The sequence below is a fragment of the Neocloeon triangulifer genome, unplaced genomic scaffold (assembly GCF_031216515.1).
Source record: "Neocloeon triangulifer isolate White Clay Creek 2 clone unplaced genomic scaffold, ASM3121651v1 ptg000003l, whole genome shotgun sequence".
In the NCBI taxonomy this organism is placed as follows: Eukaryota; Metazoa; Arthropoda; class Insecta; order Ephemeroptera; family Baetidae; genus Neocloeon; species Neocloeon triangulifer.
Genome location: NW_026775546.1, coordinates 5,135,476 through 5,394,624, shown reverse-complemented (window position 1 = coordinate 5,394,624; position 259,149 = coordinate 5,135,476). Strand labels below are relative to the sequence as shown.

At 37.0% G+C, this 259,149-nt stretch overlaps 22 protein-coding genes across 77 annotated transcripts; 7 read left to right on the top strand and 15 right to left on the bottom strand.

The window, feature by feature from the left end:
* Positions 1-17,281: 17,281 nt before the first annotated feature.
* Positions 17,282-18,116, top strand: LOC132192548 (cytochrome b5-like). Its single transcript, XM_059612549.1, has 2 exons — positions 17,282-17,482; positions 17,753-18,116. The coding sequence occupies exons 1-2, from the start codon at positions 17,372-17,374 to the stop codon at positions 17,960-17,962; spliced, it is 321 nt and encodes a 106-aa protein (XP_059468532.1). The 5' UTR covers positions 17,282-17,371; the 3' UTR covers positions 17,963-18,116.
* A 13,130-nt stretch (positions 18,117-31,246) lies between these two features.
* On the bottom strand, positions 31,247-36,477 carry LOC132205841 (carboxypeptidase E-like). Of its 2 annotated transcripts, XM_059635164.1 has the most exons (10): positions 36,167-36,477; positions 34,717-34,913; positions 34,506-34,661; positions 34,412-34,447; positions 34,151-34,314; positions 33,963-34,099; positions 33,766-33,905; positions 33,311-33,443; positions 33,086-33,252; positions 31,247-32,036 (listed from the first exon to the last, which is right to left on the bottom strand). In XM_059635164.1, the coding sequence occupies exons 1-10, from the start codon at positions 36,402-36,404 to the stop codon at positions 31,914-31,916; spliced, it is 1,491 nt and encodes a 496-aa protein (XP_059491147.1). In that variant the 5' UTR covers positions 36,405-36,477; the 3' UTR covers positions 31,247-31,913. The 2 variants fall into 2 exon arrangements, with proteins under 2 accessions (XP_059491147.1, XP_059491148.1); XM_059635165.1 differs by lacking the exon at positions 34,412-34,447 and having other exon boundaries at positions 31,264-32,036.
* A 1,361-nt stretch (positions 36,478-37,838) lies between these two features.
* On the top strand, positions 37,839-39,924 carry LOC132192469 (uncharacterized). Its single transcript, XM_059612447.1, has 5 exons — positions 37,839-37,971; positions 38,145-38,297; positions 38,364-38,512; positions 38,577-38,784; positions 38,840-39,924. Exons 1-5 carry the CDS (start codon positions 37,969-37,971, stop codon positions 39,701-39,703), a joined length of 1,377 nt encoding a protein of 458 aa, XP_059468430.1. The 5' UTR covers positions 37,839-37,968; the 3' UTR covers positions 39,704-39,924.
* Positions 39,925-40,573: 649 nt separating this feature from the next.
* On the bottom strand, positions 40,574-42,181 carry LOC132192556 (ankyrin repeat and SOCS box protein 12-like). Its single transcript, XM_059612565.1, has 5 exons — positions 42,046-42,181; positions 41,636-41,955; positions 41,358-41,505; positions 40,909-41,225; positions 40,574-40,854 (listed from the first exon to the last, which is right to left on the bottom strand). The coding sequence occupies exons 2-5, from the start codon at positions 41,944-41,946 to the stop codon at positions 40,674-40,676; spliced, it is 957 nt and encodes a 318-aa protein (XP_059468548.1). The 5' UTR covers positions 41,947-41,955; positions 42,046-42,181; the 3' UTR covers positions 40,574-40,673.
* Positions 42,182-42,330: 149 nt separating this feature from the next.
* LOC132193014 (twitchin) lies at positions 42,331-104,865 on the bottom strand. 50 transcript variants are annotated; one of them, XM_059613299.1, is made up of 112 exons: positions 104,739-104,865; positions 99,416-99,836; positions 98,976-98,997; positions 96,297-96,459; positions 95,683-95,824; positions 94,523-94,658; positions 94,100-94,303; positions 93,464-93,765; positions 92,814-93,034; positions 92,111-92,422; positions 91,956-92,046; positions 91,723-91,895; positions 91,518-91,658; positions 91,177-91,404; positions 90,987-91,040; positions 90,760-90,825; positions 90,639-90,701; positions 90,502-90,564; positions 90,369-90,431; positions 90,238-90,291; positions 90,118-90,171; positions 89,761-89,805; positions 89,630-89,674; positions 88,527-88,592; positions 88,393-88,446; positions 87,760-87,843; positions 87,503-87,547; positions 87,324-87,389; positions 86,758-86,811; positions 86,352-86,414; positions 86,156-86,215; positions 85,906-86,019; positions 84,758-85,387; positions 84,129-84,317; positions 83,296-83,340; positions 82,755-82,796; positions 81,946-81,993; positions 80,833-80,980; positions 80,429-80,493; positions 80,202-80,373; positions 79,844-79,977; positions 79,196-79,339; positions 78,023-78,109; positions 77,514-77,585; positions 76,390-76,515; positions 76,183-76,327; positions 75,847-76,131; positions 75,381-75,647; positions 75,179-75,320; positions 74,897-75,111; positions 74,608-74,814; positions 73,866-74,006; positions 73,635-73,802; positions 73,282-73,581; positions 73,007-73,163; positions 72,811-72,947; positions 71,439-71,744; positions 70,987-71,289; positions 70,128-70,412; positions 69,767-70,072; positions 69,162-69,464; positions 68,819-69,100; positions 68,456-68,755; positions 68,230-68,396; positions 60,938-66,980; positions 60,745-60,880; positions 60,089-60,255; positions 59,315-60,032; positions 58,717-58,880; positions 58,074-58,655; positions 57,829-58,010; positions 57,644-57,764; positions 57,161-57,439; positions 56,874-56,979; positions 56,613-56,818; positions 56,360-56,532; positions 56,174-56,303; positions 55,961-56,118; positions 55,632-55,869; positions 55,222-55,518; positions 54,945-55,139; positions 54,671-54,858; positions 54,333-54,608; positions 53,531-53,954; positions 53,281-53,467; positions 52,463-52,863; positions 52,241-52,383; positions 51,581-52,084; positions 50,895-51,146; positions 50,529-50,829; positions 49,669-50,250; positions 49,016-49,318; positions 48,675-48,959; positions 48,334-48,621; positions 47,742-48,134; positions 47,286-47,583; positions 47,085-47,218; positions 46,669-47,029; positions 46,380-46,606; positions 45,861-46,151; positions 45,613-45,806; positions 45,374-45,551; positions 45,089-45,145; positions 44,785-44,900; positions 44,589-44,727; positions 44,385-44,530; positions 44,170-44,326; positions 43,984-44,109; positions 43,730-43,927; positions 43,304-43,417; positions 42,999-43,243; positions 42,331-42,942 (listed from the first exon to the last, which is right to left on the bottom strand). In XM_059613299.1, exons 2-111 carry the CDS (start codon positions 99,726-99,728, stop codon positions 43,041-43,043), a joined length of 27,240 nt encoding a protein of 9,079 aa, XP_059469282.1. In that variant the 5' UTR covers positions 99,729-99,836; positions 104,739-104,865; the 3' UTR covers positions 42,331-42,942; positions 42,999-43,040. The 50 variants fall into 50 exon arrangements, with proteins under 50 accessions (XP_059469282.1, XP_059469280.1, XP_059469281.1 ...); XM_059613297.1 differs by lacking the exon at positions 104,739-104,865 and adding an exon at positions 104,481-104,635; XM_059613298.1 differs by lacking the exons at positions 98,976-98,997; positions 104,739-104,865 and adding exons at positions 98,655-98,676; positions 104,481-104,635.
* Positions 104,866-121,623: 16,758 nt separating this feature from the next.
* On the top strand, positions 121,624-126,805 carry LOC132205692 (quinone oxidoreductase). Its single transcript, XM_059634942.1, has 7 exons — positions 121,624-121,783; positions 124,047-124,439; positions 124,925-125,094; positions 125,149-125,302; positions 125,359-125,506; positions 125,558-125,710; positions 125,766-126,805. The coding sequence occupies exons 2-7, from the start codon at positions 124,066-124,068 to the stop codon at positions 125,880-125,882; spliced, it is 1,116 nt and encodes a 371-aa protein (XP_059490925.1). The 5' UTR covers positions 121,624-121,783; positions 124,047-124,065; the 3' UTR covers positions 125,883-126,805.
* A 168-nt stretch (positions 126,806-126,973) lies between these two features.
* LOC132192754 (ergosterol biosynthetic protein 28 homolog) lies at positions 126,974-128,242 on the top strand. The gene is made up of 4 exons (XM_059612853.1): positions 126,974-127,221; positions 127,308-127,395; positions 127,646-127,764; positions 127,819-128,242. Exons 1-4 carry the CDS (start codon positions 127,044-127,046, stop codon positions 127,965-127,967), a joined length of 534 nt encoding a protein of 177 aa, XP_059468836.1. The 5' UTR covers positions 126,974-127,043; the 3' UTR covers positions 127,968-128,242.
* A 590-nt stretch (positions 128,243-128,832) lies between these two features.
* On the bottom strand, positions 128,833-131,242 carry LOC132192821 (uncharacterized). The gene is made up of 5 exons (XM_059612988.1): positions 131,008-131,242; positions 130,235-130,540; positions 129,827-130,147; positions 129,542-129,769; positions 128,833-129,330 (listed from the first exon to the last, which is right to left on the bottom strand). Exons 1-5 carry the CDS (start codon positions 131,197-131,199, stop codon positions 128,836-128,838), a joined length of 1,542 nt encoding a protein of 513 aa, XP_059468971.1. The 5' UTR covers positions 131,200-131,242; the 3' UTR covers positions 128,833-128,835.
* Positions 131,243-132,770: 1,528 nt separating this feature from the next.
* On the bottom strand, positions 132,771-134,872 carry LOC132192940 (uncharacterized). Its single transcript, XM_059613185.1, has 5 exons — positions 134,830-134,872; positions 134,146-134,451; positions 133,765-134,085; positions 133,525-133,710; positions 132,771-133,317 (listed from the first exon to the last, which is right to left on the bottom strand). The coding sequence occupies exons 2-5, from the start codon at positions 134,224-134,226 to the stop codon at positions 132,826-132,828; spliced, it is 1,080 nt and encodes a 359-aa protein (XP_059469168.1). The 5' UTR covers positions 134,227-134,451; positions 134,830-134,872; the 3' UTR covers positions 132,771-132,825.
* Positions 134,873-135,356: 484 nt separating this feature from the next.
* Positions 135,357-137,956, bottom strand: LOC132192879 (uncharacterized). The gene is made up of 5 exons (XM_059613069.1): positions 137,921-137,956; positions 137,120-137,434; positions 136,719-137,039; positions 136,437-136,664; positions 135,357-135,938 (listed from the first exon to the last, which is right to left on the bottom strand). The coding sequence occupies exons 1-5, from the start codon at positions 137,933-137,935 to the stop codon at positions 135,444-135,446; spliced, it is 1,374 nt and encodes a 457-aa protein (XP_059469052.1). The 5' UTR covers positions 137,936-137,956; the 3' UTR covers positions 135,357-135,443.
* Positions 137,957-138,799: 843 nt separating this feature from the next.
* On the bottom strand, positions 138,800-141,588 carry LOC132192820 (uncharacterized). 2 transcript variants are annotated; one of them, XM_059612986.1, is made up of 5 exons: positions 141,360-141,588; positions 140,206-140,879; positions 139,926-140,153; positions 139,776-139,814; positions 138,800-139,606 (listed from the first exon to the last, which is right to left on the bottom strand). In XM_059612986.1, exons 2-5 carry the CDS (start codon positions 140,458-140,460, stop codon positions 139,112-139,114), a joined length of 1,017 nt encoding a protein of 338 aa, XP_059468969.1. In that variant the 5' UTR covers positions 140,461-140,879; positions 141,360-141,588; the 3' UTR covers positions 138,800-139,111. The 2 variants fall into 2 exon arrangements, with proteins under 2 accessions (XP_059468969.1, XP_059468970.1); XM_059612987.1 differs by lacking the exon at positions 139,776-139,814.
* A 487-nt stretch (positions 141,589-142,075) lies between these two features.
* LOC132192846 (uncharacterized) lies at positions 142,076-143,951 on the bottom strand. The gene is made up of 3 exons (XM_059613022.1): positions 143,625-143,951; positions 143,086-143,313; positions 142,076-142,847 (listed from the first exon to the last, which is right to left on the bottom strand). Exons 1-3 carry the CDS (start codon positions 143,877-143,879, stop codon positions 142,353-142,355), a joined length of 978 nt encoding a protein of 325 aa, XP_059469005.1. The 5' UTR covers positions 143,880-143,951; the 3' UTR covers positions 142,076-142,352.
* A 1,540-nt stretch (positions 143,952-145,491) lies between these two features.
* On the bottom strand, positions 145,492-148,197 carry LOC132205908 (uncharacterized). The gene is made up of 5 exons (XM_059635285.1): positions 147,768-148,197; positions 147,405-147,713; positions 146,645-146,965; positions 146,305-146,535; positions 145,492-146,033 (listed from the first exon to the last, which is right to left on the bottom strand). The coding sequence occupies exons 1-5, from the start codon at positions 148,008-148,010 to the stop codon at positions 145,533-145,535; spliced, it is 1,605 nt and encodes a 534-aa protein (XP_059491268.1). The 5' UTR covers positions 148,011-148,197; the 3' UTR covers positions 145,492-145,532.
* Positions 148,198-148,270: 73 nt separating this feature from the next.
* LOC132205909 (uncharacterized) lies at positions 148,271-158,180 on the bottom strand. Of its 2 annotated transcripts, XM_059635287.1 has the most exons (7): positions 158,028-158,136; positions 157,414-157,520; positions 156,019-156,100; positions 150,351-150,483; positions 149,298-149,687; positions 148,683-148,893; positions 148,271-148,624 (listed from the first exon to the last, which is right to left on the bottom strand). In XM_059635287.1, exons 3-7 carry the CDS (start codon positions 156,058-156,060, stop codon positions 148,408-148,410), a joined length of 993 nt encoding a protein of 330 aa, XP_059491270.1. In that variant the 5' UTR covers positions 156,061-156,100; positions 157,414-157,520; positions 158,028-158,136; the 3' UTR covers positions 148,271-148,407. The 2 variants fall into 2 exon arrangements, with proteins under 2 accessions (XP_059491270.1, XP_059491269.1); XM_059635286.1 differs by lacking the exon at positions 157,414-157,520 and having other exon boundaries at positions 158,028-158,180.
* Positions 158,181-159,076: 896 nt separating this feature from the next.
* LOC132193190 (intermembrane lipid transfer protein VPS13D) lies at positions 159,077-176,913 on the bottom strand. Of its 2 annotated transcripts, XM_059613669.1 has the most exons (40): positions 176,670-176,913; positions 176,415-176,605; positions 175,801-175,992; positions 175,504-175,746; positions 175,210-175,383; positions 174,814-175,061; positions 174,551-174,727; positions 174,297-174,494; positions 173,763-174,146; positions 172,986-173,703; positions 172,438-172,905; positions 172,018-172,371; positions 171,130-171,938; positions 170,779-170,998; positions 169,868-170,662; positions 169,331-169,632; positions 168,889-169,206; positions 168,088-168,808; positions 167,738-168,022; positions 166,913-167,348; positions 166,606-166,851; positions 166,143-166,519; positions 165,517-166,031; positions 165,261-165,390; positions 164,973-165,203; positions 164,200-164,803; positions 163,882-164,090; positions 163,252-163,659; positions 162,712-162,892; positions 162,349-162,384; positions 161,961-162,139; positions 161,154-161,825; positions 160,878-161,060; positions 160,640-160,823; positions 160,378-160,583; positions 160,210-160,322; positions 159,993-160,133; positions 159,812-159,940; positions 159,531-159,696; positions 159,077-159,477 (listed from the first exon to the last, which is right to left on the bottom strand). In XM_059613669.1, the coding sequence occupies exons 1-40, from the start codon at positions 176,764-176,766 to the stop codon at positions 159,394-159,396; spliced, it is 12,324 nt and encodes a 4,107-aa protein (XP_059469652.1). In that variant the 5' UTR covers positions 176,767-176,913; the 3' UTR covers positions 159,077-159,393. The 2 variants fall into 2 exon arrangements, with proteins under 2 accessions (XP_059469652.1, XP_059469653.1); XM_059613670.1 differs by lacking the exon at positions 162,349-162,384.
* Positions 176,914-177,402: 489 nt separating this feature from the next.
* On the bottom strand, positions 177,403-180,808 carry LOC132193191 (facilitated trehalose transporter Tret1-like). The gene is made up of 5 exons (XM_059613671.1): positions 180,671-180,808; positions 180,065-180,239; positions 179,172-179,706; positions 178,480-178,830; positions 177,403-178,077 (listed from the first exon to the last, which is right to left on the bottom strand). The coding sequence occupies exons 2-5, from the start codon at positions 180,174-180,176 to the stop codon at positions 177,645-177,647; spliced, it is 1,431 nt and encodes a 476-aa protein (XP_059469654.1). The 5' UTR covers positions 180,177-180,239; positions 180,671-180,808; the 3' UTR covers positions 177,403-177,644.
* A 5,812-nt stretch (positions 180,809-186,620) lies between these two features.
* LOC132205712 (facilitated trehalose transporter Tret1-like) lies at positions 186,621-191,497 on the top strand. Its single transcript, XM_059634965.1, has 4 exons — positions 186,621-186,804; positions 189,077-189,611; positions 190,129-190,648; positions 190,817-191,497. The coding sequence occupies exons 1-4, from the start codon at positions 186,645-186,647 to the stop codon at positions 191,108-191,110; spliced, it is 1,509 nt and encodes a 502-aa protein (XP_059490948.1). The 5' UTR covers positions 186,621-186,644; the 3' UTR covers positions 191,111-191,497.
* A 143-nt stretch (positions 191,498-191,640) lies between these two features.
* Positions 191,641-200,418, bottom strand: LOC132205711 (equilibrative nucleoside transporter 3). Of its 2 annotated transcripts, XM_059634963.1 has the most exons (11): positions 200,267-200,418; positions 199,926-200,053; positions 197,465-197,639; positions 194,753-194,834; positions 194,221-194,509; positions 194,077-194,162; positions 193,738-193,884; positions 193,494-193,674; positions 193,137-193,258; positions 192,878-193,077; positions 191,641-192,680 (listed from the first exon to the last, which is right to left on the bottom strand). In XM_059634963.1, the coding sequence occupies exons 2-11, from the start codon at positions 200,044-200,046 to the stop codon at positions 192,548-192,550; spliced, it is 1,536 nt and encodes a 511-aa protein (XP_059490946.1). In that variant the 5' UTR covers positions 200,047-200,053; positions 200,267-200,418; the 3' UTR covers positions 191,641-192,547. The 2 variants fall into 2 exon arrangements, with proteins under 2 accessions (XP_059490946.1, XP_059490947.1); XM_059634964.1 differs by lacking the exons at positions 197,465-197,639; positions 199,926-200,053; positions 200,267-200,418 and adding an exon at positions 195,007-195,215.
* Positions 200,419-200,789: 371 nt separating this feature from the next.
* On the bottom strand, positions 200,790-202,599 carry LOC132192878 (UV excision repair protein RAD23 homolog A-like). The gene is made up of 7 exons (XM_059613068.1): positions 202,399-202,599; positions 202,247-202,328; positions 202,028-202,181; positions 201,667-201,944; positions 201,291-201,479; positions 201,111-201,232; positions 200,790-201,049 (listed from the first exon to the last, which is right to left on the bottom strand). The coding sequence occupies exons 1-7, from the start codon at positions 202,462-202,464 to the stop codon at positions 200,939-200,941; spliced, it is 1,002 nt and encodes a 333-aa protein (XP_059469051.1). The 5' UTR covers positions 202,465-202,599; the 3' UTR covers positions 200,790-200,938.
* A 220-nt stretch (positions 202,600-202,819) lies between these two features.
* Positions 202,820-204,454, top strand: LOC132192877 (queuosine 5'-phosphate N-glycosylase/hydrolase). Of its 2 annotated transcripts, XM_059613067.1 has the most exons (7): positions 202,834-202,897; positions 203,063-203,176; positions 203,227-203,454; positions 203,509-203,637; positions 203,705-203,849; positions 203,910-204,095; positions 204,183-204,454. In XM_059613067.1, the coding sequence occupies exons 2-7, from the start codon at positions 203,075-203,077 to the stop codon at positions 204,401-204,403; spliced, it is 1,011 nt and encodes a 336-aa protein (XP_059469050.1). In that variant the 5' UTR covers positions 202,834-202,897; positions 203,063-203,074; the 3' UTR covers positions 204,404-204,454. The 2 variants fall into 2 exon arrangements, with proteins under 2 accessions (XP_059469049.1, XP_059469050.1); XM_059613066.1 differs by having other exon boundaries at positions 202,820-203,176.
* A 212-nt stretch (positions 204,455-204,666) lies between these two features.
* Positions 204,667-258,353, top strand: LOC132192876 (dopamine receptor 1-like). The gene is made up of 7 exons (XM_059613064.1): positions 204,667-204,976; positions 237,164-237,278; positions 255,297-255,413; positions 255,657-255,955; positions 256,008-256,247; positions 256,726-256,968; positions 257,323-258,353. The coding sequence occupies exons 3-7, from the start codon at positions 255,314-255,316 to the stop codon at positions 257,629-257,631; spliced, it is 1,191 nt and encodes a 396-aa protein (XP_059469047.1). The 5' UTR covers positions 204,667-204,976; positions 237,164-237,278; positions 255,297-255,313; the 3' UTR covers positions 257,632-258,353.
* LOC132192661 (tyrosine-protein kinase Src64B-like) lies at positions 243,746-251,746 on the bottom strand. Its single transcript, XM_059612727.1, has 8 exons — positions 251,613-251,746; positions 251,490-251,552; positions 251,307-251,436; positions 244,855-244,956; positions 244,544-244,797; positions 244,348-244,488; positions 244,077-244,297; positions 243,746-244,021 (listed from the first exon to the last, which is right to left on the bottom strand). The coding sequence occupies exons 1-8, from the start codon at positions 251,680-251,682 to the stop codon at positions 243,971-243,973; spliced, it is 1,032 nt and encodes a 343-aa protein (XP_059468710.1). The 5' UTR covers positions 251,683-251,746; the 3' UTR covers positions 243,746-243,970.
* Positions 258,354-259,149: the final 796 nt, after the last annotated feature.

Here is a 259,149-nt window from a genome sequence, read left to right as displayed (position 1 = left end):
ATGATAACCACCTGTCCATAGGTCACCCCCATGTGGTTAAAAAAAATCCCAAAAATTTTTTCGAATTTTTAGAATTTTTTTTCAAAAAACTCAAAATTTGAGTTTTTAATTTTTCTATGAGAGATAAAAACTTCTAAACAACTTTTCTAGACTAATTTTGCAACGCCCGACAACTTTTCAATGCTGACCAAACGTGTACAAACACGTTTAAGGTCACTTTCAGACAAATTTTGACTTTGACTGAAATTTTCGAAATGAACGCCCCCTTGGATTTTTTTGCAGGTATAGGGAAAAATGTAGCCCATCTAATTTTGAATCGATATGGTGATTTTCAAAAATATATTATTTTTTGTTTTTCTTTAATTAAAAGGCGAACAAGTAAAAACATTAGGTTTTGTGCGTTTCAAGCGCTGAAAATACGCTCATGGTCGGAGTTGGTTTACTTTAATTTTAAAATAATTTTAACAAGAAATAATATACATTTGAAAATTACCATACCGATTTAAAATTAGATGGGCTACAATTTTTCCTATACCACCAAAAAAATCGGAGGGGGCGTTCATTATGAAAATTTAAGTTAAAATCAAAATTTGTCTAAAAATGGCCTTGAACGTGTATGTACACGTTTGGTTACTATTGAAAAATTGTTGGAAAACTAAAAATACGTCTAGAAAAGTTATATTTCAAAGTAAATTCTTAGCGCGAGAATTAATCGGACGATTGAAGCAAATTCCGAGATTTCACTCCTCACTAGGAAAGCCAAAATCTAACGTTTTTATTCATTCACCTTTTATTAAATGAAAAACAAAAAATAATATATATTTCTGGAAATCACCATATCAATTTAAAATTAGATGGGCTACATTTTTCCCTATACCTGCAAAAAAATCCAAGGGGGCGTTCATTTCGAAAATTTCAGTCAAATCAAAATTTGTCTGAAAGTGACCTTAAACGTGTTTGTACACGTTTGGTCAGCATTGAAAAGTTGTCGGGCGTTGCAAAATTAGTCTAGAAAAGTTGTTTAGAAGTTTTTATCTCTCATAGAAAAATTAAAAACTCAAATTTTGAGTTTTTTGAAAAAAAATTCTAAAAATTCGAAAAAATTTTTGGGATTTTTTTTAACCACATGGGGGTGACCTATGGACAGGTGGTTATCATTGAAAAAATTATCGACCCATGTTGTATTTCGATCGGCAGTTTTAGCGCGTCCTCGTATGAAATTCATCTTACACAAAAACATGCAAAGAATTTAATTATAATATTTTGATCTGATAATCGTACAACTTAAATTACAATTTTTAGGAACATGAAAATTATTAACATAAAGGGTTATTGACGAGTGAAATGGTTTTGTGAAAATTGAAGTTTATTTTTCTATTAAAAAAGGAAATTTTTACTCATTTGTGAATTGAAATATTATTTCCTATTTGACTTTAGAGATATTTAAAAATTTACTGAATTGATTAAAGATAAAAAAAATTATACGTATTGAATATTTTTTTTTTACTGTGGAAGTAAAATTAAAAAAAAATATTTTTTGTTAAAAAATCCCAATTTTTTAAACTTAATGTTCGGTATTTTAAATTTCAAAATTTAAATACATAATTAAGATTTTTTTTCCTTGAATAAAAAAAATGACTTTATTTAAAACCAGCATAAAAATTCAAATTTCCGAAAAATTTATTATAAAATGCGAAGGATAGGAGCGTTTGAAATGCGTGAACAAATTCGCATGAAAATTTGCACGTATTTTTTGTACTTTTGTGGAGAGGTCGAAAATATGAAGGGCCTCTTGAGACAGTCGGAGACGAAAACACAAGAGATCAAGCCGGCGCGCACCGGGGAATTGGCGCGTACAAGTGCACAAGTCTGGTGATTATTTTGCGTCAGACGACTCGCGGCGTGAAATTCGCACAAAGGGCTCAAAACTGGCACAAAACGGCGGCGGCGGCGCGACGAGACACGGCAGCGGAGAGAGAGAGATGCACGCGCGTAAAAGGGTGCCCTGCGTATTTTTTTCTTTTTTTAATTGCAGGCAGCACATCCCGGGGGCGGTAATTACGAATGGTGTTGTTCTGTGATGTAATTGTTGACAGCCTCTTTAGAGGAGGCGTGATTCAACAATAGCTGCTTCAGCGAGTGGGTAATGAAGGATAATAACAATGCTGCGCCGTGTCTCGTTTGCCTGGCGCATCCGATGAAATTCGATATTTCGACGCGACACTGACGCACCACAGACGTGCCGTTTCCAAAGTGCTTTTCTTATTATTAAACATGTAATCCAACCGGTTTTTAATTTTTCTTCCCAAATAACTGAAAATAGTTTAATAGTGTCGCCCGTGTCGCCAAATGAAAATAAAAATACATCCGCAGCTAAAAGAAATAATTAAAGGAAATTTACTATTTAAGTTTATTAAAAAAAATTATTATCTTATATCGCTAATTATTATTATCATTGTTGTTCATTTATCCAAATTATGAAATAAATTTTTTTTAATAAAAGGAATTTTTGGACAAAACATTTTTGCCAAAACTTCTGATATCAAAAAGAACCTCATCCGCCGCAGTGATAAATATTTAATATATTTTCTATTTTAAAATTATATTTGATAAAGTGTTTTTTCTGACTGATTGCCCAAAATAAATTTGCAATGATATACCATAACCTGATTCAGTTGTATTAAATATAAAGTTTTTACTCTTAGAATTTTCTTCCACAATTTTTTTTTATTTTTATTTTTTTTTTGTATGCTCTCAATAATAATCATTTAAAAAAAATTAATTTGCTATTTTTAGAGTACGTAGCTTCAAAATAACTGATTTCAAATGTTAGTAACAGTAACCCTTTAATTCTAATATTAATATTTAGCAACTATTGCTATTTTTATTACAATTTACATGATAAAAATGTGATTAAATGTAAAATATTTTTTCAATTTTTATGTAAATTTCTCCTAGAAAATCACACATATTACATAATATTTCAATGCAGGCGCAACAACCCCATGAATTGTAATACGCGTGAAATTATGCTTTATTCAAAACGAAAAGTATTTCTCCCCAAATCTGCTGTCTGTCACGAGATTTTTCGTCCACCAGCCTATATTATTATTTGGTGTGTCCCCGTGGAAATAAATAGTGCATCTGCCCCTGGTATATTTAATGATGAAAAGAAAGGTCAAAGGCGCCGCACCCCCGACCAACCCTCTACTTTGATCGCTAATGCCGGTTGACAGCCCCGCTGGACATTTCAATGAACTCGTTGGATTTTTCGAGAGCAGATGCCTCCTCATTTGTCCGCAGGCCGGCAGATTTCCGAATGCGGAGCAAAAACACGAAACACTGCGTTTTCATACAAATTGTGTCGAAACTGGAAACATGTGCCGATCAAACTTTTGACAACGCAATTAGCTCACCGCTGCTATAGATATAAATGATAACTATAAATCTCTGTTGTATCAAAACTCTATCTGTTGTCTGATGATTGTGGAGATAATTTTTCTTCGTCTAATACAGTCTAAGATTTCATAAATAATACCAAATAACATTAATAAAAATGATTTAGAATGGGATAAAATTAAAAAAAATTTATTCTCAATTTAAAAATAAATTTGAAAAAAAAAATCAAAATGTTAAAACTTCAATATTTTTTTTGTATGGATATTATTAGAGTACATAGTAATTAAATTGCGTAAAAAATTAAGCAATCTAGCAATCTATCCACATCGAAAGTCCTAATTTTTCCACTATTCAATTTTCAAATTTAAAACTTTCATGAAATCCACCTCTAGTGTTACCATTCTATTTACTAAATTGAATAAAATATTTATTCAATTTATATTATTGTTTGTCTAATTACAACTTTTTAAACTTCCACAAGTTTAATGGTTAAAAAATAATTGTAATACATTTAAAAAAAATATATCGAACATAATATTTTATATAAAACTTTTATTTATCGCTTTTGAAAAACTAATAATTAGTATTATGGTAGAATTTGGAAGAGGGAAGTGTTAGAGTTGACTGGAGTTGACTTTTGTGTTAATCTTGTCTGACTTCTTGAGCCCTTTGTTTATTATTTTTGAAAGTGAAGCCGGTGAAAGCAAAAACAGACGCCGTGTGCCACTGATAAAAAATTTAATTCGCCGATGTCCACCCGAGGGTGAAATCTCCCCGAGTCACAGGCCTTTGATGGGGCTGTCAAATTTTCCCGTTGATTGGCTCTGCTGCTGCTGCTGCTTCGACTGTGCACGCCTCAGTGCTGCGGGGTGTAGAATTACCAGGGGCAACACCTGCACCCTGAAAACGCTGTCAGTTGGCATGGGGTAGGTATAGGTGCGAGGCGTGACGCGCCAGCACTCGTACGGCTTATTGCATTATCCACCCGCGCGAGCTGATTATTCATCGCCGGCCGAGATGCTTTCAAAAACGGTTTTCTTTTGCGTTTGGACCGTGGCGGCGCTTTTGAATGTAACTCCGTGTGGAATGCGCAATGAAGTATTTATATCGGCGTGGAAAAATGCATGTACTCGCAACGCCTGCGGGGTGTGTTATCTCGACGATGGAAATTCATCACCCCGAAAAAGAGGGAAAAATGATGTGAAAAGGCGAATGGAGTCACGGAATGCACGGTGCCCTATCGGCTGAACGACAAAAAGAAATTTCTTTGGCGCGTTCGAATAAATACGATAAAAATGAGAAGAATAAACGCTTATATTTTGGTTCACTTTTGGTGACTTTTCAAATAAATTTAGAATAAGATTATATTTATAAAGATCAAATGTATGGAATTATAAAATGATTGATCTACAATTCTGTTGTTGAAAAAATTATTTATTTTTCCGTGTAGATCTACGTTCTTCTTATTACTGCTGAAGTCCCGTTATTTAAATTTTTAACATGTTTAATAAACTTGGAGCTTCTGCTGAAAAGCGGCTTGATTAATTTTGATAATAATTTTTTGATCATTAGCATTGGTTTTTAGATGTCAATGCCGAGGAGATATTGTTAGGAAAATAAAATTAATTTGGAGGATTGAATTTTTGAAAATTAAAAATGATTCTAACAATAACGGGAATTTTTTCAATTGTTATTTTTCTTCAAAATTGGCCCCAGTTAAAAAAAATTCACCAAATCACTTACACAAAATCCCAATTAATTTGGCAAAATGTAATAATAAAAAAATGTCAGAATTTTCAAATTTACATTGTTCTTAACTTTGTAGCAATTTTTTACAGTGTAGAGATTGTAAGAATCTCATTAAAAAAATAAATTTTTTAATTAATTTAACTAAATCTCAAAGTAAGTATTGTGAAGTATTGTTCACAATCTTAATTAATTCTCGAATTTAGAATATGCTCCAGAATTATGAGATTCAGTGACCTTGGAACCATTTTGGGTATCAGAAATTCCACCCAATGTTAATTCGCTTATCTGAATCGCTACCCCTTGCGTAATCCAACGGCTCCCGAACGACTTTCCGCGATTTGTTTATCGCCACCATTAACATTTCGGGATTAGGAAAATGCAGCCGCGTATCGCGGCATATGCAGGTGAATGGAAAATAAACGTCGAGATATAATAAATATTTCCGCCCCCGCGAGCCGGCCAACAGCGAAAGTCACCCCAATTGCACGGGCCATTGACTTTATTGGGAGGACAACCTTGATTGAGTGGGCTACTCCACTTCTGCTGCGATAAACCGGGCCGCGCGCGGAAGATATAAAAATTCGTACATGCACTAGAGGCCATCGATTTTCCTAGAGAGGCCTACCGAAGAGGAGGGTACAGGCCATTACATCCCTGAAATAATAGGATAAAATGAATTTTTACATATTACAGTAGATTAAATTGTAAAACCATCCAATTCAAAAGGTTAATATTAAAAATTATCTCATGAATATAACTCAAGAAAATTCATTAAATATTATCATTGATTTTTTTTAGTTTTTATCAGAAAAATAAAATGAAAATTAAATTGAAATTAATAGGAAGAATAATTCATTTTCTGAGGAAGCTTAATTTTTTTATGATTAATTTGTTAGAATTTTTATTGGTATGAATTTTTTTCTCACAATTAGGAAATATTGTAATATCAAATTTGAATTTTTCATGTCTGGCAACTCAATTGGATCAACCAGATCCTTGGGTATTTTTGATAATGAGCTAAGCAACGATTTAGATAATGAAATGCGATTCGGCCCGCGCCTCTCTGTTCGGCAGCAAGACAGCTAAATTATTATTATGTCTTTTCGATCCGGCTGGGATATCTCTGCGCTCCAACCCGCGCGTTTAACGAAAGCGAAACGGGGGGTTTTTCATTTTATTATTTTCCTCTCGTTTTTTACTACCCTTTGGCATGCCATTCGCGGCTGCTGTTGATGAGATGCTGCGCTGTGATCGATGTAATTTATGCCGCATATTACAGATTAATTGATACGGCGTTGCTTGTAAATCATGCCCGATGGCCGGCTAACATGAAAAGCCATTTATTCGCCACTTCCGATCAATTTTCCTCCAAGCATCTCCGCACCGACGTACACACGTGACGTTTTGTAATAAAACGCTGAGAATTCAAATTTTCAATCGGACGCACACACGCCAAATTTTATTCAAATCAGCCGCGCACGAGATATTGTGCGTGTATAATATTCAAGGGAAATAATCAAGACTTTTACGAGCGTTTTGAGACGCCTCGATATCTTGCATATTAAATTCAACTTTGTCTGTGGTTTAGGATCCATTTTGAATTTCTGACCAAAATCAAAGGGAAAAAAGGCTCCGCCGTAAAATGGTAATAAAATAAGTTTCGGGGAATTATTTCATTTTTAAAAGTACTATTGACCACGATATTCTCACAATTTTCAAATTTATTCCAATTTATTCCGGTCAATGTCAAGGAGATAGCGATCAGTAAATTTGTTAAATTTTCCTTGATTTATAAAATTCAAATAATAGTACTTTAACATTTCCTTTCATAAAGTTGCTCAGACAATACAAAAATTATAGATTTTTATTGGTTGAATAAACTTATAAACTGAAGTTCTATTTGAGACTTTATTATTTTCTGTTGATGTTGAAGGGGGTGTTGGAGGCATGGTAACGTCTGGTTGGTTTTAATTATGAGAAATTGGAAAACAATTTGGACAGAACTTGATTTTTTTTTTAATTATCAATGCATCTGCCTGGTAATTAAAAAAAAATGGATTTCGCTAAAAATATTTATAATATTTTTGAACGTAAGATACAAATAAACATCTGGGTGTTTTTTGTGTGTACAAATGGGACGTTTTTTTTCATACACCGCAGCTTTTACTTTTATCCGAATTTTATATTAAACACGGGTGGTCCACGGCCCTCGACAACAAACAGGAAGCTGCTTTAGAGGAGGACTCTTTTCCGCCGTACGGCATCAAAATATTTTCCACTGAATTGCCCGCGTGCGTGTAATTCGAGGCCCGCATTCATTAGCATACGCGACGAGGGTGGTTTTACACAAAACGGGGGGTGGAATCATAATGCATAATACGTACTTGTAGCCAAATTGCTCCCATTACGGTAAGAAATATAATGAAGAAAAATATGTTATCTGGGCGATAATTTGGCGAACCCCAGGGGTATCCCGTGGCTGGGCGCGCGTTTACCTGTGTGCGGTAATGACATAGTAGGTCGAGGAATGCGCGGGGGCCGCGCGCGCCTGAGTGCCGACGACAATGCACGAGAGAGCAGCCCTTTTGGGCTGACCGTAGGCGATACTTTAGGCCATCCGAGCAGGGATCCTGTCCGACCAGTTGGCATTCACACGCATGCAAATATACCTATGGCTCGTTCGCTCGCTCTCTCGGCTACAAGTCTGCGCGCCGCTCAACAACAATAATTCCGATTTTATTTATGAACCCGTCTGCGCTAATGCTCGCCCCGGTCGGTCGGCGCCGCGTGCGAAAAGCACACACAGCGATGAGAAGCAGCTCAGTCAGTGTGAGAAAGAACAAGAGAGAATGGGAAGCAGACACACTGATTTCCAGAGGTGGAATGTTTGGTTGTGTGCGGGGGTGGCTCGACGCTGCCTATCGAGCCGATAATTGACTTAAATTATTGCTCGCGGATCTGACTCATTTGGAGCCTCCTTTTTGCAACTTGTTATACCTCCGGAGTTTTGCAAAACTCTTGATTTCTGCAGACATTGAGACAGAAGGATTTTTCATATAAAATAGAGTAACCGTGTTTTTGTTTCATTATTATTCTCACTCTCAGTATAAAAGTCTTTTTAAAGATCAACTTATTTAATTTGGCTTTGCAAATCTTTATAAGGCTATATATTTTTTCATCACTAATCAATTTAAAATGATCTAGATAAGTCTTTCAGACAAGATTTTACTGTTTTGATAATACTATATGTATGTTGGGAGGCATTGTGAGGATCATAGAGGATGAAAAAATATCTTGGTTTCTGATTGTTTTAAATTTAATCAAAGCTCTGTTTTATGAGTTTTTCTAGTGCAGTGATTCTGATAAAATTAACATGGAAACATGAACGTTTGGCTTTTGATTTGAAAAATCTTTAGAAAATAAATTTTTTTTTCTAATCTGGAAGATTTTTATTAAGCTATTTGGAATATTTGAGCAAAATTATTTAAATATGTTTTGCGATAAGGTTTCTTTCTTGTCTTACAATTAAATTTATAATTATTTTAATAGAAATTATTATGAATCAGCCATGTGAAAATGACATGATGTGGTACACCAATGAGCTGGCAACTAAATTAGAATTGGTTCTTACATCTTGCTGTAAGTAATTTTGTACTTTTAATTACAAAATCGTTGATGGCTAATTAAAAATGCATTGATTTATTCAATTATAAAGCACATAATGATTGGCTCTTTACACAATTCTTTAAATATGAAAATAGTTGACGATAATTTATAAAGTTTATTTAACATTCAATTCATGTTTGAGTTAGTATTATCTAGAAAGAATCCACGCGCTGCTGTTTAAAAGCGATGGGTTTTTTCTCACCGCAGAGAAAAGCGAGTTAGGCTGTGATTACAATTTATTAAGTGGTTGCCTGGAGATTTTGTGTTTGGAGACCTTTTAAGTCCGCCACTCCACCCAGAATCTAGTTAGTGCCTGGCGCGGCACAAAAGGTGGATTCACCATGGCTAAATTATTCTGTTTGCTGTGCCAATTAATGACGAGGCGGATGAGGTGTCAATTGAAAATACCAGGAATTCTCAGGAAAACACCGAAGCCGCATTCCGGCAGCGGAATGCTTTGTCCTCCCGTCGTGCTTAACCAGATGTTGATTCGGTCGGAAAGAGCTTTTGTTTTACAACAGAAGCGAAAAACATTCCTTCGGAATTAAGCGATTCAAATTTTTAATGTATATTGAAAATACTCCTCGCAGCTTCCTTCGGCCCTTTAAAAGGCAAAAGGTGTTTTGTTTTGGGTTGTCTCATCTGCTGCCGGGAGCAGACACAGAAACGCGGAAAGGGAAAATATAATGTCAAGTCAACAGGAGTGCTACACAAACAAAGTGCACACGTGCCAAAAGGGAAGAGAGGCTGCTGGTGGAAGGAACGAACACGTGGTGGCCATCAGGCTGGCGACGCGCAGCTTGTTATCGCGACTAATTGAGCACAGGCTGCACAATCAGGGAGCACAGATATCAAGAGAGCACACACGCAGCATCAGTATTTGGCTAATTAAGTGAATCATTATATTTTCTCAACTATATTCCTCCGACGTAATTTGGACGCACTTCTGCCGTCTTATATCATTACGAGAGAGGCGTGGAGTAATTTTTCAAAATTATGCGTGCACAGCGTGTGCTTCTCAAAAGAGATTAATGATCGATCAAAGCCTGCCGGTGGCTGCGAAGCATCAATTTATGTAAATGTTTTTTACAGTTGTATTTCAAAAATCTATTAATTGATTTAAATTTTGCAAGATTTTATATTTGAAACTTAGATATTGAAGATTTTTTTTATAAATTAATAAACAACAGATTGTTGGCAAAAATGCTGATGAACCAGAACGATCTGGAAAAGAGTTATCGTACAAAATTAATCTTCATTACTCAAAATTGAAGATCATTTTGATAAATTTATTCAAAAAGCACATACCTTGAAAATAAAAAAGCCAAATTAAGGAAGTAAATTAATATAAAAGATAATTTTTATAGTAATTCAATGTTTGAAAAAATTTTCAATGAGGCTGCCTGGAGGCTGCATAAATTAAATTTAAAATTCAATTCGAAATCATTTCTTGATATATCATTTATTTATTTATTTTTATTAATTCTTCAATATTCTCAAACAATTACTTAACACACCACTTGCCACTGTTTAAGTTTGATTGAATCTTTTAATCCGTAAGATTATTATACAAAATAATACTTTCAAAACAATAATAATATAATAGTAGGAAACTCTCAAATTATTTTTTCAAACATTAATTTTAGTAAAATCTTGAAATTCAACCTGATTTGTCTTGTTTATATTTTCATTATGAATCAAAATTTTGTCTCCAAAACATGACAATCAAAACTGAGATCTTGACATAGAGAAGCTATTAGCTGTTTGGATAGAAATCTTGATGTGTTTCGTGTCGTCACCCCAAACCAATTTTCGCCGGTTCGGGGGCTAAAAAGTCGGGTCGGGGCCGCGGGGTGTGTGCGTGGGGTGTCGTCACTTGCGCCAATATACCGTGTTGTCGCGCTCGTCGTCGATAGCGGGGAGCGTGCGCTGCACAATATGACACCCAATACCGTTCACCTGCCCCCAAGACATCAGCCAAAGGGCGGAAGCAGCCTCATAATGGTCATGCACAACTAGGAGCTAGCTGCATCTATATAAAGGAATTACAGGAAACAGCTGCCTTTTGAGCGAGAGCGCGCGCGAGCAGAGCTAAATGCATCTCTCTTGTGTGTGGCTCTCTCAGTCTCGCCGCGCTATAAATTAGCCCGTCATAACGTTTACCTTGCGCTGCGCCCCCGACCCGAGCCGAACACTGCCAGCACAACAAGACAAAGAGGTAAAGGTGCCTCCGCCTCTCCACGGACAAAAATCTAGAGCGGCGCCCACTTACGCGATTTGCAGCTTTTTTCAGATCAAAAAACTCCACGTTATGAAGTTTAAAATAAATAAATTGGCTCATTTTCAGGAATTATATTGTTTTTATTATAGATAACAAATTAAAATTTACGAACAGGAAATCAAGGATAACATATAAAGTTATAAACATTGCAATTTTAAATATATGAATATGAATTTAATTTTTAGATATCCTTTAAATTTTATAACATATTATTTAAATAAAATTTATTATTCACAATAAATAATTATTTAAATTTTAAATCATTATTTATTTCTTGCACACAATACAAAATGTAAGTAAAATTTTTAACAAATTATTTTTTTGCCACAGACATTCCCAGAGGAATTTTTATTTAACTGTTGGAATTCAATAAAGGTTATAAAGATTTAGTCGATAAACAACTCATAGAAACTTGTTCAACGCTCATTTTATTTGCTGTATGAAAAATTATATGGAAATTTAAACTAATTAAAACCTTAATTTTCTTCAACATTATTTTCACATAAAAATTTGCTAGAATTTATATGATTATCTTGAGATTGAGGAGTGAACCCTCTTTGAGCCTCTCTTCCCGAGAAGGAGTCTTATCAAGGGTGCGTTATCAACAAACGCATACACCGCCGCCGCCTTGGCTGCGTTTTTTTTTTACATTAATTTCGTTCTCCCGGCGCACAGACACTCAAATCACTGTTCGCGGCACGCGCGCCCATTGTTGGCTTGCGCCGCCGTTGCTGTGGATTTCCGCCGCCGCCACCGCGCGCGTATATAAATTTTTTTCTTCGTTTTATTCTTCCAGATCCGTCTCTGCTGTTTTCCTTTCTTTCGTTCTCCGTCCGTGAATTTTTTTTATTTATTTATTATATTATTTTTCTCTCGCGCGCGCGCCGCGGCTGCCCCTCAAGCGAAGAGAGTTTGATTTATTCGGGAGGTTTGCGCTGCATTCTAATCACGCCGCGGATGGATGCTTTACGACTTCAAAAGGGCCACGGTGAATCACACAAGTCTTCCTCTCTTTGGCGTTTCCAGGTATTGGGGACCTCCACGGGTGCAACTTCGTCTGATTTGCATTCAAAACCGTGCCTATTATCCTTTTTCCGAAGAAAAAAACTGTTAGAAGTAGATTGTTACTGTTTCTGTTCTTAAATTAGAAATTTAGATGTTTTTCTTCAAAACTTTGAAACTGGCATTTTTTTAATTAAAAATGAAAAATAAAAACTTGTAAAGTTTATATTTCTTACTTTTTTTTTAATTAAAGTCATTTGCTATTCTATTCTTTACACATATTATTTATGGTAAATAATAATATATTTTTGTGTATTTTAACTTTTGAATTATTCGACAACAATAAAGATGAATCACACATTTTGTCTCAAACAACTACTTATCAAAATCATCAAAAATTTGATAATTTATTTTAAATATTTATTTTTAAAACGACTGGAACACTTATTAAATGTTTGACGTTTGACACACAACCTGAAAAATTAAAGTTGCAAAGTTGTAATATAATTTTTTTTTTTAAATCAATCTACAAAACATTAAGAATAAATTCTTTTGAACAGGAGTGGCTAATTTTTTAAAATAATTTCAAAAATTGGCTTTTTATTGTTGTAAAGACTTGATTCGACTACGCTGATGAGGAGTCTATAACGGATTTTAAAAGAATAAAATTCATTGTTGCAACAATGTGCCTTTGTTGCATGTGAGATAAAATCTGCTGAGTTCTCATTTTAAGAATTTTCTTAATTCATTTAGGATAGTTTTATGAATTTTTTATCAAGGAAGTTATAACAAAGAAATTCGTTGTTGAGACAATGACACTATTGTTGCATTTTAAGAACTCCTCTATATATTATTTTTCTCACCTTTTCTACAGATTTTGATAAAAACAAATGCTTATTTTAAAGCTTAGCACTTCTTTATGCAAATGAAATTACAAAAAACTCTTCTTGCACGACCCTACAATGTACCTCTTTGGACAATAAATGTGAAGAGATTTTATGACGCACGGCGCCAGCACGTACGTGAAATGAGGAGCAGCCCAGCATTTTTATCCTTGATCGCACAACATGAAACACGGGGGCAATCCAGAGTAATTTATTCCAACAGAAATTTGGGCTGCTTAAAATTCAGCACAAAATATGCGGCGACGGTCAGCGGCGAGGCGAGGAGTGGTCTCGGAGGGGCCCCCGGAGGCGGCTCGGAGGCCCGGGGGCGTCGTGTCGCGTGGCTTCTGCAGAGGCTTTCATCTGTGTCGGCCTCTAAACAATAGACACGCCATCGGCACCTGCACCTGCTACCTATCTCCCGCCTCACTGCCTCCAATGCAAACAACCTTATCAAACAGACCCCTCGTTTTTTCTTGCCTCTCCAGATCCATCTCTGCGGTGTCTGCCGAGACTGCTGCTGCTGCTGCCTTTTTACCTTGCCGAGCTACACAAATATTTAGGCAGATGCGGCCCCCGAATTCACGCACAAGCCTTTTAATCGTGTGCGTGCGCCCGAGCTCCTCTTTCCTTGTATCTCGGCTCTTCGATTGTTTTGTTTTATTTATTGCCGTAATTTTTTACCAGCCCTGGCATGAGTGTTTTGCTTGGATGACTTCAAAGATTGTTTCTACTCTGGTTTCTCTCCAGCTTTCTATGATTCGAAACGAATGAGAAAACATTTTAATTAATTCACAACGCACCATAGTTTACATTGATTTAGTTCAAAGATATTTTTGGTTGGAATTTTTTAGTATCCCAAAAATTGATATTAATTGCAAGGGGAAAGTATTTGATATCAAGATCTTTATATTTTATTTATAACAATTAAGCATAATTGTTTTAAATCCAAAAAAGTGCTTCAAATCTCACAAAAGTATCTAAGCTGGAGATAATTATAAGCTAAAAGTTCAGATAGAATTAGAAGAATATTATGTACATGTTTTTTGAAAGGATTTAAAAAAATACAATTGTTTAATTCTGATTATCGTTTTAATCTACTTTCAATTTCTAAAGGAAGGATGTTTTTTACTCGTAAAAATCTTTGCATTATTTTCTCCCATTCTCCCCTAACGGAGATTCTGGCAAGCTCCTTTGGTCCGAAGAAGATTTCAGAGAATTGATGCAACCTGCACAGCACCGACGTACGTCAAATTGCATACCCTCATAAATTGAAGGAAGCCGCTTGATTTAAAAACATTTTGGTTCCCATTTGACAATGAGATGTTTTCTGTAATGAATTGTAATCATGCATTCCGCTTTTAATTTTATGTTTAGTACGAGACCAACTTGCTCTGTCTTTGTTAACAAAAAATAACTTGCTTTGCGGTGGTATTTGACCCCGTGACTGGTACACTCGACGAATTTCACATAAAAGACGGCAGATCACGAATTTCAAACTCACGATGGCGGTGCCGCCACAACCCTTATGAATAAACCTCCCCTAATATGATAAATCAATCAAAATCCTTTTATTTTCAAATTATATGAAAACCGTGACTTGGAAGCAAATCAAAAAATTTGAGCCACGTGCACTCAATTTTCTATGATAGTCAATCTTTAGCGTCAGAAAATGTGACGAACTTGTAAAACCGCCGGTCAATTAGGATTGAAATTCAAATCCATTCCCTATATATAAACGTTCTTTTCTCGTAAACCGCCGAAATGCAAATTGCAGCGCGGAGCGTTTTAAAAAGCAGAAGTGAATTATGAAAAATTCATATTATATAAAATCATCTCAGGCGCGCGGCACCGATAAAAAGCTAAAATATGACATAATCATGCATTCAAAAATGAGCGGCCGCGTGATGAAAAGCGGCGGCCTTGGAGCCGGCGGCATTAAATCCCATGCTGGGCGCCGCGCGCGCCGGTGATCCATTATGGCAAATCAATAGACATTACTGACTGGAAACAGATTATTGTTGTGTGGCGTGACGACATTTTGGCTGCCGGCAGTGATCAAATAATATTTTATACATGTGATTTTTTTCCCTTTCCCGAATGCAAAAGCAGCACTGACAAAGGCGGGTCGATCCGAAAAACGATAAAAACGAGAAAAGTATTACAAAAAAGCCACTCACTGTGTGTATTCAAATGATATAATTCAGCAGACGTAATAATAATAATGTAATAAAAAGCAAGGAGGTCCCGCGATGTCAAAGTCTCGGTAGAACAAAAATATTAAAACGTGCACTGAGAGAAGGGGGCAAATAATATTCAAATTGCTGTTTACAAGCGTGCCGATAGTATTCAGGCAAATAAATCACTTGTAATAAATTGCCTTAACAAGATTGAATTTATTACAGAATGTACGGTGTACTTGTACATAAAGTTAAAAGTTTATCAAGCGGTTAGAGGCATTCAAAAGTTTTTTACTTTACACTTGAAGGAGTAGTAAAATTAGTCATTTCATTGATTTCATGCAAATTACGAGTGAAATTCCTCAACATAAAATTACAGAATCATTAATAAAAGTAGATAAGATTTATTATATTTTGACAACACTCGATTTACGAGTCTTGTCAGAGCCGAAACTGAACGAAAAAAAAACAGATAATTTCTGCCTCATGGTATGAACGTCCGGCCCTCGTTTATATAATTAATTGGTCTCTGGGTGTCGCTTTAATGGGGGTCAGTGACGCATTGTGGGGTAATTTTAGATCGAGACATTGGGAGGCGCGAATTAAAAATAACCCTGACCTCGCTGAAACAGATTCTCCATAAGCCGGGTGTGCGGGGCGCCTCGCTCGGATCGCTATCGTGGTCGCCCTTAAATTAGACCGCGTCAGTTCATTGATGATGCCCTCGACAAAATATAAATGCACACTGTTATGTATGGGGCCTTCTCACTGTGGCGCGGAAAAACTGGCTCCAAGTCAGAGAAGCGCCAAGTGAAACAGAAGTAAAAAGGCTGATTATAAATTTTGGTTCCACCAAAAAAAAAAATTAACTCTATCAAAATTTAAATTAGTAAAATGGATTTTGTAAAGAATAAAAAAAAAGAATTGATCAATAATTATTTTCATATTTTTTTTAAGTTTTAATTACAAGAAAAGAAGCCCTTCAATTGTGTTAATATTTTTCTTTATTAATGAAAGACATTAAAAAAATTAAATGAAAAAATTGAACGTAATTGTTTGCACCTGGGTTTGGCTGTTTATGACTGGGACTATCTATTAAAAATATGAAAATTACACATTAAATTTTTTTGTCATCGGAGCTGTAATTATTTTTTTCTCTTCAATTTAATGTTTTAGTTTTTAGGGGTGAATTTAAGTATTGGTTCAGATTCACCCTAGTCGCCTCTCTCTGCAAAACACTCATTCTCGCTCTTTCTCTGGTGTGTTATTTTTCGCCGGACATGCAAAGATAATGGTCGGAGGGTGGTAACATGCGATCGCCGCGGACGCGAATTCGCCAGGTACTTTGCCCATTCCATGAATATTCATCACCCCCGGTCAAATTTTCTTAATCGTATGGTGAGGGAGGGTCCACCTTCGGGGCGCCAGGGGGCGAAACCTGACACCTGCGGCGATGGACTGTTCCGGCTTGCAGAGAAAAAAAAGAGTTGATTGTGAACGTCTCTCCACACTCGGGTGGCTGATTTGCATTTAATGATCGGCCGCGTCTCGCAGAACTTGATTCATTGTCTTAAGTTTCAGCAGAATCTCGCGCGACATAAATGAGGCGTTTACCTGCGCCTTGTGTCGATTGAGCAAAAACTGAAAATGATTTGCATATAAAGGAGACGAGACCCGAAGCTATGTAATTTCACGCTTCGCCTGCCCACGCCGAGCTTGTTTAAAAAATCGGAAAAGAAAAAAAATACCCTGATTATAAATCACAAAATCACTCTTTGTTGTCTGCATCGCGTTGGAATAAGTAATTTGGTAATTTTAATGCAAAGTTTTCTAAACCATTTAACAAGAAATTTAAAAGGGTAAAGTAAAATTTTTGCATAATATTTAAATTTAATTTTTTAGACAGGTACTTTTACAAAACCTCATTTTGAATTTAAAGTTCAGTTGTTCTCACTGCACATTTGGTAATGCACTGGTGACGAAATTACCTTTCGTAATGGAGAGAAGCGTTCACCAAAAATACAATTCTCACGAACCGGTTCTCTTTATCAGCGAATCGTATAAACACTTGACGCGATTAGCGATAAGAAAATTCGTCACAAAATCGCATTTATCAACAATGAAACAGCCACTCTATCGCGCACAGCTCATCAATCAACAACCGCTGGTTGAGCAAAAAGAGCTGCATATCAATAATTTCGTTTACAGAAATGGCGGAAATAAGAGAAATTGAAATGGCAGAAGTGCGAAAGCACAACAGCGAAGAGTCAACCTGGATCGTTATCAGAGGAGAGGTTTATGACGTGACCAAGTTTTTGAAGGTAAATTTAGTAGATTCACATCTAAAAATATTTTACTTAACACTTAAAATAATTATTCTCCCTAGTTTCTCAAAGTTTTGTGTAAAAATGTTTTTATCTTCTGATCGTATTTTTTACTTTTAAAATTTAAATTTGTGGCTAATTTTAACACCAAACAAAAAAATAACCATTTTTATTTATAAAAATAAATAATCAAAATTCATTTAAGATATAACAAATATTTACAATCAACATTATATGCATTATAATTTCAAATTTAAAATATCTAAGGAACACCCAGGTGGTGCGGATCAATTGCTTGGAGTGGCCGGAAAGGACGCCACAAAGGATTTCAACAATGTTGGACACTCAAGCGATGCTCGAAATATGTTGGCCCAGTTCAAAATCGGTGTGCTCTCTAGCAAAGACAATTTAGAAACATCAAATTCATCACCTTCCAAAGACAAGGAAGCGTCTAAGTCCTGCTGCATCCTCCAGTGACCATAAACAAGTTCCTGCACTGCAATTAAAACCTCTTCTGTGATTTCGATTGGAGCTAAAACCAACAAAAAATAACTTTAAAAATGAAAAAAATCTAGACTGACGTCATGTGTGTACAATTTACCATAATAAACAAACAGAAAATTTAAAAAAACGGTACAAGTGTAAATGATCGATCTCCTCTCTGGTCTTCTCTCTTTAAACGCCGTGGCTTATTTTTTTACACAGGAATATTAAGCGTTGGAATAATTAATTTGGCAATTTTAATGAGGGCGTGCCAAAAGTTTTCTAAAACCATTGGTCATGAAAACATAAAATGTGAACTAATTTTTTGCACAATTTTGACATTCAGTTCATATTTTTGCTACCTTTACGAAACGACCTAATGAAATTTAATTTTTCTATACAGAAAAATTATAAAAAAATTTTGGTCTTGCAAAACAACATCTTAAAAGCTTTAATGCCTCATTATTTATTGATAAAAAAAAGAATAAACATTTAATGAAAAATTGCATTTAAAAGTTCATTAAAAAAATTTCCCCCATATACCTTTCCATCCTTATTTTTGGCGTATTTGCATGAATTTGCATGATTTGAGGAAGGAAGTCTTGAGAATAAATCTTGATGCGCTCCTCAAAGGAGCAACACAACAAAAGCATTCTCGCTATAAGAGATCGTCTGTGTGCAAAAAGGGTCGCTGGACGTGCTCCAAGTCGTGCACATTTTTCACCAGAATCTCGACACTTTTATCAGACACACGCCTTTGTGAAACACACAGCGGCAAATGCACTCTGACACACACACAGCCCTTTTTTCTTCGTGTTTATTACAGCAGTTTGCTCTTTTCTGAAATTAAATTTTTTCCATCACCGACGCGGGCAGATGCCAGGAAGCCGAAGAAAAATTGAAGTTGCTGCTGCACAAAATGCAATTACTTGTGCGTTTTGCGACAGACCAATTACCGTACAAAAAATACAAATGCAGCTTGCAGACAAATATTATTCAACATTGTATTATAAATAATGTTTATGGTCTCGGTTGATAATTTGAAACAATTAAAAATTGCTTTCGTGACATAGCATGAATTTATTTAAAAATGCAGCTGTCAATGCACAAAAATAACTTGTTGTCAATTGATTGTTTTCTCCTGTGAATGGCTTAGATATTGAAAATTACTAGTTTGTCTGCCAAATATGGGAAAAAATTATCAGTCTGGTGACCTGCATCTGTTCGAAGTGAAAAATTCGCCTCCGTTTCTGTGAGAGCACAAACGGCGTTTAGCCAGAAGTCGTAAAGAACAATAATTTTGCCATTTGCTCGCCATAAGTGTCGCCAACATGTGCTCTTGAGTGCACATGCATACGTAATAAAAATAAAAGAAATGCAGCGATCCAGCTGCTCAGTTGGCACGCGAGAACATCCTCTGGTGAACCAAGATGGGTCGTTTAAAAATGCATCAAATGAAAAAATAAATAAAGAGAAACTTAACGAACTGAAAATTTTTATAAATGTCACTGACAAAAAAAGAATAAAATTTCAAACATGATAACTACATTGATTAAAAATTTTCCCAGGGATTTCTTTTTCACATAAAACAATTGGGAAATTATGAAAACTTTATTTAGAATGAAATCAAAATTTTATTTGACTTTTGATTATAGAATTTAAAAATTTATTTAAAAATCAGAAATTATACATAAAATTTGTCCTCAAGTGATCTTCATAATAAAAATAAACAATGAGAAGAAGAAAATAATATTTATTTACTTCAATTTTTTAAGATCTTTAAGCATTATTTACAATAATTTTCAGAACAATGAAAGAAATAGTTCAATTGTTCTCTCAGCACATTCAATAATGCATTGGTGACGCAATTAAGTTCTGTGATGAAGGAAAGAGTTCACCAAAAATGAACTTTTCCCACCACAGCGCGGACAAAGGTCGGTTTTAGGACTTAAATGTGTGCAGGCACCGTCGGCGGCGGCTAAGGTCGAAAAGCGTGCATTGCGCGGCTCATTACCTAATTTGGTCAAACGAAAGAACAAAGAAACTGGCGACCAATTCGGTGCACCAAATAATGACACCATTATACTATGTGTATTTTTTTCTGTCTCGTCACTCTTTTTGTAATGCGTGTGTAATTTGTGTTTACTCATCTCGTGGGTGGCAAAAGGAACAAACGAAAAAAAAAGAATGAGTATATGTCGGCACTTTTTTGTTCATTCTATAATAATAATTCGACAAAGATAATAGAATTAAAGAAAAGAGGCGAAATAATGCGTGTTTTGGTTCAAGTTTATCCTGCTCTTGATTTAGCTCAGCTAGGTGTAGCGGTCTGTGTCATGGGCACAAGCAGTGGCGTCACTAGATAAGAAATTAACTTTGAAGAAATCTTTTTTATCACAAAAATTATCAATGAATATGTGACATATTGTTTCAGTTGCAGCAAAAAATCTTATCAATTTTGTTTTCGTTAAAAATTTTAATAAAAATAGAAGTGAATCAATTTTAAAATGTAATTAAGTAATTTTTATTCCGTTTAAATTTACCGCGTGTTTCTAACTCTTCGTGTTTCTTTCTTTATTCTGCGAATAACTGAAGAATTTAAATCAGTTCCGCCCCTGTTCTCAGCGGCAATTTGGTAAAACAAAAGGTGCAGCTCGCCGTGTGTGGTGATGAAGTCACAGGTATAATTACCTACTCGAGCGAAACGTCATGTGCATATGGTTCTGCGGTTTTGTCATAAAACTTGCTCATCCGCGTCACCTCTCTTCCACTTTTCCATTAGCGTGGTCGGCAACAATTATAAAAATCTTTCAAAAAATTTCACGTGCAAAAGTTGTGCTATTAAATCATTCAGGTAAGCGTAGGATTGTTACAGAGATTATCTAACTTGTATGTTTGGAATAAGACCATATGTCACCAAACGAAAGCATAATTAAACTAATTTCCAGACATCTTACTCATCACTTTGATTATTGTCTTGAGACTTATCGTAACTTGCATGCTTTAAAGTTAACTTCTGCACGTAGAGATTAAAATTGTACGCCAAAATGTTGCTTTTGCCTTCGCCTCAATCAAATTGCAAATCATCGTGGGTATCAATTTACAGACGTGATAAGAAGAATGTCTCCTTGATAATTATCAGTGACGTATCAAAGAGAGTACAAATTTCTGCCGCCCTTTTATTTTGAAAGCTTTTCGCTCATTAAGTAAAGCAGGAAAAATGTCGTCATTAAAGTAGTTTAAATTAATTCGTTATTTATCAAACATACTTTGAGTTTCTATTAAAAATTATAAAACTTTCTCTCTCTCTCTCTCTCTCTCTCTCTCTCTCTCTCTCTCTCTCTCTTGTTGTAATATTATTTTTTTTTAATTATGCCCGGTGGTACATTAATAAACACAATTGTAACTAAATTACATAGCTCGGAGATGAATCAATTAATATTACTTGAAACTAAAATTTTGTTTAACTCTCTCTATGGCTTTACAAGAGCTAGTATGAAGTATGCAAACTGATTAATTTGAGAGGTTTGCAAATCTTATCTATTTCTGCAAGGGCACATACTTTGATAGAAAAACAAACATGTTCATTTCCTTTTCTTTCCTGAAATGTAAAAAGAGGTCTTTTTTCACACCATAAAATTAAATGAGAGGTTTATAGAGCTTTAACTGCTATCAGTAAAGCGTTGCAAAAGTTTGTTGCAATACATAGTTTAGTGCATCAAAGTGCTCTGTAGAGAGCGTACAAATATACCAAGCTGGAAGTATCCAATTCTCACGAACCGGTTCTCTTTATCAGCGAATTGTATAAACACTCGACACGATTAGCGATAAGAAAATTCGCAGACTTCGGTCTGTTGCTCCAGGAGCGAAAAGAATCCAAGTTAGGCTTCATCCTCTAGTGTCCAAGAAAGTTCCTGCACTGCGCTGCAAAGTAATCAAACCTTCTCTGCGATTTTGTTCCAACAAAAATTAACCTTCCAACATTGATACATATCTAGAATGACGTCATGGTGTACATTTTACCAAAAAATAAACAAAAAGAAATTTATTTTAAAAACGACACTAGTTTATGAATAATCGATCTCTTCGGTCTTCTCTATTTAAACACCGAGGCTTTTTCACTGGAAACTCTCGATTAATTTTGTTCATCAGAACGGCGGCGCCCAATTAAAGCGATTCCAAGAATTCCTGCACCTTTATTTACTTATTTATCTATCCGGTCGGTATATTATGGTGCTGACGGAGGCAATAATGGATTTGTACATTAGCGTGTGCCGCGATAATTAAAAGCAGCAGCCGCATATAGCCCTCTGGTACATAGAAAGCAGGGTATACATACATACAATATGTATGCGGTGTTGCTGCCGGTGCACACTTTATACAAGAGCGAGTGTAATGATACTCAAGAGCAATAAAAGTAACGCTTGAACGAGACGCGTGCTGCGAGTCACCTGCTGCTCGCGCGCGCCAGCTCAAATTAAGAAGCACCTTGAGATCAATCAAGTGGATCGCGCACTCGCCGCCCGCCACCAAAACAACAACGCACAAAAAGCACCAGACAAAGAAAATCAAATTTGTTTCGAAAAAATTCCCATATCAATAACGCGCAGACAGACAAAATTACATTCAAATCACGTCTCGCTTTTCGCCTTAATCTTTCATAGTAATAATATGAATAAAAAAAATTGCTTTTTTCAGTCGCATCGAGAGCAAGTTGGGTGCTTTTCACACCCAATAAAGGTGATTTGAATAACAAAACGTCCTTGAGCGTGGCGACGGTGATGATGATGACGAATTCGAAAAAAGTAGCGCTCCCGAATTCACAAGGGGGAAATAAAAAGCAGAGAGTGTCGAGCCGAGCGGCTTGGGAAAATAAAAATTATAGCGCTTTTGATAAGGCCGACTGGCACGAGAGATGACAAATCGCCATTCATAATATTCATATTATATTATTCTTTATTATCGACCGAGTCGCTCTCTCGCGCTCCTTGATGGCACGCACAATATTCGCCTCCAACCAAAACCCTCTGGTAGAAACTGGCCTGATAAGCTGTAAAATACATCGTTTGCTATGATATATTCTATTGATCTGAATATTAAATTAAATAACTTTGTTTATTGACTAGCAAGTTAATAGAATTTAAAGATTAAACTAAGCACGCTGGTTCTTTTAATAACAAAAAATCTATGGAATTAATTAAATAAGGTCTGATATTGTGAAAGAATATTTGGCTAGGTCAGTAAAGTGGAATAGTTATCAACTTATATTTTATGATGCAGGTCATAAATATTTAAGCTAGATTAAAAAACTTACTGATGTAATCAATATTTTATGGCATTAAATATTAGTTGAAAACTTTAATTTTTTAGATTGAAAAAATTTAAGACATTGAAAACATATTAATTGCTTCACTTCCTGCAAAAGTCGAATCAATTTGGATTTTTCACGGCCCTATAGCTCTAAAATTTTTTATGCAAACTGATTTGGCTTCAGTATTATTATCAATCTAAACCCTTGAATTGATTAAATTGATTTCTTTGCTATAGCGTAACAGAAAAAGTAATTGAAAATAAAGCGGTTTTATTTTTGAAAAATAATACCGATTAAATAACTCCTTTCGTTTCAAACAAAGTTATAAGGCCCATTTTCAAGAAGGTCCCACGAGTTGTTCTCTACCCCTGCGGAGAAGCAAACACGTGACACAAAACACAACAATAATTCATTCGAATCGATTATTTCATGAATTAAAAGTGGCCGCTGCCCTCTCCGCAGACCTATCCACCCACCCTATCAAAACATTTTGAATATTCATCAATCTCTGAGGCGGCGCGAGTGGCGACGGCGAATATTAAAATTCAGAATAGCAGGCAACCCCTTCGGATGTCTAATGTTCTTTTTCACGCGCCCATTTTATTTATATGTATATTTTCACGAAAAAAAGAGCTCTTTTGAGGGGAGATTGCTTCATTTTCATTAAAATTTACGGTCAGGCTTTGCAGTTTTTCCACTTACTGCAGCTGGGGGAGATGCGAATCGGCGGAGAAATAGGTCATTCTTCCTGCGCTCATTATTTAAGCATACATTGCAAGGAGGGATGCCTCTTTATCGCCGCGGTTGAATTATGGCTGAGTTGCATGCGAAATAAAGTTCAAATTTTAAAAGGGTTCGCTTTCTTTAATTGAATTATTAAAGAAAACTGACGGGAGTAATTTATGCAGATTTGCATAATTCTGTAATTTTCTGAAATAATTTTTCCCTATCTCTGATCCTGACCATTAAGACAAATACGTCTGCTGGAGCGAATGGCGTCTGAAGGTCATAGACAAAAAATAATCCATTCTCAGCAGCTCGGCGCGATTTCCGACCAGACTAAAGTGCATTATTTTATTGGTTTTATTGCGTCTGCGTCGCATCGCAGGCAGACACACGTTATACCTTCGGCGAGTTCTGCTCCATCCTAGACCAAACACCGCAAAAATAAATAAAGAGAATAATAGGAGCGCGCTTGTGCTTGTGCTAAAAATCTATAAAAAGAACTCTGGAGCTTGGCGATTGTGGAGTGGAAAATCTCTGCAGAGGTTTTCGGTTCCGTTTATCAATTTGATTAAGAAAATATTGCAAACCCTCTTGACAGAAATGTGAAAAATAAATTAATTGAATAAATTATATTAAAAATAAATAAACAAATTCAAATAAATTTTGAAAATTATACGAGTAATTTTTTTGCAGACCTAGATCAAACTGAAACTTTTTGTAGTAACAATGTTCCTGAAAAACATAGTCTTCCTTTAAATCTGATTGCCACTTTCTCAGAAAAACGGATACTGTGAAAGTTTTTTCTATTTCCTCACCTTCGTTTCTAATTAAAGTTTTACTTTGATTTTTTCCAACTGGTGATTGTGACCGCAAAATCGAAGAGAAAAGCAGCGGCACACGCCTGCAATCAAGGGCATCCAGTTGAATCTGCCAGACAGACTCACTCGCTCAGACACACACTCACACACTCTGTGCACTCCTTTAATAGGATAACGACATTTGAATATCAAAAAAGACGAGGTTGAGTTTTGACGCCTGTGCAGCAGCCTAGCTCTTTCTTTCTTTCTCGGTTTCCTTTTTTCGCCTCGTTCCATCGCTCGTTTTGGTGAAGACACGTTGGTTCGAATTGCGTTTCACTTGGGTGATCAGCCGCGGAGCACACCGAGCACGGGGGCAGGTGCGCGCCCACCGTAATAATAATCAAGCGAGAGAGACGCCGCGGAGCTCCGTGTGTAATAAAATAATACACTGTATCTGCATGTATGTGCTACCGACCAGTTGAAAAGTGTACAATACACTGCAAGAGGGAACGAGGTGAAGGGACTGTGATTTCGCTTGACACCTGCTTCTTAACTCTTTCCACCTTTTCCTTCGTTTTTATAACTTTTGAAACAAAAATTGCTCTTTGCGTATACTTTTAACGAGAGTATATATTATATATTTTCAGGGGAGTGCATGTTTTTCTTTTTGAAAAATCTAATTAATTTCCATTTCATTATGAAAATCAAACGAACAACTGTCAAAATAGGGAAATTCTTAAATAATTTTTTTACTTTCGTTTTCTATCATAAAGTTAAACGTGAAATTGTTAAACAGATATGAAAAAACTAGTGCTTCAAAATGAATATTTTGAACTTGGTAAATTTGAATGCTCTAAAAATTCTTTGATTGAATTATTAAATTTTAGGATTAATGCAATTTATATTGAAGCAATACAAATATGAGACATTAATTTAAAAAAAAAATTTACAAAAATACACTTAAAATCAATAAAATTTTAAAATTATTAGCTTTCTAGTTTTTGTACTTATTCTATAAGGACTCCTTATAAGAAAAACTGAATGACAGTTAAAACTTTCAAATGTCTTCTAACATTCGCATAAATTGACTTCTGTTTTTTTTAAAGACACACTTGCGATTTGGCTTCCAACATGGAGTCCTTAAATTTATTGAAAGAGAAAAATGATTTCAATGACTCAATCAACTTCCTTATGTGGTTTCTGATGAGTTTGTGAGTTGTTTTATTGAACTATATCATCGCTATAATGATATAAACCATTCCTAATTCTTGTTTATATTTATTTTGGTATTAATTATGGATATTAGAAGGTGGATTAGACAACAATCAGTTTTGGGCGTGTCTCAAATTTCTGTGCCGTGACGTCACAGTGAATCAACCAATCAGAGCCCAACAATCGAAAAAAGTGCAAATTGTAGACTGCAATTTGGTTGATCGCGACTCTGGTCACGTTAGATGGGCAAAATTTAATGAAAAATAATTTTAAAGAAGTAAAAATTTGCAAAATAAAACTTAAAGAGTTGCTTAATACGACCCTTTAATTAAAAATATTTAATTTTCACGGACACCTGAGATATAAAAGGGTTTGCTAGGAGTAGTGCCATTGGAAAAATAATTTTTTTAGAAACACAAACCTTATGAGAAAGTTGTAGCCAAAGAAATGTTCTTTCTTTTCTCAATTGTAAAAAAGGTGTTGAAAATTTTTTGAAGCACCGAAAAATTGGAATAAAATAAAAAATTGTAATTTTCTACAAGAGAGAATTTTGTTAGATTTTTTCTGAGATAGCCAATCGATTCAGCATGTATTCATTAGTCTATGACTAAAATTTCATACAAAAATTCGCATCCGTTACGAAATAAGAAATAAAATACTTCAACGGGCCGTGTTTATGATTAGAGCCAAAGAGGTGTCATTGGAGTTTAAGCTGTTATTTCGTAACGGATGCGAATTTTTGTATGAAATTTTAGTCATAGACTAATGAATACATGCTGAATCGATTGGCTATCTCAGAAAAAATCTAACAAAATTCTCTCTTGTAGAAAATTACAATTTTTTATTTTATTCCAATTTTTCGGTGCTTCAAAAAATTTTCAACACCTTTTTTACAATTGAGAAAAGAAAGAACATTTCTTTGGCTACAACTTTCTCATAAGGTTTGTGTTTCTAAAAAAATTATTTTTCCAATGGCACTACTCCTAGCAAACCCTTTTATATCTCAGGTGTCCGTGAAAATTAAATATTTTTAATTAAAGGGTCGTATTAAGCAACTCTTTAAGTTTTATTTTGCAAATTTTTACTTCTTTAAAATTATTTTTCATTAAATTTTGCCCATCTAACGTGACCAGAGTCGCGATCAACCAAATTGCAGTCTACAATTTGCACTTTTTTCGATTGTTGGGCTCTGATTGGTTGATTCACTGTGACGTCACGGCACAGAAATTTGAGACACGCCCAAAACTGATTGTTGTCTAATCCACCTTCTAATATCCATAGTATTAATGATAGATTTTTCAAAATTTTCAAATTCGAATTGTTGTATATGTATTTTTTTTTTTAGTACTAATTTTGATTCGATGAAAACAGACATTTTACTTTACGTCAAGGTTTTCGCATTGCAACAATGAAACATAATTTTAATGATTTTTGAGCTCTCTGAATCGGTACAAGAAAAGTTGCACCCAATCAGAGCTCTTGGCAACAATCTGAAGCACAAAGCTTTTGTAATGCGCGAAGCTCGGTTTATTTTTAAGGTTTTAAAATATAAATTTTCTCCCCACTAGCATTTTTATAAAAATTAACATTTCACGAGAATGAGCTAATTCATATTATATATTATTGCGATAATTTTCCATTTTTTCCTGTTAATTTGTGAAAAAGCTTGTTTATTGGTGTTATCTACGATCTTTTCACGAGTGTCCCCAATTCGACGAAAAATCCATCAAATTACTTAGCAACGCCTGTTTTATGAACTTTGACATTAAACATCTCTAAAGTTCACACTCATTCATGGATAGCTGTCAACCCTCGATCCAACAGACAAAATTTATCATTTAAAAACCAAATCGGCAGACACACAAAAAAATCCTCCCTTGCCCTTTTTTCATCGTCAAGACTGAATAATATGGTAATAAATTGCTTTTGGTTCTCATCGTCGCCAGACACAAGAAAAGCAATGATGAGGGGGGAGATTAAAGGGATGACCTTTCGAATCGGCGGAAAACGCGTCATCGGCTGACACAAACGAAGTGGGCCACATTCTTTGCTCTTTTCCATTCAATCAAAATTAATAAATAATCCACACATAGGCGGAGTCTTTTTCATTCACGCCGCAGACATCAGACGACGATTGTTCGCGGAAAGGGCACGCAGGTGATTCACTTTTGCCATTTCGCTTCTTGGGGATGAACGTACGTCAAAACTGGCCCCGATTCAAGGAATTAATTCCTTGGCTTTCCTAAAAAATTAGCAACTCGTCTTATCTCTCGCCTTTTGTAAACTCTTGGTCAACACGCTGACACATGAGAAGAAGCGATATTTTCAATTAACCTCAATGAAGAAAGTAGAGCAGCAACTATTATTTGTGTTGGAAAACTATAAAAATTATTGGCATGAGTTAAAAAATTTCATAATAATTATATTTTTTTCTATACAGTTGTTTACACTCAATATTTGAATGTTGTATTTGATTTCCATTTAGAGTTGCCAAAAAATTGTTAATGTTTGCATTATTTTTGCCTCATGATGTGTATACAGAAATTTATTTGAAAATTCTGTCAAGATTAATCAATTGAATTTTAAATCTCACAAAATATTTATGTAAGCCAAATACTATATAAAACAAAGTTTTTTTTATAAACTTTCAGATTAATTTTAATATCTAAAATTTTCCAGATTTATTTCAAGTTTTAATTCATCCACTATCCACTGTAAAATAAATTTCTTATAATGTTTCCGCAAGGGGGGACTCTTCTCAATGCAGTATTTAGCAGGCCAAAATGGAGTTTTGTTTGTTAGCAAAAAGAGACACGTTTTGTTATTGTTTCTTTCTCATTGTGCAACACAAGCGACGAGGGATCTCTACCAAATATCCCGTGTCTATTCTATTCATAATTTAATTGTTGACTTTCGCCTGCCAACGAGAACGGATGTATGAAGTATATTCTGCCTCGTCGATAATATACGCCGCAGAGAAGTCTCGCTACTTATTAATGTATCGAATTCAATAGACAAATGTTTGCACTTGTCGAACGTAAAGTTTCATTGTTCGCGCGCACAATTGTGCGGCTACGACGACAAAGGAAGGTCTCACAGCCGCTTATCAATTATTCATTGACGCTCAATTTGCTTTGCAGACATTGAATTCGCTGCTCTATGAAGTTGCAAAATGTCAAGTTAGCAACATTTTGTCTGATTCGCAATTCAAACTATTTATCTAAGAGATTTGAGGAAATTTTTTTTCCAATTTTATGATCTTAAAATTTGTTATATAATTTTAAATATTTTAAAAACAATTTTGTTTTTCCGATTTCATTTTGAACTTTTTTAAGAAAAATCACATAATTCCTTAGGTAAGCTAAATACAAATGAATAAACTCTTGTTAATAATGTTTAAAAACCATAATTTTGAATGTAGTTGATTGTAAGGTTTTAGCTGCAAAAAAAATATATTTATGTCATACGTATTTACTTATTCTTTATTTGAAGAATTCAATCAAATTGTAGAAAGATCAAATATGGAAAAAATTATTTTGGTGCAATTTAATTTGTGTGCATAATTTCCTGTTTTGTGGCTTTTTTGGCAATCGGCCAATAAAAAAACCCAACAAAATATAAAATATTTACTTTCCATGTTTATATCGGAATTCTGAAGGCATTTTCCTCTTGAGTCTGTTTTGCTTCCTCTGAACTCTTTGTGCTGAGTTACGTTGAAAATAACTTGTTATAAGTTCGTTCGAAATAGAACTCTTCTCTCGGCTTGTGTCTATTGCACTCCCTCTCAGCTGGAATCACGCTTGTTTTGAATGAAAGTGTTTGGGTGTAAGTGGTGAGATCAAACACCGTCCCAGTCAAACACAAATAGTTAATCGCGCGTTTCAATGTCTATTCTTGTTCTTCCGCAGCAGATTCGACTGTTCGGCACAAGTAGTGAAATTATGCAAATTTTAGAGTAAAAATTATAAATGGCCAAGTTCATTCGCGCCGATCTAAAATTGGATTTCCGTGCGTCTGAGAGACTCTTTATTCACGCACGCAGACAACTTAAAAAAACTGGAGCAGTTTGTACTCGCGCCCCAGCGGAAATGCCTCGCATCTCAAAACACCTCTGCTGCACCTTGAAAGAGACACATGAGAGTGGAGTACTTGCTTCTTAAAATCAATTAAGAGCAATTTTTGGTTTCAATTAAGACTGCGGTTTTTACTACAAATAAAATTTGTTTCTGCCAAAAAAAAATCCATTTTGTAGATTTTTTAAAATGCAATAAAATTTTAGAAAAGAAAGAAAAGAATTTGTTGAAATTCTATTTGTAATTGAGTACTGAATTTAAGATCATCCAGAATAAAAAATGAGGTTCAATTTTGAACACATATATTTATTTATTATAATTTTGCAATCAATAAAGGTTGGGGTTTATGTAAATTGTAGTAAAAGAAAATTAAAAATTTTATGATATTTTAAGTTTTAATTGACTATATTTCAGAAAATTCTCTTTTTAAGAATTTAATAAAATATCAACCAAAATAATTTATATTACTTTTCAAACAGCTTTAAGTCGCTGTTTTCATTCCTATTTTCATGGTCCAATTGTGCATGCCAATAAAATCCCTATGATGTCTGCTTTGATTGCCGCTCGTCATCCAGCAGATTGATTTGGCCGCCAGGCAGGCCGGCGTCCTTGCCAAGGTCGTAATTAAACGCACACAAACGCCACGCAGCCTCTTTATTGCATAAAAGTCAAGTATCATTTAGGACAGGTTTCCTAAATTAATAATAAACACCAAAGCAAAATATAAAAAAAGTATTCACTGATAGTTTGACCATACAAAAAAAACCCAAATATAATTTGCTTCTCTATTGTTTATTTTAAAATATATTTTTGATTTTACAATTTCTTATTTAAATTGAAGAATAATATTTTAATATCGTTCAATCCTAGCTTTACATTTACTTATAGCATTCCATTTTTATTTTATAATTTAAAATAAAATGTTAGATCTTTCAAGATACGAAAAACGAGTCGATAAAAATATCAAACAATTTTACAATCGTTGTTTCTCTCTCAAATGCATAATATACGACATTCCAATACAATAAGTTTATGTTTATATAGCTTTAAAACTGTTCTTTCTTCTATAAATCGAAATGATTTAACGTAAACATATGCAACCCCGTAGCAGATCTGGAACACGGGTTGCATATTTCTACCTACTAGATTTGTTAACGCAGCTGCCACCTTGGAGGCAGTTGATGAACTTTTGGAAGGGGTGGAGAAACATTTAGCCACGTACTGAACTTTATTTTTATTTTTTCATTATTATTTGAAAATTTTAATAACAATAAAAGAGTGTCTTCAATTGAAGAGGGCTTAGAATTTATTACAATAATCTTTTAATACATAATAATATTATATATTTTAATATGACTCTTGATTTGAATACATAAATTTGCATTTTTAAAGCAAAGTTTATAGTTGCACATTAATTTTTTTCCATATATTTGTAGAAATACATCTTGACTCAATATTTTACATATTTATTCCAGCCAATTCAACATCAATAACTCCGTTTTACCATTGCGATTTTGAAAATATGTTTGTGGTAATCACGGAGGGGAACAGCACCGCTTAACATGATCACTATGTAGGGATATTTTTAAGAAGACGTGTGCGAAGACTCAAGTTAATATTATGTATATAAAATAAATATAAAAAATAAGATCGAAAATTTAAAAGTAAGTACGTCTCACAGAACGGCAGAAATAGTTTTCCTCACAATCTTTTGATTACACATATTATATAGATCTTAAGATTCTTGGTAGATAAACAGGACAATAACTGCCTCCAATGTGACTGAAATCAAAGGTTTGGAAATTATTTCAGTGGTAGAGCGATTATATCGGAGCCGGGTGAGGATAGATTCCGAAGAACCACTTCTTGCGCAGTTTGTCCATCCTGTTGTCCAAAGGGTCTTCCATTTCCCCTTGCCTAGGATACACCTGCGTATCGTACAGTTCCTGCAAAAGAAAAACGAATATTTAAAAACAAAATATACATTGCAAATAAAACATATTATAAATCCATTTTTTATAAAATTAAATTTAATTTTTTGTCATGACCGAGTTGAATAGCCAATAGTGTTAATAATAATAGTACTTAACATTTCTCTTATTACTGAAATGAATTTAAAATTAAATAAGTTTCTACAGTATTAATATTTTAAAATTATTGCTTTTGTTACTCTGATTTTTACTAACTTCATTTAATATAAAATGTAATTTTTGGTTGCTGGTGAAAAGTCCAAAATTTTGTCGCTTTAGAAACATAATTGAATTTCAAATGATTTTAAATAAAGTTTGACAGTAAGTAATTATGTTTTCTATTGAAGCCTTAACTCTCTACTAGATAAACGCTTATTTTAATTAAAAATAAACAAACGTTGCTAGCCCACCCTAGAAAATCATTTGAGCCCACCCAGTTTTCGCACCTGCGCCTCTGCTGACGAGGAGCACAAAATAGAAAACTCAGAAAGTGCAGTGGCCGCCGCATGTAAATAGTGCATTTGTGAGTCAAGGTCGCCGGTAGCTGGGTGGTCCGCGAGACCTCCGTGGCGTTTCTGTGTCTGCGGTGGGACCACCCGTGAGATTGGGTGTCATTAGCGCAGACCCACCACACGCTAGCTCAACCACCCATGCACTTTTACTACTTTTCACTGCGCGGTGGTCTCATTCTTAATTTCACCGCTCCCTCCACTAACAGTACCCATTTTACTACCACTCGGCGTAGTACAATCAGCTGATTTTACTCGATATTAAAAGTCTGTCAACTAAGTTTTCTTAATCTATTTTGAAGCAAAAATATTCAATTTAAAATTCTAAGAAGTTGCCAAATTTTTTATTTTTATAATTGCCATTGATGCTTGAAAAGATTTCCAAACCATGAAAAATTTATGCTTGAATCAACTTTTAATTGAAATAAATTATAATATAGCACCCAAAATTTAATCAAAAATTTTTTGGTAATAAATCTTCTGGATTATTTTGACATGAATTTCCATTTTACTTACAGGCTCCTCGATTTCGGGCTGTCCGAGCCAGAAGTCCAGAATCTGCGCCTCCGATTCGGGCGTGTGAGTGACCTCAGCCTGCTGCATGACCGGCTCGAAGCCCTCAGCAGTGACGGTGACCTCGTACACACCAGGGGTCAGCAGACGCCAGTAGTCGCCTCCGTGGACTGTCAGCATTTAAGGTAGGAAATTGCAATTTTTTTATAAATTATATTTTTTATTTACCTGAGGTCACGTCGTGCTTAATGTCGCACTCCTTGACGCATCCCTCGGTTATGTTTCGAACGTGGATAAATGCGTTTGAAATCGGCCTCCTGGTTTTTGCGTCGCGAACCACCCCCTTGATTCCAATGTGCGCCTTTTGAAAAGAAAAAGATTTTAATTTTTGGATAATCCAAAAAAGAAAAATACAACATGGGAGAATTATTTCAATCACAAAAGACAATAAATGAAATGAATACAATTAAAATATGATATATTTACATTAAATTTCTATTATTTCGTGTGTGGAATTTTTGGGGCTAAAAAATCAATATTTTTTTTTAATGTTAGGAGAAATCTTTTAATAAATTTTGTAAATTTATTTAGATTAAACATAAATTCATCCCTAATTTATATGTATGAATTTTGAGATTTAGTATATGCTGAAATTATTGTGGAATTTTTAAAATTATTTTTACCTGCCAAATATAATGCAACAAGGCATCCTTGTTGTTGTTCCACTCGCGCTCCAACTCACTCGCCTTAGGGTATTTGTCACAGCCAAGCTCGAGCGTGATTTCAAAATCGTTTGACGACAGGTAGTTAAAATCTTGCATACCTAAACATCGTTTTTAAATTTAATAACAGGCATTTAGAGGAATCCTCCTTCAATTACCGCCTTGGACGCTGTACCAAGCGGCGCCGTTGGTGATTCCCTGTTGCTTTCCGAAATTGTAGCCGTCGTAGCCGCAGCCGGACCGCTTCGGATCGCCCATTGTTGCGTGCTTTTTGGAATAAGCCAAGGCTAAGTGCCTGGAAAACTCGAATTAATTTCAACCTTTTTTTCGGATGAGTTAATTTTACTTGAAAGTTTGGTCGTCTGGGCTGCTTGTGTACTCAGACATGGCCCCAGTGCGGCTGGCGTCGTAAGGATAATTAGCCACGAGGTCGCCGCCATGCATGTTTGCTGAAAGTACGAATGGGGTGGTCATGATGAGCTTCATCACGGCCCGAGTCTCTGGCTGAATCTGAAAGCAAAGTTATTTTTTAATGAAAATTTCAAATAATATTACTTATTGAAAAAAAAAATTATAGAAAAAAAATCCAAAACAAATCAAAACTCACAAATCCAAGATGCTTAATAATATTTTTCTTATTTTTCTGAAAAAAAAAAATTGAAAAAAAAATTGTGAAAGAAAAAACTAAATTTTGGCTTTACTGGTTCTGTGAGGCGGTCGACTTGCTTGAGCAAGTGGTTGTTGTGCTCGATATGGTGCTCCTCATTGCTGTACATGATTCTGTCCAGGTCGGGGAAGTTCCTGTTCAGGTCCACGCTGCGGTTATTTGTGCGTCCTGTCAGGTAGTCTTTTGCGCCCTGAATTAAAAAAAAAAATAAAATATTTATTACTATTTAAAATGAGAACCCGAACCGTGTCAGTGGACAACTGCCAGCCGTCAGGGTTCATGCTGGGCAGCAAGTGGATGCGGGTCGAGTTGATCAGCTTCTGGATGGACTCGTCACCTGCCAGGTACTGCTCGCAAAGGTAGTGTGCCAATTTGAGGAGCAGTTCGCGACCGAGCACTTCGTTGCCATGCATATTGGCGATGTATTTGAACTCGGGCGCTCCTAAAATAAAAAATAAAAAATGCAATAAAAAGAAGAAAAAGTAAATAATAAATTAATAGTTATATTAAAAAAAATGCAATCAATTTACAATTCATAACAAAAGTAATACAAAAATATATTGTAAGGTCACTTTTTTAATTCTTATAATATGTAATTAATTTTATTAAAATTTTTTCATATTTTTTTCTGATATTATTTATCTTATTTGCAAGAAGTAAGTAAGAAATTATTGATTTAAGACGCTCTACTCATATATATGCAACCGGCGTGCCGTTGACGTCACGGTGGTTGCATAGGACAGGCTCGGTAGGCGTCGAACGTGGCGTTTCTTGGACTCGATTTTCTTATTATTCTATAGAGCTAACGAGCATGCAAATTATAAAACTTAGTTGTTTTGCTCCAAATAATTTCTGCCATTTCCTCGGAAGCCCGTGTTCCGCACGTGCAGGCCTGATGACGCATTTCGCCATCACAGCTAGGCTCTAATTAAGCGCGGTGCAGATAATGAGACGCTTAACAAACACATACAGGTGCTTGTGTTGGATTAGGTTTGATGGCCGTGTACAGTGCGTGATGTGATGGCAAATAAATTTTAAGCACCGTTATTGTAGAAGAAGATCTCAATAATTATATGTAGGTGAAGAGGTTTCAGAATTAAATTTTTTACTATTTTTACATTTATTTTTACAAGTTCTATTAGAGGATTAAAAAAAATTTGTGTGCAATTTTTTGTGCGTTCAAAACACAAAATCTTTACTTCTTTATCCCTTTGGATCACAAAACTGATAAAAGTTACGGGCCGAATAGGGAAATTTTTTTTTTTGATTAGAATTTAAATTGATAAAATTCCCACTTCCTGCATTCTCGTTTTTTGCTCTGTATGCAAGTTTGTTGAAGAAAAATATATAATATATTTTTAATGAAAAAAGATTAAAACTAGAATTTTTTTAAATTGTCTTTTCCACGCTTCTATTTAGTACGCATTATTTTAGGATTGACTTGAGTTATATAAGAAGGAAATTCTCTTTTGGTACATTTTAACGTTTTTTTAATAAACAATTTTTTTTAGATATAATCAACAATTCAGGTAGCTTTGAATTGCAAATTTTTTAAATGAAAGATTATCGTTAAATCTTTTCAAATATTCTGAAATTGGTGATTTCTGTGATCAGAAAAATACCATGATGTCCACTTAAACTTTTTTTTAAAATTTATTTTGGAATATTTTCCTGAATTTAGGAATTCAAACTCACGCAATTTGTGCAGTCCAGGGTGGGTGCTGAACTCGATCACCGACAGCGGGACGCCGCGGACGGACGTCTCGGAGAGGTTGTACACTTTGGTGATGCCCGGACACCTGGCGTGCACCTGCTCCAAAACGTCGAGCAGTTCCTGGTTGTTGTGGTGTTTGAACTCGAACTCAGTTTGGGTCCTGAGGGGCCCCGCGAGGGCCGCGGCCGCCAGCAGCAGCACGCCCAGCGCCAGTTGCATCTTGCAGTCGGACAGTGCGTGGCCGCCTGTGTCCAACCCACTCAATGGAATTGTACTTCTTCTTCAAGTTGAAGCAACTGGATCGGCGCACGCGTCTGACGTCACTGCCGACGATCAATACACCTCCGTTCTAACCCGTGCAGGCAGGCCTAATCCTTGCTCATAGGACTGCCCAGGGGACCCGGGGTGCAGGGGTGGCGCACGTGGGCGGACGGATCCGCCTACGCACCCTACTAGTGGCGCTAAAAATGTCAAAGTTCGCTCAAACATTGCGGTGCTTTATATGTTTCGTTCATGGAAATTATACAAACTATAAGAAATCAATTTTATTTTTTTAATTTTCATAATTTCACATAAATTGATAGGCGATTAATTCATTTTTTTGTTAAAATCCACCTCCTCAATTAAGGGAGCGGGTTAATTTTTTTTTACAAAATTTTAAGCTTGGCGGTTTAGACAAGTTAGACGACCAGAGCCAAAATTCTTATCAATAACAACAGCAACTGCACAAGTTAGATAAGATTTTCAGCACTTTTTCCCTTCTGCAAGTTTCAAATGCTATTTTGATGTTTAAATAAAATAGCGTGGTGCTTTCTGCGCCACTAAAAAGGGCACAGGCTGACAGGAATTTTCACTTTTCTACACGCCTGACAAAAAAAAATAACTCCTTTACTTGGTAAAGTCCAAAAAAAAAAAAAAAATCGTCCATGCCTCCCTCAAAATTTATGTTTTTGAAAAATTCTCCATTTTTTCTATAATTTTCTAGATTATTACATGTTCTCTTTTCCGCATTCCTTTCATTTTCCACTTTTTAACCTATTTTTTTCAATTTACTTTAATTCATGTTTGTATTTTAAGTAATTAATAAAAATTATACAATTTCCACATTTTTCTCATGTTTTACGGTCTTATTTGAAACGGAAAAAAATATGAATTCTATCATAAAATAATTATGATTCAATAAAAATTGTCTGCACCTCTCATGTAAGTCTAGAAATATTTAAATTGGCACAATTATTGTAATTATGTACTAAATTGTCTAGTCTGACGTACTCTTTGTAAAATTTCAGCCAACGTGATGAGATAAGTTGTTTTTAAGTAATTAAACTCAACAATCTGCGATTAACTTTAAATTTTTCCAATAAGGAGGTAATGTAATCTATAAAAAATATAAATTTCAATTTAGGCGTTTTTTTTTGTGTGCAAAAAAAGTGTTAGATAAATTTCTCCATACAAAATTATGCGTGATTTTTTTCTCCATCAATAAAGAATCTTAATGAGCATAAACTTTGATCTAATAATAAAATGTATCAAATTATTTATAAAATCATTTATGTAAACAACTAAAAAATTATTCTACCAAATATTCAGTCGATCTATTCGCGCGTTTTTAAACCAGCTGCCATCTGGCGGCGAAACGTTCTTACTATCCATGTAAATAACAAAATAACATTGATGGACAATATTGCAATGAAAGACTACCACCGTACCACCTGTAGTTTGTCCTGTGGAGTTCAGACAGGGTTCTTGTCCCAGTAAAAGTTCATACCACAGTTTCATTAAAATGGCAAGTTTGAATCACATTATGTTAGATTATTATTATTTTTTAAATTATCATTTGACTTTCTCATAACTTTTTTAAATTATTTATAACCATTTCAACTTTTTCATCCCTTGGCCAAAATTTACAAAATTTAAATGAATAGAAAAGAATACAATTCTCTGGTCTGTCTTTCACAGTCAAGCAAAACTCATTCAGCGCTTCTTACAAAACAAGAAGAGGAGGCAAAGCGCAGATTGGATGTTCTATCATCAGACTACTTAAATCTCTTTGAATCTTCTACAATGTACGACTGCAGCTTGCGAGTGAGGTACAATCATTCTTGTCAGAAGGTATGTTTCTTATTAACTAAAATAGCATCGTCTGCAAAATATTATTTTAATTTTTACCCCAAACAGGTCTTTAGGTGCCACAAAATTGTTTTGTCTGTTGCGAGCAGAGTTTTCCAAGCCATGTTTCATGGAGGCTTCAACGAGGCAAAAAAAGGGCCCGATGATGAAATTCTGATTGATGATACAAGTCCAGCAATTTTCGAAGCAGCCATGAGGTACAAGGAGAAATTTTTCTCTATGTTTGCAAAAATATTAAAGGGAAATGCATCATTTTTCCAGGTTTGTTTACTGTCGGAAAGCTGAGTTTGGAAACATTCCAAATGCTGCAGAAATATACATGTTTGCCGACAAGTGGCAAATTAAAAGCCTGAAGGAAGCTGCAGACTCGTTCTTAACTTCGGTGCCACTATCACTTGGAAATTATGCCTTCATGTTTGAAATCTTCAAACGGCTGAATCACGAAGCTGGCATGAAGAAGTGTATGGAGGTAGGTTCCATTCTGTGGTGTATTTCAAGTGAACCATTTAGTAATCTGTTCTCAGATGATTTCGACATGTATCAAAGATATTTTTCAAGGCGAAGATTGGAAAAAAGCATCCTTGGATTTCGTCATGCAAGTGATGAAAGAAGAGGATCTCGTGATCAACGACGAGTGTGAGTTACTTGAAGGCCTTGTTCAATGGGGAGCAGCAAACGCCCTGACAGATGAAAATGGGCAACCGTCAGACGCTCAGGTGAGAGAGGCAATCGAAGAACCTCTCAAAATGATTCGCTTTCTTACCATGGAAAACCAAGACTTCATAAATTTCTGCTCTGTCAGCAAATATGACATTTTTACTGTGGAGGAAAAGTGGAACATCGTAATCAGTATCACAAACAAATCTGCAGAAAAGTTGCCTCAAAACTTCAGCAGAGAGGAGCGCCAAAGATTTTCAGTCAAAAAGTTAATTTCCGTAAAATTAATTAGGGAGATGTCTTTTGTATATGGTCGTGTCATGGATGACCCTCCAATAACTTGTTTTGGGTTCAGAACAAACAAGATCGTCAAATTTGTGGGGCTCAAATTGATGCCATTTGAAGCTCACAAGAAAGATGAGATTTTCGAGCCAGATGCAGAATTTCTAATTTGCAATATGAAAAAAGAGAAAATTTTTGAAGGCTCTACAAAAGATTTTGTTGAAAGACTGGGGTTTTACAAAGCAAGGAGGTCGGTTGTGCTTGATGCAAATACCCAATACAAACTTTCTGTCAAATACCTAAATATGCCAGATATGTCTAAGAATAAATTATCTTATCAATATTTGCAAGAAATTACTAGCAATATTGGTGACTTGAAAGTGATTCTATATGGAGAGAGATATAATATGACCAGAGTGTGTGAACTTATTTTTGTCAATCCACCATGATTCCAATGATTTGATCTCGTTTTCATTGTGAGCTTGTGTGGCTCAAGCTGTATCACACAATTAAAAAATATGATAAATCATGAAAATAAAAATTAATGAGGTCATGCAAGGAGTATTGTATGAATTCGTTTTTATTATTCATTCTTATCCATTCCACAATTTAATTGTATTATTAAAAATAGTTATCACATTGCTCAACAAAAGTTCATTCAGAATGTATGTACCTCATCTGTAAAATTGATGAAAATTATATATTTTCAAGCTTTGAAAAATGTGTCTTAATTTCCAACAATACATCTCTCTTTCATTCTTTTTTTTAGTGTCAGGCCAAGACAAAGTCTTGTTGGCCTGTGCCCTTAATTGGTGGTGCAGAAGGCACCACCTATTTTTTTGTTATTATTATTTTGGGGTTCAACTTTATTAAAAATCCTCATGAGTTTTTGCAATTGTTTTTCATGCAGGCTACAGCCCATTTGGTTACATGGTAGTATTTTTATTATGAGCCAATTATGTGCATTACTTTTATTTTTCTTTTCCTTGATTATCTGAAAGAGGAAATTCAAATAATTAATCTGGATGAATTTTTGTTGCTGCCCTTTTCTTGCTAGGTGACCAATTTCAATGGATTTTTAATATATTAACGCGTTAGAAGTAGAGTTTAAACAATGATAATCAATACTTTTGAAATTTTGTTTGCAGATTCAAAACGTCTCCTCTGTTGTGTCAAATTGATGCTTGGAAATTTCAAGGTAAGTGCTATTATGTAAATTGAATTATAAACTCTAGATTTTGATTATTTTAAATACCATTCAACCAATGGTTGATGTTCAGTTATTGTGTTGCTGGAAAATAAAATCCGAATCAAAAATATTTCATAATTATAAACTTCAAAGTTTATTGAAACTTTTCACTTGAAAATCACATAGAAATAATTCAAAATAATGAATTTTACAAACTTTATATTATTTGATCAATTTTCCTCGGGAAATTCAAGGAAATCACACACAGTCTTGGGCAAAAGTCCCCTCAAGAGTTGAACTCGGTTCAAATAGTCTTTGCCGATGGCTCTGAGAACAACCAGTCTGCAAATGGCCATCAAGGTGCGGGGTGTGCCGCTCAGATCAGTCGCCAGGGCTCTCAAGTCTTTATTTCTGAGGGAAAAATTAAATAAGAATCAAATTGAAAATGCAATAAAAGTTTTGAACCTTTGTTTGTGTTTGGAGTAGGCAGATTTTCCGTTTCGAAGGCGCTGCAAAGGGTCTCCACCAAACTGGTGGAAGGTTCGCAGAATTCTGCATTTGGTGTTGGTGCTGGCAGTGCACTCGTGTGCCAAGAGGCGCGGCACACTGTGGGCGTCCTGCACTGCCTGGACCACATTGTGCTGCTCTGTGTGAATGGTGGGAAGGGCGCCTCGGAGCAAGAGCAGGCGGAAAATGGCCAGGTCGCCTTCGAGGGCTGCTATGGCCAAAGGAGTGCCCAGGAAAAATGACTGGATGCTGTTCATACTGTCAGCAATTCCATCCTGCAAAATTTAAGAAAAAATAATTATTGAAAATTATCTTAAAACATCTTAATTCCAAATGCATCAAGTGATTAATGAAATATTCAAAGTATTAAAATTTATATTTGCTCGTATGACTTAAATTTAAATTACCTTATATGATTGGAGGTAATCAAGATCTTCAGTGAAAGCTCCGTAGTCGAGCAGCAATCGAACAGTATCCACAGCTCTAATTCTAGCAGCACTCACAATGTAGGCACACCTGTTTGCATATGCATTTGCGTTGGCAGATGCCCCATTTCTGAAATAAAATCAGGTGTTAAATTTTTATGAAAATTACAATACAATATTTCATAAAAAAATATTGGGTGAATAGTTAAAGTAAATTTATAAATTAAATCTATCTATTTTCCAATAATTCCAATAATTACTTCAGTAAAATTTCTGTAATATCTGGCAAGTCCCCAAAAATGCTGATGTGAACCGGAGCTGTGGGCGAGTCGAGGTTTGGATCGGCACCGGCGTTCAGCAGAAACTCGACGCACACAGGATGCCCATAGGAGACTGCCCTGAACAAAGGGGTGGCGTTGCTGTTGGCAGGGTGGTGCGAGTTTAGGCATGAAGGGTTTCGACTAAGCAGCCGCTGCATTTTGGCCAAATCTTGCTCAGTTTCGTTGCAGTCGACCCAGTGCAAGGGTTCGTCTTCGCCATAATCTTCCTCATCCTCCTCACCATCATCCATGCTGAAAATCTGCTCAAATAAAACGGAATGATTTATTTCAATTCAATCGAAGACGCAAAAGAATTAATTTCTCTTACTTTAAATATAATTTAAACCTACCTAGAATTGGGATTTATATACTTCTATTCTAAGAGAGATTTATTTTTCCATTGGAAGTTTTTTTACGAGACGAAAATATGGTAGTTCTTTGTCAACAAGCTTGAAGCAGCTGTGCTTGCAGCTGTGTCCCGCTGTGTCCTCCCCTGTTCAAGCCCCCTGCTGGAGCTCACTTGATCTACCACTTTGGGCTGAGTAGGCGCCAAAGCCACGTGCCAATTTTATTACATGTTGTGCTGCGGTTTATGATTGCCAATATTTTGAGGACATTTTAAAATTAAAATCAAATTTTGTATATTGTATATTCTCTTTTATTTCGGTAACCTGTCAAACATAGTTTACGGGGGGAGTAAATTTGATTTTTGCTTTTCGTTTTAATAATTAGAGATAACCAACAATAAATATAGCAGCTCTACTATCTATTCAACCGTTTTCTTTTTTTACGTATAAGTCAAACACAAAAATAATAAATTATATTCACTGACGCGCCGACGACGGAGGCTTAACTCGAAATGATGTTCGTTTTTTAACGGGGAGCCCCCAACAGACGGGCAACCTTTGAGATGGTAAAAGTGGTGCAGTGCGGGGGTGCCATTCAAGTCGGCGGCAGGGCTGTTTGTTTGGAGGACGCTTGGCCCAGCCGTCGAGAAAATGACCCCCCGATTCGGTTGCCCCTGTGTCGAGAACCCCCCTCATTAGTGGTGCAGGCGAGGAAAACCCCCCTAGTGGGCGCGTCACGACCCCAGGATCAGGGCTGTAAATACGTTTTGTGGGTTAAACAAAGAAAAAGTAAGAAGCTTAGGGGTGACAGGTGGCGAGGGATGCTCTGTACAAATAGTGTGGGGGCAGGTCACTCCGCACTCCCCCCTCTCAGGGTTCAAAATTCATTTTTCTCCGGACCTGTGAATTATTACTGATTGAGTTTCTCAAAAACGAAACGAAACGATTACAATTACAATTCTTAGTCGTCAATAAAAATTCAGTTAAATAAGTAAATCTCATTTTTCGCCGGGCGTGCACACGTTGAGGGAGAATGCGGCAAACGTTTCGCCCTTCTTGCCGATCGCTTTGGCCACGTACTGGCCCACGTCTGTCGCGTTGCAGTTGGTGACCTCAAACTTGAACTTCTTCTTGCCGTCGAGCGACATCTTGTACTTGCCGCTGTCCTCTTCCACCGGCTTGCCGTCCTTTATCCATGCAACTGAATTAAAAAAAATATTAAAAGTTCAGATAGTCTGTTTGTAAACAATTAAAATGTTACCCTTAAGAGGTGTCTTCTCAATTTCACACTCAAACTTGACGGTTTCACCCTCTTGCACTGTCGCAGACTGGGGGAATGTTTTAAAGGCGGGGCTCTTGGGCTCCTCATTGGGCACTGAAAATTTTTAGATTGAAATTAATAAGTTTTTAATAGATGTTGTGAGTATTAAAGTGATAGAGATAATAGAAATTAAAATTAATTTGTCAGTAAAATATGAAACAGTTCTTTGTTATCAAAAGATATGGAGCAATTCAAATTTATTTTTAGAGCCAAGAATACTATTTCAAAAATTTTCTTATTAATTCGATTGATTTAAAGTTTAATTAATTATTATCTGAATTATTTTTCTCATCTTTTCTTTATTCAATGTAAAAATTAATTTCTCAATTATTCTAAATGGAAGATTTTATTAATGTTATGAATTACCCTGGACGACGACTGTGCAGCTGCTGAAGGATTCGCCAGCGTCGTTGAAAGCCTCGCACGTGTAGATGCCAGAGTCTTCTGGGAAGATCTCGGCGATGTTGAGTTTGTAAGAGTTGCCCTTGTTCTCGTACTCGAAGTCCTTGCTAGGCTTGATCTCCTTGTTGTTGTGCAGCCAGATTACGTCGAACTTTTTGGCTCCTGAAATTTTTTTCGATTAAATTCATCACTTGAAAATCTACAAAACTAAAACTGACCTATAATCTTGCACTCGAGCGTAACCATTTCACCGTCATTGACATAAACTGAGGTCAAGTGGTTCACAATCTTGGGTGGTTTGTCTCCAAGGTTGGCTCTGGCGGCGGCCGTCGCGGCATCCATTGCTGGATAAATGAAGAAAAAAAAATTAGAATTTTTAATTTAATTCCTACAACTTTTCTTACGGAAGACTTTGAGCTTGCAAGTGGTTTCTGAAGAGCCAATCGTGTTGATGGCCTTGCAGACATATTGACCCTCGTCCTCAGGGAACACTTCCTGAATCGAAAGGGTTGCAACTCCGCTCTTATATCTCAAGTCAATGATGTCGGAAGAGCTCAAAAGCTAAAAAACAAAACATTTTTTTTATTCTTAAAGAAAATTGTTTTAAATTTATGTTTACTTCTCCGTTCTTGTACCAGGTGACCTGAGGATCAGGGTCACCCTGGATACTGCAGGTAAGAGTCAAAGGTTCACCATCCTTAATCTGAAGGTCTGCCAGTTTCTTTGTAAAACTGGGCGGGCACATCAACGAGTCATCGGGAGGCACTGTTAATTTTTTTAATGTTAGTATTATTTAATTAAGGAAATTTTTTGACAATCTTACAAATTAATTCTTTCGTCGCGCTCCTCGATCTGGATGGACTACTGCTGGCGTTCAGGTTGTTTCCGTACTTCTTAATATTCCTCTTGGCAGTTTCATTGATGCTGGTGTCTGATTGACTAACTGCAATTGTGGCGGCCGACTGAAAATTTTAAAACATATTAATTAAAAATTTAAATTTTTTTATAAATTAATTTACTTTGTGACTGGAGTGACTGGAGCTTGTGTAGTTGTTTTGGACTGTCGTTTTCTGTGAGTTTACAACAATTTCTCTTGGCGGGGGTGGTCTTGCTGGACCCTCAATATATCGTCGGTCTGAAATATTGGAATAAAATAAGTATTTCTCTCACATAAAAATTGATAAGAAAAATGAGGAAATTCATGCAATTGAGAATAACTATTTCTAACAATATTCTATATTAAAAAGTTCTACATTAAGAATTAAGAAGTTTAAAGCATGCAGGGAAAATAATTTTTTTGTTAGATTTTCACTCGGTTTTTACCTCCAGAATACAACAGTTTGTGAGCTTCATCAGACTGTTCAGCTGTTTGCCCAAAGCCTAATAGATTATAGAGACGATAGTGATTATGATTAGTACTAGATAGAAATAGAAAGCAAGAATATAGATTTTTTTTTTAGTTAGGAAAGAAATTTGATATCCTTAAAGGAAACCAAAAACTTTCTTCTACTGAAAGATACACCGTCCAACATGCAGTGCCTGAAGAGAGAATCTGACTGAGTACATTTAAAGCTTTTGTTTGCATTGATTTTTTTTTTAAAATTGTACCTTCAACAATAACTACGCAGCTGGTCTCATCCTCTCCGTGCTTGTTCTTTGCCACACATCTGTATTTGCCGGAGTCTTCCGGTTTGGTGTCCAGAATTTCCATGGTGATGACACCGTCCGAGTGGGTCATTGAGTACTCGTACTTTGAAAGTTCTCGGCCTCCCTTGAACCATTTCACCTGGAAGAAAATATATGTATTTATTAGAAATTTTATTTATTTAATTTAAAAATTTCATTACTGTCGGTGTTGGTTTTCCGCTTAGACAACAGAGGAGTTTGCAGGTCTGGTGGATCTGCATAACGCGAGGACGCAGAAGGAAGGTGAAGCACGGCGCGCACTCCTTCTCTTCCTGCCACAAGGGATAGCCCACGGCTTCTCTTCTCCTCACCGGAGCGGCCTCTGGTTTGTACTGAGGAATTGCTCTCGAAATAGCTGAAATTTATTTTCAATTTTAGCAATTTTTTTTATAATCAAAGGTTTACTCACGTTGGACGTTGAGGAAGACAACTTCTTCTCTGTAGCCAAAGTGGTTCTCTGCCCTAATAATGTACTCTCCTCTGTCGTCGAGCTTGACTCTGTTGATGACGAAGGTGTAGTCCTCGCCGGCGTACCTCTTCATGAACTTAACACTTTGTCGGAGCTCGACGTTGTTGTGATACCACGAGAGTGTGGCGGTGGCGAGTCCTATCACTCTACACGTGAACTTGGCACTTTGTCCTTCATAAGCGAATGCACTCTGTGGCTTTATCACAAATCGCGGAGCGGCTTGTCTGCGGTCTGCAAAGATAATTCAGTTTTGAATTAAATTAGAAGAAAAAGTCTAACAATGACTTTATAATGTATCTTTTTGTTATGTATTTGCATTTTAATAATATTTAAGGTTTTCACTCCTGCTTTGAAATAATTTAAATTATATAACAGAAAATTATTATAGTGCAGCAAGTAAAAGTTATCAACTGATTGAAAGTTTTGGATTTTTTCCTACAATAAGTGATAATTGCTAACCAAATGATGTCTCATGGATGCGATATTTGTCAACAATGAGCTTCCTAAGGGCGCTGTATTCAGCCAATCGGCCGATGGGTACCAGGAATGAGTCCCAATCGCTGTATCTGGCACGGATCTTGTCGCGTATCCTGAGATACCTCGATTGGCTGATAATTTCTGTCCTATTGGAGTGGTCGCCAGTCAACCATGCGTGCATCAAACACTCATGGGCAGTCATGCGCTTCCTGAGTTTAAAAAAATTAATTTAAAAAAAAATAACCTTCAAATTTGGTAAAATTCGACTCACTCCTTATTCTTAACCAACAGTCTTTTGATGAAATCTTTGCCTTCCGCGGAGACATTCATGAAAGTCTCCTCCTCAAAGTCCCAGTCGCAGGCTTTCACGTTCTTGAGAGTCTCAATATCGTTTTCGCCTGCGAAGGGTGAGAGGCCACTGAGCAGCACGTAGGTCAGCACGCCCACGGCCCACATGTCTGTGTAGAAACCAACGGGCTCGCGCTCCACGATCTCGGGCGCCGCAAATTCAGCAGTGCCTGTCGAGATCTTGACCACCTCGTTCGGGTCCAACTTGGTCGCCAGACCAAAGTCGATCAGCTTCACGTTGGTGCTCACACGCGTCTGGCACATGATGTTCTCAGGTTTGATATCTAAATCAATTATTTTTTATTAAAAAATATACATTTCTTTATCTTTTAATTATACCTAAGTGAATAATGTTCTTCTCATGCATGTGTTTCACCGCCTCGCAAATTTGTCTCATGTAATTGATGACCTCAGCCTCAGACATTGTGTATCCCTCTGCAGTGATCCTTTCAAACAGTTCTCCACCGGACAGGCTAATGAAATTTTAAATAATTATTTTATTACTGTTTTTTTTTTCTTTTTTTTTAATTGAAAACTTACAATTCAAAGATCAGGACCATCTCGTCGTCATCCTCAAATGCATCGTGTAAATTGATGAGTTTGTTGTGGTGCAGCTGGTTCATGATATCGATTTCCTTTCGGATGAGCTCCTTCTCGATTGTGTGAGAAACGGGGATGAACTTGGCGGCAAAAATGTTGCCAGACTTGCGTTCCCTGCACCTGTGGACCACACCAAAGGCGCCAGTGCCGATTTCCTCCAAAATATCGTAGTAATCGTAGACACTGGTTGACTTGATGTCCACCGGCTGAGGGATGTACTTCGAATAGATGTCAAATACTGGAATTTAAATTATTTTTAATTTAAAATTTAAATCTACAGAAACTTTTATTAAGATTATAAATATTATCTTGTTTGGTCATCATTATCTGGATTAATTTTTGCTTTTAAATTAAATTAATAACTCTTTTTGATCGAATTAAAAAATTTCCACCTACCGAACTGATCATAGTCGTCAATCTTTCCTTCGGGCTTGCCACGGATCTTCTTGCCAGTGGCATCGACCTCAAACTGCTTCTTCTTAATTTGCTTCTTGTTCGTTTCCTTTGTCTTGACAGTGGTGGAGATGTCACTTGGGTCGCTGCGGCCATACACGTTTTCGGCGTACACTCTGAACTCGTACTCGTGTCCAGCGCTCAGACCGGTGATGGCCATGGTGGTGAAACGGGTGCTGCCCACCCTGATCCAACTGTTCATCGGCAACTCGCGCTTCTCCACAAGGTAGTTGGTGATGTTGCTGCCGCCGTCCCACAAAGGCGCCTTCCAAATGAGGGCCAGTGAGTCGTGACCAACATTGTCCGTCATTGGGAAGCGTGGAGGATCAGGACGATCTAAAGAGAAAATTAATCAATGCGATTATTTCCCAAAATTATTAAATATTAAATTTGAAAATATTTCTAATTTAATAAAAATAATAGTTAAATGGTTAACTAGTCTAAAATAAAATCTTAGGTAACTGAATATAAATTATTTTATCAAATTTTTATCTCCGATTTAAATTTAAATTTTTTTATTGATAAAAGTCCTTACCGCTGATCTGGACCTTGATGATGGCGCTGTCAGTTCCCAGATCATTCTCAGCCACAATCTTATAAGGACCGCTGTCCAGCTTGGTGCCGTCCCTGATGGTCAGGATGGCGTGCCTGTCTTTCCTCTCAACCTTGAAGTGAGCACCAGACTCGACGGTCTCACCCTCCTTGGACCAACTGATCTTCGGCTTGGGGCAACCAATGAATGGAATCTTGATGATCACATTCTCGCCCTTGTCGAAGAAGGCTGTGTCGCGGAAGCGAGGTGGCACGTTCAACTTTGGTGCAGCTAATTATAAAAAAAATTAATACAAAATTATTTATTTAAAAAAATTATATTACTCATGATAATGAGCTCGGCGCGGCTGGACTTAACGCCACCCTTGTTGGTGGCCCTGCAGACGTACTCGTCCGCATCCTCTCCGTACACCTCGTTGATGATCAGGGTGTAGGTGTTGCCCTCCTTCAGCATGTGATACTTGCTGCCCTGAGTAATTTCACGAGCACCCTTGTACCAGTTGATGACTGGTCTCGGCGTGCCAGTGACGGTGCACTGGAACTGTCCGTTCTTGTTCTGGACAGCCATGCAATTGCGCAAAGGAGTGGTGAACTCGGGAGGAGTGGCGGCTAAAATTTTCAAAATTCATTTTCCATTCTATTTATTTATTAAAATAAATTTTTACCTTTGGGATCCTTGATCTTGACGGAGGAGGAATTGGTGGAAGGTGGAGAAATTCCGGCCTCGTTGACGGCGAACACCTGGAACTCGTACTGGCGGTCCTCGATAAGGTTGCTGATGTTGATCTGGTTCGGCAGGCACAGCACGGTGTTGACCCTCTGCCAAGAGGAGCTGCCAGCCTCGCGTTTCTCGATCCAGTAACCCTGGACGCGAGCGCCTCCGTCCGACTCGGGCTTCTCCCAAGACAGGTGGACAAAGTCGCCTCCGACCTCCTTGACCTCGGGCGTGCCAGGTGCAGATGGAGGATCTGGAATAATTTTGTTTACGTTTGAATACAAAATCTTAAGTTCTGAAAATAATTTTCAACTCTAAATATTGATCTCTATATAAAATATTAAAGCAGCTTTATTTAAAAGTTTTGAAAGCAAATAAGTATGTTTAAAAATTAACTTTTTTCAATAAAAAGATCTAAGACTATAAATTGCATAGTAATGTAATAAATTTTGAATCAATTTCATTAATTTTCTAGAAAATTAGATGATTTTTTAAACTTATATAAAAATTTCACAATTATTCTAGTATTTATTTCAAGAAACACACTTAATTCATTCAATAATTTGATTTCTTAGATTCTTTCACCTTTAATTATTTTCTTACCGAATGGAGCCTTGGCCTTGATAGGATTGGTTCCCTCCAGTGCAGGTCCCATGCCGTTTTCGTTGACGGCCAGCACTCTGAACAGGTATTCCTGTCCTTCAGTCAGACCCTGGACGGTGAATGTGGTCTCCTTGCAGTAGCTAGAAACGGTTATCCAGTGCTGCAGGCTGATGTCGCGCCTCTCAACGACGTAGTGCGTGATCTTCAGGCCGCCGTCGTAAGCAGGCACCTTCCAGTTGAGGGTGCACATGTGCTTGGAAATGTTGGAAACGTCCAGAGGGCCGATGGGAATGCCGGGCAGGCCGGTGATGTACACGTTGAAAGACGCAGAGGCACTGCCGCTGTCATTCTTGCACGTGATGGTGTACTCGCCGCCGTCCTCCATATTGATGTCTTTGATGAAGATGATGAGATACTCATCAAAGACGGTGTATTTAAGATGGGGCGACTCGCTGATCGGAGTTCCGTTCTTTGAAAGAACGACTTGCATGGGCTGGTCACCGGTGTAATAAATTTTGATCTTGGTATTGTCCTTTTCGGCCAAGAACTGGTCATCAGGCATTCGGTCAATCCTTGGTGGAGCTGGAAAGAAAAAGTGATTAAATTAATTAATTTCACCAGTTTAATTTTGAAATTTAAGAAGAATGAAAAATGAATACATGAGAGAAAAACAAAAATGATAAATTAATAAACAAAAAAAAAGGAAATTATTTTGAAATTGTCCTTGGCTGTCATTGGATTTTAGAAAAAAAAATTTAATAAATATTCAGCTTTAAAATTTGATTAATTATAAACTTCTTGCTGTGTTTGATAAATTGTAAAAAAAAAAAATTTAAAAACAAAACTTCAAATTTTCTTACTTCCAACTTTAAGATAGGCGGTCGAGTGGACAAAGCCAAGACTGTTGCTGGCCTCGCAGGTGTAGCTGCCGTCGTCCATGCTAATCGCCTCCTCAATGAACAACCTGAACACTCCATCCTTAGATTCGGCGCGAGCACGAGCTCCAAGGTTGAGTTCGCGGCCGTTGCGGTACCACCTAGCCGTGGGCTTAGGCGTGCCAATGGCCTCACACTCCAGAGTGACAGACTTGCCCAAGGGCACGGTCTGGTTGGTGATGTTACGGACAAACTCAGGCTTCAGCCCACCGTCGATCTCGCAAACCTAAAATATTTTTCATTCAATTTTAATACTACATATTTGAAAAAAAAAATTATAATAATACGGACCTTCACTGGAGTGGTGCAGTTGCTAGGCTCACTCTTTCCAGCAGCGTTCACAGCAAAGATGCGGAATTCGTAGTCAGACCTTTCAACAAGGTTCAAGCAGCAGTAAGAGCAGTCGAGTACATTGTACTCGTTGCACTTGACCCAAACCGACGGACCTCCGACCTCACGCTTTTCAACAATGTAGCCGGTGATGCGAGATCCACCATCAGACTGAGGTGGCTCCCAGATAAGGTCCACGTAGTTCTTGCCAACCTTTAACAATTTAAATTTTTAAATTAGTTTTGGTAACGTTTTTTTACTTTTTGTTACTTAAAAATAAAATTTTTCAATCAATTTTTCTCACAAATTGATGATAATTTTTTAGCATCTGCTGATACTAGATAATTCAAAATTATCCTAGAAATCAGATTAACTAATTAAAATTAATTATATTTAATTTAAAATATTTAATATCAAATTTGAAAACAAATGTAGTTACAATAATTACAAATTTTGGGTTACTTTTTTTTGCCTTTCTTGTATGTTTAAAAAATCTTAATTTTGAACAAAGTGAATTTTCTTACAAATTGATATGAAATTTCAAGCATCCTCTAAATATTTATATCTTATATATCATATATATATTCAATTTTGCCAGAAATAAGTTTGTATATTTATATTAAAATTTTAATTATTGAATTGCTTACCTTGACAATCTTTGGTGCCAAAGGTGGAGAAGGCACACCAAACTTGCCCTTGAGCTTGAATCGGTGAGAATTATTGCTCGGCTTGCTGAAGCCTGCGGCGTTCTTGGCCTTGACTCTGAACTCATACTCGTGTCCAGTGAGCAGCGAGTGGACAACATAGGTCTGGTCCTTGAGCAGGTAGTCGCTGGCCTGGCGCCACTGCTGGTCTTCAACAACATCCCTGAACTCGAGTTTGTATCCCTGGATGCGCGAGCCTCCGTCTGAACGGGGCCTGTCCCAGGTGACGGTGACGTTTCCTGAGTCCCAGTCGACCACGCGAGGATTTCCTGGCGCGTCGGGAACCGTGAACGGGAACTTGGCCACGATCGGCTGGTCAGTTTCCAGAGGGTCGGAGACGCCATACTGGTTCTCGGCGCGGACCCTGAAGCTGTACTTCTTGTTTGGCTCCAGACCGATCACGTCATAGTGGCAGCTGCGTACAAAGCTGCTGACCTTTGACCACATCTAAAGCAAAATTCGCATTAATTCATTAACCTTCAATTGTTTTGATTAAAATTAATAGAAATTTTGAGATTTTAATTTAAACTTACTAAATTTTTAATAAAATTTTGAAATTAGAAATTAATTTCAAAATTATTTTTTGAATAAAAGAAAAATTACATTAATTGATGGATCAAGACGCTCCACAACATAGTTGGTGATTGGAGAACCACCATCGTCATTGGGTGGTTTCCAAGACAGAGAGCAAGTTTCAGGAGTGATGTCAGAAACATCCAGAGGTCCAAGTGGTGGTGTTGGTTTGTCTGGAATTAATAGAGATGTTTTTAAATGTGTAAAAAATAAAAAATTAAAGCAGAACAATTCAAATATTTTAAAACTTACCAACAACCAGGACCTTGCAAGAGGCGGTGTCTGACCCCTCGGTGTTGGTGAGCTGGATGGTGTAATTTCCAGTGTCCGACCTCTTGGCCGATTTGTTGATGAACACCGTGGCGGAGACGCTGGTGTCAAACTTGATCCTGTCTGAGCTGAGCACCTCCTCGCCGTTGATGGTCCAGTGTGGTTTAGGCTGAGGATTACCCAGGAAGGGCACGGTGATGGTGAACTCCTCGCCGGCGATCACGGTCATATCCCTGATGCTCAGGTCACTGGTGATCTTCGGCGGGCCGCGAGGTGGCTGGCAGCAAATGAGATCGGAGGCCGCGCTGAACGGTCCCTGGCCAGCGGCGTTCACGGCAGCTACGCGGAATTCGTACTCATGGGATTCAAGCAGGTTGATAATCCTAATAATTATATAGGGCAATACACATTTACACATCAATATTTGAAGGGGAAAAAATAACTTTCAAAATTAATACAATTGTAAAAAAATCTTTTGCACATTTTCAATCTTTTTAACCTTTTCTTATGTTTTATCTTCTACATTTTTGTTTTTATTTTTTCTTGCAAAAAAATAAATATTTTATTTATTTTCCTTTTTAAATTGATATCACATTTTATCAGTTTTATATTTTCTTGACGTAGAGGAACGCTACCAATTTAATACAAAATTAAAAATAAATATTCAAAATAAATATTCCACTCAATATCAAACCGTTTTAAATTTTAACTAATTTTTTTTATAAAGTTTACGTTTTCAGTATTTTTGAAATTAAATTTATAGTATTTTCATTCAATTTTATGTAAAAATGTTGTCCTACCTGTGGCTAAGGTCAGGCACCAAACCGTGCACAGCCCTGATCCACTTGTCCTCGCCCTTCAACCTCCTCTCAATAACATAGCCGCTAATAATGGCACCACCGTCGCTCCTAGGCTTGCTCCAGCCAATGGTGATCGAATCCTCAGTGGTGTCAAGGCCACGAGGAGTGCCAGGAGCAGTAGGTACATCTAGTTTAAAAAATTTAAAATAAACTTCACATTTTTAAATTTGAAATAAGAAGACAAAATTACCGAACGGATGCTTGGCCCTGATGGCTTCGGGAGTGACTGCAGGGTCAGACTGGCCGTACTGGTTCTCGGCAATGACCCTGAAGTCGTACTCGCGACCTACGGTGAGGTTGCGGATGCGCACAAAGGTGGTGGTGACGTAGCTGCTGACCTTTGTCCATGCAGACGTGCGCTGCTCCTTCTTTTCAATGACATAGTTGGTGATGTCAGCGCCTCCGTTGTCCTTAGGCGCGTTCCACAAGAGGGTCAGAGCCTCACCGGCAAACTCGTCAGCGCGCAGATTCTCAGGTGGTCCAGGTCTATCCAAAACGCGGACGTTCAAGGTGGCTGTGTCAAAACCGTGCTGGTTCCTCAACTGCAGACGGTACTGGCCGGCGTCGGTGCGCTTCGAGTTCTTCACAACCAAGCTGGCACTGTCGTCAGTCAGCTAGAATAAAAAAGGCGAAAACATTATTGTTAGAAAATAAAAATAATAATTAATTTCAATCGACAAAATAAATGCATCAAAAGGGGTTTTTTTTAAATAAAAAAATTATCATAAAACAAGCTTAGAAATTGATATAACAATAAATTGTTATAAATTTCTGTATGTATGTATCTCGATATTGTGATTGCTTCTGTGTCAAATCAATTAAAAAAAAATATGCAACTAATTTGAATGTTATTTAAATTGATATTAAAAAGATAAAAAATTAAAGAAAATAAACAAATATTATTGCTTCTTATAAATTAATTTTTAAATGCATATTTTTTTAATAAAATAAAATTAATAATAAACTTTATCTCATTTTGTTTCAGATTTTACCTTCATGAACACCCTGGTGTCAGTGTCGTCAAGGATGTTGTCATTGCAGAACCAAGAAGCACTGGGCTTGGGGAAGCCGACGTACGAAACATGGATGGAGAAGTCCTCTCCAGCCCTGACAGTGATGTCCCTGACGCCTCCCAAGTCCATGCAAGGCTTGTTGGGCTGCTCGTGAATCAAGATATTGGCGCTCGGCCTGCTCGGCTCGGACTGGCCAACTTCATTCACAGCGATCACCCTGAATTGGTACTCATCGCCCTCCTTGAGGTTAGGAATCTGGAAATTCATTGAAAGATTTATATTTTGATTTTTTAATTGAAAAAATAATAATTTTTTACCTTGTACACAGTGCTTGGGCATGGCACTCCATTAACATCGGACCATTCCGTGTCATTCTTGCCCTTCTTCTGGACAAGGTAGCCCTTGATTTTGGCTCCGCCGTCATTCCTAGGCGGCCTCCATGAAATGGTGACACTGTCCCTGGTGATGCGGTCGGCCTGGGGCTGATCAGGAGCATCAGGTTTGACTAAAATTTAATTTTTTTTCATTAATTAAACAAGTTATTTTAAATTATCTGAAATATTAAAAAAATGGACATAGACAGGGACTTACAGCGCTGAGCTCCAGCAGTGATGGGCTCGGTGGCCTTGCTAGGTTTGCCAGGTCCAGCCTCATTGCAGGCAATGACTCTGAACTCGTAGCGGTTGCCCTCTCTGAGATCTTGAACTGTGTGGCTAAGCCCGCTGATGGGGTAGTTGTTGCACTTTATCCATTCGCCACCACGCTCGCGCTTCTCAACGTAATAACCTAAAATTGAAAAAAATATTTAGAATTTTTTTAAACATTATAAATAATGTATATTTTATTATAATTTTATGTGAAATCTTACCAGTAATGGGCCTTCCTCCAGCATTGGCAGGAGGAGTCCAAGTGAGGCTGCAGCTGTTCGGGGTGTAAGCGGTGATGTCAGGCGTTCCAGGCGCATCTGGCGGGTCGAATGGGCTCTTGGCGACAACAGGTTTGCCCTCGAGAGCCTCACCCACGCCGTAAATGTTTTCGGCGCGAACCCTGAACACATAGCGCTTGCCATCGTGCAGACCCTTGACAGTGAAATTGGTCTTGGGGCAGAAGCCAGGGATGGCCCTCCAGCCATCCACGCCATATTCGGTCATCTCGACCACATAGCCTGATATTAAAAGAAAAAAATAATATAATTATTTTATTTATCTTCTTGGTTAATAAAAAAAAATAAAAAAAAAAAATTCATAATTATAACTATATTATAAAAAATTTTCCTACCTGTGATGTCGCTGCCTCCATTGTCCTGAGGGGGTCCCCATGAAAGCGTAACACTCTCTTGAGTAATATTGTCGTAAACCAGAGGACCCTTTGGTGGTCCTGGTTTATCGACAACCTCCACCTCAACGTCAGCAGAGTCTTTTCCGAACTGGTTTGAGGCAGTGATGACGTATCTGCCACTGTCAGTCCTGAGAGACTTCTCAATTTTGAGAACAGTCGAGTCGCAATCGGTCTCATACTGGAAATTAAAAATAAAATTTTAAATTTCAAATCTTAATTTATATAAAGCATTAAAAAATATATTTCTGAAAAAAATTATTTTTGCTTACAGCGATTCTGTTGGAGTCAGGCAGCTTGGAGCTGTTTCTGGTCCATTCGATGGTGGGCACAGGTGCTCCAGAAAGAGGAATCTTGGCGTAGATGGTCTCGCCAGCACGGACCTTGATTCTCTTGCCCTTGATGCCGGACAAGTCCAGTTTTGGTGCCTCTGAAATTTCAAAGTGAGATTTACACTCAATATCTTTTTTATTTCAATAACTCACCCTTCATAGGTTTTGCCGCAATGGGGTGAGAAGTGTCACTTGGTTTGCCAGGGCCAGCAGCATTGAGGGCCGTCACACGGTATTCGTACTGCTTGCCTTCATGGACATGATCGTCCAAGAACTCATTATTCTGTAAGTGTTTCATTAATTAAATTGAGCATAAGAAAAATTAATTTTTTTTCTTACTCTGACAGGGTCTCTGCTGACCTTGACCCAGCGACCAGTCATGCGCTCACGGCGCTCAACTTCGTAACCAATGATGGGTGATCCACCATTACTGATGGGCGCCTTCCACTTGATCTTGATGAAGTCCTTGTCGCTGTCAATTGGTTCAGGCCTGCCAGGACGTCCAGGAACGTCTGCAATTTAAAATAAACAATTAGTATAAAATTTAAAAGGAAAAAGTTTTAAATTTAAAATATAATTTTTCAGAACGTACCAAACTGGTTCTTGGCAACAATTGGCTGGTCAGTTGTGAGAGGATCAGAGCGTCCTTGCAAGTTCTCCGCACACACTCGGAACTCGTACTTAGTGCCCTCGAGAAGACGAGGCACCTGGGCGTGGTTGTACTTGGGATTGACATAAGAAACAGCAGGCACCCAGCCACCTCCATGGGTAAGATCTCTCTTCTCAATCACATATCCACTAAAATCAATTTTATGAGTATCATGTTTCAATTTGATTTAATATTATAGCTTACGTAATATCACTGCCACCGTTGTCCTTAGGAGGCTTCCATGACAGAGTGACACTGGATGAAGTGATCTCTTCATATTCGAGAGGTCCCTCAGGTGGTCCAGGGCGATCTAAAATTTTAAATAATTAATTACAATAAGGTATATTATGTTATTTTCTCTGGCTCTGATATATTCCCATAATTTTGAAATAAACCTAAAAATATTTTCTCAATCTTATCCTTTTAACAAACTTTCATTTTTTTTCATTTGCTCTGAATAATTTAAATTATCATATTTTTTAGATTCTTACCAAGCACAATCAATTGGAATGAGCCCTCATCCACGCCGTTTTTGTTCTTGAGCATGAGCGAGTATGTGCCACTGTCAGTTCTCTTGGCGTTGACGGTGTGCACAATTGTGTGGTAGTTGATGGAGGTGATGGTGGTCCTCTCATCAGATCTCAGCGCATTGCTGCCATTGGTCCATGTAACCTCAGGATTTGGTTCACCCACGTAGTCGATGTCCACGTGGAAAATGTGGCCGGCCTTGATGCGAATGTCGGCAAGGGGGCTCTTGATCTTGGGAGGCACTGTAAGATGAAATTTAATTAATGTTTATACTTATAATTTTAATGAAACTTTAAATCTTTTTTTAAATACATTTTACTTAAATCAACTTCAATCAAATTTCACTAGAAAATAATTGTAATTGATTTAATAATCTATAACTAATTCAATTTCTACTAATGAAAAAAGATAAAAGATATTAAAATATATTGCACAATTAAACTTACAATTCCTTGGCTTGCAGATGACAGTGTCCGAAGGCTCACTAGGCTCACTCTGGCCAGTCTTGTTGGCGGCAATTACACGGAATTCGTACTCCTGTCCCTCAGTCAAATCAGGTACAGTTGCCTATAATATTTATTTTTTCAGGTGTTGTATGCAAATTTTTTTATAAATTTTTTTATTCACTTACGCTGTTCTGTTTGCCTGGAACCTGGCAAGCGTTTTGCCAGATCGGACTGCCCTTCTCCTTCTTCTGAATGAAATATGTAGTAATTGGTGAACCACCATCAGACTTGGGCACGGGCCACTCGAGGTCGACGCGGTCCTTGTCCCAGTCGGTGATAAGAGGCTTTCCAGGAGCATCAGGCTCATCTAGATATTTATATTTTTCATTATTAATAGAAATTCAGTTTAAAATATTTCAATTTTAAATACCAAATTCATTCTTGGCAATGATGCTTCGTCCAAGCTCAAGAGGATCAGACTCGCCAATTCCATTGACTGCCTTTACTCTGAAGAGATATTCCTTCTTGTGGACCAGTCGTTGGACGTCAAAGGTTAGGGCAGAGCACTGGCCAGCTTCAGACCAGGTGCCTCTGCTTACATCCATCTTCTCAACCAAATAGTGCAGAATTGGGCAGCCACCATCGTCGAGGGGAATCTTCCAGCCAATTCTGGCGCTCTCTTTGGTAACCTCTCCGACCAGCATTGGTCCTTCAGGCGGCGATGGCCTGTCCAGGACAGTTACCATGGCTGATGCTGAGCAGGAGCCAAGGTTGTTCTCCAGGGTCAGTTGGTAACGGCCAGTATCGGAACGCACTGAGAAGGGAATTTCGAACACCGTCTGCTTGGAGAAGGTCTGGATGTCCGCGCGATCTCCCGGCTCCACAGGCTTGCCATTGATTGACCAGCGAGCAGTAGGCCTGGGAGAGGCCTCGATGGGAATAGTGTAGCTGATTTTCTGGCCAGCCTTGACCACCAAATCCTGCAAGAACTTCTTGTCCATAGTTGGCGCCTCTGCAAATTTTAATTTGGAATTTTTATTTTGAAAGATAAAAATCGGAATTTGAATATTTACGGAATCTGGGCTTGGCAATAACTGGACGAGAAGGCTCGCTGGGCTCTCCAGGACCACCCTTGTTGACAGCGATGATCCTGAATTCATATTCCTCTCCTTCAGTCAGATTAGGAGCAGTGCCCTTGGTCTGTGTTCCAGGAACTTCAGCAGCCTTTTCCCAAGGTCTGCAAGTTGAATTAAATTAAAAAATTATTATTTTTAAAATGCATTATTACAAATAGTTGAATTAATTGATTAAGTTCTTTATTTAAATTTATTTTCAATTCTAAATTATATTTTAAATTTTAAAGTGAAAGCAATAATAAAATTGTAAATTTATTTTTTGCATAAATATATTTTTTTTTTTGCTTATGGCACCCGTGAGCTTATTAGGCTATTGGGTCGGTCTCTTGCCGTAGTCGAGAACCCTTGGCACAATTGTGCTTCCCAACCAACCTGACCCCTGGTCGGGGGCATAAATATCTAGAGGTGTAGAATATGACACTTTTCCTAAAGTTTAAAATTTATATTTCCAAAATTTATCAAATTAGATGGACAAAAAATTATAATATTTAATAATTATTAATCTTTAAATAAATTTTTGCAATTTTAAACTTACCCAAATCTGGTCCTCTTTTCAATAATGTAGGACTTAATTGGCGATCCGCCGTCCTTCTTAGGTGGAGCCCATTCAAGATCAACATGGTCCTTGTCCCAGTCAGTAGGTTCAGGTGCTCCTGGCTTGTCTGGCTTGCCGAACGGATCCTTAGCTGTGATAGGCTCCCGTCCAGTCAAAGGCAGAGACTCGCCCTGCTTGTTAACAGCACGCACTCTGAAGTTGTAATCGTGACCTTCGATGAGGTTCTCCACCCTGGCCGTAGTTCCTGTGACCTCAGCCACTGGCACCCAGCGCATGTTTTCAGTGTCCAGTTTTTCGACGCTGTAGTGGGTGATTTCGGAACCGCCGTCATCCTTAGGCGGACGCCAGTACAGCGAGCAGGAGGACTTGGTGATGTTGTCTGGCTTCAGAGGGCCCTCTGGAGGCTGAGGCACGTCAAGGACAACCACGTTGACGGTGGCTGTATCCTTGCCGTTGATGTTCCTGGCCTCGATGGTGTAAACGCCGCTGTCGGCGCGCTTGGCGTCAATCACGCGCAACTTGGTGTTGTAGTTTTCGTTGGTGATCTTGATGCGGTCAGTGTTGATGAGACCGTTACCCTTCAAGCTCCATTCCTTGCTTGGAGGAGGTTCACCAATGACGGGCACATCAAAGTCAAAGTTGCCTCCGGCGCGAATCTTAATGTCCATGAGGGCATGACGATCAATGCGAGGTGGCACTAAATAATTTTTTAAGTTAATTTCTCATTAATTTTTGTAATTGTTGTATGCTTACAGTTCTTGGGACGAGCGACGTGAGGCTTGGTGGCATCACTGGCTTCTCCAGGACCAGCCTTGTTGACTGCCCTGACCCTGAATTCGTAGGTGTTGCCTTCAATTAGGTCAGGAACCCTACCAGTGGTTGTATCACCCACAACCTCTGCACACTTCTCCCAGTTTGGACTACAATTAAAGGTAAATTTTATGTTACATTAAACTAATTAAATTTATTGATAAGAATGTTTCAATTTAAAAGTAGATTATAATTTATTTGTTTTATCACTATTGAATGCGAGAAATGACTAATAATTTATGATATATAAATTATTTTAAATATTTTTTTTCATTTAAAAAAAAAACATAAAATAATACATTGCACAAATTCTTCTTAATGAAAAAACTGCGTGTTTGTGCTGTATTTAGATATCAATCAACAGCAAATAAAAAATTTGATTTGTTAAAAAGGCAAATTTAATTTTTAGTTTTAACAAAATTCCATTTCTTACTTTTTTGCTGTTAATTATTCGTAAAAAATAAAATGTCAATATACTTATTTTAATTGTAGCATTTGAAAACACAAATTTATAAAATAATTCACCTAATTTGCATAACTGCAAATTAAATTTAAATTGGAACATCGTGGTTTAGAATAGCAATCTAAAAAATTCTTACTTGAACTTGTCCTTCTTTTCAATGATGTAGCCGGTGATTGGTGAGCCACCGTCCTGATCAGGCCTTGCCCATTGAAGCTCGACAAAGTCCTTGTCGTAGTCAGTGATGTCAGGAGTGCCAGGTTTGCTTGGTTGATCTGTGAGTAAAATATAGCACAATAAAATAGTAAATATAAAAAAAATTTAACTCTCACCAAATGGATTTTTAGCCTCAATGGCCTGAGCTGTCTGCAGTGGATCGGACTTGCCCTGTTTGTTGCATGCCCGCACTCTGAACTTGTACTTGTGACCAGGCTGAAGACCATCAATTTCAAGGTTGGTAACTGGTCCATCAGTTTCACCCGCAGGTACCCATCTGCCAGTGGCCTCGTCCAGCTTTTCAACAACATACTTGTCAATGGGCTGGCCGCCGTCGTCGGCAGGTGGATTCCAGCTGAGCTTGCAGCCTTCGGCATGGATGTCGGACACCTTGAGTGGTCCTCCAGGTGGGCTTGGTTTGTCCAGGACAACCACTACAACTTCGGCTTCGTCCTTTCCATTGATGTTCTCAGCAGTGATAGTCCAGGTGCCAGATTCGGCCCTGGTAGCATTTCGCACCACTAACTTGGTGTTGTACTCTGGGTGCTGAACCTTCACCCTCTCACTCGACTTCTGCTCCTTGCCTCTGAGCAGCCATTTGGTGTCTGGAGGTGGCTCTCCGCTGACTGGAACATCAAAGTTGAAGTTCTGTCCAGCCTTGATGCGCACTTCGTGCAGTTTGGAGCGATCGATCTTTGGCGCCAAATTCTTGGGCTTGGTGATAATCGGAGGAGTGGTGTTGCTCGCCTCTCCTGGTCCAGCAGCATTGACAGCTCGGACTCGGAACTCGTAAGGAATTCCTTCAATGAGATCTGGAACCTTTGCAGCAGTTTTGTCACCAGGCACTTCCAGGGCTTTCTCCCAGTGGCCGAACTTGTCCTTCTTTTCAATAATGTATCCAGTAATTGGTGAACCACCATCCTCCTTGGGTGGCTTCCATTCAAGCGCGACGAAGTCCTTGTCCCAATCAACCGCCTTCAGATCTCCTGGCTTTCCAGGTTCGTCGAAGGGGTTCTTGGCGATGATGGACTGCTCAGCAACCAAAGGTTCAGACTCGCCTTCGGAATTGACTGCAGCAACTCGGAATTTGTACTCCTTGCCAGGTGTCAAACCGGCCACATCGAGCTGAGGTTCTGAGCTGCGGCCGCAAGGCACCCAGGTGTTGGTCTCAGGGTCGAGTTTCTCAACTTGATAGTAATCAATTGGCACACCACCGTCGTCCTTTGGCCTCTTCCACTTGAGCTTGCAGCCTTCCTTGTGAACATCGCTGATCTGTAGAGGTCCTTCTGGGCTGCTAGGCTTGTCGGTGACAATGACATTGACGGTGACCGAGTCCTTTCCAGAGCTGTTAGAGGCGATGACTGTGTATTCACCAGAGTCTCCTCTCTGGACTGGCCTAATGATAAGCTTGGTGTTATAATCAACATTGTCAATGTTGACTTTCTTAGATTGTTTCAATGGACCACCAGCATCACGCCACTCAACATTTGGAGGAGGTTCTCCAATGATGGCCGCTTCGTACTTAAGCGTGGATCCAGCAGAGATTTTGACGTCTCTGAGGTTTTTGCGGTCAATTCTCGGCGGCAGGTATCGCGCCTTGGCCAAGAATGTCTTGCTTGGCTCAGATGGCTCACTCTGACCAGCCTTGTTAAAGGCGATGATGCGGAATTGATATTCATTTCCTTCAATCAGGTTGTGAACTACGGCCTGAGGAAGAGCGTTGTTTGTTTCCAAGGCCTTCTCCCACATTGAACTGTACTTGTCTTTCTTCTCCACAATGTAGCCCAAGATGAAGGAGCCGCCGTCGGAAGCTGGTTCCTTCCAGACGAGATCAGCATGAGTTTGGCTCCAGTCAACTATCTCTGGTGCACCAGGGGCATCAGGAACTGTGAATGGATCTCTTGCAATAATCGGAGATAGAGTATCAAGAGGATCGGAGACTCCCTCCTTGTTACAAGCACGCACTCTGAACTGATACTCGTGGCCGGGAGTGAGACCTGTTACCTCCATTTCTGGATTCGTGCTGTTTCCAACAGGAAGCCACATTCCAGTATCAGGGTCAAACTTCTCAACCAAGTAATTTTCAATTGGCTCTCCACCATCATCTTTTGGCTTCTTCCATTTCAGTTTGCAGCCATCCTTGTGAATGTCAAAGACCTCCAGAGGACCTTCTGGTGCTCCGGGCTTAGAAACCACAGTGATTTCAACATCTGCGTTGTCAGAACCGTGTTGGTTGGTGGCTTGAATTTTATAAACACCAGTGTCTTTGCGCTCAGGTTTGTCGATGTAGAACTTAGAGTTATAAGGCACATCCTCAACTCGCTTAGCGCTGGTTTGCTTGAACGATTTGCCATTCATGGCCCACGTGACGTCAGGTGCAGGCTCACCCTGAATTTTAACATCAATATAAATTGGCTCGCCTTCACGAACAGTGATGCTGCGCAGGTTCTTGCGGTCGATCTTAGGCGCCAACTTGCGGGGCTTGGCGGTAATGGGCTTGCTGGCATCGCTGGGTTCTCCAGGTCCTGCCAAGTTGACGGCGCGAACCCTGAACTCGTAAGTTTGGCCTTCCTCTAAGTTCTGAGCGCGGCCGCTGCATTCGGGCCCCTTCGACTCACCACATTTCACCCACTTGGTAGTTCCCTTCTCTTTCTTTTCAATGACATAGCCAGTGATTGGCGAGCCACCGTCCTTCTCTGGTGCTGTCCACTTAAGATCAACGTGGTCTCTGTCCCAATCTGTGGCCTCTGGCCTGCCAGGTGCTCCGGGCTCATCGTAGGGATTTTTGGCAATGATTGGTTCCAGCACATCTAGAGGTTCGGACTCACCCTCGGAGTTTACAGCCATGACTCTGAACTTATATTCCTGGCCAGGCTCCAAATTTTCAACCTCCATCTTTGGCTCTTTGCACCTTCCAACAGGTACCCACCTGCCCTTTTCAGTATCCATTTTTTCAACGACATATCCTTCCAAAGGACAACCGCCGTCATCCAAAGGTGGGTTCCATTTAAGATTGCAGCCCTCTCTGTGTACATCAGCTACCCTGAGTGGTCCTTCAGGCTTGCCTGGCCTGTCCAATACTGTGATTTCGAAAGAAGCCTCATCTTTTCCGGAATCATTTTCAGCCTTAATGACCCAAGTTCCAGAATATGGGCGGGAAATTCCGGTGATAAAAAGTTTAGTGCGATAATCTTCAAAGTCAACCGTCATGTTGTCCTTTGTTTCCAGACGGGCCTTATTACAGAACCAAGACTTCTTTGGAGGAGGTTCACCAGAAATTTTCACATCCAACCTGAAGGGCTGTCCGGCCTTGATTGACATATTGTTAAGATTGGTTCTGTCGATCTTCGGTGGAGTATATCGGTCCTTAGCGAGAATTGTTTCGCTTGGTTCGCTAGGCTTGCTCTGTCCGGCTTTGTTGCAGGCGCGAACTCGGAATTGGTATTTCATGCCCTCAACCAAATCAGGCACCTTTGCTTCGCACTTGTTGCCAATAATTTCAATAGCCTTTTGCCACTTAGAGCTGTATTGATCTTTCTTTTCAACAACATAGGAAGTAATTGGAGCGCCACCGTCGTTCTTAGGCGCAGCCCATTTGAGATCTGCAAAGTGTTTTCCCCAATCCTTGACATCTGGCTTGCCAGGTTTCTCCGGGGGGTCGTATGGGTTCTTCGCGATAACTGGCACGTCAGTATCAAGAGGCTCAGATTCTCCTTCGGCATTGACGGCCTTAACTCTGAACATGTACTCCTTTCCTTCATTCAGGCCAGGCACCTCAGCTTCTGGAAGCTTTGTTGTCGTGACAGGAACCCACCTTCCAGAGTCAGTGTCCATCCTTTCAACCACGTAATGGTCAATAGGAACACCACCGTCATCTTCTGGCTTCTCCCAGTTGAGCTTGACACTCTCGGCAGTGACGTCAGACACCTTAAGCGGGCCCTTTGGCTTGCCAGGAGCGCTCAACACGCAAATATCAACATCTACTTGGTCAGTGCCGGAACTGTTCTTAGCAGTGACCTTGTAAATTCCAGTGTCGGAACGTGTTGACTTGCTCAAAGTGAATTTCGTTTTATAATCTTCATTTTCAATTTTCAGCTTGTCTGTATTCTTCAAAGGCTGTTCCTTCAGCAACCAGATAATTTCTGGAGGAGGTTCACCCTGTACGTCAGCCTCAATCACCAGCAGCTGGCCAGCGTGAATGACCTTCTTGAGCAGGTTCTTGCGATCAATCCTAGGTGCCAAGAAGCGAGGTTTGCAGACAACTGACTTAGATGGGTCACTGGGCTCAGATGGCCCAGCTTTGTTTTGTGCCACGATGCGGAATTCATATTCATGACCTTCTTCAACGTTAGTGACGCGGCCGACAGTTTTGCCTCCAGGTACGCTGCATGCGTCAACCCAGTTTCTGCCCTCCTTGTCTCTCATCTGAATGATGTATTTCTCAATGGGAGCACCGCCATCGCTCTTAGGAGCGGCCCATTCAAGATCAACGAAGTCCTTGTCCCAGTTTCTGAGCTCAGGTCTTCCAGGTTTGCCGGGCTCGTCGAATGGATTTTTGGCAATAATCGGTTTTTCGGTCTCCAGCTCTTCAGACTCACCCTCCTTGTTAACAGCCCTTACCCTGAATTTGTATGGCTTTCCTTCCTGAAGGCCAGTGATGTTAGCCTCAGGTTCTTTTGAAGTTCCACAGGGCAGCCATTGTCCGGTCAGAGGATCCAATTTTTCAATTTCATAATACTCAATTGGTGAGCCGCCGTCATCTTCGGGCTTCTTCCACTTAAGTTTGCATCCGTTCTTGGTAATATCATTAACCTCAAGAGGTCCCTTGGGCGTAGTTGGCTTACCAAGAATAGTAATGCTAACCTCAGCTGTGTCAGTTCCTGAGGCATTGGTTGCTGTAATTTTGTACGTTCCACTCTGTGCTCTTCTGGCTCTCATGATAAAGAACTTCGTGTTATAATCAATGTTGTCAATTCTGACAAACTCGTCGGACTGCAGCTCCTTCTCCTTGAAGGTCCAAGTGACCTTTGGAGGGGGCTCTCCAATGATGTTGACATCAAGTGAAACTTGCTGACCAACCTTGATATTAATTGCTTCGAGATTAGTCCTGTCGATTTTAGGTGCAAGATTTCTTGGCTTGGCAATATGAGGATTGGTTTCTTCGCTGGGCTCACTCTGTCCAGCCTTGTTGACGGCCCTCACTCTGAATTGGTAGACGTTGCCCTCCTCCAATTTAGGAACAGTGCCTGTGCAAACATTGCCGTGCACCTCTGCGCACTTAACAAAATCGGGTTTGCCGCTCTGCTTGTCCTTAAATTCAATAACGTAGCCAGTGATTGGAGAGCCACCATCTCTGATAGGTGGGTCCCACTTGAGCTTAACCATGGTCTCATCCCAGTCGACAATGTCCGGCATTCCTGGAACTGCTGGTACATCGAAAGGATTCTTTGCCAGAATAGCAGTGTCAGTTTCTAGTGGCTCGGATTCACCCTCCTCGTTCACCGCCTTGACGCGGAAGTGGTACTTTTTCATTGGCTCCAAACCCTTGATTTCAAGTTCAGGGTTCTCAGGGTCTGCGTTGCCAGCTGGTACCCACTTTCCGGTAGCCACATCCATTTTCTCAACAACGTAGTTGGTGATGGGCAGACCACCATCGTCCTTGGGTTTCTTCCACTTGAGCTTGCATCCCTCCTTGTGCACTTCGAGGGCCTCCAAAGGTCCTTCCGGCTTTCCTGGCTTGTCAAGAACACAAACTTCAACGGTGGCCTCGTCTGAGCCGGAGTCGTTGACGGCCTTCAAGGTGTAAGTGCCAGTGTCCTTGCGAGTGGCATCAGTAACTGTGAGTCTGGTGTTGTAGTCCACATTCTCAATTTTGCAGGTGGGACTATTTTCAAGGGTCTTGGACCCAATGCTCCAGGTGGTGGCTGGAGGAGGCTCACCCTTGATGTCGACGTCGAATTTGATTGACTGTCCTGCCCTGATGACAATTTTCTGCATCTTCTCCCTGTTGATCGTGGGCTTGAGGAAACGAGCCTTGGCAATATGTGGCTTTGTAGGTTCGCTGGCCTCTCCAGGTCCGGCCTTGTTAACAGCACGAACGCGGAATTGGTATGTGTTGCCCTCACGAAGGCCATCAACACGTCCCTTGGGATCTGGTCCCTGCAATTACAATTAATTAGTATTGGCTATCAATTACTATAATTTGTATGATTACTATTAATATAATTGACTTGTTATTTTTGCGGAATAAATTCACGATCCACAATTCTGTTTAACTCAAAATTTGACAATTGAATTCAAAATTTGAAATATATTATTTGATTAAATTAATTTAAATTACAATTTTGGTGAGAATATTAAAACCTGTGTTTTTGGCATAACTTTCTTAGTGGGGTCAAGAGAAGATTAAATTATTTTTATTCTCTGACAATTTCATCCAAAATTTTGATTTTTTTTTATTAAATTAATTTTATTAATAATTTTGGTCAGAATATTAAAACGTATGTTTTGTGGCGTAACTTTCTCGACGGTGGTTTAGAGAAGACTCTGACTATATTATAAAATTATTTTAATTATTTTTCTTTTTGGTTTTTCATGTCAAAGATATTTTTGTGGAAAATGCATTTTAGTCATTCAACGCCACTGCTGTCTGTGTATTTCTACATTATTTGCAGTAATATGCAAACAGCAGTGGCGACATATGAAAAAAATGCATTTTCCACACAAATATCTTTGACCTGAAAAAAAAACACATGTTACAATAATTTAATTTCAATATATATATATATATATATATATATATATATATATATATATATATATATATATATATATATATATATATATATATATATATATATATATATAAAATTATTATATATTAATTTGTTACAAAATATTGAATTGTCAAATTTTGTGTTAAAACTGGTTTAGTGTAAAAATGTGATCTTTGAATAATTTTTATAGAAAAATAACTGTAAATTTGAATGAAAATAATTTTTAAAAGATTGATTTTGCGCACCATTTCTTGTCAAAATATTTTCACATATCATGAATTATTGCTGCTGCCCGCAGCCGAAACATGTGGAGCAGGGTATTGTTTTTCTTAAACAATAAACAACTCACAAAACCCAACAAGGAAAAGCCAATTTTAAATTGAAATCACTAGATGCAAGTTTTAATTTAAAGAAAAATAATTAGTTAAGTAATATTCTAAACTTTTTAGAAAATATGCACTCTTTGGTTATTACTTACGTGTTATATTTTTTTCAAAGATAATTGAATAATTGCATGAAAGGCAGTTTTAAATTATCATTAAATTCAGAAAAATTAATCTTTTTGTTGATTAATTGTATCTACATATTTTTCATTGAAAAGACTTCATTAATGATTTTAATTTTTTGCTTACAGTTGTGCTGAGAACCTCTTCCCAAGAGCTTCCAAGTTTCTCTTTCTTCTCAACAATATATCCAGTGATTGGAGCACCACCATTGTTCTTTGGTGGCTCCCACTTGAGGTCAACCCGGTCCACGTCCCAGTCGGTGAGCTCGGGAACTCCAGGACTTCCAGGTACGTCTGAAATATTTTTCATTTTTAATATTTTTGTACTTATTGCTGCTGGAAACCTGATTTACCATAAGGATTCTTAGCCAAAGTGGCACTCTCGGTTTCAAGAGGTTCACTCTCGCCCTCCTCGTTAATAGCCTTGACTCTGAAGTGGTACTCCTTGCCCTCCTGCAGACCCTTGACGTCCATTTCAGGCTTGTCGGTTCTTCCAACGGGCACCCATCGGCCGGAGGCGGTGTCCAGTTTTTCCACCTGGTATGCCTGAATTGGCAAACCACCATCGTCCTCGGGCTTATCCCATTTGAGCTTGCAGCTGTTCTTGGTGACGTCGGACACCTTGAGAGGACCCTTTGGCCTGGCAGGTGCGGCTAAAAAATTGATTTAATTTTTATTTGCTTTTTAATTGATATTGATAGTTATTTTAAACTTACACAATACAGTGATCTCAACCTCAGCCTCATCTTTGCCGTGCTGATTCTCGGCAATGATTTTGTACAAGCCGGTGTTTTTGCGGACAGCGTCGCTGATGGTGATCTTGGTGTTGTAGTCAACATTGATGATTTCAATGTTGCCCTCGGACTTGACCTCAGTGTCCTTAACCACCCATTTGACAGATGGAGGCGGCTCGCCCTTGATGTTGACGTCGTATTTGACCATCTTTCCAGCCTTGATGACTATTGGCTTCAAGTTGGTGCGATCGATTCTCGGTTTCACTGAAAATATTTTTTGTATATTAAATTTGTACTTTTTTTATAACTCTATTTTGCAACTTACGAGCCTTGTGCTTGACCATGTGCATGCCAGTTGGTTCGGATGCAGGAGAAGGACCAGCCTTGTTGACCGCCACTATCCTGAACTGGTACTCGGCCCTCTCCTTGAGGTCAGGCACCTTGGCAGCGAGCTGATCTCCAGGAACTTCAATGGCCTTTTCCCAGTCTGGCTTGTACTTGTCCTTCTTTTCAATGATGTACTTCTCAATTTTGGCTCCACCGTCGCTGCTAGGCGCGGTCCATTTGAGATTAACACTCTCGTTGTCGTAATCAGTGATCTCTGGAGTTCCTGGCTTGGTAGGCTCGTCTGAATTAATTAAAATTTAAATACATTAATTGATTAAAGAGATTCAACCAATATTTAAAATTATTGCTGGTGTTGGTGTCGTTTGTGCAACAATCAATTTTTTAACACTTATCTATGTATAAAAAAGTTTTGTTAAATAAGTAATATAATTGTATAACAATTATTGGAAAATTCAAACATTAATTAATAAATCAGAAATTGTAAAAAAAAATTGAAAATATTAAATTTATGAGGATGAGACAGTTGATAAATATTGCTCAATATTTAGAAATATAATTAAAGTTAAAATTTCCAAATTTTACCATAAGGATTTTTGGCAACAATTGCTTGCTCAGCAACCAAAGGCTCCGAGTCTCCCTCATCGTTGACGGCTGTAACTCTGAACTTGTACTTGTGCCCAGGCTCCAGGCCGCACACCATCATGTCCGTCCTTTCTCCCGGGATCTTTCCAACGCGCACCCACTTGCCAGTGTCCAGATCCATCTTCTCGATCTCGAACTCCCTGATAGGAGTGCCGCCGTCGTCTTCTGGCTTCTTCCACTGGAGGCTGCATCCCTCCTTGTGGACCTTGGTCACTTCCAGAGGACCCAAAGGAGGAGATGGTTTGTCTAGAAAAACATGAGAAGTGTGAGGAAAGTCTGCAAAAACGCGTTTGAAAGTTACCAAGGACGGTCAGTTCTACAGTCTCCTGATCTGACCCGGATTTGTTTTCGGCAATAAGTGTGTACCGACCAGAATCCTTCCTGGAGGTACTGATAATTGAGTAATCTGTGTGATAGTCGATGTTTTCAACTTTGATATTGGCTGTGTTTGTAAGGGGAACGTTGTCTCTCCAAACCCATCGAATGGTTGGAGGAGGTTCACCCGAAATATCGACGGCCCACTTATGGGCACGTCCCGCTTTGATCGTAACTCCCTTGAACGTAGAGCGGTCAATTCTTGGTCTCACTGAAATTATAACCCAATTTTTGCTTAGCAAGTGAGTTATTCGGTTAAGCTTTTTCGTGAGTTGTATTAATCGCCCATGCCTGTTATATGAGGCGTTGATTAGAGGTTCTCGCAGCGGTTGCTATATACATCTTGTTGTGTTGCGGAAGAAGTCGCCGGTTAATTGCTGATTTTTTACTTTGTGCTCTGGGAATTTTATAGTTAATCTCAAGTGAGTTTGAGTAAAGGGTAATAAGGCAGTAGTTTTGTTTCAATTATTTCCAGCATTTTTAAATTGTTAGCTGCATAGGCAAGATTAAATCATTAATATTTTTATTTTTTTCTAGTTTTTAAAGCATTATTTTCAGTCTGTTAATGATTAGAATTAATTATAATTTTTTTTATTCAAATTCATCTTAGTTCTGTTTAGGTATTAAATAATTTTGTCTAGATCTGATGTCTAAAATGTTATCAGCGCTAGTAAAAAGCAAAGCTGCGTCGTGCCGTTGGAAAATTAAGTAATTAAAAATTAGAAAAGCGTCAGCTTGAAAAAGCGAAGTAATTAATAAGCTGATAGATTGTGAACGGCACTTACGATTCCTATGCTTGCAGACGTGGTTATCAGTTGGGTCACTAGGCTCGCCGTTACCAGCCTTATTGTGAGCCCTTACTCTGAACTGATAGATCATCTTTTCTTTGAGGCCTTCGACTTTGGCCTCGCAAGTCGGGTCTGAGGTTTTCGCCACCTCGACCCACTCAACTGAGAATTTATCTTTCATCTCGACCGTGTAGTGCGAGATTGGGCGACCGCCGTCGGTTTCAGGCTTTGTCCAGCGTAGGCTGACACTTTGATTATCGTAATCAAAGATTTCGGGTTTACCAGGACGTCCAGGCTCATCTAATATCACGTTTGTCATTTTAATAAAAAAGGGAATTTACCTCGAAAAGTATTAAATTTTTCAGTTTAATTTTTTTCCAAAAAATATGGTGATAAAAAAATGTTTTTTGTGTAATTATTTTTGTTTTTTTGGTCGTATTTCCACCTACCATACGGATTCTTGGCCAAAATGGCTTCTTCCGTCTCCAACGGTTCGGATTCTCCCTCTTTGTTCACAGCCTTTACTCTAATCTTGTATTTCTTCTTAGGTGTCAGTCCCTCCACTTTGAAGGTGTCCTTGTCGGCGCTAACCTCTCCAGCAGGCACCCAGCGTCCGGTGTCCAGGTCCATCTTTTCCAGCACATAGCCGGTAATTTCGGAGCCACCGTTGTCCGCAGGCTTCTCCCACTTGACCTTGATGTGGTCAGCTCTGACCTCCTCAGCCTTAAGTGGGCCAATTGGTCTTGATGGTTTGTCTGAATAATTTTAATTTGTTAAAATAAAAAAGGTTTAGCTCCGGGGCTGATTGAGATTGGATCAAACTCGTAAATTATGCATGTTTTAATCGATGTAAGTCGCTGCCTGATGATTTTTTCTGGGAGGGATCGAATAAGTTTTACTCGAAGCAGTTCTCTAAAATGATTTCTTGTCGTGTGATTTCACGTGCATTGATACGGGGACCACTTGTTCAGTTTTTACTGTTTTTCTGTGGCCATGCATTCTTTGTCGCAGCCAGTTAATTGTTTTCCAACGTAATGGGGCTCGCAAAATTTGCATGTGAGCATGCAGATTATTTCCGTTTCATACGTGTTGTGGTCATTGTATGATACGTTTTTCCTTTGTTCGGAGTCGTGACTGATTGAGATGGGGTGTGAAATTTGCAGTTTGCAAATTTCCTGCCTCTTTTATAATTTGGGTTTTAAATTGTTCTCAGGGATTCCGCTTTTGGAGTTTGGTTTTGGTTTTCTGTAGCTGGTTTTCTGGCCAAAATATTTGCTAAATTAAAGTATTTATAAAAACGCAAAAGTTGCTGGATCTTTGAATATTTCTTTGTAATTTTTGACATTGCAGAGCGGGCGTATTTTCTCTAGGCCGGGGTAAAAATAAATTCATGGCAAAAAAATTGTTAATATAATTAAAAAAAAGTAATAGTTATACCAAGTAAAATGATAAAAATAGCAATATATCACAAACAGCCTACCCCTTCCCCTACGCATACTTGACTGTGTGTATGATTTCTTCTGTACCTGTCATTCTGTGAAGAAGGCACTTCCATCTTCAGTGCCGAAAAAAATCTCGAAAAAAAACTTTATCATCTTATCTTTCGTTTGTTGCAACAACAAGAAGAGTAGGTACGCTCGGTACCTATCTAGACTTCCTTTCCACGCCTTTGTGATATATTGCGAATTCAATTATAGAATAATTGAGTTTATGTGGGCTATTTTTTCCTTTTTTTAAAATTTTCACTATTTATACTTCCAAAATGGAACAAATATGTATCACAATTTTTAAAATAAAACGATATTTTAATTTTATCCTTACCAAGCACAACCACATCAGCACTAGCCTCGCAAGAGCCCGAAGTGTTGCTCAAAATGAGCTTGTACTTTCCACTGTCTCCTCTGACGGTTCTACGCACTGTGAGAACTGTATTGCGCTCGTACTTGTCAATGGTGGTTCTAAATTTAAAAGGTTTAGTTCTTCGTCTTTTAATAATTTTAAAATTTTTTTATTTCACCTCTGATCTGGTGGTGCATCTTCCTTCAGCTCGGTTGTGTCTCGCTTCCAGACAACCTCAGGTTCAGGTTCGCCTCCGTACTTGATGTCGTAAGCGATGACCTGTCCCTTCTTGACAACAATGTTGATCAAGTCGTTGCCAATAATGAAAGGTTTGACTGCAAGCAAGAGAAGATTATTGTATTAAAAAATATTTAATTTTTAACACAAAAATATATTTTAGATTGAAAAAAAAATAATAATATAATAAATAAATTATTGCAATTTAATTCTTACCGAATCTTTCCTTTGCAATGATTGGCTTGGTGGCATCACTGGGTGTACCAGGACCAGCCTTGTTTATGGCCCTGACTCGGAACTCGTACTGGCAGCCCTCCTTCAGGCCGTCAATGGTTGCGCCCAAAACGTCTCCGATCTCTTTTCCAGGGCTCCAATCCTTAGCGAACTTTTCTTTGAACTCAATGACGTAGCCTGTAATTGGAGCTCCTCCATCGGACTCAGGCTTGGTCCACTTGAGATCAGCGTGGTCCTTGCCCCAGTCAAGCACCTCCACATTGTTGGGCTTGCTTGGCTCGTCTATATTTAAAATTTGTGTTTATTTAAAAATTTTGAATTGAAAATTTAATTACCCCAAGGATCCTTGGCCAGGATTGTTTTGTTGAAGGTTGTTGGCTCTGAGGCTCCCATCTTGTTAACAGCCTTGACCCTGAATTTGTATTCCTTTTTGGGTGATAGGTCTTCGCACTTGAAGGTGGTTGGCTGTCCAACCGGAACCTCGGCCACCGATGACCATCCGCCTAGTTGATTAAATCAAATGTATATTAAAAATTTCAGTAAAATTTAGTGCTAATAATTTTTACCTTTGGCACTGAGATCCTGTCTTTCCAGGACGTAGTGCAAAAGTGGAGAGCCACCGTCGTCTTTCGGTGCCTTCCAGTGCACTACGCACGAGGTCTGGAAAACGTCTGTGACGTTGATGTCTTGAGGTGATCCAGGGACATCTGCGGAGTTGGTTTAATATTAGTTGAATAGTTCCAACAGAAGCTACCACAATCAATTAAATTATTAGATGGATTTTATTGAATTAGAAAGAAAACCAAAACCAACTGGTGCTGAAAATTGTAATTTTGGTAAAATTTTTATCTATTTTTTTTTTCAAATTGGAATTTTCAAGACCAGTAAGATTTAGTAAAAAATAAAAAATGATTATTGTCATCTAGAAAAAATTATAAAAACCTGCGAAAAAATATAAAAAACATTTATTAGATGTGATTAGAAAAATGTTACATGATAAGTTCTAGCGGCTCAAGAAGCCGAAAAATAAAAATCCCACTCTTCTGATGTCGAAAAGTCGGCCAAAACTGGTTGTGTGAGTGTGTAAAAAGTAGTATCCAAATTGTAAGAAAACCTCTGTGAAAAATCATAAGAAAAAGTCGATATTAGTATTAAGTTGTGAGAATGAAATAAAATTAATTAGAGATGGAATATAAATATTAAAGGCCTCGGAAACTCTGTCTAGGGAGTCCGAAAAAGGCGGCCAAAGGAAAGTTAAATTAGAAGAATTAGACATTGTTAATCCTGTTGTGTTTGGCCCTAGTGTACCTTGCATGTTAATTTTGATATCTCGAGTGTCATCGCCCTGCGAGTTGGACAATTTGATCTTATATGGTCCGGAAAGATTGCGAACCGGCTTCTTGAATTTAATCGTGACCTTGTCGTCCTGCACGACAATCTCGACCTCCTTGAGCGGCAGCGTCTTGCCGTCCTTGATCAGCTTGGCCTCAACTTGCGACAGCCGCGTCCCTTCAACTAAACAACAAAAGCGAATGGCGTCACCTGCTCTCTCCACCCCCTGAGCGGCAGGGGGCGAAAAGGGCGCGCTCCCTAATACCTGTGTATGGCACCTCGAAAATGATCGGTTTCGTCACCGGTCCTTCTACATCACCTGCCATGTTGATGGACGGCTTCGACTCGCCCTTCTTCACTGAGATGTTGCAGCTCGACTTGAGCTTGCCGGACTCGCAGGTGATTTCACCCTCGTCTGACATCTCGGCGCGGTTGATGATCAGTTGGTGCTTTCCACCGCCCAGGTTCTTGATCTCAATCCTGTTCAATAATAATTTATTGATTGAATTTGAATATTCAGAGATTTTATTTTTGTTTTTAATCAGACCTGTCTCCATCAGGAACAATCGGTTTGCCATTGAAGAACCACTCGGCAGGTGCAGTTTGGTCTTGCAATTCGATGTCGAGCACCAGTTTTTCACGCTCGACGATTGCGGTGTCTTTGAGTTTCTTGTTAAACCGATTCATGTCTGCAATTAAGATTTTATTAAATATTTTTGTATCTATTTCCCAAGAATTTTGCCACTCACAATCGATAACAACCTCTCCTTCGGTCTCATCCGCATTGCTGGTACATTTGTACATGCCAGCGTCGGTGACCTTGGCGTCCTTGATCACCAGTTTTCTCTTGCGGCCGTCCTTCAAGATCTGAATCCTCTTATCCGGCTTGATCTCCTCGCCGTTTTTGAACCACTTGACCTCGCCGCCAGCGTCGTCCAACTCGCACAAAAGGGTGATGGTGTCCTTCTCTGTGCAAGTCTGGCTCTTGAGTACCTTGGTGAACTTGTAAGGGTAGTCTGAAAAGAAATAATAATATAAATTTAGGAAGAGTTAGATTTTCTAATAAAATATTATATTTCTTTCAATTATTTTTAAAAGGTAACATAATTATTTGTTTCAGGCATTTTTTTGTCACAGCAAAAACTTCTAAAAGGTAAGAACCACTAAATTTTTTTTCACCCCGTTTAAACCTGAGCAAAGAGTTTTTTAACGTACCAACAACGCTGAGATTAGTGATGGTCTTATCCTCCTGCTTTTCGATACGGCAGGTGATTTGGCCACCGTCGGAAGCCAGGGCACTTTTGATCACCAAACGGCACACGCCGCTCAGATCCTTTGAGATGCTGAATCGGTCTCCGTCCTCGATTTTCTTGTCGCCCTGCCACCAACTGATCTGAGCCATGCTGTTGCTCACGGTACATTCGAGCTGGACCTCGAAACCAATGTAACCGTTTGTCTTCTTTGCGAGAGGCTTCAAGAACGTGTAAACCGGGTCGGCCTCTGAAATTTAAAAATTTAAACAGGGAAGGGTGACAGAATGGAAAAACTAACCCTCAACCGTGAGGTAGGCCGTGCAGCTGACGCCGGCAAATTCAATAGTGTATTTTCCAGTGTCCTCCACTTTGGGTTGGAAAATGATAAGTTGATAAACATCGTTCTCGTTCTTGAACTTGTATTTTGAGCCGGGGAAAAGTTCCTTCAGAAATTAAAGAAAGTTTTTTTTAATTTTTAGCAGATGTAAATTATGAAAATTCTTACATCCTTGCGGACAAACCATTTCGGTTTGCAGTTGGGCTTTGAGAAAACTGCCTCGAACATGACCTTTTTGTCCTTGCCCTCCTTTGCGTGCTGGTCGACCAAGGGCTTCATGAACGACTCTTGTTTCTAGAAAGCGTCACAAAACCAAAGTTAGCCTCTCTTTTTGACGAATTCGAGCGCGGTGCAAGAGAAGAAAATCCTCAAGAGAATTTAATATAGTAGAAAATGAGATGTAGAGATGATGAGAGAAATTGCTGAGAGAGTGGTTGCTGGAAAGTGCTGATCAAAAGTATAAACGTGAGACTAACACAATTAATTTGATTGATCTGTACAGATTTATGTATATTTATGTATATACAGATTTGGTTGCATACTAAAAAATAATCATGGTGTTTGAAAATATTGAATAGCACGACACATTTTCAAAAAAATAATAAATGAGATTTTTTGGCTTTCTCTGCCAATTTGTCAGTTTTTGATTTAAATTATGTATCTGTGCCGCGTGGAAAAAATAGTTATTACAGTCCAAAAAGCCAAGCAGCTACCTGATTTTGACTTTTTGTAGCTGCCCGGCGTGACATGTTTATGCTGTCAGAAAAAAAAAATGACCATGAATGTTGAAAAATCACGACAGAATAGAAGTAAAGACATGAAGTAAGTGAGAGTTTTTAATCACTCCATGCTGTGAATTGCGATGGTTATTTGCCAAAAAAATCTGACCCGTGGACGAATGCCTCCGAAATGTTGTTTTATGCAACCGGCGCGACCAGAATGTACAGCCTGTTGCATACCTTTGTAATTTCGGACCATAAGTTCCACAGACCAGTTTGAGTGAAGAGCGCACACGGAAGTGATGAGTTTTTATAACATAATATTCAGACAAACATTAGACAACGATTACGAAAGACAGAAACACAGAAAGACATAGAAGGACATTTTGCGCAGAAGATTTTCATTATTATTTGTGATGAAATTTATTTTTTATAAATGAATAAAAAACGAGAGAGAGCGGCCGGGTAGAGAACTAGGGCTAGTAGAGACTGCGCGGAAATTGAGTCTGAAAGAACAACTCTGAGAGTTAAAAGAGAGCAGCGAAGAGGAGACATTTAGGCAAGGGGGCCAACCTCCCAGTGGTGCAGCTTCGGCCAGTCGGGAATGAGGTCCGCGAGCGAGCGTCGCCGTTCTGAGTTGCTAGGCTATAACACACGACATTGCTGACAAATGGACCAACACGCACGGACACACATGTGTGTGATTGTGACACCCACACGCACGCACACTCATGCAAGGTGGTCGGTAATTGATTATGAACCACTTTAGAGCGAGAAAATGAAAACTGGAGATTAATTAGATGCGGCTGAGAGACTTCCAAATTAGATTCATTGCACACCTCTTTTATTTAGGATATTGAAAAAACGGAAAATAATTAAAAATCGGCGATTATTTTTTATTTAAAAATTAAAAAACTGCGGGGTTGAATTAATTTAATTATATTCGGCTTGCGGCGTAGAATTGATTAATTGATTAGAATCTTGTCTTTGTTGAATTATTGATGTTTCAATAGATTATTTTTTATTAATTGTGTGTTTTGCCAAGGTCCGTTCCTTAGGTCAAAAAGAATTGTGGGCCAAACCTTGAGTAGTTCTCGATCCAGTACAATCAGTTTCGGCCAATCAATGGTTTCTTCGACCGACTTTCGCCTCTTTTTGCCAAAAACTTCCTAGATTGGTTTGCAGGTCACATAAACAGAGATTAGATTCAAAACTGTTCCATTAATTAGGATCGCGGTCATCTTGATTTAGTTTTTTCCAGCACCCAAAATCTTGGTGTAATTTTAAAACTTTTAGCCAAATTTTTGTTGCAAAACCAAATAGAATAATTTTTATTTGGAATCGAAATAAAATCTGGTTAAAAGCTCAAATTTTTATCTCACCAGACCAGGTTACCGGCTTTTGCAGAACCGTCTTTTTATTTAATTAAAATGTCTTCTATGTTTTTTCTAGTTAGCGTGCGGAAATTTTAAAAGTTCACCGAATCGTTTTTTTTTTGTCTCGCGCGGATTAGAGACATAGAGATGAGCTCCCTACTTTGATTCACTTCATGCACATCTCAGCATGGCAGCTAATTTGTTTTTTAAGATTATTTAATCACCATTAATTAATTAAAGAGAGACACCGAAACGGCATGCACAAGGGCGATCATTCTCTCAGCACCACAAGCAGGCAAAGCAGGCACTCAAAAGAACTGAACCTAAACCTTGCCTAGGCGAATTTTTGCTTTTCCAATCAGAGTTTTGATTTTTATTTACAGAACGTGAGTGCGAAATTTTATACATACCTAGCAATTGCCTTAGGGAATTCGTGAGCTGAAATTTTTAATCGCTTAATAGGCGCTTTAGAATTACTGATGAATTTAATTTTAATTTTAGTTGGCGAGGAATGTAGGCAGAATTTTATTATTTAAATTTTTTAATTGACTCGATATTTTAACGTTTTAGGCGTTTTTAATTGGTGATAATGGAGTTAAATGCAGCGTATTAGGAGGAAAAAGGTTTCTGTTCTACTTTGAAAAAATGATCTTTGCGTAATCCAGCATGCAGTGCGGGACCCTCGGCGAAAAATCAAAATGGGAGCGTCATTTCTTATCTCGTTTTATTTTTTAATTCGGGTGTTGAAAAATGTCTTGTATTTTTTTTTTTAAGTATTAAATGCAAAATAATTTTGGCATTTGAGGATGGTGGGTGGGGAAGGGCTTTGTGTAGCTATTTGTGCTTTCAATTTTTAATAATTGATGAGCCAATCACTACCTTAAGCCATTGCCAGCTTTGGGCCCTCGATTTCTGTTCGGCTGGGACTCTACACAGTTCCTTGCCTTCCACTTTGACTATTACCATTCCTGTTTCAGGATCGTCGAAGAATCCCGTTTCTAAATCGCCATTTTTCTCCTCTGGCTGCAATCATTGCTTTTTATTTAAGAGCACAGAAATTTGTTGCGTTATTAATGTTTAGTGTTGTGAAGAGAAAGGGCGATTCTCCTGTTGCTTTGTTTAGTCGAACCGGAAAATCTTAGCCTTTGTGATTATTTAGTCCAAGTTATGATCAGGTCAATTTTTATCAGATTTAGACCGGAGCAATGCAAGATGATTATTTAAGGTGAATTTTAGTTTCCTCTCGGAATTTTACCGTTTCCAACCTAGGCAAGGTTATCGACATGAACTGTCTGATTTTTTAACACATGTATCAGATGAAATAATTATAAAACATATAGATATAGATGTATATGCCTGTACACATAGGCAACACTTAAAGCATGACGTATAGACATAAAGATACATAAAACAAGTAAAGTGGCCAATAATTGTGAAACAACGATTAAAATGCTCTCGTTTTTCTGTTGAAAAAGTTGCGTCCGCTGTGGAGAGATTGGTTAAAAGTAACGAAACGGAAGTACTCACTCTTTCGACCTTCTTGAGCGCGGGCTTTGGAGGCTCGACTGCCTTCAGGTCCACCTCCTCCTTCTGCTCCTCGTTCTTCCACTTGGCGTACTTCCTCTTGCGCAACATGGCACGGAAGTCCATACCACTAGCGTCTGAAATTTACAATATCCAAAGTAATTATTTAAAAACTAGATATATATCATTTTATTAAAAATTTGATTTTTCCATAGAAAATAATAAAACATTGTTATAAAATGTTTTGTTTTGAATTACTTCTTTCAGTCTAGAAATAATCTGTGTTGGGATATTAAAATATTTCAAACCAAAGAATGGCCTATAGCGCTTCTTAATATGAAAAACTTAAGAATTCACCCACCAGAAACATAGAGCATCATTTCGGCCGAGTCTTCGCCATGTTCGTTTGAAACTACGATCTTGTAGTTGCCCTCGTCGTTTGGTTTGATCTTTCGGATGCACAGAGTGATGGAGTTGGTTTCGCCATCGGTCAAGAACTTGTACCGACCCTCGTCTTGGAGTTCGGTCATGCCCTGAATTTGCAAAATATAAATTTTCATTTCTAAAAGAAAAAATCGCTTTGCTTACCTTGAACCATTTGAAGGTTGGTGGAGGGTTGCCCTCAACCTGGACGGTGATGTAGCCCACTTGATCTGTGGATGGAGGATAAAATTAAAGATTCGTTCGTTTATATCACCATTTGATTAATATGGGATATTTTTAGAAGTGTCTTTTCCAGTATTATTTTAAATATATTGAGGCAGGTGCTAAATATGGGGCAGAGCTTCTAAAATTAGATTTCTTTTAATATTATGATGACAACTCTTGTCAACAAAGTTTCAAAGGGTTACAAATTTAATTAGTTTGTAATAAACAAAAAAAAGCAAATATTTTTTAAAATTTCTAACCCATTGTCTCTTTAAAAAAATATATTGCAACAAATTTTTGAGGTTTTCCAATTTTTTATAACAAATTTGATAAAAAAAATGGACCTTCAACGGCTGAGTAGCTCTCTTGCACGTCGACAATGGCCGGAGGCCCAGGTTGGCCGACGGGCTTGAGAGGCGTGGACGGTTTGTCGATCAACTCGCCGGCGTCCGCAACGCTCGGCCGCCTCGCGTCCGTACTTGGTCGCCTCCTCTGTGTAGTTTTCACAAATTAGTCGGAGTTTTTTTGAGAACGGGGAACGAAAATAAAACAAAACAAGAAGTACGCACACAGACGAGTAGGAAATAATAAAAAATAATAAAAGAAACTGACGAAAATTTGTAAAGGATTAGCAGCGTTACCATCAAAGCCAAGAGTCGCTCTCGCGCGACGCTTGTGCTTTTCTAAGCTACACTACCATATTTGTTTTTCTAACTAAGAGGGTATTAAATTGAACAGCTTAAAAATTCATGCATTTTTTGTTGCTAATCTACCAATTAATATTATTTTTAACTTTGTTCATATAAATGAAAGTGTTATTTGGAAATGGAGTTGAGTATGTTGTTATTTGAAGCGCAATGTAGCGTTATTTAATCTTTTATTGTTTTCGCCTTGGTATAGGCACAAACGTATTGCGCAACAGAACTTGTGAAATTAATGAAAACTGGAAATGAAAATAAAAAGGACACATATAAACGGGACGAGAACTGAAAAGAAAATAATAAAATCGTAATAAGCACTGAAAATAAAAGTAAAATAACATAAAGTGAAGAAGATGATAGACAGGATAAAAATAAAACAAACAGAGAGAAACCCCACTGGAAATCCACGAGAAAATAACACGAACCAGCATAGTTCTCTATGGCCACTCCAACACCCTGTGCACCATGATGTGAATTAATACGAAGCTCGATTCAGACTGTGACCTCGGCCGGTCTGTTTAGTCGGAGATATCTTTTTATTTCTTCACGGAAAATTAAGCAGAACAAGGTTTAATTTGAAAAATGGAGCTGATGAAAGTTATTCCGAGAAATTTAGACGCCGCGGAGATATATTTAGATTAGAATTAATATGCGAGAAGTTTTTTTATATTTTTGTATAAATTATGTATATGGCGCATAGGGCGGTGGACGTGTGCACTTTTTTATATCTCTATTTTTGGCACCAGGTTTTCTAACCTGCTTGGACATGGCTTCCTCCAATTCGCCGGGACGGCCCCCTTTTTTCTGATAGAGAGAGGGAAGAGAGAAAATAAAAGTAAATAATAAATTAAAAATAGCGATCAAAACAAAGAGAGAAAGAGGCTGACCAAACAAATAAAAATGAAATCATATATTAATAACAAGGTAAATGCGATAGTGAAAGATGTGAGAACAGAAATCTGAATGGCGTGAGAACCAACATAAAAGAATAACTTTTGTAAACAGAAAGAAATGCGGAGAGAAAACAAAGTAAAACAATAATTTGCTTGTATACCGATGATGAAATGAAACTAAATAATAAGATATGGACGAAAATTGTTTGGAAGGAAATCAACACAAATAAATAATTGTTTTACTCTGTAGATTGCTAATCCTCTAGTATTCAAACTGGTTTGGCATTGATTAAAAAATCGGTCAAAACTTTTGCCCAGGCCCAAAACAAAAAAGAGTAACTGAAAAATAAAATGAGCAGATGAGACATGCAGCAATGTGAAAAGTCTGGAACTGGTCAGTTGAAAGTGAGCAGTAAAATTTTTTGAAAATCTCGGTTCAAAACTTTTCCTACACAAACAACAAACTGAAACTAAATTAAACGTCCTAGAACTAAATGGCAACTAAAAATCTATCTAATATCTACTGAAATAAAAATAAGGTGACATGTAGCGGAAATGATAAAAAATCAAAATGAAAATTGCGAATTCCCGATCAATGCCAAAGGGAGAATATTTTCTAATGATAAAGAACAAGAAATAACCCGCGGAAGGTGCGACACTTAAGAATCTCACCTTCGCATCAAATACCTCACCGGGCCGCAATTTATTCCCAGCCTGTAGAAATCAAAACAAGAAATAAATGATAACAACAACTGAGAACCAAAAGAAATAAATAGAATCAGTGCACAAACGAAAATGAAAATTAATATTACCCCAGAAGAAGGAAACGAAAGAGATCGATGAGCTTGGCGAGACAGAAATTAATGAGAGAATAATATATATGAATAATATTGAAAACGGAAATAGAAAAAATAAAATCGGAAAAATTTATTTCGTCGAGAGAAAAAAGTGTATATGATGGACTACCGAGAAAAATTATGTACTACCATAGCGAAATAAAAATAAAGAGATTTTAAACCTAAACTAAATAAAATTGAGCAAAAAGGCGTGAATTAAAATTAAGGGAAAAAGTGCAGCAAAAAATAACTAAAAAAATAATCGTCTTGAGCGTTTAGTCGTGAGCAGATTTTTAGCGAGAGAGACGTGCAGAGGCGGAAAGATAGAGATGACAGTTATTTGTCCTGAATGCACTGCGTAGCACATTCTGTCTCACCTTTCGCTCTTCCACAACCTCCCCTGGACGCAACTTCCTATTCTCCTAGAAACCACCAGAAAAATTTCAACAAGGTTAGGGCACGCTCAAAAAACACAACGCCACAAGAAACCATCGCGCGAGCGTCTTCAGATGCCGGACAGCACCTTGTGGACTTGATTATAAAGTAATTGTAGAAAAAGTATAAAACATATTAGGTAAAATTCGGTGATCTCCGCAACCCGCCGCACACTAAGCCATTTAAACAGCGAAAAGCTATAATTCAGCACACATGCTTTTTTTCAAAATTTATTTTTCTCTTTAAATGGCCTGCAATCTGAAAAATAAATCGTGCCAAGTTGAATGAAGACACATTCCGCAACTCAATCTGTCCAAACGAAGCATTGTCAATATTATTTTCATTCTCCGCTGCAAATAAGCCGTTGGAAAAATATGTCGTTTGTAAATATATATTTGATAATGAGATATCTCTGAACGTGTATGTTGATTAAATATTTATTTATTTAATTGTTTAAAGAATTAGGAACGTCTGGCCTTCTAACAGATTGAACGGAGAAGAGATTTTCACAGGATAGAGAGAGAGGTATTTAAGAGAGCTACCGATACTTTTCTGCAGCGACGTCTAAACACGGACATGCGGATGTGAAAATTAATTTTAGTCTACTGCCTTTTAGTCCTGTGAAAGCAGTGAGACGTTGTGAGTCAGCTAAATACCCTGCTAGGACTATTTAAAATTAAATTTATCAAAACAAAATCGGCGTTGCTTGACGATCGAAGTGGATTATTAATACGTTTCGGAAATAATCATTCCCGGCTAAAATAAGCAGTCGTACCTCATCGCTGATGAGCAAACTGGGTCGCCTCGGTTGGTCGTCGGGCGGAATGAGCGAACCACGGCGGCTGTTGTTTCCGGAACCAGGAGCCAAAGAGCCCTTTCGGTTGTCCGGAGTCCGTTCGCGGCTCACCTCGATCTTGGGACCGTCGCCGGGCGCTTTGATTTCCGGCACCGCCGGTTTCTTGGGCTGGAGGAGAAAAAATCAGGTCTTAGAATTCTACACCTTATTCATGTTAATTAAGCGCTGGCGCCTTTTAGTCAAAAATCAAAATTTTATTTATAAGGAAAAAATTATATTGCTTTAAGATTTGAGAAAATGTGAAAAATAATAATAGTTAAAAACTGAAATTGGCCGAAAAAAGCAGATGGAAAATATTCTACCTAAACTACTTGAAAATCTAAAGAAAAATAATATTGTTTTGAATCCACCAAAAGGCGCTACGTCCAATTATATTCAATTAAGAATGATTTTTTTTTACAAAACATAAATACAAATTGACGAATTTGGAAGATTTAACATTTACAAAAGTCTGCACAAACAAGTAACATACAAAGTTTATAAATGGTTGCATGCTTTTAGTCAAAACGATTTTGGCGAATGAATTTTTTTCTTCTTGATTAGCCAACCTGATAGAACTCGTCATCATCGTAATAGTCGTAATCTTCGTCGCTGTCGTCAGAGTCATACCTTTTGCGGAAGGAAACTTTTGGCGGGGGCAAACCAGCTAGACCACTTTGACCATTGTCAAAATCGTCGTCGTCATCATCGAATTTATTGAATTTAAAGTTGATTTTCGGAGGTGGCAGGCCCGATAGACCCGGTCCTGCAGGTTCTTCCTCTTCTTCCTCCTCCTCAACCTCGTCAATTCTTTTCGGCAAATTTATTTTCGGTGGTGGAAGGCCGGATAGTCCCGGTCCTGCGGGTTCTTCTTCCTCCTCTTCTTCCTCATCGTCATCAAATCGGTTGAACTTGAGGTTTATTTTTGGCGGAGGGAGAGCGAACAGACCAGGCCCAGAGGGTTCCTCCACTTTTTCTTCTTCCTCTTCGTCTTCGTCATATCGATTGAATTTGAAATTGATCTTTGGTGGAGGCAGGCCTGATAAACCTGGACCAGCAGGTTCTTCGTCTTCAGATTCTCCTTCATCTTCATCGTAGTATTTTTTGAACCGCGAAACATCGACTTTGGGAGGAGGAAGACCAGCTAGGCCGGGACCGGCTGGCTCTTCGTCCACGTGTTCCTCTTTGATCACCGGGATCTGATCCGGAGCGAGGGAGTGGAAAGGAAAATTTTTGTAAAAATATGTGATCTTTCCAAAGACAAAAATCAAAATTGTAAAAAATACTTAGCAACGTCCGCCATGCAGCAAAAATTAAAGAGCTACTACTGATTTAGAAGTAACGTCAACTATTTCTGCAAAGTAAAAAAAATTTAATCTGCAGCCTTGCGGAAAAGCTAAAAATTGGCTTGCAAAGCTTGTTGAGGATTAATCTGTTTAAGTTCTTCCTACGCTGGTAATGATTTTCTTGCTGATGTTAAAGTAGATGCCGTCGTCGTATTTTTTTATGTATACCAAAAATCACTGCCACTTTTATAATAATTGTGTTACGAAAAATTATAAAAATAAAAAGCTGTTGATTAAAAATCAATTTATATCAAAACACGGAGAAGCTCGCGTTACATGTGTATTTTAAATGTAACAAAAATGTGTTGTTTTGACAAAAAAGCCAGAAGTTTTGCAAAAATTGTAACGTGGCAAAAATCGCAGCGGCTCACCTGGAAGGCAGGTTTGTTCGCCGGTTCTTCGCGTTTTACCTCCTTGATGGTTTCTACGATCGAAACCTCTTCCTCCGATTCCTCCTCCTCTTCAGAGGACTCTTCGATAATTTGCTATTTACACGCAAAATGATTTTTGTGGTGAGGACAAAAAAAACATGACAGATAAACGTAGGATCATGCAACACAGTCACCAGAAAAGGGACGATTCATAGAGGACGATGAATTTATAGGAAAAAAGGAATTTTACCTTCTCGGCGGGTTTGGGTTCCTCCTTCTTAACAGGTTCTTTTTTCGGAGGCTCCTCTTTCTGTAAATTAATTTTAGTTGGTCAGGATTCGGGTGCACATAAATCATCAAGGGGTCCAGGAGTGTTTTTAGTGACATATAGTTTTTTCACGCCTGTTTTTATGTACATAAATTTTTATGTTTTGTGTATTCGTTACCTTTTGTGGAACGGGTTCTTTCACTGCTGGTTTTTTCAACGGCTCTGTCTTTTTCTCCTCTATCTAAAAACAACATAAACCTCAGCACATGTGGCGGAAATCGTTTTGGACATAGACGTCCGAGAAGGAAGAAATAATTCAGAGACGAGAAATAGAAAATCGATGGAAGAAAGTAGAAGAAAGAAAGAGAAAGTAATCCATTTTGAGCAGATGAGAGAGAACCTTGGTATGAGATGAAAGAAGAAGGCTGGAACGAAAGTTTGTGGGTGTTGAGAGAATGAATAATATATGCGAGAAGAGAAAAGTAAAATTCGAGAGAGCTGGAAAATAATAAAACCTGCCAACAAAAAATAAATTGAAGAGAATAGATTGGTAAAAGAATAGGGACTTTTTGCGTGTCTCGTACCTTAATCTGGGGGATTGGCTCGAATTTAAGGCCGTCTAATTCGGGCATCTCCGTCTGTAAAGTGGTCGTACGTGTATTATTTTAAAGTGAAACTTTGTGACTTTGGTCAAAAAGGCAGGAATCAGTTCATGCCCAAAGAGAAACAACGCAAATCAATATAAAGGGCACAATTTTTTCGGCAAAAAAAGCATCCTGTGGAGAAAGTTCGAGAGTTTTCAGAGAGAGGAAGAGGGCTGGAAATAAACAAAACGAGAAATAATAATAATAATAAAATGCTCAGCAGCAGCAATTCTCAGACCACTAAAATCCAAACCGAGAAGAGGAAGAAAGATGTGCCTTCCGAGGAACAAGTGAGATATGTGGCGAAAATAATAATGGGGTGAGAAATATAGAGCCATAATTTATGTACAAAAGAATAGGGATTTTCTTCACTTGCCGGCGTAACAGTATTTACAAAAGTTTTGAAATGAGAGTGAGAAGTAAAGTGGTATGTACACCAGATGAGCAGCGCAGATAGTGGCAAAAATAGAATTTCACCCTTATGTACAGGTTGGTGCTTAATCTACCTTGGGCGGAGGCGCTTTCGGTTCCCTCTTGACCGGCTTGAGGACTACATCGAAAGGTGACACTGGCTAATCAACCCCCAAAATTGATTCAAAAAGAAGAAAAATAATTGTATGAAAAATTTAAAATGTTTAGAATTTAATTCCTTTGTGAGCTTTTTAGCCAAAAATTTGCTGTATACCTTCGGTTTTTCAATGGGGGGTAGTTTTTTTCCACCTCCGGGGCCCTTGCAAAGGGAAAGAAACTCGTTAGAATCTTTCGAGATAGTCTCAGAGAAAGATTTGAAGAGAGTTCAGAAACTGACAGACCAGTAAACAGAGAGAAGAGGAAGAGAGAAAGATACAGAACATGGAAGTATATCCAGAAATATAGAGTTGACCTAGTGAAAATGTCAAGAGATTTTCCAAGAGAAGAGGGTTGCAGGGATTTAAAACTAACCTTTGGCACTTCCTTGGTCTTGGGAGGCGAAGGTAGTTTCCCGTTCACCTTCTCCGGTTTTTCCAACTCGGGCTTCGCTTCGTCCTGACAATGATTTGAACAAAGTTAGTTACATCACATTTTTACTAATTCTGTCAAATCTATACGTTGGAATCACAACAACTGCGGTTGGTAAAAAACTGAGATTTTGAAACTGAAAATATAAAAGAAAAATGTAAAACGCAAACATGCAAAATAATAAGACGTAAATTATGTATAATTTTGCCAATTTTTAAAATAAATTAAAATACAAACAAGAATACACAACAAAAACACACAGTAACATTTTTACAAGGAGTCACGTCATTTGTGACCTTGGCTTAGTTTCTGTTGTTTAACTTTTATTTTATTTTAAAGTGTTAATTTTAAATTGTTAGAAATGTTGAAAGTATAGAAGATGAATAGTTTGATGTGAAATGCTGTGGCTTTGAGAGTGAGGGCAGACCAGCGGAGACATAGAGAGAGAGACAGATAAAATATAGAGTCATATTTAGAGACGGTCGGATAATGGACAAGACATGCCATAATGAATATCAAGAGATGTGTGAACATTGACACGGTCACCATTTGATATGGTGTGACATGGAAAATTACCGGAATATCTTTTAGATCTAACGGATCAAAGTGGAACTCTTCGTCAGGCCTTGGCTGAAATGTCAAATTATTTAATTTTCGAGTGGGGGGCGTCTGAGGCACAATTGCTGATATTTTATATTTCAACAACGTACCGATCTCGCTCTTTCGACAGGTTTAGCCTTTTTGGGAATTGGTTTTAAGTTGTACAAATCGGCGACCTGTGATTTCGAAATTTGATTAGTTTAAAATTTGAATACGGTCTAATTTGCAGACTAATCTTCTATTTCACTGACACGATACAGATTTACTATGATGCCAAAAAATTTTGCAAGCAAATTTTGACCTTCTACTACAGGGTGAACGCATGATAATGCATTAAAACAGTAGGAATAGATTATGAAAATCGTACAAAAATGACAATTATCTCTTTTCAATTTTTAAATAATTGCTATAAAAGGCAAGACATTTGAAATGCCAAAATCATTGAGGAAAATATTTAGTCTCAAAAATTTAAATCCTTATCTTCCCCTTAATCCTTCTTTTGGTAATTATACTCGCAACATTGAAAAGTTTCTCAGTTAATAAAGGCATTCAATATCATATTTGGAATCAAAATGATAAATTTTAACCACGTCCGTGCTTAAATTATTTTCTTCAGTTTTTCGACTATGTCATTGCAATGGAATATTATTTATATTTAAAACAAAAATATGTCGCCTAGGAATAATTTTTTAAAATGATGTTTTTGGTGTAATAAAATAATATATATTTCACCTCATGTTTTGTATGATTGGATTTCAATAAATATCTCAAAAAATGTTTCAAATTATGAAACTTGGTAAAAATGTGTTGAAAGATGATGTTAAAAAGTAAAAAGTTTGTGGTTATGGAAAAATCCACAAAAAAGTGCTCACTGAAGCTTGTGCATGTTATGGCCCCAAAATAAACTTGCCAGAAAAAATGGCATCTTCAATGCTTATGGAAAATTTACTAACAACCGTAACTCCTTTTTTACTGAAAGTTTTCCATAAAAATAATTGCATTTTACCGTGGCAGGGCCATATCATACACACACAAAAGAATTCAAAAAACAAATAATGTGAGTGTTAAAAAGTTAAAAAATTTTGTATTAGCATTTAAAATTACGTATATACAAAATATTTTAAAGTTGTTATAAAATTTAAAATTTAATATTTTCATTTAATATATTTACAATATTTACACATTGACGAAAAACAACTATTTCAAAACATACCTTCATGGTCTCACTCTTGATTTCCGGCAACTTCTTTTCCGCCTTCTGAAATGCGAGGTGGAAGTTAGAAATGTGCCACTTTTTGGTGCATTTAATAATTTCTATATTTGTTAAACTATAGTATTTTATACCTTGGTCTTAGCAGGCTTAAGTGCAATAGATTTAAAGTCGGTTATCTATAAGAGAAACACAAGGGGGTTAACACTTAGTGGATCGGTTTAGGGTTTTATATGTACAATATTTACAACCCTAGAAATTTAGATATTTAAATTTATCAATGCGAATGCAGTTAAAATTAGAATAGTCATTATATGTTTACTATGTACAACCAGGACTCAACCAAAAGCCAAAACACCTTCCAAAGGCTTTCAAGTTTCAACTTAAGGTTATTCCTGAGCATATATTTTTTTTAAAATTATTTAACTGATTAAATTTGTTACAATTAAATTAAAGAAATTGCAGACTGAGTCTTGAGGTGGAAAACACACCTGTTCGACCTTTTTCAATTCAACCTTCTTAGCCTCCACCTTGGCCTCCTCCTTCTAAAATAATTAATAAATATATATGTAAAAAACTTCAAGAAAAATTATGCAGATCTCAAATCACACCTTTTCGACCTTCTTGAGCTCGACCTTCTGCTCCACCTTTTTCACCTCCTCCTTCTGAACACATTTAAAGAAAACGCAAGGTTACAGAGTTACAAAGACAAGCGCTAAAAAATAAAGGCGGTCAAACACACCTTTTCGACCTTGACCTCTGCCTTCTTCTCCACATTGTTGACCTGCGTCTTGGCCTCCTCCTTCTGGAAATCACAATTTGACACAGAGAACATAGGGTTGACAAAAATAATGTCTTAAGGCGGTACAACACACCTTTTCGACCTTGACCGCTGCTTTCTGCTGAACGTTGTTGACCTCAACCTTGGCCTCCTCCTTCTGAAATTGAATTTCCAAGAAAGGGTAACATTTAACAGAGGTTGCTTAAAATTTTCGAAGGTGGACAAACACACCTTTTCGACTTTTACTTCGGCCTTCTTGGCCACATTGTTGACCTCAACCTTGACCTCCTCCTTCTAACAGGGACAAAGTTATTTTAAAAGGAACTTAAGCCAGCTATGTATAATTATTGACCTTGGTCTCAACCTTGGCCTGAGCTTTGATTTCCACCTTCTTCTCCTCCACCTTGACTTCCGCCTTCTAAATTTCAAAAGTATTGTTTTAAATCGAGTGGGGAAAACCAAACCAAAAGGGACAGAAAATGTGGGTCTGTGTATAAATGATATTTACAAGGTTGAGAAACAGCTAAAGTATCAAAGGGGTATATAATACAGGCAAACACAAAAGGTGGACAGACACACCTTTTGAACGATTTCAATCTTTTGTTCCATTTTGGTCTCTTGGAACGTGACGCTCTAGAAAACAGGGGAGAAAGAAATGAACATTCGGAATTCAACTAAAAAATAATACGGGGCTTGGGTGGAAAAAAAGACCCAACAGAAAAAAAATTGTTAGTCTACTGCTGCCCCTAAAGGTTGAGTTGCAAATCACCTTTTCTTCCTTCTTCTCCACCTTCTTTTCCACCTTCTGCTCAACCTTCTGCTCGACTTTCTTCTCCACCTTCTGCTCAACCTTCTGCTCGACTTTCTTTTCCTCAACCTTCTTTTCTTCCACTTTCTTTTCTTCCACCTTCTTTTCCTCCACCTTCTTCTCCTCCGCTTTTTTCTCCTCCACCTTCTTCTCTTCCTTCTTTTCCTCGGGCTTCTTTTCTTCCTTTTTCTATATTCAAATCAGGACAAAATATGACAGGGGGTATAACGCAATAAAATGATGCACTCGGAAAAAGGGTGGCAAAACTCTGTTTTGAAAAACCACTCGCCCGTCAATCTTACCTCCTCCTCCTCTTCGGGGATGTCAACAACTTCGACCGCTTGCGAGGTGGCTTCGCCCTTTTCGTTTTTGGCCACCAGTTTGTAAGTGCCCTTGTCCGTCTTTTGGCACGACTCGATCTCCAACTTAATCGCGAATTCACCCTGCAAATCACCCCAGGTTTTTAATTAAAAATTATCAAAAGTTACAATTTTTGGTTGCACTTACCTCCTTAACTTTCTCCACGTGAACGGAGTGCCTAGAGTCTTGTTTCACAGCCGTCGTTTCCTTGAACCAAGTGCACTGAGGCGCGTACTGAGACTGCACGTGGCACTCGACCACCACAGTCCTCCTCTTCACGATCTTGATCACCTTGGGTCTCTCTTTGATCACAGGCACAACTGAAATTATTTTTTAAATTATTAAAAAAAAATTAATTAATGTCAAAGATTAAAAATTACTTTCAATGTTGAGCGTCAGATTAGCATTGAGTTCCCCAAGGGCGTTTTTAATGTTGCACTTGAACAAGCCACCGTCCTCTGGGCCAGGGTCCTTATTTTTTAACATGAAAAAAATAATTATTTATTGTTTTTTCAATCAATTATTTTTCTCTTACAGAGAGTTCTAGCCGGACGTAGTAAATTTCCTTGGTCTGCGTAATGGACATTTTGATCTTGCTGGACTCTTTGATGACGACACCTTCCCTGTACCAGGTGACCGAAGGTTTTGGGTCGGCCTTCATCTTGAAGTCCATGATGACCAGTTTGCCGTTGTTCTCGGACACAATGCGCGGCTTCTCCACGAAAGTGGGGCCGGTGCCCTGCAACTCCGGCTCCGATTCGATGTTCAGGTTCAGGTTGGCGTTGCTCTCGCCAAATTCGTTCTTCACGTGGCACCTGTAAGTGCCGCCGTCTGCGCCCGATGGGTCCTACAATAAATTTTAATTCCAATATTATCGTTTAAAATAAAATATATGAGTGCAAAATATTGGCAATTTTAATAACATAATTTCTCAGTTTTCGCTTTAATTTTAATCAAATTATAGATTTTCAAATAATATATCTCCCCTTAAAAATTAATTTAAAAAAAATTAAATATCCAAGACAACTCTCTTTAAGCAGAAAAAATTACCAAGATTTATGGGCTATTATTTTCGTAAAAATTTGAGGCTCACTCGAATAAAAACTCTTTGAATTAAAAATAAAAAATTGCAAGCTTGGAAAATAAACGTCAGGTTTGAATTTTTTGGTTTTAGTTTTGCTTTTCCAAAATAATTAAATTTTTTTAGAGCTTTATTCAGAAAAAAAGTTTTGTCTAACCTTGATTTCCAGAGACAGTTCGTAGATGTCTTCACCCAAGTCGACGGCCTTGATTATGATCCTGCTCGACTCTGTCACAATGGTGGTTCCTCGGAACCACTGGACTGTGGGCTTGGGCTTCGCGCGGCACTTGCACTTCATGACAATGAGGGTGCCGTCGGCGTTTGGAATGATTTTGGGCTTTTCGACGAAGGACGGCGCTTGGCCGGCGTCGTCTCCACCTGCAACACAGACGACACAGCGAAATTGGTCGGTGCTCCCAACTCGGGCGTCCAAGCACATAGAAAGAAAAATACAAAGCAGTTTCGTCGGCTATTTACACAACGGAACACACACAGAAAGCTTTCGAGACGCCTGCGGCCGCTCCTGCAATGAAGTACAATTAACTGGACGTAAGAAGTGTACGGGGGAGAACCGGGGTGAGAGAGAGACAGGGTGAGAGAGTCACGTCAGAGGGATGCACTGGGGGTGTTGAAATCCGCGCGGTTTGTTTTTCCGAGACACAATTTTTTCTATTAATAACATTTGGATCTAGAGTTATATTGAGAAGAAAATAACGATAGGATTGATTTTTTTTCAGACGAATTGTGCCTGAGAAAAGGGAGCACATTTCGACAACCGGGGGTGCATCCCTGCCTGGGGCGGCCTACCTTGGAAGTTGAGCGCAATGTTGGCATTGCTCTCTCCAAAATTATTGAACGCGTTACACCGGTAGTTGCCGCCGTCGTCGATGGTTGGGTTTGTGATCTCGAGCGTGAGCAGGAAGGTGTCTTTGCTGAGCTGCTTGTTGGACATTTGCACGCGCGAGTTTTTCGAAATCACTTTGGTGCCCTGGTACCACGTGATGTCGGGCATCGGGTTGGCTTCGAGAATGCACTCCATCACCAGGTTGTCGCCGTCTTGACGAATGGTTGGCTTTTTCGGGAACCGCGGCGCCTTTCCGTCCGGAATTCTGGAAATTAATTTTGTAAATTGATTAATTAAAAAAATTTAAAATTGTTTACTAAATAGAAGGCAAGAAATTTTTGAACAAAAGCATCAATTACTGAATCTTTTCACAATAAAGTAATTTTCTATCCTCATGGATATTAATTTAAATTAAATTTAAATAAATATCTATTTTATGCAGTGCTCATTTTTTAATTAATTTTTGTCACTTTGAAGGGTTTTACTTCAAGAACAATACAAATAAATATAGGATCTTTAAATTTGTCATACTATTATAAAACATAATATCAATTTTAATCATACATAATTTATAATATTTTTCTGGTTTTGAAACTTACTTTGGTTTGTCGCCTCCCTCAAAGTTAAGGTTGATGGTTGCGGTGCCTTCGCCGTGCTTGTTCTTGGCCACAGCCTTGTACTCGCCACCGTCGCTGTTTTCGACGTTGGAAATTTCCAATTTGACCATGTAGTAGAGTTTCTGGTCTGGCTCCAGCGTGAATTTAAAGCGTCCTCCTTCCTTGAGAGATTTCGCTCCGTGGAACCTTAAAAACAAATTTAAAATTCTTCTTGAGTATTCCCAAATAATTTTCAAAATCTTACTCGTCTTGGAAAAAAATAAGCTCGATAGTTATGAGAAATAAAATTGCAAAATATTTTGATAACTTTGTTAAACTTTGAAAGCTCAAACTTTGATGTATAATACACCTGCCTTTTGGCCGAGTGTTTTTTCTTGAGTTGCTCACAGGCGGGGTCGTACTTACCACGTGACTGTGGGCTGCGGGTCTCCGACGAGGCGGCACTCGAAGATGATTTTGTTTCCGTCGTCGGACTGCCTGATGACGGGTCGTTCGGTGAAGGTGGGCTTGATTCCGTCCGCAGGAAGAGGTGCGGCATCGCCTAAACGAAGGAAGGAACCTAGTGGCGTGCTCAGCTCTCAATCAATGTGTCTCCGACAAGATGACTCTCAGCATGAATTTGCAAAAATTATCGGAAAAACTGCGGGGGACTGCGGGGGTGGGCGGGGACGAATTATAGCAGAGATTAAAAAGCTCAGCATCTGGGTCTGATATTCCTCCGACTGCTGTCTATGTGTTTGGCTCTGTTTGTTAAAAAAAAAAGTATCGGACGATTCTCTTGGCTGTTTGTTGCGTCAGCGGCTCCCAAGAAATTAATATTATCCAATAGTTCACATTGCATTGAAGAGTCTCTTTTAAATTTTGATGAAAAAAATATTCCTTTTGCAAAACATGCCAAAGCAAGACGTGTGCTAGTTCTTTTTAAACTTGAAACTGCAAAACGGCTTTTATAAAAGGTTAAAAATTCCAAAAACACAGCGCTCATAGTCTTGAAATATGAGTTTCTGACGTTTTTTGTCAGTATTTTATCAAATAAATTAAATTGATTAAGTAAATCCAGGTCAGTGATTAATCACTTTCAGGGACGGACTGGCTCACAACCAATTTATAACACAAATAATTATTATTTGAAGAAGAAGACGAAGAAAGTGGGTGAAATATTTTAGAGTTTGAACTCTTTTCTTTTGATAAAAAAAAAATGGTACAAAAATAGCAAATATTCAGTCCATACCTGTTTGGTAGTAGGCAAAAATCACTCATTTTAAAATTCGAGTGGTGCAAAAATTAGTAAAATCCGCTATGAAAAATGTTGTGTTTGGAAAATGAGTGAAGCAGAAAAAGAATCCAAGAAGAAATGTGTTTAGATTTTTTTTAAGAGTGGATTCGGGATGTTAGGAGGGATTATTATTATTATTATTTATATACCACTGGCCGAACACTAGATATTTTGACTGTTTAAATGATTAAAGCGAGATAAATTTACGGTAGAGGTGAATAATCGACTATTAATCAAAAAGTGAGAATCTCGAGAGAAGCCATCTGTCAGCACACAAAAACAAACTTACTGTCGAAATTGAGGCTGATTGTGGCGTTGCTCTCGCCCAGCTCGTTCTTGGCTGTCACTTTGTACTTTCCAGCGTCCTCCACAGTGACATCCTTGATCTCCAGCGTTGCCGAATACGAATTGCCGTCCTTTACAACTGTTATCTGCAAATAATCACAAGAAAAAAATTAGAATTAGAAAGAAATAACCTTTAATCCTTTAAAAAATTAAATTTTTGAATTAGGAAATTTGATTTGGATGATACATTTTGAATAATAATTAAAGGTTCAGTACAAAAGAAATTACTTTAAAACAAAAATCAAGCTTCTCTATGGATAAGCAAGTTTTTTTAAACTAAAAATAATTTTTTCGCTTTGATCAAATTTTGTTTGTTTAAAAACAATGATTTGCCAATTTCATTGAGACTGACACATGCAAATCTGTTGGTCTGCAAGGCTGTGCTCTAATTTTAGAGGGTTCTTAAACTTCACGCCCTCTTAATTTTACGATCTTGCGGCTCGGAATTTATAGCATTGCCGATGAGAAAGCGGGCTTAACGCGAATTTTTCCGCAAAGCCGCCGAGTTTTGCGAAAGGTGCTTAAAAATCGTGTGCGCAATTTTCGAAAGAAACTCACCCGGTGCCTGGCGGAGTCCTGCACCATGTCTCCGCCGTGGAACCACGCAACAGTTGGCTTTGGATCGGCCTGGATTCGGCATTCGAATAAGAGTCGTTTCCCGTCCTCCTCCTGTCTGATGGCCGGTTTCTTGGCGAATGTGGGAGCGATTCCATCGATTTGCCTATTCAAAAATTATTTGTCAAAAAGTAAGTTTTTTTATCATTCATTCGGAATAAATCACACAATTCAAGTAGCTCTCTTCACAAGTATCTATTTTTTTCAAATTGAATTAAATTGCTTTTCTTGTAAAAATAGTTTCAAACTTTTGTTTTTAAATGAAATAAAACCTGTGCAATAAAAATTTTTTAATCAAATTATATCTAGCATGAAAATGATTTCATTTTATTATTTTGAAGTAAATTTTTCTGAAGAAGAGAGCCACTTTTTATGCACAGCGTCTAGTCCACGATTCCATTTACACTCTTTGGCCAGCCACACTTTGGATACGCCACCGACAATTAGAGATCACCACCCTAATTAAAGTGGCCGGTGTCTCTCTTTCACTTTCGCTTTCGTGCTAATCCCGCGCCGCCTTTTGGCAGCAGGCGATGTCGCCCGAAATCCACACCGCGTCAACCACGAATTTCACTCAGATTATTCATAATCGCAGAGGAAAAATGCGACGAGTGAAAGTTCGCGTGTTTCGGACTCGGACGCGAATTTGAAGTGTGGCCAAACGCGCGAGCGGAATCCTCGAGTCGTTGTAAAAGGTTATTTTCGGCACTTTGACCTTATGGGCGCGTAGACGGGCGCTGCTGCTTCTAATCTGGCGGCTGATTATCTAACGTGTGATTTCATTGTCCTCAAGAGAGGCCCCGTCGTCTTTGAAGTCGATTCAAAATTCCAAAACGCGCATCAAAGGATTGACGACAAATATTTTATTGGAATTTTAAATTGAAAATTCCAACATAAAATATTGAAATTATTCAAATGCGGAATGAATTACAATTTTATTGCAAGAAAAGAACAATATTGTTTCTGATAAAATGTTCCGCAAAAAATTATAAATTTTTCAAAAAACTTTATTTAATGTAAATTAAATTTTTTAAGAAATTGAACAATGAATCTTCACATATTTTTTGTCGTACTATTTAGCATATCCGTTTTTAGGCTTTGAGCTAAAAATATCTATTGCTTAATCTTAGTTTAATCTGGCAAACTTGTTTCAGGAAATCAAAATCTTGGTTCCTAGATCTGATCTAGTTTTATTTTTATCTACAAATTTCTAGTTGAAATCTTCACTGACGTACCGATTTTTTTTCTTTTACAGAACGTTTGATCATTTTTTTTTTTAAAGAAAATAAATTATTTGATTTGAATTAGTTCGGAGTGTGAAGGAATAAATGGCACAATTTTCAGCAATTGTGCTGCCCATACTGGCAAACGTCCAACAACGACTAAAACGACCCATTTCGCGGATGTGACTTTTTCCCACATTGTTTTGTGCAAAAAAAGTTTTGCAAAAATAGAGTATATTTCAAGCAAATTTCTAAAATTTATCAACCTTTTCTTTGCAAATTCCCATTTTGAAGTAATGACTTGAGTAAAAAATAAACACTTTAATTAAAAATCTCTTTGAAGACGGAAACGTTTCGAGGAATTATGTAAATTTCAGTTTGAACTCTGTTACAATTCTCAGAGTTGAGAGTGAAATCCAGTTCAAATTGCTCAATCCAGCCGCGAAATTTCCGAGAAACTGCAGAAGCGGCGAGAAGCGATACGGCCGCGTCGCTAATTTTAGCCTCGGTTGGGCCACATTCACTCCGTCACTCAGCCAACGCACGAACGAACGTCCAGTCAGTTAGTCTAGTTTCGTGAAGGGTTAGCTCACACAAGACACGGGACGCGAGTGTCGCTCTCGCGTGTGGGCAAGTCGAGATTTGCTTTGAGACAAAGGCAGGGGCGACGGTTTTTCAACTTGAACGGCTGAGAATAAGAGGCGGGTTTACTTTACGGACTTAATCTCTCGCGAAAGAAATAAAGAATGAGCACCTGAGAGAGCATCATTCTTCGCGCCCCTTGTCAAGAGCTAGGGCCGAATTTCGCAGCTTTGAAGCTCTGAGACTGATCGCTTTTTCATTGTCGGCCAACTTGAAAGGCCGAGAGAAATAAATGAGTTTAAATTACATTTCAAAAAATGCCATTCATTTTACTCTAATTTTTGAGTCAAATGCTACAATTTTGAAAAATTGGTTTTTTCCTCTTTTATTTTGAATGTTCAACATTTTCAAAGGAATTCCGTCCAATTTTCTCAGCCGCCCAACGTCGAGACTTACGGTTAGCCCGGGATTAATTGTTGTTATAGGGGAAACTCACCGTTTACGCGCTGCTTCAGCAGCTGAAAATAAAAGTTCAACGAATGCATCTCACGACTATCGATATTAGAAGGGGTCTAAAGAAAGAAAGATGCTCGGAATGTGTTGTGTTCTGGTGCTATTAATAATTTTACTCGTGGGCTATTTCAAGAGAGAGTGCTTTGTTATCGAGTGTGTTATAAAATTAGTGTTCCGTCTGATTAGTTTAGTAGTAGCCAGAAGTAGAAGAAATGCATTTGTGTGCAGGCGTGTTATCTCGTCTTTGGTGTGAATACCAAGTGAGTTTATCGCACGTGGCAAGAGTGGGTGCAACTGGACTTACTTTTCTCTTGGTTCGTCAGCCGCTGAAATTAGATTTCAAGTGTACTGTACTTGTTTTCATTTCATCCGATAGGGAGTTGAAAAATGTGTTTTAATAATAATTCGTGTATCCTGTTCAATTTGGGAGAAAAGGGCCTTGAATTGAAATTTTTAAAAAAAAATTGACTCAAATCTATCAAATATTAACATTTCTTCAACCAATATAATTGCTAGCAATTTTTTTTTATAATTAAATAATAAAAGATGTTGGATTGCATGGAACTTTTAAACTTTTGTTTTGAAATGAATTTCATTTTCAAATAAAAAATTTAATTATTATTTGCTTACTAAAAATATCATGGATTTTTGATGTTTCAATTTAATCAATTTTCAATCAAGACCCTTTACAGAGTGTACAAAAAATTAGAAAAATTCCCGTATATTTTTGGGAAATGTACTCACGACTGAAGTTCAGGTTGATGGACGCTGCAACCTCGCCCATCTTGTTCTTGGCTTTGACCTTGTAGAGGCCGGCGTCGGACTCGATGACGTCATCCAGCTCGAGCACCACTAGGAACTTGTTAGCTCCAACGGGCTGGATGCGCATGAAGGTTCGTCCGTCCTCGACCAGGTGCGTTTCGCCCCGGTACCAGTCGATGTCCGGCTTGGGCGAGGCCAGCAGTTGGCACTCGAACACCAGCCTATTGCCCTCATCTTCTTGCCGCAGCTGAGGCTTCTGCGTGAAGCTCGGCGCGAAGTCTTCGGCCACCCCCATCCTGGCAGGCCGGCACCACTACGCCTTCCTGATGGATGTGGTTGGTGGTGGCGATCTCACCCCCTAAAACTATGCCGCCTTCCTCACGCTGTGGCTCCTGCAGCGCTCCTGTCAAAATCAAATCCGCAACGGTCACTTTCAATCTCAAAATTTGGTTTGGAAAACAACAAATTCGGCTGAAATCTTTAAGGATCTAAATCAATTTAAAGAAAGACGGGTCGTTTGAGAGTGAAATTTGGGATTCAACAGCAACGTAAAATGCTTTACCGAGGCTCACAGCGGTGGATGTTTTTTATCTCGGAAGTTTCAGCAAAATCTTTTCCAGTGATAGTGCCTTTTTTCCAACAATATTCTTTCATTTCAAAATAATCGTTTTTCAATAATTGAATTTAAACAATGTGGACTTATCAACAACAATAATATAAATCTAATCCAAAGAATTTTGTATTTAAAAAGATAACAAAGCTGTTTCTTTCATAATTGTGCTGCCAAATTATTACAGGTTTGATATTTTTTGATAAATTTTGAAGAAATATTCATAATTATTTGCATCCTTATTTCAAGTCAAATTTAAATTCTCTTTAAATTTCTGATCTATTTCAAATAACTTAAAATTGAATTAATTTATATTTTTAGCTTCAAGATTAATTTCCAAGATAAATTTTAGAGGCTTGTGTTATTGAAAAAATGATCTTGATTAAATTATTTTCTATTTCATTTTCTTTGATACGGTAAAGTATTTAAACCGAGTTTGATAACTTCTGAAGCATAATTCATCACAATTACAGCTCTTACTGAAGCAATTGGAAGTATTAATTAAAATTATTATTAACAAATGACAAATAATTCATTTTTTTTCTCAATAAATTTAATAATAAAATTGGTAAAAATGATAAAAATGATCATTAACTCTAAATACCGTCAAAGATTAAGATTAATATGAGTTTTTTAAAAGTAATTAATTGAAATAATAATATTTATTTCTGGAAAATATATAGAAAGTCTTCTGATTAAAAATTCTAAACCAATGCTCTCCTTTCCTTTAAAAGAAAAAAAACCCGTGCAAAACAAATGCGTTGAGGTTGCATAACACTCAAATCTACAGGAGTTTTAAACCTCCTACAAAATAAGCCTTGACAAGCTTTGCAAAAACGTGTAAGAAGAATTTACGCGCAGTTTATTCGGTTCCGAAAAAACATCAAAGACGACTAATGTCTCTTTTCTTATTCCCTCTGCTCTAAGTGAGCAGCAAAATTTTTCGTGTGGCTAATTCCGCGTGTAATTAACTCTCGTTATTTTCGCGCTCTCCGTGCGCCACCTAATTTTTTCGGCGTCAAAAGCAAACAAATAAATCGCAGTTGTCATCGGCGTTGTTTATTTTCAAGGCATGTATCGCGGTGGCGGCGCCCGCTACTTTTGCCAATGCTGGACGGAGAAATTTAAAAATAAATCGCAAGAAAAACGCGAGAGTGATTCACGCGAGCCATTCGATTTAGGCCGCGCACAACAACACCCACAGAAAGTGACGGCAGGTGACTTTGAAATCGACCATTGTATATTGTGTGCCCGCCGGGGTGAAACTCGAAACGCCACCTCTGCCTCTGCCAACGCGCAAGAATGTGTCAACGCTTTTCATGTCCACTTTTCCGTGCATTATTTCTGCCGGACAATCGGACAGCACGGCAATTAGAAGTCTGTTTAGCGAACGCAATTAATTCCGTCTCTGTTGGACGTTTGAGAGCTCCGGTCTTACTTTCGTAATGCAATCAAAGGGGCTATTTTCGAAAACTGCTTTGTCTTCCAAGAGCTCGATTCAAGCTCAGGATTTTATATTTAGAACACTCCATTAACATGATGTTGTTATATAACGTATAAATTGTACCTTTTTTTAAAATCAAATTTCATTGAGCTTTAGAATGATTAAATTAGTTTGGTATTTAAACAGAACGAAGAATTTTAATTTTATAAATAAATTGAGTGAAATTTATCAGTTTGTGGCACAATTGTAATTATCCACTAGGGGAAAAAGAATTTTTTGCAACAATTAAATCTTGAAAGTTATGATTAAATCATTAACAAATCTGAGAAATCATTTTCTTATTAAATTAACCCATCCATAATATTTTTGTTAAATTTGTTACATTCTTCTTGCTAACGGGCCTTGATGCGATAGTCTTAACAATGGCTAAATAATGATAAAAAAAGCTTTTAATAGTTTTTTTAATAAGTTAATTCTTTTAAATATTCACATTTATCCTTGGACAATGAGTTAAAATTTAATTATTTCTTTTAAATTTTAATTTTATGGTTTAATTTTGGCCCTTTTCCACTTCTCTTAAATTTTTAGCATGTCCATTTAAATTCATGAGCAGCTATATGAAACGTTGGAAACAATAAAACTGATCTTAAATATCGCGAAACGACGCTTTTAAATGGGATTGTCGTCATCAAGTGTCTCATAATTCGTGCTTGGCGTTGCATAACTGGGCAGCAAAATGCAAGTCGTTCGGCGAAACGGCCGAAATTTACGGCCGTCACGAAAGGGCTAATTAACAACAATAAGGCCGACCGGTGGTAAACAGAAGTGACTACTTTGTGCTTGATTTCACTTTGTCTTATGTAACCGACGCGAGAGATGCACAATATTGTTCTAGATCCGCGCGCGGTGGCGGCGGCATTAATTAGCTTGGCACCGGCCACAAAAGAAAGAATCGCACAGCCACGACGACCCTCGGCTGCGCCGCTTCACTTTAATTAGAAGACGGACGGAGGTGGACGTTGTCGAACTTTGAGCGAACGCGCCTGATAAAAAGTCGCTGCGAATCTGAAGGACGCATTGTTTCTTTTTGCCTTGCCACTGACAAGTAGAGAAAGAATAGAGAGAGCGAAAACAAATTGCGTTTGTTCTGTTAAATCTCTGTTGGTCATTTTTCTAAATAAAGTTTTGTTTGAGAATGCCTTTGGCTGACAAACAAATTAATGAAAAACAATACAATTCTGAGCACAAATAAATTATCATTTTTTCAGTACATAATTGATTTGAAAACTTGAATACACACATTCTCATAGATAAAAATATGTGAGACACGCAATCTCTTATTTTTTTCAGTGAGGTAAGCCCGGCTTCAATTTTGGGAAAAATTTAGTTTGGAAATTTTCAAAATAGAGACAGAGACTTCGAGTTTTGTTTTAAGACCAACATATGGACTAAAAAGCTGACGATTGATAACAATTTGCATTTCAACCTTCAATATATTTATATAGATTTTTACCCCCCCCCCCCTAAAAGTAGAATGATTCACTTAAATTTATTTATTATGCATGAAATTAGTTAGAAATCAGAGGTTTCCTTTGAACTAATTACGTAATCGTCTGTAAAATTAGTGGCAAATTAGTGCCAGTTGTATTTCGGAGCTCAAAATAATATCCCCGAGAGCTATTTATTTTTTTGATCTTGAGGCTGCCGAGCTTTTTACAATTCTTTTCATCCTGCTGTATTTACTTTGCCGGGCCAAAACGCGGTGCTGATTGATTGGCGCGCCAGTCACCGGACAGATTTATATCTCGCTCGCGGATCAACGGCCAGCAAAGAATGCAATCGGAAGACTTCGGACTGCACAAACGGCCCATCCCTTTTTTCACTTTTGACTTTTGAGTGGGACTTCTGTTTTAGATTTTGAGTTGAAGTGGGTTGGCGCCCGTTTTGCTCCATTTGTTCACCGGGGCTTAGTCAGCGTCTGTTGCGTGGGGCGAGTGATTCCCGAAAGGGTGAATCAGCGCGTTTTATGCAAGGGGCTATTGAGAGACAATCGGTGCAGGTTTGAGAGGAAACCGAGACGCGGCTCTCTTTCTCTCATCTCGCGCTCTCTATTTTCAACTGTGATTTGCTCTGTGCAACCAAAATAACCTGGCACTGCCACGGACTCTCTTCTACTTCTTCTTCGCGAGCCGAGTTTGAGACTGTCGGTCGGTTGGACCAAAAACGCCTCTGCAAAATGCACGGCTCAAGTTGACATCCGCGACCCCGTTCTCGGAATGCACGTCCGCCTTGTGTTATGTAAACGAGCGAGAAATCCGAGGAAAGAAGTCAAAAATTCCCAGCGAAAAAATGAGCGGTTTATTTCAGACGTGGAAATTAATGAGCCGTCAAACGAAATAAATATGTTTCGGTTCAGACGTGCCGAGGTGCAGTTCAAAACAGTAAACAAAGTTGAAGAATGCACGTAGGCAGGAGCCAAATCACGATTTGAAAAAAAAAATCTAATTACTCTCGGTGCCCTTTAAATTTTTCTGTGTCGTCACAGGAATGCCCATTAAAGTTCAAGTACCTCGAGAAGCAAATGATATCAAACTTGAAGTGGATTTAAAATGAATTCAACAAATAAATAATAATTTCAAAGTACTTATTCTTAAGAGAAATTTAAAGCTAATTTATTCAATAACAAATATTAAAACTAAATAAAGTGTTCATTATTTCTTATGTTAAAAGCGCATCAAGCAGATTAAAAAAAAAAAAAAATATATGAAACAGTAATAAATTTACGAAAATAATAATTTGGTTCTCAATGATTATCAATAAAATTAATTTGAATAAAGCATGAAAAATTCATGTTTTATGTAATCAAAAAATAAAGGAATTCCAATTTAAATAAAAATAAATTTTAAATTAAATGAGACCGCGACATTTGCCGAAAAACCTGCCATCGGAATTTATCAAGTCTGGGCAAAAATCCGGGTGGCGAACAAACTCACAGAGTTGCAAGGAAATCCAAAAAGTAGCGGCACAGTCGCAGAAACGGCACTCTCAAAACTAACTCGGTGGCTTCGGAGGAGCCGTCCGAGGACCGCGCGACACACTACTCTGTACCACCACCACCACCGCGTGGAGCGCTCGCTCGGACAATGGAGTGGCCCCTCTGCACCCTTGGCGGCGCACCTACCTGCTGGGGAGTCTCAGTATTCCATGTACCGCGATTAAACGCACTAATCACAAATGCCGGCGGCACTTACCGAAAAATGCGTGACACTTGAGGGTGCAACACGTTTTTTTTCTTGGAGAGAAAGACCCTCGGTGCTCACCACCTAGTGGCTCGGCCGCTAACCACACTCCGGGCCGCCGCTCCCGAAATAGGCTGCTGGTGGGGCGGCCCGTAACCCTATAGCACGGCCTTATATAGAGGCCCGCTCCCCTCCGTCGCTGTCCTCAGACGACAACAGGTGGCCCTAAGCGGGGGTCTGGGGTCACCTTCGCCGCCGCCACACTCAGGGTCCGGCAGGAACCTTCCGAGTCCTTCGGAGGTCGCGGCCTGAGGAAGAGAGGGTTTACGGCGGCGCCGGAGGCGCGACCGCCTCACCGACGCCCTCCCCTTTTCGCACCACTTTTGACACTGACGAGTTGCTTTCAACGTCCACTTTCACCTTATTTATTGCGACGAAAAATATGGAATTCGAGAGTTTTTATGTCCTTGACATACTTATGAAAAAATATGGAAATAGTCTAATATTAAAAATAATATTTTACTGCTTTATATCCTTGGACTTCGGTTTTTAGAATAAAGCAGGAAAAAGTTTTGCAAATCTTTCAGTACAGAACGAGCATAAAAGGGACGTAAATGTCACAATGTTTTACAGTCGAAAAAGTGCAAACAAAATCGCTTTACTTTTTCTAGGAACAAGGCGCTTTGAATCGTTCTTTTTTTGCTTTACGAGGTAAATCAAAGAAAATAAATTGGTTTTCTTTTGCTTTTGTGGAATAAATTAAAAGAAAAATTATTTACTTACATACTTCTTGAGATGGAAAAATGAGAATAATCTATCTGGGAACTCCAGAGCAGTTTTCATAACACGAAAATACGTTGTTGTGTTAAAGGGAGTTCATCGTCCCGTCATAAAATCACAAAAATAAACAATCAAATGGATGGTGTGGATGCAGTTACATTTTTAAAATTCGAGTAGCAGGGGTTAAAAGTGTTCTTCTATTTGTAAAATAAGTCCTACAACTTGATTTGTGAGGTCAAAAGTGAGAATCCAACAAACTGCCAAACCTGAGCCGATACTTTTTATGCTTTGAAAATATATTTCTCAACGCCAACAATCACAAGTTGTGTTGTTGATTGTTGCTTTTACCAAAATTCTCAGCATAACCTTCAAATACGTATGCAAGAATGTAATTCAACAACAAAAAAATGGAGAAGGAAAATAATTAAAAACATGTTTGTTAACAGGATTTTTCGTTGCAGGATGAAATTATAATTAAATAAATAAATAGATAAGTCAATTTAAAAATCCACGTTTGCACAAAAAATGTATTTTCAGAATAAATCCTTTTGAATTCTGATTACGTTATTGGTTAATATAATATATTATCTAGGTTAATTATTCTCAGAGTGCCAAATATTTTTTTTTCACTTTTTTTTTAATTTTTTATGTATTCCAATTTTATTGCTTCCAACAATTGAGACATATTTTTAAACTTCAGTCAAACGCTTTTGGTACATAAAAAAATTATAATCTTCTATGATACAAAGCAAGTTGCCATTGGACCGAAACTTTTCTTTATTCTTTTCATATCCTATCCATCCTTTGAAGATCTCAAAACTTTTGTTTGATCCTGTGCGAAATTGAGCGATTTCTGCCAAGACTGCACCAATAAACAAAACACACGGCAATCAAAGGGTCGAGGAACTACCGGCCATTTGGAAGGAAGGAATAGGCTAATATTAGCTTGCCAAGAGAGGATTCCGATCGTTCGCGGCCTGATTTTTCAAAGACAAATAACGCACCGCCTGCGCCTCCACGGTGACAAACGCGCCTCTCAAACAGTTCTGACGTCCCGAATCCGTTGACGTTCAAATTTATTGTACTTTAATCTGCAGGCCGAGCGCCTCGATTTCGAAAACGGGGATCGGCTTGGAAACAATTAACGTCAGTTTTTATAGCAGTTTAGAATTCGATGGAGTTATTATGACAATATCAGACTAAAATTGAATTCTTCCATTTTTCTTCATACAAATGTATAAAAGTTTGTCTTTGACGTTTGTCAAAAAATAGGTTTTTATTGAGATAGAATAAATTTTGACTGGCCGAAATATAAAAAAAATTTAATTCAAGACATAAAAAAATGTTTTGTTTAAAAGAAATCAAAACATAATCACAGGTTTTTCATAATTTCTGAGGGAAAAAATTAAAATAGTAAAATTTAATTTGCATTAGACATCATAGTGTATGAAAATATTGTATTTTATTTTAAGAAAAAGAAAAATCACTTGTCACAGTTCAGTGTTTTGAGATTTTTCCAGAGCTAGTCGGGTGTTGAAGCAAGAATTCCATTTCTCATGTGCCAATTAGCGCAAAAACAACTACCGTCGGTGGCTGGAGCAAAAAATAAAGCCGCTTGGCACGGCCGCACTTTTGGGTCCAGCTTTTGACAAGCTCGTCCGTTTCTCTCGTTCGGCGGAATTTCACGGTCACTGATTTCATTTGGCTTAATTTTTAGGCGCGCCGCCTTTCGCGCTCTAATATTAGCCGCGCACAACAAATGGGACAGCTATGAATGATGGTGGTCGAGCTAGGGCTGCTGAGAGCCGCTGGCCGCGATTGTGCCGTCGTCGTGCATCAGCAAAAAATCAGAACACATGCGGCAAAACAGCGGCAGGTGATGTCCCCAATAAATAAGGGCCGCCCCTACGATGATAATGTGTATAAATTTTTCCACACGCTTGCCCAAGAGACTCAAACAATTTCGGTCCTTTGATGTTTGGGATAATGGCAAGAAATAATAGACACTTCAAGTCGCAATTATTATAATTGGAACTAATTTTCAATTAATTATATTCCATTATGCAATTACATTCCAATTTGTGAGATAGTCTTAGAATATTGAGCTTTTGTTCAAACTTTATTTGGGGGAAAAATATTAAATGATAAAATTTAATTGATCAATTAAATTGTTGTTTATTTTTGTCATCTTTTCAATGAATCGAATTAAATGCAATAATTAAAAATATAAATTTTCATTTCAAAGCGAGAGCACTTTATTTAATACCTCCTAAAGAGCTTTTCTCAGTCAATTAGTTCAAACTTCCCGTCAACAAAGTCATTGTCTAGCAATTAAATGTTTAATGCAAGCTTTCGAAATGCACTTGCTTATTTTTGTTAAATTAATTTGATTGCGAGCCCAGCTGTTCCAGTTTCTCAAACGTGAGAGAGCCACAAGCATATCTACAGAAAAGATCACACTCGTTAACCCAGATTTGGAGACGTTTAGCGAAGAGTATTTCAGGAATTAGTGCTCGCGCGGGTTTGCATTTGCCTGCGAGATTGAATTAAGACTTAATTTTTTTGGTGAATTTCAAAAAGGATCTTACAAACAACTTCATTTATGTAGCAAAATCAAATGATGCAAATATAGAGTTTGGAGTTGTATGTGTGAAGTTGATGAAATTTTTAGTTCATAATTGTTAGTGTTGTCTCTTAATTGTGAAATATGACTAAAATTAAAGCTCTATCAACAACCTAAATATGATTAAATAAAACCTTGTCATTACACGTATAAAACAATTGAATTAAAAAATATTTTGGTAATGATGAGGCTCTCTGCAGGGATGGGGTTTTTTTAGATCTTGGAAGTTTTAGCAAAATTCTTGCTAGTGGTTTTCGCCAACAATTCTTTTTTTTTAAATAAATTTTTTTTCCAAAAAATGAAACAATGTGTTGTAACAATGTGCAATGCATATCTTTTAATTTAACATTGTCACTTAAAACACTTTTTAATTGAAATAATTTAAACTCATATCAGTGTTGTTTCTTCTAATGATACATTTTTAAGAAGAGACATTTGTTTGATATAAAATAATATAAAATTAAAAAATCTACAAAATCATAGTTCATAATTATGAATCTCGATTAAGAGCTATGATATTTTTAAATAAGAAAAATATATTTCTGTGAAAATATATACAACAAAAGAAAAATTTCCAAGTATTTAAATTAAATAAATTGTGTTTAAAAATAAAAATCCAAATTTACATTTAACCTTTCCCGAAGCTTCTTGTGACCAATTCTGACCTCACCCTTAATATAGCTTCACAAAGCAAAAGGCTTTGCGATGCGTCGCCGGTGAGGTGCGTGTGGCCGTCGCAACCAACATTTGTTGCCATCTATCAAGTTAAAATTCGCGTCTCAACACTTTAATTGTGTCCCCGAGGGCGGACGTGCGACGCTCTTTTGCGCGATTGACAAAGGGGTGTCCTGTGCTGCGTGAGGCAATTTTTAATTGAGACCGTATCAAAAATAATTTCGAAACAAATAACAGAGAATGAGAGAACAGGGCGCGTTCTTGTGCTTTTACGGGCCCATTAAAAAAGAAGCAGCCACCGCCGGGGCTCCGATTTCTTTTTCTGCGAGGATTAGGACCGTAAAATACACTTTACGCAAGCCGAATTTAATTCTCGCCCGTTGGCAAATGGATTATTTTAATTACATAAAATTAACTCGGCACTTAACTCGTTCCGCTCGTACGAGTGTGTGTTTTGCTTTGTTTTGTTTGGGCGGCTGTTGTTGTCCGACATGAGAGAGATGTGTTGATCTTGCTCTCTGCTCGGCCGATATTAATCAAAACTTGCGCGGTCAGTGCACTCGCGGAGTGCATTTTTGCTGTTAAGTAAGAGGCTGAAAAACGACGCAGCAGACGGCCTCTAGAAATAGCATGCAAGCCACTCTAGAATAGATTGAGTGATAGCACGTCGGCTTGCGGCACAGCAACATGAGACTTTCCATAATTTTGCAGAAATATAATCTTATTATGACTTTGGAAACGAACTTATGACTCGCTCAGTTAAAATCTGATGAATTTTATTTAGACAGAGGTAAATCTTGCCAAAAAAATTAATGAATATTTAATATATGCAATTAATGAAATTGTTGAAATCATTCCAGGTTTTAGAAATAAAAACCTTTATTAAGATTTAAATTAAAAAAGTTCCACAATGAAAAACAATTTATTTAAAAAATAAGAAAATGACCTGATTACATAATTTTAAATTTAATAAAGCTGATCATCTTTAAGAGAAAAATATTCAAAACTTGTAATCACCGTCAACAGTAAAATTTTAATTGATAGTAAATAAGTGATTCTTTTTTATATAAATTACTTCAAATCAGTTGTAGCATAATATTTTATAATCTTTTCGCAAACTACATTGTTTGGATCTTTGTGATGCGTTCCTGCGCTCAGCTCAACATCTGCCTTCCTGTTTATCGCTCGCCCAGAAAGCAGCTTAACGCTCTTCTTTATTGTCCCCTCGCTTAAATTGTGCACTTCTTGGCCTGCTCAAAACAATGAGGCGTCGTCAACTGCGCCACAACAGCTACTTTGTTAATTAAACTTACGACGACCTCGGAAAACAGAACTCTTGAATTAAATTACTCGTCCGTAACCGATTGTTTTTTGCGCCGGCCCGAAAAATCCACGAGCTCTTTGAATAGCAAAAACTGGAAACATATAGTCAAGCGTAGAGGGAAATGAACGCCTGCAAGTTACAAAATTATGCAACCAGCTCAACTGCCATACATTGAGGTATGCATAAATGGACACAATTTATATCAAAGCCGTTAATTTTTTTTTATAATTTTCAAATTAAAACAGCTCTTGATTTTTTCGCTTCATAATTATTCTGGTAGAAATATTAAGTTAGATCAAAATATTTTGTTGTTTAGAACTTTACAAAATTCCTGAATCCCATCTGCACCTGAACTTGGAAAGCTGTAAATTAATTTAAACGGACAAACAACAACACGTTACCAAAGTGTGTTTACACCTCTTTTCAACATTCCCGTTTATCAGTGCAGCGTCAAAACACAGCCTCTAATTAATTGCATTCTCGGCGGGCGATTCAAAATTTCCCAACGCAATTTGTACACTGCGTTCGAAACACGCGCGAAATAAATTCCTGATGTACCGTGTTTCGCAACCCTTTGGTGCTCAGTGACGTCAGCACAGTGCACGCGAGAATTAAGCTTTTAATTATCCGACGGCGGGCAGCGAGAGAATTCTTCCGTCGCTGCACTCTCTCAGGACACGGTCCATCCATCTGATCTGTCTTCCTCGAGAGCGAGGGAGAATCGCGCGGCCTCCCCACCGACTTGTTTGTTATTTCGCTGCTGTACCGAGCGGCTTCTATCTTGGCCATCAGTGGCCTTCGGATTCCGCCGACGTTGATTAAGGGGATCCGCTCTGGATATTGCACTCGACGCCGATTGACAAGTGGGCAGATTGCTTTGGCTGCCTCGATTGATTTAAAATCTCACAAGAACGTAATGGAACTTCAAGAAGGCTGAAAATCCGTTGAAAGCAATTCGGAAAAAAATTTGCGTCAAATATATAAAAATAATAATAATAATATAAATTCATATAATACTACAGATCCAAAAATTGCACAAATTTTTTTTCAATTATTTAATTAATTTAACTGTTTCTTGGTATGTTTGAAATGATTTTTTTTTTTAAATTTTTTTTATAAATTTTATTATGTAAAAATGTTCACATAATTTGTCAGACGCAATTTTTTAAATATTTAACTTGAGAATTTTTGCATATGTTCACTTTCGACAATGTGTGTTTCACTGCAAACAAAATAAATAGTTTGTACCAAAAGTAGAACCGATCGCCTTCGAGCAAAGTATTTTGGTGCCATGAGTACCCCTGTGCACGTTTCTGAACTTGAAAGCTGCCGGACAAAGAAGCGCAGAAGGTTGGAGAAAATAGTCGAACGTCCCTCACGTCATTCAGCGAGACGATCCCATCTCGGGGAGTGACCATTGTTACGCCCAACAGCAAAATCGTCATTTGTCTGGCAGAACAGAAACACTGATTGAAGCGTGTTGACTGACGCGAGGCGAAATTTTTATGCATCACCTATGACCACCGCCTATTTTGCGCCACTGATTCATGTCAAAATTATTTTGAGGTGTCTTATATTATCCCCCCCATAGAAGATTTTTTTGTTTACAACAATTATTTGAAATTAAATCAATACTAATATGAATTTAGCTATAAACAAAGAATAAAATTAAATTAAGTTTAGAAAAAAGAAAACCAAGACAAAATTTAATTCAAAACCAAAATTATCCTTCCAATTTTATATTGGGAAGTCTCAATACTAATTGTCTGTAAGTAATTTTAAATCATGGTTATTTTTGAAACCGTCTTTATTTTTACAAGGCATTATGAAATAAAGCGTACAATAAAAATAAAAACACACCATATTTCCAAAATAAATCAACTAAAAAACTTGAGTGGATGCAATTTTATATTTTTGCTGAATGAATATTTTTTACAATGAATTTTATATCCATTAGGAAATTTTTGTACATCAATTACATATGGCATAATTTTTGTTCCTCCGCTATAATTCAAATGATTGATATGTAATAAATTCAAAAATATAATACATGACTTTTCTCATTCTCCATTGATTTCTGATGTATCGTTCCATGCACGGTTTGCTTTTCCCAGAGGGTGAAATCATCACGGCACAACCAATTTTTGTTTCTGGCGATTCTTCATAAACACCTTTAACGGCTAAAAATAGTATTACCAAAAATTGAAATTAGTCAAAATATATTTGAGCAAATAAAATAAATGTATATTTAAAAAAAAATCAAAGGCACCGACGTGGTTTTTATAGTTTGATAGAACTATAAAAAAATCTTTCATTAGTTTTTTTATCAAAAAACATCCCATTTAAAAAAGGATTATTTCTACCTTGAACTTTTTGTAGACAAAATTCTTTAAAAAATTAAAATTTACTATATAATTAAAATTTTGGATAATATTTTTAAATTAATGTTACCTTGTCGTGAAGGGGAACAGGCTGAAACAACTGCTACAAGAAGGGCGAAAACTGTGATTATAGCCAAGATCTTCATCGTTGGACGTACTTACAAGTAATTTCATTCTCCGTCGCTCGACTTGTCTTTTTATATAAAGTCAAGTAAAGAACGGAAAGGCCCAAAAGGCCAACGGAGATCACAAAGAAACGATTCTAGGGGTTTTTGCAGCACACAATTCTAGCTATGTCTGCTAGTTTTGCTGCGTTTGCAATACAATTTGCTTACCAGATAATGTCGATAGCCAAGTCGTTCTAAATGATTTGGTTTTTCCCCGAATAAAAATAATGTAATGATATTATAGTGTATAAAATTGTAATCTCAATATGACGCAGATTAATATTTGCGCAATTTTTGTATCTCATGGGAAAAACACGACGATTATATTAAATTAGATTACGCTGACTTCAAATACATTGGTTAGAAATGTTCAGAGAGCGGGTCAAGATTTTTTTAAATCGTTCATTTTTCATACATAATGTTTATGGTACAAGATTATGGTACAATTTCCTTGGATTTATATTTTATTTTAATTCTTTTAAGTATTAAAATATTTTTATCACGTGTAATAAATTGTTGTTTTACTTAAAAAAAATTATTTTTATAAAATTTTGTTCAGACAAGTGTTTTTTTGATCTGGTTTTGATTATTATTTTCAAAATTGTTAGTGTCAGAAGATTTTTTTGTTTTTTTTGTTCCAAATGTCGAGAGAAAGTCAGCGGCGCCGTCTCCGCAGTTTTGTTGCGAATTACGCCTCATTTAAAAATAATACGGCGAGCGCGCGGCAGGATAGTGGGCTAAAAATATTTGCCGCGAGCATTTCATTTCATAAATTATTCCTTCCTCCGGTCATCAACGAGCGCGGCTGTTAGTTCGTGTGCGCGAAAATTGGTCTTCAACACCGGCGCACGCTGTGAAAATAAACCGAGTTCGCGCGCGGAGCTCAAATGAACTAATTTTAAATTTTCAAACGCCGACCCGCGACGCATAATTGAAGTTTTAGTTTCGGCTTGAGAGATTTAGCGGATTGGAACTGGGTGCCCGCGACAATCGCATGACTTTTTGAGAGCCCTCTCGCCTGGCCAGTGCGACGAGCGCGTGCCAAAAATTCCATTGACTCTGCAATCCTTTTCGTCCCACGCCTCGTCGTGTATGTTTGAACCACTACAAAGTTTGCCGCTGAAAAAAGAGCAAACTCTGATCGAATTTCGCAATCGCTATTTTCATAATGAGATGTGCCATGTAAAATTTAATTGCGATTAGTTCCAATCTGAATTTCTGAAAGCGTAAAATGGTCTTTGCAATTTTAGCCTCATTTAGTTGCAAATAATAAGTCTATGAAGCAAAATTAACAGTCAAAAATAGACTTTAGTGAAAACAAAAACAACAAGAACTCCAAAATTCAGGGAAATAAATAAGATTAAAATAAAATTAAAACTATTTTATTCTCATTCTAAACCAATGACCACAGAATAGCAATGTTTAGTTATAAAATTAAGTCAAATTAGTTAACAAATAGAATTCTTGCAATGAATTTAGTGCTCAATATCAAGGCAATTAATTTTTCTATTTTTACAAAAAAGCCCAATTAAACAATTTGTCACATAAACTCCAATTTTTTGCTTAAATTTTACTTTCAATTAGAATGTATTTTTCTTAATTGACGGCAAACCTATAAGAATTTTTTCATTAAAAAAAATCCAGTGCATCGCATTATGTGTTTGTTCCGTGCGGCCTGCAAGTCGTCTAATTCCAAAGTGACGAGTTAGCAAAAATTGTCGGCAGAGAGTGCGGTCGTCACACATACACACACAAACTCTCTCGCACTCACTATACGCTGGACTAAAATTAACCCCCGTTTGAAAATAGCACGGCAGAAAAACACGTCCACCAAAATACACGCGCATCTCGCTCGCTCATATAGAAAGAGACACAGATTCGTAATTCTTTGTGTCCTCTGTAATTAGCGCCAATTGCGTTACACCGGCTGATGCATTCGGCCCTGCCGAGTCACCGCGTTGTGTCTGCAATGAGGAAAATCTACTTTTGATTGAGAAATTAAAGCGATTTTTTTAGAGATTTGGTTGAATTCGGCCGATGAATTCAATTGCATAATATATGGAAAATACTTTAAGAAATTTTAACTCTGCAGATAAGTTGAGGTGAATTTTTTTAAGAAAGACTGAAGATGAAATTATATTTTTGATGACAGTATATTTCATATCCCTATTTATAAAAATGAATGTATAGCAATAGTAATTAAGTTTTTAAATGAGGAAAAACAAGTTGTGTTGAGAATTCTATTATAGATTATTAAACATTAGTGGGGAGTGGTTTCTCAGAGCTTAAATATCATTTTAATTAAAGATTGGAAAACGCACAATCAACTTGATTAAAAAATAGAACTTTTTGTTTTGTCTTAAAATAAAAATGAATAAATCATTTAAAAAAGAAAAAAATAAAAAAAAAATAAAATATTTATTAAAAACTTCAGTATCGGTATTTTATTAAACATCATTAAATTGAGATATATATTTTAATTAAATATTTTTCTAGAAATGCAAAATTTGCAATTGGGCTCTTGTTATTACGTAGCAGTGGAATCAAATAACTCTTTGAAAATTACCCCCTATTGCAAAAGTTTTTTATTCGATTGAGGCTGTCAAGAATCTCACTCAGTCGAAGCTGGCAAAAAGCGGTAATGAGCAACACCAGCGCCCTCATTAATTAAAGTCATAGTAAAACACGGCGACAAAACCGAGTGAACTTTTTTTTAAAAATTAATTGCGGGCGGATTTTGTTTTGAGATGGCGAGAGGGTTTCTAATAAAAGGGCTGTAAATTGCAGCGCGGTGCTGCCGTGATTCGCATTACAGAGGAATGTTTATGGCGTCATTACTTTTCTTAAAGAAAAAAAGAAAACTAGGACATGAATAACCGTTCGCATCACACGCCCGGTGTATTTTCAGCGAGGATAAACTCTCTTTGAGTTTGAGCAGTGAGGATATTTGCGAATTTTGCAACTGTTCGGGAAAAAATTATTCTGTTTGAAATTAACCAGCAATTTTACGAATAAATTTTTTCTTTCTTTTCGTGGAGCTGCCAAGGATGTTGGCGATTCAAAATGCGGTCCGTCACTTTCCCTCGGCGCGGTCGTTTCTCAAATTCTATTTCCAACCAGAGAGTGGTCCAGGTGTCGACCGCTTTTGCAATTTATCTGCCGTAATGAAACGATGATAATAATAATAATTCTGAGAAACTCGTTGCGTTTGTTAATCAGGCCGGCGTAATTTAATTTCACGCAGTGCTCTGCCAAAAAGCCGATTATCTTTCATTATCCCCAGCGCTAGAGAGAGAGAGGAGCCCTTGAATTAGACACTTGAGTAACGCCGCCGCCAAAATTAACTCCCACCTCGTTTTGAGTGATGAGTTGCGCCTTTTGTTGTCGGCGATGGCTTAAAATTAGCCCTCTTATGCACCAGTTGCGCGGCGACAGTGATTAATTTTGACCGCTGATTCAACGGCTGATTAATTTGCAGGCGTTGATCGAATGTTCGGAGAATGGCGGAGGCCGGAATTAATCATATTAATTAGGAACAACTGGTTTAAAGTCAAATCTTGAAACTATAATAGCTGCAATTTATTTGTATATATTTATTCGATATTTTGTTTAATTTTAATTTGTAGGTCTCAAAATTTGCTTTCTCATTCTATGAAGTTTTAGACCAGTAAATTTTCCAAATATTTAAAAGTATAAAATTATTACATTTAAAATTTTTATGGTTTTAATGCATTATTTGATTAAGCAGTCTAAACATTACATTTGCCAGGTGATGTGTGGTGAAAATTCGGCGCTTGTATTTATTTTACTCATTTGGCAATTGAAAATTTTTTTGCCATGTTGGCACGCTCAATTTTGAAACAGAAACGTAGTCTCGGCAGCCTTCGGCAGGCAGAGGCCATTTATTTTCTTACATTACTAAAAATTCATTTGAATTTAAATGATTTTATATATTTATTAATAGTTATGTTTTTATTGCATTACTCAAACTGTGTTGTTGAAACGTACCCAGACAAATTTTGTAACCTGCAGTGTAAATTTGGCTTATTTTATAATAATGTAATGCTTAGTGATTATACTTTGTTTGATATAATTGGATAATTGTATAAAATTTATATTAATTTATAATTTTAGCGGGATTTCGTGGAATTGAGTAATCCTAATTTCATCTAGTTTACCTTGGTTATTTAAATTTTAACCTATTAAATATCTCCCCTTATCAAATCCCATTGGAAACCCCAGCAGTTGAAAGATATTTCAAGAAAAGACTAAAAAAAATGCGAATCATTGGTAATAAATATTAAATTACTGCGCTTGTGAAAAGCTTCTTAAAGCAAAACAATGCTCATCACAAAATCTTATACAAATAATCCTCTTAGGTCATAAATCACAGAGCAAATTCACGATTTACCCATCAGCCGTCTCTTCCTTTAGAAAACCTCCTGCGCAAAAAGTTGAAACGAGACTCGCAGCAAAAAATTTGTGACTTTACGACCAGTGACAAACTCGGAGCAAACGGAACGTTCAGATTTTGTCCGGGGCGTTGTTTTTTTGCAGGCTCACGTGTATTTATAAATAGGCAGCGTTACTCATCATTATGTAGCCTGAGCGTGGCTATTTCGAGATATTATCAAACATTCCGGTCGGTTATTAATAATAACCCGTTTGTCCGTCCGTCCGACTTGGACAGAGTGGAGCTGCCGGACGGGCGTCTTGAAGTGGACGAAGACGCGATCTTGCGCCAAACGAGCAAACTTGTACGCTCCGCCTGAAAATAAGTGGGAAATATATTTCAAATTTCAGTATTTGTTGATAAAAAATCCGATCAAAATAATTTTTATGCATTTTTGTTTTCCCGGGTTACATTCAACTTTTGTTTTTCAAATATTTACAATTATTCTCATTAGCTATGTAATATGTTTTCTAAATTTTAATACTTCTAAAAGTCAGTCAAATTTATCAATTAATCAGCAATATTTTTCAGAAAAAAAAAACTTGTATAATATTTCCCGTTAAATTTTTTAACCTCTCACGCAAAAGCCATTGAAGGTTTGAAATAGCCTGAATTTTATAGACTTTAGTAGGTGAAAGTCAATTTGTAGACTTCGGGGAACAAAAAATGAGAAGTTAAGTAAGATAGAGGATTTCTGAATTATCCAGAGGCCAGACGATTGAAAAGTGTCAATTGAAAATAATCAAATTCTGAGACACAAATTCAATTTGTCCATCTTGCACTTTTAAGACGTCAGACTTTTTATATAACTTCATATTTTCCTCATTTCCAAGTTTGAAATTTCACATATTTATGAGGCACTCTTAACCAATTAAATAAATCAATTTTAAAGGGAAGAGCATAGCTTTTATATCACACATTAGAGAGTGACTTAAAATTGTTTTTTTTTCTTTTTAACCTAGTAGAGAAATAAATAAATAATTTTTCAAAAGATATTCCTGAATTAAACCAATTCTATATTTGTAAAAAAAATTATATTCTTTATATAAAAATTATAATTTATGTAAACGAAAATATTAAATATTTATATAAATTTTCAGCTTGAACAATTTGTGAAGATTTATATTTATGAATATTTTGATGACTCACAGGTAAAGAGTTGAGCCAAACGAGTATATATGCGTCTTTAGCGCATCAGAATTACGCAAACACGGCCTACTCGTTAAAGCGCTATGCATGTAATTATTATTATTATTGCTGGGGAACATCAATGTGTCACTTTGGTAACGTGAGCGCGAAGGTCGGCCACAAGTTCTCGCACTCTCCACTGTGCTCTGACTTACGCACGCACGAGACCTTAAAGCCGTCCTATTTAAATGCAAGTTATGCATATGTTGTTGTCGCTACAATCGATGCACTTGCATATGCAGCCAACTCGTTAATATTCTTAAAAATTTTATCGCCGTCACAGTTGAATGCGCTCGAGAGATTGAATCGACAATCGGTTTGTTTTGAAACGCGAACGGACCTAATTAGATAATACATGAGCTGAGCACGATCTTCATGGCAACACTTGAAACTGTTTCACTACTACAGAATTATTATTCTCTCGGTTCACGTGTGAAAGATCAATAACTCCATATCAGCTGCACCGCGACACAGTTTTGAACTTCGTCACAAAAAGGCTGGTTGTATTTTTCAGACAATGGATTCTTCATTCACTTTCAAAATATTATTTTATATTAAAATTCAATACAAATGATTTTTTGTCTAAAATTTAAACAGTAAAATAAATGAATTTTTATTTACTTTGTAAATATTAAAATTCAAAAATAAATAACAAAAAAATAAATGTAGTGGGAAACACTCTGAATAAAATAAACAATAGTAATTTCTTACATCTGCTAACAATAAGTTTTAATGCCAAAAAATTGAAAAAAATGCAGTTCAAAAATCATTTAGAAACTTAAATATGAAGAGACAGTTTTCATTTGAATTTTTTTGAGGATACCTTGCAATTCTTGTATTTTTACCAGATTTGAATTGAAATGTCGATGAAAAATTTAAATAAATTGTGAAAATGTAAAAAAAAAATAGTACTTGTGAGCACTTGAAACTTTAAATGTAAATAAAAAATAAAAACTTCAAAAACAAAACAGTATTCTTGGGAAATTGTTTATGTTGCCGACGAAGTGCGCGCTACGCATTAAAAAAGCAGAGGTCACGACTGTAAAAGAGGAAAATAATTTATGCATTTTATTGAAAGATTGAAGAATAATCAGTACAAAATATGTTATAAAAAATTGACTTTAATTTAAAATTTTTTTTTGCATTGTTTAAGCAAAGCCTTATCAGCTGCAAACTATTTATAGAGTCACTTCTGCAACAATCACTGCAAACAAACAAGCAGAGCAAAAGGGACCAAATCAAAGCAAACAAAATGCGCTTTTGAGTCGATAATCTGGAGTGTTGTTTTGTCCAGATAAGACCGAAAGGTACAAATAACGAAATCAATCTACGCGATCCTCCATCTTCAAAAATGAATTTCATTATTATTATTTTTAATAAATTTCGGCTCGCCAAGGTGAATTTGAAAAGTGTATTTGGCGTGTATAGAGAAAGAGCTAGAAGGAGAGAAGGTGTGCGACGGAGGTCGTCAACACCAAAAGGAGCCAGCCCGTCTGCGAGTGCACGCGACCGGCCGGTGATACGTTTTTTTTCTTTAGGTAATGCTCTGCTGATCGCGCGACTTCCTTTTCACCAACTTTCGTCGCACAAAGGGGAGCAGCCAGTTTTCGTTGTTTTTCTTTTCGTAATAACTTTTACCATTGCGTAATTCGCTCAAAAGCTGTTTAGTAAGCAGGTGTTCGAAAGCAAAATCAGGTGACAATTAAAAATGGAGAGAATGACGCAATTGTGAGAGGGCTTTTTGCAACCAGCACTTGAACTTGTGCAAAAATTGAGCACAAATTTTAAAATTAATATAACATAAATTTTTCCAAAATCTTCTCCAAATTTGATTGAGCTAGGAATCAAAGGAAAGAAGAATTGATTAATGCACAAAGAAATTATAAATTGACAGAGCTAAAATAGAAAAAAAACTGCCAATAATACCTATTATATCCAAAAATAATATCTAATTTGAAAATAAGAAAATAGAAAATTCATTTCATGTTAATTTATTATGAGTTTTTACAACTTTATTACAAGTCTAAATTGCTGAATATACCTCTAGCCCAAGATTTCCTAATTTTAGTATTTTCCTATTTAATGCACAAATTTAAAAACTGCAAAAATAACCATTATTGCAAAAAATCACGCGCTTTTTTTAAACATGGATATTAGTCCTACTTTGCGGCTTCGGGAAATTTAGCGAATTTTTTACTTATAATGACATTTTGCAATAAAAACTAACCTTCCTGGACTATAATCGATATTTATATGGAATAAATTATTTTAGAAGAAGGTAAATTTATATTTGTAATAATTTTGGCTCAAATTGTGGCATTTAAAATTTCATTTCAATTTGAAGCAATAAAATTAGCATATATCTTTAATTTATTAAAGATAAATGTCAAATTACAATAAATATTGGATATTTAAATAAATAAATGTAACCATCAAAGCATCTAATTAAATAAATAATAATTTTTAATTTAAATTTTAAATACTGTGTTAACAACAAATGTCTTATCTTATTCTGGTCTCATCAAAGGCCAACTTTCTTCAAAACAATATTTTCAATTGAAAAATATAATTTTAGTAATCATAATATTTCGCAATTTTTTACCTGCTATTTAATGTATGGTATTGGTAATGATGATAACGTTGCTTACACGATTAAAGGCTTAAAAAATCATAATAATTGAAAATGATCATTTTTTACATTTAAAAAAAAATTAATTGTTAATATCTATTCATGATACATAGGTTCCTGAGTGAATTTTGTATCATTATTATCTTATTTCAAATTAGGCAAAAGGAGAACAATCTTTTAACTTTGAGCTTAGAATTTTGCAAGATCCTTCGAAAGCTTTATTTTTGCAAATTATTTTCCACAGAGATCACTTTTTGCGATTGTTATTATTTTTAACGTGTTTGCACTCAAGTTAAAAGCGACGCAGAAAATAAATTTCTAGATAAAGTAAATAAAAAAACTGGAAGTGCGACTTCCTGACTGCGGCGTGGAGGGCACAAAGGAAACCACGTGTGTGCGCGCTCGATCCTTCTTTCTCTCTTTCTTTCGCTTCACACTTTGACAGACAAAACGCGTGCAATTACTTGTGTATTTACCACCGTGGAGAAGAAGGGACGACGCAGAAAAAAAGGCGACTGACGTAAACCGCGAGACAATAAAAAAAATGGGCACCTAGGGGGAATACATTGCAACTAGGTGTTTATAGCGAACGAAAGAGAAAAAATAATGCATGCACTCGAGGCATGCAGGCTGGACGGGTTGATCACTCGGCGATCACGTGCAAGGCGGTGGATCAATAGTGAGGCGCGCGAGCGAGGCAGGCGCATTGCGTCCCATGCACCCAGGCCACAATAACACTCGCAGCTCATAACCCGCTCGTTCACAGCTGCGACTACTACGCAGTTCCAGCCAAGGATCCGCTGATTCCAGTTTTGAATTTTTTACAGTGAGCAAAAGGTGGGTTTCATTCTAGAGTTTTTAAAAAATATTTGTCTTCGTTTTTAACAAGAGGCGCGTATTCTCGGTCTGGGTAGGCGCTACATTTGTGCGGCTTCGAGTGTCTGCGGAAAGTGAAAATTGAGGCGAGGCTTTACAAGTATAGTAGTGAGAAAAGTAAAGCAATTCGGTTAATTTCGCATTTTTCAACATAAAATTAGATAGTATTGCATTTATTCCGTACTTTTTAGTAAAAATCTAACCAAAATGATAAGGAGTTCTGTCAAAAATTACTTCATATTTCGGTGACCTACAATTATTTGAACAAACAAAAAAAAACCAAACCTACCACGTTTGCTTTAAGTTTTTGTTCTTTTTCGCATTATTCAATTGTTATCAGTTTTCTTTATGCAATCCTTGCAATTCTTATTTTTTTTTTTAAATAATTCATCGCATCTTTGAAAATAATTTATATTTTTTTAAGTCAAGTATATTTAATTGATGGATTAATTTTGTTTTATCGTTTTTTACAAATTCTTGCCTTTTTTTTTTATTATGTTTCTAAAATGATGAAACACGATATTATTTGCAACCCTCCAGTGAACACCAGTGCAAGATCAATACACTGCTCACTCTCATTCCCGACCTTGAAACTTTATCACCCCCACACTTCCTTTAAATCCAGAGGCGCAGCTTTAATGGAAGCTAAATTCCTCAATAGTTTTACTTGGCACTTTTTCAATTATTAACCCAACAATCTTAAAAGTTTAATCTTAAAGCACTAGATTTATCGCAATTAATTCAAAAATGGAAGAAAGCAGTGGTGTTTTGATGGAAATTTAAATAAAAAATAATTCTTTATGCTTGAACAAAACTGTAATATTATTGTTGACTAATTTTGTACATAAATAAGAAATTTCATCAAATTATTGAGATGAAAACTGCATTTTTGGACTGTAGGGCAAAAAATTTGCCTAAGTAAAAAAATCTTTTGCCATGTATAGCTATGCTAGCAAGACAAAAAATTTAGAAATTAAGAAAAAATAACTTGCCATATCACAACTTTTAATTTTCTGCGTTTTCTCTACTTAATCTTAAGCAGGTCAGATATATTCACAGCTCTAATGGTTTGTTTGTTTATTGCGCTCTTTTGGCGCCAATAATAATCTAGAAACGCAGTAGTTATACTTGAATGCGGTTCGGATGGAAATAACCGCTGCAATTTCTGCAATTTTACTAGTGATGAATTTCCTGGCGAATGAGCCGAGAAATGAGGGAAGAAAGTTTATAGGAATGTGGCGTTGTCGCTTTTACACCACAGCTCATTAAATTTTCCCAAGGCTCTCAGAATTGCTCCCGACCGCTTTTATCTCTCGTCTCTTGTCGTTTTCAAAAGTGCAGTGGTCTATTTTTGGAGCAGACGCTTGTTTTAATAGGTCTGTCACCTAATTACACACAGACGAAGAGGCAAAATAACAAAAAAAGATTAACTTTATTTCAATACAAAACTGTTTTTAATTGAACTTTGTAATTATAATTTGTGATGGTGAAAATGCTTTATCATGTTTTATGAGTAAATTGGATGCTGAAGAGACAAAATCCAAAATAAAGCATTGGCCTGCATTGATTAGATATGAAAACAATTTTATTTAACATTATTAATTAATTTTATTTAAAGTATTAAATTATTTTTAATGGAAACTTGGACTATTTTTAAAAAGGAAGCCTATTTTTTCCTGACATAACCAGTACTTATCATTACAAAAATAATAAATTTTTATTTTTCCCAAAAATAACTGCAAGTTTGAGCCATAGGTATTGATTTTTTAAATTGAATTTTAATTAGAATATACGAAATTCCTTGTGGAACGTTGATAGTTATTTTTTAATACATTTAATTTTTATTGCACAAGCTAGCTTGGTTACCTTATCGTCGGCTGACTACAAACACACGCAGGCAATTTAAAAACGTGATTTTTTTGCAATGTTTGATTAGATAAAATATTAATCAAATAACCCGATCCAACCAATATTACTTGCCCTTGATCATCGATTGAATAAGTATTGAACCGATCTGTTCTAATCAATCTTGAAGTACAGGCAGGAAATTGATTTTTTCTTTTTTCTCTTTCCACTTTACTTTTATCTTTAAATTCTCTTCAAAGCTGTAGGAAAAACAGAAAAATTAACAATTTAAAATTATTTTTTTAGGTTTAAAAATATTTATATAAAACTTCATTGATGGTAAAAAATTCATCCATTTTTTGAAATTTGTGATTGGCAGATTTGCTTGCGGAGACAAAATGAACAAACTTTGCCGCCAAGTGAGCATCGAGTCTCCGGGCGCGACCATCAAGGATTGCGTCTTCAGTTTCGAGGTGCCCGTCCCTGACGTGCCGCCCCGCGGGGCGCGCATCAGGGTGGCGTGCGCCGGGGCCTGTTACCGGCTGCACCGCACGCCCTCGCTTTGCTCCGTTTCGTCCAACTCGTCGGACAAGTCGTTTGACCTGCCGCTGTACCAAAGTCCGGCCCACCAGGGCGTGAGGGACGCTGCCCTCTACCCGGGCTTTGAGGTGGCCGGCATCATTGAGTCGCTGGGCTCCGAGGCCACCGTCGACAGCCCGCTCAAGGTCGGAGACAGGGTCGTTATCTTTCCCTACGAGGGAGTGCCTCATGGGTGAGTCATCTATAAAATTTGTTGATTTTTTAATTATTTTTTATTCATACAGAACAAAATAGAACAATTTTATGGTAAATTTGAAATTTTTACGTGATCTAATGAATTTTTATTTTAAGAGAGAAACACACCCTTTGACATTCTAAATTCAATAAAATAATTCTCTAAAAATCATAGTTCTTTGGGAATTTTTTTTCTTTTTAATAATTTTATGTTTGACAAGATAAATCGGTAATTAAATATTTAAAACACGCAATGTTTGCAAAAATTCGTTTGGATTATTTCCATTTAATTGTCAATTTAATTACTTGCTTTTAAAAGAGAGCGAAATGTTAAATATCACATCTCTTTATTTCACACAAATCTAAAAGAAAATATATGAAATTACAACAATTTTTGTTTATCATTCATGTTATTTTTGAACTATAAAATAATATAATAATTTAATAATTGTAAATAAAATCGATTTTTCCTCTCGCCATCAGATATGCCGAGTACATCACGGTCCAAGATCTGAAGTACCTGGTCAAGGTCCCAGACCGAGTCCCCCTCAGTGTGGCTGCCATGCTGCCTACTGGAGCCCTACTTGCCATGAACACAGTCATCCACGCCAGGGAATACACAGACCAACTTTTGAAAGAGCGAGGCGAAAATGGTCAGAATTTTTAATCTGAAAATAAGCCTGATTTTAATTTTGGAAATATTTCAGCCCGAGTGAAGATTTTGGTCGTCGGCACTGGTGGTCTCGCCTTGTGGGCCTTGAGAATTGTCAGCTACGAGTTCAAGGACATTGAAAATCAAATGTGCATTTCGGTCGCCACTCTCAGAGACGAGGGATTCCAACTTGCCAAGGAAAACCACAGGTTTTTATTTTTAAATAAATTTAAAATAATTTATTGACACAAAAATTTTTAATTAGAGTGAACCTGGTTCAGTGGAATGAGGATGTGTATGAGAAGCAACTCATTGAGCGGACGATTGACTCTTGCAAGGGCGAGGTCGATATCGTCATTGACTTTGGTACTACCTCGAGGAGTCTGCACAGGTCCCTGCAATGCCTGAACAAAGTAATTTTAACTTAATGAAAAAGATAGATTTTTATAAAAATTGAATTATAGGGTGGAGTTGTGTTCATCAGTGCTGAGGTGGCTGAAAGGTTGATGCCCAAATTCAGCAAAAGGGCCGAAGAAAAGGAGCAATGCATCCGCCCAGTCGACATGGGTTCGATAGAACAACTCGAGGAACTGGTTGAGCTTGTTAGCAACGGAAAGGTACAAAATTTAAATTACATTGCGAGGTTCGAATTTTAATTTTGTCAATTTCCAGATCATCCCACCTCCCCACTCAGTATTCCCAGCAGATCAGGCGACCGAAGTGATTCAGAAACTGTGCCACTGCGAAATCCCCGGCCGGGCGATACTGCAGTTCTTTGCCGCCGACTAAAGTGCTGGCTTTGTGAATAGGGTCGTATTTATATTATGAATGTTTGTTGATATTTACCGAAGAAAGCACTTGATCATCGCCAGGAGAAAAAATATTAAAGTGTAAACTATTTTTGTTTTAATGGCTGTTGACCAGACATCATTGTAGAATGTAAGAACTTTGTATATTTCACTTTAGGACAGACGGAAGAAGTTGCACTTTCAAATTAACCAAATATTATTCCATGACAGCAGCCGTAATTTATTATTCAAAATAGGCCAATCTGCAGATCTCTGCGCATTTCAGTGCACAAATGACTTGAAAAAATTGCAGGTTGGGCGAATAGGAGGAAAATTCAATTTGGAACCACCTGCCGGTTTACAATGTGTGCAAAGCAAAATGCATTTGAGAGAAATTTAATCTGCAAAGTGCAACTCGATAAACAAAATTTTGTTGAACATTGATTGACTGACCTTATGTAAAAGTTGAGGAGATGAAAGTTTTAACGACTATGTAAATTGTGACTATGTTAAGTAATCATGCAAAAAGAAAAGTTATATACTTCATTTTTGGCTGTGCTTGTATAGCAAATAGGCGTATTAATTATCGTCAAAGTGAAGGTGTACCACATTGATGAAACTAGAAAGTATTCACTATTGTAATATCATGGAAAGCACGGCCCTAATTATTGAAAAGTGGAAAGGAGCTTTTGTTTTTCTGGAAAGGGTTTATTGCTCAAAGAGCCGTCATTGAAAATCGATGGAATTTTTGCTAAGGGTGTATTGTGAAATTTGGCGACTGTATTTCCACTAACATCTACCAAACAGGAAAATAATGTTAGAGTAACTATTATTGTTTTATATATCGTAGCTATTTTGTGAAGCAAAAAGAAGTTGAAGATAATGTTGGAGAAAAGTGCAATAAAAGAGAACGATAGAAATATATCCGGTGTTTTCTTATTTTAATTTTTAGCTCTGTGGGAGAAAGTGTGTCAGAATGACAATCCTGGGGTTCGACGACCCATCTCGAGCCAACCCCGTCTGCGAATGCGCGTCGGCGGCGGCTCGAGGGCGCACGTGCCAACGGCCAGCCAGCTGGGGAAGGTGTTTATATCCAAGAATGCCCTCCGAACAAAACAGAGTTTTTTAATCTTGCGGAAAAAATCCTCTCTGGGGCCATAAAATGTTCGGATTTGAGATTGGCGAGAAACTGATGTACGCCTTTCGGGGCTGGATCGCGTTTGTGGCCTTCATGGACTTGGGCACGGCCTTCCGCTGCTTCATCGACAAACGGACGTTCCTCGACGACGTGATCGTGGTCGGCGCCAACGCCACCAACCAAGCTGCTGCCGGCGACCAAGGTGGGTAGGCAACCGGCTCGACTTCCATGTTTAGCTGGTCATATATTCAGATTTGGAAATTTATAATAATTGAGCGTTATCTTCAGACCCAGCTTTGACAAGAATTATTGGCGCATACGCCATAATGAAAGCTGTAATTTTGATCCACTGTGCTCTCTTCATTCATTACAGACCGTGAGTTAATTAAATTTTTATTTACACTTTCAAAGGATTCAAAGGATTGATTCATTAATCAAATCAACGTTTACATGATTATATCATTTTATTTAAAGATTAAATTTAATTTAGATAAACACATCATTTTTTTTTCACAAAAATTTTTCGAAAGAATTATCTATACTATAATCTGATTATAATTATTAATATATTTTGTCATTAAAATATAGTCGATTTTCGTCTCAAATTTAATTTTTATCATTTTTAGGTTGATAAGCCTAACGATTTTCTCACTCATTCTGACTCTGATGGTGCACCTGACTGAGTGTTTCATCTTCCAAACGGCGCCGTTTGGATTCTACGTGATCTTCCCTGGTTTACTAAACAGTAATTCTCTTGTTTAATTCTTAATTCAAAACCATTGTAATTATTTTTATTCAGTTATCACCATGATCGGCCTATCATTGGCCCCACGTTATCTCCATAAAGTGGACGAACTGGTCAAGTCGTGCAGCGAGGACGAAAACGTCGAGTTGCTGAGACAGGCAGGAGCCATGAGGCGGAAGAGACACAACAGGAAAAATCAATAAAGTGCTGCCAAATTTTAACGTGCCTGAAGAACTGCACACGTTGACTTTATATTGTTCAAAGCTCTTAAAATATATTTACTAGAATCAAACCACTGTAAATATGTAGAGTTCAGTCTAGAAAGTGGTTATGCACGATTTTTGATAGTTTGGAAAGTTTTCCAACATCTAGATAAAGTAGTATTTATGATAGTTCCTCCGCATAAGTAATTACGATTAGGCTCAAAGAGCATGAGTGTTTTTGTACATGATAAAACAATATAAAAAATAAAAAGTATTATTTACAATCCGATTTTACACTCTTTAACACATCATTTAAATTTCCATTCAAATAACTCTGCAAACTGAGTTGTATGGAAAACGTTTAGATAATAAGCGCTATATATGTATAAAAGAAATGAAAATTTTTAATTTTTTGCTATTCCCCATTTGATTTGCCATTTTGATTTGCTCGTTATACATCAAGGCATTTCAGTTGAAAAATGGAATTGTTTTTTTACCTAGATTTTCAGAGCAACGTCAAGCATAGCACGGAATACCTCTTCCTGTTTGACGCAGCCAATGTGTCGTCTGGTTTTATTTGTTTATATTTTTTGGAATAGTTTTTTTCTGAAAATAAGATCTAATTTTTTAGTATATATCGCTATGCATAATTTTTGCTTCTTTCCGACGTGCAAAGAAAATAACCAATTTCAAAATTCCACCCTGAAAAATTTAGTCAAATGAGTCTGCTCCGTATCACCTTACAAAGAAAATGCAAAAATTTGCGAAAATTCTTTTTATTAAAAACATAAAAAAAAATCCAACAATTTTAGTTTTAGGTATTTTTACAAGGCTGAAATATAAAAAAAAAGACACACTTGCATTATTTTTAAAAGAAACCAATTTCTTTCAGCCTTTGGCTAGTTGCCTTGATCAACCGGTCCTTGAACTTCCAAATGGAAGTGTCCACCGACAAATTGATGCCCCTTTGCAACTTGCACTCGTTTTTTCCCTTCCCAGTGCAGTAGTGCTGCATGTGCGCGTCCTTCAGGTCAAAGTCGTGTACTGGACACCAGTCATTGGTGTAACCGATACATTTTCTGGGCAGGTGGTTGTGAATGGCAAAAACGATTTGCGGGTCGTGGAACGACTTGACGCCGTCCCCAGGTGGAAACGTGTAGTTCACGTTGCGTTGGACATTCTGAAGGAGGTGCATGTATTTGGGAATGTCAGGGTACCAGTCTTTTATTTCGGCCTTGTCGTCAACGAAAATCAGGTTTCGCGCCACAAAGGCTGCAGGTGTTTTTTCAGTGACATTGACTTTTGGGATGGTCTTTTTGTAAATCAGGTCGTACCACGTGTCAGAGCTCAACGGCAAAATCACCTGCAGTACAATAGGTCCTTTAATTTCTTTAAAAAAAGAATCATAAAAATTTGGTATGTTCTATGTATTAAATTTAACATCCTTTAGTTCTAGGACTTAATTATTTGAATTCTCTTTTTTTATTATATATTATTCTTTCATAAGTTGAAAATTCTGATTTTGTCTGCTGGTTAAGGATAGAATCCATAATAATTTTATTGTGAAAGCTCACCTCGTCCATGTCAACCAGCACGATGAAATTGTACATATTCATATATTTGTACAAGCAATCGTTGTACTGGATGATTTCTTGAAAAACTTGGACATGAAGATTTTCCACCAAAAAGAAGGACATTAAGTCAGGCACGTTGCTGTAGAAACCAGGCAATGAAGTTTTGACCAATTCCACAAACCCAGATTGTACGTAATGTTCCAAAACTTTTGAGGTGTTTGGATGCACCTTTAAAATTTAACGTCAGATTAATTTACAAATTAACAAAATATATTTTTTATTTACCTGCAGCTCGTATATGACGATTTTATCAGCTCCCAAAATTTTGTGCATTTCCAACCACTCAACCAGCCTGATTGAAAAGTCTGCCTTGTGCCTGTAATTCAGGCCTTTCACACAAACCAGGAAATTTTGCTTTTTCTTAAGTTTGAGTTGGTTGTTGATGACCCTCAGGTTGTTTGTGGCATTGTCACAAGGGTTGATCACCAACGAGACGGACTCAGGTACACGATCTTTGAAGGGACATTTGCAGCTAAATATGTAGGGGTGCAGCTTGGCGTGCGCGTTTCCCCAATATTTGGGCCACAAATTAAAATTCTCAGTAATCTATATATAAATTCGGGATATATTTATGAGTTTTGCATTGTTAAAAAAAATATTTATGATTTTAGTGAGTTAATCGATGCATTTTACATTTCCAAATTTTGGTACATCTTGATCCTTGAACCAGAATTGACACGAGAGATTTTTGAAGTAGTCTCTCTTATCCACCATTCCGATGATCCGGACAAAGGGACCAGTGTCGTTCAGACCCACCCGGTCATCAAAGTAGGCGCCGTACAAGTAAAACGTTTCGTTTGGGTAGTTTTGTACTTGCCAATATTGGTTGTTGAATTTCACGTTGAAAGCGTTGACGTAAAGAGCGCATGTATTGTTGAAACGTGGCCCCCATATTGTCAGAGGACGTTGTAGTATCAAATTGGGATTTGTGTCAGCAACCTTCATTATAAATATTGTACCTTTTGTTTAATAAATAAAATATTGGAAGGATTAAATTGATTTCTTATTTTCGGCAAGAATGTGAGGATTTTATGAAAATCTTTAAAACTCGTAGTAATTTTAACTGTTCTTTCTAATTTAATCAGGAGACGTTTATCAAAACCAAAATTTTTTCCTAGCTATTCTAGATTGTTTGATGTTTAATTTTTAAACATTAAAAGTATCAAGTTTTTTCATATTTGAATGCATATAGCATAATATTATATAATTTTTACTTATTACATAACACTTTTGGCATGTTGAAATCGCATAATTATTACTTTGATTTGGCTGCATTATCGTGAGTAGTTTGTGAGACGGATTGCTTAATATTTTTTTCTAATTGTTCTCTTTAGATAGTTTTAGATGTTTGATAAAAAAAAGTAAAATTTAATAATAATAAAATCTAGAAGAAAATATGTACTTACCTTTTTCAAGATCAGCTCTTCAGTAATGTTTGTTTTGTCGATTTTATCCAAATACCCCAATTTAAAATTCTTGAACTCAAAATTGTTGAAATTTCCAGTCAAATAACTTTGCAAACCGAAGTGTACAGCAAACGTTACGAAAATAAGTAATAGTAAGGAAGCAAAAAATTTAAATTTCTCGCTATTTTCCATTAAACTTGATGATGTTCAAATTTTTAAAACTGTGCTCCTAACACTAGCTAGGCAGTACGAACAAATAATGGAAATACACTTTTATTGCATTTTACTTTGATAATTATACAGCTGTGACCGGAATTCAGGATGGCACAAAACTAGCACTCATTCCTTTTCCTGTTGAATCCACTCGTCATGAAATACGAGAGCAATTTTATCTGTATTTTAAATTTGCAATAAAATTTCGTTAAATTATCATTTTTTCTAATAATTTTAAGTTAATATAGTTTAAAAACATTTTCACCAGATATGAAAATTTGTAATTTAATTATCAATCAAAAGATGGCAAAACTCTGACGTCAACAGGGGTGATAAAATGTAGTTAATTTTCCTTACTTTTATTTAAATTTGAAAAAAGGATATCGGCTGAAAAACATGCAGGCAATACAAAAACATGATTTTTTTGCAATGTTATTATTTATTATTATTTTTTAATTCTTCTACGTCGATACGAAAAAATATTTATATTGGAAAAAAGAGAAGAAAGGGTTTAAAACTAGCTAGGTTTGATTAGATAAAATATTGATTATAATTATTATTAGGAGCCTGATCCAACCAATATTACTTGCTTTTGATCGTCGATTGAATAATTAAGTACTGATCTGATCTGTTCTAAATGTTCTAATCAGATCTTAAAGTGCATGCAGGTGATTGAATTTTTTTTCTTTCCACTTTAATTTGATCTTTAATTGCTTGAACAAAAGTTCAGTAGGAAAAACTGAAAAATAAAAATTTTTATTTTATTTTGAAAGGTTAAAAATCTTTTTCAAGTAATAATATGAGATCAGATTTTCAGGCAGCGCGAGGGCGCACGTGCCAGCTGGGGAGGGTGTTTATATCCAAGAATGCCCTCGGAACAACACAGAGGTTTTTAATCTTGCGGGAAAAAAATCCTCTCTGGGCCCATGAAATGTTCGGATTTGAGATTGGCGAGAAACTGATGTACGCCTTTCGGGGCTGGATCGCGTTTGTAGCCTTCATGGACTTGGGCACGGCCTTCCGCTGCTTCATCGACAAACGGACGTTCCTCGACGACGTGATCGTGGTCGGCGCCAACGCCACCAACCAAGCTGCTGCCGGCGACCAAGGTTGGTAGGCAACCGGCTCGACTTACGTGTTTAGCTGGTCATATATTCAGGATTGGATATTTAAAATAATTGAGCGTTATTTTCAGACCCAGCTTTGACGAGAATTATTGGCGCATACGCCATAATGAAAGCTGTAATTTTGATCCACTGCGCTCTCTTCATTCATTACAGACCGTGAGATAAGTAAATTTTAATTTACTTTCAAAGGATTGATTGAATGAACGTTTCCATGATTATATCATTTTTTACAGCTTAAATTCAAATTTTTTGGTTATTTTCAAAACATATTCTCAAAAGTATTGTTGAAAGAATTATCTATATTATTATCATCAGATTATAATTATTAATTTGTATTTTTTGTTCATTAAATTACAATTTATTTTCGTCTCGAATTTAATTTTTAATCATTTTCAGGCTAATAAGCCTAACGATTTTCTCACTTTTCTTAAACAATTGTATTTTTTGCTTTTTTAGTAAACAAAATTCCGTTCCAATTTTATAGGAACCCAATTTCTTTCAGCCTTTGCCTCGTAGCTTTTATCAGCCGGTCTTTGTATTTCCAAATTGAAGTGTCCACCGTTAAATTGACGCCTCTTTGCAACTTGCACTCGTCCTTTTCTATTCCATCGCAGTAGTGCTGCATGTGCACGTCCTTCAAGTCAAATCTGTGCAACGGGCACCAGCCATTGGGGTACCCGATGCACTGCCTGGGCAGGTGGTTGTGAAGGGCGAACACGAGTTGCGGGTTGTGGAACGATTTGACCCCGTCTCCAGGAGGCTGGGGATCCATGCTACGATGCACATTCTGCAGCACACGCATATATCTGGGAATGTCGGGGTACCAATCCTGTAATTCGGCTTTGTCGTCAGCAAAATACACATTGCGTGCCACAAAGGCTGCGGGTGGTGGTTTTACATTTGCTACTTTCGGGATGGTTATTTTGTAAATCAGGTCATGCCATGTGATGGTGCTCAATGGCAAAATCACCTGAAAATTTAAATTTTATTTGTTGAAAATTGAATTTTTTCAAATATTTAAAATTCAATGAATATCATCTCAAAGAGAAATAAATAATCCTAGAATGAAAACAAAATTTTCCAGCTAGTTTGAATGTTTCTTTCCATATTATTAAATTAAATTCAAAATAATTTTTATAGAACGTATATTTTGCACATGTGAATTTTCAAATCTAACCTCATCAACATCGACAAGAACGATGAAGTTGTACGTGTTCATGTATTTGTAAAGACAATCATTGTACTGGACGACCTCATGAAAGAATTGAATGTTGCTGTGAAAATCAGGCATTGATGTTTTGATCACATCTACAAAACCAGATTTCACATAATAGTCTAACACTTTAGAGACGTTGGGATGGACCTTTCAAAATTCAAATTGAATTAAATTAAAAAAAAATTCCTACCATTCATTTACCTGCAATTCATAAATGACGATTTTATCAGCGCCCAAAATTCTGTGCATTTCCAACCACTCAATGAGCCTTATTGAAAAGGCCATCCTTTCTCTGAAATTCAGAGCTTTCACACAAACTAGGAAATTTTGTTTTTCTCCCAGTAAAGGTTGGTTGTAATTGACCCTCAGGTTGTTTGTGGCATTGTCACAGGGGTGGGCCACCAACGAGACGGACTCAGGTACGCGATCGTTAAAAGGAACTCTGCAGCTGAATATGTACGGGTGCAGCTCGGCGTCCTCGTAGTTCCAAATTTTGTTCCACAAATAAAAATTCTCAGTAATCTATCAAAATTGAAATAAATTTTTATATCTACAAGGTATTATTTTTTTACTCTAAATTACATTTCCAAATGTTGGTTTGTCTTCACCCTCGAACCAGAATTGACAGGAGAGATTTCTGAAGTAATCCCTCTTGTCCAGCATTCCGATAATCCGGACAAAGGGACCGGTGTCTTTCAAAGTCCTCCGGTTGTCAAAGTAGGCGCCGAAAAGTAAGAAATTTTCGTTGGGATAGTTTTGTTCCTGCCAATACTTATTGTTGATTTTCACGTTGGAAGCGTTGACGTACAGGGCGCACGTATTGTTGAACTGGGCACCCCATTCAAGTTGCAAACGATGGAAAACCAAATTTGAATTTTTCTCAGCGACCTTTATTATTGTAGTAGAGTATAGAAAAATTTAAGGAATAGTTAATTAGTTGTTAAATAATAGGGGGATATTAATAAAATGACGATGTTAATAAAGCCTCTAAAATTGTTGAATTGTTTTCTGATTTTGCTTTGCAACACCAATGATTGAAGTCAATCTATTCATAGTTCAAAAATGTAAATGAAGCAAAGTTTTATTGCGAACAGAAAAATTAAATAATATTTTTCAAAAAATAATAAACTGAAATTTAATTATACTTTTAATTTAAAACTTTGTAAAATTTCAAAGCATAGATAATTTTTGTTTAATGAATGTAAAATCTTTTTAAAGTTTGAAAAATGCATGGTAATTTTTTAATAAAACAATTATTATACTAACCTTTCTCAAGACGATATCTTTTGTTATATTGGTGTTGCTGATTTTATCAGAATAATCCGATTTTAAACTCTTTAACATATTATTTAAATTCCCAGTCAAATAACTCTGCAAACTGAGGTGTATGATAAACGTTAAGATAATAAGCGCTATAAAAGAAATGACAAATTTTAATTTCTTGCTTTTCCCCATTTGATTTTCAAGAGCTATGCTCTTACATCGAGGCAGTTAGTTTGAAAAATGGAATTATTTTGACCTAGATTTTCAGAGCAACGTCAAGCAAAGCACTGAATACCTCTTCCTGTTCAGCGCAGCAAATGTTCCGTCTGGTTTCATTAGTATATTTCGGAAATTTTATAATATAGTTTGTGTCGCTTTATATGATTTTTGCTTCTTTCCATCGTGAAAAGAAAATTACAAATATTCTTGCAATAAAAAATTTCAAAACTCGATTCGATGTGAAAAAATGAGTCAAATGATTCTGCTCCGTAAATAAAATGCAAAAATTTGGTGAAATTTTCTTTATCAAAAATTTAAAAACAAAGTAACAATTTTAGTTTAAGAAATATTTTTACATATAAGGCCTGAAATTAATAAAACTCACACTCGCATTATTTTTAAAAGAACCCAATTTCTTTCAGCCTTTGGCTGGTTGCCTTGATCAACCGGTCCTTGTACTTCCAAATGGAAGTGTCCACCGACAAATTGACGCCCCTTTGCAACTTGCACTCGTTTTTTCCCTTCCCGGTGCAGTAGTGCTGCATGTGCGCGTCCTTCAGGTCAAAGTCGTGTACTGGACACCAGTCATTGTCGTAACCAATACACGATCTGGGAAAATGGTTGTGAAGGGCGAACACGATTTGCGGGTCGTGGAACGACTTGACGCCGTCCCCAGGTGGAAACGTGTAGTTCACGTTGCGTTGGACATTCTGAAGGAGGTGCATGTATTTGGGAATATCAGGGTACCAGTCTTTTATTTCGGCCTTGTCGTCGGCGAAAATCAGGTTGCGCGCCACAAAGGCTGCAGGTATTTTGTCTGTGTCGTTCACTTTCGGGATGGTCTTTTTGTAAATCAGGTCGTACCACGTGTCAGAGCTCAACGGCAAAATCACCTGCAGTACATATAAATAATCCTTTAATTTCTTTAAAAAAAAAATCATTAAAAGTGTGTGTGTGTATTTAATTTATCATCTACGATTTTTAGGATTTTTTGCTTCTTTAATCCTTTCTTTTTTTAACATATTCTTGTTTGGTGATTTGAATTTAAAGTCGGCTTTTCCTCAATGGGTTTTGTGAGTTGTTTATTGTTAAAGAAAAATAAATATCCTGCTCTACATGTTTCACACAGAGTCTTCTCTCGACCACCGCCGAGAAAGCTCAAAGCCCGCAGCCGAAACATGTTGAGTAGGATATATTGTTTTTTTCTTAAATAAACAACTCACAAAACTCATAGAGGGAAAGCTGACTTTTAATTCACCACGAATCAACCCTCGATCGTAAATTCTACTTCAGAAACATATTATATTCTTTTTTTTTTTTTTTTTAACATTCTGATTTTGTCTGCTGGTGCAGGACTAAGAATCCATAATAATTTTACTGTGAAAGCTCACCTCGTCCATGTCAACCAGCACGATGAAATTGTACATGTTCATGTATTTGTACAAGCAATCGTTGTACTGGATGACTTCTTGAAAAATTTGGACATGTAGATTTTCCACCAAAAATAACGACATAAGATCAGGCACGTTGCTGTAGAAACCAGGCAATGAAGTTTTGACCAATTCCACAAACCCAGATTGTACGTAATGTTCCAAAACTTTTGAGGTATTTGGATGCACCTTTAAAATTTAATTTCAGATTAAATAATATATAAATAAAACTATTTTATTCACCTGCAGCTCGTATATGACAATTTTATCAGCACCCAAAATTTTGTGCAATTCCAACCACTCAACCAGCCTGATTGAAAAGTCTGCCTTGTGCCTGTAATTCAGGCCTTTCACACAAACCAGGAAATTTTGCTTTTTCTTAAGTAGAGGTTGGTTGTCGATGACTTTTAAGTTGTTTGTGGCATTGTCACAAGGGTTGATCATCAACGAGACGGACTCAGGTACACGATCTTTGAAGGGACATCTGCAGCTAAATATGTAGGGGTGCAGCTCGGCGTCCTCGTAGCCCCAATATTCGGGCCACAAATTAAAATTCTCAGTAATCTATTGATAAAATCAGAAAAAAAATTATGATTTGCATCATTGAAAAATATTCGTGATTTTAAGGAGTTTCCGCATTTTACATTTCCAAATAATGGTACATCTTCATCCTCGAACCAGAATTGACAGGAGAGATTTCTGGAGTAGTTCCTCTTGTTCAGCATTCCGATGATCCGGACAAAGGGACCAGTGTCTGCAGTGTCATTTAGAGCCGCCCGGTCATCAAAGTAGGCGCCGTACAAGTAAAACGTTTCGTTTGGGTAGTTTTGCACCTGCCAATACTGGTTGTTGAATTTCACGTTGAAAGCGTTGACGTAAAGAGCGCATGTATTGTTGAAACGTGGCCCCCATATTGTCAGAGGACGTTGTAGAATCAAATTTGGATTCGTGTCAGCAACCTTCATTTTAAAAATAGATAACCTTTTGTTGAACAAAAATATCGGAAGCATTCAATTGATTTCTAATTTTTTTGGCAAGAATGTGAGAATTCTATTAAAACAGTTAAACTCGTGGGTACTTTTAACTTTTCTCTCTGATTCAATCATGGGACGTTTTTCAATACCAATTTTTTTAAATTTTTTCCCTAGATTGTTTGAGATTTTGTTTTTAAATATTAAAATTATAAAGTTTATTAAATTTGAATGCACATTTTTTACATAATATATTATATAATTTTTATTTATTCATAACATTTTTGGCATGTTCAAATCGCATATATTATAATAAATTGGCTGCGTCATCCTCAGTAGTTTGTGAAACAGAATGCTTAACATTTTGTTTTCATTGCTCTCTTTAGATTTAAGTGGTTGAAAAAAATTAAAATTATTTGCTTCTGTAATGTTTATGGTAAAAAAAAAATGATTTAGAAAAAAATTTATACTAACCTTTTTCAATATCATTTCCTCGGTAATGTTCGTTTTGTCGATTTTATCCAAATTAAAGTTCTTGAAGGAAAAATTTTTTAAATTTCCAGTCAGAAATCTTTGCAAACTGAAGTGTACAGCAAATGTTGCAAAAATAAGCGTAATTAAGGAAACAAAAAATTTAAATTTCCCGCTCTTTTCCATTAAACTTGCATCTATTCAAATTTTCAGGATTGTGCTCCAAACGCCAGGCAGAAAATGTGAAAAATGGAAAAAGACTTTTATCGCATTTTACAGCTGTGACCTGAATTCAGGATGGCACAAAACTAGCGCTCATTCCTTTTCCTGTGTTGAATCCATACGTCATGAAATGCGACAGCAGTTTCATCTGTATCTATTAAATTTGCATTGAATTTTTTGTGTAAATTCCCATTTTTTTTTTTTTTTTATTTAATAATTTTAAGCAAATATATAGTTTTGAAATATTTTCACCAGATATCAAAATCTGACATCCACAGGGGGAGGGGGGGGGGGTGATAAAATGTAGGTAATTCTCCTTACTTTTATTTAAGTTTGAATCTGGAAAATCACAATTTATAATTATATCATATATTTGTTCATCAATATTTTCAAACAACTAACAAAAAATTGATCACATCAAGAATGACAAAATGCACCAAATTAAAAAAAAAATGACAAAGCATTGAAAGCACAGTCAGGAAGAATGGAGAAATAATAGCTCTTTGCCAGCAAACAATTTTTATTAAGCTATACTGCACTCCATTACCAGTGAGTACTAAAATTTTGACACAAGTTAGGAAAATACTCCGCGGAAAAGTCTTTCAATGCGAATGACTGGTCATTCCTCATTGTCAAAATACGAACACCGTCGAGGTTTTATTTCATTCTTTCGAGATTATTCATTGTTGTTTCGCTAAGAATTTATTTTATAAAGACGTAACAAAATTCCATTTTTATAAATTTTAAAATTAATTTTTGTATAACTTACAAACAATTCTAGAATTTTGGGCTTTAAATCATCTTTCAATAAAAATTTGAGAACAATGCAGCGTTTCATTTCCTTGTTAAAAATCTTGGATTCTGTTGCCTCTTTGCAGCTAGTTGTTTTTTGTAGCGAAATAAATATGACAATTTAAAATGTCCAATTAGAGTGAAGCAGCATTTTGCTTCATGCAACACCTCCACTTTCCTTTACAGTAGTCCAATTTCTTTGAGACTTTTGCCAGTTGCCTCAGTTAGTCGATCTTTGTACTTCCAAATCGCAGTGTCCATTGACAAATTGACGCCTCTATGCAACTTGCACTCGTCTTTTTCCTTGCCGGTGCAGTAGTGCTGCATGTGCACGTCCTGCAGGTCAAAATCATGCACCGGACACCAGCCGTCAGAGTACCCGATGCACTGCCTGGGCAGGTGGTTGTGAAGGGCGAACACGATTTGCGGGTTGTGGAACGCCTTGATCCCAGCTCCAGATGGAAACGTGTAGTTCACGTTGCGTTGGACATTCTGTAGGAGGTACATGTATCTGGGAATATCAGGGTACCAGTCCTGCAATTCGGCCTTGTCGTCGGCGAATATCAGGTTGCGCGCCTTAAAGGCTGCAGGTGGTGGTTTTACATTGGCTACTTTTGGGATTGTCTTTTTGTAAATTAGGTCGTACCATGTGTCAGTGCTCAATGGCAAAATCACCTGCAAGTACATTAAGATATTTTAATAACAAGAAAGAATTAAAGTTGGTAAAAATATTAACTAGGTTTTTATTTAATTTATTTGGAATTATTAAATTTAATTATATTAAAAAATTGAAACCGGGTGAACCTCCTTGCAAAGATAATTGAAAAAGTAAAGGACAGCTGACCCCAAAAGGTGACCTGCGGTCTGCTGGCACTTTAAAAACCTAGGATTTTTAAAAAATATTTAATAATAAATCATTTAAAAATATTTCTTTTATTGAAAATTCTGATTTTCTCTCCTGATAAAGGACGGTTTGTTTATTGTTAAAGCTCACCTCGTCTACGTCAACCAGCACGATGAAATTGTACATGTTCATATATTTGTACAAGCAATCGTTGTACTGGATGACTTCTTGAAACATTTGGACATGGAGATTTTTCACCAAAAATACAGACATGAGATCAGGGACGTTGCTGTAGAAACCAGGCAATGAAGTTTTGACCAATTCCACAAACCCAGATTTTACGTAATGTTCCAAAGCTTTTGAAGTGTTTGGATGCACCTTCAAAATTTAATGTCGGATAAAATTCAAAAACAAAATATTTATTTTTGACCTGCAGTTCGTAAATGACGATTTTATCAGCTCCCAAAATTTTGTGCAGTTCCAACCATTCTACCAGCCTGATTGAAAAGTCCGCCTTATGTCTGTAATTCAGACCTTTCACACAAACCAGGAAATTTTGCTTTTCCTTAAGAAGAGGTTGGTTGAAGTTGACCCTGAGGTTGTTGGTTGCATTGTCACACGGGTGGGCCACCAACGAAACAGACTCAGGTAACCGATTTTTGAAGGGAACTTTGCAGCTGAACATGTAAGGGTGCAGCTCTGCATTTTCATAACCCCATTCCTTTCTCCACAAATAGAAATTCTCAGTGATCTAAAATTTACATTAATTTTTACTCCATTATTGGATTTTTGACTTGCGTTTCCGATAGTTGGTTGGGTTTCATTTTGGAACCAAAACTGACAAGAGAGATTTTTAAAGTAGTCCCTCTTGTCCAGCATTCCGATGATCCGGACAAAGGGACCAGTGTCGTTAAGAGCTGTCCTGTTGTCATAATAGGCGCCGAAAAGGTAGAAAGTTTCGTTAGGATAGCTTTGGACCTGCCAGTACAGGTTGTTGAATTTCGTGTCAAAAGTGTTGACGTACTGAGCGCATGTATTGTTGAAACGTGGCCCCCATAATGTGAGAGGACGTTGTAGAACCAAATTTGAATTTGTGTCAGCAACCTTTATTATAAATATCATTCCTTTTTATTATAAACATTTCGGAAGCATCAAACATTATGTATTATTTCCAGCAAGATTGTGAGTAATTTAAAAAAAATCTTTAAATTCGTGAATTTTAACTGTATTATCTGATTCAATCATGGTGCTTTACAGAACCATATTTTCTTAATTGACATTACATTAATACCCTAATTAAGGATTGAAATTTTTAAGTACAAAATATTTTTAAACTGTTTTAATTTTAATAAACATGAAATCTCATTTTTTTTTCAATACTACGACAAAATTTTTACAGCTTATCAATTAAAAACTTTTATTGATTTTTATCATCTCTTATTATTTTCAATTGGCTGGATTATCTATTTAGTTGGAAAACAGAATGCTACATTTTCTTCTCAGTTTCTCTTTAAATTAAAAAAAATCACTTACTTTTGTGTAAAATAATAATTTTATTATAAGATTGTAAAAATATATACTAACCCGTTTCAATACCAGCTCCTGGGTAATGTTCGTTTTGTCGATTTTATCCAGATACCCCAATTTTAAATTGTGGAGTGCAAAAATTTTTAAATTTCCAGTCAAATAACTTTGCAAACTGAAGTGCACCCCAACCGTTACAACAATAAGTGTAAGTAAGGAAACAAAAAATTTAAGCTTCTGGCACTTTCCCATGTCATTTGTAACTGTTCAAATTTCAAATTTTCAGAATTTGTGCTCTAACAACCAGGTAGTACAAATGAAAAATGGAAACATTAACGTTTATATCATTTTACTTTGACGTACAGGATAGCAAAAAACTGGCGCTCCCAACCTTTTCTAGAACTTTCCACGCGTCATGAAAAACAATAGCACCACAGTAATTTCTATCGGGATGTAAATTTTGGTATATTTCTGATTGGTTTTTTGAAAGAAAAAAAATTAATAATAATAATAATAATTATTAATAATTTTATACTTGGGATAATTATATGTTTTCTCTACCAGGTATAAAAACTCATGATTGAATTCTTGAAGAAAAAGTGGCAAAACTTTAATGACAATAAAGGTGATGAAGTGTAAAATAATGCTCCTTAATTTTACTTAAATTTTAAAATTGAAGACAAGTTTAATCCATAGGAAAGAATGTATCTTTTTATATAATTATAAAATATTAACTTTCATGTCAACTTTTTCTGTATTTATTTGTTTCATACAATCCCTTTAATACTACATTATCAGCTTTCAGCGATTTATTTTATGAAATGACAAGAACAAATATTTTGCGCATAGTAATCAATTCTAGTAGTAATAAATCAAACGAAAAAATAGCTCCTGGTTTTTCAAACAGCTTGTACCAAAAATTCAAGAACATGCATTTAAGAAAGGAGATTCTTTTAGTTGATTCAAAAAGACAATTTTGTTTGAAAACGTTCCGGTGGAGAAGCAGCATCGAGCCTCATGCAACACGTCCAGCCTTTTCACCTTCCCTTCCCTTTACAACAGTCCAATTTCTCTGAGACTTCTGCCAGTGGCCTCAGTTAGTCGGTCATTGTACTTCCAAATCGAAGTGTCCACTGACAAATTGACGCCTCTATGCAACTTGCACTCGTCTTTTTCCTTGCCGGTGCAGTAGTGCTGCATGTGCACGTCCTTCAGGTCAAAATCATGTAACGGACACCATCCGTCAGGGTGCCCAATGCACTGCCTAGGCAGGTGGTTGTGAAGGGCGAACACGATTTGCGGGTTGTGGAACGCCTTGACGCCGTCCCCAGGTGGATAAGTGTAATTCACGTTACGTTGGACATTCTGAAGAAGGTACATGTATCTGGGAATATCAGGGTACCAGTCCTGCAATTCGGCCTTATCGTCGGCGAAAATCAGGTTGCGCACTACGAAGCCAGCAGGTGGTGGTTTTACATTGGCTACTTTTGGGATGGTCTTTTTGTAAATCAGGTCGTACCAGGTGTCAGTGCTCAATGGCAAAATCACCTGAAATTTTTTTTTTAATTTATTTAGTACAAAGTATGAAAATAAAACCAAATTATAATTCCATTTCCTTGATTTTTTTATCAGATTTACTTTTACTAAGAAGAGTTTATCTGAACAAAACAAATAAAAAAAAAAATATGAATGAAAGTAAATTATTTATGTTTCTTACTATTTTCTCTCCGTTTACTGACCTTATCTATTGCTTAGTACCAAAGGTAATTAAAAAAAAAAAACCAACCTCATCAACGTCGACGACGACGACAAAATCGTACATGTACATGTGCTTGTACATGCAATCGTTGTACTGGATCAGTTCGAGGAGAAACTGGATCGCGGCTCTGTGTCGCAGAAATATGGACATGAAGTCAGGGATGTTGGCGTGGTACCCTGGCAAGGAGAATTTGACCACGTCCAGAAGACCTGTTGATTTGTAGTATTCCAACACTTTTGACATGTTTGGATGCACCTAAAAAAATATCAAAGATGAAAAAAACCAAAAAAAATATGTCATAAAATTTAATAGATAGATAGATTGTAAAGAGAGATTTTCCCTTATAATTTTGAATCACTGCCGTTATAAATTTTTGTTCAAAACATCAAACGTTGTTGAAGTACAACAATAGGAAAATCTGCTACTTTAAATTTAATATTTATCAATTTTCAAAACATTTTGTTATTTTTTATTCCTTTAATTTTGTTAAAGAAGCGTGCGATTTAATTAGAGTAGTTTCAAGTTATAAAAGAAAATAATTATTTTTTGATTGAAAATTTTATAACCTGATATTCGTAAATGACGATTTTGTCAGCGCCCAGAATTTTGTGCATTTCCAACCACTCGACCAGTCTGACAGAGGAGTCGGCCTTTTGTCGGAAGTTGAGCGCCTTCACGCACATAACAAAGTGCTTCTTTTTCCCTAGGGGAGCAGGGTTGTAGATGACCCTGAGGTTGTTGGTGGCGTTATCGCAGGGGTTGACCACCAATGATACAGATTCCGGCACCCGATTTTGGAACGGAACTTTGCAGCTGAACATGTAAGGGTGCAGCTCTAAATTTGCGTAGCCCCATTCCTTTCTCCACAAGTAGAAATTCTCAGTGATCTTAAATGTGAATTAATTTTTATTCCAGAATTTGATTTTTGACTTGCGTTCCCGATTGTTGGTTGCGTTTCGCTCTTGAACCAAAACTGACAGGAGAGATTTTTAAAGTAGTCTCTCTTGTCCAGCATTCCGATGATCCGGACAAAGGGACCAGTGTCGTTCAGAGCTGTCCGGTTGTCAAAATAGGCGCCGAAAAGGTAGAACGTTTCGTTCGGGTAGGTTTGAACCTGCCAGTAAAGGTTGTTGAATTTCGTGTCAAAAGTGTTGACGTAATAGGCGCAAGTGTTGTTGAAACGTGGCCCCCATTCGGTCAACGAGCGATGGAGAACTAAATTTGGGTTGCTTTCTCCCATCTGATAAATTAGGTCAAATAATTAGAAGTACATCAAAAATCAAATTTGAATTTATATATAATTAGACATTATAAATTGTTTTTAGTTTTAATTATTGAATTTTGCGCCGGCCTTTTTTTACTCTTTAAATCTTGAATGAAAATTAAGATAAGTGAAAAAAGATGAAAATTCAGGTAAATATTTTAATTCATTATAGAATCTGACCTTTTTTAAGACCAAATCGTTGGTCACATTTATATTGTCAATTTTGACAAAGTTTTCCAGCTTGTTGGCAAGAATTGTTTTGTTGAAATCAGGGACGATTTTAGGAAAATCCTGAACCGACGAAAAATTCTGAATGTTCAAGCACATCGTCACAATAAGAACGCCAAGCGTGATGGCGAAAAAGGTGAATCGCCATTGCTCGATGTTGCACATGTCGTCTTTAATTCCACTGATTTTCACTCCGTGTCACGTCCATGAGAATACTTCCTGCTCGTTTATGAGCTCACAATGTTACGCAAGTTGTCCTCCAACTCCAGAAAAATGTTGCACAGCGATTTTCTGATTTGTAAAACTTTTCTATTTAATTTTGCTTTTTAGAAATGGGCAAGCTGGCTGCCACAACGTCAACGGAAGTTTGCAGCCTTTGTGACGTGTTTTTCCATCACATGCAGCAGTCACTCCCTCGAATTTCCCTGAGCGTACAATAGATGAATGAATAAATGAATGAGGCTTATTAAACACCTAGTATATAATGCTTGGAGTTTTTTATTTTTCCGCCAATTTTCTTTTGTTTTAATTTCATATATCTGGTGGAAAATATAGAAAAAATTAAATAATATTTAGATATTTTTATAGTACATTTCATTGATTTCATTATGGAGAAATATTTAATTTGCTGCTTGAAAAAGCCAAATTTTTATATTATCCAGTTCTCAAATTCTTTTATTTATAAAATTATTATTTTATCATTAAGTATTTTTTTTTCTTTTTTATAAAAATCGTGGAGCAACATAATAAACCTAGAATGAAAACCAATTTAAAATAAATTGTATTCCGTACTTCAAACACTTTTTGTAAATTGAAAGCTATAACACTCTGGGTGGATTTCATGAAAAAAAACCCCGGTGTTTTTCGCCTTTTTTTTTTAAATATATTCATTTTCTAACAAAATTACACAAGAATTATCTTTAAGTCAAAGTCACATTTTTTAAAAACTCACACTGTGCGTTCGTTAATCAATATGTTAATTTTACAAGAAACCAACATCCTTTAAAACTCTGGTCGTGGCTGCAACGAGCCTTTCCTTGTACTTCCAAATTGACGTGTCCAATATGGTCTCGTTTTTGCCCCGAAGGCGCTGGCACTCCGGCTTGTGCCTGGCGATGCAGTAGTGCTGCATGTGGGCATCGGCCAGGTCGACGTCGTACAATGGACACCAGCTGTCCTTGTGGTTGATGCACGCCCTGGGCATGTGGTTGTGCAGCGCCTTGATCATCTGCGGGTTGTGGAACCCTTTGACGGCGTTGCCAGGACCCGTGTGGCTCGCGTTGCGATGCACGTTTTGCAGCATGTGCATGTACTTGGGTATGTCGACGTACCAGTCCTGATACTCGGCCTTGTCGTCCATGAAGTGCACGTTGCGCACGATGTACGAGGCAGGGGTCATTTTCAGGGTCCAGTTCGTAGCCTTCGGAATGACCACCTTGTAGATCAGGTCGTACCACGTGTCGGAGGTTAAGGGAAGAATCACCTGGTTGAGTGACAATAAACTTAAACTGAATGTTTTATTTTGTAATTCCGTATTCATCAAATATTTATTACACTGAAATCTATATTGGTAAATTTTAAATTTTTTATCTATCTTGGTACTCTTTGTTTTAAAGCTCTTAATTTTTTAGTTTTAAACCAATATATGTATAAATTTTTAATTTACGATTTTTTTAAATCTTCAATTAATTTTGGTTTTGTGAAAAATCATCAAATTATAGAATTTTTTTCAGCAGATTAAAAAATTTAATTACCTCGTCAATGTCGACTAGTACAACGAAGTCGTACATGTACATGTTCCGATAAAAACAGTCGTTGTATTGGATCAGTTCGTGCAGATATTGCACTCCCCACGCTCGCTGGCTCATATACATTTGCATGAAATCCGGAATGTTTGGTAAACCGCCTGGCAGGGAAGTTTCGGACACTTCTATGAATCCTGACGGCAAGTAATAATCCAAAACTTTCGTCACGTTTGGGTGAGTCTGGAATTTTTGCAAAACAATTTCAAACTTTTATAACTATTTTTAAAAATTATTCACAATTTTTTATTAAACTTTTTTTTAGTAATGAATTTTGTGTCAAGAAATTTACGCCAAATTTGTAGAAAACTATTTTGTCAGCGCCGAGAATCTTGTGGAGCTCAATCCATTCGACCAGTCTGATGGCCAAACTAGAAAGATGCTGAAAATTGAGCGCCTTCACGCAGATGACAAAGTTTTGCCTTTTTCCCAGCGGTGCCGGTTTGTAAATCACCCTGAGGTTGTTTGTGGCGTTGTCGCAAGGGTTGGCGACCAGAGAAACGGACGCCGGGACTCGACCTTTCGATGGTACCGAACAAGCCAGGAGGTATGGCTGGGCAGGTGCTTTGTCGTTGCCCCAATAAGTGTACCACATGTACTGATATTGCACGACCTAGTTAACAAAATTATTGTTACGTCTCAAACATTTTAAAATTATAAAATTGAAAGTATGTTAAAATTTTTATACATCAGCTTCATGTTTTTTGTCCAAAAATGTAAAATCGCATTTATTTTCACGTTTAATTTTTATATAGCAAATTAATTAAGTCTGCTTAAAACTTAGCTATGTAAAAACCAAATGGACTAATATTGAAATCAATAAGTATAATAGATTTTTTTTAAATTATTGCTATTTTTATCAGACTGATTTTTGATAGTTACGTCAATAAAAGGGTTCTATTTTTTCAGGCAGAAATATTTTGTGCTCAAAAATGCACTGTTTGAGATATATTATGATATGATTGAAAATGTTTTGAAATTCCCTCTATACAGGAAAATCAATGATTAATAATTTTATTTTAAAACTTATTTTTTAACTTGTATAATTTTACCATTGATATTTCCGGCTTTGGGTCATTATGGTACCAGAATTGGCAAGTGACATTTTCCGTCAGATTTCTAACGTCGGTCATGGCTAGAATTCGAACAAGTGGTCCGGTCCCATTTAAAAGAGTGCGGTTGTCGTAATAAGCGCTGTACAGATAGTACGTCTCGTTGTTAATTTTCTGCACTTGCCAGTAGACGTTGTTGAATTTTATTTTGTACACATTCGCGTAATTAGCGCAGCTTCCGTTAAATTGTGGTCCGTTATCGTTTACATCCCAGTGATCCATGGGCAAATTAGGGTTTGTTTCCTCAATCTACGTAAAAAGCTTGATATTTATAGAAACTAATTAATTAAATGGGAAAATTACTTTTTTCAATATCTTCTCGTTAGTCATGTTGGTCGTATCCACTTTTAAAACGGTCTCCGAGAAGTTTAAATTTTTAAGTAGGGAAATTTTTGTATCATTCTCTAAGTGCATGTTGGATCGAATTTCCTTAATTTCCCAAATTTTCATTTCCGAATCATCTTCTGAGCGTCGGAATGTATAAATTACAAAGCACGTTATTACCAGAAGAGCGAATTTCAACAGAAAGCCCTGCTCGTTCCTCATTTCCACGCGGAATCGGATCTAGGGAAATGAAAAATCAACGTCAACCAATATTCGGCGTTTGCGCAAAAGCCACGTCCACTACCAATCATTTTCATGTGGCGAGTGTTCCAGTTGTTTCTACTGATCTTGCAAATAAATCATGATTATTACGATTTTTTTATTCCTAAACAGTTTTAAATCAGAAATAATTAAAAATCGAATATAAATTTTTCACCGCTGCAATGAGGAAAGAACTTTGACTTTGAATAATTTTTGTAACATTTTCAATTTCAATGATTATTTTATTTATCTTAAATTAACACCTTAATCGTAATAAATAATTTCTTTAAATTCGTATTACAAGATGAAAAAGAATGAATTATTTTTTCTTTCTCTAAATTCTAAAGTAACACAAAATTCAGCAGTCTGCGTCGTAAATTTCCTCCTGGCTGCAGTCGATCGTCTGCAGGAGGTCTTCACTCAATCGTTCCTTACAGTTCACCATGAAAGAGTCACACTCAGTTTGGCAGGTCAGGGGCAGGGTCACGTTCGAAGGGTCCTCGCATGGTGGTTGCAAAAGTTTGCACACAAACTCGTAAGCGCCCAACGGGTGACACTCCGAGTCAACAATCTCCCTGTAAATTAATTGCTTTGTTTAAATTTGTTAATATTTTTTTAATATAATATTCGAACCTGAAACGGACAAGATCGTCTTTGACCTGCTCTATATTTCGGTGGCCAAAAATGTTCGGATAGACGGTGGAATTCTTGTAATTGCAGTAGTCCAGGGAGGACATGGCGCACTTCGGGGGTGCTTCAGTTGTTGTGGTGGTCACCACCAGTTGCACGGATTGGTCAGACACTTGCAGCATTGGCTCCTCACTATCCATTGTTGTCCCAGGCTCTAAAATAAAGCAAAATGAAATTTATTTAAAAAATATTGAATCGAATTTTAAGAGAGTTCTAATAATAAAAAATTAATAAGAGATAAAAAAAATATATAGGTAATATGAAATTTGAAATAAATTTAAATAATTTCAAAATTGTTTAACTATTCCATTTTGTATTGGTCATATTTTATTTTCAGATAGAAGTTCACAATTCTGACCAATTTTTTGTGAATTTTTTAAAATATGATTTTAAAACTATTTTTAACCTCATAAATATTTATTATTGAGCATTATTATTATTATTTAAAACGATTTAAAAAAAATAGCTCTGAAATAATCAACAGAGGCTGCAATCTTTTAATTTAGTTTTTAATTAACCTTTTTTGTAAAAAAAAACATCAATTATGAAATAAACTACCGCTTATATAGATGCTTTGTGGGTCAATGGTAAGTCTGTTGAAATGCTCGGACCGGACGGGTTCCGTCCTGTTGACCAGTTTGTGAAAGAGGACACGCAACTGCTCGCTGGTGACGTTGGCCCTCTCTTTGTCGTATTGCAGACGGAAGTGAACGGCCATGCCCTTCTCGTCCACGCCATCCAGCGCCAGGATTTCGCTCCCGACAAACCCATGCCGATGTTCCGATCCCCGCACAAGCAGGTTTATTAACTCTTTGTAGCTGCGCGTCTTCTTCCGGTAGGCGGTCGAGTTGGTGTCAACCAGTGACGAATCAAATGGGTCGCCGGAAAGCACCCGAAAATTTGCTCGAAAGTACAGCAGGGACGATTCTTCATCCTCCATTGATTCATCTATTTTTTTAAGAAGAAAATATGTTAAAAACAAATAATTATCAGGGTTTCTGAGCATGAGCGTTTTCATATGCTCAACTAATCTTGCTCATGAGCATGCTCACCTCAGAGGGTGTTCAATCGCATCGCATTTGCTCTTGAGCATGCTCACTTGCATGTGCTCAATGCTCATGCTCAATAGTGAGCTAAACGTCATTTAACTTATTTTAGAAACGTGATTTCACAAATTTAAAAAAAAAACTGATATATCTGCTCATGAACATGCTCACTTGTAGGGTGCTCACTCGAATATGTGCTTAATTAGACCCTTGCTCAACGCTGCTCATGAACGAAATTCAGCTCAATCTTGCTCATGAGCAGCTCATGCTTAGATTCTCTGATAATTATAAATATTGAGGACAGATTTCTTTTGCCTTTTTATTTATTTTTATTTTTATAATTCATTTGTTTCTCACAGGAGAGTACGAAACTTTAACTGTAAATTGAATTTTCTTGTGAGAATGCCAATGTTATCGGAAAGGTTTTGAGGTCGCCGCCGAGTTACTCGAAACAGTCCAATATAGTTATCGCTGATAGTCAGTGCGCTGCCAGCAATTTTTAACAGTTACCGCACCTCAAAAATAAGTGCGAAGACGGAAATAAAGAGCTTTTATTTGCACTTACATGCCACGTACAAAACCAGGGAGGCCAGCAGCAGGAATGTCAAGAAGGTGGCTATTCCGCAACAGCACCACTTGTAGTTGGTGTTGAGCTTGTGTCGCGTGAAGCGGAGATCATATCGGCCTGATGAGGAACTCTGCAAAAAATATTTCAATTTAATTGATTAATAAAAAAAAAATTCACAAATATTCTAAAATAAATCAAATATGTATTTTAAAAGAACTTTTTAAGCTCTCGAAATTTGATTTTAGGTTTGTTTAAATTTTCAATAAGTAACATAAAATTAAGCACAATGACCGAATAATTTTTTTTTTTTTAAATGTTACAATCTTCAACAAAATGTTTGAAAATGCAATTGCGTATCATTGTACTATTTTTTTAAAGATAAAATTTTTTTGATTACATTTTGTTTAGATTAAATGATAAATTTTTGCACCATACGCGCTGATGGGTTTTTTGTGTGGTAAAAATTAATTTAATTTCAATGGTTAATTAGGTGCGTCGGAGTAAAGGACGTTATCTAGATTTATATATTCCTTTCCTTTGTAAAAAAAAAACTGAAATAGTAGAGGTGCATGACGACGAAAAGTGCATCTCTCTGCATGCTGATGCATACAAAGATTCTTGTTCTAAATGCGTGTGAGAATTATCTTTTTTTCTTATATTATTATTATCTTATTATTTTATTATCTTTGAATCGCACCCCAACAAAACTTTTACTAAAATGACTTTTCTACAAAATATTAGAGAAAACCAACAAATAATTTTTGTGTACTGAATTTAAAAAATTGCGTTTAAAGCTTCAAAGCGTTATTTTTTACTTGAAGGAATTGTAGAGCCGGCAATATAATTATATTCATATTTTTTTACTATATTTTATTCACAACCTAATTTACATTGCATTCTTTGTGTCCAGATTACTGTGAGAATTTTTCTACAAAAGAGCCTTGAAATCAGAAACAATGCTCCTCATAAGGAAGTCGCAAGTTCATTTTCTGCAGAAATGAAAGATGCTCGATTCGAAATAATTAAATGACGAACATCGCTTCTCACTTTAACATTTGAATTTCGCTTTTTCGTTTTCTCGCCGCACACCGCAGATTTCGGTTCAAAGACCACAGCTGGATAATATTCTTGCCGATTTTTGGAAACCGCATAAATTTCGCGGCCGCCGCCGACAAACAATGCGAGACCGCGATTTTAAAAGGCAGAACGCGCGCGCACACGGTGAGAAAAACCATCCGGGCAGAACTGTCGAAAATATAATATCAACTCTCAAGGTATAACATGATTCCCATGTCATGCACTCGAGCAGGTAAAGCTCGACATTTGAGCCGCACATTCACTCTGCACCGTGTGTGCCGGCGCCAGCTGGGGAAAGGTGCAGTTTTTTTAAATTAAATATAATACACGTACATACGTACACACACTATCGAGAGTAAGAAAAGGAAAATTCTTCGTGAGAGCCAATCTTCGCTTGCGACACATTGCGAGTAGTAATGAACCTTTTCTGGATCACTTACATATTATTATATTTTATAATGCGATATCGAAAAATCATGCGAGCAGAAAATTGCGCTGTTTGCTGCAAAATTAAAGAGAGTGTTTTTTTCTTAAATTAAGTGTACTTGTTTCAGATTTCATAAGACGCGAATAAAATTGTTAATTTCTATATTGAATCGTTTCATTATTTAATTTGGAAATATAAATTCATAGATTTTAATTTAAAAAAAAAATGTTTCCTAAAAAAATTTTGTTTGCTACTTCAATTGATAAGCTTGGGAAAAATTGATTTAAGAGCAAAAATTAGCTTGTATTTTGAACATATTTTTCTGGTCAAAAGTGCAATGGTCGGAAGCTTTTAAGTTTTCCTTGGGTTAGTTTTGGCCCTGATTCAAATAATTAGACACTTTATTTCAGTGTTGAACGATAAACATTTGAAATAATGAAAATTTTAATAAACATAAAGACCAGAAATAAAACCAGTAGCTTAAAATTTCAAAACTTCTCCGCTAATTAGTTGGAGCTCTTGCTTATTGTTAGTTGTAAGGAAGTGATTACACATTCAGAGTAGCGAAAACTGACAGCCTGACCATAAACTAATCCCTGCCTGATTGCATGTAACGTGATGCATGCGTCTATTAAGTTTCGTGTTGCATGTAAACGGCGGAGGATCGGTTGCAAGTTGAAATTCAAAACGCGCAGAGCACTTTGGATTTACGGCAGGTGTTCGAGGAGAAAACTAGTCTTGTGTGGCATTTAAATCAAGAGAGCAGCCAACGAACTCGAAAGAAGAAAGAGAGTTGCAATAATTACTTTGTAACGAGAAAGAGAGAAAATATAAGGAATTCAGACAGGCGCAGAATAATTATTTGATTGAAAAATAATAATAATAATTAGTTTTGCTCTAAAATTTTTATACAAAATAGCAATTATGAGATTTTTGTAATTATTTGGGTTAGAAAATTTTGATAACCGGTAATTTGAAACGAGTTTTTACGACGAAAGAAGAACACTAGAAACAGTGGCTGACTTTGAAAAGTTCCGTTAAGGACCGTGTCGGAAATCAATCCTTGTCGCTTCCACAGAAGCCGTGAAAAATATTATTCCCAATTAATTTAACAGACTTTTAATTGCGACCGAAAGAGTGTTTAATCCACCGCAAAACCATCACTTCACACCACACTTCCCAACGAACACACGAAAACAAAGCCGCAAACGAGCTGTCAAACAAAAATTTCACGCGTCCGAACAAAAGCCGATGAAAAATTATCAAGTGAAAGAGGAACAAAGCTTTTTGGATCACTGATCAAAATTAGAGAATAGAGAAAGCATAAATTTTTTTTAGCACAATGAATTATTCTATTTTTCAATAATTTGAGAACCAAAATGTTAGTTTATAATTAATTGCCTAGGGTACATTCGGTAAATAAAACTTTCTAGTTTTGAGCGACGGCTTCCTGTGTTAAATTGGGAAATGTTGAGCTCTGATCACCTGCTTGAGTTGGCTCTAATTCATTCTGCACCTGCACGGCTGCAGTCACCGAACTGGACCAGTGCGACATTTCAGATCCAGTCGCCGATGAGAAAATTCAAGCCACTGCCCGACCACTCATTCGAACGAATCAATCTCATTGTTCTTTAACAAAAGGGTTTCCTGTATAGATTGCCTGAAAATTATTCTACTGCGGTGTATTTTTTACAGAAATAATATTTTTCCCCAAGAAGATTTTCAATTAAAAATGTAAAAAATTTATAAGACGATTATAATCTTCAAGGTTTTTAGACCGATTTATACACATAGAAAATGTAAACTTTTGACTAAAACTTAAAAATAAATACAATCAATTGATTGATCACACAAAATATATGTAGTTTTACAAAATTTCCAACAGTTTAATTTTACCAAAGAAAGATTCAGGCAGATAAAAATTGATATAAATAAAGTGATTAGTTAAAATATGAATTATTTATATTGTTAAAAAGTTTTTTACACCAAGTCTTATGGAATCCATTCAAAATTTACAATTTTTTCCAATTTGATAGAAAATTAGCTAAATTTTCCTCGTCAATACTTCACTTCTTTTTATTCGAATATAGAGCAAAAGAAATACGATGATAAAATATTAAATTTTGCATAATATAATTTAGTATTTTATCATACTTTTTTCAGTATCGAAGACAAAAAATTACTGTAAGTGTAGAAAAATCTAATATATATTTGTGACAAAGTCTCTTATTTCTCACCGGATTTTCACCTCAAAAATTAGAGTTGTAATTAACAAGATTCTCTGTGTGGTAGGTGCCTTGTTTTGATTTGCAAGTAGCAACTCTCTGGCAAATGGCAAAACAAGCATCTGTGTATTTTTTCTTTCGCGCCAATTCACGCCTAAATTGCGAAGGTGCCAGTCTCTCTGCTCGCAGCATCTCATCTGTTTAGCGCGTGGGAATGAGAAGAGCAAACGAAAATGGGTCACGACGCAGAGCGACGGCCGGTAGCCGACGAGGAGAGAAAGATGCACGTTTATTGTGTTTATACATTATCGCCGCTCATTAGTAGGCGGCTGGTGCACCTGCCATTCCGTTAAGCACGACACACGAGTGAATCAAATCACGCATTTTGCACCACACACGCTTGACGAATGCTTAAAAAATGGAACGATATTTTGGATCGAGGTCGTTTAATTTCATCTTTTCGTGGTTCCGGCATAAAAATCCATAAAAACAATCTGCATTTTATATCGATATTTAAATTTATCTCACTCCAGTTTCAAAATCTTTTGAGGAAAATTTTACGAATATAAAAAAAATACCGCAGGATTAATCTTCTATCAGATAAAAAAAAATGTTGCGTTAAAAATATAATGATAACAATAAACTATTTCTAAAAATAATTAAATATAAAAATCTTAAATCTTTTGTAAAGCTGTGTTTTGGATCAATGGAAGATTCATTTATTGTAAATATTTTATTCAGCCCTTTAAAGACTCCGAATAGTTAACTTAAGTCTTGACAACAATTTTATGTCTGGCAATTATTGAAAAACAATTTGAAATTTTAACCAACACATTGTTGGATGAAGTCTTTCATTGCTCACTTGACTATGTACTTAAATTATTTACAATAACAAAATAATTAACACTTATAGAATTAAAAACTAGTTCAAAATTTTGTAGTCCATTAATAAAATGAGGAAATCTAACGAGCTTAGAATCAAATCGCAGCTAATTGTGAGACGCACAAATTTCTCCCAACCGCACTATATTTTTGATTACGATCCCAATCTATTCGGTTTGCCCTTTGGCCCTTGTGCTCTCGATTTACTTGCGTCACCTTCAGAAAAGGGGAAAGGAGAAATTGAGTTTTGCGGCTGGTGATGAGCGAAATGGAAATAATCAGATCGAGAGAGTACAATTTGAATGTAATTGCGTGCGACGTTTTCTTTCTTCGACTTATTCGAGTGTGAGCGAAAAAAATTAATCCGATCGCGACGAGCGCTGCTCGTGAGACGAGGCGAACCGATTTAATGATTTTTGTTTCAGCTTCACGACGGGAGAGATTTTCGCTCGTGCACAAAATCAGACTGACAGTCGAACGATTTTGTTTTTGGCACGCTCCGTGAATTTGCAGCGTTTCACACACCGCTGCTTGCTTGTGGATGTGTTATCTCTCAAAAGAGCAAGCAAAACGTGATTCCGAAAGCGAAATTTACATATGAATTTTTTTTAGATATTATCATCTGAAGGTTAAATTTCAAACCGTAAAATATTAAAGAAAAAAATTTCACAAAAATTAAAATAAATTAATCCGTTTCAAAATATTTAGTTCCTTAACTATACAAAACTTAAATATTACATTCAAAAAAGAAGAATGTCAGCAAGCGAGTGTTTCCATTCTTGGAAAAAAATTGAATATTACATAAATTGATATTTGGGAAAATATTTTTTAGAAGCTATTAAAGCTACAGGATTATATTAGGGAAGAAATATTTAAATGTCATTCTATTATATTATATACGCGTGCTTTAAAATTTGAAAGCTTTAATGCTGAATAATGAATAATAATATTTCGTTGTTTTTTTGGTGCTGCTGAGAAAGGTATGTGAGCTTAATTTTGCAGCTGTTCTTCCCCTATTACATTCCACCCCTGAAAAACAACGCGGTCCGCTCACCTTGGAGTCCAGTGAGAACTTCCGTTTCGACGAATTGTCCATTGTTTTTAATGAGGCTGTCTCACTTCCGGCGTTCCATCATCTGAAAACAAAATACGAAAAAATGTAGCTTTTAATTATAATAATTAGAAAAACTAAATGATTTCTTGCGGTCATTATAATAGTAAGGTTCAATAAATTGCCTTTTTCTTTTGTAAGATCCATTTTGAACTTTTTATTTAAAATATAAGCGCCTTATGACGCAGTTGCTGTAGGTGAAAGGACCTCATACAATGATGTGACTAATTTTTGGCCCAGAAGGAGCACATACGCTTATGTCGGGCACAATTGAAACTGCCCACCCACATTCACCGGTGCAACTTTTATCGACACAAAGCATCATTTATTCTTCTACAGGCAGAGAGTGAGAGGCGTGCTAGGGTGACTTGCGATCGGTGGAAGAGAAGTTTGATAAAAGAAAATAATTTAAATTGTAAATTGTAATGAAATATTAAAGTAGTTCTTGTTTACTCATTTCACTTTTTAATTATTCATTTTAACAATACTATTATTGATATATATATAAACATTTAAAATTTAATCTTTGTAAGTAACTTTCAGTTAGTTTAATTTTGATGATTAATTATTTACAAATGGAGTTGAAAAAGCATGAAAGAAAAATTTAAAAAAATTATAGCACTGACTATTTTTTACGCGTGGGCGTCTCAAGAGAGACGCCCTTAAAATTTTCCTTCGAGAAAAGTCTCTTGTGCAAAATTTTAGACTGTTTAGACCATGTAAGAAGTTATCGGTTACAAAATAAATGAAATATTTATGTATTTAAACCTTCCACTTTTAAATTTTTAATTAAGAAGTAATTGAGGTAGACCATCAATTTTAACCAATAAAATATAGGCGCCGACAGCTATTATGAACAAAACGCCACTCAATTACACATAATTTCTTAGGGGAAAAAAGTATGCCTCTTACTTTCTTAAGCAAAAATCATCAGCGCTCTCTCTATCCTCTAATGAGCCGCTAACGGATGCTGGAGGATAAAAAAACAGAGACACTGAAACGGGGACAGATTGACATTGAGAGAGAAAGAGGTTTCACGTAATTCGATATGGAATTAAGCACTGATTAAATATAACCTAGCTTCTATGCAAACATTTACAAATCTTAATAGTGTATTTTATATATTTTTTTTCTACCTAAATAACTTAAGTTTGAGTTTAAGCCAATGCTATATATTTAATATTTATTTAGAATTTTTGTCGATTTTTTTTTGGCAACAATAAATTTTTCTGGCCTTGACAGACGTTTGTGTTAGCCAGGATTCGGCTAGTTTTTGGATCTCCGGCATTCATTTAACGCTTCATTAGTCATTTGACCTACAAAGAGTGGTAACTGAACCTTGTATTTGTCATCCGCGCTGCTCTTGCTCAACAATACTTCTTGGATGTACTGACTAGCAAGTAGCTCCCGGTGGCCAAGGAAAGATTGATTGGTCTTTGAAATAACTGTAGAGTAGAATAAAAGGTGATTTTTCTGTGAAGAAATAAATGTCACCTCAGGTGTCAAGTGCCAACAATGGTAACACACTTAAAAAATGCAAATTCATGCATATTTTCTAGCACAAAGTGTGCAGGGTTTTTTTCAATTAGGAGAAAACAATTTAAAATATATTGAAATCATTTTTATAGAAAGAATCGAATTTAGAGTTTCTGTTAAAGATCTTTTAATTTTGACAAATTTGAGTCCTAATTAAAATTTTTTTGCTGAAATTTGTTATATAAATATTATTAAATAATATATTATTAAATTTAAATAAGAAATTATAGAAATTTTCTTTAAGAAAAAGGTTGACTGAAGATAATTCTAATATCAAAAGAATAATTCCAAAATCAATAGATTAAAAAAAATTAACATTTGAAATCAAAACCATGCAAATAAATTTATCCAAAATTTTCTTGCGGGCCAATGGCCCAGGTAAAAGCTGCGATAAACCAAAAAATAGCTTTACATACTGTTATCAGCTGCCGAGCCGGGAAAAGCAAGCGCGCAGGTGGTAATCCTATGAGCGGAGGGTAATTGCGATCCACTTCCGAGCAAATCGAAAACACAACTGGCGGACGTCAGACTGCGTTGAGTCTGCAGGCGCGCGCGCGAGTGGCGGTGCAGCAAACGAAAAGCTAAATGTCTCGACCCTTTCTTACCTGCACGGCGTCCGCGCCATAAAACTATGAGCCAGCAAGGTACCGCTATACAGCTCACAGCGCTGACCTACTGCCACACAGGAGAGCCGTGGCCAAAAGTAGGATAATACTAACTTCTTTTAATCGAAAAATATATTGAATACAGTTCAGCATGTAAATTAAACTATTAAAAAAGATCTACTCTCTATGGAATTTATTAAAAAATTTAGAGCTTGTAAAAGTACGGTATCATTTTAGGCCGACTAGGAATAAGATTAAAATACAAAAAAATAATTGAATTATTGATTTTTTTTAAATACCAGGAAAAATTTATTAAAAAATCAGAGTTTTTTTAATAATTAAAATTTATAAGTAAAAATTAATAATGAAGTATTTTTGTGTTAAAAATATGGAGAAAAATAATGAAAATTATAGATATTTGTATTAAAAATATCAGGAAAATTAATAAAAAATGAAAGTATTTTTTTATTGATTTTAATAATATACTTTATACAAGAAACTTCAGCGAGCAGTGCGTTTGCTCATGAAATAGGGTCGCAGATCGTGACCGAAACTGGTAGAGCCATTTGTTTTTGAATAAAAACAATTTTCTGCAACGAGGAAAAGCCCGATCGCTTCATTTCCATGATCATCTCCTCGAGTGTCAACTTCTTCAAACAAATATATTTAAGATGTTTGTATTTCATTCTTGCTTTAATTCATTGTAAAAAACTTCACCCTTTTATTTTTGTAAATACCTAGTCTGTTTTCATCATTATCTGATAGGTTATAAATTTATACCTTAATAACATTTCTTCCAGGGAGTCTGAAAATAATTATATAGGTGGTGGACTGAAATAATTGATTTGAGCAAGTTTCTAGAAAATAAACATTTGCTTTTATTACTATAGCCTCATTATTTCACTAAATTATTACATTAATCACACTATCAATATGCACAAAAAGCATTATTCTGTCTAACAAAATTCAACGTTATTGATATTTCAACCTTCTTATTAACACAGCCTTAGAGCAAGATGCTAAACTTGCTCTGATTCATGGTCTCTATAAATAAAAACTAACAAAGAAAAATTACTCTCACAATTCCATTAAATTATTGATTTCACCATTCTCCTTCAATTTTCCTGAGCTCATTGACGTTCTAAATCTTTGGTCCAATTTCGGGAAAAAAATTATTTCAGTCGTCCAAATCTGGAAGAGTGGCCAGGGTGCGAATCCTCTCCTCGTACATGCCTTTAGCAAAAATGATCTGCTGTGATACCTAAAGTAGAAAATGCTTAGCATTCCTTAAAAAATCATAATTGCCAAATTTACCCATTTAGAGGTTTCCTCTGTGTCACATCTGACCCTTGGTCTCCGCATTTGAGGCTCTTCGTCATCCTTGTTGCCTTCAACTTGTTCCGACAACTCCACATAATGCAAAACGCGGGATGGGTTGTTTGCGTCAGTCTCTTGAATGGGGCGGCAGTTTTGTAGCTCCCTAAAATCAATAGATATATTTAAATATTTATTAAATTATGTGAAAAATGGAGTTTAAAATTTAAAATTAAAAAAATATATTTCTGTAAAATTATAAATTATTAAAAATTTCTTACCCCAAGTGAACTTTGACCACAATAGCACATGAGCCGTTGGTGCTGGTGGTGAAGACCCTGACCGCCTCACTGGACACAATCACCCTGAGGTCCTCCGTGCCTGAACGAAGCAGTTCGTAAGCCATGAATCTGAAAAATGGCAAATTGATTAGTGTGTTTGAGGTTGATAGGAAAATTGTACATTTCAAGGAACAAGTTGTTGTTGATTTGGTGCAGAAACTGCTGGCCTTCACTTTGTTTGTGCGAGTAGACGGGCAGCAGACCTCCAGGGCCCACAATGCAGCGAGGAAGACGAAACCGACTTGGTTGGTAGTGGCTCGAACTGCAAAATAAAAAGAAAATCATTAGAATTCATAGGGAAGGGGAAATTTTGATGATTTTGTTTCTTTCAAAATTACCTTCTACTGGAGTTGCTGACAGCGCTGGCAATGTCGCTCACAAAGTCCAATGATCCCATAACAGGCTTTGTTACTGTCCCCACAAGTCCTCTTCCCAAGCCATAAATCAAACCCTGAAAAAATTACAAAATTTTGTAGATATACTTAAATGAGTTATCTTGAATTTACCGATGTTCCTTCAGTGGCGGCACCTTCATAGGCCTGAGTAAAGATGCTGGTGGCACCTCCGAGAAAACCAAAGCCGAGACTGCGAAGTCCGACCTTGACATGTTCCCAGGAGGTTGTTTGAGCTGGTGGGCGACGTCTGATGCGTTGTCTGCACTCTTCGTGGTACTCGTCCAAAGCCACCCAACTCACACCATCACTCAATGACCCTTAAAAATTTACAAAATAAATTAAATGCATAAGAAATTCAAAGAATAATTATTACCCGTAACCTTGGCTGTTGAGCTAGACAAGCCGTGGGTGACATTCTTCACAAGGCCTCCTACACTTTTAACACCAGGGTCGCACAGAACTCCCACAACCCCCTCAGTCACGTTGGACACAAGACCAGTGGCGCCGCCAAAGATGTCGGAGGAGAATAAAATTATTGGTAACTGACCGCGGAGTGCCTGAAATTACACATTAATTAGTAGGAACTTATTATTTCAAAGATATAAACTTACAGCTTGGAAGTGTTTGGTCAACTCGTCAAGCAAGGCTGGTTGGCTGAGAAGCTCATGCTCAATGTGGAAGGGTGAGAGCTCAACACCAGCGTCTTCAAACTTGATCAAAGTCAGTCCTATTCGACGCTTGATGTGTTTTAGTCTTGGCGGTAAATTGTTTGTAGTCACAGCGCTCAATCGAATCTGCAGAAATTATTAAAAATAAAATGGCATTAAAATATTTTCGACTAAAACTAAGAATTTTTGTTTAAAATTAAATTGATTTAGAAAACTCACATTTGTGAAGGCGACAAAGAACCTTGAGAAGAAATATCTTTGTGCAGCCATTCTTTGTTCAGCCAGAGCCGTCAGTCCTCTTTGAGCCTCGAGGTCTCCACCTTCGGCCCCAGCAGCTGTGGCTGTTGAATTTGGCTCCGTCTCTGGCACTCCCAGGCCAAAGAGCGACAAAACAAGCAGCAACTGTTCTTCTTCAATGGTCAGGTTCAAGTTGCGAATGATGATGGCCGCATTCTTGATGGTGTCAATATTGTGATTGGTGGCCGCGATGCGCTCCGCGGTAACTTCGACAACAGGAATGCAGGCCGAGGTGTCCTCGGAGCGGACAAAGCTGGGCACAAACGCAACCACCGGACACTGAGCCTGCAGCATCTGGTTGTCCACGTGGATGTTGAGCACCGACGCCTCCAGACGGTGGACATTCCTTTGGGCGCTCACTCGGACGCTGAGACACTCGAGCAGGCAAAAGGCGAGTTCTTCTCGAATGTTGGTGTCGATCAGACTGACCCCGAGGCCGCCGGTAAGACGTACTTGCACACAAAAGCCCCAGTCCTCAGCAGTTTCTTCCACTCCAGAGGTGGACTCTTGGATGGAATCTTGGGACGCTGGACTGCCCCATCGGGTGAAAAACACTGGACTCCAATCTCGCTGACGGGGGAGGGAGAAAGTTCGCTAAAAAATTTAAATTCTAAATTATTTCAATATAAAAGTTTCTAATTTTATTAAAAAATGAATCAGGGTATTATTAAAATGAAACTCTTTAGAATTTTTAATCAAATAATTTGCCTTTTTCAGTGATAATCTTACCCTGAGCTTCTTATCTGCGATTTCAAGTACTCTGGTCGGTCCATCAGCATATACCCTCAAGACAAGCACCCCAGAGCCAGGACGCAGCTTTTGTGGTGCAACAGCCTGCTCAACGGGCACACCGTCATCCGTTTTTTGGTGACAAATCGGTTGTGGCGGCCCAAGGACAACTTCACTCCCTGTTGAAAAGCAAAAATTTTAACAAACTATTGACTGCAAAAATTTTAGTGAGTAAATAAATATACAACTTTAATAGTTTAATTTGAAAACTGATCGGAATTTTAAAACATGAATGGAAACTAGCAGGGTGATACGAAAGATGAAAAATTTCACACTGGGGGATGCTACTGGAATGGACAAATAACACACAATTTGTAGTGCGACATACACATTTGCCAAGGTCCAGCAGCATCAAGCCCATTGCCTGAAAGAAATTCCCAGAAGAAATATTTTTTTAAATAAGTATTGGAGAGTTAACAGTGCAAAATAAAAAGCAATTCAAATAAATATTTTGGCCTAATTGTTTGGTAAGACATTTGAATTAATTTTAAAAAAAATGAATGAATTAAAAAAAACTTTTTTTCAGCAAATCCCTTTTTTCATCAAGAAATTTCTAAAGAGGTTCAAACCACAGGCCAAAATTAATTTAGTTGGAAAAGACTTCAACAATAGGAAAAAGTGTTATGATGGAAATTGCAATACTGTGGAAGTGAAAAAATAAAATATTTGTGAAATATAGTTCTTTAATTACCCCTCCTGAGGCCAAAGAATCCATCCTTGGCTTGGACACACATGCTGTTGTGAGCACAACGTAGGCGTCCATCTTCTGTAAATCGCCAAGTTTGGGTCGACTGTCGCCTGGGTTCTGGCCGCCTGATAACCAGAGGCACATATTGCGATGGTTGGGGTGCCGGTCCAGCAATGTCCAATACCTGATAGTGGGTGAAACATAAAAATATGTGAGCCGATGAAGTTTACAGGAATATACAAAACAAACAGAAAGAAACATTAAAAAAGAAAAACGCAACGTTTGAGGCAAATTAATATCGGTGAATTTTTTTATCTTAAGTAAAATTTCAAATTATAATTGTTTTTTTAAAAATTGAGGATTGATTAAGATCACAATGCCCAGAATTAATATTTCAATTCAAAATAAAATGTTCAAGAAAAATTATTTTGTTTTTAAGCTAATAATAAGAATTCAGATTGTTTTAAATTCATACCTTTAATTTAAGCTATTCTTTGGTAAATTAATTTTCTTGAGATTTTCTGATTGAGATGATAAACTTACCAGTGACTGGTGGAAAGGGTCGTTGAGCTTTCGTGGGTCTCTAGGGGGGCCACTGCCCTCGTGTTGGAGGTGGCCGTCGGCTGTGAGGCGCCAGAGTTGGGAGCGACAGCCGTGCTCTTTCTTGCGAAGCACAACTCGATTTCCCTCAGGCACGTCGAGAACCAGCTGTTGGCATTGAGGCTCAATTCTGGCGTCAGCATCTGCCGGAGGGAAGGTCCACGTCATGGCTACATAGATAAAGTTGTCGTAGGTCAGTTCGCCGCGTAAATCGAGCTGCCCGAGGTCCAAGGTGGCCTCGTTGCCGCCTGGAGCGATGCAAGTCAACTTGTGGGGCACCAGTGGCTCGTCCCATGTGTAAGGTAGACAGCAATGTGGTCTGACCACTGTTTGCTGTACCCGAGCACCTCCCTGAATAACCGAAATTGATAAAAAATTATGTGAAAATGTAATAAAAGAAAGAGGTATACAAAAATTTCTACTATTTTATAATAATTTCAAAATAAAAAGATACATTAAAAGGGTTAGATTATTCTAAGTATTTAAATAAAAGAATGCTTAATTAATATCTGCAAATAATTTGAAAGAAATGTGTAAAAAAACATCAGCATTATTAAAAAAATTGATATTCACCTGGTAAAAGTTGATTGGCACTTCCGAGAAGTTGTCAACGCGAACAGGTGAGGGCATGGAGACATCTGAGAAAACGATGACAAAAGATGCTTCCTGCTCAGTCACCTCAACACTGAGGAAGTTCATTCGGCCAGAGCGGTCACGCACGTTCAGATGGAACAGCGCCGTACGATTTATGTAAAACGAACCAGACCAACTGCATTCGAATACTAAAAATTATGGGCAAAAACCAATATCACAATAAATTCAAAATATTCTGGATTAATAAAAAAAGGTAGATTTTTATTTAACTTATCAAAATTAATTAAAAAAATTTACCTTCTGGCATTCGAACGCACAAGCGGTGCTCCTTGTCCAGTTTGGGCCAGTGAAAAGGGACACAGCAACCAGGGACAAGTTGCACATGAGATGCGTCAGCATAAAGGTCAGTCACAGTTGTGGCCAAGAAGCTTTGCGCAAACTCGAGCTGGCGGCTTGACTTGTTGTGCAAAAGGTACCGAGGCGCAAGATGCACCATGGTTGTGCGTCTGTAGCGACCTCGACCAGGTTTAGTGCTCACGCCCAGTTCGTACAACTCATCGGGACGGTTGGCAGTGCCGAGACGAAGTTGCACCAGTTGCACGTCCCGTCGAGGCAGCAGGGGCTTTGACCAGTCTGGTCGACTACCCTGTCGAAGGCCAGTGCCGAGACGAATGGTGAAACCAGTGCCCTCTTGCTCAGGGTCAGAGAGGGAGAATATGAGGGGCGCAACCATGCGGGCCAACTCGTGCTCCATGCCCTGCCCAGCGGCCTCTTGAGAGGCGCCCTCTTGTTTAAGTACAACAGGCAGGCCTGTCCGGTTGATCAGCCAGTAAGGGGCACTGATGTCCACCTCACAACCACGTCCAATGCAAACTCTTATTCGAGCATGCAAAACTAAAACCTAGAACAGATATTAATATTTAATTTCCAAAAATTGACAAAAAAAAATTCAAAAGAGACAAAATAATTTTGATAAATTAGAAAAAACCTTCTTATTGTTTTTTTTTTCAGTTTCATGAATTGAAATCAGGATTAAATTAAGTCAAAATATAGATAAAAAAATTATTTACCCTTCCTTGAGGGTCAGTGAGGAAGAGGTTGGCCTGCCTGGATGATCCACCATATGGCTGCAGCTCAAGCTGCCCAGAAGCAGTGAAGTTGTCCAAGAGAAAGTGCAGTGATTGCGACTCCGAGATGTCAACAAAATTAAGTGCAGCCGACGTGCCGGCAGCAATGCTTAGCTTATGGCTAGGCGCAGAACGAACTTTGCACTCTAGCTCATGGGGCAAGAGATTGTTCACCTGAGAGAAATATTAAATTGAAAAAATTGAGGCATAAAATTTGTGGAGAAATCTTACAATAATTGGGCTCAGCAGAATGAGTGTGTGAGCTGGCTGAGGGTACATATAGGTGAGACTGCGGTGTTTAGTCCACTGTGGATATTGTTTTTCAGGAGGGTACAACTCTCGCTGTACTGCTAATGTGAATCTGACGAGAGAGAAAGACAATTATTCAATTCTTTATACACTAAGCTTTTTGCAAGTAAAACTTGGAATTTAGAAATCAGCAACTAATGATTTTATTTTGAATTATTATTAAATTATGATTTTTCACCTGAATCCATCATCAGAGTGATGAGATCGGGTACTGCGACAGACATAGCTCTCCTCCTGTACAGAACCTGGATCGGAAACATGGCTCCATTGCAGAGAAGCACTGAGCTCAAAATGCTCTTGTTGCAGGGGCCTCACTTTCAAGGTGGAGTGAACCAACATCATGGGCACTGCCAAGGTAGCATTGGGTGCAATCCTTTGTCTTTTTTGCTCAGCGCATAGCTCCACTTCAATGGGCAGCCGGTTCAAGAGGAGCAACGCTGACCTGACAGTCACCACCTTACGGGCGCACCCTTCCAGAGTGACCTGGAAGACAACTCTTGCTGACGGCAGCTGCCCTACAGAGGCGTCGTCCAAATCAGGCTGGGCGTGTCGGAAGTAAACGCCGACACGGTCAACAGACACAGGCTGAATGGGTCGCCAGCCAGCAATGCGGACTCGAACCTGATGTACTCGTAGTTCGTGAGAGTTTCTGTGACGCAGTTTGCGCGCCTGTCGTTCAAAATCAAATGGAATCTGTGGATAAAGAAAATATTGAAATATTTCAACTAAAATTAATCACAAATTTTCTTATAACTTTAATCTATTTTTCTAAACGACTTTAATGAAAAAAAATATTTATCAAACCTTTTCTCCGGCCATCACCAGAGTCCATCCCTCATTTGTCTGCTGTGGGTGCTCTTGTCCCAGAGGATCATACGCGTCAGCCATTCTGACATTGGTGGTGAACCACAAATCAGAACCAGTGTCATTCAAAAGTTGGTAGGGCACAAAGGGAGAGCGACGCTTTCGGGGCTGCTGCTGCGTCACAACAACGCCTTCAGTATTCAAATCTTGTGTCCAGGTGTCCTTGACAGCGTGTACCAGGGAAACCAGTGAGTCTGTTACGTTGAGGGCCAGCACGTTGTCTGCATCAACATGCAGGCGGAAGAAGGGCACTGGAACCAGCTCTTGCCACTCCCATGAGAATTTGGCTCTCCACGGCTCAACCAGCGGCTCCCAACCTAACAATTAAAACGCACCCATTTTAATAAATGTCAATAAATAAAATTTTACGGCACAGCAGTTAATTCTTCCTAAGACTGCTTACCAGAAAGGAGTCTGTTGTAATAATCCACGGCCAAGTGGCACTCCATGTGACCTCCGTCGAGCGTTCGTCTTGTACCCAGAAGCTGTTTCATGCTTAACTGGGCAAGACTCAACTCCAAAAGAGGCACATCTGCATCTTGGCAGTCATCAATGATGCAGACGCTCAGCAGGTGTGTTTTCAACTCAATTTGCCTGAACTTCAGCAGTCCTTCTGACGAGTGAGATGGGGATTCTGGCGATGGGGAATCTAACCAAACCACGATAAAATCAATGTTATTTGTTAAAGGCATTCTTAAAATTATACTGACATGTGTGTTTCGCGTGTTGTGTCAGCCAAAGGGCAGCGTCGTCCATTCGTCCTCCACATCGGTCCAGGGCGTCGGCACAATCTTCGGCAGAGAAACCCATGGCGCACAGCCGCTCCACGCTTTGTAGAATGTTCTTAGGTCCCTCATCCGCAATTGAATTGCTACGGTCACGTCCTCCAACTGCACTCAGCAACTGTGAGAAGGCCCTGGCATCTCGGTAGGAAAGCCGCAGGCTGAGCGTTTGAAGGGTGACATCGAGGATGCCAACACCATCTTCCGTGTGCACCAGGTCTAGATTTACAGTGACTGGGTCAATTATGGACACGGCCGATTCTTGCTCATCTCCTAGAATGCAGTAAAGCAGTTCACATCTATTCAGGTTGCATGTAAGAGGCCGATCGGCGCAACTGGGTCGATAGGATACAACAGTTGTGCTCTGAAAAAAATTAAAAAGGGATGAAAGACGCTCAATTTAAAGAGATAAAAGAATTTTCATTTGGATTAAACATCACGCTTAAGCTAAAATAAAAAATGTAAAATATATGAAGAAATTTTTAGAAATAGGTCAGTCTTACAAGCTGTGTTTCAGATAAGACACCTTGATTTCAATGAAAATTGGTAAACAGCACTGCACTACAATTGCATTTTCATGGGACCAATTTAACATAGCCATCTCAGATAGCCTATTCCTGTCCCTGAAAGCCAAGGGCCTCAGAGTGCCTTTTTGTTAGCCATTCCAAAACCAAAACACCCGAGGTTAGCGCAAGTTTCATACCAAATTTCTTCAAAATCAGGGTTTCTCATCTCAAAATCATAACTCGTTACCTTCAGAATGAGTGCGTTTGTCTCCCAGCGTGAGCAGTCCTCAACTAAAACAACGTCTGAGTCGGTGATGTTGAGTGTAAGTTCATAAGGCTCCTCTGCAGGCTGGACTGTTGCAGGAGCCGCAGCTGATGGCGACGCAAACTCGAGCTCATCAGGCTCTGCACTGATAAAGTCACGGACCAATCGCCACCAGTCGAGGATGAGCATTAGTCGCATGTTGTTCAGCAGGATGGTGAAGCGGGCCCCGTCACATGCAGTACGACGGTGATGAATTTCGGCTTGAACCTACAAATTAAATTACCAAGAATAATAATTAGGATTAGTTCAAAGTATGATGAAAAAAAAATTACTTGACTAGATCTGCGTTCTGCGTCTACTGGCAAGAGAATGTTGTTGAAAACATTTGGCCTTTTGTTAACAGGACGAGACTGGAAGCGTTGGTCTGTGATTAAAATCTCTTTAGAGACCAAGTCAATGTCTCGAGCTCCGTCAGATCGGCTCTCGACCACAAGCTGGCATTTGACAAAATTGATCAACGCCAGTGGTCCATCAGGTTGTTGTAGTGCCACAAGCACATCTCGGAGATCAAGTTTCAAACTAGTAGACACCCAGACCTGCTCTGTGTCAAGAGGCGCTCCGCCTGGTGGAGTTGGAGCCAGAAGATAGTCAAGCTCGTCAAGATTTTCACCAATGTTGTGGGCAAGCAGGCCTTTGATAAGTCGCAGCTGCTCAACGCCGATGGACGCGTGCAGACCAGAGAGAGTTCCCTGCACGCTTAAGTCCGGAACCGGATGGGCTGTCAGTGAGTCAAGATTCCTTTCAACTCGCAGACACAACTGACACTTAGCTTCGGAGAGAAGCGAAACGCCAACTTTCTCAAACCAGGTGTTGCCGACGCGGAACTTGGCGCTGTTCATGTCAGCACCGCTGTATGATGTCAGCCGGTGACTAGCCACAATGTCCATGTTGATCAGGTTGACGTCCATGACGTCTAGGAGACAATCAGAGTGGAGACGGAAACCATTTTTCACAGTAAGTTCACCCAGGTCTGCCATCAAGACTTTGGTAGACCTGCAAAGTTAAAAACACCATATTTTGTATTTCTTTAATGCTGAGTAAATTTAATCGTCTTAAATAAATTGTATTCTAACCTGGAACTTAGTGGCAAAAGAATAACTGGTGATCCTGCTTGGATATCCCAGAGAATTCTCCGGCCTCTCGAACTTGGTTCATCATCTGTGAAGCCAGCAGTGGCCTCGCGAAGTCTAGACATTAGTGTTTGGAGAAGGCTGAAGTGATTCCATAAGATCTTGAGTTCTTCGACAAAACGTTGCGTGTGCACATAAAAGACGGAGCTCATTTGAAGGCGTACTTGGGCATCACACTCCCGTCGAAGTGTTGGGTCTGGTGTTCCGTAATTGATTATGGTGAAGTCGAGCGCTTCACCTCCCGAACTTATGAAACGTTCCCTGAAATTTTTCAATAAAAATTTAATTTTTTATCAAAAATTTCTACCGTTTTTCAAATATTTCATTTTAACTAAAAATTTGTTACCCATAATAATATGGTCACATCCCAAAACAATAGACTTACCTGTAGAGGCGGCCATGGGGACTGGCATCCATCAGGGATAGTTTGCCAAGCTTGCCTGTGGTGGTACTATCTGGACCGCGACGTTCGACGCGCGCGATCAGGTGAGAGGCATTAGCCCTAGCCAGTTCCCCGCCAGATGTTTTTACAAGTACCAGCGTCAAGGAGCGAACTCGAATGTTCAAAAGAGAGTTTCGTCCATCTCCAGAACGTTGAGGGCGGTCTGAACGCTTAGCTGGTGTCTGACGCTTGGCAGCGCTACCCTCAGTCTCAGGGCCTAATCCAAAGAAATCTAAAATCACCACCTAAAAGTATAAAAACACATGAAAATAATATTGTTTAATACCATTTATTATTTAAATTTTGCCTTATTTACAATAATAAATGGTTCCTTTATTGATTACATTAGAATAAATAAAATAGTAGTGAATTTATTTTCCATTTCACTAAAAAAAAATAATAATAATTATTGCAAATGAACACAAAACTAGAATTGTTTACTTAAACTCTCAAGAAAAATCAAGACTCATTTTAACTAACCCAGGACTCAATATTGACAATCAGATCCAGACAGTTGAAGTTGACATCCATGTATTGTTGTACGCCTTTGTGCTTGCTGAAGAACTCTGGACATTTGGGGTCAATGAATCGAACATCAACATGGACTAGGTTGTCCTGAACAGGGGACGCCATTGTTCTTCTTGGTGATGGAGGAGGAGTGCAAGGGCAGTTACTCTCTGGTTGCTGTTTTTTTGGCGCTCCATAGAGGACACTTGTTTCAAGTAAGTCAGGAAGAGAACCCTTGACAGAGTCAAACGCATCTAACAAAGAAGATGACAGGTCTGGGCATGAGCGCGAGACATTGGCCTTTCGAGGCTCAATTGGCTCTTCCTGGGGCACAAACTGCGAGACTACAAGCATTCGGTGGGGAGACTCAGGCGCTTGCAAAAGATCCTCCACAAGAAGGGCCCTTAGAGAAACTTCCAAAGATGTTTCATGTGCTTCTGTCTTTAAGTATTGGACTCTCAGGTCACGAAGTCCGATTTCGGCCACTGGTCGCTCGTCACCACGGTATTGTCCACGAAGAGTAACTCCCAGTGCTGGTAACTCAAACAGGACATCTACTCGGGTCCTACTTAAATGCTTTGGTTCAAGAGGAGTTGTCAGGCGAGCCTTCATGCTTGGGTCAAGCGTTAGGAAGGATTCAGGTGGTCTGTCATGGGCTCGTGGTGTTTCTGGTTCATGCACAGCAATTTGCTCTAGGCTGTCCAGCAATTGCTCATATTGTGCTCGAGAGAGGGAAAGCTTCAGGTCTTGAACAACAGAGCCGCGAATCTGGAAAAATTTATGTTGGATACATAAACAAAAAAATTCCTCACATTTACATTGAAAATAATTATCAGCGACATCAGCGTTATGACTTCTTACATTTTTATAGAAATTTCAATTACCTGAATTGTGTCCTCACTATCTACATCCAAAAAGTCCATGCTCTGGTCAAGAAGAAGTGATGGTAAACTTTCGGTAGGTTTCATCACACATCGGCCTCGTTCAATTTCGATGGCCAGTTTAATCACAGTATTATGCAGGATAGGCAAAGCGTCCTCTTTGCAAGAGTACAAGACATCTGCTCGCTGGAGAAGCGTCTCACCAGGGTTTTCAGGCGCTTTCCTGTAAAAATTTGGCAAAAGTTCCATAAAAAAGGTACAAAAATAATGACAGAAAATCAATAAAGTATACTGTGAATTTTTTTTTTTTTTTTAAATAATATTTGATTAAAAACTTTAGTTCAAGATGCTTACCTCCGGTGGTCAATGTTGAGAGATGCTAGATTCATGTCTCTAATTTCTAGATTATACTTTGCCCTACGGCGAACAATGCCCCAGCAATAATGACCACAGATGTCAGAGTCAGGACTGCGCCCATCTGCTTCCGGCTCGGCGTCATCTTTCAGAGTGATTTTACCCAGATGGGCAACCAAGACGTCTCCCGAGTTTGCAGCTCGGGGGAGGACAATTACTGGCGACTCGAGGACAATATCCAGTCGAGTGTCCAGCATTATATCATTCGGCTCCTCATCTGGTGTGAAGGGTGTGTTGAGCTTGTTTTCCAGCAGCTCCAGGGATTGAGACATGCTTCTGCGGCGACGACGCTGAGGAGACATTTCCAAAGTGGCCAAAGAAAGTCTGCTTCCTCTTTCCGAAGCTGGGTCGACGCGTGCGTGAACGTGCATCAGACCTATGGCCATTTCGGCAGCTGCCGATCGTATAGACCGGGCGAGTTTCGACACATACTGCTTGAATTCAGTGGCGCAAGACTGCAATTCAAGGAGAAGTCGTGGAGAGTGTGTGAACCAAACCGAGGCCATGCGCAAGCCAACAGATGTACGTCCGTCGGCATTCCGAGTAACACTGAACATGAAAGCCTCGGAGTCTTCCTCTGTGATGGATGACGAGGCGCAACCACTTTGTTGCTGGTACATACTGCTCAGCTCCGCGTTCAGGCGACGTAGAACTTCCGTCCTGTGGTCAGGGTGACTCTCAGCAAGTGGGTCGTGTCCTAAACTCAAGATACGTTGGTGCTTCTGGCCTTCTGGAGTAAGATCCAAGATCTAAAATTCATAAATGGATTTTAGAAAGAAAAATATAATAAGTATATTTAACAAACAAATTTTAAAAATTTCAGCATACCTGAAGTCCACCAAGAGAACCTTTGACGCTGAGTTCAGCGCCAACTGTTGCCTGAATTTTCGCCTCTGTCAAAGTGGCAGTAGCGATTTTTCTAGCTTGAGGTTGGTGGTTTTCATTCATGACAGCCCTCAACAGAAGAACATTCAGCCGTTGGAAATCAAAATTGAGATCAACTTTAGACGTAACGCCAGTTAAGTTGTCGATGGATGTGCCGAAATTTGTTGCTGACGAATGACCTTCAGGAAAAAGACGCTTAACAAAGCCAACCAGCTCAACAATAGTCTCTTGATTGGCAATCACATCCAAGCAGTTAAAGTGCACTGTGGCTATACACTTGCCCTCTTCTTCTGGAAGCTAATGAGGGGAAAAATGTGTTAAAATAGAACAGAATAATATGAAAATTTTGGTTAAAAAACCAACCTCATCTAACCAGACGAGCTCAACAACGATAAGCGCGTCCCCTTCAAGTTCCACGGTGGCGGGATTTGGAGAAGTGGCGCGCAAGAACTGCAGCGTGGAAAGGGCCTGTGTGAGGGCGTGTGGTGAGGTGGCAGGACCAAAACGCCCAGCTGACAGATTTGGTGATGCAGGGGACGTGGGACTAGTGGGTTCGCTGTCAAAGAGACTTCCGCTGACACTATCCATGCCGACGCGCTGGTGGCTGGCAAGCAACAAGTCAAAGTCATTGCCATAGGTCTGCATTGCGTCCACCAGCAGCAGACTGTGAATGCTGAGAGAGACACTGGTCTCTAGAGGGCGGAGGACAAGTCCTGCGCGAACGCCTCGAACTTGCAATTCTGCTACCGATCGGCCTCTGGACTGCACTTCCAAAGACATGTCATCAATGCAGAAGCGGAACACACACAGATAAGCAGTGTCTGGTGACATCTGGATCAAAATTTGCAATAATATGAGGAAAAAATAATAGAAAAATATCAAAATTAATATTGAAGTAAAAATTAACTTACGTCTTTTCCAGCCTCTGCTGATGGGAGATTTCGGTTCTCAATGGGTGACTCTGGCGGCCGGAAGGGTGAGGGCAGACCTTCGCCCAGCATGTGACGCACCATCCGCCTCATGGTGGTGACCTTCTGCTCGTTGACATGCACAACCAACTTTGGCAAGTTGCCAGAAACCTTGAGTGAAGGCAAATTTGGGTCACACGAGGGCAAGGCTCGTCGCTCCAACTGAACCGAGATGTTGAATTTGTCAAGAACGTGAAGTCCTGATGAGGAGCCTCTGAGATGGGCGTGCCTCAGGTTGTCCCTGGTGCGGCCGACAAGGATCTGGGTGTCGCCTAATTCGATGCTGTAGCGGTCATAGACGCGCGACTGCAATGCTAACTCGGTTGCTAAATCTAGGGAAAGTCCCTTGGGCTCTTCCTCCACTGCCTGAGGAGATGAGCAAGGTGTGTGGAAGTCCTCATCTGACTCTGAAGAGCCCTGTCTCTGTGACAGAGCCGGTGTTGGTGCTTCCTGCTCATGCAAATTTCGCACACTAAGCCGGCCAAGGTCAAGCAGAACCACAGTTGCACTTTTGTCGGTGAAGTTTTCCACCAAGAGAAGTTGAGGAGCGGAGATGTTCAATTTCAACTCCCATCGTTGACGAATGCGTTCATTTCCCTCTAGCATCTGCTCCCAGTTCTGCATCAGCCGCTCCTTTGTCTTTTTCTTCATTTGCTCATACCTGAAAAAAGTTAATTAATTTAAATTTTATTAAGAAATGATTAACACAATTTTATGTACCTCCTTCTAGCTGCTTGTCCAAGGTGCAGTAGTGGCTCTTGTGATTGGGGCCTGATGAAGAAGTCAGAGATGGCTTTGGCCACCCCAGGGTTGTAGACAACAGTCAAGCAACGCGTGTCGATATGAAGTCGGTGGTCAAGGCGGCTGCCAAATGGCTTAGTCTCGTACATAAGAGAGAAAAGAGGCTCTGTTGTGGCACTCTTGGCCTTGGCTGTTCGAAGAGGCTCCACAACCATAGGATACAAGGAGTTGCGCGTCAGACAGTCCTTCAGGTAGATGCCACCCACACTCAGGCTAAAGCATTGGGAGTTGAGTCGAGGTCGAGACTCCAACTGAACTTTCAGCGCTTCAACCTCCAAGTCCATAACAGGATAGTTTATCACACTGAAAATTTAGGAAACAACTCAATTAATCCTATTTAAAAAAAAAAAATTCATGATCCATTGATTTATTTTAATAAAAAAATTAAATAAGTTAAAAATTCTATAGTTTTCCTTCTTCAATTTTTTAAATGTTGTAGTGCAAACCACAAACCTTTTACTATCACTTTCATCCTCTTCCATTGTGTCTGTTGATGGTTTTGTGCTTGAAAGAAGCTTGAAGCTGCCCTGCTTGATAGTCAGGGTACTAATTGAAAAAACAGCATCTCTCTTAAGAATGGAACTACTTTCAACGGAATCGCTCAAAGCATGAAGTAGTTCGTCCTCTAATCTTTGTGACTCATCTGGAGATCTATTTAGAATTTTTATTTTAAAATTTAAAAACCATTCCAAAATTCAGTAAACTACTTTAAAGGTTGGTCTGGCAGAGCAGGAGTTGAGTACCAACCAGTCCACAAAGGGAACCACTGCAACAAAACTCCTGCACCGGGCACACTCCAGCCTTTAGTTTCAATGTCGACTAGTTTGGCGGCAGCAATTTGCATAGCTGTTTCTCTCAATTCTCTTAGAGCTTCATAGCCATACCTGAAAATTATATTAATAACAAATAGTATTAATATTTTAGTTTGATTTGGATTTTTAAAAAAAAAATTATAGTCCCTTGTTCTAACCTCATTTCTATTGTTTCTTTGAGTAATTTGGCTTCTGGACTGAAGCTGTTAGGCATCAAAAGGTACTGAGTGTAAACCTCAATGTAGCGCTCGCTGACCCTTCCGAGGCTCAAGGCACGCCAGAACGCCCAGCGCCAAAGTGCTTGAACATCATTTCGGGGACAACTGGTCTGTCCAACCAATGCTTCACGCTGCAGACTGATAGCCTCCAGGCCTCGTGAGCAGCCCACCATTTGGGCATATTGAACCTGAAAATAATTTTGGGTAACCCAATCAGCATAAATTTATATTTTTAAAGACTTATATATTAAAAAAAAAACAATCATTTAGAGACAATTTTAAAAGAATATATTGTGTACATAAATTATATAACTTATAGAATAAACAAAAACTTACATCAGTAACGGCAAATTGAATAGTCTCAAGCATGAGGTCACAGGCTATTCTTGGCTGGTTGCGTGACCTTAGGGGAAGCTCTGAACGGTTCCGTTTGAGGCGTGCCTGAGCGCTGACTGGTGACAATATAAAGCTGTCTGGTTTGCTTGCTTGCATTGCCGTCTGCATTGCAGCCTAGAATAAAATAAAAACAACAATATTCAATGTATTCTTTAGATGAAGATTTCAATTATTTTCTTGTAGAAATTATGCCATTTTTTTAAAATAAAAGTAAACAAACAGTTATTAACTTACTGAAAAAAGATTAAGTGGAAGATTTCCATAAGTAGTGGCATTGGTGTCCCAGTAAACTGCTGCGTCCGTCAATTCTACCAACTTGAAAGCATCCGCAGATGCATCCAGAGGAACATAACCTGGTGTCCAGGAAGAGTTGCAAGTGTTGGCTGTAAGAGCTCGCACTGTCAAGCCCGCGGCCACCACTGTGCCAGGCACAGAGGCGTCATCTTCGTACCTGATGTGCACATCCTTGATTTTGAGCTGCAAAATAAACTTTTTCAGTGAACAGTAAAAATTTTTAAGCGAGCTTCAAACCTGGACATTTTCGACAATATTGCTAACCAATCCCGAAGTGAAACTTATCCACGAGCCGCAACTGGAGGAATAGAAACTGGAACTGGCTCCAGAAACCTCAGTCTGGTGCTCAGCCCTCCAAATAGCCTCCAAAGTGTCCAGACGACGCAGTTTGTCATCATGGATGAGCTGCTCCTCAAATTTTGGATCAATCTGGAAAATTTTCAATTTAGTAAAAAAGAAAAAAAATGGAAAAAATATAATATAATATTACGTCACAATTTACTTAAATTTACATCAGCTAATAATACAGTAATGATGAGTAATGCATTATTATATCATAATACTTGGACTTAAGATAAGGAATTAATTTAAAAAAATTTATGATGATGATGATTTACATAATAATGTATGTAATACAATTAAAATTAAACCTCAAATTATAAATTGTTGTAAATTTCTAAATCATCATCATTTGTCTAAAAAAACTGTTTAAATAATTATTGTATTTAAAGGATTTTCAAAACAAATGATCAAACTAAACTAATAAGAAAATTGAAAAACTTGTGGGTGGCCCTCAACACGGCTTTGCCCTTTGGAGGCATAGAAAATCAATAACGTTATGTAACTCTCACTTCGTCAGTCTTGTAGGGCGAGGCTGTGAGGTAAAGCTTCTCAATGATGATGACCCAGGGCGCTGTCCGAATGCTGCTGACCGGAATCTGCAGTCGGATGGTGCCGATCTGGCCCGCAGTGATGCACACGGGTAGGCGGAGATTGTGGAAGGCATCTTTCCGCAGCGGCACATTTTCCAACTCGACCTCACCTGAGAGTCAAAACATTCGAGATTTAACCAAAAATTATATAATATGCGCAATTGCTCGAATTACCCTGAAGAAGGGCAACGCTGAGTTGGTCTACGCTGAGGTTTTCGACGTAGTTGCTCAGGTAGTTGTTCAGGACCCACTTGACAAGTTCTCGCAACATCTTTGCCGCATAGTCGAATACGACTTAGCTGCCGATCGTCGGCGTCAGAGGCGCCGATTCGGCCGAGGCGTGACGACGAGACGAATTCGGCCAGAGAGTAGAATAGAGAGAGCGCAGCGTTTCGGCAATGCTGGTGAAAGCTGTGACCGTGTTATTGTGCTATTTTTAAGTTTGGCGCGACTTGCCAGCTGTTTGCACGCTGATTGGCTGGCAGAAAATCACGCACACTAATTGGCGAAAATTTACATTTTAAATAACTCAAGGCGGGAAATACACGCGCTCGTAGCGTTTATAATAATATTGGAATCCTAGTCGCGCCTGCACATAATTAAGATAGGCAACCTTGCAGTACTTTGCAGATGTGCGGAGTGCCGACTTGAAGGAATGGGTAAATAAATCGCGTAGTTTTATGCAATGCCTGGTTTTTATTAAGTGTCATGAATCATGATAAATCTTCAAGTAATTTTGTTGTTTGGTATTACGATTTCATTCGTGAAATAAAAAGATTAGAATTGATTTGTGAGATCCGCTATAATTGATTTTTAGAAAATAAGACAAACCGAGATTAACAATATTATTTAATTACTTGTATTGATAAAACAAAATTGGGCATTGAAAAATATAATAATTCCAAAATATGCAATTTTATAAATTTAATATTTTATTTTTAAACCTACTAAAAAATTTCAAGAAATAATATAATACTGGAAAGCATTGCACAACCCTTTTAAAGGTTGTGGACGTTTTTAATAAAAAAAAAAAATTATGATAAAGATATTTGAATTTTCAATAAATTGATTGAAAAAAATTAATTAGCACGTAAACAATAAAATTTAACATACATAAAATAAATCAAATTTAATTAAAATGATTTTATTCTATTTAGCAAGCTCCAGCTGAATCTGGTCTAGCGTTTTGCCCTTGGTTTCTGGAACTAGGAAGAAGACGAAAACTGTGCCAACGATGCATATTCCGCCAAACATCCAGAAGGTGCCAGCCGATCCGAGTGATTCGAGAAGCCCTTGGAAGGTCTTGGTCACCACGAAAACGAGCACATAATTCTCAACGCAGGCCATGGCGGACGCTGCTCCCTTGATCTTGGCTGGGAACAACTCGCCGAGCATCGTCCACGGAATGGGACCAAAGCCAAGGGAGAACATGATGATGAAAAGCACCACGCTGGCCAGAGGAATGAGTCCGTAGTTTGAAACGTCGACGCCAGTGTCCAACAGGTAGAAATGGACACCCAGAGCTGCCAGACAAATTGCCATTACGCTTGACGAAATCATCAAGAGAATTCTTCGGCCGGCCCTGTGGATGGAATTATTAACAATAATTATAAAACAAAATTTAGCCTTCTTAGTTTTTATCAAATACATACAATAAATCCAGAATTAAAAATTTTAACAAGAAAAATTATTATTTAATTTTGTTATCATAAAATCCAAATAATTTCAATAAATGTAGAAAAGGTAAAGTTTTTTGTAATAAAAAAGTATTTGAATTGGAAAAAAATGAAATTATTTCTGGAATCTTGATTTTTATAGATAGGGATGAAATTAATTTTGAATTTTGCTTAATTTTAAGTATTTAATTATTATAAAATATCTGCAAATTTTGAGGTGAATTTGAAATTTGAGCATTTTGAATGATCTTAATGGAAAATTTTTCCATTGCATGATAAGAATGTGAAACTGGTAAAAATTTACATACCTGTCAACGAGAAGTAGGGCCAAAAAGGAAATGACCACTTGCACCACGCCGACGATGATGGTGGCCACGCTCGGTGATAAGGTGCTTCCAGCGGCGTCAAAGATGATCACCGTGTAGAAGATGACGGCGTTGATTCCGGAAAGCTGTTGGAACAGCATCAGTCCAAGTCCAACCATCAGGGCCTTTCGCGACGCCTTCTCCTTGAATATGGACTTGAGGGCCTCCATCTGACTGGTGGTCTCGGCACGCTGACGTTCCAACGCTGTCTGCATTTGACGCAGCTCCTCTGTGATGTAGCAGCCGTCGCCGCGCAAACGTTGCAGAGACCGCTCGGCTTCAGTGCGTTTTCCTCTGCAGAAAATTAAAATCTTTAAATATGATCAGGATATCTTATTTTTAAAATTATTAAAGTAATTCAATAAAAGTACATAAACAAACCACATAAAAAAATAACAGAAATATAATATAATTATAACATTATCTACAAATAGTATTTTAAAGCGCATGCAATTCATATAAAAATTGATAAATTTTAATTAATATATAAATGAACAATTTTATAGTAAAGTTTTAATCACAAACTTTTAATTAAAAAAATACTAGAAATAAAATAGAGTTACATTTTATCTAATATTTTAAAATTGTCTAAATATTCGAATCAATTGTTATTTTCTCCTCACAATTTTACCTACTTTGACAAGAGATTTTGAGGTGTTTCTGGGACGAAAAACAGAATAACCAGGTAAACGAGGGGGATGCAACCCGAGATGATGTTGAGCCAGAGATAACTTAAAACGGCTCCGAACAAGTAGGTGAAGAGAATGCCAATGGTGAGTTGCATCTGGAAAAAGCCTCCGAGCGATCCTCGGATGGCGCTGGCTGCAATTTCACCAACGTAGATCGGCGCCACGACGCTGACGGCGCCGACGCCGAGGCCGGCGATGATGCGGGCCGCGTACAACCAGCCGACGGAGGGTGCGAAGATGATCATGACCCAGCTGACGATCAGCGGCGCCGCCACGATCTGCATGGTGAGGCGCCGACCCAGTTTGTCGGAGACGACGCCGGCCGGCAGGGCGCCGCAAAGGGCGCCGACGGCCATCAGACAGCCGATCCACGAGCCCTCTTCGGCGGTGATGGGCAAGGGGCTGTTTGGGCCCATCAACACAGGGAGGGTCGGCGACGTCCAAGCCATCACAGTACCCGCACAAAAGGAACCCAGAGTTGCTGTGCAAAAAATTCCAGTTTAAATTAAAATGGTAAAAAAAAAAAAAAAAATACATAACTAAGAGAAAATAATTATTGAAATTCATTTGTATTATTTTATATTAATTAAAATCCTTTATTTTATGGAAACAGATTTAATCTGAGCTGAAAAAAAAATTAAGTGAATTTGAGTTATCCAATGTTTTTGAACAGTAGATTTTATTTTGGTAAAAATCAATTTAGTTTTCATTTTCAGCAAAAAATTTCTAGGAGAACTTTTCAGATTTTTATAAAATTTAATTAAACTTTTATCCTAATTTTTCAACGAATGGCAAATCATGGCAAACTATACACTCTTCACTCGCTGTTTTATAGTTACCAATGAGAGCGACAACATATTGTGGGAATTTTTTCCCTTGTGGCAGCGCTGTTTGATCCTTTTGCGGCAGCATCACCTCACAGGTCTCTTCATAAACTTTTCGCGTCTCCATTTTTGCAAGTTTTTATTTCCAAAAATGCGATTGAAGATTGAAACGTTTAGATTTGATGTTTTTCTGTAAAGAAAATTCAGGGTTTTTTTTAAAAGGTTTTTTTTATAAATTACAAAAAAAAAGATGCAGAGGAAGTTGAGTAAAAAAAGGAAATATAAATATAATTGGCAAATTCATATTTTTCAAAAATAATAGTGAGTGAATGGTCAAATTTTTTTAATTTTGTAAACGATCGATGGGGCCAATGGAGGATTAAGTATAACGCGTTATCATCAAATGCGGCTAGCAATCAAGGCGCTCATTCAGTTCTTATCTCAACGTACCAGTGGCCGTGATTTGTTGCCTAATCCGATTACCGCTATTTGCAAATAATTAGTCCCTTATTTATTGTCAATTAAGATAGTGGTTAAAAGCTAATTGATTTATATTTGAGGAGTGAGATTTATTAAAACCTATTAAATTGTAAAATGTATCAGAATATGAACATAACTCACCTAATTTTTTATTATGATCAACGATTACGGAGCCGAAAATCACATGCTCCCCTCAAACTGGGAGATTCGGACAGTCAAACAATCCAAACCAAACACTCACGCTCGATTTTTTTTATCATATGCCGATAAAAAATTCATGGTCCTCTTCAATATGTCCCACCTCCGTATAATGTATTGGATGCACCGTTGTTTAAAGTGCGGCCATTATTATGTAAGCAAAGCACCATAGATAAGGGAAGAATTCAATAATTAGTAAATCAATATAAAATAAAACTCACATATAGCAAAAGAAATTCATTAATTCAAAGAAAAATCTTATACTGGCTTGTTCAAGTACAAATAGTATGGTGAGCCAAAAAGGGAAATGACGAGTTTAAAAAAAGCGAAACATTAATATTATGCCTTTTAATTAGTAATTTATTCACGAGACTGAAAAAGTATAATTATAGGTGCCGAAATTTATAGTTAAAAATTTTACTATTAAACTCTATGCAATAAGGAAGTAAATTTATGCATAATTCTACTATGTTTAACTGCTAAAAAACAGCGCCTTTGATTTTGGGTGGGCTATCTGGTGCTGCCACCGTGGACGGTTCTTTAGAATTTCTAGAGTTAACTTTGATCAGCAGTAAAAAGATCTGAATGAAACGCGGGTAAGGTTTTCCTTTTTCAATATTTAAAATTAAAGTTTTTAAGTAAATAAATGAGTAGAAAAAAACAATGGGGATCATCTTTTTATAAAAAGAAATACTTTTTTTCAATTTCCATCTTTTAAGCACTTTTAAGATTACCTAAATCAACAGAATGGATTTTTTTTATTTTATGTTTCCTCTAGATTCTGTAATGTGAAATTGCGAAACACCTTTTGTTGCTTCAAGCTTTTAATGCATAAAAAAAAAATACGAACAACAACAAAGAAGCGACAAGTAAGTCGGCGCTACAGTTTATCTGTTGAGGAAGAACGATTTTGCTCTGGGGTTCAAACGTGCGGTTACATAACAAACGCAGATTTTAACATGGGCAGTGTTTAGCGACACGTGATGACACAATCACGTGTTGCTCACGCTCTGCCCGTGCGAATCTTGCCCCAAGGCTGCATTAATTTTGTACCGGAACAGCGAGAGGAGAGATGAGGATTTTTAGAAACCAGTTTTTCGCCGCCTCCTAAATGAAGTGCCAAGCCAATTGATTGAGCAAATTTAATGCTAATGCTGCTGCGATGATGACAGAAATGATTAGGTGGAAGAAACTGCATATTATTATTTTTTCATTATTTGCATTTCAACTTTTCAGAAAGGTTTAAATATTTAAAAATCCTATAATTAATTATGTATTTAATAAATCTACAGTCTTTTACAAGAAAATTAAATTTATTTAATTAAATTTGCTGATTTTTTAAGAACAAAATTTTTGCGAATGTGACCTTTATAATCTAAACTGGTCCATTTGGCGTCGCGTCAACAACATAAACAGCAAGCCAAGGCGGGCCCCTTTAGCTGATATACCCTTTCCTCTTCCCCGTCGATGGCTAACAATATATAAGTGTGCCTGAAAATAGACGGACGAATAAGCCTCCGATTATTTTGTTTCATACATTTCACTCCCGCCGAGGCGAAAGCGTCACGCGATTCGCGTACGCAAATTTTAATTGCAAGTGCGCGGTGACCCATTTGAGCGCCACAACAAACAATCTATACAACAATTATTACCAAATCAATCAAAATTCGAAAAGTTAATATGTATGCGAAATGATGCAACTCCAATCAAATTTACAAAGTAAAAAAACTATTTGCAGAAAACCGTTTTAGCTTTATATAAAAATTATTTTAATCCCATTCACGCATCAAAATCCATATTTTTATGACCAAGACGGATCAAGATAGGTTAAAAGTGGGGCAAAAAATACCTGATACCATTTAATTGGAAAACTTTAATTCTATATTACTTTATTGATTCATTTCATTTGTGAAAAATAATTACTGTGAGAAGTTTTAAAACTATATATTTTTGTTTCCTTTATAATAATACAAAAAAATATCCACAGCAAAATAAAGATAAAAAAAAAATCGATCAAAAACGAGTGGAACTTGGGCGTGGAGAGTTTCCTTTTTATAGCAGTTGAGTCGGTCGCCTTGTTGAGAAGAAGCAAATCCGGTCCTGGGACAAATTTATGGTGCCGGTGGATCGCGCGATTCTGCAGAAGGCGCCTCTGAGTCGCGTGTCCCTTCCGCCGAGCCTCCATCAGATCGCGGCAGACATTGGAGTTGAGGTCGTTGCCGCCCGCCGAGCCCTCCGCCTGACACTTTTTCCTGAATTTTGAGTTAAAGCAAATTTTTACATAATTTTCGGTTGTCAAGCAAAGGTTGAGTCACTTTGCACCCAAGTGATTAAGTGATTTTTTATAATCAAACTTGTTTAAAGGGCATTGAGATGATTAATTACGTCTGTTCAGAGTTAACAAGATAAATATTATTTTTGGGTTTCCATTGCATACTTCATAATTAGCTAAAGTTGTCATGGAAAGTATGTAGAGGCACAGTATATAAATTTGTATAACAGCATAAAATTTTCAGTGATTTTATAGTTCAAATTTCAAGTTATTGATATTTTCTTTAATTAATCTGGTTATAATATATTCCCATAATTTTACAACTATTTTGCACAAAAATTTAACCACACAAAGAGTTATAAATTCAAATTGATTTCCTCTCAATATATTTGAATGAAATATGATATCTAAGTTAAGTTTTTTGTACATAAATCGCATAGCAGCTGGTAAGAAATGGGTATGTTTTGCTGAACGCTGTGATTTTTTCTGCTGATTACACGGCGCCATTAATTAAAAACTGAAATCGCGCTGCTGCGCCTTGTGTAGGGGTTATCGCTGTGCACAGAGACAGATAGGAAACGGCGACAACGTTTGACCCCATAGAACGCGCGATACCAAGAGGGTCACGCCACTATCTCGGCTGCTCCTGTCCTCTGTCAGCAGTACATAATATAACACAAGTTACAAAAGCTTTTTTCCGTGAATACGTAACATAATACATGACAAATTGAAAGTGCTCGATTTTTTAAGCGAATCCAGCAAAAAACTAAATTCGGTAGAAATTAACTTGCTATTTATTTGTCGGAACAATAATTATAATTTTTGAATTTTCGTTTTTACCAATAAACTGTTATTGTTACGTAAGAAATACAATTGTCAAAACTGATGAAATTATTTGCACTATGTCAAAAGTATCTCTGGTAATATAAAATTAAAATATGAAGATGTAGTTAAAATGCTAAGAATTAAATTTTTTAATGGCAGAAATAATTAAAAAATGGTTCGAATAAAAGATTTTTTTTTAATTATTTAATTACACTGAGAGTAATTTTATTTTATTCCACCTGATGGTGAGATAACTAATTTTGTCTAGTCTCTCCATTAATAAACAAACTTAGAACCTCTTTTTTTTAATTTTAAGAAAACATTTTGATTGCTTCCAATAATTTTATTTTTATTATTTTTTTTATTCATCTTTATTCCTGCTGATAAACTTATTGTTTTTTTTTTAATTAGAGCCGAATTCTAATTATTTCATGTGACCTAGCTAGACTATCTAAATTGAGATGCGTGTCCTACGTGCAAGTCTGAACACAAGCAGGCCTGCAATTTTCTAGAGGAGTTTATATTCTAGTTCGTGTGTTTTATTTATTTTTAATAGGCGTAGGCATGAGACCGGAGGCGCGTGATTTTGACGACGGGGTGAGTGTCGACTAGAGGACGAAAAGGACGCGGCCGAAATAGGTTCCGTGACGTCGGCGGTCGTGCCCCTTAAAGCGACTAAAATAGCGCCCTATGTGGTAAACACCGCAATCAGCACTTAACTGCGCATCTCTCACTTTTTTAATTGTATAATCACATACATAGTAAATTATAAAAAAAAATCCAGCAAAGGAACGCAAGTAGGTATTAGTTGGATTTTCTCATCGTTCTTATTCACTCAGAGAAAGTGCTTCCTTATTGGTTTGCACATTTTGAGGTCAACGAACCCTTAATTTTAAAATATTTCTAAAATTTGATTGAAGTCAAAATGATTTCTTTTGAGGAAATTTTTACCAAGTTTCCTGGGTAAAAAAAGTAATTTCTCATGCTTAAACCCAGAAGAAAATTGCAAAATTTCAAGAAGTGACCAGAGTATGAAAATTAAAAATATTCAAAATAAAAAAGTTCTTCATCATTGAAATAAATTTTTTAAATAACAAATTTGAACAGGTTCAAGGAAAAAAGTACCTATAATAAACTTTTTATGCTATTTTATTTTACGAATAAATGACCGCATTATTCAGTTTACAACAGTTACAAGAAAAGTTAAATTTGTAATTCATCTGGCTGATTTTTAAGTACATAGTTAACATAGTTTAAATATTTGAGGAATTGATAAACAGTTATGAGAGAATATCTAGATTTGTATGCCAAATTAGTTTTTATTGCAATTTTACCATGCAAAATATGATAATTATAGCTATTACATGAACAGTATCTCTGGGGCATAGGTACAGAAAGTCCGACGACTCCGAGCGTCTTTATAAGATCTGCGTACAAAACTCATCAGCGAGTGCAAACACGTGACAAATAAATTCCGCCCTCGGCTGTCGCGGAAGATCAAAGCCAAGACCAACACAATATTAATTCATTCGGTTTAAAATTTTAAAATTACCTAAAATTTTTAGAACTATGGGCATAAAAATTTTAGCAATTAATTACTATTTTAGTTTGAAATTTTGCAATATTATAGGTCATGAAATGGCAAAATTAAATTCTTGAATTTTAAAATGTAGTTTAATATTCTAAACTAATTTAATTTAACATATACAGTTTTGTGCGGAATATCTTGGGTGGAAAATACGAGAAACAAGAAAGAAAAAAAATGACCCGTGCTCAACCTTGGGCTTGAACTGCTTGTAATCAACCTTGAGATTAACGCGGTCTTGAATAATATGGAAAATAAGTAACGTGCATGTTTTTTGTCTGGATTTGACAGTAGATTACAAAAGGACTAAAATAATGCAAGAATTTTAATTAAATGAGAATCAGTGTAGACTTGGGCTATTAAAATAAACCCTTTTTTATAACATCAGAAACTTCACGAGCTGAAGACTTTTAAGTTGACATTGAGAGACAAGGTCACAGCCAGAATCCTGTTTTGAATATTACATTTTATGAAAAACGGAGATAAAAGAAAAATTAAATTTTCGACATACTTTTTTTTCCGTAATAAAACAATATTTAGATCATTTTATATAAGTATAATGAGGAATAAAACTGTTTTTTTGTTATCAATTAAAACATGTTATTACCCTTGATTGTGAAAAATCGTGAATAATCTTTATTACAAAATTAAATTTTGCTAGAGAGAGTTTGTAAATTCTTGTAAGAGTTTGTATTTTTTGTGTCCTGTTGACATTTCTTTCTCCGCATTTTGCAGATTCTGTTCGAGCACAAGAGTTGAAAAATGTCACAAAGGCCATTCTCATATATAGGAGTATGACGAAGAATTTAGAGGTCAATGACAGCAAAAAATTCTTGCCATTCCCATGACACGTAATTTAAAATATTTCAGAAGAAAAATAGCGTGTATAAATTAAATTTCTTTCTAAAATCCATACAATTGTAAATAAATTATTTTCCTCAAACTAAATAAAAGTGGGATAATTTTTCAAATCTTCAATAAAATTACAATATTTATTTAAAAAATGATTGAATTAGTTATTCTGAAATTGTTTAATAGGAGAAAGGAAATGAAGATGTTGCACAGATTGATGTCCCATTTCCAAGCAGCAAATTTTGGTCCCCAATGATGCGAGAGCTTATTTGGCACCGATTCCGGTCTTGGCAGCTCGGAGAGAGGGCGAGCGGCTGCGCGCGTGGGGAGCAAAGGCGAGTTGTGCTTCTGGGGGCCCGTCGCGGGCTCATCATCATTCAACGATGACCGGGCCACAGGGACGCATCCTGCGCGAGGAGAACAGCCGCACGGCGTTGACGGCCCTTGCCGGCCCCGCCGACGACGAATCTTCGTCCAACAGCAGCTGCGACTCGAGTGCCGAAAGGAGCAGCACAACCACCCAGTACTTCGCAGCCATCCTTGGTATGCAGTGTTTTTTTTTCCAAAAAAGAAAGAAAATCAAAAATATTTATAAAAATTCTAAATCGACAGATTTTAAAAAAGTTTTCAAGATTTTTATAGGAATTAAAAAAAAAATTAAATAGCCAACATTGATGTCGATAGTTCGAAATGAATATAGAAGAAGGGAGAATATATATTTTATATGAATATTTAATTCAAATAAATGAATTAAATTTTGAAATTCAAGCATTGTATATTAAAAAAAATTAAGACGTTAAAATTTCCTTTGAAAACTTTGTTTAATTTGTTAGATTATATAGGTAAAATTAACAAATTTTACCTAGAAAATATTAAACAATATATTTATTTGAAATTTTTATTTTTTAAAATATTCTGCCAATTTAATTACGTAATAATGATCTGATGATGATCTCGACCTCGGACCTTTATTTTGAAATCGGGCCAGCAGCAGCTCTGCTCATGCCACGGTGCCAAAAGTTATTGTCGATTTTGATGGTCAGCTTTTATTATATTATAAACTCTTCATCATCAAAGCCGACACCGAAATTGAAATTGAACTGCGTCTCGAACATCAACCGACGCGCACCAGAGGAATTCGCAACCGTTCGGCGCCGCGGCGGCTAATTTTTATTTTTAACTGGCGCGGCCGGTGTAGATTTCGCGCGCTAGCAACAAATTGGCACCTTGAGAGAGACTCTGCGACAGAGTGAGACGTCCTTTGTTAATGGCGTAGACATCCCAACAAAACTATTTTAAAAGCTGCAATTTTTGCAAACTTTATTTGCGACCTGAAATTATTCCAAATCTATGATATTCGAAAAAATGAAAAAAAAAAATGGAAAGGAATTTATCAATTTTAACTACTTTTGACTTTAATTATTATGAATAACAGTACATCGGATTGAAAAAAAAAATAAAAGAAAATATAAAAATTAAGAATTTTTTTCGTGTGCAAATGAACTATCAATTTAATTGAAAATAAAATGTTTTGGGGTAAAATGAATATGCATCAAAATATTGATAAAAATTTTTAATCAGAAAAACCACTTTGAAAATTAAACAAAACCTTCTCTGCAGGTTGAATAAAAAGCGCTTGCGATTCAGGGTGTCTGCCAATCAGCACGAGACAACTGCGCACTAGTCTCGGAATTTATGTTTAATTAACATTTGCGTTGCTAAATGTATTAAGTTCTGAAAGTTCTAATTTTCACGCTCGTCACGTGCCCCGCCAGGCTTCCTTCTGATATCACGGTTACTCTTTTGTTTTAATATTCTATTAGCACCGGTGGATTTCACACGTTTGCAAAACTGCAGTGGAAAATTTTCATAGACACCTGAAAATTAGAAACTCAAATATGATTGGAGGGATAGAAAATTCAAATTTATGAATGAATAATTTTTTCAAGCTGATTTTCATATCAATGAGTAAAAAAATGTGTGGGAGGGCACGTGTGGAAATGCTGATCACCATGGGTTTGAACAGATTCCATTCTTGGGGTCCACGCGGTGGTGCACACGTGGTTCGCCTTGGCCGATTGCTCCAGTACATAATGTCGACTGATCTTTGGTCGTGTGATTTAACTTGAGTAATAAAAAATATATTATAAAATGGAAAGCAGATGCCACACTTGGGGGAAAATGAATCACGACAAGAAGAAATCGATTGATTAACAGTAAAAAATGGGTTTTCAATGAAAATTGTAAAAGGTTTACATTGTTGATTTTGATATTTAACGTGAATTATTGAGTAAATTTGAAAGTTGACATGTCATTTCCATGATGAAATACTTACCATAGATTGCAGAAGACAGTAAATAATGGTTGTTAAAATTAATTAAATTCAAGGTTTTAGCTTTTGTGTCAATAATAAATTAATAAAATATTTGTGCCAATCAAATATTGGATTATTAACAAAAGTAAAATTTATGATAAAAAAAAGTAATAATAAAAGAAATTTAAAATTATGTAAGCACTTAAAATTTAATACGTTTTCGATATAAATTATTATAATTACAAATAAAAAATAGCTTCATTATTGATTAAAAGTACAAATTTTTTTAGTTCACTACACAAAATGATAACATTTTAAACTGAGAAAAATGCAAACAATAAAATTATGCTACGAATAATCTCATACAAAAAATTAATAAGAAATCTAATGTAACATAAGTTAATCGATTATCATAAAAATTATACCAATAAATGGAATTCCAACTTTAACTATGTAGTTAAAAAAATAATAATTAATTGGTCTTTTACATTTTGTCAACAGCTACCCTGAGTGCTTTCTCGGCGGGGACAATCCTGGGCTGGTCATCACCTGCCCTTCCACTTCTTCAGGCCGAAAACTCTCCCCTCCCTGTGACTGCTGACGAAGGTTCATGGCTCGGCTCCCTGCTGACCTTAGGTGCCCTCCTGGGTGCAGCCCCTGCAGGCGCCCTGAGCCAGCTTTTCGGCCGGCAACGATTCCTCGCCTTCCTGTCGCTGCCCCTGCTGACGTCATGGCTGATGGTGGCGCTCGGCCGCTCCGTCGGCGTCCTCTACGTCGGCCGCTTCATCGGCGGCCTCGCCACCGGCGCCGTCAGCGTTGCGGCGCCAGTTTACTGCGCCGAAATCGCCGAACAGAAGTGCAGAGGGGCCCTTGGCACTCTCTTCCAACTGCAGCTGGTCGTCGGCATTCTCTTCGCCTATGTGATCGGCGCCTGGGCCCCCTTGGAGTGCTTTGCCTTCACCTGCGCCCTGGTACCGGCAGTTTTCGCCATCACCTTTGCCTGGATGCCTGAAACACCTCAGTTCCTTTTGTCAAGGTAAAAGAACTTTACAGAGACATATTTAAATAAGAAATCATAACAAAATTAGTATCTTGAAAAATTACACATTTCAACACAAAATAATAATAATAATATTTAAAATTTTAAGTGAGAAAAATAAAACAAAGTTCCATTCTAAAAACGTATAAATATTATATAAAATTTAAAGGAATGGACCAAAGCCAATATTTAAATACGTGCGCAAGTAAATAGCAAATGATATTAGGTATTTTCAATCTTCAATTTTATATTACAATATTAAAAAACAAAAACAATATGTTTTTTTTTACAGAATTTAATCAAATTTAATTTTTTCCCTATTCGGGGAAAAATAATAGTTTTATTGAACTATTTTGTATGCAATAGAAAAGTTTAGTACGCAAAACAAAGCATTTTTTCTATGGAAAATATTGTATTTTTTTTTAACTTCAAGTCAACATTTTTAACATTACAAAATTAGTAAATTTCATATTTTATTCCTTTTTAATTATTGTTTTTTTAATTTGTGTTTTAGGGGTCGTAAATTTGCGGCAGAAAACTCTCTTCAGTGGCTGCGTGGAAAGGGCTGTGACGTCCAGAAGGAGCTGTTGATCCTTCAATCAGCGGCGCAGGAAGCGGACGCTTCAGACGCCGGTTCCGCCCGTCGCACTTTGCTGACCCTCGCCTCGGACGCCGCAACCAGACGCGCCCTGCTGGTGTCCCTGGGCCTGATGGCCTTCCAGCAACTGTCCGGCATCAACGCCGTCGTCTTCTACTCGGGCTCCATCTTCAAAGAGGCTGGCGGTGCCCTTTCGCCCGGAGTGGCCAGCGTGGTCATCGCTGGGGTCATGGTCTTGGCCACTTTGTGCGCCACAATGATGGTGGACAAGGCTGGACGCAAACCTCTCCTGCTGCTCTCGGCCGCCGCCATGGCCGTATGCTTGGCCGCTCTTTCATTTTCGTTTGCTTACACGGTGGATGCCGGAGAGGAAAAGCCCGACTGGCTCAATTGGCTTCCTGTCCTCAGCGTTGCAATTTACATTGTTGTCTTTTCGGTAAGAAAATTTTACATTAAAATATATTCAATAAGGTACAAATATTTTAAATTTTATTGAAATTAAAAATTTTTGGGAAAATAGAATATTTAAAATTTGGTGGAAAATTATTTTTATTCCTCCATAATTTCAGTTTTAATTTATAATTATTTTTCCTTTTACTTGCAGATTGGTTTTGGACCAATTCCGTGGATGATGATGGGCGAGTTGTTTTCGGCGTCAGCCAAGAGTCCGGCCAGCGCTTTGGTGGCCTCCTTTAATTGGGCGCTGGCATTCGCCGTGACCAAGGGCTTCCAGAGTTTGGTGGCCGCGCTTGGCTCGGCGGGGGCGTTCGCCTTTTTCTCTGGCGTGTGCATGGTCGGCTGCTCGTTCGTCGTCCTGATTGTGCCCGAGACCAAGGGCAGGTCGATCGAGCAGATTCAGCAACAACTCGCTGCCCCCAAACGCACCCTGCCCGTCTGACGACAATTCTTCTTGAAATTGCTCTGCTACAAGGCTGTGCCCTCGCCAGGGAGTGACACCCCGTCGCCTGCCACACGTGCAAAAAGACATTGACAATTTTCGCGTCGCGGATTCTACGGCGACGCTTTTATTTGTGCATTTCTATAGGCGTACAATACAACACTGCATAAACGTTTTAGGATTAATAAAATGTTGTCCCATAGTTTTTGTAATTATATTATATTGAAAAATGTGAATAAAATATATAATAGAGTCTCTTAATTTTAATTAGAATAATACAAGTGTGATTGGAGAAAATCACAGTTATATATATTTACAATTTGTTGAAATTGGACATGTGGTTGATTTTATTTCACTTGGATAATAAAGTCCGGTTGTATTAAGAAATTATGCATATTTTTTTTACCCCCGATTAAAAAATGACTGAAAATTACGACTTTCTCAATGCAGTGTTACAAAATATTTTAGTTACTTAGCTTTGAATTTTTAATATTTAATCTGAGGTATAATTTGCAAATTAAGATATGAAGTTCATTAATAAAATTACATGTTTTATTCTGTGTCAATAAGTATAATGTTTGCATGAGCAATATGCTGTTGAATACTAGCAGATAACAACCGAGTTACAATACAGTGATTCGCACGTTTAGTAGATAAAACAATACACCACTTCATTTTCCGATAATTGCCTGAATAAAGTTTTTCCGATACAAAAACGCACAACTTCATGACGATAAAAACAAAAGCATGCGAGTTAAGGCAATTGTGTGAGTGCGTGCACAACAGTCCCGTGTGTAATTCCACTAAATATGTACAAGTTTCTGCTCTGTTGCATTGGCACTGCTTCAGTTTTTATTGTCTCCTTTTTGAAGAAAAAACTGAATAAATTTAAAAAAAAGACTTCTTTTCATCGACTTCAAAAATTCACGTTCAAATTTGATATGAAACTTTGGCAGGATTTAAAACGTAAAATTAAATATTAACAATTCAAAATTGATACTTTGGAATAACAGTTGAGTAAAAACGATTTTGGTAAGTAGCCAATTACAAAAGATTCAAGTATACATTTAACAATGCATCAAAAAGCTCGAAATATAATCAATGTCAATTTTTTAAGACCATAATAGTATGTTTTAAATATTAAAAACATTGCAGAAACATAAATCATGCACCTATTACTAAATAGTTGATGAAAAATCATAGAAGAGTAATATGAAGCATTTTTCAGGTCAATTGCTAAAAGAATAAGAGCCCCCGTAGCCCCAGTAATGAGCCATTTTTCAATAATAAATTGTTCCCCTAATACATGATTTTGTGATTAGTGAGAGTAATTTTGCAAAAATAATCACAATAATGCTAAAAAGGTGTGGAGGTCCAAAACCCAATTATGTGAAAGGGGGGTGATTTAAAGATGGGGCGTATTGATGTCAACAATGACTACACAGGCCATGATACATTTTTGACAAAGATAGGTGGCAAGATTGTGAAGAGAATTCCTGAGAATATGCCTGTGATGAGGAAACCAGCACCCAACATGCCAGCACGTACAGCATGTTGCGGCTCCACCATTCTGAAAAAGTAAAATTTTAATATTTTAGTGCTTGGATTGAACTACAAATAAATTTGGAATTTCAAAAATAATCCCACTGATAAATTTTGGAAGAAGGATGGAACGTTTTTGAATTTAGTTTTTTTTTTCAAAAAATAATTATTATACACAATTATAATTAACTGTTTTAATTTTTAAATGATATGTAAGGTCCTCACCTAGGGCAGTACATCATGCCAAGGGCACTGAAGTGACCACCAGTGATGCCGAGAAGCATCGCTGCGATCCAATATGCCCAGTCACTTGTGATGAGAACAGGGAAGAGGCGGCCGCCAAGTGGTTGGTAGTTGCACACAATGAAAAAGGGAATGAAGAAGACGCGCAAAACTACTGGTACGACCAGGTACTTCGGACCAGGCTGTTGACATAAATGATTTTTCAGTGAGATGTTTTAGATGATTTCAGTATAAAACTTACCCATGGGAACCAAGAGGCGGTCATCGAGCCAATCATGGCGAAAAGGTTAAACGTGAGGAAACACGTTATTTCAGTGAAGAACTTTTCACTGATAAAGAAATCCATGTCGAAGCGCCTAATGTCTGCAATTTAAAAAAAATATAAATAATTAATCTAGTTGAATTATTAAAATATAATTTAAAACAACTATGTCTAGCTCTTCTTCTAATTTTTAAGTTATTCAAAAAATACTTAATATTTTAGCAAACTTTTAAAGCATTCAAGTAGTTTCACCAATGAACTTAAATCTATGGCTTCAGAAGCAAAATCAAGAAGCCCGCAAAAATCACTGTCACAAATAAAACAATTTTTAATTACCAGCGTGGACTGCCGGAAAGATGGAAAGTGTGACAAAGAAGGTGAAGAAAATGTTGAAAAGCTGTGGCAGGCACTGCTTGAAGATTGGCCACAGCGGTGCGTTGGTCACCTGACCCAGGTTGGCGCGACGTCGCGCCTGCTGCTCCTTCTCGTTCACCATCTCGTGGTACCGATAAAACCTCTGAACAAAAAATTATTTATTAAAATCTAAGCTCTACATAATCCATTTAAAGCTCCAACTCACATTGAGCGGCAGAGCAAAGTAGGTGTCAAAACACACAAGGAGGATAAAAAGGGCTGTGATGAAGTAGTAAATGGCTGCTGTTCGTGGATCAGGAGCAATCAAAAGTGAGATGATGGACACAAGAGAGGTGAATGTGCCACTGATGTTCTGAAAATTTATTTATAAAAATTTCCGTCGATAAAATAAATTATTTTAAAATTATTTCCCCTAAAATTGGGATAAATTACAAGCAATAATTTGATCTAAGTTAACTTTTTTTTCAATCAATACTTAAATTAAATATAAAATAATTATGCAAAATTGTAATTTTTATTATTATTATTTTTTTTTTTAACTCACCGATCCCAAAACAACTGCGCCTGTGTACTTGAAAGGCAGTTTAGCTGCCATGCCATAGACCGTGTTCTGATAAACACCGTTTGCCACTAAAAAATTTGAAAAAATTAATTACACTCAAATTTGTTGAATTAAAAAAATCCTTACTGTTAAGAGCTGCCACGGAACACATGGTGACGATGAAGAAGGTCTGCGGCCAAGTCGAGGTGTCGACCATGGCCAGCACAACTGTCAGAATGAAAATGATGACTTCGATGACGAGACTCCAGACCACCCTGGTGGTGAGGCTTTCACCCTTGCCCTGCCATAAAATGTTGGCCCAGTTGAAAATCACGTTCGGAATTTGTGCAGTTAGGCCGACGTATGCCAAGAAGTTCGCGGCAAGTTCTGTTTTGACACCCGTGTAATCTTCACTCAGTTTGTAGTCAACAAAGTACTGTAAAAATGTAAAATAAAATTTTTTAGTAAAAAAAATCAATCAGTCAATTAAAATAATAAAATCAATTATTTTTTTGTAGTGAATTTTTAAAAGATTTTAAATTCAGATAATCAAAGGTAAAAATTGATATATTAATTTTTTAAATCCGGATCGATGTGAGGCATGGCCACTTTATCACCACGTGACCCAGCTAATTAATGAATATTTTTGACAGGCTTTTGAATACAATATTTAACAAACCTCTTTTGCTGTGATGAACATGTTCCAGGGCATGAGAGTGCCAACTCCGTGCAACAAAAAGATAAAATACACCAAGTTGTACCTGCAATCACAAAATGACGAAAATTTCAATTAAATTACAACAATTCAAACTAAGGAGAGGGAAAAATAAATAAATTTGACAATTAATTTCTTCTGAAGAAAGCAAAATAGAAAAGAAATTGACTCTTGTAATTGAGCAAATTAAATAATTAGAGCCGGCTCTATTTCCGGACCTATCGAGGGGTGGTTGGTCGTCATTGCCGATGGCCACACCATTCTCGAGAGGCACCGCGCGCTGCTCGTTGTTGGTCGGAGGTCGACGAGCAGGACTGCCGGTGAATTCATCCTCGCAGGCGGCCAGCGGAGCGCGGCGGCCACGCTGCTGCGGCCACGCAATAAGCGGACTTTGATCAACCGGCTGCTTCATCGCAACTACTGCGAATTGCGACTAATCAGCAGGGTAGGTTTTTCCACCCCACCGAGAGTAAGAAATAACCGGTCTTTTGCGCTAAAGATAGCGACTGACTTGCAGGACGACGGAACAAGTACAAGAGACAAAAAAAGCTCATCAAATAGTATTTTATTATTATTTATTAGATGTGATTTTCAAATTTGCCAAATTGTTTTCTATACATTTAAAAGATTAAATAAAAAAAAATGGTTAATTAATGAATTTTAATCTTTAAATATTTAACAAATTAACTATTAATTATATTAAAACAAAATTTGTCTAATTTTCAAAATTAAAGTGTCCCATTTTGATGGATGACTTTTCTTTACAGGCCAACACTTTTAGCGACACATTGTAAAATGTGTCATAATTTTATTCTTATCCAATTAACTCAAATTTAAAAACGTGGACTTCTCTTACAGACAGAAGCCAGATAGCTGCTCTCAAGATAATTTTTTGCAGCAAGAAATATTGATTTCCTGTCGGCTGGATGATATGCAAGCAATTTTGAATATATTTTATTACAGCTAATAATTTAACAAAAGTTTTAAATTTAAAAAAAAATCTTGATAATAATTTCAATATTTGGGTAGAATTAAATAGGATACTCCTTATTTTTTTTTAAACTATAGCGATAAATTGTTGAGTTTCCACGGATTTTAATAGAAATGCGGTTGCTAGAAAAATTCCTACTTTTCATCTCTGTCCGAATTTTATTTGAGCACGTGGTCGGAGCTCTATTGTCTAAAAAACCGGTTGAGTACGGGCGTGAGTCAGAGAGACGTTGATCGATCAAGCTCAAGGGGTGGTGTGCGCACGCAACTCAACCCTGTCCTTCGCTCAAAACTACAGGACCCCGTGCGGCCAAACACATGGCGAGCACCACGTGTTCGCCGCGCCGCTCAAATAATGCAAGCAAATTGTCTCCGCTAGTCGAGTCGCGGCCGGAAAATCCGTCTAGAATTTCCTTGAGATAACAAGAGTTCGACGCGGTTTCAGATTATTCAACGGATTCTCTCAGCAAAGAAATAAAATAATTGATTCAGCTAATTTTTATAATTAAAGAATTTTGATTTAAAGTTCATTTTTTAAGCAAAAAAATCCTTCGTCATTTTGCGCTGATTAAATTTTAGTGCCATTAACGCAAACACTAAACAAAGGAACATTCTGACTTGCGAGGACGCAGGTTTCAGAGTGGACAAGATAAAAAAAGATAAGTTTGATTTGAATAATATTGCTCTTGAAAGAGTTGCATTGGGGCAATTGGTTTATCAATAACTAAAGATTAACCACATTTTAGACTTTTGAGATTGAGAAAAGCAGTGATTGTCGCTGATTGTCGCAAATTCTACAACTATGCGGTCAAACACGTGTTGAAAACAATTCAAAATCCTAATAATGGGGATAAAGATAAATTCTGAGTCGGTTTGCCGAAACCTCCGCAGTTTTAACTTTCAACCCTTTTCACGTTTAGCTCAATTCAAAGGAGGAAAAAATCGAAATCTCTGTCTGAAGAGAGGGACGTGTGTAGTAGTCGAGTGCATTTTTACTTTAGCCTGAGGGGACTAAAATAAACCAGGGGGACGCGCAGACGACAGGAATCCGTCTCCGTACCCGTCAATCCCAAGCTAGACGGGCTAATAAAATTCCCTCTGACAAATGGATTCCTGTCTATTAATAAACTTTGATTGATTCGCGGCAACAAATCAACTGATCTAAATTTGTTTAGCGTGGAGTTCACAAGCAAGGGGGAAAACTCAATCAAAAGTTATTCCAAATATTAAATTTAATTTAGAAAATGAGAAACATTTTTTGCAAAAAAAATGTCTTGAAGTTTAATTTGCATTTGATTTTACTCAATGGAAAGAGGCAGAAATTCTACTGATTGAAATAACTCAAATAAATTAAAATTGTCTTGATTTACTCTTTTGCTATAATTCAACAGTTTATGGAAATCAAGGATAACTTCATTTTAAATCAATTAATCTGAGTATTTGTTTATTTATTGTAAGTAATTAATTGAAAAGTGTTGGCTTTACCTGGACTTAATAAATTACAACAAGTCAAGGCAATACAGCGGCCTCGTCATTTATTAACTACTTGAAGATCAAGATAATGCAGTAAATTTAATATAAAAATGCTGCATTAAAACAAAATGAAAAAGGGTTTGAATGAAACTTCGGATACGGATGAGCTTAATCAAGTTATTAAAGAAATAAAATATGGAATCAGTTACATGCCTGTCTTTAGGCGGGTTCATTTCCAGGTCGGCGACCTCCATGGTGACACCGCGGAAGTTGAGCTCCTCGTCGGGCAGGTTGCTTTCCTCCCAGCTCGGTGTCAGCTTCACTGGCGGGTTGAGCGCGGCGACGGCCTCCCCCTGTAGCCGACGCAGCGTCTCCTCGCGGCCCCCGCCTGCAACCATCAAACACGCACGCACCATTAGGCACCAACCACCACTCTGATTAATTATCATAATCTGCCGAAGAGCATGACAAGTAATTTCCCATTATTCTGGAAGAGGAAAAGTCAACTTGAATATTTTAAGATTGATCCTGCAAGTGATTAAAAGTGATTTAAATTTTGTTTTTTAAAAAATGTTATGTAAGTCGGTGCCAGTCTCATAGATGATTATTTGTTAACGAGCTTCCTGACATTTTTTTTTTATTTTTTTTTTGACAGGAAATAGGAAATGTAAAGATAATGTTTTCTTGTGTCAAAATTTTAATTAAACAAATCCTAAATAAAACTACGTAATTGTAGAAAAAGGAAAGAATAATTTTTTTTATGTTTTATACCAAAATTAATGAACAAATAGTAAAACATTCTCCATAAAATTTTTGTTGCTTATGAGCATATAACAAAATTGTTGCAAACAAGGATTTTTAAAGTAAAAAAGTAGTCTTTATTTCCTTATTTTTTGTTTTGTTTGATGTATCTTTGATCTTTGATATGGGCATCGATCGCCTCTAAGTCAACTCTGATAAATCAATAAAGAATATTATACATCATTTGCAACTAAAAGTTATCTAGAAATCGCTTGATGATCTTAAGAAATGTTATCTTGCAAGTCTTTTAGTAATAGAAAGCTTTATCTCATCATGCTGGTTAGGCCTATCAAAATTATTGACAAAAAGGAGATTTTATTGAAAATAATTTAAAAAAAAATGTTCGAAATAATTAAAGACACTGCATTGTTGCATAATTTGCTGCCTGTCGTTTGCTAATAATGTTAATTTATATATATTAAAGGTTCTTTAAAGAGGCCCACTTTAAAAGATAGGTTTTTCTGATCAAAATCTTTTGGTGGCGCCTTCTTTTCCAACTATCCAATGTTTCCCTTCAAAATAAATGCACTTAATTTTTTTTTTCATAATTTGGAAGCAATAATAAAAAAATTAAAAATTTATTAAATTAAATGGCGCATTATTAAAAAAGATAAATTTTTACACAGACATAAATTTATTCAATTACACAGCCTTGATATTAGAAGAAAAAACATAAATCATTCATTTTTTATGTACCCAATGCAAAGACGTATGAAGTTTAATACGGGTTAGTCGCCTTTGAGTTTTGACCCACGTTAAGATAGCGAGTCGCACTTCGTCATTCTGCTTAGGGAAGAAGAATTATGCCTAATCGCGTCAGCAGTCGCTCCCCTGTTGCTGTCAATAAAAATACTAAAAGAAAAACTCGACCTCGCGCAGACCCTAGCCGATTGGGTTTAATTGGTCTCGTCTGCTCCGCTTCCAGAATTTAATTCATAGTGGTATAGACGGATAGGAAGAAATTTGATTCTAAATTGGCAGTGATTAATTTTTTGGTTTAATATAATTCAGAACAGAAGAATTGGTTCCGCTAGTGTGGGAGGCCACAAAAATTTCAACTCAATAATTTTATATTTTTTGTTCAAGAAATCTAAGCGTTAAATACTGTTGTCCTAATTAAATTTAGAATGGAATTGTCCGTCTTGTCTCTTTGAAGTTTGATTTATGAAACTTATCTCGTGCCTCGCCAGAGATAATAATATTAAAATATGTCAGAGACAGTAAAATAGCGTCAGAATCTTCAGACGTGTTTACGTGTTCTTCGTGGTGACACGAGGCAACAAGGAGGGTTCTTTCATGATTCGTGCAAATATTGCTCCCCATTATAAATGTCTGGGAAAATATCAAAGGCCAAAATACGAGGAAAGTGGAAGTCTCTCCTCTCTGTGGTTACATTTTTTACGAAGAGAACGAAACAAGCAAAAAATTATATTTCCTTGTTTTGAGGTAGCAAGGAAATTTTCAATAAAATATTATTTATATTTAATCCGTAGGAAATAAAACCATTCTAAAAATTTATATTATGAATTATATGATTGATGTCTTTTTTTACAAGTAAACAATGAAATCCTATCAATGCAATACAATGTAAACAAGCAAGGTTATCCTAACTTTGTTTTCTTTATACTCCCTAACCTACTTCAATTCTTGAAATAAAATTTTATTAATCATTTGTCGGTATATTGTATAGAAAATATTTTATGGTGAACAAGGATTTTTAATTAATTCAAGAGACATCAGTAAAAAAAAAATATTTCAACCTGATTTCAACTATTAAAATTTTATAAAATTTTAACAACATTTTAAGTAGATTAAATACTTCTTATATGAAATAATAAGATAGTAATATTATAAATTATTAAAATAATAATACCATCATTGTTGACCCTCTGTACAAGTCCGTTTGTGCGCCGGTTGTCCCCGAGGAGTCTCTGGTTTTCGGCCGCCGTCGTGGCGCCGACGGTCGGCGCCTTGCCGTAGCCACCCTGAGACATGAGCTACCTGAAAACGAAAGACAACCTTTAGTATGCAAATCACATGACTAGGTAAACAGTAGGCGAATAAAAAACACACGAGGCCAAGCAACAAGTTTGTTGACGGCGCCTCTAAAGCCCGCGTCCTTTGTTTGCGCAGCCGATTGAAAATTTCCCGCCGAAAAGTGTAATCGGAATTGATAACAACTCATTGTTGGAATGTTTCCATCCGGTGAACTACCTGATAAGGGAGAATTTGTCACATTAAAAGGCGCCGCCCGCCGCAATCTGCCCCTTCGACTGAAGGTGTTGATTCAGCTGCCCTTTTATTTGTCTGCTGCAGTCATAGGGAGGGGTGTGGAGATCGGAAGGTCCAATTCTTCTAAGACTGCAGGTAAAGAAACGAATAAGGAACGGTTCTCGGTGCAAGCGCACGTCTCCTCTTTGCACACTCCCCACAATTGCGCTGCGAGCGCCTCCTCCGGATAAAATCCAAGTAACAATATAATTTATTCTATTCATTCCAGATTCTTTTTATTATATTTTTAGCTACGTCGGCACGATCGTGTTAGATTTTAAAATAACACATTTAAATTATAGCACTTAATAAATTCCAGAATCATTTTTCTAACATAATATGTTGTTCTACACAGCCAATTTTTTTTGCTGTCACAATATTATTAAAAAATACTATAATTATTATAAAACTTTTACACTTAAATTTGCTGGTTCAAGTCCAAAATGCAAAAAATCTCTGCATCAAATTAGGTGCATTCTTTCTTTTTATTCCTGTTAGTTGAAGTAAAATTAATCCGGCACTCTAAATTACACAGAGTTATGTACAATTCAGTCAAAATAACCAACACAGTGTGTATTTTCTTAACAAGCAGGGGGTTCTGATGGATTCGATGGCTCAGTCGTCCATGTTCTGCGAGAGCAGGAAGTTAGCAGCCAGATTCTCGTTCTTGTCGCACGCAAAGTACGCTTGCACCACTAGGTGCTCCGGGAAGCCTAGGTCTTTCAACTGAAATAGTTTTCAAATCACATGAGCTCAGGGAAATTTAAATTTTAAAATACAAACGCACTCTGTCAATAGCTTGCTTGTCTTGGGGCGTGATTTGGATAGTGCGCACGGGGGCATTTCCACCAGCCTCTCCTTCAGCCAAAGCCCCTGCGGCTGCTGCTGCTCGTCTTGGTGTGGATTCTCCTGAATTAAAAATATATATAATTTTGAGATAAATTTTAAAAAGAAATGGCGATAGTACCACTTGCAGGCTCGTTCATCATGCGTACAAAGGCCTCTTGGTTTTCTGTGATAACTTGGAGCAAAGCTGGGTTTGATTGGCCGATTTGTTGGAGCACCGCATTGAGCAGTTGTGGATTCTGCTGCACAACCTGACGCATCTGTTGAAATTGCGGCTGCGTACGCAAAAATTCCAAGGGGTCTTCTCGGCCTTAAAATCACAAACATAATATCAAATGAGACGAATAGAAAATTTCGGTTAAATTTGCCCAAATATTAGATCTGCAGATTATTTTTGAAAAGCAAGCAACGAGTCATTGTATCTAAATAAACCAAATTGTTTTTAATAATCAAAGGTTGAAATTTTTTAAGAAATAAAATAAAGAAAAGAAGCAAACCCTCTGGTCGCTGCCTTGTCTCAAGATCTCCGACGTCAACTGCCCTTTCTTGTTGCTGCTCGACTGGGTCTTCGAGGTTGAGATTGGGTATTCCTGAGATTAAATATTCAACAGCCCTGTCTGGATTGTTAAACGACGCCCTCAGAGCCTCCCTGACTTCACTCTCCGGGTACCCCATGTCGACTATGTTCCGCACCATGGTTCGATACTCGTCCGGGGGCAGAAGCAGAGATTCCCCTGCAGCACCAGCCTCCTCGGCTTGAGCCTCAGGTTCGACTCTGGAATTTAAATTTAATAAATTTTATGAACAACATCAACAAGATTGAATTAATTAAAAAATTTATTTTATTAATCTATGAACCTTGGGGGTGCTTCCTCTTCAGTGGGCACATCGGTGGGGTCAGATGGGGTCACGTGAAGGGGTGCATCTTTTGGCTTAGCAACCAGACACACGACGAACTTTTTCTCGTCGATATTCAAAGAGCCGATCACATCAGAGTCTTCTAATATCTTTCCTAAGAATAACATACAAGAATGTGGGGCTAGAGAAGATTATCATAGCTTTTAAAAAATCTCTTACCGGAGTAAATAAGTTTTTGCCGCGACGCTTGGTATTCGTGCGCACCTTTTTCCTTTTCAATTTTCTCTTTCAATTGCTTGACCTGCAAGGTAAATTTTTAAAACATAAATTGCCAGTTCTTTGAATTGAAACTCAAAAGACGCCAACTTTACCGTATTTGTGGCCGCGATTTCTACGAGGAAAGACTCCTGCTGAAGGTTTTTTATTGTGACCTTCATCGTGAAGGGCGTGGACGCGTCAAAAAAGCGTCCAAAGGTCGAATTCGGCTGCCGATAAGCCCAGGATAAGCCGTCCGGCGATGATGTATGTAAAATTGTAAACACAAGCGTGTGCCAAAGTCAGCTGCAGTGCAGTAGGGGTGTTGATAAAGGAGTTAAATAATTGCACTTAAAACCTATTACTATTATAAGAGCATTGAAGAGCATCAAAAAATATCAGAGTTTTAAAAACTTATCAATAAGTTTAAATAAAATTTGAACAAAATCTGGACTTTTGTATAAAATAAAAGTGAAAAATGTCTGTAGTACATTTGGATGCTAAGCTCCTTTCCAGCTCCTTTCCATAACCACATTTAACACCCGGCTTTTCAATTTTCAATCAAGAGAGCAAAAAAGCACCACATCACAATATCACATCACTCATCTCTCATAGGTCATCACCAAAGAATTATTGAGATTACATAGTGCAAACAAGTTAAAATTTGTTGAAAATCGCTTTATGAAATCACTATCAGTTAATCTTTTTGTGGCTCTGCGTTCGTATCATAAAATAAACAAAATTTCTCTGTATAATTTTTCATTTTTTCCAAATAATAAGCGATTTTTCACAATGAATGAGGTTCTGACCCCAAGAGATTCCGGCGAATTTATTGCCTCGAAGGCATCACATGTCAAAATTATTCCTGATGGAATACAGAAACTGGCATCTGCCGTAAGATATTTTTTATTAATAATTTGTAAAAGTAAAATTTTTTAATTTAGGTGGAAGAAGCGCTTGAAGCAGGCTCCATTTCCATTCGAGGGTTTGCTGAGAGCCCAGTGCACCCTAAGCCTAACGATCCTGAGTGCCTGGATGCCCTATTGGTCATGGACGCCCTGAATTTCAGTTTCTGGACGCCAGACAATCAGCCAAAGTGGACTGTGGTTTATGATGATGTTCCCTACACAGGCTACTTTGCACTCTGCGCTGCCCTCGTCAGGGCCAAAAAGGTGACTTAAGATGAGGCATGATTTTAAATTAAATAAAATGGCTGATGTGTCAAGGAAGGTGTTGATGTCTGGCGACCTGAGGTCTACTCGAAGCTGACCGAGCAGCAGTTAAAGGAAATTCTCCGTTCGAGTACAACGACAGAGGTGCCATTGATTAAAGAAAGATGCCAATGTCTTCAAGAGGTAATAATTTTGCTCAGTGGTTTCAAAAAATTATTATTAATTTATTAATTTGATGTTTAAATTTAAGGTTGGAAATGTACTGACGACCAAATTTAGCGGCTCCTTTTCCAACCTAATCAAACAAGCTGAGGAATCGGCTGTTAATTTGCTCAACCTGATCGTCTCTTCCTTTCCCTGCTTCAGGGACGAAGCGACTTACAAAGGTCAAAAAGGTGATTTCTAATTCCTTATATTTTGACAAGCTTGGAACTGATTTTGTGATTTTATTTCAGTGGCCATTTACAAACGAGCCCAGATTTTGGTGGCCGACGTGTGGTCTTGTTTTGAAGGTCAAGGGCAAGGTCGGTTGAAGGACATTGACCAGATCACCATGTTTGCTGATTATAGAGTCCCGCAGATGCTGGTATACTACGGGTGCCTCGAGTATTCACCGCAGTTGCAAGAAAAGATTGCAAAAGGTGAGTAATTTAGTAAAATTTAAAATTTTTTGGTAAAAATTGGAAAATTGTATTTTATAAATTATTTATTAATTAAACATTTTCAAGGTGTGGATTTGCCACCTGGAAGTGAAGAAGAAGTAGAAATCCGAGGTTGTTCGATTGCGGTTGTCGATCGTGCCTATCAACTATTGGTGACCTCGGAGAGGACACACAACCGGATGGTGAATCCAGTGCTAATTGATCAGTGGCTTTGGACTGAGCGGCGCCGAATTGCTGATGCAGTTGAACATCTTGGGTACCACAAAACACGAACCATCTTCTACTGAATAATTAAATTTTCAATTAAAGTGGCAAAATTTTAGTATTATAAAACAAAATAAAGTTTTGCAATATTTTTGCAGCTTTACGCATATTTGTAAAAAATTATTTTCCAAGGGCAATTCCCATTGTTTGTTTGCAGTGCAGTTTGCCGAGTTTGCCCCTCTTATTAAAAATGCAAACTTTGCAACATCATTTTGCCCGACGATCTCTTCCTCGGCGTTCATGCCTGCAGCGCAGAGTGGCAGATCTGATGTTTCATACAGGGCAATCCAACGCACTACTTTTCTTTTTTGTGCCCACTCGTCACAATTACAAATCTCCTCTTGACCATTGTGCGAAAGAGAAGAGGACAAAAGCGGACGAGTTTTCATTGTGCGGCAAACTGTCCGCAGACTCTCTTCCTCTTTGTTCCGCTAGTCAGTGTGTGGATGAATGGAGGACAAAAAGAAAAGTGGTTGCGCGCGCACCCCGATGGACAGGGGCACTCGGAGCACCCCTGAGCGCTGCCGCCCTCAATCGTCACCGCGCCACCAGACCTAGCTACACGGACTTGTGCCGCGCGCGCCACCCACACTAAGGTAATTAACATTTTTAATGTGCATTCCAATTATTATATTAGCGAAAACTGCGTACATGATAAAAATGCGAAATTTAAAAAAAAATTTTTTTGGCAAATTAATAATTTTTCTATCGCCGAGAATAGGAAATTCCAGAACAGCCTTTTCATGATTTAGCGCACATACCATTGCGCATTCCGCTCTGGACTGGAATGTCAAATAGTTATTTTAACACCCACAACTTAATGGATCGTGAACTGTAAAAAAAGAGGAGATATATAGATTGAGATTTGAGATTGGAATTTTTAAAGAAAATGTAACTTTTATAAGCAGAATAGTGGGCATTTAAAAAAAACAGAGGTGGCCTTAAGGCAATTTTTAAACCACTTAATTTGGCTCAAAATGGCGAAAATATTTAAATTCGCAATATTGGAACTGTTCAAATATACTGTATTTAGTTGAATATTAAATACAAAAAGGGTTAAATGATATTTTGCCCAATTAACATTATGCTTTTTCTCATCTCAAACTCAATGTTTCTCAAAGTTGATAGCATATAAAACTGGTTCGAAAAAAATTATGCTACAAATTATCGCAAATTATAAATATTAGATAATTTTTTGTTACTATTATTATTATTTTTGTTTATTTGTAATAATTGTTACATCACATTTCTACATTCAATCGTTTGAAAACAATTTTATTTGAAAAAAAAAGGAATTGCTGGAAAAACGGCATCAACACTAGCAAGAATTATGCTAATACTTCCGAGATCAAAAAGACCCCATCCGAGGCAGTGAGCCTTGGTTGACTTGGCTTTTATTCTTATTACTAGGCAAAAAAAGCATTGCCTTTTGCAAAGAGTTATTATTAGTTTTATAATTATTAGTTTATTCTACAAATATTTAGGAACATAGAATTATCTACGATAAGGGAGACCATGAAATTTATAAAGGAAAGAAGTCACTGTAGATTTTACATTTTCCATCTCTCGTTTTTCCGCACAACAATAAAGCATTTCCTTCTTTCTTCAATATCAGTCCAAAAAATTGTGCAAATGATTTCACACTATCTCCAGCTGTCTCTCTTTTTTATTTCGTCCAACGTTTGATTGATGAGCAGACGCCAGTATACTGCTGATCGGATCATCGTAATATATTTCACCGCCTCTCTCTATTATTATTTATTCTTCTCAAAATAAAATTTGAAAAGAAAAAAAAAATGAAGAAAGGAATTAAAACTAGCAGATGTCGAGATGTCTGCTATAAATTCAAAAGTTACAAATACCGCGGTAAACCCACCAACCTGATATATTTCATTGTCACTTTTCAGACTCCTTTGAGTAAAGATAAAAAAAAAATGAGCACAATATCCAATAAGAAAATAAATTTTATTTCATTTTTAAAACTTTTTTTAATTCTCCCAAAACAGAAAATTTACTAAACAAATTTTAATTTTGTCACAAAACAAAATTTGATTAGCTTTGTTCGCAGTTATTCGCTAGTTTCCAAATTATTTGGAGTGCTATTCACAGACAGCAATATTTTTGCATTATGAGGTCGGCAAAAGGCATTTTATGGAATTTGCAATTATCGCGTTTGTGAAGCATGGGTGGAGCGGTTCTCTTTTTGAAAGCTGTGCTAATTGAAATTGAATTGTATTCGTGCGTGCAAACAGCTGCAAAAAAACAAAGCAACAACAGAGACGCATTAAGCTTTGGTACCTTCATGAATTTTATTTCCAAAATTGGCGTGTTCATCTAATTTTGCAAGCCGAGTGAAAATTTAACAGGGTGGAAAATAAAATTCCAAAAATTAAATTATTTATTCAAAAAAGTTATTACGTAAATTTAACTAGAGCGCAGCATTGTATAGTGGAAAAACTATTTTCAATCCAATGCTTGCAAAAAAACCTGGTCACGTCTTTTTGTTTGCGAAGAAAGGCGTGGGAGGGATTATCGAAAGTCTCGTTTGTAATTAAGCACATAATCCAACCTTGAGAGAAAGGAGAGTCGGAAGTGCAGAGATATTACGAATGCAGGTCGCGGCCGCAGAATTTCATTTTCCCTCCATTTCCGACGACACGGCATCAGCACAAGAGTGAGCGGCACTCACAGCCTGAGGGCTTGCATTCGCGTCAATTAGTCTTAATTAGAGCACCCTATGCGAATGCAGAAAGAGGCCGCGCGTCGAAAAGCCCTCTTTTCAACCGGACGCCTAATTAGGCTGAAAGTGCGCACGAGAAATGTGCACCTAACCAGATTAATTAATTTTCTTTTTGCGTGAAAACTTTTTGTATTTGTACACAAAAGCTGATGCAGTTTGATATTTAGCGGTTACATAAGCAACACATTCTCTTTGCTTTTATATCCTTTTTTACTTTCCTCAGGTGCTTAACTTGTTTGCCGCAGGTTTCGTCACATTTGGTTTATTTTTCCTACCAATTTCTTTTCTCAATTTCTTTCGGAATAAACAATAATGATAAAATATTAAAGTGAATAGTTTGTGATAGTTTTTTGTTTTAAATTTAAATTGTAATTAATTTGTAGTAGATTGAGGGTTTATTTATGTTCAGTTTAAAAAAAAAAACGGCAGTTCCTCGATGGATTGTGTGAGTTTTTTTCTTCCCAGAAAAAACAAATATCCTGCAGCTCACTGCAGCTATATTTCATTAAACTGTATGAAATAATTTCAACAAAAATTGTGACAAAATTTAATTTTCGAAGTTTCTCAAAAGATTAATATTTAATTTATTATTAGAAAATATATATATATTTTATACTAAAGTTATACTCTTTAATCATCTAGTATTTGCTGATTATTTATTCAAATATTGAATTGTTTATTTTTGTAATTAGAGAAAGCATTGGGTGGGGGGGGGGGGGGTCATCTAAAATTTTAAATAAACTCCAAAACTCAATACATAATATTTTTTCTTTACAATCTTCACACTTATAAAATAATTAATTAATTAAAAATTTGGCCTCTCACTTTAAAACCATCAATATTAAAAATCAAATCATTTTTGTAGAAGCATATTTATTAAAAAATTAAGGCAACAAGACGTATACGGCTTAAAAATTAAATTTTATCCCTCTCTTGCATAATATTTTTATTAATTACTTTTGTTTCAATCCCAACACTGTAATTAAAATTTTTTAATTAAAGCTTTAGTATTGCTGATAAGTAAATAAAATTAAAAATTTTAATTTTGTACCAGAGTATTGATGCAATAAAAAAAATATAGTAGCAACCTTTTGTTTAAAAAGGTTCTCAATTGTAATTTCTTCCTTGAAAAGATGGAAATTCATGTTTGTTGAATTGAAACTTGGCTCTTTCTCAGTTAATTTAAGTAAACTTTATTGTGTTTTCTGCTGGTATTTATTTACTGAAAAAAAAACAATACCGTTTCTCGATCACGCACCAGAATGCTCATGAATTATGACTGCAGCGCCTGCAGCCCGCAGCTGAAACATTTAGATTTATTTTTCCTCTCCGTATAACTAAACACCGGCAGAAAAACACAAAAAAGTCCTGTGATAAAATTTATCAAGGAATACTCGAGTTTCAATCCAGTAATCTTGAATAGCTTTTGGATAACTAATTGTGAACTAAACAAAAGTCCTAGTTTTTGCGTCTTGTGAAAATTAAAACTTTGAAATTTGAATGAAAGAAGAATTTTCACTCAAGTGTCAAATCAGTAATAATTAAAACATTTAAATAATTTATGTAGTTTTCTAAATATAAAGTTTGCATGCAGCGGCATGCAGCATAGCGAATATTAAATTTGATTTTACTTGAAACAATTTTCTCCAACTTCTTGGCTGCTTCCCCTAAAAAATTCAGCTGCTGTTGTCACCAAGTTAACAGTTTGTCGCGCGCAGTTCTTCGCTGCGGTTATTTTAATTTTTCAAGACGAAAAAAATTTCGGTCCATTATTGCGCGAGGCGGAAAGTCGGTCAGTGGTGCTGTGACACGCATTGTCGTAAAAGTAGCGGCGGCTGCGTCTCTTGTGCTATTATTCGGCCTACGAGGCGCGAGTACGCCCCGGGGAAATGTTTTGGAAAAGGGGGAGCGTGTTTGTTATTGATGACGACCCGCGCGCCGGGCCGTTCTCCGCTCCTGCAAGAGATATTGAGAGATGAATTTCCGCCGCACGCACACACACACACATACGCACGCGGAGATGAGTTATTTAATCATCTCATCTCGCACTGCCGAGGATGATGAGGCAGAGAGGGAGAGAACCAGAAATGACAAGTTATACGGAACGATTGCTGGACCATTTCAGTTTGTATGATGAGAGCGGATGAGAGGGTCGCCAATAAATCAACAGTTTATACAACTCGGTTAGCAATAACTCCAAACTTTGGTCCATATTAAAATATAAATAAGTAAAAATTTCAGCTCGCTTATTTAAAAGGTCAACAAAACTCTCTATAAAATTTTTTCAGCCGTAAAATAGAAATGATAAAAATTTTTCCCTCTTAAATTGAATAAAATTTTTATCCGCTCAAGATATTTCCTTTGTGCAAATTTTAAATCCACACATTAATTGTTGACTTTTCTATTGTTAATGGCAATAAAATGCATTTCTTAGTGGTAGCTTAAATTTACAGATTATTATTGCTTTGCTATTTTATTTTAGTCTTAATTCTTAATTCTATTATAACTGTCAATATTTATTTTTCCGCAATAATTCTTGTTAAACTGTGAAATAAGTGATTTTTGCTTCATTAATTTCATGAGATTTGTTTTGATTTATCCATGGAAAAATTGGAAAGTTTTTATTCAAAATGGCAGTAAACTAAAATTAATGTTGAAATAATGCAAAGAAGCAAGCAATAAAAAGACTTGTCCTTATTTTCTTAATACAAATCGAAAAGTTTTGTGTTCCATGTTTCTTTATATTTGGGTGAGAGCGTTGGATCAAACTGACACAAAAGACGGAGCACTTCCATTAGCCGTGTCGCTTGTTATCCACGTCCGAAATCGAGATTTGTCGCTCGACACATCTCAGATAGGCCGCACGTCGTCCCTACTTCTCTTTTTCTTAATTAAACCTCGCTTTTCCGTCTTCTTTTGTCGCAAAGGGCGGCATAGCAGAGAGTTGCATTTTCTTTTGCGACTTTTCATGCTTTAATTTGGCTAATTTGCAACACGGAAAAGAAAGCTAGAGAGAGGGCAAAGCAAAGCCATTTTCTAATTATTGTGATTCACTAGAAACTAAACTTGCGGAAGACCGCAAACTTGCGTTTAATGACTGAAGAGGATCCCGGGGGCGAAAAGGGCTCTGTCGGCCTAGAGAGGGTGAGTAATAATGCAAAGCCCAACCATCGTACGTGCTTAATTACATTGTGCCAAACTATGCTGGGCAGAAAATTGTGTGAAGCAAAATTTCTTGGCCAAGTCAAGAGCTAAATTTACTACTTTGAGTTAAGACCAAAGGTCATTTTTTTTCAGAAGATCAAAATTTTCTCAGAAAAAATTTATTCCCAGGCAGGCAACTTTTTCTAATAAATAAACTTATAGAAAAATTTTTTTAATAAATATTTTTTTATATATTTTGATTCAAAATGTTACCGGAGTTCAAAAATTATTTACTCTTTTTATTTTGAATTTCCATAAATAAATAAAACCCTTTAATGAGCCGGTGCTTTTGTTCACACTTTGAATGTGTAAAAAACTTTTAATTGGTCATAAAAAGTTGGCAAGCTCTTTCCGACCAAACTTTTGAATGGGCAAACATTTAGCTCGCAAACAAATAGAATTTCTGTGGAAATCATCATTCCGAGTTCATAAAGTTGGCACAAGAGTAGCTGGGTGGTCTGTTTTAACACTTTCGCCGCCGAAAATCAACAGTCGGCGGCACTTTGGCGAGAGGAAGGTTTGCGTGGCTGTTTGGTCGACGCGGGGGCTGGCGATGACACCTGTTCGTTAGTCTGGGTGGATCCATTGTTTGCCCTCCGCCGCCCCAGCAACTTAATAAGCAGCCTCGACTCGGCTTTAAAGTGAAGCTGCACGCGCGAGAGAATCGCACCGGGTTGATTAATTTTTTCGCCGATCCGCGCGCGCACCGCCTGTTTACTCAGCCAAATTGAATTCGTCGACGTGCACCTAGATTAGGCGCCGATCTCGCGCGCTGGGTTTTCGTTCACGGAAAGAGAAATTGAGCGAAATGCGCGGAGGCGGGGAGATTTTTAGGATATTGCGAGCTTTATCCAATATACGAATTTTCCCAGCAAAGGCGGGATCTTTAAAGCTTTCTTATTACAACTGATCATTTACATTTTTTACTTTGGTAGAAAAAAACTATTTGGTTTTGGTAGACCTGCCAATTTCATTAAATTTTTAAAAGTACAAAATATCATAAAATTAAAAAAAAAAAAACGTGCAACTTACAATGGAAAAACTATCAAATTTTGGTAGGAAATTGAGAAAATTATGAGAATGAAACAATGCAAGTACAAGATGAATTTGTTAATTTTCTTTTTTCCCACTTCTTACAAATTCGAGTAAATTTTATTTTAAATCAAATAGAACCAAAGAAATCCACAAAAATAGATAAAAATCAAACTAAATTATGGAAAGAAAAAAAACGAAAACAAAGAAGGAATTAATTCAGCTAAAGTTAGGCGCATTGGGTCTTTTTTATCTCAGACGTTGCAAAACTAAAATAATAAATAATAAAATAATGTGTAAAATTTGGAAGTCTGTTTTTTTTTTAAAATTGTTCTGGAATAAAATATCCACACATTTTGATGTCAAATATTTCATAATATTACATTTTTTTTCACATTCTAAACAAACTCATCTTGGCTGAAGTCGTTGGGTTCCATCTGCTTTAAGCATCTGGCGCGTGGGGCACAATTTCTCATCTGTTGTTGCGAATTAAGCCATATACATTTGGAGGCCCGCTCCATTCATAACTCGAGCGCGCCTTCGTGTTTTTCCTCGTTAGCCGTTGAATTATTAGCGGAAAAGCACGAGCACCACTCGCAGCAAACGAAGCTCATTTGTCGCGTTTGTCCAACGCGCTTGAAAGCTGCCGGCTGCGAAAGTGCATTCGAGGCGAGAGAGAGCTCATATCATAATAATTAACAAGTGTTCGGCGTGTGTTTTGCGGTCGGTTCGAGTGGCGTGATCGATTCGCCGCAACCCGCGTTACAACGCTGTCCGGCATGTTGCATAATTACCTAACCTGCAGGCGCTATACGCTATTGTGATTGACGAGCAACAATACTCGTGCGTAATTAACGCAAATCCCGGTTATTTTGCACCAATCTATTTTTTAAACAAGTTACAAATTTGTGAGTTTATTTTAAAATGTAGAATTTCTGACAGAAATATACGTTTTCCCTCCATAATTTTGTTATTATTTGCTTGATTCTTTTCTTTAATTACACAGTTAATTTTAAAAAGAAGTAAAAATATCCAGTTCTGAATATTTTTTCTATCACTGCTGACGTACAAAAACCAGGCAGATAATCACTTGAAACACGTTTCCAGAAATGAAAACATCGAGCTGGTGTTATCATTTCGCTTGCAAATGAAAAAAAGCCTGCCGACAAAAATGATCCAATCCTGCATTTTTTGACTGACGGCAGAAGATAAGGGACGAGATTGCGTGCAATAAATTATTCAAAATTTTCCTCCTTTGCAATTCAATTTGACGATTGATGTAGCTAATCTCAATCACTACTGAATTAATTTTCAATCACTCTCGGGAACGAACAAATACAAAAAAAAAATTGTATTTAAATTACAGTCATTTTCCTTGATTGCGCAGTCACTGTTTGCGAGATTGATGCGAATCTTCTCGGCTAATTCCGCGCTGGATTAGAGACGCTTTCAAAGTGCAAACAGGCATGTTGTGCCGAAATTGGATCGATGCGACGCAACAGTGTTTGTTAGCAAACTGCGAATTTTCCCAAAAGCATTCGCAGACATCCGACGGACATGATATTTGGCCCATGTACCACGGCCTGCCAATTACGGACGGACGTGAAATTTACGCTTGATGCCAAACTGTCTCATGGTATCAGATCGCACAACACGCGCATCTAGTTGGTGAATAGTCGGTCTCACTCAGCTTGAAATCCCAACAGACAAATAATTTTCTTTTGTTTCAAATTTATTATCCATTTGAAACAAAAGTCAATAATGTAAATTAAAACTTGTGACTAAATTAGAGAGTATCAGTTTCAAATAATGCAAAAAATGAAGTGTTGACTAAAAATGACCAGTTTTCTCTCAAAACTTTTGTTATACCTCTTACTTTGACATGCAATTCCAAATTTTTGTTCCACGATTTTTTATTGATTCTTTATGTTTGCGGTTTTTTTTTAATTCACTCCCAAATTCATTCTGAAACAATTTGAGACTGAAATCGGGTTTTGAAATGTTCTTAAATTTCTGGACTATATTTTTGAGCATGTGAAAAATATCCTCTTACTTTTATTTTACTTCTATAGAATTTGAAGATAAAAAAAAAAAAAAAAAAAAGATTCATTTTGTTTATTTGCAACTCTTTTTTTATTGAAGAAAACACTTTTTTATGGACTTTTCAACAATGAATTGCCTTAAAAATTATCCGCAAATATAAATACTTGTAGTTTTGAAAATTTGTATCACTTAAAATGGAGAGTATATAATGCAAAAATCATTCTCCTAACTTTGCGGATGCCAAAAATTTCTTCCGAAAATAATATTATCCTACCCTTATCTCAAACATTCTCGTAAATTCCACAGCGATAAGAAATTTTTCCTTCTCAGAATGTAATATAACTTTGGCGGATTAAATTTTACTATCAGCATGGGCTTCATTAGAATTCAACAGGGGCCGTAGGGGCGATAAAAACTGCGTATCGGCCCGCATCTGCCTCTCACACGCGGTGCAGATTTCGGTTCGATTTTCCGCGAAAAGCGGCTTAGACTCATTTTGACGCTTTTGTGTACGCGCCTCTAGCTGCTCTGGCATATCGCGAGTAAGAAAAGCATTAAGGGTAGCTGCGGGTAAGTGCAGAGGCGCTTTGTTGTTCGCCACCGCGCGCATTCCAACGTGCGAAAGAGAACCCGGAGTGAGTGTGCATGTGCTGAAGTCCCGCCTAAAACTGTTTGCCGAATCGATCGCAATTTTCGAGAGAGCTGAGAAATGCGAGTAAGCCACCCTGGCCGTTTCTGATCACGAAAATAGAGCACTCTGTTAATCAAACTCATCAAGATTACGCAACTACCAACTTTGGATTTCTTCCAAAATCAATCAAACCCGTCGTAGGTTTCCAGACATGATTGAAAACTAGAAGAAGAAGAATGAAGTTTCCTTTCAATATATTTTTGTTACAGCTTTGAACCTATGAAATCGACTTAATTATTTTGATTTCAATGTGCTAAATTTCTATGAATTTCATGAATGAAACGAAATTCGTGTATTTGTTCTGATTAAAGTTCCAATTTGAAATATTATTTCACTTGTAAATTCACAAGAAAAAAAACAACAATTTAAACGCTAAATAATTTGAATAAATTTTTATAATTTAGTAATTCTTAAAATTCCTTCCTGAATCGACAAATACTTTTTTATCCGTAATAAAGTCCTAAAAATATAAAGCTTTCCAATCGATACGCAATGTTTGATATAGACGTTTATTAACAAATTTCGCATCTCTTATTGTGTTCAAATATTTACACCAGATTTACACAGTCATGTAGGTTTGCAATATAAAATAAAGTACAATATCGTTGGAAAAATCTCGTTTTTCCATAAAAGTTGACGTTTGATTTGCGGTCCATCCTTATTTGCCATTGAATGAATTTTATTATAGTGTGGGCGGCTGAAGAGGCTGCCGGTTTATGGATCGTAAAATGTGAGCAGCAAACGAAGAGCAATTATATCGCTGAGCGGAAATTACACTCCACCATTTGCAGCTTAAAAGCACCAATTTAAAGCGTAAACAACACTGAAAGCATTTCGCAAGAATTTAATATTGCTTGCCTATTTACTGCTTTCCAAAAGTAACAAGGGAGAAGAGAAAAGTAATAAAATAAGTCTCGTCAGTCTCAAGCACGTAATTGTTTTTTTTTCTTTCTTATTTTGTTGTTATTTCGTTAAAACTCATTCTCAAAGAAGAAAACAAGAATTTAAAAGTTATGTTTTAAATATTAACAAAAATATCTTTTGAAAATTAGAAGCACTTTGTAGAGTTGATCAAATGATCAAATATCGAATAAAAGTTTAAAAATATAAAAGAAACATAAAACAACACAAAAATTGTAATAATTATGACTGACAATTCAAATTCAAAAATTTTATTCTATTTTTAATATAAATTATATTTATGCTTGTATATTTGTATTTTTTGGTTCAATTCTGATTTTCAGAACTGACGTATTTTTGTTCTTGTACTGGGATGGGAGCAGATATCATTTTGCGTCTTTCGCGATTAGTCCGGTTTCGGGGCGCAATTTCCGGCAGCCAGTTTGGACCGCAAATCACCGGCGGCGCCGAAGGGGGCGTCCGAGCGAAACACACTCGGCGCTTTATTTCCACTCTGCTAACGGACGGGCGAGGGTCTCTCTTTCTCTCGGCTGCTTTTCGGGTCAACAGCACTGAATGCATCAAACCACCCCTCGAGAGTGTCCTTTGAAAAACACCGCCGGCACTAAAAACACACATCAAATCGATCGCTCGTCGTTTTTGTCACGGCCGCGCCACTCAAAACCGGATCACTTTGCATTTTGATTATGTGCCATTTTTTTTTTAGAATTGGCAAGCACTTATGTTCAGCAATAACGGACTTTTAATGATTTGGTTTTGCTAATTTTTTTATCTGTTTTGACAGAGCACAGATTTCTAATGAAAGGGCCGGAGCAAAATTATTCCATCAATTACCATCGCTTCCTTTGCTGTTTTTGTTGAGGAAAATTTCCGCTTGATTGCTTTTTTTGCTATAAACAGAGGCCTGTTTTTCATCAGAGGCTCGGTACAAGGAGCAGAGAGTGAAAAACAAACTTTTTAAGGGTCCTCTCTGCGGCGAGAGTTTTTTCATTTCACGATGAGCGCAAACAAGACGGTGAAAACGTGCGAAAGAGTTATTTTTAAATTGATTCCTTCAAAAGTCATTAGAGGAAAAGTTATTTTGTTTGATGTTTAATTCAAGCACAATTTTCTAAAAATTCAGATTGGAAAACCATTTTATCTGGTAAAAATGAAAAGGGGATCTTTTGTCCCAATAACTTAATTTAAAATTGAATTTTTAAGCTGATTATTTCTGCAACTTGGTTAAATGCGATGAACTATTCATAAAGCAGAGTTCAGAATTCTAAACCACGGCTTAGTTAACATATCGGAATTTTTGACAGAAACAAGTCTCATCTCTTTGAACTTCGAGCGGTTGCAAACCCCGAGTGCTGTTGTTTCTAGATGTTTGCCCAGTGCGCGAGCAAACAATTTCTCGAGCAGAATAAGCAGCCGAAATTTGTCGGGCCCAGCACGCGCGGAGAGAGCTAATGCGCGCCAAGACAACAAAGCTTTGCAAACACTGGGTTACTTGAAGTGAAGACGTTCTCCTCTGCGTGCTATTATTTCGACAAACGGAATTGCTGCTGTGCACACATCGCCGCCAAACTGTGTGTGGTTTTCCTCCGGTGCTAAGCAGTAACCAAGGCCGGAAGTGGCGAATTTCCTCGCTATACCCCCGCACGAGAATTTTCTATAGCCCCTGCTTTGAATTTCTGACAATTTTCCTTGCCATGGTTGGGTTTCAAAAGGTCGCTCCGGATTCAAATTTCCACCATGTAAGGTTTCAGGAAGCTTCCTTGATCTGTTTACAGCAAGATAAATTATTTTGTGTATAAATAAATAAATAGAATTAGCGGCTGACATCTCTCATTTAATTTTATAATTTAATTGCATGAAATTAATATTTGAAGCTTATTTTAACCTGGTTTCAAACAATAATAAATATAAAAATAAGGTATTTAAATTTTTTTTTTTTTTTTTTCAAAATTACCATAAAATATCAACAAAAATATTTTACAGTCTTGCATCAAATTAGCTCCTCGATTATTCAAGAGAGAAGAGGATAGATATAAATAAAATATTATTCAATTATCACAGCAGATTTTAAATTATAATTTTATTTTGTATTTTCTATGCTTTTCAAACATTCACTATAAAAAATAAAAATTACATAAGTAATTAACCACACAATATTAATTTTATCCCACGAATTGAAAGAAAAAATGTATATAAATTCATGGAATTCCCAAAATTTATAAAGAAAAATCATTTCAAATTGCTCTAATTTTTTATCCTCCTAAATTTTTATTATTTCGCAGATTTCTACGATTTACCCACGCCATTTTATAAGAAAAAGTATTTTTGAAATTTATTCAGTTTTAATTAATTACAGCGTCATTATTATCACACAAAAATAAAATTCATGCTGGGAAATAAACTTGTAAAAATGGCAAAAATAGTATTTTCAAATGCTTTTATTGTTTTACAAAAGGTTTAAAATATACTGTGTTAAAATTATTAATTAAAAAAACTGGATTCGTCATAATAAAATTGCATTTTCAGATCAATTGCGGTGGTTCCTTTGTAAGTGGAGTACAATTAAATCCTATACCTCTAAACAACACATAATTGGAATCGACCTTTAGAGCAAAAGAGTCCAATGACAATGGCTAGTGGTTGATGCACTAGAATATGTGAAATGCTATTGATAGCATTTTCAATGACCCTTTGTTTACATATTAAATTCCCCGCGAGCGTTTGCGTCATTCCGTCCACAAATCACACGTCGTCAACCTGATTCCAATCGGCAATGATGTAATATTAATACATCAGTGGGCTGAAAATCGATCAAATCCCAAAAACGTTCCTTTTGAATTGACGCGAGAGAGGAAATTTTGATGCCTCTGGAGGTTTTCAAGCAAGAAAGGAGCTTCTAATTGAGACTCATTATCGCCAGCTCGATTGCAGACGACGAACGTCAGGGGAGAAGAGATATTGTGAGGGAGGAATATCGGCAAATTTTCACCACTGATGCTCAATTTCGGCGGAATAATTAACCCGGGCAAAGTTAAGCTATCCTGTGGGAGAGTCTTCTTTTGTGCTGCGGCTTGTTCTAACAATAAGAAACTTTAAACTGCTTAATTTAATGAGAATACTTTTGGGGCAAAACTTCATAGATTTTATCAACTTTTGTGGCGATTTCCCCTGCTTTTTAGAATTTCCATGAACACTTCCCGCAAAATTTTTTTTCTTATTACTCGACGCAATTTTCTTGCAATCCAACGTATAATGTGATTTAGAAATTCACATTAAATCACATCAAAGAAATGGTTACAGCGAATTGAAAGCTCTTCTGAAAGAGATGTGGGTGTTTACGGAATTTCCACTTTTTCCCTTCGACAACACATGCTCGGCACAAAGCACTTCTTTCCACCATCTCTTCGGTTTGAGAGGTGCGTTGGAGGCGCAAATTCAATATTTTACCCGAGCATACTCGAGTGTCCTCTTGGCGAGAGGAGGAACTTTTTCCTGCCTCTTGCTGATTTATTTCCAAGCTGCATCGGAGCAAAAACTAATTTGATCCAACTGAAATAGGATTACTTTCTACGAATTCAATCAGTCCACGCTAACTTTCATTTGTAAAAAAAGAGGAAAATCAAACAAAATTAAAAAACATTCAACAATGTCATAGAATTAAATATTTAGTAACCAAAAAATTTACAAAGCAATTTTTTTTTCCATTTTTCGTTTTCTAAGATACAAAAATTTCAATTATCTTCAATAATTAAAAATTGAAAATATGCTGACTGATATAATTATTCATGGAATTTCTCTGGCGGTATTATATAAATTAAATAGTTGATAAAACCAATAAGCTTTATGGTATTCATTTTGGCGCGTTAAATTGGCTAAAGTTAATATCGATCGGCAAAATGTCATCTGCATCCAAAAGCCGCCGGCGCTATTATTAATAAATTCTCAACATAAAACTGCCTATACAAGAGGCAATTTATTACATTTTCGGCCCAAGTGGCACTCGTGCGCGAACTGAAATGCGCACCCGTGTGACCTTTTCCTTCTGTGGTTATTCTAGTTTTTCTTCCGACATTAAAACGCATAAATCTCCACCAACAAAACAAAAATAATCGGAACGGATTATTTTCTAAATCACAAATTCCTTTGACGGCGAATTTATTTCGGTTAGATAAGTTTGGTCACACCTCTGCTTTGAATAAGGCATTTTCGATTCACGGCGCGGAATGATCGGATTAGGCGCGGCGCAGCGGTTAATGTATAAATAAAGCCCGCGTCTGCATTGAGAGTTTCTCGCACGTTTTATAATAAAGCGGCCGAGAGTCGATCGGTTTGATGCTCACGAGCGAGCGAGCAGCGTGAAAAACAGTCCTTTGATGGTCTGTAAACAAAAAGGGGCATGTGCACTTGAGCGTTCACAGCCTCTCTTCCCACTGCAAAAAAGCACCACACCAGGGCGTATCCACATTTAAAATTCGGCAAGTGCTTTCCCTGAAATTTACAAAAGCGTACCTGCTGTTTTTAAAATAAATTTTACAAATATTATGTTAATGTAATGCATAATACTTATATGGAATAAATATTCCGGCATTTGCTCCTCGGCAACATGAAACACGGCCCCGTCGCCTCAGCACGAATGCAATTCCGTTTGAACTTGCGGTGGTCTAATAAAAATCCAAAAATTATTTTATCAAAAACTTCTTTTAATGGGTTTTCATAGGTTCTGCTGCGTAATTTCATAAAAATCATATAGGAATATTAATTTTGATAAGAAGTTATATTTGGAAATTAAAAAGTTTATTTGAAAATTAAATTAATTAAAATTTTAAATCGTTTTTAAAAATTGTGTCTGATTCAAAACACCTAAGATAAATATGGATTTTTTACTGTGTTCTTTGTGCACAACCGGCAATTAATATGATAAGCGATATGCTGCAAGTATATTTTACCGCCGAACAAAATATTTCTAAATTCGCCCTCACAAAAATTAGAGCAAATTTTGACGTTGCTCAAATAGCAATCAAGTAATGTTTGACGTATTCTGTCGTGATGCGCGATTGTTGTTTGGGCTGTCACTGTTTATAAGCCGATTTTTTGAGCACATTGTTACGCGGCCACTGGTACGCCCAGAGGGTATAGTCTCGGACGGAAGGGCTCGGGGCGCAGTTAAATCTAATCCTGCGAGCCCGACCAAGTAGAGTTCGAAACCTGACTGGGCCGGTGATTTTCAAAACTTTTTGTAGATCAAATTACATTCAAAATCACGTTTACTTAATAAAAAAACTTGTATATTGCATAAAAAAAAAATTTTAAAATATAAAAATAAAATTCCGTAAGTGTTTTAGGACTCGATCTTCAAGGACTCACTATTTTTTTATTTATATTTTATTGTTGTTTTTAAAAGCTTTACGTAGGTCAAATTACATTCAAAATCACGTTTACTGAATAAAAAACTTGTATATTGCTTAAAAAAACATGATATTTAAAAAATAAAAATTAAATTCGGCAAGTGTTTTAGGACTTGTTCTTTAACGACACATTTTTTTAACGTTTATTTTATTGTGATAAATTAATAATATTTGAATATTTAATTTGGAAAAGGTGAAAGAAATGTATAAATAGTCAATAACATTTTGTTACAAACAGCATAAATTTAAATTAAACGAATTTTTGAATTATATTTAATAAGCTTTTCTGATCCACATTTCATGTTTAAATGCAACCACAAAAAATTTAACGTGATAAATTTTGTGTAATCTTTCTCTGGTGGATCATTATGTAAGGTAAAATCAAACCCATGCACTCGCATCCCAGCACATTCAGGGTTAAACAGCTTTTTCAGTATTTTGATAAGTGGCCCCGCTTATAAGACCCACACTTAAATTTGAAATATGCGTGGTACTTGAGTCAAAATGCAGGGGAGAAAGAGAGCGGAAAAGTTTTGCACGCCGCTCTCTCACGGTTTATCTGCTGGTCGTTTCCGCACCTGCTGCACGATTTTGTGTATAAATTCTCAACATTCGCGTGGGTTTATAGCGTGGAAAACGCAGCACGCGCCCATGCCAAGCGGCTATTTCCGCCTGAGATACTGAAGTGAAAATAAAACGCACAACACCTCGGTCGTTTTGGGTGAAGTTTTCCCACAGTAAAGAGGAATTTAAAACTTTTGCGGTTTGAGTGGCAGTTTAAAAGTGAGACATGACAAAATCCAAGAATTATCATAATAGAAGAAAATAAGATGTATCAAAGCAGATTAAATTCTACTTATTGTTAGTAAGAAACGGCACTTTTCTGGCAAGTCAAGAAAGTTTGAAAGTTCTGACGAGCAGGTTGCATAATTAAATAGGTTCATGGTCGATGAATTTTAAAACTTTTGAAAGTTTTTGTCTTACTCTCTGCTAATGAGTCTTGGTTTTACATATATAACATATAGAATCTTGACGTATTTTCTTCCGGAACGCTCAAAGACTTTGCTTTTAACAGAAACTTAACGTCTCTGGTAGAAGTTGCTGAAAATTACTTATTTGAACCCTGCCAATCTTCCTGGTCTTCGTAATATTAAATATATTTTATCTTTCAGTATTTTCAGTATAATTGGCAAACTAAACGACAGTGCCTCAATAAAATGAAAGGCACAGACTGATAAAACTATTCTAAGACCAACCTCCAAATCTGTAAGATAAGATAAAGGTATTGAATTTACTAGTTGCATATTTTAGGAGGCAGTTTTATTATACGAAACGTTCTCATCAAAAAATTATTTTAAAATTATTTAATTTATATTCACAGAAACTTCTTCTTCTCATGAGTATACTTCACGCATAAACAATTGGGAGCGCAAAACACAAAAACACTGTAACCGACAATAAAAATGAAAGGGAAGCAGACAACCAGCTGAAGAAAAAACGCCTACTAACAGCTATATTGATAGTAAAAACCGCCTAAATAAACCGGTAGCAACAAGCCAGTGCTTATGCAGTAGTTCCAGCCCAAAAAACGTAGTTGGAATATACTAGAAAACCTTTCATGGCCTAGAAAAAGGTTTTACAAAAGTTATCTATTTTATCGTCTAATTTTAATTACAAAATATCAAAAAAATTTTCAATCGCGCATGAAATTTAATTGCCAATTAATTAATAGTAGCAATTAATAGAGGTAAAATGTTTTCATCCATCACTTTTATGTGAAAAGCATGTTTGTGACTAAGTAAAATTAATTTTAAAAATCCCTTTAAGGATCGAGATTTCAAATCAGACACAATTCCGTCCGTTTCAGCTCGCAATTAAAATTATGTTGCTGCACGAATTAATCGATATGGAAATTTTGAATTGATGAGGCGGTGGATTCCGGGTCGGCGTTCGATTATGCCGTGAATTTGACACGTTGATTAAAAGGAGAGCTTCGTTGGATGGAAATTAATTCCGCGTGCCGCTGACAGCCCTGAGTCGTCGTCCCGCCGATCCCGCCGCGCGCTAATGGATTCTCCTACCCGCCAAGTTCATAAAATGAAAGGGTGAAAAAAAACTTTCGCGCCGAATTTCGCAAAAAAAAAGTGCTCACGATCCTTTTGGCGGTTTCATTTTCTGTCTGGAAAGGCTTTGGGGGAAAGAAATGTGAACACATAACGTTGGCATCTGCCGAGACTGAAGACAAACAATTTGTTGGAGCAGTGCTGCTTTTTATTGTTATACGTTGTGTGCCGCCGTTGGCTGGGCAAAAAATTGATATTGCGAGACTCGAAACGGAGATCCGATTATACACGTTGCCGGGAAGAAAACAGAAACGACGTCTTTTTGAATAAATAATGCAGCTGCGAGGCGCATTACGCAAATTCACCCCGGCCGATGCGTTATTTTTATTTTCCATCAGCCGAGATCGATTGACGTGCGAGCGGCAGTAGCGAGCGCCATGTAAATTATTTTTTGCAACAAAGTGGATTGAATAGAAACGGATACGACTCGCTTTGAAAGTTGTAGATGCTTGTTAGTTTCCTTTGCAAGTTGAAAATTGTCAACCCTGATATACAGGATGATGGATTGAATGAATGTCAATTTTCAAGAGCAAACTTTTAAAATGGAAATTTGTTCTGAAGCGTGATTTTTACTCATTCTCTTTATAGTGCTCTTAAAAATTGTAGCGATTTATTGATTTTTTATCATCTTTTAAATATTAAATATATGTATTATTAGGATTCAGTAATTTTACTACAGAGATTAAAATAGTTCAAATCAAGACTATGAAATTACATATAAATAAGATCATGCTTTTGATGACTTTCAAAGCTGGAAAATAAGATTAAGTTTCTTGTTTGATATTTTTTGGGATTTTTAAGCTGAATTTTTATCATTTATTTATTTCTATCTTCTAATTAAATCATGACTTTTTTAACTTCCAGATTCGATTTGTGAAGAGTCAACAGCGAAATAAATGCAAAAAAGTGCAAAATTAACTTGAAAAGCAAACGTGAAATTATTCTTCATTTCAAACTGAATGGCCAGTAAATAAATTTGCGATCAAATCTGGTTGCAGCCTTGATTGGTAATTTCGTAATAGCTAATTAATTAAGTCTGCTTTTCAATAAATTGTATTAAGATGGCTGCCAATATAAATGTTTATTAATTAATATGTAAATAACTGGGCGTTTTTCAAGTATTAAAGCTTTGAAATGTTTTTCCCGAATGACATGAAATTGATGTAATATTATTAGACGGCCTGTTGAAATTCCTTACATCAATGACGCGATTACTGCTTTCTTGGAATTAATTATCGGTTTACAGTAAGGCCTTTCACAAAATCATCCTCTAATCCAGATTAATTGTGTGCTACACTGATTTTATAATTAACAATCGACTCGCGATTATGAGGCAAAGGATCAGCAGCCTCTGCTTAATGAATTAATTACTTACCCATCCGGCTTACAGTAGCAACACAACAATGGCGCCCGCTTTCATTAGAGTAATTAAACTACGCTGCGCCTGCTTATCCAAACAATCGTTCAATACTGGACCTGATTAATCATATATTTTGCGAAAATTTGCTGATGATTTTTCATGTGTATTTATTTTAAATGTTCCCTGCACTAAAAGAATAAAATAATAAAATCTGGTAGAGTTTTAAAATGGTAAATATATTTTTTTGTAAGAGTCAATTCATGTAAATTAACTTCCTCTCTGCTCAACTTGATATGGAAATTTGAAGTGCGGAGATCATTGGAATATTATTCAATTCTCATATTTCGGCGAAATGGTACAGCCGTGGATTTTCAGGCCAGAAAGTTTCATCAGTAAAACACACACCCTCTCGCTGTTTTCGACGAGAGAGAAAATTTTCATTGTTTAAACAGCACAAAGGTGAAAGTTTGCTGTGTAAAACGCGCGGCGTCGCGTGTTTGCAAATCGTTTCGGAATAGTGAGAGGCAAAGCAGAGAGACTTGTGCTAAAACTTTGCGCACACACAAACACATTCGCGCCGCGCGACAAATAATATGCGATGCCAAATTGGCTGCTCTGTATTACGGACTGTTAATAATCGACGCTCAATAATAATTATGACGTGAACAACGCAGCTCGTATGTATATGTATGCATGAGCAGAGCAGTCGCTTAATTAATGGAGCTGCTGGCGCGTAACGCCATTTCGCCTGCTCTTTTCATATGCACAGGACCATGCGGAGGCGCGAGGGGGAAAGGCCGCCGGCTGATTAATTATCCCGCGTTTTATGCGGATGCAGGGATTTTTGATTGCCAGTTTGGGAAAAATCCATTTTTTACTGGTCCGGGGAAATAAGAGTCTTTTGTTTCAGTGGAAGGGAATCTCTAAAGCTTACATCAACTCGATTTATTATTATGGAAATTTTTTTCAGAATAGAGTGCAGAGTAAGTTAGCTTGAAGTCTTCCAGAGTCAATTGTATATTTGCATTAAATTAAGCACTTGCTCTATAAAAAAAGATACAAAAAATCTATTGGCAGAAGGATTCAATTTTTCAAAATTTTCACTAAAAGGAATTTTTTATAATAAATCAATTTTGATTAATTAATAAATAAAATATTTTTAACTCGATAAGGACACTTCATTTAATAATCAGTCGATATGATGAAAAAATATCTATTTTTCCGAAAATATTGAAATTTACTTGCAAAATAATTAACGTTGTAAATTTGTAAGCAATATCCTTATTTTGAAATAATATCATAAAGAAAATTAAAGATTATTTGGCAAATTCTTTTTTATTAAAATTTCATATTATCAGGTAATATAAAATTATATTACCTGATAATAAAGGACTGAATTTTCATGCCTGCTATAACTTTAGTGAGACCGTCAACTTTATATTGTTACGGAATTTCCTGACGAGAAATCCCTCCTGAGACTCTTGCAGGTGAAGAGGAAACTTGGTCCATTGAAATGCGTGCGCGAAACTTTTGTCTTCTCTCATAAATAAAGCCGCAAAACTGCATTTGAAATTCAAATCCGGAATTTTCCGCTGTCGGTCGATGGAGAATAAATCCTCCTCTCTTATTTCCGCCAGTTCGCCTATCTGATGTAGGAAAAAGCACCTCTACCGAGACCCGGATTAATTAAGCGAAGTGAAGGTCTTTAATTATACTTGGTCAAAGGCGTGTTTGTTCGGTTGTTGTACATGAAAGAGAATGTGAGAGAGAGAAACGACGGACCTTTCAGAGTGCCGGTTAATCAGATTTGCCCGGCGAAGTGAGAAAGAGATTCGCTCACTCTACACTCGCAGTGACGTGAGCAATGTTTTTTGTGCCATTTTAGGGTAATGGATATGATATGAAAAGCGTTGGAATTATATAAAAAAAATTACAACAAAAACGAGAAAATTTGTCTAGAATATGATGAAACAAAAGTTATTTCAAGAAATTAATTCATGTCAACTAACTATACTTCATATTTTCCATTTAAAAAATATTGTACAAAACATTAATAAAAGTTTTAAAGTGCAATAAACTGCAATAATATTAAATTCCAATGTAACATAGTTTGTGATTTTTTGAAAATACAAAGTGAAATTAAAAAAAACATTGTGTGGATAAATTTCAAAGGTTCTTGACGCCAAGGGTAACTTTGTAAGATCAATTCTAACATTTCCAACCGAAAAATAAATTTTTTTTCCTCAACAATTGCAATTAAAAATATATGTTTTTTTTTATAATAATTTAGGGCAACAAGAAAATATCTTCAGAAAAACAAATAGGCATAACAAAGAGTTCAGTGCAAAATGAAAAATGCAATAATATTCTTATGTTCAAACACGAGCTATGTAACAAGAACTATTCAAATAAGAATCCCGAGTAAAGAAATATAGTTATGCAGATTTTTTTTTTTTTTACAATTTTCTTTCCAACGCAAGGCAAGAATTTCAATTAATTCAAGCAACCTTTTCTCATAAAATTGAAAATGCACGTCAAGGAATGCGAGGTGAAAATTCTCCCTAACCGAATTCCAATGTCCTACGAGGGGTCGATTAAATTGCTCTGGCGGAGCTGCAAATTGAGCAGGGGATTAGTCCCGTAGGACGCTCACGGGAGCAGTTTGCTAATGAAACAAACGCTCCGGCAAGTGCCAAGCCCGGCCACTTCACCTCCAGGCCGAAATCAAAACGCAAACTTCGGCCGGCGCTTAGGAATTGAAATGCACCCCTGACGGGCGCTGCCAGGGCCGTAACAAACTTTCATTTCTAAACGTCAAAATACAAGTGGAGGCGGAATTAATGTCTAAACGCACATTCAAGACTCGAACTTTGAGTCCCGTTTCACATCTTGAAAATTTGAAATGAAAAATATTTAGTAGGAAACAGTTCAAAACAATAGAATAAAAAATACATAAAAATAATTATTCTATAATACATTAATTAAATAAATTCATTTAAATTATTTTCCCTTTTATTTGAAAGTTACCTTGAATTTTTATGAGGATTATATCAGGACAATGATGTTTAATAAAATTATCACTTCTGTTTTTTTCTCATTTATTATTGATGTTTATTTTTCAATTATTGTTGGAAAAATTAAATAATTGAATTTATTAATAATCCTGATTTCCATTCAAACAATTTACAGCAGCAACATTTTTGTTATTTTTCAAAACAACATTCTTTACAACGTTTTTATCCTCTTTTTATGACGCAAATGAAAAAATGAAAAAGGCTAAAGCTACAGAAGAGCTTTTTCCCTTTTTTTATCTCGTCCCTTGTGAATGACAGCGAGATGAGCGAGCGACTTTTTGTTGTGTGCCGCCGCAAACTACTATTTTATTTTTCATCCCCCGTCCGGTTTTTTGTTCCCACGCAATTAAAATCTCGTCGGCGATCGAGCGTGGCAACATTGGCAGACGCGGGATCACGTTTTCAACAGGGGCTCTAAATAGGCCAGCTAATTCCATCCGCTTTTTGTTTGCTCACCACCGCAAGAAACTGAGAGGAGTTTCTCGGGAGAACCCGCACGCTTCAGTTTGTATAGGAGGTAAAAACTTGTTGCCCAACAAATGTGATATAATGTTATGTATAAGCCAGGCCTGCACCAGTGGGCAGATATCAAAGCAGATATATATCAGCTTGAGAAGGAAACTTTAGAAAAGAAAAACGTTTCCTTCTGTTTCAAAGTTAATTTGCGCGCAAAAGAAGTTCATAACTAAATAGATTCTAACAATTGAATCACTTTTAATACAGAAAGTCGGTCAATGTTCAAAGGAACTTCATGATTAAAGGTTAAACTTTCTTGAAAGTCTCAAAACTCCCATCTTAAATGGTACTGCTTCCTTGAAGAGAGTCATTTTTTGAACCTCACAATGAGTCATGCTTTACTTAAGAAATTAATCCATTTGTTAGCCTTTTCTGTTGGATTCCTGAATTTTCTTGAATTCTTTATTAATAAATTAAAAATAAATAGTTTATTATAAAATAAACTTTAATTTGTTACTGGTAGATCTATCAAATTTATTGGCATATGTAGCCAAATATTTTGCAATTATTATTATTGTTGTTTATTTGTCCAAATTGTTACATCACATTGTTTACATACAGATTGTTGAAAACATTTATTTGTTATTATTATTGAAAAATAAATTTTTTTTTCAACAATTGTTTTTATTAGACTTAATTTAACTATGTCCTTAACTATGTAATTTTCAATGTTGCCAATGCTTAAACGTATCCATTTCCATTTGTAGCATTACAAATTTTTGTTTTTCTTTATCAAATTGATAAAAAAAAATTAAAAATTAAATAAAATAATCCATTGGTTGTAAGGAAAATATTAAATATTTGGAAGAAACGGCACCACCACTAGCAAGAATAGAATTTCGCTAATACTTCCAAGACAAAAAGAACACAGTGAGCCTCGGTTGACTCATAATTAGCTCTTTTTGTACAGAAGTAAAAAAAAACAATAGCTGGAAAGGCAAATTGAATTTGTGAGTAAAACGGCACCGCCACTAGCGATAATTTTGTTCAAATCAAGAGAAATATTCTGCCACAGCAAGTAACACAGTAACAACTTTTTAAAATTTTATTATCTATTCACAAAAAAAACTCTTTTTTTTTAGAATCTACAATAAAACGGCTTTGGATTTTGTTAAAAAAAAAAATAATAATATAAAATAAAATGCGAAAATAAAATCTTAAAAATTCGTTTTTCTCCAAAATAACAGAACATTTGGTGCTGTTTTTTAGGCGAACACAAACGTGGACACGTCGGTGAATATCAGCGCCGTACCAGGCGAGCTGCTTTTGTCTGAAAATTGCCACGTACGTGCCGTGCGCGCTGCTCGGCCGAGATAATGAATAATTTAATCCAGAGAGCAGAACGCAGAGCCCGTTGGCAGTAAATAATAATCGCGCCCGTTATTCAACCTACCTGACCCTCTCCGAGTACAGACTCTACACATGAGAGAGATAATTTAATCCTCGCCCGATAAGCAGAAAACGCGGTTTGTTTCAGATTAAGGGAAAATTTCGCATGCGTGATTTTCACATGAGTTCGATGCGAGACGGAATTTATTATAAATCTCATTTGGTTGTTGCTGCAGACCGCGTTGTTTGACATTCGGCAAAATATAAATTCGATTTGACACTTTTCCAATCGGCCAGACGAGGCAACGCGCGAGAAAGAAAATCCAAATGTCACCCGCGCATATATAAACAAACATGAAAAGGTCGTAAAAGTTTTGACAGGAACTCACCGACTTGCAGAGGGATACAAACATTGTTACGAATTGTTTGTGATGGGATTCTCTTGTGATTTTAAAATCTTCGGCTTTTCTACTAGAAACATGTGTGCAAAAGTTACTCTTTATTGATCTATTGGGTACAAACATTGTGTGGTAAAAACTGTCATTTGTAGATATAAATTTAACACTGGAATTTTACACCCACTTTAATCTTTATTTGAAAGCCACTAATTTAGGAATGTGTTTTTCTCTTATAGTTATTATGTGTCGTGACACTCGGCCACTGAGCGCCACGACAGAGAGATTTCTGCTTTCTTTCTCTCTGCCGTATTCCCTTAGACTCGGGGTCGCGGTAATTAATAAAAGCACGGGTGGTTACTTTTAAATGTAGGATTAAATCTATTGTAATTTAAACTGGCAAGTACAACTTGGCGATCGGAATAAACTGCGAGGCGCAATTAAAGTTAACTGGGATACAAATAATGGACAGAGCAATACCCCCCAATTATGAAGCGCGCGGCGCACACACGGGTGTGTTTTCCGGCCGGTGGCTCGCGAGCGTCTCCTCCTTCTCTTGCGGGCGGGTTGCTGCTGCTGCGTGCTGTCGTTCAGGGTTCCACCTTCAGGGCGCGAAAAGTAATTGCTCTGTGAGGGAACCCAAAAGGCGGCAATGGCACATTTAAAATTTAAACCTTTATTCAAAGGTTGTGGACAGTAGTTCCACAACAGTGCCCCGCTGAAAAAAACAGATGCGCCCTCGCATCTCTAAGCAAAATGGTTTAAATTTTAACTCGGAACAACATTTTTTTTCATTTACAAATTTTCCACTGAGTCCTGCTAGAACACAATTCTCTGGTGTACTGAGGGTGCTCAAGTTCATGGCAGGGCTGTGGACAGTTGAACAAGTATTTTAATTCAAACCAGCAAAATAACATGCACATTTTTAATTAATTTTTTTTTTTTTTTTTTTTACAACAAAAGAAACGTAACTTTTGTTTATACTGCTACCGTGGCGGTGCTCGGGGCACCTGGTACTGCATGGGCGGCTGGCGGCCTCTCTGGTGGAGTTCTCCAGTTCTCCGAACTGATAAGGCGCCTTTTGCTCTGGTCGGCGCAAGGGGCTGGCTGGCTACTCCGGGGCGGACTGGTCTGCCCCGCTGAAGTTTCCTGCCAAGGCTGCCCCGCTGAAGACGTCAGCCTGGGCTCCGTGTTTTCAAGGCTGGAGCGCCAGTTTGATGATTTGATAGGCGGCGATACAGGACGTTTTCTTCTTCGAGTCCTGCGTGGTGGCGCCGCGCATTCTGTTCTCCGAGGGACGCACTCGAGTGTGTGCGCGCCTCCTGATTGAGGGAAGGCGCCGGCTCGCGCCGGGCTTCCTGGTACTCGACCAACGGACACGAGGACCGACTGGGCGACTGACCGGACGGTGTCCAGCTGGCCACCTGTCTTTGCCGCAGCGTGCGCATCGGGTTCTTTCCCGCCTTCTCCCTTCTGACGGACAGCAAAGGGCTCTCTGCTGACCTGGTCCTTGGGCTTCATTTCGGGTTCAAAGGTGGCTGTGGGCTGAAACTGACCAACATTAGTCTCCAAAACAACACCACCCCATTGGAATGCAAGCACTCCATCCCTGAATCCAAAATGAGCATCTGTCCCAATTAAGAAATCTAGTCCCAACTGACATTGAGCAGAATTTTCTGCTTCGACTACGAGGAATTTCAAATTCAGATTTTCACCCAAGACTTTAAATTCCGACTGACAAAAGCCAATTAGAGGAAAGTTGATATGATTAATCTGAAGGCTTTGAGGCAGGCTGAAATGGACGCGCAAATTCAGAATTTTTGCAACGTCGGCAGAAATGAAGGAAATGGGTGAATTGAAATTCACTGAGAATGGAACTTGAAATTTTTGAAATTGAACCCAAAGAATTCCTCCAGGGCAGGCGGAAGGTCGGCTCGGAGTGGAAGACTGACTGGAGCAGTCGCCACTAGTTTCGCCTCCCTGCGTCGGAGATGTGTCCAGTTGGCCCCCGAGGTCGACCTGGGAGGTGATCACGAGCGGTTGACCTTGACCTAGGGTGCCGGTGGTCGTGTCTGGTTCTGCTTCTGTCTGCGGAAGGCTGTTTTTCTGGTACTTTTGCAGTTCGTTCTCAATGTCGGCCAGCGTGGCGAAAGGGCTGATGGTGTCGATGACCTTCTCGGCTTGACCTGAGCACCTGGATTTCGCAATGCTGACCAAATGTGTCTCGTTCAGCGCCGGGTCGAGGTGGCGCAAACGTCTGATGCTTCCAATAAATTCTTCGGCGTTGCGGCGCTCGTCGGTGCCGTCGAACTCGTCGATGACCTGCGCGAGGCGCGCGACCTGATCGCTGTCGAACGTCGTGCGCGCCTTTTCTGCTGTGCTGCTGCAGGCCACTGATGGCGTTGGAGAAGGCGCCCTGCTTGGCGCGCAACTCGATCTCACCCAAGGTGCGGGCGAGGGCACATGTGCTGTTAGGCAACCCGCCACGTCTGTATGTGTGACGGCATTGCCTACATTCAGGAGGGAGGTGTTGCCGAACTCGATGCTGCTCAGCTCGTTCTCGAGTGACGACTTTTCTGCTGCTCGGCGCGGCGGGCGCGCGCGAGCGTTCTGTGGACCGTCAATAGTGAGGTCAAGTCCCGTTTGGAACAGAAAATCGACCAAAGTCCCTTCAGAAGGCATCTTTTATTTTTATTTTCTAAGTCGGCCCTAGTTTTGGAATGCTCAATTCCCGCGTTTATCCCAATTCGCGTGTACGTGCTGCGAGAGTAGGGGCGCCCCCGTGGACAACCAGGCAGGCAGCGTATATACCTGATAGCTGCACTGCTGGCCAGTGACAAAAGAAGGAATTTACCCTCCGGCGCTCTCGCTTCCTGTGCTAGCAAACGCACTCACGCTTTCTCTTTTTCTGGCAAAACAACAATATGGCTTCCAAAAAGCCCCCAAATAAAATGAGCTATTCCAACTTTTACACGCGCCTAATCAAATTACACGTGATTTTCCTGGCACAACTTAAAAACCCAATTTTTCCCAAAATTCAGATGCTCAAACGGAATCAGAGAAGGAATACTTTACCGCAAATCCAAGGGAAGCTGCAGTTCTAGTTCCCATGTGGCCAAATTTTCCGGAGCTTTTCTGCGATGATTCGGACCAAAGGTAGTCGGATGACTACCCCACACCTGACACCAATTCTGTCGTGACACTCGGCCACTGAGCACCACGACAGAGAGATTTCTGCTTTCTTTCTCTCTGCCGTATTCCCTTAGACTCGGGGTCGCGGTAATTAATAAAAGCACGGGTGGTTACTTTTAAATGTAGGATTAAATCTATTGTAATTTAAACTGGCAAGTACAACTTGGCGATCGGAATAAACTGCGAGGCGCAATTAAAGTTAACTGGGATACAAATAATGGACAGAGCAATACCCCCCAATTATGAAGCGCGCGGCGCACACACGGGTGTGTTTTCCGGCCGGTGGCTCGCGAGCGTCTCCTCCTTCTCTTGCGGGCGGGTTGCTGCTGCTGCGTGCTGTCGTTCAGGGTTCCACCTTCAGGGCGCGAAAAGTAATTGCTCTGTGAGGGAACCCAAAAGGCGGCAATGGCACATTTAAAATTTAAACCTTTATTCAAAGGTTGTGGACAGTAGTTCCACAACATTATGTATAAATAAAAATGCTTTGAAAAAAAAAGATAGTCAGAAATGTTCACAACATTACACTAAAATAAACTAAATTTGCAAGGAAAACTTGTTTCCGGGCTGATTGATTAAAATTTGGAGGGTAAAAATGATGAAATGAGTGACTTTGATCAATGAAAATGTAATTTGCTTCGACACATCTGCAATTTAATTTGATTTAATTAAAATTGACGTTTTACGAATTAGATACGGATCATGAATTTATTGTCTGATTTAAATATTGATTTAAAAATATTTTATCCGTAAAAATTCAATTTCTAATAAGACGAAATCAAATTAGAGATTCCATTCATTCCTACTTTTCCTTCGCATACTTCAGGTAAAAAATTAGTTAAAGCTCTGAAAATTATCTAGACAGTGTAGCAATAAAACTGTTGGAGCCAAAACCATGGAATATTCTGTCTGAAAAAAATGTAGCCGCAACATGAAGTGTGCAGAATTGTCCACATCATGATGTTTAGCGCGTTTTTTGCGCTTGGTTGTAATTAGGGGCCAAGCGGCACCTGCTGCCCAGCCTCGTTTAATGGTCTCGGCAGCACACCTGCGACCAACGAGTACCAAAATTCCATTTTAAATATGCAGATCAGGGTGGTGAGGAAGGGTTCATTTTTATTTTTCCACAAACCGCACGCACAAAAGATGCAAAAATTATAAAAAAAAAATTAATAAAAAATAGTGGAATATTTTTACATTGAATTTAAATCAGCAATTAAAAGCTGCTTTCAGAAAGAAAATTATTTAATAATATTTTACCACAATATGGTGGAACAATGATAAATAATTTTCTTAGTGACCATATCAAAAGGATCGATTTGAAACAATTTGTATTATTTTGGTAAATTTGGGCAATTTTTAACAATTCATTTATATTGATACAAAAAAATATCCATTAAAATTTCCAATATTTTAAATTTATTTTTATTGCTAAAAATTTAAAATCATTGAAATCAAAAGAAATCTTGAAAATTATAAAAAATAAGTAAAATTTAAGCTTCCCCATAAAAATTGGCAATTTAAGTACAATTGGAGGAGTGACTTCGTAAATGATCACAAAGAGAGAATTTCCAATGTAAAGATATACACATTCTATTTTCAGTTCACTTTATCAAAGGAAGTAGGAAAATTGCTTGCGATGGCAAATTTGCACATTTTCCCGCAAACAACGTGCCTCGCAAGGCACGACCTCGTCAATTTCCAATTACCATTTGCCAGTTCTGTCTCTTGCAAAAGAGAGCCGGTTGGAAGAATGGTGACAGATGGAGGGCTTGTCGGCTGTGGCAGTGCACGAGTCGGTGTCACATGCGTCGCACCTGCCGCCGTAATAAGTCACTCTCTCTCGTCATCAGCAGCGATAATTAATCGTCGCCGCGACGGAAGCGATTCGCAATTCCAATTTCGCCGCGTGCAATCGAGTTATGCAAATTGGACTGCTGCTTTTTGATCTTTCCCAGCATCCGTGATTTGCATATCCACACATGATTTTGCATAATTTCAAATAATTTCCAAACCAACGGATTCGCAACTCTCCGGAGCTGTGATTAATTAATTTATTTTTCCATGAATTTCATGTGCAAAGTTATTCCTTGAATGGCACTCCATTGTTTTCCTGCTCATCAGCCATTGATTTTCTGTTGCCTTTGCCTCGCAATGCAACCGAGTGGAAAGCGAAGCTGCTCTTCTGTGTGACCTGCTTGCATATATGTGGGCTTAGAGTCGCGGCTGTGGAGCGGGAAAACACAACACTGCTGCAGCCGATAATTAATCTGTCATCGACTGAGCAAAAAACTGCCAGGGAACGTGACTTTGTCAGCGGACGTAATGGGTAATTGCTTTCGTTACCCGACATTTTCTGCAATGGCGCGCGCGTGTATTGTAAATTGAATCAAATCATTAAAATATATAAACTCGCTTTGAAAAGGAAACGAAGTAAAAAGGAAGCCTCTGATAGAAATTAAATTTAATTGGAGAAATACGGACGATAATTAAAAAGGATTCTCATTGAATAATACTAAGTCATTAATTAAATTCCACTTTGCACGCAATGCATAATATTTTATTCATATGATTCCAGTAAAATTTTGCCTTAGAAACTCCATCTAATCAAAAAAATCAATAGACTATTTATCTGCTAACAATTCCATGAAAGATGAGGGAAACAAGTTTTTGCTTGAACAACTTAATTGATACAAAACAGCTCAAAAACTCAATGAGGCTTAAATTTATAGTTTCCCTTTCAATATTTATACTGAGGGTACAACTTTTCATTTCAACAAATCATTTTTAATTAAAATCAAATTTTTCACTTGCTTTATTTTCTCCTTGACACAGCTATTTAAAACTATAATAAAAATCGGCCCAGAATAATACGGGAGGAGTATTTTTCTATATGCTGAAGTTCAAATCTATAATCTTTGAATTAATCAGAAGAGGGTAAAACTAAATCTTGGCAATAAATTTCAGCCCCAGCACTAGATAGATATTTTTTTTTTAACTAAATTTGGCTTTTGTTTTATAAGGATCCACATTCAAATTGTGAGAGAGAAAATATGCAAGCTGAAAAAGTTATATGGATAAAAATATTATAATATAATTTCAAATAAACTTGAGCTACTATTTTTCAGTTGTCTTGTCCTAATTATTTCGTTTTTTAAATTTAATAATCTAATCTCAGGAGTGCATTGATTTTAAACTATGTATTTAACTTTGCGATTCTAAAAAGAAAACAGGAAAATTTCGAGTCAAAGGTGGAAAGAGGACATAGGAAACGGTAGAAAACAAATTTTGCTCTTTATTGAAATTTGGATCCGAAGCAAATCTCCGCTTTTGCAGCTCAAAAGAACGTTTTGAAATTCTCTTGATTGCTCAGAATTTCCACAAAAGCGTTCAGCGCGAGAGGATTCCAATTTTGCCATTTTCTGATGGAAACAGTTGTTGATATAAAAGGAATCCAATGAAAGGCTGTATAGTTAAGCCTCCGTCGCTTTGAGTCGGTTAATGAGAGCCGCGCTGCGCGTTCTGCTTACAAGCAAAAGCAGATCAATGCATGGGGAAAGAGGCAAAGAAAGCGATAGGCACGTTCGCCTTCGTGATTCTGCATCAGAATCTCTCGTTGCTCCGACGAAGAGTTACATTAAACTGCTCCTCAACTCGACGTTTATTCGTATTTGCCGACACACAGAGACTTGCTCAAGACTCGCAATCGATTCGCCGCCGTGGAGCTGTTTTTGCCGCTTTCGATACAAACCGGCGTTTTCGTCTCTCCAGATAAATTTTGATCAATCGCCTTTCGCCCGAGACGGGAGTAATGGGATCTGCGAGAGAGCAAGAGGAAAAACGACCCCGTCCTTTTTGCAGCAGATATAAACGGTGCTGAAATTTTCCCTTCGAAAATCGTTTCTCGCCGAGCCAAGCGGTGTCCGTTTACGACTTGGCACGTTCGGTAACCACACTATGCAGGAAAGGAACTTCAGATAAATTTCTCTGCGGAAGAGCTTAGATGGGGTGAATTATTTAATTCCCAAAATAAATTTAGGTTTTTTTTTAATTTTCATATTTTAATAACTGACGAGAGATTCGCAATAAGCAAAACTCATGCCTTGTTCTCAAAATCTGATATTTCCAAGTTAGAAACTGAAAGTTTATCTGATTTGCAATTTTTTTTTGTACATAAAAGCAACTTTTTGGAGTAAATTAAAATAATAAAATCTATGAATTAATATTTTTATTACCAATAAGGAAAAAATACCAAAATCTCGCTCTTTTGATCTTTATTGGTAATTGTTTATTCAAAATAAAGCAATGATTGTGTTGAATAAAAAATTTTTAATTGAATTTAAAATGAAAGTCCAAAGATATACATATATCTTGAACAATAAAACAATGATTCAATGATCGTCAACAATTTTCTTGATATATTTTTCATATTTTTTAATATAAGCTTATTTGCAAAACAATTAGTATTTTAGTATTTAGTATTTTTAATGTAATATGTTGAGCTAGATTAAGTGAGAAAAAATAAATATCGTCTCTAAAACCAATAGAAAGTTTTAACTCTTAAAATTTCATGAAAATATAAATATAATTATATATTTTTATCAGATCAAAAGCCTATTTCCATTTTATATTAAAAAAATCATCTAATCATCCTTAAGGGCCCATTGAAGAACACCAATATATTTCAAGTTTCTGCTCCCCCGCGTTTTTGTATCTTTATATTATACGTTTTTCTTCAAATTTGCATTTTTATTGTTGCAGGCTGCTGGAGGGCGGAGGTGTGAGATATGAAGTCTGGCCAACAGTTCGTTGATTGTCGCTGCCGAGAGAGCCACTTTTAGTCGTCGGTTTGCTGCAGCCTTTGCCAACCCTCAAGGTGAGGAGAGTTTTTCCTTTCCTGGCGCCCCTTTAAACATCACGGGATGAAAACACGCGATAATCGAGTTGCACGTCAAATTCGACGAGAAAATAAATTCAATTTGCCGTGCCGCAGACGAGAGACGTCAGCGACTTTAAGGCTTTGAGCAAATTCACGTTGATTCGCACCCGTCGCAGAGAAATAAAAAGCGAGCAGAGTTGAGAAGAGAAATTCGAGCGACTCCGTTTGATTAGGCGACTTTTTTCTAAAGAATGACAAGCCCTGCGAAAATTGCCACAGAGTTCAGACTTTTTCCATTAGGTTTATTAGTTCTTGAAATTTTATGACGTTTAGTGAAAAGATGAAAACTTCTCAAAAAATTCTTTTCCACCCACCTTTTTTTGCTTTATTTAAAGAAATTGCTCTAAAACTGAAAGAAATTCGCTCTCTCTTTAGATTTTAGAGAAAAAGAATCAAGCGCATAAACCATAAGCCTCTTGCTAGATTCGTATTTTCCTTGTTCCTTTGCCGTGGAAAACGTAGCTCGCATCCATTCATTATTCATCAGCTAATCTTTTAAGAAATACTCGGCAGAGAAAAATAATGTTTCCAAGTCGCTGCCACAGCAGCAGCTCATAAATTTTTATCATTTCGATTATAGGACAGAAGTTGGAATAAAGCATAGGTTGGCCAAAGTTATACGGCTCAACAGTTTAAAAATTCTTTAAAACTTTATTAACCCGGGGGGTTGAAATAAATTACACTGCAATAATTGAATTAGTTTATCCACATGGCCAATTAAATACTTAATTTTAAACAGAACAATTAGCTAAAGTGCTTTCGGTTAATTTTTATGCCATTGCGGCGTTCTCCGAAATTTCCATCCTCGTAGGGATCTCGTATTATTGCTCCATAGCCTGTTGCCGCCCTTCATTTTAATATTTCTGTTCGCTCTCTTGCTCGCTCGGCACGCGCGCAAAATTGTGTTATTTATAATTCATGCGCGCTGGACAAAAAAGCGGGAGGAAAAGGAAAGGGTGCGCTCTCTACTCTCCAGACGTAAATTTCACGTCGGCCAAAAACATGCAAATATACAGGCCGGAGAGAAGACGGGGCTGTTTGTTTTTTAATTAGGGTGTTGCGCCAGGAAGAGGAAATGGACGTTGGGAAATTTTGTAAAATAATCAGGAAACATCAAAAGATTAGAGAACAAGTGCCCGTGATAGGAAGTTAAAAATATAAATTTTACTCGAAATAACAAAAGACTGGAATAATGAAATGGAAATAAAAAACATCATTGTTTGGGTGCCCCAATTTTTATAAACGTGATGAATGATGAACGTGCCACAGAAAAAAAAATCAAAATTTTAACTAAAAAAGGGTGAATTTTTCCATTTAAAATATTTTGTAATTTAAATTACATTTTGGAGGTTTCCTATGCTTTTTAAATATTTTTAAAACGTTGTTTCTTTTTGAGTAAATATTGACAATAGAACAATCAATGTATTGACAAATACTGGATTTTATCCTGTCTGTATACCAGCTACTTTGTAATTATCAATAAATTGATTAACCGCAAACCAAAATGTTCATTTCAAAGGTTTGCCGCACGAGTGGAATATAAAGAAATATTTTCACGACCTTTTGGTGCTGCAGGGAATAATGGATTTGCGCAGTCTGTGTGCGTCGACAATGGTCCTGGGCAGATGAGGCCGCTGATTAGCACTTGCTTGGCTTCCCTTTCTACCCGCTGCTCTCTAATTATCTTTATCGTTACTTCCGCTTCGGGGGAGGCGGTCGAATATATAAATTTTGATCTTCTTGATAAAGAGAGAGAGACGCAATTTCTTCAAAGGGATCTAACGTATACTTTTCCGGAAAGTCTCAGTTTTTCCAAAAACCTGCACACGTGGTACATGAAAAAACGAGCCCGGCGTCTTGCGAATCGATGGGCAAATTGATTCCAGCCATAATAGGGGTGGGGGTGTTCAAAGAGGATTTGCCGTAATGGGGAAAAATAAATCCAGAAATTGGACGTAGTTCGAAAGAGCGGCCTCTCAAAGAGCAAATGGCTTTCACGCGCCAGAGAAAACAGCCGGCGGACGGGAAAGTGCGAATGAAGAAGAAGCTATAGTGGACGAAAAGCCTAATGAAAAGGCAATAGGCGCTCTTCGTCGTTGCCCAGAGTGTTTTCCAACGCTCTTCTCTGTCCATACTAAACTGATCGACATCAAACTGCCTCAAGCGAGCAGTTGTAACACTCTATTCTTGGTTATCACGTTGGATTCAATTACCAACTCGTGTTCAAAGTTGGGAGGTTGTTTTAACACAATTTTAAATTGATGCAATTATATTTATAGCCAGTTCAATATTATTTTTGCATTACTTGCTCATTTTATTTCAAAACGAAAACTATTTACAATAAAATTGAGTGAGCACAATTTATTTTGATGCTCAATTGCAATATTTATACATATTAAAAATAATTTGATTCAAATAATTGTGAGTGCAAATAAATGCTGGTTATTTTTTAAAAATTTATTTTCATTCGCTCTTCATAATAAAAACATTTGAAATTGTTTAAAATATGATAATATGATTCAAGGCTGCATGGTGCATTGTAACAATGAAACCTGCTTTTTAAGCTTTATTCTTGGATAAAAGTGAATTTGTAACCAATCAGATCACTAGGACACAATTAAAAATTGCTGTGATTGTTGCGATACTTGAATGCTGGTATGATTAAAGAATTCAAGTCTTCACAACTATGATGGTTTGTTGTCGTATAAGTATCAAAAGTAGCTCATATTGTTGTTATGACTTGATATGATTATGCTAATAAAGATTCATAAAAAAGGAAAACAACAATTGATCTGTTCTGTTTCAGTTTTAACTTTAAATTTGTCTGTTGAATACAGAATTAAAATTTAAAGAAATGACATTTTTTATGAAAAGTTCAAGGCTTAGCCTCAATGAAAAGATAAAGGAAAGCTGACACCAAAAGAGGTTTAGAATAACGAAAATATTATATTTCTTTTCAATTTTTTTTTTCAATAATTGTATAAGCTACTTCAGTTTGTGGAAATCGTATATTATAAATATAAATAAGTGAAAAGCCATTTTGTGGAAGACCAACTGAAAATTTGGTACAGTCAGATAATTAAATAAAAGATGAAGTGCATCCAAGCTTTAAGCTTTAACTTTGTAAAATTGCTTAAGCAACCGCGTGCTTTATTTAATATTCAACTACTTCCCACTATCTCGGCGGACGATGGCAAACCATTGTTGGTGGTCAGAGTCAGAGGTCGGGCGTGCGAAAAGTTGCGGAAGTAATCGCCAGGGCAGAGCTTTGCGGCGAGCAACAATAAATGCTGCGTAAAGCAGCCGAGTAGAGAGAGATAATAAACGGCGAAAGAGCATCTGCGAGGTCTAATGGGAATAGTTTCGGCCAACCGGAATGACGGTGGAAAACAAAGAGCCCAATCTACAATAACACGCAGCAGACCCGCACGATTCAATTTCTCTCTGTCCGGCCCTCAATTAGGAAGTTCGCATCAAAGAGGGATCATTTCAAAATTCGCGGCATTCTTCGAGTAATTGGATTTTTCGCCGGATTAAAAGCGCTTTTTGCGACGGGGCCAATATTGAATATGCGTCGGCGGCAAAAAAGGGTGGTTGCTTATCCATCTTGCCAGGCTAGGCGCGCGTGTACCAAAATCCGCCGAATTTATTTTCGCATCGTCGCGGCCGGCGGCGGTTCGACCGCTTTTTAAATTGCTTCTCGGTGTCAAGCAGCCATCCCGTCTCTGGGGAATTTTCCCTCCACCCCGCCACGCGCGCACAACACACGCACTTTCCCTGCGAATTTCACTTTGCATCTATCCATCCATCCGGGTTAGCTAAAGGAAGAAGAATGGAGGCGTTAACGCGACCAAATGGGCCTCCTGTACCGTCGTGCAGGCGCTAAATGTCGTTCTCCAATCCAGCCATTATCCTATAAAGTGCTGTAATTTTGCTTCATTTTATTAGTGTTTCATACAATCTTCTCAATTTTAAAAGAAAATAAAAAGCTCATTTTTCTACATTATATGGTATCATAAAATGTAATAAAACTTGATCTTTTTAAAATAAATCTTATCAGAACAAATTTTCAATGAATATAATGGAATATAAAATGAATATGGATTTTTAGTCATAATAGGAAGAATAATAACTAGATAGTCAAATAAGTGTCTTATTCATTGTTGATATCATGAAAATTTGAATGGTTTTTAGTTTCATAAACTTAACTGTTTTTGCCATCTTTTTTTCTATAAAAATTATTTTTCCTCTCAAAGAGAGATTAATCTAGAAAATTTCTAATTTGTTTGTAATTTTTCAGGAAATAATAATTCAACCTTTATTCTAATAATAATATACAATTCTTATATAATAATGTAAGAGATATTTATGCCTTCAAAAATTTTTTAAAATTGATATTATTTTAAATTTAAATTTTTGTTGGGTATTTTGTATTTTAAAAACTTTGAAACGGTACCCTACACGACGGTCCTACCGGTGGATTTTGCGTCGTGTGTTTTTATCATGCAAACAAGGCCCGCAGGTGAGGCTGAGGCGACACGCCGCTTTGTTCCCCTGTCTAAACTGCTTTCCTCCGCTGCGCGTCAAGAGCCGACAAGAGATCGCTCAGAGCGGCAAAAAACTGCAGAATTTGATTCTATACAAAGGAGCTGCTCCGAAAGTCGAAAAGGATTATCAGTACCCGCATAATGACGTGTCAATCGATTGTTCTTCTTTCGTGCTTTCACTGAAAGAAAAAGCAGAATATTTAATATTTTATTCACACAATTTTATAATCTTTAAGAATCTTATTTATTTACAGTGAAAATATATTAAATTTTGATACTAAGTTCGATAAGTGATAATAAAGTTTTAAATAATTAATCAGCCCTTTTCATGATAATAATTTGAAATTAATTACAAATCAAAGGACCACCAAAAGCAAAAATAGTAAACTACAATAGATTTTGATTTAATTTTCTAATAAAATTTATTATTATTATATTTTATGTAATAAATAAGTTGAGGCTCATAAATACGGAAACAAACAAGCTGATTCCCAAAGAACTAAAAACTTCAAAATGCGGATTCTGTTTTTTTTTTCAATTATTTTAGAAAGTTATAGAATGAAAAACGAGAAACGTGACTTTTCCTTTCCATTCATGTGTTCTAGCAAAATATTACCTCCAGATGCGTTAGTCCGTTTAGAAAAATCATCTGTCTGACTCTTCTTCATAACGCAAAAAAAGAGCCCACTCACTCTCTCCACCCTAGTCATCCTTTTCGAGTTTCGGGGGATGAGCGTCGGAGCGAAATTTCCAACAACTTTTGCTCTTCCGCCCCGCTTGCTCGCGAGCACACATGACGCACCACCTGCGCAAATGATAAAACGATCACGACAACTTTCCTCTCCCGTCGTTCTCCCCCACACATATGCAACCGGTAGGACACCACGGGCCAACAGGCTGCATAGCCCTCGCTCCACCAGAGACGGAAAACTCGTTCCGAATTCGAGTGGAAAATAATCGGCTTTGACACGTTCGAAAACTCCAAACAATTTTTTCCAGGAAAAAGAGTTTTAATATCATTACTTTCGAGTTTTTTCTTTTTGTCAAACGCCTCAGCGGTGCTGTAATCTTTAACCTCGGACGCTATAATATTTTGCTCTCTGGAGCTGACGTTGGAAAAATTGCGTCTTCTTTTAATTCAGTGGCTGCAGCATCTTTTACGACCCCGTCGGGCAATAAACGCACACTCACGTTTCTCTCCGCCCCAAATATAAACCACCCTGACGTCCCACTGTTAATTTATATATTATAAAAGTTGCAACAAAGTAAGACAGGAGAACCCTTTTTAACTTAAGATTTTTCTTGAAATTACTTCATGATGAACTCTTATCCTCATCCTAGTTTATGAAAAGGAAATGTGAAATTTTCTCTGCATTGATAAATGTGGCTCTGTATTTCTTTGCTCGCCGCATATCCACTTTTAAAAAGAAAGGGTGGACTATTTTTCCGGCCGGCTGACCAACGGAAAACTGCCGAGTCGCCGCTTTTTGGGTCGAGCTGGAATAAAATAGCAGGGGGGAAATCAAATTTCTGCACCCAGCCGGCCAGCGGACGACAGATTGGATTTCTCGCCCTTAATCTTTCTTTTTCCTTCACCGCACAGCACTTGACGCGGAGAGATTTGTTTCGGCGGTCCAGCGTCAACGAACTTTGCTCGCTTGCAGCAAGAAAACAGCAATCGATTTTTAGATGAGACTGAAAAAACTGTGGACCCAGTCCTCATATATTTTTTGTATAGAACTGCCACAACTTTTCAAATCTTGTTCAACGTATTACAAAAAAATTCATTGAATAATAGATTTATACAGAATTTTATATCGTAAAAAAAATTTACACTGATATACTCAAAAAGAAAAGTAATTTTTTTAATGTAGTTATATGGACGTTTAATACAAATCCAAATAGAGGCTAATAAATATTTACGCAATGTGAATAAAATAAAAAATTTCCTTTTAAAGTGGTAAATTTTTAGTATATAGAGATTCTTATGAAGATAATTTAATTAATAATGTATGTAAACTATAAATATACTTGGGTTAGTGTCATTTCTTATAATAATTGAATTCCGCCATCAATCAGACATTAATAAATGCGTGGGTCAGGATTATTTTTTCCAAGCAGTTCACTGGCAATCTGTGGCAGAACAATTATTAATGAAAAAAATTAATTATTACTTTATTTGACAAACCTGCAATGAAATATGAATTAGGCCATTTTGGTTTTCTCCGTCAAGCGGAGACCCATTTTTTGTGAACTCTTGGATGAAGTACATTGGCTCGTCATTTGAGCAAACTGCATACATGGCGACCAAGTTCTTGTGGCAGAACATTTTCATCATTTCCGCCTCCTCTGAAAAGGCCTCCGGAGACCCAAGCTTTTTGACTGTCACTTGCTGGTTTTTGTTTGAACCTTCAAATAGATTAATTAAGTTAATTGCTTTTTTTAATGGTTGTTTATACCAAGCCAAACTTTCCCAACTTTGGTTAGGCATAACTGATTAGGATCAGTTTCCAACTGGTCTCTACGGTAAAGAGATAAAAAATCTACCATTTCCCTGGGACACGGTTGAGTCAACTTGCAGCAAAGGCCGGATTTGCTATCTAGATTTCAAAATAATTTAAGCTCGATATTCAATTAATTTGATTAATTTCATACCGCTGTAGGCTTTAACAATTCCTCGCACGTCTAGAAACTCGTACTTTAAGGAGATGTAGTACAGCGATTGGTCAGTGGTCGTTTTTATCTTGTAGTGTTTAACATGGTATTCCTTGTCCACTTTGTCTAGAACGCTCAAAACGTAGCCATTCGGATTGCTGTCCGAAACTCTGATAAGGAACGTCCCACGCGGATTTCCTTTCTTCAGGAGCAATTCTTTTGCCTGTTTGCGAGGGATTTTGTAGAAAAACCATCTACAGACACAAGTTAATTACACAATTTTGTAATGACAGGATTCTATAAATTTTTACTCTTCGTTCTCTATAGGGCGCTTGCTCTCCCTGATGACATAATTAGCCGGGATATATCCTGTTCGACCATTCGCCATGTGATGAACCTTCAACCAGCCTGGACTGCAAACATTTTTTTCTAATGAGCAACAAAAAGGTCTGCGCGAGAGACGTGAAATTTGCTTACACATCAAACAATGACATTATTATACCAAATTAAAGAGGCAATGTACCTTCATAAAAATTTATAATTTCCTGCTTTAAAAATTAATTAAATTAATTATTAAAAAAAAATAATAATAATAATAATACGTGACTGAAGTTAGCGATAGCGATAGCGATGCTAGCTACAGAAAAAAGCAGGGTGCCAACCTAAGAAATGTGGTAGTTGATATAAACACAATAATAATAGAAATGAAATGAAACCACCCTCTCAGAAACGCAGCAGGCGGCTTAAAATGTTTCTTAATGACCCATATATCAGTTCCCGTTGTAAAAAACATTTGCATCCCCATACCGGAAATAAATTAAAAAATAAAAGATTTTCACCCTGCACTTTATCCGTGAAAAATCAAAGTTTTCTAAATTTAATTAAAACCCACCCTTTCACGGGGTTCAAATTCACCATACTGACGTAAAAATTGACGAGAAATAAGATTTCGAGCTAAAAAACTTTTGCATGTCACCCCTTCATCCCCTAATTTCGTTTTTTAAAATTTGAAGGGTGGTTTCGGTCAAAACCCACCCCCTCAGTAACAAGTTATGTGGCTTAAAATGTTCCTTTTTGGCCCTGTTATCAATTTCCATTGTAAAAAACATTTGCATCCCCATACCGGAATTAAATTAAAAAATAAAAGATTTTCACCCTGCACTTTTATCCGTGAAAAATCAAAGTTTTCTAAATTTAATTAAAACCCACCCTTTCACGGGGTTCATATTCACCATACTGACGTAAAAATTGACGAGAAATAAGATTTCGAGCTAAAAAACTTTTGCATGTCACCCCTTCATCCCCTAATTTCGTATTTTAAAATTTGAAGGGTGGTTTCGGTCAAAACCCACCCTCTCAGTAACAAGTTATGTGGCTTAAAATGTTCCTTTCTAGCCCTGTTATCAATTTCTATTGTAAAAAACATTTGCATCCCCATACCGGAATTAAATTAAAAAATAAAAGATTTTCACCCTGCACTTTATCCGTGAAAAATCAAAGTTTTCTAAATTTAATTAAAACCCACCCTTTCACGGGGTTCAAATTCACCATACTGACGTAAAAATTGACGAGAAATAAGATTTCGAGCTAAAAAACTTTTGCATGTCACCCCTTCATCCCCTAATTTCGTTTTTTAAAATTTGAAGGGTGGTTTCGGTCAAAACCCACCCCCTCAGTAACAAGTTATGTGGCTTAAAATGTTCCTTTTTGGCCCTGTTATCAATTTCCATTGTAAAAAACATTTGCATCCCCATACCGGAATTAAATTAAAAAATAAAAGATTTTCACCCTGCACTTTTATCCGTGAAAAATCAAAGTTTTCTAAATTTAATTAAAACCCACCCTTTCACGGGGTTCATATTCACCATACTGACGTAAAAATTGACGAGAAATAAGATTTCGAGCTAAAAAACTTTTGCATGTCACCCCTTCATCCCCTAATTTCGTATTTTAAAATTTGAAGGGTGGTTTCGGTCAAAACCCACCCTCTCAGTAACAAGTTATGTGGCTTAAAATGTTCCTTTCTAGCCCTGTTATCAATTTCTATTGTAAAAAACATTTGCATCCCCATACCGGAATTAAATTAAAAAATAAAAGATTTTCACCCTGCACTTTATCCGTGAAAAATCAAAGTTTTCTAAATTTAAATAAAACCCACCCTTTCACGGGGTTCATATTCACCATACTGACGTAAAAATTGACGAGAAATAAGATTTCGAGCTAAAAAACTTTTGCATGTCACCCCTTCATCCCCTAATTTCGTATTTTAAAATTTGAAGGGTGGTTTCGGTCAAAACCCACCCTCTCAGTAACAAGTTATGTGGCTTAAAATGTTCCTTTTTGGCCCTGTTATCAATTTCCGTTGTAAAAAACATTTGTATCCCCATACCGGAATTAAATTAAAAAATAAAAGATTTTCACCCTGCACTTTATCCGTGAAAAATAAATGTTATCTAAATTTAATTAAAACCCACCCTTTCACGGGGTTCATATTCACCATACTGACGTAAAAATTGACGAGAAATAAGATTTCGAGCTAAAAAACTTTTGCATGTCACCCCTTCATCCCCTAATTTCGTATTTTAAAATTTGAAGGGTGGTTTCGTTTAAAACCCACCCCCTCAGTAACAAGTTATGTGGCTTAAAATGTTCCTTTTTGGCCCTGTTATCAGTTTCAAATGTAAAAAACATTTGCATCCCCATACCGGAATTAAATTAAAAAATAAACGATTTTCACCCTGCACTTTGTGCGCAAAAAAATAAAATATTCTAAATTAAACTAAAACCCACCCTCTTACAAGGTTCATATTCACCATTCTGACGTAAAAAATGACAAGAAACAAGATTTCGAGCTAAAAAACTTTTGCGTGTCACCCCTTCATTCCCTATTTTCAATTTTAAAATTTTGAGGGGTGGTTTCGGTCAAAACCCACCCTCTCAGTAACAAGTTATGTGGCTTAAAATGTTCCTCTTGGACCCTGTTATCAGTTTCAAATGTAAAAAACATTTGCATCCCCATACCGGAATTAAATTAAAAAATAAAAGATTTTCACCCTCCACTTTAACCGTGAAATATCAATGTTATCTAAATTTACATAAAACCCACCCTCTCACGGGGTTCATATTCACCATACTGACGTAAAAAATGACGAGAAACAAGATTTCGAGCTGAAAAACTTTTGCATGTCACCCCTTCATCCCCTATTTTCGAAATTTAAAATTTGAGGGGTGGTTTCGGTCAAAACCCACCCTCTCAGTAACAAGTTATGTGGCTTAAAATGTTCCTCTTTGACCCTGTTATCAGTTTCAAATGTAAAAAATATTTGCATCCCCATACCGGAATAAAATTAAAAAATAGAATATTTTCACCCTGCATTTTGTGCATGAAAAATTAAAATTTAAGTTATGTGGCTCAAAATTTTCCTCTTTTACCCTCCTATCAGTTTGTCCGTCATATCAAACATTTGCATCCCCATACGGGAATTTTGAAATAAATTTTAAATACATTTTAACTAATTATCGTATTGAGGTAGAACTTCTTTACGGAGGGTGGGTTCGTGGTGTTTTTAAAGACTTTTTCCTTGATAGTTTTGGTGATCTTCAAGCTATTAATTGTTTTAGAAAAAAAATATCCTTCTGTATGTGTTTCGGCTGCTGGCTGCTGCCGAAATTTTTTTGAATACAATTACTACACAAAATAATTTTGTCATCAATACAGTAATTTGTTGTAAACGCTTTTTATATCCATTTTTTACAAAAATTTGAATAATAAAATAATTTTGAAGCTCATGAATTATGTTTGCAGGCGCATCATAAACATATTGTTGTATTGTCATATTATTTTTGGCTAACATTAAGCAACTCGAAAAACACAATCCGACTTAAATTCAAATTATTTATCCGCGCCTTCTCAATTTTATTCGCGAGGAAACAACAATCAAACCCTTTTCTCCTCAAATATTTTGTTTTATATTAGGCCTCATCCCCAAATGATATTATAATAATATTAATCAATATTTTCCTCGTGATTTTTTTTTTCAAATTTTTGGGTTAGAATAATGAAAAAAAGAAATTATGATATTCTTATATGTTTCACGGAAAAATCAATCAACCAATTTCAAACCACAACGGTCCATTATTCATATAATTTTCAACCAAAATGAGAATTGCAGCCCAATTTCTTCTTTTTTTTTCATTATTGAAATCAACGCACATATCTGTTCAGCCATATTTCTAGATTTTTCTACGAAAAATCTGTTGCGTGGGCCCCATTTATTATTCCTTTTTTTTATTAATATTAAGCAATCTCTACAAGTCTACAGGTTGAAAAATTTTCACTTTTTTTACTTTTAAATATTTAAATAACTGTAGAATGCACTCTAGGGTGAGATGGTATTCAATGGAATTTATGAATGATATAAATTTCTTTCAGGTTAAGAACGAATAATTTTGTATACGTACATATTTTACTCTTGTTAAGATAAGTTTTTCTTGAACAGTTTCAGTAAAACTTTTTGCAGAAAAAATATTTAATAATTATTTATCTTGGTTGTTTAACAGTCCATTTTGAAAGTAGATTAGTAAAAAATTAATACACGAACGAGGCCGTTTAAAAAAAAAGAATGCTATTTTAAGCAATAACAATAATTTACAGATTGATACAATAATTTCAGGTGTGGGGATGCAATAGATATTCTCTACAGAAACTGAAACAGGGGTCAAACTGTAACATTTTGAGTCAGTTTTTGGTTGCCGCAGAGGGTGTGTTCCGTGGGTTCTTGACGAAACCACTATAAAAAATTTTTGGAATAAGCAGCGGAAGAGGTGAGATGAAATCATTTTTTTATCTCAGATTCTTCTTTCTCGTCATTTTTTATTATGACAAACTTGTGAATATGAATTCTATAAGAGGATGGGCTTCACTAAGATTTTAAAAAAAAAATTCAAAAGTGAAAATCTATAAATTTTTCTTATATTCAGTAAGAGGGATGCATTTGATATTCCCCACGAAAACTGATAAAAGAGTCAAAGAGTAACATTGAAGGTCGTAGTTTTGGTGCCTAAAAGGGCGGGTTATTGCCGAAACCACCCCTCAAAATTTTAAAATTGAAATTAGGGGATGAAGGGGTGACATGCAAAAGTTTTTCAGCTCAAAATCTTGTTTTTTGTCATTTTTTACGTCAGTATTAAGAATATGAACCCCGTGAGAGGGTGGGTTTTATTTAAATTTAGATAACATTGATTTTTCACGGATAAAGTGGAGGGTGAAAATCTTTTATTTTTTAATTTAATTCCGGTATGGGAATGCAAATGTTTTTACATTGAAAACTGATGACATGGTCAAAGAGGAACATTTTAAGCCACATAACTTGTTACTGAGAGGGTGGGATTTGACCGAAACCACCCCTTAAAATTTTAAAATTGTAATTAGGGGATGAAGGGGTGACATGCAAAAGTTTTTCAGCTCAAAATCTTGTTTTTTGTCATTTTTTACGTCAGTATTAAGAATATGAACCCCGTGAGAGGGTGGGTTTTATTTAAATTTAGATAACATTGATTTTTCACGGATAAAGTGCAGGGTGAAAATCTTTTATTTTTTAATTTAATTCCGGTATGGGAATGCAAATGTTTTTACATTGAAAACTGATGACATGGTCAAAGAGGAACATTTTAAGCCACATAACTTGTTACTGAGAGGGTGGGATTTGACCGAAACCACCCCTTAAAATTTTAAAATTGTAATTAGGGGATGAAGGGGTGACATGCAAAAGTTTTTCAGCTCAAAATCTTGTTTTTCGTCATTTTTTACGTCAGTATTAAGAATATGAACCCCGTGAGAGGGTGGGTTTTATTTAAATTTAGATAACATTGATTTTTCACGGATAAAGTGGAGGGTGAAAATCTTTTATTTTTTAATTTAATTCCGGTATGGGGATGCAAATGTTTTTTACGTCGAAAAATGATAACAGGGTCAAAGAAGAACATTTTAAGCCACATAACTTGTTACTGAGAGGGTGGGTTTTGACCGAAACCACCCCTCAAATTTTCAATTTCGAAAATAGGGGATGAAGGGGTGACATGCAAAAGTTTTTCAGCTCAACATCTTGTTTCTCGTCATTTTTTACGTCAGTATGGTGAATATGAACCCCGTGAGAGGGTGGGTTTTATTTAAATTTAGATAACATTGATTTTTCACGGATAAAGTGGAGGGTGAAAATCTTTTATTTTTTAATTTAATTCCGGTATGGGGATGCAAATGTTTTTTACGTCGAAAAATGATAACAGGGTCAAAGAAGAACATTTTAAGCCACATAACTTGTTACTGAGAGGGTGGGTTTTGACCTAAACTATTAATATTGTGTTTGAATCAACCTCCAAATTTCTTAGGTTGGCACCCTGCTTTTTTCCGTCGCTGCTAACGCTATCGCTATCGCTAACTTCAGTCAGGTATAATAATTGTGAATAAATAATATTATTTTCCAGAGTTTTTTTTATTTAGAGTAAAATTTGTCAACAACTTTCAATTAAAAAGACCATAAAATTTCACGATGAATAAATTTATTACGTCATTACAGTTAGGAAATATTAAATTATTACTGGGAAATTTAAAATATTAGAATGGAAAAGTAGCAATTTTCCACAAATGATCAATTAATTGTAATTTTAATATAAATTTTAATCATAGCAACTTTGAAAACAAAATTAGATTTTTTGGGGTTTAAAATATAAAATTATTCAAAAATTTGAATAACAATGTTCTCACTCTGATTCGTCAACGACGACCATCCTGTCATTCCGATTGAATGAGATATCCCCCTTCTCCTCGGCATGGAAGTTATGAATGCCGATCACTACCTTTTGACCAGCTTGCACTGGAGGATTTGACAGAATATCTGAACCGAAAGCGGAAAATTAATTAAATTGAATCTTAAACGTCATTTCATACTATAGTTTGGTTTACTTCCAAAGGGCCTCAAAGTCTGGTAGATGTTGTTACTTCCTCGTCGCACTGAATTTAAAAAAAATCATGATGATTGAATTGATACTTTTAACACTTTTAACAACATACCTGGTCCATCGTCGAGGAACAAACTGCTTGGACGATGCTGCTCTCTGTATCTGCTGTAACAGCCACCCATTTTCAAAACCGCTCACAGAAACAGTACTGCGTTCAATAAAAAGAAAATCCAAACACCAAGATAAATATGGCGTTTCCAGATTGGAGCAATCTTGGCTGCGTATTTGATAATAGAAACTTCCTTGTTTGTGATAAATAATCGCGCCACAATGCAATTTCCTTTGAATTAATAAAATGAAAAAAAAAACATAATGAGAAAATAAATAAAAAATTAAATATTTGTCTTGAATTTCTTGAAATGAAACCACAAATTTCCGTCAATCTCACTTTTCAGTGAATCATCCATTAGTCATAACTATAGAGAGTGCTCCATTTTATTTTCCCTATAGGCACTTCTTGATCAATCAACCGGATAATTTAACTTCAAATGAAAAACATCGCCTCATGTAAAAGTATTCAAAATGAATTCAACATTATGCCCTTTGATATATTATTACGCTTTTGACGTCAGTGCACTTTGATCAGCAGCCGTGCGATTACATATAAACTCGCTGGCTTGCTCATATATGACCAAATTCTGCCCTTTCTCAACTCTCGCTTTCGCTGAGCTCTTTGGTGCGATTTGCATTTGGCGGCAGCGCCATGGCCATTGACCGCGGGAGCAGCCGCCGGTGCGCCGCGGGCCTGCATAATTTCCATCTCTCGTTTCTCAATCGTCGCCCCAACACAAACACACACGTCCCTTTGCGCGCGGACCGCGAATATGCAAATTTGGAACGTGTATCGACCTGGGCTGCCAAGGGAACCGCAAAAACTAGTGAACATAGCTCAAGTGGACACGCTAGGTTTACATTTCGAAACTCGAAACTGAGGCGAATCAAGTCATCAGAAAATGCATTTAAAAAATTTAAAGGATTAATTTTGATATTTTGATAAATAGCTCCTTCCTTATTTAGTAAAAAGTAAAAAAAGGTGACAAGATTCTGAATATTAATTAAATTTATAGCTTTCTCTTAGAATCCGTTCTGGATTTATGAAAAATAATATAAAAAATTTCATTAATACTGTATTATCTAAATTTATAGTTCTTCTTTTTAAATTTTTTAACATCATTACTTATCAAGTGCTAGAAACATCCGCTTTTTCGTTAAAAAAAATTATATTTATTAATCTAGAATATATAATTGTTCTAATTTCTAAAACACTAAAAGAACATGCTGTGGTGGGTCACACGTCCTTGTCAATGGCAATTTAATTTAAAGCTATCAAACAATTTTTGTTGCCATTTATTTTAAAGAAGCAATGCCAACTTCAAAATTTCCTGGCCTAAATGTATGTCTGGTTGTAAAAATAATCATTAACTAAATTTCTTGGAATCTTCAGTCTAGCGTCACATTTTCCACAATAATTCTACCTTTGATGTACAAAATGTTATTGCAAATGTGGCTATTCTAAGAAGGCCCTAGCTCTTGTGCCTCCACACGTATAATTTGAAGGGCATTTCGCTTCCAATAACCGATCTCGTCCACATAATCCGTGGTGATCGATGGACCGTCCGTTCGGCGAAGCAGTTGTGGGTGTCTGATGCCCGAGATGTCACTCACCCGTTATTTGAGGCGCGCCGTCGAGAATGCGATACGGATACATTTCGCGTGTATAAAGAGGGTCGCATCCTTTTAAGTGCTTGTCTCAAAGCGACCGGGCGATGCGAAAAGGAAGCTGCGGCGATGGCTCGGGGCTGCTTTGCCCACACAAGAGTGAAATGTGCTACATATTAAATTCATCATCCCTAACATTATACTGACATATTTTACAGATTAAATACTTTTTCCGAAAAACAAAAATCTGAAGGTTAAATTGAAAAAGAGGTGGAGAATAAAATTGTTAAATCAAATAATTTTTGAAAAATCGTAACGTAACAGTTCAATGCTTAAAAAAAATCCAAATTAAATACTAAAAGATGAAAGAAATTAATTATCACAAAATTTATATCCATTGCCGATTCATTAATTTACAATTTCTTTTAGTTTCTTTAGAATGGAGAAAAAAATAAATAGTGGGATATTTTTTATCCCACTTGAAATGTATAGCTCACTGATATTTTATGTTTTCTCTTCTGAACGGAAACTTATTCCCTGCGGACCATTACAGAAAGCAAAAGAGCAACCAGTGTGGAGTTGTTAAATGACCGTCGCGACCTCGAGCGCAGTGAATCAAGATGGGCAAGTGAATAAAAAATTCGCAACCGTAAAAGGAAATCAATCGTGCCCTTTTTTCTCTCTCTCTCTCTCTCTCTCTCTTTCTACCTCGCGATTTATAACCATTAGGCAGGTTTGAAGGCAGCAGTTAAGTTAACGAGGCGTCGCAAAGCATAATGCGGCCCGACGATGACAAGATCCGTCATCCGCGAGCCCGATCGATGACAACTGAGCAGGGATCGCCTTTTCTCGTTCAACTTCTGAATACATTATTTCTGGGACACAAATTCGCTTTTAACGGTGGCAATTCTTGCGGGAATTTCAAAAGCGCGCTGTTTTGTCATGATATGTGACACGGACAGGTGCTGAGAGAATTGAGCTCAGCCCTGAAGAGCCCCAGATATTCTATTTCTAAAGGGTTACAATCTTATCTGAATTCATCGATGCAAAAAGGAAATTCAGACAAATAATTCATTTTGTTTAAAACAAATCAAAATTAGACTAATTTTTTTTTAAGAAATAAAAAATTTAAAGAAGAAGTAAATACTTCTAGCTCTCTCGAATTTTAATTAAGTTTTCTGACATATTTCCATCACAATTTGACCATATAAATAAGTTTTTAAATTGCACTGAATGTTTCTAAAATGCAGCCTGATGGAATTGTGTGTAGTGTGCGTTAATGGAATTTAAAGTTTTTATAGGAACAAACCAAAATTCCATTAATGCATTGCAAAAATATAAAACATTCAAAATATTTTCCAAGAAAAATGTAAAAACTTCAAAGTTTTCAGTAATCTTTTAATAATATAATTAATTTGATGAGTCAAACGATCCAGATCAGTTCTTGAGTCCAAATTGATAAGTTTCAGGACGAAGTTTGTTCAAGGTGAAAGCCATTATCGTAGAGTCGTTCGCGTAAATAAATTTAAATTATATGGCCTCAACCACTTATACTTGTGAACTTTTTCCACTTTTTGTTACAATAATGGCCTTACAACTTTCATTATCTGCAAATTACAAAACTTTAAGCTTTTAAAAGTTTTCAAACATTCCATCAAATATTAAAGAATCATGACAATTAACGTTCTCGGAAATGTTACTCGCTCGTAATTTTTTCTCTTCGAGGGTGTCTTTTTTGAAGCCATCGGCATCATCCCTCACAATGACCCTGCTCTTTTTCTCTTTTAACAGCCTCCTGATATCCCAATAAAAAGTGACACCATTTCCGTGGCAAATTGCACTCGCCGTAAAGTTGAGCGCCGATGCCGCTCTCTTTAAGACCCATTAATTGTTTTTAATCATGGAGGGTCTGCCCGCGAGAGTAAAGGGGATGTGCTCCGAATCCGAACGCGTAAACTAGATTCCACTCTCATTAATCAAAATTTATTTTCGCGCGTGGCCCCTTTCCCGTGCATACTCGATCAATCTTGCTTGAAAATCGATTCGCTTATTAATTAACGTCTGTGTCGGTTTTCAGGGGTTGACAGTGCATATATGGAGGGCAACAACAGCACCACCATTGTGTTGGACGGCGGGGGTGGCGAGGACCCTGATGCGGACGACCCCTTCTCCCTTCTCTTTCTAATTTTCCTTGGTATGCCAAAAATAATTTCTTAAAAAGTTTGAAATTTTTTTCTAAATGGTATAAAAATTCTCGTAAAAAATAAATAAATAAAAGGCTAGCTTTGATTCATTTCCTCTAAAAATTTTATTCAGTAATTGAATTTTTATATTTTGAAGTAAAAAATTTCAATATTACTTTTTCATTTTTTTTTTATAAAAAAAACTATTTTTGAAAATTTAAAATAATAATTCAAAATTTAATTTGTAATTTTAGGCACATTGATTGTCCTGCTAATCACATTGTCAATCGCCGGAAACGCTCTAGTCTGCGCTGCAATCTTCACAGACCGCAGTTTGCGCAAAATCGGCAACCTTTTCCTCGCCTCCCTGGCGATCGCCGACGCCTTCGTCGCCGCCCTCGTGATGACCTTCGCTGGGGTCAACGACCTGCTCGGCTACTGGCCGTTCGGGGCTCAGTTTTGCGACACTTGGGTCGCCTTCGACGTCATGTGCTCGACGGCGTCCATTCTCAACTTGTGCGCCATCTCCCTGGACCGGTACATCCACATAAAGGTATGCACCCTTTCTCAGGGTAGGATGTGATAATTATCGTGACCTTTCATAGGACCCTCTGCGTTACGGCCGCTGGGTCACTCGGAGGGTGGTTTGCGCCCTGATTGCCGGAGTGTGGCTTTTGGCCGCCCTGATTAGTTTCGTGCCCATCTCCTTCAACCTCCACCGGCCACCTTTGAGCGAGTTGGTCCCGGTGACAGCTGATGGCCTGCCGACCTGCGCTCTTGACCTGACACCCACCTACGCTGTTGTCTCCTCATGCATCAGTTTTATTGTGCCCTGCGTCGTCATGGTAAAAAATAAATAAAAAAAACATTTATTTGCTATTAAAAATTAAATGTTATTTTTTTTAGTTATGAAAAATTAAATTCAATTTAAATCATTTTTATTTTATAAAAAATTTTAAAGAGATTTTTTTTCAATCCTTTAGATATAATTCTACAAAATCAGAATGTATTCTGAAAAAATTATTTTATTTTTTATTTTTGCAAATTATTATAATTTTATTTCAACAACCAGGAAAACAAACACATCCAAAGTGTTGTTAATAACTTTATTGTAAATTTCTCGAGATCCTTAGAGTTACCTGTATAATTATCTATTTTTTTATGGAACATGGCAACCACAATTCCCGGAGGAAAAAATAATACTAAAAAATCAACAATTAACGTTGTTATTTCCAGTTTTATCTCAAAAATTAAGCTTTACATTTTTGAACTACTTTCAAGTGATTTGAATATTTAAAATTATAAAACGTTGTCAATTTTCAGGTCGGCATTTACATTCGGCTTTACTTGTACGCACAGCGCCACGTCAAGAGCATTCGCGCGGTGACGCGGCCGATGCACGTGAATGGCGCCGCTGTGGCGCCGCCGTGCCACGTGTCAGACCACAAAGCGGCCATCACAGTCGGCATCATCATGGGCGTGTTCCTCGTCTGCTGGGTTCCTTTCTTCGTGGTCAACATTGTGGCCGCGTTTTGCAAGACTTGCATTCCTGACATAGCATTTAAGGTAAAGATAAACAAAAAAAAAAATTGCCCAAATTTCAAACTTTAAAAAAAATCAACGTAGAAAGAAAACAAAAAAATTTAACACTGAATTGTGCTTAATTGATAAAATTGAAGTGAAATAAGAAACCAAACTTTATTGGAACTTTTAATTTGAATTAAATGCTATAATATATTTGCAGCGGACACTTTTTGGCTTAAAAATATTATTTAATTTAATTTTGTTTAAACTAATCAAATTATGAGAAATAAATGAAGAAAATTTAGTATTTAGCAGTATTAAGAATTCATAACTTTCCCTTTCCTCAAAACATTTTAAAGTGTATGTGAAATAATTTCAAAATGAAATTTTTAACAGATTCTGACGTGGCTGGGCTATTCAAACAGCGCATTCAACCCGGTTATCTACTCGATTTTCAACACCGAGTTCCGAGAAGCCTTCCGCCGCATCTTGGTAGCGCACGCTGGGCCTCTGTGCTGTTGTTGCTGCAACCAGTACGAGGTGGTCGCCCGTCGGCGGGCCCAGGCCGATTTCGGGCCCCCCGCCCGCCGCTCGGGGCCCCCCAGTGCAAACGAGCACACGGCCTTCGAGCCGCTGCGGCCGAGCCGAGTCGAGTCGGCCGCCGAGCTGGACGAGGCGGACCCGACCAAGGCCGTCGACATCTGACCCGCAACCGACCAATCCGAGTGCACCACCACGATTTAGGTGCGGAGAAAAAAAAAACGCTTTTAAATGTGAGAAAAAAATGACAATTTGTTGAAAATTCGGTGTACCTAATATAAAACTAGTGTTCTATTTGCAATAATTTTTCGTTGAAAGAGTAAAAATGTATGGAATATTCAAGAGTGGATAAATATGAATGTATTTCTGTCAAATGTGGAAAAGGAAAAATTAATTCTAGTCCTTGATGAATGTGATACGCCCAGGTCTGCTGTGCCAAAACCTGTTGTACCTATTAATATAATGTTACAATGTTAAATAAAAAACTGAAGTGTCCCTCTCGATGTCATATCACTCAGAAACGAAGCTATTCAGGGTAAACCTGCATTTTTGGGAAGAAGTGAATGAAAAAAATTTAAGCGAAGAGCAATATGCTGCTATATAAATATATATTTGAAGTGTTTATGTGTAGATTCTTATGCATGTTTGGCGTTTTCGTTGATCTATATAGTTGTTGAAAGGAAAAATCAATTCACAAATCTATTTCATGGTCTTCTTGCCGCTCTCCTCCGTTAGGGAAATATGCAGGTATTTAAAAATGATTTGACGTAGTTCAAAGAAGAGGGAATTTCCGAAGAGACTGGGTTGCTCAAAGAGTTCTACGTGACCAAAAAATGCATAGATGTTAAAATATGGAAAACTATAAAGAGGAGGTTTTGTTGTAATAAACTGACGTGCCAAAAATCACGATTGTCATTGACTTTCATTATCCTTAACATCTGCCGTTGAATTTTATTTTTCGATTTCGTGTATGAAAATGTCCTGTTGCGTGAAAGGAAATGAGCAAATGCAACCAGGTAGGCAACCGGCGTGACGCAAATGTCATGCGGATGGCCTAGAGTCCGCCACAGCAGGCGTTATCTTGATGAATGGTTCCGAACCATCAACAATTCTTACCAAATTTTTAATATTAAATAAACTTGTTTAATTTAATACTTAATTCAATTTCTTATAGCATAATAAATTAAAAGTGTTGTAAAAACCAGGTAAAAACGAGCCAGTTTAGTAATTAAAAAAAGAAATTTAATTCGAGCCAAATCTACTTGCTTAAAAATTGAAGTTTGATAATATTTATATAAGGACGTTTTAAAAAATTCAGAAAATTTGATTTTCATTGTTATCTGTAGGTTCCTTTTTCTCATTCGCTGAGTTGTGAACAGTGGCTCTTTCGGCTGGCGGGTGCAGGAACCACTTTCAACTCCGATCTGTTGCGTGGCGCGACCACTCGGTCGTCTCTCGAATCTCAACTCGCTGTCGAGGTACAGGGTTTAGCGTCTGGGAATTGTTTAGCAATATGCTCGATGGTACAGAGAACAGGCAATAAATGAGCCGATTGAATGTAAATTATGTTTTGTGTATTTAGCTAGAGGTGATTATTCTTGAAAGAAATCCTGTTTTTATTCCATTCCATCATCGGAGTTTGATTGAACTTTTATCAAATAAAAATTTTCCCAATTGAAAAGA

Bases quoted from the DNA above. Each gene is read 5' to 3' on its own strand.
- LOC132192548 (XM_059612549.1), top strand. From the start codon at position 17,372: ATGGCGGAAATAAGAGAAATTGAAATGGCAGAAGTGCGAAAGCACAAC. The intron at 17,483-17,752 runs GTAAATTTAGTA...AAAATATCTAAG, and splicing joins ACGTGACCAAGTTTTTGAAG to GAACACCCAGGTGGTGCGGA.
- LOC132205841 (XM_059635164.1), bottom strand. From the start codon at position 36,404: ATGCAACTGGCGCTGGGCGTGCTGCTGCTGGCGGCCGCGGCCCTCGCG. The intron at 34,315-34,411 runs GTGAGTTTTGAT...CTTTGCTTTCAG, and splicing joins TTATTAAGCATCTTGGATTT to ATTCAGCCAGAGACTCGGGC. The intron at 33,906-33,962 runs GTAATTGAAGGA...AACGATGTTTAG, and splicing joins TTGGTACAGCGTCCAAGGCG to GTATGCAAGATTTTAACTAC.
- LOC132192469 (XM_059612447.1), top strand. The intron at 38,298-38,363 runs GTATGTTTCTTA...TACCCCAAACAG, and splicing joins ACAATCATTCTTGTCAGAAG to GTCTTTAGGTGCCACAAAAT. The intron at 38,513-38,576 runs GTACAAGGAGAA...TCATTTTTCCAG, and splicing joins ATTTTCGAAGCAGCCATGAG to GTTTGTTTACTGTCGGAAAG.
- LOC132192556 (XM_059612565.1), bottom strand. From the start codon at position 41,946: ATGGATGATGGTGAGGAGGATGAGGAAGATTATGGCGAAGACGAACCC. The intron at 41,226-41,357 runs GTAATTTAAATT...TAAATTTTGCAG, and splicing joins ATTACCTCCAATCATATAAG to GATGGAATTGCTGACAGTAT. The intron at 40,855-40,908 runs GTTCAAAACTTT...TTTTTCCCTCAG, and splicing joins TACTCCAAACACAAACAAAG to AAATAAAGACTTGAGAGCCC.
- LOC132193014 (XM_059613299.1), bottom strand. From the start codon at position 99,728: ATGGGGGTGGCCGAAGACTTCGCGCCGAGCTTCACGCAGAAGCCTCAG. The intron at 69,101-69,161 runs GTAAGTTGCAAA...AAATATTTTCAG, and splicing joins CATGGTCAAGCACAAGGCTC to TGAAACCGAGAATCGATCGC. The intron at 51,147-51,580 runs GTAAGCAATTCA...AAATTGTTAAAG, and splicing joins TGGCACCAAAGATTGTCAAG to GTTGGCAAGAACTACGTGGA.
- LOC132205692 (XM_059634942.1), top strand. From the start codon at position 124,066: ATGAACAAACTTTGCCGCCAAGTGAGCATCGAGTCTCCGGGCGCGACC. The intron at 124,440-124,924 runs GTGAGTCATCTA...TCTCGCCATCAG, and splicing joins TACGAGGGAGTGCCTCATGG to ATATGCCGAGTACATCACGG. The intron at 125,303-125,358 runs GTTTTTATTTTT...ATTTTTAATTAG, and splicing joins CTTGCCAAGGAAAACCACAG to AGTGAACCTGGTTCAGTGGA.
- LOC132192754 (XM_059612853.1), top strand. From the start codon at position 127,044: ATGTTCGGATTTGAGATTGGCGAGAAACTGATGTACGCCTTTCGGGGC. The intron at 127,222-127,307 runs GTGGGTAGGCAA...CGTTATCTTCAG, and splicing joins AGCTGCTGCCGGCGACCAAG to ACCCAGCTTTGACAAGAATT. The intron at 127,765-127,818 runs GTAATTCTCTTG...ATTTTTATTCAG, and splicing joins CTTCCCTGGTTTACTAAACA to TTATCACCATGATCGGCCTA.
- LOC132192821 (XM_059612988.1), bottom strand. From the start codon at position 131,199: ATGGAAAATAGCGAGAAATTTAAATTTTTTGCTTCCTTACTATTACTT. The intron at 130,148-130,234 runs GTAAAATGCATC...ATTTATATATAG, and splicing joins ATGTACCAAAATTTGGAAAT to ATTACTGAGAATTTTAATTT. The intron at 129,770-129,826 runs GTAAATAAAAAA...TAAATTTTAAAG, and splicing joins TCGTCATATACGAGCTGCAG to GTGCATCCAAACACCTCAAA.
- LOC132192940 (XM_059613185.1), bottom strand. From the start codon at position 134,226: ATGCTGGACAAGAGGGATTACTTCAGAAATCTCTCCTGTCAATTCTGG. The intron at 133,711-133,764 runs GTAAATGAATGG...GAATTTTGAAAG, and splicing joins TCGTCATTTATGAATTGCAG to GTCCATCCCAACGTCTCTAA. The intron at 133,318-133,524 runs GTTAGATTTGAA...TTAAATTTTCAG, and splicing joins TTCTTGTCGATGTTGATGAG to GTGATTTTGCCATTGAGCAC.
- LOC132192879 (XM_059613069.1), bottom strand. The intron at 137,040-137,119 runs GTAAAATGCGGA...TTTTATCAATAG, and splicing joins ATGTACCATTATTTGGAAAT to ATTACTGAGAATTTTAATTT. The intron at 136,665-136,718 runs GTGAATAAAATA...TAAATTTTAAAG, and splicing joins TTGTCATATACGAGCTGCAG to GTGCATCCAAATACCTCAAA.
- LOC132192820 (XM_059612986.1), bottom strand. From the start codon at position 140,460: ATGTTCAGCTGCAAAGTTCCCTTCAAAAATCGGTTACCTGAGTCTGTT. The intron at 140,154-140,205 runs GTCAAAAATAAA...TAAATTTTGAAG, and splicing joins TCGTCATTTACGAACTGCAG to GTGCATCCAAACACTTCAAA. The intron at 139,607-139,775 runs GTCAGCTGTCCT...ATGTACTTGCAG, and splicing joins ACCGCAGGTCACCTTTTGGG to GTGATTTTGCCATTGAGCAC.
- LOC132192846 (XM_059613022.1), bottom strand. From the start codon at position 143,879: ATGTTCAGCTGCAAAGTTCCGTTCCAAAATCGGGTGCCGGAATCTGTA. The intron at 143,314-143,624 runs GTTATAAAATTT...ATATTTTTTTAG, and splicing joins TCGTCATTTACGAATATCAG to GTGCATCCAAACATGTCAAA. The intron at 142,848-143,085 runs GTTGGTTTTTTT...AAAAAATTTCAG, and splicing joins TCGTCGTCGACGTTGATGAG to GTGATTTTGCCATTGAGCAC.
- LOC132205908 (XM_059635285.1), bottom strand. From the start codon at position 148,010: ATGAGGAACGAGCAGGGCTTTCTGTTGAAATTCGCTCTTCTGGTAATA. The intron at 147,714-147,767 runs GTAATTTTCCCA...CTTTTTACGTAG, and splicing joins ACGAGAAGATATTGAAAAAA to ATTGAGGAAACAAACCCTAA. The intron at 146,034-146,304 runs GTAATTAAATTT...TCACTCAACCAG, and splicing joins TACTAGTCGACATTGACGAG to GTGATTCTTCCCTTAACCTC.
- LOC132205909 (XM_059635286.1), bottom strand. From the start codon at position 156,060: ATGGACAATTCGTCGAAACGGAAGTTCTCACTGGACTCCAAG. The intron at 150,484-156,018 runs GTGAGCGGACCG...TATTTTTTGCAG, and splicing joins AGTTCTCACTGGACTCCAAG to AGTTCCTCATCAGGCCGATA. The intron at 149,688-150,350 runs GTAAGTGCAAAT...TTAAAAAAATAG, and splicing joins CCTGGTTTTGTACGTGGCAT to ATGAATCAATGGAGGATGAA.
- LOC132193190 (XM_059613669.1), bottom strand. From the start codon at position 176,766: ATGTTGCGAGAACTTGTCAAGTGGGTCCTGAACAACTACCTGAGCAAC. The intron at 172,372-172,437 runs GTTGGTTTTTTA...TCCCCTCATTAG, and splicing joins AGCTCGTCTGGTTAGATGAG to CTTCCAGAAGAAGAGGGCAA. The intron at 162,140-162,348 runs GTATGTCGCACT...GCTTTTCAACAG, and splicing joins TGCTGGACCTTGGCAAATGT to GGAGTGAAGTTGTCCTTGGG.
- LOC132193191 (XM_059613671.1), bottom strand. From the start codon at position 180,176: ATGGAGACGCGAAAAGTTTATGAAGAGACCTGTGAGGTGATGCTGCCG. The intron at 179,707-180,064 runs GTAACTATAAAA...TTTTTTGCACAG, and splicing joins ATATGTTGTCGCTCTCATTG to CAACTCTGGGTTCCTTTTGT. The intron at 178,831-179,171 runs GTAGGTAAAATT...AATTTTCTGCAG, and splicing joins CCTCAAAATCTCTTGTCAAA to AGGAAAACGCACTGAAGCCG.
- LOC132205712 (XM_059634965.1), top strand. From the start codon at position 186,645: ATGACCGGGCCACAGGGACGCATCCTGCGCGAGGAGAACAGCCGCACG. The intron at 189,612-190,128 runs GTAAAAGAACTT...TTTGTGTTTTAG, and splicing joins CCTCAGTTCCTTTTGTCAAG to GGGTCGTAAATTTGCGGCAG. The intron at 190,649-190,816 runs GTAAGAAAATTT...TTTTACTTGCAG, and splicing joins TTTACATTGTTGTCTTTTCG to ATTGGTTTTGGACCAATTCC.
- LOC132205711 (XM_059634963.1), bottom strand. From the start codon at position 200,046: ATGTCTCAGGGTGGCTACGGCAAGGCGCCGACCGTCGGCGCCACGACG. The intron at 194,163-194,220 runs GTAAGGATTTTT...CAAATTTTTTAG, and splicing joins TTCCGTGGCAGCTCTTAACA to TGGCAAACGGTGTTTATCAG. The intron at 193,675-193,737 runs GTGAGTTGGAGC...TTTTTTGTTCAG, and splicing joins ACTTTGCTCTGCCGCTCAAT to AGGTTTTATCGGTACCACGA.
- LOC132192878 (XM_059613068.1), bottom strand. From the start codon at position 202,464: ATGAAGGTCACAATAAAAAACCTTCAGCAGGAGTCTTTCCTCGTAGAA. The intron at 202,329-202,398 runs GTAAAGTTGGCG...TTTACCTTGCAG, and splicing joins AAATCGCGGCCACAAATACG to GTCAAGCAATTGAAAGAGAA. The intron at 201,050-201,110 runs GTGCGTTTGTAT...AAACTATTTCAG, and splicing joins ACAAGCAAGCTATTGACAGA to TTGAAAGACCTAGGCTTCCC.
- LOC132192877 (XM_059613066.1), top strand. From the start codon at position 202,964: ATGAAATCACTATCAGTTAATCTTTTTGTGGCTCTGCGTTCGTATCAT. The intron at 203,177-203,226 runs GTAAGATATTTT...TTTTTAATTTAG, and splicing joins TACAGAAACTGGCATCTGCC to GTGGAAGAAGCGCTTGAAGC. The intron at 203,638-203,704 runs GTAATAATTTTG...TTTAAATTTAAG, and splicing joins GATGCCAATGTCTTCAAGAG to GTTGGAAATGTACTGACGAC.
- LOC132192661 (XM_059612727.1), bottom strand. From the start codon at position 251,682: ATGGGTGGCTGTTACAGCAGATACAGAGAGCAGCATCGTCCAAGCAGT. The intron at 251,553-251,612 runs GTATGTTGTTAA...TTTTAAATTCAG, and splicing joins GTTCCTCGACGATGGACCAG to TGCGACGAGGAAGTAACAAC. The intron at 244,957-251,306 runs GTGAGAACATTG...AAATGTTTGCAG, and splicing joins GTCGTCGTTGACGAATCAGA to TCCAGGCTGGTTGAAGGTTC.
- LOC132192876 (XM_059613064.1), top strand. From the start codon at position 255,314: ATGGAGGGCAACAACAGCACCACCATTGTGTTGGACGGCGGGGGTGGC. The intron at 255,414-255,656 runs GTATGCCAAAAA...TTGTAATTTTAG, and splicing joins TCTCTTTCTAATTTTCCTTG to GCACATTGATTGTCCTGCTA. The intron at 255,956-256,007 runs GTATGCACCCTT...GACCTTTCATAG, and splicing joins ACCGGTACATCCACATAAAG to GACCCTCTGCGTTACGGCCG.